The sequence below is a fragment of the Tachyglossus aculeatus genome, chromosome 2 (genome assembly GCF_015852505.1).
Source record: "Tachyglossus aculeatus isolate mTacAcu1 chromosome 2, mTacAcu1.pri, whole genome shotgun sequence".
NCBI lineage: Eukaryota > Metazoa > Chordata > Mammalia > Monotremata > Tachyglossidae > Tachyglossus > Tachyglossus aculeatus.
The window spans coordinates 83,377,723-83,640,676 of NC_052067.1; the positions used below are offsets into that span (position 1 = coordinate 83,377,723).

General features: G+C 43.2%; 1 protein-coding gene, 3 non-coding genes and 1 pseudogene across 7 annotated transcripts; 4 read left to right on the forward strand and 1 right to left on the reverse strand.

Annotated features, from left to right (window-relative positions):
* Nucleotides 1-11,395: 11,395 nt before the first annotated feature.
* On the forward strand, nt 11,396-183,850 carry SGK1 (serum/glucocorticoid regulated kinase 1). Of its 4 annotated transcripts, XM_038767838.1 has the most exons (14): nt 11,396-11,845; nt 62,777-62,989; nt 114,717-114,792; nt 176,473-176,548; nt 177,758-177,833; nt 178,351-178,455; nt 178,570-178,653; nt 178,767-178,898; nt 179,174-179,286; nt 180,137-180,260; nt 181,079-181,174; nt 181,617-181,772; nt 181,891-181,980; nt 182,583-183,850. In XM_038767838.1, exons 1-14 carry the CDS (start codon nt 11,621-11,623, stop codon nt 182,748-182,750), a joined length of 1,734 nt encoding a protein of 577 aa, XP_038623766.1. In that variant the 5' UTR covers nt 11,396-11,620; the 3' UTR covers nt 182,751-183,850. The 4 variants fall into 4 exon arrangements, with proteins under 4 accessions (XP_038623766.1, XP_038623789.1, XP_038623772.1 ...); XM_038767861.1 differs by lacking the exons at nt 11,396-11,845; nt 62,777-62,989; nt 114,717-114,792 and adding an exon at nt 168,184-168,339; XM_038767844.1 differs by lacking the exons at nt 11,396-11,845; nt 62,777-62,989; nt 114,717-114,792 and adding an exon at nt 171,682-172,394.
* LOC119924864 lies at nt 86,130-86,267 on the forward strand. The gene has a single exon (XR_005449546.1). It is a non-coding gene; the product is annotated as a small nucleolar RNA SNORA7 (small nucleolar RNA).
* TRNAA-UGC lies at nt 165,293-165,364 on the reverse strand. The gene has a single exon. It is a non-coding gene; the product is annotated as a tRNA-Ala (tRNA).
* A 16,275-nt stretch (nt 183,851-200,125) lies between the features above and the next one.
* On the forward strand, nt 200,126-201,518 carry LOC119940176 (annotated as a pseudogene).
* Nucleotides 201,519-228,183: 26,665 nt separating this feature from the next.
* LOC119924903 lies at nt 228,184-228,321 on the forward strand. Its single transcript, XR_005449581.1, has one exon. It is a non-coding gene; the product is annotated as a small nucleolar RNA SNORA7 (small nucleolar RNA).
* Nucleotides 228,322-262,954: the final 34,633 nt, after the last annotated feature.

Below are 262,954 nucleotides of genomic sequence, written 5' to 3' on the forward strand. Positions count from 1 at the left end.
ACATGGGACACACAGTCTAAGTAGAAGGGAGAACAGGAGAAAATTAATTGGGGAATGCTTCCTGCAGAAGGTGGGATTTCAGCAGGGCTTTGATGATGGGGAGAGCAGAAGTCTGGGAGATGTGAAGGGGAATAATATTCCAAGGAAGGCCGGGGCATGAGGAAGGGACCGAAGGAATGAGATGGGTAGATGAGGGACAGTGGGAAGGTTCAGCTGAAAAGAGTGTAGGTAGCAGGGTTGGAGAATAGCGGGAAGAGAACTAACGAAGAAGGTGGGAGCCATTGGAGAGTCATAAAGCCAATGCTCCAGAGCTTTCGTGAGATGTGGTGGCAAGTGGCTAACCATTGGAGGATTTTGAGGAGGAAAGGAATACGGGCAGAATAAGATTCTAGGAGGTTGATCTGGGTTGCTCTGGGGTAGTATAGCTGGAAACAGAAAAGAGGTTGGAGGCATGTAAATCAGTGAGGAGGTGGATTCTGTAATCTACTAGGAAGATGAGAAGAGCTTGAGCTAGGACGGTGGCCATTTGGGTGGGCAGGAAGTTGTGGATCAGAAAAAAATAGATTACTGCTTCAGAAGGAGGAGTGTGTCCCTCCCCCAGACCCCCGCCTCACACACCTTAAGAATGCCAACTTGGCGTGAAATAGAAACAGTAAGGCTCTGAATTCTCCCCCTCCTTCTCATTCCACCCACACAAAGAGAAAAATGTACTCCTGGTAGCTTAAATAATAATAACGATGGCATTTGTTAAGCGCTTACTATGTGCAAAGCACTGTTCTAAGAGCTGGGGGGATTTAAGATGATCACATAGTTTCATGTGGGACTCACAGTCTTCATCCCCATTTTACAGATGAGGGAACTGAGGCTCAGAGAAATTAAGTGGCTTGCCCAAGATCACACAGCAGACATGTGGGGGAGCTGGGACTAGAACCCATGACCTCTGATTCCCAAGCCCGGGCTCTTTCCACTGAGCTACACTGCTTCTCTAATAATAATGGCATTTACTAAAGCACTTACTATGTGCAAAGCACTGTTTTAAGCACTGGGGAGGTCACAAGGTGATCAGGTTGTCCCACGGAGCCTCACAATCTTAATCCCCATTTTACAGATGAGGGAACTGAGGCACAGAGAAGTTAAGTGATTTGCCTAAAGTCACACAGCTGAAAATTGGCAGAGCTGGGGTTCGAACCCATGACCTCTGACTCCAAAGCCCAGGCTCTTTCCACTGAGCCACACTGCTTAGTACAAAGGCCCCATTTGGAGGAGGCTGACAGAGCATTAGTATCAATTGATCAATCAATGGTATTTATTGAATGCTTACTACGCACAGAGCACTGTATTAAGCATATGCCCACTGTAGGGTAGGGACTGTCTCTATATGTTGCCAATTTGTACTTCCCAAGCGCTTAGTACAGTGCTCTTCACATAGTAAGCGCTCAATAAATACGATTGATGATGATGATGATGATATGGGAAAATGCAATACAGCAGAATTAGTAGGCATGCTCCCTGCCATAATGAGTTATTATCATTATTATTCTTGTCATTATTAATAAAAATAAGCACTTATTATGTGTCAAACACTATATTAAGCCCTGGGGTAGATACAAGTTATTCAGGTCAGAGACAGTCCGTTTTCCATGTGGGGCTCACAATCTAAGTAGAAGGGAGCACAGGTATTAAAACCGATTTTACTGATGAGGAAACTGAGGCCCAAAGAAGTTAAGTAACCTGCTCAAGGTCACAAAGCAGAAAGATGGTGGAGCTGGGATAAGAACAGTGTCTGGCACATAGTACACACTTAACAAACACGATTTTTTAAAAAAATGGTCCTTTGACTGCCAGGCACGTGCTTTTTAACCATTAAGCCATGTTGCTCCTCGTAGTAGTGGGAACTGCTACCAGGATCCTCTGCCTGAAACAAAGCCAGCCACCACAACTGTTACAGCATCTCCTCAATGTGCCCTAAAGGAGCCACATTGGGGAGAAGCAGAAATGCAGGTGAGTGGGAAATACTGTCTTCGAGCGGAGAGCTGGGAGAGAGGGGTAGCAAGAAACTTGATTTTCCTTCTCTAACCCCTGAAGAGATGCTTTTGCCTCTGGGACTCTTGAATAGAAGAATGGAGCTCAACAATAGCATCCATTTTATATGGACCACCAAACAGATTGGAATGTCTTTTGTTTATGAACACCTTGGGTTTCATCTGGGTTCTATTTGAACTTGGGGACTAGATTTGAAGGCTCTATAACTACTTATTTCCAGTGTTCAGGGTTAGTCTCTCATTGAATGACTCCATGTCCTATTTCTTTGCATATTTGCTATCTTAGAGGGTTTTTGCATTGTTTTCTACTTGATCACATACATGTTGTATTTCAAACAGGAGTGAAAACCAGCCCTAAAAAATACTATTCAAATCTATTAATCACCAATCAATTAATGATGTTTATTGAATACTTACTATGCGCAGAACATTGTACTAAGCTCTTGAGAAGGTATAATACAACAGAGTTTGTTGACCTGTTCCCTGCCCACAAAAAACTTACAGTCTCGAGGGTTTTGATATCTAGGCTGATCTTTAAGATTGTCATCTGAAAAGTGTACAGTGAGAATTAATAATGAAAAAGCACTGCATCTTATGGAAATCTTCAAGACTTCTTTAGTTTCCCAAGTTTCAATTTCATTTCTTAAAGCCATTCGGGGAAATCTCCTTTCGGCCTGACCCAGTGTACAAAACCTTTCCTAGTCAGCATGGACATTCAAGGAACACTGCAGCTTTGCCCACGAATTCATTCATACTGTGCACATACGAGTGTATTACTGTTCTATAGCAATGGGAATTTCACAATCAATAACAAAGTCCCAGTGACTAAGAAAGCCCATATTGAGCAGATGAAGTAGGCTAAAGAGGGGAAGGTCACTGGAGAGTCAAAAGGAATATACATTCTATTTTGTCTTCTAAAAAAAATATTCAAGAGTGAGACTGTGAGCTCATTGTGGGCAGGGATTATCTCTATTTGTTGCTGAATTGTACTTCCCAAGCACTTAGTACAGTGCTCTGCACACAGTAAGTGCTCAAAAAATGATTGAACAAATGAATGAATGAATGAATGAGAAAATCCTCAGCAAGGAAGTGGAAGCGAAGGTATGATTTCTGAACTCTTGATTGCCCTAACGTTTCTGCCATTGACACCAAGGCTAAATCTCAATTGCTCTTTATTATAGCATTCATTCTTTGTTTATTGCTCTTATGTATTTGGGGCCTTACCTCTGGTGTGTTGCCCTTAATAAATGCCATCATCATTATTATTGTTATTGTCATCAGAAAGCAGATATATTTGCTAGCCCTACTTTTCTGTTTTTCTTCCAGAAAGCAGATTAGACATGGGGGCACTTGCAAGAAACCTATGTGAAGGTTGTCAATCAAATCTGATGCCAATATTAAAGATCTTGGGATAGGATGGGCCGGTAAGTTTTTAAAAACACTTGTTTTATCCTCACTTAATGATTAACTTGTATTGGTATTTATTAAATGCTTACTAAGTGTCAAGCACTGATATAAGAGATGGAGTAGATACAAGTTAATCAGATTGGACCCAGCCCCTGTCCCTCCTGGAGCTCCAAGGGAGAACTGGTATTGAAATCCCATTTTACAGTTAAGGAGACTGAGGCACAGAGTAGTTGAGGCACAGGAAAGTGGCTGAGCTGGCTGACTCCTAGGTCTTCATGCTTCCCACTAGACCACACTGATTCTAATAATGCCATGAGATTGTAAGCTCGTGAGCGGAGATAATGTCTTTCAATTTTTTTTAATCTTCCCTAAGCACTACTTACAGTAGATACTACACACAGAAGACCCTCAATCAATAAATCAATGATATTTATTGAGCATTTACTGTGTGCAGAATACTGTACTAAATGCTTGGGAGAATACAATTTAACAGAATTGGTAGACAGTCCCTGCTGACAACAAATATCCTTGATGATGACAGCAAAGCAGAAAAAAACGCTCTCAAAATATACTCTCACTCGATGCAGAGCAAACCAGACTGTGAGTCTTCAGGTTCTTCTTGAATTATGAGGTGGTAGTGACTATGCTTTTTCTGGGGGCAAGTCTGCTAGGTGATTTTTAGGAACTAAAAGATACACGGAGTCACTTGCTCAGGTGATTTGGGAAAATGGAATGTTTCTTTTTGGGATACAGAGCAACAGTTAATGGGTAAAGTTTGCCAAAAAATAATTCAGGAAGATATATTGGTTTGCCCCCATCTGACTATAACAATATCTCTTCTGGAAATACAAGGAAATTTATCTCTCTGAACAAATCAGCAGGCTGTGCTCTCTAGAAGCCTAGACCAAAGGATCAAGCACAGAACATTAGGAGAAAACCTCAAAACTATCATTGGATAAAAAAATTTGCAGTTTGATTTATGGCGTATTAAATGTCTTCTCTCTGAGGCCAATTCTGAGTTTAGGCTTTAAAGCACTCAATCACCTTTGTCCCTCTTACCTTAGCTTGCTGTTCTCCTACTACAACCCCATCCGCACACTTCCATCCTCTAATGCCAACCTACTCACTGTATCACGATCTTTTCTATCTTGCCACTTCCCTCTCGCCTATGCCCTGCCTCTGGCCTGGACCACCCTCCCTGTTCACATCCAACAGACAATTATTGCCTCCACTTTCAAAGACTGATGGCACATTCCCTTGAAGAGGCCTTCCCTAAGCCCCCCTTTCCTCTTCTACCACTCCCTTTTGAGTTGCCCTTGCACTTGGATTAGCTTTCTTAATTCATCCCTGTGTCAGCCCCACAGGATTTAGGTACATATCCATAGTTTGTTTATTTTAATGTCAGTCTCCCCCACTAGACTCTAAGCTCATTGTGGGGAGGGAACATGTCTAGCAACTCTGTTATATGGTTATATTGAACTCCCCCAAGTGCTTAGTACAGTGATCTGCACACAGTACGTGCTCAATAAATGTGATTTATTGATTGATTCAGAGATTACTACACAGTTAAGTGAGCTGTAACTTTCATTCCTCTACCTTTAGATTTCCCTGCAGCTGCTCCCATCTAGAACTTGGTTAAATTGGCTGTTTCTCTTGAACTTGGACCTCACAGGCTACAAGAAATCTGTTCATTTGGGAACCCGAGAAGTAAAAAGATGCTTAGAACTGTAGCATGAGAAATTCAGGAAAGTTTACTATGAATTTCCACCCAGTGAGGGCTTCAAAGTGTTGGAATAAATAACGGGGAGAGACTGTGGAATCTCTGAGATTCATTAAAAACAGGTTCCATCACATCCCTAGAAAAACCAACTTGGCCTAGTAGAAAGAGCATAAGCCTGTGAGTCAGAGGATCTGGGTTCTAATCTGCTATGCCACATGCAAGCTGTGTGTCCCTGGGAAAATCACTTAATTTCTCCATGCCTTAGTTCCCTCATCTGCAAAATGGTGATTCAGTAACTGTTCTCCCTCTTACTTAAACTGTGGACCCCATATGGGACCTGATTATCTTGTATCAACCCAACGATTAGTGTAGTGCTTGGCACATAGAAAGTGCTTATTATATGTCATTATTATTATTGTTATCATTATTAATCCTCTAGACTCTGAGCGCATTGTGGGCAGTGAATATGTCTCCCAATTCTGCTATAGTGTACTCTCCTAAGTGCTTAGTACAGTGCTCGGCCCACAGTAAGCACTCAATAAATACCATTGATGAAGATGACGATAATCCAAGTATATCACTCATTCATGAACCTGCCTTAAGGCAGGGGGAATGTCTTGGTAACTTCTCAGGTGACTTCCTGCTCTATGATTTCCTGAGTTATCTGGGTAAGTCATAAGAGCTGTGGCTCAGTGGAAAGAGCCCGGGCTTTGAAGTTGGAGGTCATGGGTTCAAATCCCAGCTCCACCACTTGTCAGCTGTGTGACTTTGGGCAAGTCACTTAACTTCTCTGGGCCTCAGTTACCTCATCTGTAAAATGAGGATTAAGACTGTGAGCCCCAAGTGGGACAACCTGATCACCTTGTAAACTCCCCAGTGCTTAGAACAGTGCTTTGCACCTAGTAAGTGCTTAATAAATGCCATTATTATTATTATTATAAGAGATCCCTAAAGGACTCTGATGAGCTCTAATTTCTAATTGGAAAGATGTGTGGCCTTATGGGCAGAACATAAATCTGCTGGAAGTCAGAAGACCTGGGTTCTAATCCCAGTTCCACCACTTGTCTGCTGGGTGACCTTGGGCAAGTCGCTTCACTTCTCTTTGTTTCAGTTCCCTCATCTGCAAAATAGGGATACAAACCTGTTCTCCTCCTACTTAGACTTTGAGCCCCGCGTGGGACCCGACGATCTTTTGCTTGGCACCTAGAAATACTGGTAGTGTAAGGAAAATGAAATATAATTCCTAACACAGATTGCAAGGGTCCTTAAGGGAAGGGATCATGTCTATCAAGTTTATTGTATTCCCCTAAGTGCTAGTACACTGCTCTGCACACAGAAAGCACTCAATAAATGCCATTGATTTCTTGAGTAAATACAGGCCCTAAAAGGGAATAAGGATGCTATGCAGTTTGGTGGTAGAGAACCAGGATTAAAATGAAGTTAATGATTTCTAAAGACCATCATTTTAATTTTGTTTATTCTTTCACTTCAGTGGTCATTTTCTCTTTAAAATTTATACATTCTCTGGGCTGCCTCACATTTTATGTTTATATTCTATAAATTATATATGGCAAATTATTTATATCAATGTCTGTGATCTCCTCTACAATATAAGCTCCTTGTAGGCAGGGAAGGTGTTTACCAACTCTGTTGTATTGTACTCTCCCAACCACTTATTACATTGCTCTGCACACAGAAAGTGCTCAATAAATACCACTGATAATGATGACGATCCTCCTTCATTGATTTCTTGTTTGAAAGATTAACAAACCTATTTCTTTTTTTTGTTATTTCTATGGCTCCTGTTTTTATTGGGCTTGAAGAGGTTTTGTTTCATTTTAATTACATCCTCTGAAATGCACTTGGGTTTAAATGAAGGCCACTGATATGTCACTCAACTGAAGATTTTCTGAGCCATTTGAAAAATAAAAATTGAGTTCCCTCACGAAACCGATAAGAAATACACTATTGGCCTTGGTTCTATTCTACATTACCTACATGACTATAAAGAGCTCATATTCAAGGTGTTGTCACCGTGTCTCAAGAAGTGTATAAAATACCTCCCAGTTGGAAGCTGAATTGTATTTCATTCTCCTTAGAGGCATTTTTCACCAAATGGGTGTTTTACTGCTTATTGTGTATATTGATTTCTTTTGTGTGCTTAGAGACTTATGAGGCTGCTACTGAAAAACATTATTTTCATGTCACTCAAAAACAATGAATATTTATACAATCCTACATGCTCTTTTAACCTGTGAAAAGGCAGGTTTCAGAAAACTCATTAAATATAGATATGTGCACTTCTGCACTTAGGTCTTTCTTATTTGATTAGAGCTGACTTTTGTCTCTTGATCCCAATTCAAATCAGCACCTGGAAGGGAAGCGAGGGAACTTCCCACTACACACCCAAAGGAGGGAACATTACTACTCTGAATTAACAAGACTGATCTTGGGGGACCCATCTCATATTGAATTTTTCTATTTGAAGGAACTGAAACTGTATTAATTGCTTCACTGAAATGCTACTGAACTGCTTGAAAAAGGAAATGTAAACATTTTTGCTCTCTAGGATAAAGTGTGGGGCTCACCCATTTACAAGAAGCTAAAAGGCAAAAAAGAAGATTAACCAATATAAATTGATAAAGCACGTAGAGAGGCTGCTCTCCCACTCTAGACTATAAACTCACTGTGGGCAGGGAACGAGTCTTCTAACTCTGCTTTCCTCTGCTTTCATTGCACTCTCCCAAGCGCTTTGTACACTATGTGCTCTGCACACAGTAAACACTCAAAAATACCACTGACTGATTGATTGATGAGGGTTCCCCAAAGTGAGAGAAATATGGTGGGGACTGTTCATTTTGGATGGGTTGGGGAGAGAAGGCCTTTGAAGGCATCTCAAACGACAGAGTTCTTGAAGACCCTGATGTCAGTGTCAGGAGAGAGAGTTTATCATTCAGCTATCCACTCTAGTTTAGTCAGCAAACTATGCTGTTTGGCTCTACCAGTTACTCATTTCCCAAAAGTGCAAACACAAGTGCAAATGGAACAAAATTAGTTTTCTCCAATTTGCAGCAAAAGGACACTGAATTTCCATTTTGTAATCAACACTCCCCCAGTTCTCTGATAACGCAGTGGCGTTTTCTTTCAAAATGCAGCATTAAGGAAAACTGATGTTGTAGGTCTCACCGTGTCTGACACCAATCAATCAATGGCGTTAATGGAGCCCCGGAACAACAGGGTAAGCAGATGTGATCTCTGCCCTTAACACACATAAGCTCATAAACCGTTTCTTCCAAAACCGCAGTGGGCTCACCTCCGACCCCTCACCCACATTGTCCTCAGGGCCTGAAATTCCCTTCGCCCCCACATCCTCCAGACTCAGTCCTCCCACCTTCAAAGCCCTCTTAAAACTCTACTTCCTCCCACAAGCCTTTCCCAACTAATTATCAGCACCCTGAATCTCATCAACTCTCCCACTGCCTCTCCAGCTTATGAATTTATTTGCTTATTCATGCTCATCCTTAACACTTCATATATGCATATTCAACTGAACATTCAATTTTATTTAATCTGCTTCCACCGGCTGTTAAAATTTCTAGGTCACTGAAAGCTTCTTGTGGGCAGGGAATATGTCTTGTGCTCCTGTTGTACTTAACAAAGGTTTAATATCATGATTTGGACTCATTAGGTGCTCCTTAAATGCTGTTACAGTTACTACTAATGCCCAAATTGGCTCACTTCATTGGATGAACATTACCCAGTTCCCTAACTACAGTCTAAGCAAAATATATAGTGAAAACATACATATAATAATGGCATTTATTAAGCACTTACTATGCACAAAGCACTGTTCTAGGCACTGGAGAGGTTACAAGGAGATCAGGTTGTCCCACGGGGGGCTCACAGTCTTAATCTCCATTTTACAGATGAAGGAACTGAGGCAGAAAGAAGTTAAGTGACTTGCCCAAAGTCACACAGCTGACAATTGGCAGAGACGGGATTCAAACACATGACTCCCAACTCCAATGCCCGTGCTCTTTTCACTGAGCCATGCTGCTTCTCTATGTGACAGGACTGGGCGTGCAGTAATTTTCAAGCCAACAATAGCAAATCACAGGAAAACCATCTTAATGACAGATATCTTAAAGACTAAAAGGCTGTGATCCAGCTATGGAAGTAGCATGGCCTAGTGGCAACAGCACAGGCTTGGGAGTCAGAAGACTTGGGTTCAAATCCCACACTATCACGTGTCTCCTGCATGACCAGGGGCAAGTCACTTCACTTCTCTGTGCCTCAGTTACCTCATCTGTAAAATGGGACTTACAACTGTGTGCCCCACGTGGGACAGGGACTGCGTCCAACCTGATTGCCTGTATCTATCCCAGCACTTAGAACAATTCTTGGCACATAATAAGCACTTAAGAAATACCACTATTATTATTATTATTATTAATGATTTAGGTTATTTTATTTGCAACTCAGTAGCAGCTCTGCTACCTTGGCTGTCACTAAAGAGAACATTATCAAGTATTTCAAGCCCATCAATACTCCAACATCTTGACAAAGCAACCAGGCAGATCTTGCCAGAAGTTAGAGAATAAAATGCCCCAGATTTGATTAAACTCTTTCAGTCCACTAGTGGATGGTGGAAGCAATTTACTAAGTGGATCGCGGAGGCTTGTAAAACTGAACGCCTGCTTCACAACCGATCTAACCCACTTTACTGCAGTTTATTTGATTGCATTTTTCTTCCACAGATGCCCCATGCATTTTACAAATGGTATTTTATTTCTACTGCTGCCCCTCATGATTGTTCCATTTTATGGATGAATTATTAAGGCTTAGAGAAGTGAGGTGACTTACTAATATTCCCTCAAATAAATTAATAAAATCAATCAATCAATCGTATTTATTGAGCACTTACTGTGTGCAGAGCACTGTACTAAGTGCTTGGAAAGTACAAGTCGGCAACATATAGAGACAGTCCCTACCCAACAGCGGGCTCACAGTCTAGAAGGCGAGTTCACTTCAGAAGAGGAAGGGTGTTTCTCTCAAGAGGGATTGGGAAAACTTCATGGGTGAGTGATCTGCAATGGGTCACTAGAAGGAAAGTTAGGGTTGTAAAGGGAAAAGTTAGGGATGTTAGTTCATAAGCATTAGGATGAATGTCAATGGGGACAATCATCACAAGGCTTCTCTAAGCATCCTGTTGTCCCCACCAGAAACAGAATCCCAAACTAGATGGCTTATTGGTCTGTAATCTCTCAAGTGCTTAGTACAGTGCTTTGAACACAGTAAACACTCAATAAATACAATTCAGTAATGTCATAGCTTAAATTCTTATTACTTTAAATTTTAATGGCATTAACAGCATAAATGGTGAAAGTATATTAGGTGATTATATGTGCCTCCATTTTTGTTAGCCCAAGGTGAAAAAGATAACAAGGGTGAGGATTTTTGATGTTAGAATATAATTCAAACCTGAAGAGATCCGTTTTACCTTTCTGATTTAGTTATCTGGAGATGTAACACTCCTTGATAAAATGCCTTGAAAATTTTGGATAAAAAGCACACCTTATATGTAAAATATTATTTTTCTCATTCTTCTTTGTGGGGGGGAAGAGAACAATCGCACCCTCTGATGGTCTCTCTATTATTACAAAACAAGGGAGAGGAAGCGAGAAGGACTCATTTGTCACATTATAAAGAAAAATTGGCCCCTGCTTCATTCAAGATTGAACTCCTTCTTAAATTGATCAAATTTCCCCAGCAGCTGCATTGCCTTTCTTTCCACATGTGGCTGCATCGGGAACAACTGAAATAATGTTTTCTGTTGGAAACCTCTATTCAGAAAAATACAGCAAATTGCTTCAATGAGCATAAAATCAGAGCAACCTGCATTTTAGACAAATGGGATTCTTTGTATTGCTTTGACTCAACTGTGCAAACAAGGGGGTTGTAAGGGGAACCTATTTGTGTAATGTTCTGAAGAGAATCATTCGATCTTTGAGTGATTTTTACTTTCCATTCTCGACTCAGTTATTGTGCACTGCCGTCTCTTTCTCTCCTTCTCTCTCCCTCACTTTTTCCCTCCTCTCTCGCCTTCCTTCCCTCTCTCACCCTCTGCAACTCCCACTGGAACCTGCATGATCCAATAGAGCTCTCATCTCTTATAGCACAGAACGACATCACCTGAGCCACAGCAACGAACAGATTATACCCAGACTTCAGAAGGAGCCAGGTAAAAGGCTAGCCCTCTGTAGGCTATTGAATAAAAGAACAGGGCATTGTTTCCACTTCTCATCAGCCGAAGATTTGCTTCGCATGGTTTGGGACCTGCCACAGGATCGAGTAGCAGCAGTTCATGCTGGCAAGTTTGAGGAATGATTAAGAGCACAGGGAAAGGCTACTGCAGAAGCTATTGCAGCAGAATGAATGAGTGTTGGAGTGAATGAGTGGAGAAGGACCGAGTCGGCTGAGCTCTGCCCGGATTCTCCCATCTCTTGCTCCGTCTTCATTAACTGTCTCTAGTAGGGCTACGGAGAAAAACAGATGCACTGAGCAAGTGCCCGCTGGAACTGTGACGGTACCCTCTCCATTGTGGAAAATGGTAAACAGAGACATGAATGGATTCCCAGTCAAGAAGTGTTCGGCCTTTCAGTTTTTTAAGAAGAGGGTAAGGATGACTGGTTTCTTTCTTTTTTTGTCCTTTTGTTTTCTTTTTTCTGAATTGTCTTTGTACAAGCTGAACTGAAGCAAGAATTGTTTTGTATGTGGTATGCCTGATCCCTCCTAAGGAGATGTAGCAACTAGCCGTGAATGGGATGAGAAATATGATTTTTTTTTTACCTGCTCCGGATGCATCTGTGTATGCATGGTGGGGGGGGGGGGGGCGGCGGGGAGAAGTGGGGGGGGAAATGGACTGGAATTCCATAAACAGAGTTGAAGGTATAGTTGCACATCTCTTTGTAATAGACTGAGCAGCGTACAATTATGGATAAGAAATTAGACAAGGGTTCTTACAGTATCTCACCCTTTCCTCCCCCTTTGCATCTTTCATCATCACCAGCTGCATGTACTGAGCATGTAGTCTTTTAAGGGTTTAACTCACTGGACCCCTTTCATTCACTTAGTCTAAAGTACTGCATTAGGATCTTCAATCATAAAGACAAACCACTCAATCTATCCAAATCTACCTTCATCTATAATTTGCACGCTCTCTCGCTCACTCCCCTCTGACTGTATATATGCACAAATGAAGTAGCAAACAGCAAATGCTACCATTTCAGATATACTAGAATCCATCCCTTCAACACCTCTATTTTAATCCTCCTCTGGTGTTGGAGAGAGAACACAGCAGGAGGCTGCATGTGTCTGTCTGATAGTGCTGTGGTTATGTTGCCACAGAAATGTATTTATAAAACCCATCACTACTCCGTCCACAGTATCCTGTGTGTTTCACTGGTACTTAGTGGCCAGAAAGGGAGGGCGGGGAGGACTCCTTTTCTATTAACCCACTAAGTCAGGCCATCTGTGAAAGACAGACAGGCTGGCAGAATACATTCACTTCATGTGGATTCTCAAAGAGGACATAAGCAGGGGGCTTTGGATAGACAGACAGATTCTGAGAGCTGAAACTACTTCTTGGGAAGCCTCCATTCTGATATTCCAGCCCCTCTCCACCCTAGTCAATACCCTGGGGCACCACCATCAATTTCATTTTATCCATTCATTCCTTCAGCCTTTCATTCCTGCCCTCTCTGTGATATGCCAGAAATCCCAGTCCCTCACTTCAACTAACCCACACGTGAAGCCCAATTAGACCCCAGGCAGTGAATTGTGAACAGGGAACATAGAAACTCCACCCCTCCAGTGACAAACTAGACTGGCAAATTTGGAAAAGCGCAGGCAGAGACCCAAGGTGGGAGAAGGACTCGCTATAAAATTTCCGGTGACCCAAGGTGGGAGAAGGACTCGCCATAAAATTTCCGGCACTCCACACCCAGAAAGGCAAAGATGTTCAAAGTCCCCAAGGGCAACGGGAGATACATTTTTGAAAAACTCAAATGTGGGCAGTTGTCTGGGTGACAGGTGAAATTCATGACTGGTGATTTGAATGTGACCTTACTTAGCATCATCAAGACAATGCATCACATATCAGTGATGTCTCCTTGCAGATGCCCTCACAGTCAGAGAGACAGAGAACATTCAGGGACCTTCAGCTCAGGAGAATACAGCATGAACCTGGTCAAGTTCCTCATGTTTCTTCTTGGTTTATCATATTTCTAAAATGTTGATTGTTCCCCAGAGGCAGGAGTCTTTAATCAACCTGGTAGGAGTTGAAGAGGCACAGTATTCCCTCCTCATTTTCATCATTATGGAAATGTGCCCACTGAAGTACGGATTAACCATCTGTTTCCCTTCTCACTACAGGGCATAATTTGTCAACAGGATCATTTGGTGTCTGTTGTCCTTGAATTTTTCCAGCAAGGGCAAGTTCAATGCCCTCTTGCTCCAACTGATGTATAAAACTAATACTGTCAACTAATAGATGAACAATCAACAAATATATTATGATTATTGTCATTATCGTATTTAAGTGAATCAACCCCTGTGGTACAGACAAGTTAATCATATTGGAAACAATCCCTGTCTTACATGGGGCTCACATTTTAAATATATATATATCAATGAACACAAATGAAATAGGCTGAGAGCGAGGTGGCTAGTGCTGAGCTTCATCAGCTACCTGACCTATATCTAATGGGGAGACTATCAAGTTACCCAGACAGGTAGAGACAGAAGCCAGCACTCAGATGAAATCCAATGACAATATCCACCTAAGGACAGCAAAGGATATGCCTTTGTGATAGCCTTGCAGTTGATCCCAATTCCTATATTATGCTGCAAATACCAGGTCCAAAGAAGTTGGCTTGACTTGCATAACCAATGTGTATGCTCCTAAGAATAACTGCTTACTTTCTATATCCCACTAAATGTCAGAAATATCAGGATAGTTGAATTTTTTTTAAACACAGCTTGATAGGCTCTTCTAGTATGTTTGTGCCTGATGACCTACATGGAGGAGGGTAAGAATAGACTTTTACCAGGTGCCCCAACCAAATTCTAACAAAAAAACCCTCGAAGATTCTGGGGCCCTCATCTAATAAAAAATAACTAACCCTCGATCAGTGTCTTGCCTCATGTTGATTACAGAGAGCATTAGTAGTATTGTGTAAGGTACAGACGGGAGACAGCTTGGTTCAAAAGGCTTAAGTTCATTTGTACTTCACCCTGGGAGGGGAAGTATTGGTGCCTAGCCTGGTCAATTCCACAGAAATAATAGAAGTTTGATGAGGATCCTTTACTTCACATAGTATGATTCATCACTGAGAATTTCAATGACCGGATGGATGTGCCTGATGCATTTTCCTAACCATCGCCCTAAAAAACAAGGCAACCAAGCACAACACTTTGAATGTTAGATGCATTTGGGGGCTTTTTGCTTAATACTCTCCAGAAGTCAGTTCTTGTAGGGGGCTTTTTGCTTAATACTCTCCAGAAGTCAGTTCTTGTAAGCAGATCAGACAGTCTCCTTCCCTTCTTGCTCACTCCCCCCAATCCAGTCATTCAGTTTGCTAAAAGGTGGACCACTGAAAATGGCTAAGTGCTTTGGTTTTTTTTTTGCCTTTGGGAATTTAATGCTGAAGGATATTCTCTGGCTGGGCAGTTTTGTAATCCTCTTTTGAAAAATATTAGGCCTGTGACAAAGAGTAGCATCTGCTACTTCTATAACACTAGCTGGTATAACATTTCATGGTATCTCTATTCCCTGCTTCATGATGCCTTATAATATCATCAGCTCCAGGTGAGAAGACGCTTCTTTGTGGCTTTAGTTTTGGATAATTACAACACTTCTTGGAAGTAAAGCAAGATACAGTATATAATACCTAGTAGGTAATCACCTTCCTCACATTCAGCAGTGTTCAGCCCCGAGGCAGCAAGTACACTAGATAGAATTCATGATGTCCTGTCACTGTGGAAATTGAGATGTCCTGGCAGGTACGGCCAGTTTCCCACATAATGAGCAAGGCACTGAAATTTTCCCCCAAGAAACACCGCTAGCCTTTACAGGCCCTCCTCCCCCGGCTCACTGGATGCCCTTGAACCCATTTGAAAGTTCATTAGACCCTTTGAACAAGTCTCCCAAATATGTCTCTCTAGCTTTTTTCGAGACCAGAAAGACACCATTTCATTACCTTTCAGTTCTCATCAAATTCCCCCAGTTCTCCAGTAACATGGGAGTTGCATTTGCAGGGAGGTCAGGTTGTTTATTAATGGTATCTGTTAAGCACTTAGTATGTGCCAGGGCACCGTACTAAGCACTGGTGTCGATGTAAGTAAATCAGGCTGGACACAGTCTACGTCGCACATGGGCTCACATTCGTAATCCCCATTTTACAGGTGAGGTAACTGAGGCCCAAAGAAGTTAAATGACTTGCCCAAGGTCACACAGTAGACAAGGGCATAGCAGGAATTAGAACTCAGGTCCTTCTTCTGCCAGGCCCATACTCTTTCCACTAAGCCATGCTGCATTCTTGCAGAACACTCCTTAGAAAATTCACACTACAGATCTCATCTCCCCTGACACTCCTTAAATGGGAACAACAATTTCTTACAACTCTTTTATATGCAATCATTCATATTTAGGGGGTGCTTACTGTGTACAGAGCACTGTAATAAGCGCCTGGAGAGTACAAAAGAGGTGGTAGACGCATTCCCTTCCCACAAAGAGCTTATGCCACAGAGGGAGAGATAGATTTTTAACATAAATCAATAAATCATGGATATGTGTCTTAATGCAGTGGGAGTCAAGGGGTAGGGAATAAAGAAAATGTATTCGGGTGATACAGAAGTGGGAAAAGAGGAAATAAGAGCTTAGCCAGGGAAGGCCTCTTAGAGGAAACATGCCTTTAATAAGGCGTCAAAGCTGGCAAGAGTAATTGTCTGTTGGATATAAAGAGGGAGGGCCTTCTAGGCCAGAGGCAGGATGTGGGCTAGAGGTTGGCAGCGAGATAGACAAGATTGAGGTACAGTGAGTAGGTTGGCATCAGAGAAGCAAAGTGTGCAGGCTGGTTTGCAGTAGGAGAGCAGCAAGGTGAAGTAGGAGGGGGCAAGGTGATTTAGTTTTTTAATGCCGATGGTAAGGAGTTTCTGTTTGATATGGAGGTGGATGGGCAACCACTGAAAGTTCTTGAGGAGTGGGGAACCATGGACTGAATGTTTTTCTAGAAAAATAATCCGGGCAGCAGAGTGAAGTATGGACTAGAATGGGGAGAGACAGGAGCCAGAGAGGTCAGCCAGGAGGCTGATGCAGTAATCAAAGTGGGATAGGATAAATACTTGGATTAATGTGGAAGCAGTTTGGATGGAGAGGAAAAGGCAGATTTTAACAATGTTGTGAAGGTTGAACAGACAGGATTGAGTGATAGACTGAATATGTGCGCTGAATGAGGGAGAGGAATCGAAGATAATGCCAAGGTTATGGGCTTGTGAGATAGGAAGGATGGTGGAGTAGTCTACAGTGATGGGAAAGTCCAGGGGAAGGCAGGGTTTGGGTGGGTAGATAAGGAGTTCTGTTTCTCACATGGTAAGTTTGAAGTGTAGGTGGGATATCCAAGTAGAGATGTTTTAAAGGCAGCAGGAAATGCAGAATTGAGTGTATTTAATCACATTTATTGAGCATTTAATTTGTGCAGAACACTGTACTAAGTGCTTGGGAGAGAACAATATAACAATATAACAATGTCTCCCCCTTCTAGACTGGGAGCCCACTGTTGGGTAGGGACCGTCTCTATATGTTGTCAACTTGTACTTCCCAAGTGCCTAGTACAGTGCTCTGCACACAGGAAGCGCTCAATAAATACGATTGAATGAACAATAGACAGGCACATATCCTACCCATGAGTTTACTCAGTGTAGGCTTTCCTGGTATTGACACCTGTCTACATGTTTTGTTTTGTTGTCTGTATCCCCCTTCTAGACTGTGAGCCCGTTGGGTAGGAACCGTCTCTATATGTTGCCGACTTGTACTTCCCAAACACTTAGTACAGTGCTCTGCACACAGTAAGCGCTCAATAAATACAATTGAATGAATGAATGAATGAATGATAGACTAACCTGAAAGTGTAGAGAGGCCGTTTAAACTTCTCTTGACAAGACAAGTTTTACTTCTTTTGACTTACATCAGCCTAAACCTCCTCCTTACAGCGGCATACTATGTCTGTGTTGCTTTTACTGGTCTTTCCAAGTTCCTTCAGTTCCTGACTGTCTTTATGTAACCTCAGAAGTTATAGAATTGAGCAGATCGGGAGTATGGACTCTTGGATCATCTTCAAGTCTTCAAATTTGATTGGGGCTGGGGCATGAGGCAAGAATACAGAAGGTCACTTCAGGGCAGATGGGGGAAGATGATCTCGGACAGTGTCCAAGAACCTTCTCCTCGGGAGAAAGTTCCTCTCTGTGCTTCAGTACCCCGGGGACACCCAGTAATCATTCCAATTCCCCACCTCATGAGCTCTCACAGGAACCATTTTCAAACAGAGTTGATTTTCAATTATCCATTCTAATAGAAGGGGGAGAGTAGCACAAATAATACAAAATGGGGGAGGCAGGTTTGGCTCCTGCTGGAGGGCAGGAAGGGAAGATTGTGAGTTCCATCTGGACAATAAACAGAGGTAATCCTAGAGAAGCAGGGTGGCTTAGAGGAAAGAGCTTGAGGTTGGGAGTCAGAGGTCACGGGTTCTAATCCCAGCTCTGACACTTGTCAGCTGTGTGACCTTGGGCAAGTCACTTAACTTCTCTGTGCCTCAGATACCTCATCTGTAAAACGGGGATTAAGACTGTGTGCCCCACGTGGGACAACCAGATTACCTTGTATCCACCCCAGTTCTTAGAACAGTGCTTGGCACATAGTAAGATCTTACATACCATTATTATTATTAATATGCCACTGGAGCCTGAGGAGAGCCAAGAGTAGGCTTATGGATGCTGCAAAATAGGAGAATTTCTGGAGAAGAGGCAGGCTTGTAGTTGTTCAGGGTTAAAAAAGAAGCCTACTGTGGATAACCCAGAATTGACTGTACAAGCAGGTAAACTCAGTTGTATCTGCATTAATAATCAACATATTAGGTTTGATAAATGGCACCAAGGAAGCACAGAGTTGTAACAGCAGCGTGGCTCAGTGGAAAGAGCACGGGCTTTGGAGTCAGAGGTCATGGGTTCAAATACTGGCTATGCCAATTGTCAGCTGTGTGACTTTGGGCAAGTCACTTCACTTCTCTGGGCCTCAGTTCCCTCATCTGTAAAATGGGGATTAAGACTGTGAGCCCCCTATGGGACAACCTGATCACGTTGTAACCTCCCCAGCGCTTAGAACAATGCTTTACACATAGTAAGTGCTTAATAAATGCCATTATTATTAATATTATTATTATTAACAACAGAATCTTTATAAATATTTCCCTTTTTAGGGTCTAATGATTTATTTGTGGCTAATATAGGTTATCTCGTATTTCAGAGATCAGCTTGAATTTGTATCAATTTCAGTGATACTAATAGTAATGATAGTACTTGTTAAGTGCTTACTATGTGTCAAGCACTGTTCTAAGTGCTGGGGCCAATACAAGACAATAGAGTTGGATACAGTCCCCATTCACTTGGGGTTCACAGTCTAAGTAGGAGAAAATGCTTTTTTTGTGATTTAACCAAAGAATGAAAAGAGCCATCCATCTCTAAATGTTTAGAGGATTCAGAAAACACGAGGTTTAAATCAATCAATCGTACAAGTGCTGTGTGCAGAACACTGTGCTAAGTCCTTGGAAAAGTACAAATATAACAGAGTTGATAGACACATTCCCTGATTTTAGGGTCCAGGCCTGAGATTTCTGAGTATAAAATTTTACAAGGAGAAGGGGAACTATAACACTTCCCTGTTAAAATTTTGATTAATTAGTCAGTTGGGTTGGTGGAGAGGCAGTTCTCAGGAGGAAAAAAGATTACCCATCTGAGGTTACCTATGCATCTCAACATGGGACTTTGGAAAAATATTTGTCTCTTGGTAGAGCTCTAGCCCCAGAGTCCCTTAGTAGGTGCTTTCTAAATATAAGTAAAGAAAGACAAACAGCAAAACATGGCAATCCAGGAAATAATCAGGTAGTCTCATGTCAAGGTACATGAATGAGGACTTCTGCAGGTTTGTCTAGATGTTTTCTTTGCTATCTCCAACAGGAGCTTCAGTTCCTAGCAGCTTGGTATATCTGTTCTCAGAGTCATTTGGGTTAAGGGCTTCTGTTTGTCAGGGGCTTTCTAGACAGCAGATAATAATAATAATAATAATAATAATAATAATGGTATTTGGTAAGCGCTTACTGTGTGCCAAGCACTGTTCTAAGCACTGGAGGGGATACAAGGTGGTCAGGTTGCAGGGGCTCACAGGCTTCATCCCCATTTTACAGATGAGGTCACTGAGGCCCAGAGAAGTGAAGTCACTTGCCCAAAAATCACACAGCTGACAAGTGGCAGAGCCGGGATTAGAACCCATGACCTCTGACTCCCAAGCCCGGACTTTTTCCACTAAGCCACGCTGCTTCTTGCAAATGATTTCTCAGTACACTTTGAGCCTACCTCCCAGCTGAAAATCTCTCCTTCAGTCAGTACAGATTGTGAAATCAGTCTTGCCTTGGACTTGGTTCTGATCGTGACCTCTTCACGAGAACTGCTGCCACCAGCAGCAAGACCACTTTAAGATTCCTCCTTGAAGGGAGTTATCTTCCTTCTACCTACCTTCTCTCTTCTCCCGCAGCACCCAGCTTGTGCTTTTAGCTCCTTCTTTGGTAACCTTCTAACTGTACCTCATTTACAACTCTTCCATTTCCAACCAATTGCTGTTGCCTTTCCCTTCCCCTCAAATCTGCAAATCCTCGACCTTCCCTTCTTCCCTTCTGTCAATAAAGCCACCTCCTCCAAGAGCCACTCCCAGATTAATCCTTACCTCCCTGTCCATATCAGTTTATTGCCTATTTCCCAAATTTCTATAGTATAACCTAGGATTTTACTCTTTAATCCGTGTAATGTTTGGCAACTTGCGTCTTCCCCATTAGGTTCTAATCTATTCGAGGGCTGGGGCTGTAATTCTTTTATTTCTTTGTAAGCTCCCAATTGCTTAGGACAAAGTTCTGCCCATAGTAGGTGCTGAATAAATGCTGTTGAAAAAATGGACAAATAAAAATAGTCCTCTCAAATTAGGGTGAGTTTTGCTGAATGGCCTCATACAATAGGCAGTGCAGGAAAAGGGTCTGAGAGCAATCTTAAATTAAAGCAAATGTCAATTAATCAGTAATGTTATTGAGCACTGACTGCACACAGATCACTATTCTCAGCCCTTGAGAGACTACAGCAGAAGGAAATGACATGACTCCCAACCTCAAGGAACGTTCATTCAAACATAAAAACCTAGTGGGACGTTTATAGGAAATGGAAAGGAAGCTGACAGGAGGGCAGACTCAGTGGTGATGTTTCAGCTTTTGTTTTTTATTAGCATTTAAGCACTTACTATGTGCCAGGCACTGTACTAAGCACTGGGGTAGATACAAGTTAATCAGTTTGGACACAGTCCCCATCTCACATGGAGTTCATAGTGTTAATCCCCATTTTACAGATAAGGTTACTGAGGCCCAGAGAAGTGAAATAATGATAATTATTCATATTGTTTTGGTACTTGTTAAGCTGCCTCTCAGGGTCGCACCTGGGGAGTTTCCAGTACTCTACTAGTCTCGACTATGGGAGGAAGAAGCAACTAAAGGCATACTCATTCCATTCCTAACTTGGGCAGTGGCTAGTGAGTAGAAGGCAATCTGCTACAAGTCAAAACTCAACCGTGCTGGGCAGCAGTAGCATGGGAGAAAGTCAAGGGCAGAGTCGCGTTTACTGCGTGGAAGGAGACAGTGGCAAACACGTCTGTATTTTTTCCAAGACGACTTTATGGATACACTACCAGAATGACTGCAGATGGGGGTGGGGTGCTCTGGGAGAGATGTGTCCATGACATCACTATGGGTCGGAGATGACTCGACGGCATAAGACGGGACTTGTTAAGCACTTACTATATGCCAAGCACTGTTTTAAGCACTGGGGTAGATACAAGTTAATCAGGCTGGACACGGTCCCTGTCCCACATGAGATTTACATCCTTATTCCCATTTTACAGATGAGGTAACTGAGGCACAGAGAAGTGAAATGCCCAAGGTCACACAGCAGGTATGAGACAGAGCTGAGAACAGAACCCAGGTTCTTTTGACTCTCAGACCCCTGCTCTATCCACTAAGGTGCACTGCTTCTAATGATTGATGTCATTATTAGTGCTTACTATGTGCCAGGCACTGTACTAAGCACTGGGGTAGATACAAGATAAACAGGTTGGGTGCAGTCCCTGTTCCACATGGGGTTCACAGTCTCAATCCCCATTTTACAGATAAGGTAGCTGAGGCACAGAGAAGCAAACTGACTTGCCCATGGTCACACAGCAGACAAGCAGCAGAGTCAGGATTAGAACCCACAACCTTCTAACTCCCAGGCCTGTGCTCTATCCATTATGCCATGCTGCTTCCCATGATTACGGGACTTGTTAGTGACTCACCCAAGGTCACCCAAGTGGCAAAGCCAGGGTTAGAATCCAGGTCCTTCTGACTCCAAGGCCAATGCTCTATCCACTAGACCACACTGCTTCTGCTTTTGTTTTGTTCTCAAAGATGGGGATTCACCAAAGCTGAGTCTCCCCTCGGTCATCCCCCTGTACTGAAGGAGTCTTCCCCTTGAGTAAGCAGTACTCCAGATGTCTTCCGTTGGGAAGAAGGAAAGGCTTTCCAGATCATGAAGGCAACTGTTTCCACTCTACAGCCATGCTGCATGAGCCAACTATGTAGAGCTCTTGCTCACTGGGAGAGACCCATTAGGGCCAAGGAGTGAGGCCATCCCTGCAATGGGCCTATGGATGGGATGGTCCTGCCCCATCACCTTATACCTTCCAGATGGAAAGTCGTAGTCTGTTCATCCTCAGACGGGAGAGGCTCCATTCCCCAAACTATCATATCTGCCCTTCTCTGTCCCTTTCTCTGCTATATCCTTCTTAAAACACAGCTGCCAGATCTGCCCATATTAAGCAGGGGTGGACCGTCCAGATTTTTCTACAGTAGCAGCAAAACTCTGAATTTTATTTTTGATGTCCTTCCTGATGAGGCCCACTTACAGCAGGCTGTCTTCCCACACTCTGCACTGCCGTGGACTGGACACCCTCACCTGCCCTAAAATTCTGCCGGGCCTAAAAGCCATGGTGCTGATACCTTTGGAGTGGCTCAACCCTTTAATGGGGTTTTTCATATGGAAAACTGCTAAATAAAGCCACAAAGAGGCTGCCAGAAAGTCTCATCAGTGCACCCTGCCAAAATCTGTCCCGAACAAGTTCCTAAAACCTTCTGGGACACTTTTCTCAGAAGAGTAGTTTAGAAATTTCTCTTGTGTTACTCTCATGCTGGCCTTCTTTTCTTCCCAGGGCCCCGAGCATCACCCAAAGCTGATGTGCCCCCAGAGAAATGGGATTATGTGCTTACACTGGGTTGAAAGGAAGATTCTTTTGAATAAGCGATAATGACACACTAGAAGCCCAGTCCCATCAAGCATGATGAAGTGTAGCTCTCACGTCCCGGTGACTGCTGAAACTCCCTCTCCCCGTTTCCACCTACCACATTGCCGGAGGGCAGCGGACTTGCCAGAGCTGGGCAGTACCAACTGAATGGGGCATGGAGATGGAAATAGCAGGACCAGAGACAATTGGTACAGGGTGAAGACACATTATGCACCAATTCCCAGAACGCCCCGAACTAAAATGTGTCAAACTGAAAGCCCAAGAGAATGGTGTGAGAGTGTAACAAAAAAGAAAGCAAGAAAAGATGAATGGAAAAGCTGAAAAGCTCTTGCAATGTTTCCTGAAGCTTTTGCTTGTCCACAAAAGAATGCCTTTTAAAATCAAGCTATTTTCTTTCATGCCTTGGGCCTGCCTCATTTTCACAGCTCTTTTGCATTACAGGAGGAAGGATGAGCAGAAAATGATTTTAGTAAAAATTGGTCTCTTTAGTTGGCTGTCATCTTCCATCATCTTGTTCTTTAATCAATCAAACTCTCCTCCCAGTTTGATATGATTTCTTCTTGAGGGTTGCCTTTCACCACCTGATTAAGTTACACATTACATCACTAATCCTTATTCTATATTTATTTTAAGGTAGGGCAAATGTGTTCTGAGATATCCCAGCCTACAGACACATAGCAAGAGCAAGTGTCCTGAAACTCAGCCCCTTCCCCTAATGAAGCAAACTTCCTCCCAATGATATGAAACCTCATTTTCCAAAATGCTTCATCTATAGCTTCAGATGGGTACCTTTAAAAGGACTTCTTTTTTTGTGACACTGATCAGGAACATTTTAAGAAGAAAAGTCATGCCAGGCAGTTGTCCAGAAAGAGAACGCTCTTCCAGTTACTGGGGCTCAGGGACAGACAAAACTCTTTTGTAGTTTATAACCCACATCCTCCATCTGCTAGAATGTTTTCTGCTCAGAAGAATTCTATGGGAAACACACCTGACAATGTGGACTGAGGATGCAGAAAGTGGGCTTTAGAAGAGACAGATGAAGGAAGGGCTATTAATGAGTAGGCATTTTCATCAACAGAAAGAGTCCATAACTGAAAAAGGTCAGGACCCTGCCTCTGTTTTGATCTGGCTGGGGCCTTACATATGAGCATAAAGTTGTAAAAATAGATCTTGGTTCAGGGTTGGGTTATTCCAGAGGTTATTTTACCTTTTTTTTTTCTGGGGTACAGGAGGGTTAGGGGAAAAACAGGGGGTGGAGATCAAGAACAGTGGCAGCTCTGGAGTTCTAACTCCACCCAACCCAGTTCCATTTCTCAGGAAGTCACCAATTCCTCTCCCCCTCACTCCAGGAACTGTACTCAGAGCCAGGTGTGCAGGCACAGGTGGTCCCCACCTTCGTCTTGCCACAATAAACTAATCATGAGCCCAATTTTTTTCTAAAGACACTCTAGAGAGTAACCAATAAACCAGTTGTGGTACTTCAGTAAACCCTGAAATCCGTAGCTTGTATTCAAAAAATAGTGGCAAAATGTGTCCTCTTGAAAAAACTGTGAAAAGTTACCTTTCAAAACTGTCTGCAGCAGATTTCCTTTTCCTTGCTGCATCTCATGCTCAGAAGATATTGTTCAGAAGTGAGGGGCCGGGGGACGGGGAAGCAGCGGGAGTCAGAAGGACCTGAGTTAAAAAAAAAAAAATAATAATGGCATTTATTGGGCGCTTGCTAGGTGTAAAGCACTGTTCTGGGCACTGGGGAGGTCACAAGGTGATCAGCTTGTCCCATGTGGGGGCTCGCAGTCTTCATCCCCATTTTACAGATGAGGGAACTGAGGCCCAGAGAAGTTGTGACTTGCCCAGGGTCACCCGGCTGATAATTGGCGGAGCCGGGATTTGAACCCATGACCTCTGACTCCAAAGTCCGGGCTCTTTCCACTGAGCCACACTGCTTCCCAAATGATGGCATTTATTAAGTGCTTACTATGTGCAAGCACTGTTGTAAGCGCTGGGGAGGTTACAAGGTGATCAGGTTGTCCCATGGGGGGCGCTCACAGTCTTCACCCCCATTTTGCAGATGAGGTCACTGAGGCCCAGAGAAGTAGTGACCTGCCCAAAGTCACCCGGCTGACAATTGGCGGAGCTGGGATTTGAACCCATGACCTCTGACTCCAAAGCCCTGCCTCTTTCCACTGAGCCACACTGCTTCCCAAATGATGACATTTATTAAGTGTTTACTATGTGTAAAGCACTGTTCTAAGAGCTGGGGACGTTACAAGGTGATCAGGTTGTCCCACCCGGGGCGGCTCACAGTCTTCATCCCCATTTTACAGATGAGGTCACTGAGGCCCAGAGATGTTGTGACCTGCCCAAAGTCACCCAGCTGACAATTGGCGGAGCCAGGATTTGAACCCATGACCTCTGACTCCAAAGCCCGGGCTCTTTCCACTGAGCCACGCTGCTTCTCTGTTCTAATCCCAGCTCCGCCGCCAGTCTGCTGGGTGACCGGGGGAAGTCACTTCTCTTCTCTGAGCCTCAGTTTCCTCATCTGTAGAGTGGGGATTAAGAGTGTGAGCCTCATGTGGGACAGAGACTGTGTCCAACCTGATTAGCTTGTATCTTCCCCAGCGCTTAGAGCAATGCTTGTCACATAAGCGCTTTACAAGTGCTGCCATTATTATTAACTCATATCTAGACTGTGAGCCCGTTGTTGGGTAGGGACCGTCTATGTTGCCGACTTGTACTTCCCAAGCGCTTAGTACAGTGCTCTGCACACAGCAAGCACTCAATAAATATGATTGAATGAATGAATGAATCTAACCCTGTGCTTAGACCAGTGCTTGTCACATAATAGGCGCTTTACAAGTGCTGTCATTATTAGTAACTCATATCTAGACTGTGAGCCCGTTGTTGGGTAGGGACCGTCTCTTTATGTTGCCTACTTGTACTTCTCAAGCGCTTAGTACAGTGCTCTGCACACAGTAAGTGCTCAATAAATACGATTGAAGGAATGAATGAAAGAAGGTATCTGGGAAGTGGGAACAAAGAGATTGCTCTTACATGTATTTATTTTATTTTGTTAGTGTGTTTGGTTTTGTTCTCTGTCTCCCCCTTTTAGACTGTGAGCCCACTGTTGGGTAGGGACTGTCTCTATATGTTGCCAATTTGTACTTCCCAAGCGCTTAGTACAGTGCTCTGCACATAGTAAGCGCTCAATAAATATGACTGATGATGTATTTGTGTTAGGTCATTGTTAATGCATCTTTAGTTAATGTTAAATAATTTAAAACTTGCAGGCCAAAATTTCTGAACTGTAAGCTCCTCATGGGCTGGAATCACATCTACCAACTCTGCTATAGTGTACCTTCCCATGTGCCTTGTACAGTGTTCTGCATATAGTAAGCGCTTAGTAAATGTCATTTATTGATTGATTGACCATGCTTAACCCTGGGATTACTTCGAAGGTCTACTGGGAAGTATAGCCATGATGGTAGACAAGGAGGATGGATAATAGAAAATGGGGAGCCCAGAAAGAAACAGCAGTAGCAGCAGCATCAGGTGAGAAGAGAGTGCTTTGCTCATTGCAGCATGCTTTGAGACATGCAGCATGACCTAGAGGAAAGAGCATGGGCTTGGGAAACAGAGGACATAGGTTCTAATCCTGGATCCACCACTTGTCCGTTGTGTGACCTTGGGCGAGCCACTTAACTTAAGAAGGGGAGTGAGAGGAATGAAGAGAAAAAAGTCTAATTTGAGAAGGGAGGCAGGCCTAAGGGAGACGTGCATAAATAGAGCTAGGGGGAGGAGGGATTGGTAGATTATGGGGACAGCAATCATGTCTTTTACTCTAGTCTGTAAGAAGCTCCGTGTACATAGGAAACACGTCTACCAACTCTGTGGATTGTAGGCTACCAAGCACTTAGGACAGTGCTCTGCTCATAGTAAGCACTAAATAAATACCACTGACTGATTTCAGACTCCCAAGACTTTATCAATCAATCATATTTGAGTGCTGTGTGCAGAGCATTGATCTAAATGCTTGGGAGAGTACAGTACAATAGAGTTGATAGACACGTTTCCTGCCCACAAGGAGCCCCTGAGTATAGTGCACACAGTGGGTGTTCCATAAATACTGTTAATCGATTAATGGATGTGTACATCAGGTAAAACTTGAGACCCCCGATGTAGGATATGATTGCAGAATACTACACATTATTTTAACTCTTTAAGCTCCCTCCTACCACTTCTCTTCTCCCGCCCTCCCCCTGCCAAAACCACACCAACCTAGAATGGAAGAACAGTGAACACTTGTTTTTTTAAAAAATGCACCAAGTGAATTTATAAAAATAGCTTCCATTACACCTTCTGACCTCAACTTCAGCTCACAGTTTTAAGGAAGCAAAAGATGCCAATACTTCATTGTGCTAATCTTTAACCTTAGGATCTAGAAAGGCTGTAGATTAATAAACATGCAAGTTTACTAATAACCGGATTCAGTACAATATTCTAAACCGGGAGTCCTATTAATGATCATCATCAATCGTATTTATTGAGCGCTTACTATGTGCAGAGCACTGTACTAAGCGCTTACACTGATCGATATTGACAGTTTATGAGATGGAGATAAATGCTTCTAACATGATTTAATGCCATTATGCTGAGTGCACCAAAGTCTATGAATAAATCATATCCCTGCAGTCAGCCTTGCTACAATTAGCAGGTGCTAAAGGTTAATGAGAAAAATGACATGGCCAGTGGGTGAAGGGTGAATGTGGTGGAGTTATGCTGCCTGCAGGGTTTTGTCAGCTATCTTAGTGAGCTAGACATAGATAATAGGTGAGCAATTGCTATGCACCAAGTACTGTGCTGAGATAGACAGAAATAGAACAGATAAGGTACAGTCCCTTGTTCCACATGAGAATCATGACCTGGGTGGAGGTAGAGAGATAAAGACTATAGTAACACTGGATTGCAAATACAAACAACAGAGCCAGTAACCCCAAGATGACGATGTCAAGAGAAGTTAAGCGGTAGCTTGACCTAGTGGATAAAGCACGGGCTTAGGAGTCAAAGACCTGGGTTCTAATCCCAGTTCTGCCACTTACCTGCTGTGTGACCTTGGCAATACTCTTCACTTCTTTGTGCCCCAGTTACCTCATCTGTAAAATGGGGGTGAAGACTGTAGGCCCCACGTGAGACAGTGACTGTGTCCAAACTAATTAACTTGTATTTACCCCAGACCTTAGTAGAGTGTCTGGCACATAATAATAACTTAACAAATACCATTTCAAAAAAGAGATAAAGAATGGATCTTGCAGGTGGGGGAATCCTGAGACTCCCCACTGCTCTTCTAGACTGTGAGCTCATTGTGGACAGGAAACGTGTCTGTTTATTGTTATATTGTACTCTCCCACATGCTTAGTACAATGTTTTGCACACAATAAGTGCTCCATAAATATGATAGAACTGAACTGCTCCAGGTGAGGTGTCCTGAGTTACTGCATTTCCCTTTCTAAAGGTTGTGATGTAGTGTTGAGGGAGGCTTGTCCCTGTTGTTGCCGCAGGGAATAGGGGTTCCCAATTCACTGGTATCTTCAGAAGCTGGGGAAGATTGTTCTAGCATGGGCCAGTCTTAAGGAGCCCCCGAGCCATGCGTGACTCAGTTCCTGGTCACCCATATCCCTACCAGCAATGGGGCTTCCAGCTCACAGGTTTCTGCAGCTCCAGGGGAAGCTGGGGTTGCAATCACAGGCTTCCCAGCATCCTCAAAGTTAGGGAGGCCTTGCACCGCTCCTTAATCCTCCCACATCCTCAACCTGCTTTTCTCCAGGACTTGGCTGTAAGATTTAGTGATAAACATACCCTGTGAGTGGGAGCAAAAATGGGCTGGGTAATATAAGGGCACAAGCAAAAATAATAATAATAGTATTTGTTAAGAACTTACTATGTGCCAAGCACTGTTCTAAGTGCTGGGGTAGATACAAGGTAATCATATTACCCCACGTTGGGCTCACAGTCTTAATCCCCATTTTACAAATGAGGTCACTGAAGCACAGAGAAGTTAAGTGACTTGCCCAAGATCACACAGCTGACAAGTGGTAGAGCCGGGATTGGAACCCACATCCTCTGACTCCCAAGCCTGGGCTCTTTCCACTAAGCCATGCTGCTTCTCTCAATACCAAAGTAGGTTAGTTGACAGTAGCAACCAAAATGCTAGAGGAATGGTGTGATGGTTAGCTGCTTTGATGCCTAATAGAGAATGGACAACCTAGAATTCCTAACTTTACTCTTTCTTTCCCTATCTTTCCTTCCAGTAACTCATCATGGCACTTTCCTTCACTCCCTTAGCTAAACCCCTTCTTGATCTGTCATTTTTGGTCTGCAAGTCTTCCTGGCTAACAAATTCCAAATGATTGTCACCTGCTATATGAAGAAGAGTTTCCTTTTGCTTGGCATTCATCACCTTCTAGCTTCAGTTATTTCCCTACTAGTTCTGGGGTTTTGGGATTTGGTGAAAGCAATTTTACATTAGTCTCATCCAGCCCTTCATGATTTTCTTGATCATGTCCTCCCTCTCTGCATGTATTATTCCAGCCTGAATCATTTCAGGCTATACTCCTTCAATGGACATTAAAGGGAAGTTGTTCCTGCTTTTTTCTCCCAAGCCATTTCTTTATCTCTGGGGTGAGGCTACCATTCTGAGCTAGTTTGACTTCAGCTAGAAAAGCAGACTGGCCTAGTGGAAATAACACAGGCCTTGGAGTCAGAGGCCTCTGGTTCTAATCCTGGCTCTACCACTTGTCTGCTGTATGACTTTGAGAAAATCACTTCAGTATCTCTGTGCCTCAGTTACCTCATCTGTAAAATGGAGATGTAAACCCATGTAGGACATAGTGTGTGTCCAAACTGATTAGCTTATATCTAGCTTCACCTCCTCCAGGAGGCCTTCCCAGACTGAACCCCCTTTTTCCTCTCCTGCTCCCCACCCCCCCAACCCTACCTCCTTCCCCTCCCCACAGTGCTTGTATATATTTGTACAGACTTATTACTCTATTTATTTTACTTGTACATATTTACTATTCTATTTATTTTGTTAATGATGTGCATATAGCTTTAATTCTATTTGTTCTGATGATTTTGACACCTGTCTTCATGTTCTGTTTCGTTGTCTGTCTCGCCCTTCTAGACTGTGAGCCCATTGCTGGGTAGGGACTGTCTCTATATGTTACCAACTTGTACTTCCCAAGCGTTTAGTACAGTGTTCTGCACACAGTAAGCACTCAATAAATACAATTGAATGAATGAATGAATCTACCCCAGCACTTAATATAGTGCCTGGCTCATAGTGAGCACTTATCAAATGCCAATAAAAAATCCAGCAGTTTCTAGTAAAATGTAGGTTTCAACATGGGACGTACTGGAAACCTGAGAAGAAAAACTCAAGGGCGATACAATGAAAAGTGAAAAAGTAGTAGAGGAGAAATGAGTTGTGAATGGTGTCACTGAATGAATGCCTGCACTTCAAGTCTATTTGTTTCTGGTGTGATGTCACCTATTTAGAACTTGCAACTAATAATCACGGAGTTGTGAACTTATGGTTAATCACTGCTTTGAGTTTAAATTCAGACATAGAGACTCCTGAACACCTACGCCTCTGTAGTCAGTGTAAATGAAGTTCAAGTTACTCATTTTCCAAAGGACAAAATAGTCCATTCCAAGTGTAATTTAGCACAGAAGGGTTCACTCACCCTTGACATCTTTCCTCACAGAAAGCCTACTCTCTAAGTGGGCACAGGGCTAGGGGTAATGGTCAGTCAATTGTATTTAGTGAGCGCTTACTATGTGCAGAGTGCTGTACTAAGCACTTGGGAGAGCACAATATTACAGACACATCACCTGCCCACAACAAGCTTACAGTCTCGTAATACTTAGGTAATGAGATGAGCCAATACTTCCTTGTCTAAAACTCCTTGTTGCCCCCTCTTCTTCCATGCTAACTCCTCCCATCCTCTCAAGCAACTACCACGTTCTGGATCAAAAGCTCATTGTGGGCAGGGACCATGTCTAGCATATCTGTTGAATAATACTTTCCCAAGCTCTTAGTTTGGCATACTGTAGGGGCTCAATAAATACCATTGATTGATTCTGGGTTTGAAGTTGACACTGCTGACATTGTGAGATTTTTTGTGTGTGTGATTAATGAGCACAGCTTCTAAAACCAATATAAGTTCAGTGCAAAAGTGACAATCCTTCTCTCGTATCTCAGGCTTAGAAAGACTGCACTTTGTAGCAATGTACATTTAGTGGTCTAAATGTACAAACAAAAACCTCCAAAACTCTAGCTCTTCAGGACAGGAGGCTTCATCAGACGGCATGGGCTAGTGGTTAGAACACAGACCTGTGAGTCAGAAGGACCTGGGTTCTTATCTTGACTCCGCCACTTGTCTGCTGTGTGACCTTGGGCAAGTCAATTCTCTGTGCCTCAGTTATCTCGTCTGTAAAATGGTTAAGACTGTGAGCCCTCTGTGTCCAACCTGATCAGTTTGTATCTTCTCTAGCTCTTAGTATATGTAAAATGGTTGAGTGTGAGCCCCCTGTGTCCAACCTGATTAGTTTAAATCTCTTCTAACACTTAGTATAGAGACCAGCACACAGTAAACACTTAACAAATGCCATATTTATAAAAAGGTAGGACAAAGCAGTAGTGGGGCAGGGGAATGGCAACTCCTAGGAATGGCAACATAGTTTATTGGAAAGACAATAGGCCTGGGAATCAGAGGACTGGGGCTCGCATTATCTGCTGTATGATTTCAGGCAAGCCAATGAAATGACCTGTGCTTCAGTTTCCTCATCTGTAAGGTGGAAATTAAGTACCTGTTCTGCTTCCCACTTAGACAGTGAGCCCTATGTGGGATGGGGACTGTGTACAACCTGATTATCTTGCATCTGCTACAGCACTTAGTACAATATCAGGCACATAATTAAGTGCTGAATAAATGCCACAGTTATTATTATTGGAAGAGGAAGCTGTGGCATTTACCAGCCCCAAAACAGTGGTGGTTCCTCTGGCTGTCTATTCCAGAAGCTACCATTCACCCCGTGAAGTACCTGGACCATTGCCAAAGCTGCCACTTTTTCACATATGGATTATTTCTGATGTATTAATCAACTGTATTCACTGAGCACCTACTGAGAACTGCATGATACTAAGCAATTAGGAGAGTACAATGAAAGTTAAATGTGTTTACCATCTAATAGAAGGAGACAGAGAAAAAATAATTTTCCAAAAATCGGAGCAAGAGGAAGAATGGTGACATTCTAGCACGAAATAATACCAAAATTAGTAGTAGTAGTAGTAGTAGTAGTAGTAGTACTTGGTAGAGTACACTGTACTAGGTGCTTGGGAATAACAGAGAAAAGAAATGGCATGTTTCCTCCCTACAAAGAGCTTACCACTGTAATGGGTGAGACAGAAATGCAAATATTTACAAGTTGAATTAGAGTGTAAGTTCGTCATGAGCAGGGAACATGTCTACCAACTCTGTTGTACTCTCCCAAGAGCTTAGTACAGTACTCTGCACACTGTAAATGCTCAATAAATACCACTGATTAATTTCAATTCATTCATTCATTCAATCGTATTTCTTGAGTGCTTACTGTGTGCAGAGCACTCTACTAAGCACTTGGGAAGTACAAGTTGGCAACATATAGAGACGGTCCCTACCCAACAAAGGGCTCACAATCTAGAATAAGTGTATAAATATAAAGGTTGAGGATGGGTATGATTAAGTTCATAATTAATAATATTAATAATGGCATTTGTTAAGCACTTACTACATGCCAAGCACTATTCTAAGGATTGGGGTAGATACAAGCTAATCAACCTTGTCCTTTCCCTGACTTTCCCATCTCTGTTGACGGCACTACCATCCTTCCCATCTCACAAGCCCGCAACCTTGGTGTCATCCTCGACTCCGCTCTCTCATTCACCCCTCACATCCAAGCCGTCACCAAAACCTGCCGGTCTCAGCTCCACAACATTGCCAAGATCCGCCCTTTCCTCTCCATCCAAACCGCTACCCTGCTCATTCAAGCTCTCATCCTATCCCGTCTGGACTACTGCACCAGCCTTCTCTCTGATCTCCCATCCTCGTGTCTCTCTCCACTTCAATCCATACTTCATGCTGCTGCCCGGATTATCTTTGTCCAGAAACGCTCTGGGCATATTACTCCCCTCCTCAAAAACCTCCAGTGGCTACCAATCAATCTGCGCATCAGGCAGAAACTCCTCACCCTGGGCTTCAAGGCTCTCCATCACCTCGCCCCCTCCTACCTCACCTCCCTTCTCTCCTTCTACTGCCCAGCCCGCACCCTCCGCTCCTCCACCGCTAATCTCCTCACTGTACCTCGTTCTCGCCTGTCCCGCCAATCGACCCCCGGCCCACGTCATCCCCCGGGCCTGGAATGCCCTCCCTCTGCCCATCCGCCAAGCTAGCTCTCTTCCTCCCTTCAAGGCCCTGCTGAGAGCTCACCTCCTCCAGGAGGCCTTCCCAGACTGAGCCCCTTCTTTCCTCTCCCCCTCGTCCCCCTCTCCATCCCCCCGTCTTGCCTCCTTCCCTTCCCCACAGCACCTGTATATATGTATATATGGTTGTACATATTTATTACTCTATTTATTTATTTATTTATTTATTTATTTTACTTGTACATTTCTATCCTATTTATTTTATTTTGTTGGTATGTTTGGTTCTGTTCTCTGTCTCCCCCTTTTAGACTGTGAGCCCACTGTTGGGTAGGGACTGTCTCTATGTGTTGCCAATTTGTACTTCCCAAGTGCTTAGTACAGTGCTCTGCACATAGTAAGTGCTCAATAAATATGATTGATTGATTGATTGATTGATCAAGTTGGACACAGTTCCTGTCTCACATTGGGCTCACAGTCTTTATCCCCATTTTAGAGAGAAGGTAATTTAGGCACAGGGAAATTGAGTGACTTGCCCAAGGTCACACAGCAGACAAGTGGTGGAGCTGGGATTAGAACCCAGGTCTTTTTGCTTCCCAGGCCCATGCTCTATCCACTAGGCCATGCATAATTGCTAGGGTTGGTTGAAGAGTCTATATGGCTTAGTAAGAGGCAAGGCTCAGGATGCTGGGCAATTAATCAGGGAAGGTCTGTTAGAGGAGTTGGAATTTGGGGAGGGCTTTGACTGTGGGAAGAGCTGTGGTCTGGCAGATCTGGGGAGAGGGGGAGCTCCAAGCTGAAGGGACAGTGTGGATGAGGGGAACAATGCCGGAGAGTCGAGAGCAAGGTTCAGTAGGAAGGTTGGTTTGGGAGCTGTGGAAAGAGAACAGGTTGGTGAAGAGAGCAGAGAGATAAGGTGTGGTAAATTGGTGGAGATCCTCACATCCAATCGTGAGCTCTTGCTTGATGCAGAGAGAAATCAGAGCCAGTGGGGGTTGAGATCACTGCTGAGCAGCTGTTTCGATATCCTACTTTCATCCTTGGCAGCAGCATGGCCTAGTGGTTGGAGCATGGGCTTGGGAGTCAGAGGGCCTGGGTTCTAATCCCAGTTCCCTCATTTGCTGTGTGACCCTGAGCAAGTCACTTCACTGTGCCTCAGTTCCCTCATCTGTAAAATAGGGGTAAGACTGTGAACCCTATATGGGACAGGGACTGTGTCCAATCCAGTTGCCTTGTATCAAGTGCTTAGTACAGTGCTCTGCACACAGTAAGTGCTCAATAAATACAATTGAATGAATGAATCAAATTCAATGCATAGAACGGTGCCTGGCACATAGTAAACACTTAAATACCATCGTCATTATTGTTCTTATCCTTTTTGTTCACATTTCCCATACAGTGAAGCTATGTTGGAGTGAGCATGGCATCAAATTCCTACTGATTTTTGACATAACAAATCTTCTAAATGCTTGTCAGGCTTTCCTGTTTCCTGCTTGCTCCACCAATACGCAACATACTCTTCTTGCTCCCAATACAGTGAACTGGATTAGCTCTTGATGTTCATTAGTGCCCAGTCAACAGGGCATTTTCAAGCGAAGCAGCATGGCCCAGTGGATAGAGCACCGGCCTGGGACCTGAGTTCTATTTCAGCCTCTGCCACTTGTCTGCTGTGTGACCTTGGACAGCTCACTTAACTTCTCTGCACCTCAGTTACCTCATCTTCAAAATGGGGATTAATACTGGGAGCCCCACGTTGGACAGGGACTGTGTCTGACCTGATTAGCTTGTATTTACCCCATTGCTTAGTACACTACCCGGCAACTATTAAGCTCTTAAGAAATGCCGTAAGAAAAATTGTACATCCTCGCTGCTGGGCCAAATTTTAAATCCCAGCCAGAGATTTAATTCTTGCTACGCGTTCTCTTCTTCACCTCCCGTCTCCTTCTCCAAGCTGGCTTCAGGCTTCTATTCTGACCACTTGTGAGGTCTCCCAGGAACTTGCTGCTTTGCAACCGCCACATCTCTCCTACGGACTATTCCTTAGCAACCTCCCAAGAGAATAGCAGGTTCAAATCTTCGCTCAGTGTTTTACCTTGATCCTAGAATCTTGGGAATCTACAGTAAACAAGATCTCCCTAAGAGATTTGAGGCCAAGGCAACTGTTGTTTGTATCCGAGCAAGAGCTCAGCTGTATTGCTGAAATGACATCTGAGGGCATTATTTTCACCCCTTCTTCTACAGCCATTTAAGCCTATTCTTTTTTAACTTTCCCTATCACAACCCCATACCATGCAGTTCAACATCTAGCACAAAATGTTGTGTAGTGAGCGTCTGTGATTAGAACACTGTGCGGTGATGATGATGGTATCTGTTAAGCGCTTACTTTGTGCCAGGTCCTGTCCTAAGCAAATTGAGTTGGACTCAGTCCCTGTGCCAGGTGGGACTCACAGTCTCAATCCCCATTATACAGATGAAGTAACTGAAGCACAGTGAAGTGACTTACCCAAGGTCACACAGCAGACAAGTGGAGGAGCCAGGATTCGAATCCATGACCTTCTGATTCCCAGGCCTGTGCTCTATTATGCCATGTTGCTTCTCACATGAAGTTGGGTCCATAAACTAATGAACTTGGGATTCCAATGAATTTGGGATCATAAACTAATCATGAAAGGCCTGGTTCCTGCCTCTGAGGACTTTACAAGGTAATGGTTGGGGTAGACCAACAAATTATATGCAAATAAAATGAATGAATTATTGAGTATCTATATCAATTCTCTGCACTTATATGTATCTAAACACTATGTGTTTATTATTATTATTAATCATATTTATTGAGAGCTTACTGTGTGCAAAACACTATACTAAGCACTTGGGAGAGTGTTTGGGTGGCTTTTGGATTGGCACAATTAGAGTGTGGGGATTCTATCAATCAATGGTATTTTTGGGTGCTTATTGTGTACACAGCACTGTACTAAGTGCTTGGGAAAATTCGATACAATAGATTTGGCAGAAATGAATCCTTCCCACTAGGAGCTTACAGTCTCCAAGGGAGACAAACATTAAAATAAATTATAGATAGGGGAAATAGTAGAGTTTAAGGGTATGAACAGCCAGGTGCATAGGTGACACATAGGGGAGGGTGAGCAGAGGAAATGAAGGCTTAGTCAGGGAAGGCTTCCTGGAGGAGATGGGATTTTAGGAGAGCTTCAAATATTGGGAGAGCTGCTGCCTAAGTCTACCAATTTATATTTCTAGCTCTCATTTCATTTCACCTCTTTACTCTTTCAGTCGTCCTGTGTTTTGTTTGATTGATTCATTCATTCATTCAATTGCATTTATTGAGCGTTTACTGTGTGCATAGCACTGTACTAAGCTCTTGGGAAGTACAAGTTGGCAACATATAGAGATGGTCCCTACACAACAACGGGCTCACAGTCTAGAAGGGGGAGACGGACAACAAAACAAAACATGTCGACAGGTGTCAAAATTGTCAGAACAAATAGAATTAAAGCTATATGCACATCATTAGACTATGCACATCTTTTAGACTGTGAGCCCACTGTTGGGTAGGGACTGTCTCTATGTGTTGCCAACTTGTACTTCCCAAGCGCTTAGTACAGTGCTCTGCACACAGTAAGCACTCAATAAATACGATTGATGATGATGATTAACAAAATAAATAGAAACCACCCTGCTTCCTTAGCTTGCAAGAATCTTTCAATCTAATGGGGATATCTGACAAGCACAAGTATCTGGAGCATTTAAACAATTTTCCAAGCTGTCCTTGAAGATTCTCTCTTTTGCACAGAAACATTAGCAGGTGACCCTGGACTGATTCGATTCGATTCTATTCTCTCTCTCTCTCTCTCTCTCTCTCTCTCTCTCTTTTCTATTAGCCCACAAAAGTCCAGGTAATGTGAGCCCAACCTCTAATGTTCTGGCTATAGTTTTATTTAATGTGATTTACCCAAAGTCAAGAGAAGTTTTGCTTTGGAAAAGATGGAAGAACCGGGCCACAAGGGAATGGCTGCTGTTTGTCTACTTTAACGTGCAGCACACAAGATAAAATAAATAGAATAAATATGTACAAGTAAAATAAATTTATAGAGAAGGAGCATGGCTCAGTGGAAAAGAGTACGGGCTTTGGAGTCAGAGGGCATGGGTTCAAATCCCGGTTCCGCCAATTGTCAGCTGTGTGACTTTGGGCAAGTCACTTAACTTCTCTGTGCCTCAGTTACCTCATCTGTAAAATGGGGATGAAGACTGAGCCCCCCTTGGGACAACCTGATCACCTTGTAGCCTCCCCAGCACTTAGAACAGTGCTTTGCACATAGTAAGTGCTTAATAAATGTCATTATTATTATTATTATTATTATTCTCCCAGTGAAAAGGAAAAACCCCTGAAGTGAGCAAAGGCTTTAGATACTACAGAGTCCTTTATGTACCAGGGGTACATAAACCGCTGGTATTTGAGTGGTTACTGTGTGCAGAAAACTGTACTAAGCACTTGGGAGAGTATACTATAACACAGAATGGCTTTGCCCAGAATAGATCCATTTTAATCATAATTTGCGGGATCTAAAGATGCTGATGTTGATAATATCGGTTCTTTAATCCCTTCAGTGGAGTAATGTATTAAATTGCATAATAATGTCAACCTGCATCCCAACCCTGGTTCCTCAGTATGTAGCAATACACCCTCAGGGCCCATGGAGTAGAAGGAAACTCTCTCTCTCCTCAACTTTTCTCCATAGGAAACAGGATCAGATTTGCTTCAAATGGAGGATTCCTCTCAAAGTGGCCAGGAGTGAGAAAGGGTCAGAGGTGGGCAGAGCCATGGCGACCATGCCAGTTCTGCCTTGGGTGCACCCTGCTTTGCCTCGTGGGTAGAGTATGATCCTGGAAGTCTGCCACTTCTCTGCTGTGTGACCTCGGGCAAGTCATTTCACTTCTCTGTGCCTCAGTTAGCTCATCTGTAAAATGGGGAGCCCCACGTGGGACAGGGACTGTGTCCAACCTGACTAGCTTGTGTCTACCCCAGTACTTAGAAGAGTACTTGACACCTAGTAAGCGCTTTTCAAATGCCATTATCATCATCATTATCATCATCGCAGATGGCACTTCACACCCCCGGTTCAGCAGTGTTCTAGGAGGAGAGGTTCTGGAGAAATATTAGAATGGGAGCAGAATATTTCCCAACCCCCATTTTGATCACTCTCCCTCAGCCCACCACGGGCATGTTCTATGAAGACCAGGCTCTCTCCTTCCTGTCTTATCCATTCTCTTCCCCCACTACATCACATCTTGAACTCTTCATTCTTTTCAAGCTAAACTACTTGTTATGCCTCATTTTCATCTCTCCCACCCCCAAAGTCTTGCTCAACTCCTCCCAACTGCCAGGAACTCCATCCCCACTCAAACTGGACAATTTACAGCTCTTCCCATTTTCAACGACCTTGTAAAATCACATCTCCTCCAAAAGGTGATGTCCAGTGACTGCTAATCTCCCCTCTGCTTATATGGCCCTTACCTGCACTCACAAGTTCTCCTAGCATTTTTATACATATCTTATATAGCCTCTTGCTTCAGCACTATTCTATGGACATATCTCCTTTTCCTTCTTTCTCCTATCTGTAATTGTTTTAGCGTCCACTCCTCCTGCTAGAAGGGAAAGGACCATATCTATTAATTCTATTAAACTACTCCAAGAAGTGAGTACAGTGCTCTGCATACAGTAGGTGTTCACTATGGTGCACACTAGATGTTCAATAAATATTGCTGATCGACTGAATAAGACAACTTTATCTGTGGCAAACAACCTGCACCGTGTCCAACCTGATTATCGCGTATCTACCCCAGTGCTTAGGAAAGTGCCTGACACATAGTAAGCATTTAACAAATAGCATAAAAATGAGAGAACACCTAAACTTGTAAGTACTATCTCAAAGAATCTAAGCAGAATATTTCTATTTCCTGTACTGTACCATCCCAAGTGCTTAGTACAATGCTGTGCACAATAAGCACTCAATAAATACCATTGATGATGATGGCCCCTTTGTTATGCCACTTCCTCCAGTTTGCTAATTTGTTTCCTCTCTTTCCCTTCCTCCTCTTCCTCTCATTTGGATGGCCTTAATTTAATGTTTAGCTTGTAACATGACTCCCTCAGAAAGCTGGCACCCTTTCTTCCGTTTCACCTACTTTCATCAAGTGTGAAGACCGTGAAGTTGTTCAATTGCCGAAATGAAATTTCATCTGTCCAGCCTCCTTAAGGATTTTAGCTAGAGGAAATGGTTCCTTTGACACACGACTGGTTAGGGTATATCTTGCATTCCCTAATGCTCTTGGCATACTAGCTGGGAAGATACTCTGAAAAATGCTTTTGACTCCTATACTTTCTCTGTTCTGTCTCAAATGTCTTCAGGACATCTTGTGAAGGCTACCAATGTAAACATGGGAGGCAACAAATCCAAGATTCTTCTGTCATACTCCATGATAGCTATAGGTGCCTGAACTTGTGGGAAGATCTAATGCAGAGCAATAAGTCATCACAAGATTTTTTTCCTGTATTTCCCAAAATAAGGACTTCTATTACAAAGGCTCAGAAGGCACTTATAAAGAATATTAGGACTAAAAACTGGACAGCAGGATTATTATGATTTGCCTTATAAAGTTTCTGAGGTGAGCTGAAAGTGCTGTAAGAGGAAAACTAATATTATTTTTATGAGTAGCAGATTAAGAATGACTTCATGAAATGGGATTTATTGCTTTATAGACTTTTCCTTATCTGCCATTTGGAATTGTGATCTTTGGACATTTGATATTCACGCCACCCCCAACCCCACAGCACTTACATACATATCTTTAAACCATTTATTATAAATTACTTATTCATATTAATGTCTGTCTCCCCCTCTAGACTGTAAACTTGTTTTGGGCAGGGAACATATCTGCTAATTCTGTTGTATTGTACTCTCCCAAGTACTTAGTACACTGCTCTGCACATAGTAAGCCCTCAATAAATACCATTGATTGATTTCATTAATGAGTTCTCCTGAAGGGAAATGGTTAAAGTGAGAAGAAAAACAACACCTGAATAATTTACGAGCCACACCAACAGGTGTGGGAGAAAAGTGTTTGGCACTGAGCAGCTGGACCATCTGCAATTTTATAGGTCATTTAGTTTTGACAAGAATGGGGTAAGCTTAGTCCCCTACACACCAAACCACTGATGGTGTGAAATGAGACAAGTAAAACAGGATGCAAAGGAAAATAAGATTGAATTCTGACTGAAAGGAGAAGGTTTATTTAACTGGTAGGCATTGGTTCTGACAGCTAAAAAAAAGTCCCAGGCATGCTATGGGGTTGTAAAACTCACAATATGACATCATTAAAGAATATCTTATGTATCCTGTGGTCACTGATGTGTTATGCATATACTCATCACCTTGGTTACTTCCTGAACTTCTAAAAACTTCTAGTTATCTATTTTGATGGTATTGACACCTGTCTACTACTTTTGTTTTGTTGTCTGTCTCTCCCTTCTAGACTGTAAGCCCACTGTTGGGTAGGGACTGTCTCTGTTGCTGAATTGGACTTTCCAAGTGCTTAGTACTGTGTTCTGCACACAGTAAGCACTCAATAAATACAATGAATCAAAATGTCAAGTTAAAGATTTTATGATTATTGTAGAAGTTCCTACTTGAATTTCCTCAGAAATACTTTTTGCATTTTTTACAATAATGCTTTAAACTTACATAGAGTCTTTTCTTCAAAGACCTGAAAGAATCAATCGTATTCACTGAGTGCTTAATGCTTGAAAAGCACTGTACTAAGTGCTTGTGAGAGTACAATATAATGGTTGGTAGCATGTTCCCACTCAACAATGAGTTTACAGTCTAGAGGGGAGATAAGAGTGTCATGCTCTGCATTCACTCATTCATTCAATCACATTTATTGAGCGCTTACTGTGTGCAGAGCACTGTACTAAGCGCTTGGGAAGTACAAGTTGGCAACATTTAGAGATGGTCCCTACCCAACAACGGGCTCACAGTCTAGAAGAGGGAGACAGACAACAAAACAAAATATGTGGGCAGGTGTCGGGTCATCCGAATAAATAAAAATAAAGCTAGATGCACATCATTAACAAAACAAATAGAATAGTAAATATGTACAAGTAAAATAAATAGGGTAATAAATCTGTACAAACATATATACAGGTGCTGTGGGGAGGGGAAGGAGGTAGGGAGGGAGGGATGGGGAGGAGAAGAGGAAGAAGGGGGCTCAGTCTGGGAAGGCCTTCTGGAGGAGGTGAGCTCTGGGTAGGGCTTTGAAGGGAGGAAGAGAGCTAGCTTGGCAGATGTGCGGAGGGAGGGCATTTTTTCCAACTTGTACTTCCCAAGCGCTTAGTACAGTGCTGTGCACACAATAAGTGCTCAATAAATACGATTGACTGATTGATTGATTGATTTAAGCACTCAGTAAATACGATTGAATGAATATGAATTATGGATATGAACATAAGTGCTGGGGGTCTGAGGAAAAGGTGAATAAAGGTTGTAAATCTAAGTGCAAAGGGCGATGCCAAAGGGAGTGGATGAAGAGGAAATGAGGGCTGAGTCAGGGAAGGCCTCTTGGAAGAGATTTGTTTTTAATAAGGCTTTGAAGGTGGGGAGAGTGATTGTTTGATATGAAGAGAGAAGGCATTCCAGGCTGGCAGGACATGGGTGAGAGGTCAGCAGTGAGTAGACAAGATCGAGGTACACTGAATAGTTTGGCAATAGAGGATCAAAGTGTGTGGGCTGGGAGCAAAAGCATCATGGCTGAGTGGATAAAACACAGGCTTAGGAGTCAGAAGGACCCAGGTTCTAATCCTTGTCTGCTGTGTGACCTTGGGCAAGTCACCTAACTTCTCTGGGCTTCAGTTACCTCATCTATAAAATGGGGATTGAAGACTGTGAGCCCCATGTGGGAGATGGACTGTGTCCATCCTGATTACCTTGTACAATGCTTGGCACATAGTAAGTGCTTAACAGATGCCATAAAGTGAATAAATAAGTAAATATAGGAAATTTAGGAAATTAGGAATCAATATAGGAAAGGGGACCCAGAACTGAGCCTTGAGGGACTCCCACATTTAAAGTGAGGGAATCCCACATTTAAAGTATGGGAGGCAGAAGAGGATCCCACAAAAGAGACTGAGAATGAGCAGCAAGAGAGCTAGGAGGAGAACCAGGAAAGGGTGGTGTCAGTGAAGCCAAGGTTGGATAATGTTTCTAGGAGAAGGAGGTGGTTGACAGTGGCAAACGCAGCTGAGGGGAAGAGGAGGATTAAGATGGGGTAGAGGCCATAGGATTTGGCAATATGAAGATCATTGGTGACCTTTGAGAGAGCAGTTTCTGTAAAGTGAAGAGGATAGAAGCCAGATTGGAGGGGGTGAAGGAGAAAATTTGAGGAGAGGAAGTGGAGATGGCATGTGTAGACAACTCACTCAAGGAGTTTGAAGATGAATGGTAGGAGGCGATAAACTAGAGGGAGCCGGGGGTCAAGGAGGGTTTTTGGGGACAGGGAGGCATGACCATTTTTTCAAGCAGTGAGGAAGAAGTTATTGGAGAGTGAACAGTTGAAGATGTAGGTCAGGAAGGGAAGAAAGGAGAGGCAAGGGCTTTGATAAGGTGGGGTAGGGTTGGAGGCAGAGGTGGAGGGGTTGAATTTTGAGAGCAGACAGGAGATCTCCTCTCAAAAGACTGCTTTAAAGATGGAAGAGTTGAAAAAGGGGCAGGGGGAGGGAGGGACTGGGTAGGAGCAGGAGAGATTTTAGGGAGATCACACTTGATGGTTTCAATTTTTTCAATGAAGTACCTGGCCAGGTCACAGAATTGAAGAAACCTTATGCTGCATGGTTTTAGACAGATGCTATGGTTTTATCTTTGTAAGAAAAATGGACCAATCACCCATAATACATGTACTGAATAAAGATGAATAGCCAATACCTATTAATTCTGGAAAGGCTACTTCCTTGGGGGTGTTTTGATATATCCTTCTATTTTCTTCTGCACAGTATCACAGAATCTGAATAATCTGTCAGTCAAATCAATGCTAACTAGAAAAATAAAATAGATTTGATAAATGCATTTTAATAAAAAATTCAAAAATGCATTAATTACTTGTCATGGACCCCCTCTGCCCCCAAGGATCATAATTTGAATAGTATTTTCACCCAGGGAGAGCTAAAGACTAAGTACTGGGAAAACAGATTGGAACAAAAAGAGAAACGGTAAATTTTACAAATCTGGGATTATGTTGGCTGGCTCCTAGACTACCAAACCAATCATACAGATGTACTTTGAGAAATGATTTTCAAAAATGACTTTTAAAGCATATCTGCAGTTGAAGTTGTAAAAATGTATTTTCCCTAATCAATCAATGGTATTTATTGAACACTTACTGCGGGCAGAGCATTGTACTAAGCTCTTGGGAAAGTACAATCCAACAGTAATCATCATCATCATCATCAATCGTATTTATTGAGCGCTTATTATGTGCAGAGCACTGTACTAAGCGCTTGGGAAGTACAAATTGGCAACATATAGAGACAGTCCCTACCCAACAGTGGGCTCACAGTCTAAAAGGGGGGTAATAGCAGACATGTTCCCTGCCCATAACGTGTTTACAGTCTATAATGAAATTAAAGTGGAAACTAGAAAGGTGGATAATAACAAGGATTTTTGGGTTGTTGTAGGGTTTTTTATGGTATGGTATTTGTTAAGTGCTTACTATGTGGCAGGCAGTGTCTTAAGCACTGGGGTAGATACAAGCTAATCAGATTGGACACAGACCATGTCCTTCGTGAGTCTCACATTCTTAATCCCCAGTTAACAGATGAGGTAACTGAGACCCAGAGAAGTGAAGTGACTTACCCAGGGTCACACAGTAGAAAAGTGGCTGAGCCAGGATTAGAACCCAGGTCCCCTGGCTCCCAGGCCTATGTTCTTTCCACTAGACCACACTACTCTTCAAGTAGCAGCTTCAAAACACCTATTACTTCTAGCTAACTAATGATTAGCACTAAAGATGTTTCTTTTCATATACGATAAATCATTATATTTGTCTCATGCAAGCAGGTGGTTATATCATTGTAATTATATATTATATGAACACCATATTTCAGCCCAAAGTTCTGAAGAGCAGAAAAAATAATTATAGTCAGCACTTCCATGAAGAGCACAGCAGAGAAAGCAAACTTACAGGAAAATCTAGATTTTTTTTTAAGAGAAAAGGGGAGAGGATATGTGTATGCTCTTGATCACTAGGGCATCATAGTGCTGAGTAACTTCACAGGCCAATTTAACAAAATGTCTCTTTTAAAAACTAATGGACTTGGGAGATGGGTGGGGCTGGAAGCCAGGGAGGAAGAGGTGTGTGGCTGACTTAAAATCCCATTTCTATTTAGTCTACTTCACACTTTATCAGTACTGAACTCCTCTGTTAAAATGTAGGTTCAGTGAGATGACTCCCTCTAGAATCTCTTTAGTCGAACTAATGAGGGACAAATGTGGGCATTTGTTAAGCAAACATATATCTGATGGATTTAATTCTAATTGAATCTAAGTGTAAGATCAATAGTCTTGCAGATTTAGGACTAAAAATGACTGAAAATTAAGTCTTTTGTATTAAGGGGTTCATCTGAGATAGTATTGTCCTGCTTAATTTCCACTGTTTATATTATCTGGGGAGTAAATCTAGTTTAATGGGAACATCTCAAATTTTATCTCTCAGACTTTAGATAAATGAAGCACTTTGTCATATAACAGAAATCAGATAAACTAGATCATAATTTAATGTTATGATGTTTAGTAAAAGGCATTGCTTCACTGCCATTCATCTTCCTCGCAGTTTGAAGGGAGTTTTTCCAGTTAACATTTTTAAAACTTGAAGGATATACAAGGTGACACTATAATAACCTTTGAAACCTCCAAAACACTGTCAGGGTACATTTGAAACTATTTCAAGGGAACTTCATCATCACCAGAGAAAATACTTATTGAGAACCCACTGGCTGGGGAACCACAGAACCTTAGAGAACATGGTACGAAGGAGTTGGACCCGATTCCTGGATCTCTCTCTCAAACTGGCAACATTTCCTAGCAGGCACCCGTGGGACCTGGACATTCCCTCCATTGAGGGGTTGTCAGTGGGGAAAAGATGAAAAACCTCTGTGATGATACCCTTCATTCATTCATTCAATCATATTTATTGAGCACTTACTGTGTGCAGAGCACTGTACTAAGTGCTTGGGAAGGCACAAGAATGGGAGCCCTTATCTGCTTCCTCAACTCAAGTCTCTCTTAGTGGCTCTGGACTTTTGAGGGTCCAGAGCCACTAAGAGAAAGTGGAAAATAAGACATCCTTGTTTCAGCCTTGGGAGGAGGATGATGAATAAAAAAGGAAGGGGCATGGAGGACCATGCACATACACACAAAAACACACACTCAGAACGTATTCTCCCCAACTCTGGGAGGAAATCAATCATATTTAACACTTACTGTGTGAAGATCACTGTACTAAGCACTTGGAAGAGTACAATACAACAACATACACATTCTCTGCCCACAGTGAGTTTACAGCCCAGAGGGGAAGATGGACATTAATATAAATTAATTACAGATGTGTACATGTGTGGTGTTGCTGAGTGGGGTGATGACTAAAGGGAGCAAATCATGGTGATGCAGAAGGGAGTGGGAGAAAAGGAAATGAGGGCTTAGTGAGGGAAGGCCTCTTGGAGGAGGTGGGGAGAGTAATTGTCTATGAAGATATGAAGAGGGAAGACATTCCAGGTCAGAGGAAGAAAGCGGGCGAGAGGTCAGTGGCAAGATAGATGAGAATGAGGCACAGTGAGTAGATTAACATTAGAGGAGTGAAGTGTGTGGCCTGGGTTGTTGTAGGAGAGTAGTGATGTTAGGTAGGAAGGGGCAAGGTGATTGAGTGCTTTAGAGCCAATGGTGAGGAATTTCTGCTTGGTGTGGAGTTGGAAGGACAACCACTAGAGGTTCTTGAGGAGTGGGGAAACAGAGACTGAATGCTTTTGTAGAAAAATGATCCAGACAGCAAAGTGAAGTATGGATTGGAGTGGGAACAGACAGGTTTTTCTAATATGAGAATCTAAAAATTAATATGGAGAAATTATGTGTGCTAAAAACTCATAGTTCAGCATTGCTAACTTGTTCTAGATTAATCTAAGTTTTGTCATACTAAATGCCATTTGTCTGATGAACAAATGGGCAGTAAAGGTCAACTGATAGGGCCTGAACTACTTGGGAATCAGTTCTCACTGCTGCCATTGGTTCATTTTACATCTCAAATGAAATGTTCTTTGATACCTGCCTCCTGTGGAACCATTGAGGGGACACTGGATGGAAATAATGAAAAACTACTAGGAGGTAGCCCAGTCTAGAGGAAAGAACAAGGGGATGGGACACGGAACCTGGGACCTGGCTCAGTAGTTTAACTTCTCTGTGCCTACTTTCCCATCTGCCAAAACAATCAATTATTGAGTACTTACTGTGTCCAGAGTGCAGTGTTAAGTGCTTGGGAAAGTACAATATAACAGATTTTGTAGACATGTTCCCTGCCCACAAGGAGAGCAAAGTGGTATAAAAATACATGACTTCAACTCTCTCAAAAAAATATCAGGGAAAAATGAAAGAGGGAAATTAAAAGCACTTTACAAATTCACACTATTATTCTATAGCAGTTCAATATGTAAAAGTAATTTTGTGAAATCATGAAGTGACTCATCAAATGAACTACACAGAGGGACAGCACAGCTGAAAATCTGAAAATCATGATTTTAGTCCCAGATCTACAAATAGCTATCCACTGTATTTTTACAGGATATTAACCTTCGCGTGTTTCTGTTTCCTGTACTGTACAACGAAGAATCCATTGTACTGCATTCCTCAATGAACAACAGCCATTTTTAGACCAAATTAAGCACTGGGAGAATACAGCTCAGAATTTCTATTGGTTTTTTGGGTAGATAAATGAAACACTCTTGGAGTTGTATGTTGAGCTTCTTGAGGAAAAACAGAATACAAATTAATAGTATTATAATTATCAAATTAAGAATATCAATTTATCTTGACTAATTAGCTTTGTTGATAGTATTCATTTAATGAGAGGCAGTTTGGCCTAGTGGATAGACCACAGACCTGGAGTCAGAAGGTTCTAATTCCAGCTCTGCTGCTTGTCTGCTGTGTGACCTTAGGCAAGTCACTGACTTTTCTGTGCCTCAGTTACCTCATCATTCATTCATTCAATTGTATTTATTGAGCATTTACTGTGTGCAGAGCACCGTACTAAGCGCTTGGGAAGTACAAGTTGGCAACATATGTATATATAGTACATATACATTATATAACATAACATATTGTATTATATAATATACCAATTACAGAGCAATATTATTATTATCATTAGCACAGTGCCCGGCATACAGTCAATCTGAATGAGATACAATAATATATTATATAATATGCTAATAATAGAGTAATGTTATTATTATTAGTGCAGCGCCCGGCACACGGTCAATCTGACTGACTAAGATACAATAATATATTATCTAATATGCTAGCAATAGAGTAATATTATTATTATTAGCGCAGTGCCCGGCACACGGTCAATCTGACTGACTGAGATATAATAATAAATTACCTAATATGCTAACAATAGAGTAATATTATTATTATTAGTGCAGCGCCCGGCACACGGTCAATCTGATTGACTGACTGAGATGTAGTAATATATTACCTAATATGCTAACAATAGAGTAATATTACTATTATTAGTGCAGAGCCCAGCACACGGTCACTCTGACTGAGATATAATAATCTATATTATCTAACATACTAATAATAGAGCAATATTATTACTATTATTAGCGCAGTGCCCGGCACACGGTCAATCTGACTGACTGAGATACAATAAGATATTATATTATCTAATATGCTAACAATAGAGTGATATTATTTTTATTAGCGCAGTGCCCGGCACACGGTCAATCTGACTGACTGAGATATAATAATATATTATCTAATATGCTAATAGAGTAATATTATTATTATTAGCGCAGTGCCCGGCACACAGTCAATCTGACTGACTGACTGAGATATAATAATATTACCTAATATGCTAACAATAGAGTAATATCATCAGTAAAATGGAGCTTAAGACTGTGAGCCCCCTGTAGGGTATGGACTATGTCCAACCTGATTAGCTTATATCTACGCCCTGTGCTTAGTATAGTGCCTGGGACATAGTAAATGCTTAACAATTACCATTAAAAAAAAACCAAAACACAACATGTTAAGCATCCACTCTGAGTTCAGTGTGATTCCTCTAAATTGTTGCCTTATAGATGGCTCAGGGAACTTTCCATCAGAACTAGATAGGCCCCAGCTAAATTGCACAGGGGTAATTGAGATTTGGGGGCCCTGGGTTCGGTAATTTATATACCTACAATTTATTCATTTATATTAATGTCTATCTCCCCTTGTAGATTGTGTTTGTTGTGGGCAGGGAATGTGTCTGTTATATTGTTATATTGTACTCTCCCAAGGGCTAAGTACAGTGCTCTGCACACAGTAAGCACTCAATAAATATGATTGATTGATTGACTAGAAATTATTTCTGTATTTTCAGTCACTTAAGAGTTTTTCAAGTGCTGGCCTGAACTCTTGCACTGCATTCTATGTAATGTGATGAGGCTGTCTCATCCATCACTGGGGTACAATAAATCATATCTCCTCCTGCACTCCTTGCACTTTCCCTAAGTACTCTGTGAAGTGCTTGGGGAACTTTTCGTTAAAACTTGTGATGTAAGTCTTGGTCATGATTAAGGAAGAGAGAATGTTAATACTTTCAGAGCCAGAAAAATGAAGGAATAGCTGGTTCTGGTGCACTGCCGGTCTTGGGCTGAGATTTTGGGAAACCACAAATGAGAATAAGAATAATAGCAACAGTTTGCAAAGTCCCGTCTCTCCCATGAAGCATCCATTCCCCTACTAATGCCTTTCCCCCCCACAACCATTTCAGCTAAACCACCAGTCTCTTGGCACTCATGCATCTATTTATGAATGTATTTATCCTCTTGTGGTGTTATTTTTTAATCTCTGCTCATAAATTAATTTGAAGTATATATGGTCGTCTCAAAAGTGCTTATTTCTCCTATTCAATCATCACCTGCTCGCAAGGAGAAAGCACATCTTCTGCACTGTATGTGTTCCAAGTGCCTAGTACAGAGCGCTGCACGCAGTAGATGATGATGATGACAGTGGTGGTATTTGTTAAGTGCTTACTATGTGGCAAGCACTGTATGAAGCCATCCTTCCCGTCTCACAAGCCCGCAATCTTGGTGTCATCCTCGACTCCGCTCTCTCATTCACCCATCACATCCAAGCCGTCACCAAAACCTGCCGGTCTCAGCTCCGCAACATTGCCAAGATCCGCCCTTTCCTCTCCATCCCAACCGCTACCCTGCTCATTCAAGCTCTCATCCTATCCCGTCTGGACTACTGCATCAGCCTTCTCTCTGATCTCCCATCCTCATGTCTCTCTCCACTTCAATCCATACTTCATGCTGCCGCCCGGATTATCTTTGTCCAGAAACGCTCTGGGCATATCACTCCCCTCCTCAAAAATCTCCAGTGGCTACCAATCGATCTGCGCATCAGGCAGAAACTCCTCACCCTGGGCTTCAAGGCTGTCCATCACCTCGCCCCCTCCTACCTCACCTCCCTTCTCTCCTTCTCCAGCCCAGCCCGCACCCTCCGCTCCTCCACCGCTGATCTCCTCACCGTACCTCGCTCTCGCCTGTCCCGCCATCGACCCCCGGCCCACGTCATCCCCCGGGCCTGGAATGCCCTCCCTCTGCCCATCCGCCAAGCTAGCTCTCTTCCTCCCTTCAAGGTCCTGCTGAGAGCTCACCTCCTCCAGGAGGCCTTCCCAGACTGAGCCCCTTCCTTCCTCTCCCCCGCGTCCCCCTCTCCATCCCCCCATCTTACCTCCCTCCCTTCCCCACAGCACCTGTATATATGTATATATGTTTGTACATATTTTTTTACTCTATTTATTTATTTATTTAATTTATTTGTACATATCTATTCTATTTATTTTATTAGTATGTTTGGTTTTGTTCTCTGTCTCCCCCTTTTAGACTGTGAGCCCACTGTTGGGTAGGGACTGTCTCTATATGTTGCCAATTTGTACTTCCCAAGCGCTTAGTACAGTGCTCTGCACATAGTAAGCGCTCAATAAATACGATTGATGATGAGGAGGAGGAGGAAGCACTGGTATAGATACAGGATAATCAGATCAGACATAGTCCCTGTTCTATATGGGGCTCACAACCCAAGAGGGAGAACAGGTAGTGAATTCCCATTTTACAGTTAAGGAAATTGAGGCCCAGAGATGTGAAGTGACTTACCCAAGGTCACACATTAGGCAACTGGCAGAGCCGGGATTAGAACACAGATCATCTGACTCAAAGGCCCAGCCGCTTTCCACTAGGCCACACTGCTTTCCCAAAGAGCTCAATTTCCTAATTGAGGAGCTTGGACCTCAAACTTCTTTTCCCCTTCTGTATCCCAATTCACCACAAGACCCCAACTGCAATGTTGTAATTTTCCTTCTAATATTTGGTCTTCCCCGTTCTTGGAGATGGGTCTGTTTCCATGGAGGTACATCTGATTGTCTGGAGCACTGCATCAGTAGAGGCAAGCCAAGCCTTCTGGCTCACAGAAGCACAGGGTCAAAAAGGCTCCTGAAAGGCCTACTCAGTGACTCTTCATATTTCCTTCAGACCAAACTGATAGGGAAGCCAGAAGAACATCTCACGATGTTGTTCTCTAGGTTGTAAGCTTGTCCTTGAGACTGAAAGCTCATTGTGGAAAGAAATGTGTCTTTTCTACTGTTACACTGTACTCTCCCAAGGGCTTAGTACAGTGCTCTGCATACAATAAGCACTCAATAAATACTACTTACTGACTGACAGGTGTTAGCCTCTCCCAAGGAGCTTTATTCATAAGTCTGTCTCTGTGCATCCTCTCATTATATTCTTTTGGGGCAAAACTACACCCAGTCAATCACTCAGACATATTTATTGAGTGTTTACTATGTGCAGAGCACTGCACTAAGCATTTGGGAGAGTACAATACAGCAGAATTAGCAGATATGTTCCCTGCCCATAATAAGCTTACAGTCTCTCTCAAGATTTCATTCAATCATTGTCATTCCCTGTCTTCATAGGACATGAAAATAACCTGAATTCCATTAGTCAAGCTAGTCCATATGGGACTAAATGTGGTGAAAGCAAGCTTATTATACTCAGATTTTTTTTCCTGCAGACATAATAAATTAAATGCCATGGACATTGGGGAGTAGTGATAAAACCACAAAGTGGATGTTAATCAGCCTCTCTTTCAATTACTGTGCCCAATTTTAATTAGCTAACTCTACACTATTTGAGAAATGAGTCTTTCTTTCAGTCCTTTTGGTTGTCAGGCAAATGGATTTCCTGAGAACCGCCCTTAAGACCTTGAGGAAACAATTTTAAAAGTTTCACGTTCAATTTGCCTAATAAGGACAATGTAAAGGTGTGTTCACAAGCAAGAAAAGATGCAGAATGGAGGGAGAAAATAATAATATTATTAATAATAGTAATAATAATAATAATAACTGCGGTATTTGTTAAGTGCTTACTATGTATCAAGCACTGTACTAAGTGCTGGGGTGGATTCAAGCAAATCAAGTTGGTTGGCCATGGGGCTCACAGTCTTAATCCCCATTTCACAGGTGAAATAACTGAGGCCCAGAGAAGGGAAGTGACTTTCCCAAGGTCATGCAGCAGGTGGTGGCAAAGTAAGAGATGAAATTTCATGGTTTTGGAGTGTGGGCACATACGCTTAATGGAAGTACCTAAGCAATGTCATTATGTGTTCAGTCCTATGGGCCAGTCAGCACCATGCTTTACTGACCACAGAGGCAAAGGGATTCATTCATTCAATCATATTTATTGAGTGCTTACTGTGTGCAGAGCACTATACTAAACACTTGGAAAGTACAATTCGGCAACAGATAGAGACAATCCCTACCCAACAATGGGCTCACAGTCTAGAAGAAAGTTTGGAGGAACTGGCAAAGCAACCAAGAAGAAAGAATAACAGTTGAATCAAGGAAACATCCTGCCCTACAGTAGAAAGAGCTTCTTTGGAGAGGTTGCAGTGTATCTCGGCAAATCAAATCATTTATAAGTTGACCAAGCATTAGAAAATCAAGGTTGGCCAAAGCCATCAGGGAAGTGTTTATTTTTCCAATTCTAAAAACTGGTGGACAGATTATTTTTCTTTTCTCTATTGTTTCCACTCCCAGTTGCCACTTTTTCAGCTTCACCTTAGCTGCCTTAAGAACCCTAGCTACATATACTAACTTTACATGCAGTAAAGTTAAGTGTGGTCTGCTGTGTGACCTCACCTACAATACCCCACATGGAGTTTCCAACTTTCAAACAGTGGGGGAATATTTTTATTACTGGAAGTCATAGCCACAGTCAGTGATTGGCGGTAGTTTGTTTCAGTAGAGATTGAGTATATTTATTCTACGAGAAGCAGCATGGCCTAGTGGAAAGGGCATGTGCCTGGAAGTCAGGTTACCGGGGTTCTAATCCCAGCTCCATTACTTACCTGCTTTATGACCTTGGGCAAGTCATTTGCCTCAGTTCCCTCATCTGCAGAATGGGAATTCAATACCTGTTCTTCCTCCTAATTTAGACTGTGAACCTTATGTGGGTTATGATTATCTCGTATCTACCCCAGCACTTACTATAGTGCTTGGCACATAGTAAGCATTTAACAAATACCATAATTATTATTATTATTAGTAGTAGTAGCATTCTAATCTGAATCTGCAGGCAAAGCTCTGAAAAATCTTAATTGGTAGTCAAGCATCTTGTCTTGTGCCACCATGGACACATCTCTCCCAGAACACCCCGCTCTCTATCTGCAATCATTCTGTTAGTGGATCCATAGAGTTTTCTTGGTAAAAATACGGAAGTGGTTTATCATTGCCTCCTTCCATGCAGCAAACTAGAGTCTCTGACCTTGACTGTCTCCTATGTTGCCGCTGCCCAGAATGGGTGAGTTTTGCCTTGTAGCAGATTGCTTCCACTCGCTAGCCACTGGCCATGTGAGGAATCATCATCAATCGTATTTATTGAGCGCTTACTGTGTGCAGAGCAAGGAATGGAATGAGTAGGCCTCTGCTTGACTCTCCCTCCCATACCTGAGACTGATAGAGTACTGGAAGATGCCTACCAACATCAAAGATCAAAGTTAAGTCATCAACAAGACCAATCTCTACAAATGTGCACTACGACTAGGATTAGAGGAAGGGATAGGTTTGGGGCTTAGAGTTAAGGATAGGGTAAACAGATTGGTTTGGTGAACACTTATCATGACGGCATTTTTTAATTGTATATTTGGATGAATGAATGTTTAAACGGTTAGTTATTTGCTAATAATGGGGAACAACTTTACCGAAGGAGAAATAAAGAATTATTAGTCTATGGTCTTATCAAATAGTGGCTTGGTGATAGCTTCTGGAAGAGGAGGGTGAATGAAGCAAAAGCAGTGATGGGAGCCAAGAGAAGGGAGAGGAATTATGGGAGCCATGCTAGAAATGGTGGGGAAGTTTGATCCAAGAAAACTTTGGGAAGGATAGACACAAGGTCCATAAATTCCTCAAGGGCAAAATCTGGGTCTTACTTCCATCATAGGCAGCCAAGAGCTAATTTAGGACAGAGTTAAGCTCTCAGTGAAATAAATGAATTGCAAAGGGAAGCTTGAAACTCTCCATGCTGCCTCTTTCTCTCCCATCCTGGTGAATTAGAGAAGCGGTGTGGCTCAGTGGAAAGAGCACGGGCTTGGGAGTCAGAGGTCATGGGTTCTAATCCAGGCTCCACCACTTGTCAGCTGTGTGACTTTGGGCAAGTCACTTCACTTCTCTGGGCCTCAGTAACCTCATCTGTAAAATGAGGATAATGACTGTGAGCCCCACGTGGGACAACCTGATCACCTTGTATCCCTCCCAGTGCTTAGAACAGTGCTTTGCATATCGTAAGTGCTTAACAAATGCCATTATTATTATTATTGTTATTAATTGTGCTCTCCCTAGCCTCTTCCCATCCCATCCTCCTTGGAGCATCCCAAGGATGACTCTCTCCTTGGTCCTTCTGCCACTTCTGGAGGTGGGGAAACCAGTGACATAGATGATCGGTTCACCAAGGACGCTGAAAGGCAAAAACTGCCATAAATTCTACACCATGTCTACTATAGTGCAGTGCACCTAGTAAGTGCACAAGAAATATTGTTAATAATGATAGTGTCAGAAGCATACACTATGTTAATAGTGTTGATTATGTTGCCAGAACTGGCCATATTTCTTTAATAATCAATAGTATTTAGTGAGAGTTTACTGTTTGCAGAGCACTATACTAAGCACTTGGAAGAGTACAATACAACAGTTAATAGATGTGTTCCCTGTCCCGAAGAGCTTAGAGTCTAGAGGAGGAACTAACAGTTTAGAGGAGGCACTTACAGTCTAAGTTTACCTGTCTCACAAGATATTTCATCTAATATATGAAACATCAACATTGTTTATAAGTTTTTAAATACAGGCTGAAAGTGTTTTAGTTGCATGGCCAGGAGGAAGACGATGAAAGAATGCTCATCCAATATCCCATCTCTGCTTTAGATGTCAGAATTCTGGCTAGTCAACCTGGATGCCTTTGATGACAAGGACTTAGTCTTGCTCAGAGTTCAAGAGAAACTAGATCAATTCATGGACGAGATGTCCATAACAGGTCTGCTAATTCTGTTGTTCTGTACTCTCCCAAGTGTTTAGTACAGTGCTCTACACATAATAAGCATTCAATAAATACCACTGATTCATTGGAGGCAAAAACTTAGGTACATTAGAAAGTCCATCCTTAAGCCTGGGCTTCCAAATGGACACACAGATCCCTTAGGTTTCTGCAGGACAGTGGGAGAGAAGTTGTCTCCCTTACATGGGAAAACATGGCTAAAGATTAGGATGGGCAGACTTGATGAGAGAATTAATGAAAAAATATCTGAACAAGGAACGATGTGTCCTGAGTCAGTTAATGCTATTATCACATAAAGTATTGTAAATTAAAAGTAATATCTGCCTACTATTACATAATAGGGAAAGTCTGGAGTGGAAAAAACATGGAAGTTGGCTGATCTTATTTAGTCACATCTGGCAATTCTCTAGTCTGAGTGATAATTACCCCTGGATTTTATGTAGTAAAAAATAAAGAAATAAAGCTAGAGCAAACTGGATTTAGCAAACAAAAAGTGAGTTCAGGGTGTTTAAATGTACATGCACTCTGGAGTGGGATTATATACATAGCTGAAAGAAAGCAGTCTTATATTTTCCTTTTTGATTGCCCAGCATGATAGGAACTAGTACAGGTATACGTTTGGTAAATCTACTTATGATAATAGATAGTACTGTGCTCTGCACACAGTAAGCGCTCAATAAATAGGACTGAATGAATGAATGAAAGATAAATTCAATTATCTATCTGCAATGTGCTAGTATAAATCAAACAAGAGTGAGGGTGCAAATAATATACATTATCAAAACCTTTGTACTTTTTATATAAAGGTCCCAGAGCTGTTGACTTCTGGCCTCAAGTCTAGCTGTGCAACAGTAAGGGCAAGGGGTAAAAGGATAAGGTTCCTCAATAATAATAATAATAATAATAATAATAATGGCATTTATTAAGCACGTACTGTGTGCAAAGCCCTGTTCTAAGCGCTGGGGTAGATACAAGGTAATCAAGTTGTCCCACGTGGGGCTCACAGACTTAATCCCCATTTTACAGGTGAGGTAACTGAGGCACAGAGAAGTCAAGTGACTTGCCCGAAGTCACACAGCTGACAAGTGGAGGAGCTGGGATTCGAACCCATGACTTCTGACTCCAAAGCCCGAGCTCTTTCCACCGAGCCACGCTGCTTCTCTTACACACTCCTTTACAGTCTGACATACAGTCAGCACCCCTTTAGCTTGGGGGGTTTTGTTCCCAAATTGAGAAGCAATATGACCTAGTGAAAAGAGCACAGGCCTGGGAGTAAGAAGCCCGGCATTCTAAACCTGGCTCTGACTGTTGCCTGCTGTGTGACCTTGGACAGATCGCTTAACTTCTCTGTGTTTGTTTCCTCTGCATAACATGGGGATTCAGTACCTGTTCTACCTCCTACTTAGGTGGTGAGTTTCATGTGGAATAGGGGCTGTGTCTGACCTGGTTATCTTGTACTTACCCCACACTTATTGCAGTACTTGGCATATAGTAAGCACTTAACGAATACAATTGTTATTTTTTAAAAATGACAATCAGAAACATGGAAACCTTTATCAACTCTGTTTTACTACCCCAAGTGCTTAACATGGTGCTCTGCACATAGTAGAGCTCAATAAATACAATTGATTGGACTATGAGCCCCTTGTTGGACAGGGACTGTGTCCGACCGGATTAATTTGGATCTATCCCAGTGCTTAGAACAGTTCTTGACACATTGTAAGCACTTAACCAAATACCATAACAATAATAAAGAAAAACCTTCGCTACAGTGTGAGGGCTTTGAGCACTGCTGTGCCCTTGGGCACAACTATTTCTTTCAACATTGCATTGATCAATTAATCAATGGTATTTACTGAGCACTTATTATGTGTGGAGCACTGTATTAAGCATGTCACATTCTAGCCAGATGCTTGTTGTCCAAAAACATTCCCTAATTCCCAACAGTGGTTCTATCCAAAGTGCCCAGTAAAGACACATTTTGTGAAAGAACTCACCTTAAGGAGCAAAATTGTGTGTTCTCTCCTAGCACGTAGCACTGTGCCCTACACACAGTAAGCATTTTGTGCTGTTACAGCTACTTTATTAAAAAAAAAACCAAAACACATTCCTTCCATTTCTGTTTTCCTAAATTAGGTGTTTGCTTTCCTATTCTTCCCTTTCGACCTATTGCTGAACACTTAGTATCTCCTCCTCATCTCTTCCCTTACAAAAGAGTGCTTAGTACAGTGCTCTGCACACAGTAAGTGTTCAATGAATGCTCCATTCCATTACCGCCCAGCAAGGGATAATAAAGCCCTATAGATAGGCTTGCCACTATTGGACACTGAAGAAAAAATGAAGAAGAAAAACACATAGGAGAAAGAAGGTTTTACTATAGACTGAGATGAGATGCAAAGACGAAAATATCGACAACTGACAAAGAAACATTTTAACTCAACAAAGCCTGATGGAGGGGAGTCAGGTCTCTAGAGTGTAAGCTGCTTGTGGGTAGGGAATATATCTGTCAACTCTTTTATACTGAACTCTCACAAGTGCTTAGAATAGTGTCCTGCACACAATAATTGTTCACTAACTACAAATGATTGATTGTTATCCTAAAACGTGGTGGTGATAGCTGAAAATACTGAATGTGTTTGTTTTCCTCCAGAATGGTTTATGCAAATGCAATCTCCTTCTGCCCACTTCTTGACTTTCCTCTCTAAGCAGGCTAGGTCTGTTCCTTGCAGAGTGTCATTCTCTAGAAGGTAGGAAACAATCCTGCTGTTTGCTCCATTTCTTCCCAATGTGCTTCTTTCCTGTGTCCCATGGAAGGATATACTTAGCCTCTTTATACTATGCAGGGAGAAGAGACCAAACATTTCTTCTTCATACCTCCTTATTCAAATCTGGCTGAAATTCCCAACTAGACTGAAAACATTCCTTTCTTCCTCAAGGGTATCCCAACCCCTCAAACAGGTTTTATACACCCAAGGCCACTTCCTCTCCTCCACCTCCCTTCTTGACCATCAACAATCCGGATTCTGCCTCTGTATTCTCTAAGGTCACAATGACCTCCTCCTTGCCAAATCTAATAGGCTCTATTCCATCCAAATCCTCCTCAGTTTCTGGGCTGCCTTTGACCCTGTGGCAGAAATGAGTTGTACAAGTTTCACAGCAATCTAATAATAGAGCTGGGAACACTTAGACTTTTCCTATGCAAAAGTTACACAACTTTCCCTTTAAAACAAATTGAAGTTCATTGTGCTCCAAAACACGTGTGCTTGGCTCCTTGAAAGACATGTGGTAAATTTAACAGACAGTCCATTGGAAAATAACAAACTGTAATTCTCGGAGCTTCTCAGAACTTGAGATTTGCACATAGGAAAGGATTAGGTCTGTGGAAGTGATTTGGGGGTTTTGTTTTGTTTTTTGTTTGTTAAAGCTACTACCACCTGCGTTGGTTTCCAAGGAAATATTCACATATGAGCTGTCCATTACTAATTACTAAGGGGAGAATTAGTGATGTAAAGGGGGAAAGTTAGGAATGTTAGGTAGTCCGTCCCTGATGATTAAGTGGGTGCTTTGGACAGCAACCATCAGGTGATCTCTCCAAGCATCTGGTTGTCATCGACAGACCAACGCTGGCCTGGATAGACCACTGGTCTACCCCAGTGATGGCACTGCTTGTGGTCTTGTGTTCTTATGTGTCAAAATTTTTTAAACTATTGTACCGCTAAAAATGACATAAAAGATGAAGTGATACTAGGATATGAGCTCGTTTTTGCTTCAGATTTAAAATGCTAATAAAAACGGAATCATATGATCCCAACATTAAAGCTATTTCCTAGAAGGAAATACTCTTAATTCTAATTTAAACACTGATATTTGTTAAGTGTTTACTCTATGTCAAGTGCTGGAGTAGATACAAGATAAGCAGGTCCCACATGGAGCTCACAGTCTAAGTAGGAGGGATAACAGGCATTGACTCCCCATTTTACAGTTGAGGAAACTGAGGGCCAGAGAAGTTAAGCAACTTGCTCAAGGTCACACAGTAGACAAGGGGCAGAGCTGGAATTAGAACCCAGGTCCCCTGGCTCCTAGGCCTGCATTCTTTCTACTAGGCCGTGCTGATTGTCTATATGGCAGGAAATACTCTACTGGAAATCTCCACATTAAGGGAAACTTTCCCTATAGTGTTCACAATATTCTATGCTATGCACATGCACACAGTTCTTTCTCTCAATATTGCAAGGTGCTGCATCCAAAGTCCAAGTTGCAGAATGAGTTCTCTGATTTTCTAACAACGTTTTGGTTAAATTGTGTGGTGAAAACATGCATTATGGCAAAACTGTGTGTAATGGGACCTTCAGAAACCAACAACATAGTAACCTGAAAAATTAGATGTCATGGTCTAATGTTGTCTGGGAGAAATTGATCAAAATGCAGCTAGACCCATATTAAAATACGAAAACTAACACAACTAACTCTACCACCAGGTTTAAAACAAGTCTAGACCTACAAAAGGCCTAGTCAACTTCATTTCAATTGCCTCTCCACTTTAATTTTATTTGTTAAGTCCCTTCATACTTTCGTTCCAATTTTTTTGATGTTGATTTAAAGGTTTTTCTAATTGAACTACAATCTCTTGAGCTGGAAACTTAATGATATTAAGATTCTTCTAGCATCCAGATGGGGCCAAACCAGAAATTCTAGAACTGCCCTTTTTTATGAGTAATTTGCTAGTACATCATCTACTCTTGGCCAAATCGGTAAGTGTGGAATTTTACGAAAATCTAAGGTGAGGAAGAAATCCCTCCGGGGAACTCTATGAACTTTGGAGAAAGAAAAAAAATCCATTCTGATTTGAGAAGGAAATCCAGATCCTTTGTCTAAACCTGTTTTCCCCTACGACCTACTAAAGTTGAAATTCAGCATCCGGGATGGTCTTTCCATCATAAAAGTACATTGGAAAATGAGACACAGGATTTGCTCTATAAAAATAAGTTTTGCTCATCAACATACCAAGATTTGAAACGGGGTCAGACCCTCCAACTATGAATTTGTTTGGAGGGGAGTCTATTTAAAAGAGTGTGGTTAGCAGGCCCAGATCAAGTCTACTTGGCAAAGTAGATGCATTGAAAGTGTGCCAGAGTGAAAAGATTAATTTCAAAATACAGTGCTTGAAACAAAACAGAAACAACTACCAAACTTGAAGCCAAGAAATCTCTGAGTAAAGGCTTATAGTGAAAACCACATTTTCTGACTATAAGGGAATTGAAGAATTTTTTTTTCTGGTTAAATCAAAAGCACATTTGATGCTAACATCATGGAAAACAAATTCCCAAGTTACATTCTTTTTTCCTTTTAATTCATCACTTCACTGGGAAAGCACAAAGATATTTTGGACGCATTTCCCAAAAGGCCCAAGGTAGCAATAGATGAGGTTCTTATAGTGGTTACCCAAATGCCAATGGAGAGAGGTAATAAAATTCACATTGTAAACTGTTGCAAATAAAGAATGAAGAACCACATAGGTACCAAGAAGGAAGAAACGTACTTTCCTGTTTGCTTGGCATTTATCACTTTGCACTTGGATTTACTCACTTTATTCACCCCTCCCTCAGCCCCACAACATTTATGTACGTATAATAATTCTAATAATAATAATAGACACAGTATGGTGTAGTGTGTAGAGCATGAGCCTAGGAGTCGGCAGGTCATGGGTTCTAATTCTGCCTCTTGTCTGCTGTTTGGCCCTGGGCAAGTCACTTTACTTCTCTGTTCCTCAGTTCCCTCATCTGTAAAAAGGGGATAAAGACTGTGAGCCCCATGTAGCATAGTAGGTGCTTAATACCACAAGTATGAGTATTATTATTATTACAAATCCATAATTTACTTTTATTTATATTAATGTTTGCCTCCCCTCCAGATGGAAAGCTTGCCGTGGGCAGGGAAGCTAATGGAAAGTAGTTTCTGTTCAATGGGAAGATGGATGGGCAACTACTGGAGGTTCTTGAGGAGTGGGGAAACAATGGCCTGCACAGTTTGGTAGAAAAATGATCCTGGCAGCAGAGTGAGGAGGCAGGGAGGTCAGCAAGGAGGCTGATATAATAATCAAGGCAGGATAAGATAAGTGCTTAGATTAACATGGTAGTGATTTGGATGGAGAGGAAAGGGTAGACTGTAGCGTTGTTGTGAAGGACAAACCAACAAGATTTAGTGATGGATTGAATACATGGGTTGAGAGAGAGGAGTTAAGGATAATTCCAAGATTACAGGCTTGTGACAGAGGAAAGATGATGGTGCCGTCTACAGTGATGGGAAAGTCAGCAGGAGGACAGGGTTTAGGTGAGAAGATAAGAAGTTCTGTTTTAGACTCCTTGCCCACATCCTCCCTCTGGCCTGGAACCCCCTCCCCCTTCACTACAACAAACCACCACTCTCCACACCTATTATTAAAATCACATCTTCTCCTAGAGGCCTTCCCTTACTAAGCATCACTACTCCCTCTCCCTTCTGTATCACCCTTTTAAGTACTTGATAGTCACTCCACCCTCAGCCCCATGGCACTTATGTACTCATTCATATTTTATTTTCTTTCTCCCCCTCTAGATTGCAAACTGCTTTAGGGCAGGGTACTGGCATACTAATTCTGTTGTACTCTTCCAAGGGTTTAGTACAGTACTCTGCACAAGTTGATTGATTGTGCCTAAACCCACAACACAGAAGGGAGAAGAGGATGATAGAGGATCCTCTTCTTCCCTCTTCATCCTTTCTCCCTTCTTAAATCGACCGAAAGCAGTTTGCACAATTTTATGTTGGCTTGTTCACCTCCTTACATCACCCCCAACCCCTGGCCACCCTTGCCTGCCACTGCCTCGGTGTGTTTTAGGAATGTGACCGTGGACAAAATCACTTGACTTCTCTGGACCTCAGTTCGCTCATCTATAAAACGGGGATTAAGAATGTGAGTCTCAAATGCGACAGGGACTGTATCCAACCTGATTAACTACCTGATTCTGTACCTACCCCAGAGCTTAAAACAGTGCTTAGCACATAATAAGTGCTTACCAAGTATCACTAGTATTTATTACTATCTTACACAGAGGGAAGAAATAGCTCAACTGTAGGATTATATTTTCTGTGTGTTTTTCATTGACTTCCATTGATTTACAGAAGCATTTATATAATTACTTTTCTGCAGGAACTGTCCATCTATGTTTAAAATTAGAAGCCTAGAAAATCCTTCCTCCCAACAATGACAACAGAGGCAGCAGGATATTCCCTCAGATAGATTATGTGATGACAAGTTATCAAGATTTGGATATTTGAGGCCTGCTAGAGTTAGCCGAGTCCTCGTTAGTCAACAGTTCCATCATCTCAAGCTGATTTTCTCAAGATATTCAGGATAGGATACAGAAAGGAAGCTGTGAGCATCATTTGGTCTTCTGTTAAGTCCGTCCAACCCCTTCGAAACAGCAGGCTAAAGCCTCAGAGAACCACTAAAACGTGTGCTGTTGTCATTTGTGTTTTGTAGGTACGAAGATGGATTAAGAGCCCAATGGTCAGTGTAGACAAGCATCAAAGCACCAGTCTCAAATTCACGGGGCCCTCTGCGATGCACATATCTCAGAGTGAGCCAGACTTTGAAACTCCCCTATGCCAGACATGCCTGGGCGATCACAGTTTCCGGAGAGGGATTCTGCCTCAGGAGGAGTCATGCTCCTGGGAAAGCCACCAAACTCATGAAGTAAGTGTAGCCTCCATTCCATTAAATGACGTGTGGGGGTGTGGGAGGAGGGAAGGGAGGAGTTCCACAAATTTGTGTTTGAAGGGGGTGGGGGAGAGAAGGGAGGTGAAGGTGAGATGTGCTAACCGTTCTTTTCAAAATTAGGTGAAAACAGAACAAAAGCAACTCATAGCAAACCACCATCATCATCAATGGTATTTATTGAGTGCTTAAAAAGTGCAGAGCACTGTACTAAGTGCTTAGTACTGTATCAACCATCCATTGCTTTTTTGATATGTGTTTTCCCGGACCTGCTATAGGATGGTTGATTTTTCCAGTTAAGAATAAAATTAATGTGAATGTCTCTGGCAGCATCTAGGCAGTTTCCAGTGAGTCCATCTTCAATCTGGGGTTGGAGGGTGGGGAGGGGGGCACAGGAGTTCTCCTAGGAGATGCTGTTGGTCAAGAAGGATTGGGTCATGGTGTTGGAGAAAGGGAGGTGAGACACCTGACACACACCTTCTCCTCCCCAGCTGCTCCCAGTGCAGGGTGGCCCCAGGGGGAATGATTTCTGGGGGTACAGTAGAAATAAGAATAATAAAAACACGTGTTAAGTGTTTACAATGTGCCAAACACTGTTCTACGAGCTGGAGTAGGTATCAATCAGGTCGGATACGGACCCTGTCCCACAAGGGACTCACACTAATTCCCATTTTACTAATGAGGTAATTGAGGCCCAGAGAAGTGAAGTGACTTTCCCAAGGTCACACAGCAGGCACGTGGCAGATCCAGGATTAGAACCCAGGTTCTTCTAACTCCCAGGCCAGTGCTCTTATCCACTAAGTAATGAACACATCTGGCTTTCCACACACCAGCTGGAAAGGTGTTTGGGTTCATATCAGCGACTGTGACCAATAATTCCTCTCCAAAAGAATGATACTTAAATCATGTAATTGATTGAAACAAAATAGTAAGGACAATACAAGAAGAGTTTGGTACGAATTAAAAAGTAGCAGACTTTTCTAGGCTGTCCTTGGGCCCCAGAGGGAAGGGAATCTGTAGGTGGAAGGATAGTTTGGGCTTGGCCTGCAAGTCCCCTCCCAGGGACCAGGGCTTGTCAGCCAATCCATGGTATTTATTGAGCACCTACTTTGTGCATAGCACTGTACTAAACACTGGGAGAGTGCAATACAAAGGAATTAGCAGATGCATCCTCTACCTATAATGAGCTTGCAGTCTAGAGTGGGGAGACAGAGAATACAAATGAATAATTTCTAATATGTAATTTAAAGATATGTACATAAACCACCATAAACCCCCTCAAGAATGTAGACTCATGGGGAGAGAATCAATCAATCAATCGTATTTATTGAGTGGTTACTGTGTGCAGAGCACTGTACTAAGCGCTTGGGAAGTGCAACTGTTGGACTGTACTCTTCTGCACACAGTAAGTGCTCAATAAATAGGACTGACGGCATCAAAGAAGAGTAGTCTTGGCCCTGCAGGCCCCTGTCCCCAGCGGGTCAGGTCTGTCCAGCAGCATCCCCCTCCCACAGTCTGTCCATTTTCCCAGCTTTCTACAAGACGGTCTCGTTTTCCACTGACCTGCCCCCTCTCATTTGTGGGCCCCCCTCAAGGGACAGAGACCATGTCTAATTCCCACCTGCAAATTCTCTCCCGAGGTTCAGTTCAATGCTTTAAACAGAGTCAGCATTTAAAAAGGGGCTGATAGGAGGTGGAGAGGACAAAGACCCCCCCAGGAACACTTTCAGCATTGATGTAGATTCTGTAAATTTCTGCAAAGAAAATGTGTGTGTGCGTGTGTGCGCGCGCGATCCCTTCTTACATAACTCACATAAATTACATTATGTGGCTGCGTGTAGCAGAAGAAGCAGCGTGGCTCACTGGAAAGAGCCTGGGCTTTGGAGTCAGAGATCATGGGTTTAAATCCCAGCTCTGCCAACCGTCAGCTGTGTGACTTTGGGCAAGTCACTTAACTTCTCTGGCCCTCAGTTCCCTCATCTGTAAAATGGGGATAAAAACTGTGAGCCCCCCGTGGGACAACCTGATCACCTTGTAACCTCCCCAGCACTTAGAACAGTGCTTTGCACATAGTAAGTGCTTAACAAATACCATCATTCTTCTTCTTATTATTATTATTATTATTATGTGATGTAAAATTATTTATAGAATCAGCAATGGGGTGTCTGGAATTTGTTAGAACCTTTAGCCACCACCTTCATTCATTCATTCATTCAATCGTATTTATTGAGTGCTTACTGTGTGCAGAGCACTGTACTAAGTGCTTGGGAAGTACAAGTTGGCAACATATAGAGATGGTCCCTGCTCAACAGTGGGCTCACAGTCTAGATTACCTGGTCTATATTAATAATAATAATGGTACTTGTTAAATGCTTACTATGTGCCAAGCACTGATTTAAGCACAGGGGTAGATACAAGTTAATCAGGTTAGACACAGTCCCTGTCCCACATGGGGCTCTGTACTCTTACTCCCCATTTTACAGATGGAGAGTACAATATAACACTTAGTACAGTGCTCTGCACACAGTAAGCACTCAATAAATACAACTGAATGAATGAATATATCAACACACATTCCCTGCCTACATCAAGCTCACAGTCTAGAGGAGGAGACCAACATTAATATACATAAATAAATAAGAAGTGAAGTGACTTGTCAAAGGTCACATAGCAGACATGTGGCAGGGCCAGGATTAGAACCCAGGTCCTTCAGACTCCTTGATCCAAGGTCTCTCCACTTAGCCATGCTGCTTCCCAATATCGCATGCCAGGGTGAGCCCAGGAGAACAGCAACTCTGTTTTTGCATAAGAAAGGTCAAATTTCAAATGCTTTTTGCAAATACTTTTGCAAGTTGGTGCATCTCACGATGAAGACAACCCCATTAACGATCTCTAGCATTTGATGTGAAGGCTTTCCGAGATGAAAGGATCACTTTGAATTACAGTGAAGGCCACAGTAGATTCCTTCATGCTTTCCCTCATGTCTTTCTTTTGTATTTGTTGATTTGTTTATTAATAAAAGCTTGGAAAACAGTGTTTTGGTCCCCATGATATTTTGGGAATAATTGAACACATTCACTACAGAGATCAGAGAAGATCTGGGTGATCATGGAAATGCCAATGGCATACGGTGGCAGGGGATTAGAACACACTCTCAGATTATCATAAATATCTCCCCCTTGAATGCCTCAGCTTATAGAGAAAAGAGAAATGCAGTGGTAGCTAAAAGGCTGTCTTCAAACCTTTACCCAATCTAAGGCCTCTGGAAAAACTCTAAATCAGTAAATGGAAAAAAAAAACAGAAAACCCTAGCATCTTATCATAGTTCTAGGGACTTCTCATACTCTTTGTAAACTCTTATGAAGTGTGTGCTAAGGAAAGCTTTTTTCCAGGAAAAATGCAACTAGATACTGTTGGAATCATTCAATTTCAAAAGATTTACAACTTCCAACACAATAAAACACTGCTTTAGCTTCTTAATTCCCATTAATAATTATGATGGTATTTGTTAAGAGCTTACTATGTGAAAAGCACTGTTCTAAGCACTGGGGGGGATACAAGGTGATCAGGTTGTCCCATGTGAGGCTCACAGTCTTAATCCCCATTTTACAGATGAGGGAACTGAGGCACAGGGAAGTTAAGTGACTTGCCCAAAGTCACACAGCTGACAACTGTGAGCCCATTGTTGGTAAGGGACTATATATGTTGCCGACTTGTACTTCCCAAGCACTTAGTACAGTGCTCTGCACATAGTAAGCACTCAATAAATATGATTGAATGAATGAATGAAAGTGGCAGAGACGGGATTAGAACTCACGACCTCTGACTCCCAAGTCTGTGCTCTTTCCACTAAGAGCCACGCTGCTTCTCTGCAATTAATCAATCTCATTAATCAATCATATATATTGAGAACATACTGTGTACAGAGCACTGTACTAAGAGGTTGAGAGAGTATAGCATAACAGAGTTGGTAGACACATTCCCTGCCCACAGCGAACTTACAGTCTATAGGGGGAGATGCATTCATTCATTCAATCGTATTTATTGAGCACTTACTGTGTGCAGAGCACTGTATTAAGCGCTTGGGAAGTACAAATTGGCAACATATAGAGACGGTCCCTACCCAACAGGGGGCTCACAGTCTAGAAGAGTGGGCTCCCAGTCTAGGAGATGGGGACATGGCTATCAATTATAAATAAATTATGGATATATATACACAAATGTTGTGGGGCTGAGGGAGGGGTGAATAAAGGGTTTAAATCTACCCCATCCTCAGCTCAAGTATCCCCAAGAGCAGACTTGCATTGCAGAGTTGGTCCCACAGCTGGTTCACCTTCGCAGGGCACATCAACAGTTAACTAAGGGCCAGTCTGGACCTATTCCTGGGCCTCCCTATGATATAAAAATAATAATGGTATTTGTTAAGTACTTACTATGTGCCAAGCACTATTCTAAGCACTGGGGTAGATACAAGGCTCTCAGGTTGGACTCAGTCCTTTTCTCACATGGGGCTCACAGGCTTAATCCCCATTTAACAGATGAGGTAACTGAGGCATAGGGAAGTTAAGTGACTTGCCCAAGGTCACACAGCAGACAAGTGGAGGAGCCAGGATTAGAACCCATGTCCTCTGACACCCAGGCCTGTGCTCCTTCCACTAGGCCTCGGGACAACCTGATCACCTTGTAACCCCCTGAGCACTGAGAACAGTGCTTTGCACATAGTAAGCGCTTAACAAATGCCATTATTATTATTATTATTATTATTATTATTACCCCCAGAGTTAAGCCTGAGCTAGACCAGTCCCTGGGCTGGGATGGAGAAAAGTCCAACCTTTGTCAGCCTCTGATTCAACTCTTGAATAATGCCTGACAAGAAATAGGCTTTAAATAATATATGCATTTCCTCAGGGCAGATGCTGAGTTTTGCACATTTATTAATGGGTCTAGGCTGGAGGTGCTTTCCTAGCATGCAAGGATTATAAAACTCCATGACAGGAAATCATGAACACAAATTCATTGTGTATACCTATAACCATTGTTTTTGAATGCAGCCTGGACAGTGAGAACCTAGCCACAAGTGTATTTTTTTATGGTATTTAGTGCTTACTAAGTGTCAAATACTGTTCTACAGAGTGAGGTAGGTACAAGTTAATTAGGTAGGACACATTCTCTCCTGCACAGAGCTCACGTTCTAAGAAGGAGGGAGAGCAGGCGCTTAATCTCCATTTTGCAGGTGACAAAACCCAAGCACAGAGAAGTTAATCAAGCAATCGTATTTATTGAGCGCTTACTGTGTGCAGAGCACTGTACTAAGCTCTTGGGAAGTACAAGTTGGCAACATATACAGTCCCTACCCAACAGTGGGCTCACAGTCTAAAAGGGGGAGACAGAGAACAAAACCAAACATACTAACAAAATAAAATAAATAGAATATGATGGTGCCAGTTTTTCCGGATGGCCACCAAGTCGCCGGGCGACTAAAGAATTAGTCAGACAGCATGTGACTGACGAAAGTTTTAATAAAGTTTTTATTGGTAAGGCCGAAGACCGAATAGGGGGTAACGCACCCGGCGGGCTCATTTCCTTAAGGGAAAAGGCCCTAAGGTCACACAGCAAGAATTGGCAGAGTTGGGTTTAGAACTCAGGTCCTCTAACTCCCAGGCTCTTGCTCTTTCCACTAGGCCATGCTGCTTCTCTGACTGGAAAGACCCGTATGGGCCATTCCAAAAGAAAGAAAATAGTTTTTTTTCTGCAATGATTCTTAACCTTTGAGGGTAGAATCATAGCTATCCTTAAGGGTAGAATCATATCTTTTACTTCTGTAGTTACTTCTATAGTTCCAAAGGTCTAAAACTGAGGTCGGCACACCTAACCAAGTGATCAATAATAGTGAATGATCTTTATTTAATGATTATTCTATGCAGTAAGGCTTGCTAAATGGTGGGGTTGATTCATGGTAATCTCATCAGTCCCAGTCCTTGTTGCACCTAGGGCTTACAGTTTAAGAGGAAGCATAAAGGTGAGCAGGTGTCTTATCCCCATTTCCTAGATGAGGAAACTGAAGCAGAGAGTGGTTAAGCAGATTGCCCAAGGTCACACAGTTAACCAGTGTCAGAGATGAGATTAAAATCCAGGTCTCCTGACAGTCAGTCCCCTGCTCTTTGTCCTCAGCCATGCTGATGATGCTGATGGGGGGGTGACAATGATGACAGTGAAACCAGAAGGGCCTTTAGAGGTCCCCCCCCGCCCCCCACCCCCCCGCCTCCAGATTGATTATAACATCACTGGCTCAAAAGGCAGTTAAATTTCTATAAATCGTGCAATTCGCAGGGAGATTTTTGAGGACCTAAGTGAACTCAGTAGTTGAAATAGGTTTTCTGGGTAGGAGGAGCCAGCTGCCCATCCTTCTTGTGAAGAAAACAGCGTGACTTAGTGGAAAGAGCCCGGGCTTGGGAGTCAGAGGTAATGGGTTCTAACCCCAGCTCTGCCACTTGTCAGCTATGTGACTTTGGGAAAGTCACTTAACTTCTCTGTGCCTCAGTTCCCTCACATGGAAAATGGGGATTAAGACTGGGAGCCCCACGTGGGACAACCTGATTACCGTGTATCTCCCCAAGCACTTAGAACAGTGCTTGTCACATAGTAAGTGCTTAACAAATACCATCATCATCATTATTATTATTAGAAAGGGCTTGTGGTCAGAACTGAGGTGAACTGACTCACAGATTGTGTGAATGGAACCAGTCTCACTCTACTCAATTCCTCCACACAGGTTCGGGTTCCTGATGTCTCAGGATTTAAGCTCACCCACAATTTTCTCCCCGCTAACCTCTCCCCATGAGAGACTCCATCAGCATCATCATTACTGAAGAAATATAACTTTTGGAAAATATTCCACTTTCTCCCTCTCAAATAATGAATTTGGCACCAGGGAAGCTCATGGCCTAATGGAAATTGCATGGGCCTGAGAGTCAGAGGACGTAGGTACTAATCCCAGCTCTAACATTTGCCTGCTGTGTGATCTTGGACAAGTCACTTAACTTCTCTGTGCTTCAATTCCCTCATTCGTAAAATGGAGGTTCAATACCTGTGCTCCCTCCTACTTAGACTTTGAGGCCCATGTGGGACAGGGACTGTGTCCATTCTGTTCATCTTGCATCCATCCCAGCACTTAGTATGGTGCTTGCCACATAGGAAGAGCTTAAAATCCATTTTTAAAATAAAATTGTAATATTCACCATTAGTATTATTATTATTATTAGGGGTGAAAGCTAAGGCTGAGACAAGGGGCAGGGTCAAGGCAATTAAAGCTGCAGCAGTGACATTCATTCATTCATTCAATCGTATTTATTGAGAGCTTAGTGTGTGCAGAGCACTGTACTAAGTGCTTGGAAAGTACAAGTTGGCAACATACAGAGACAGTCCCTACCCAACAATGGGCTCACAATCTAGAAGATGGGCTCACAGTCTAGAAGACAGTGACAGTGAGATTAAGGCTCACCCTGCAACCCAATGTGGTGAGGAAAACAATGTGGGTCTCTGGACAGGGTCAGAAACTATGTCTTATTGGTTGAAAAAGGAGAAGCAGAAGAGCAGGTAGCTTTCTTGATTCCCCCATCCTGGAGCGGTCCCTATGCCCCATCCGGAGGAGTGACAGTTTATCATGGGAGCAGACAGAGCACCTGATGATGATGGTATTTGTTAAGCGCCTATGTGCCAAGCACTGTTCTAAGAACTAGGATAGATACAAGTTGATCCCATTAGACACAGTCCCTGTCCCACATGGGGCTCACTCAATCCCCATTTTACAGATGAGGTAACTGAGGCCCAGAGAAGTGAAGTGACTTGCCCAAGGTCACACAGCAGACGAGTGGTGGAGCTGGGTTTAGAACCCAGGTCCTTCTGACATCCAGGCCAATGTTCTATCCAGTAGGCCAGGCTGGTTCTCTGGTGGCTAAACGGCTACTTGACATAATTGTAGTTCAGGCCGAGTCTTCTCTTGGCACTCACACCAAGGCATCCAAACTGGGCTCGCAAACCATAATTAGAAGGGCCAGGGATGCCAATATGTCTCTTTAGTGCTACATAACATCCACAAATTCTGACCATAACACTACCTTTCCTTCAGATTTCTGGTTGACTAAGGACATGGCCAAGAAGAAGGGATGGAGGACAGATTTTTTTTTAATGGTACTTGTCAATAGCTTATTCATTCAGTTATATTTATTGAACGCTTACTGTGTGCAGAGCATTTTACTGAGTGCTTGGAAAATACAATTTGACAACAAATAGAGACAATCCCTATCCAACGACTGGCTCACATGATGTGCCTTGCACTGCAGTAGACGCTGGGGGCAGATACAAAATAATCAGGTTGGACATAATCCATGTCCCACAGATGAGATGTGGGATGTGGGTAAGGTCCTCTGACTTGCAAGTCCACACTTTTTCCAAGAAGCCATGCTACTTCCCTGCTTCCACAAGCTTCCCTGCTTCCAGAAAGATTATTATTGTTATTAATACTATTATCATTTATTTGTTAAGCACTTACCATGTGTCAAGCACTGTTTTAAGAGCTTGGGGAGATACAAGTTAATCAGATTGGACACAGTCCCTGTTCCACCCGGGACTCCCAGTTTCAATCTAAGAAAGATACCAACCCAACCTACCCTTCCACTACCCCCAAGCAGTGCTGTGAGGGATTGCTAACTAAGTTGGGAGCTACGCCTTGGGCCCCCTCCCCAAAGACTCCTCCATGACATCGAGGGGGCCTCTCTTCTAAAGAGATGGCCCACAGAGAGACATGAAAAGAACGGGGCCCATGTTATAGCATGGCAGCCCAAAGGAGCCATTCCTGGGAAACATATAAACGTGCTTTCAAATTAATGACTCCTTTCTTTGCCTTCATTAGCCGAAAATGAATTTCTGCTCAGGCTGAAATGCTCTCAAAAATGGAAGCATTCAGGCAGAAGACTCTGCTAACCATTAGGGCCATAAATCTCTCGCATTCCACTGCAAATGCTTGGAGAGGCCTCACAACTGATTTTCATTAGGTTTGCACTTTCATATGGGATAGATTTGGCTGAGTGAGGATTTCCTCAGACCTCTCTGTCTGTCTCCGTCTATTGAAGGCAGCTTGAAAGGTGCTTAGTCAGCGACCAAAGGCTGGGGCCAGGGGCTCCGCATGCTGTTTTGAAGGCCTCTTTAAGTAATAGAGTCCTTTGGAAGAAGCCGGGCTACAGAGAGAAGTTATTAACTAAGTTACTGCACACAGATGACTTAACATTGAGTCTTTGATGTGATTAAATGTAAGGTCACAGCCTCCTCCTTCATAGCAAAATTGCCAAAGACGAGATAAAAGTTGGTTTTTAATTGAGGAGACCTCATGCAGTGCCTAGAATGAGTCTGATCTAGGGCACTTTTGCGGTTTCCTCAAAGGCTACACCTAGTCCAATTAGGCTTCCAGAGCTCAACCGGTATCCCATTACTTTCATAGCCCTCTCTCTTGCTCTTTAAATGGATTGAGCTGGTTCTTTGGCTCATGGGAAAACTTAGTAGTAAAATGTTCAGTTGTGGATCATTTTCCATACTGGCTTTTTCCTATACCATCTCAAAGTTTTCAGATTTTTTTTTTTCCAGAAAGATGCTATAAAAACACACTTAAATCAGTCACTTGGCGGCCCAGATTTCTGGCTTCTTTCAATTTACCTCATAAAAATGTGTTTTATGAAGACTTATACGGGGTGGACTTGGGATAAAACCATTAATGTCTCAAATATCTTCCTTCTCCATTTCCGCGATTTTCTGTCTATATATTTGGAGATCAGAATGTTGGTGTGACATATTAATGTTATGCTTCAAGTCTGGAATGACTTGCTCCATGTGAGAGCCAGATTATTCAGAGAGGAGGAGGCACAGGGTGGCCTAGTGGAAAAACCATGGACCTGGGAATCTGGAGAACCAAGTGATAATTCCAGCCTGATCTGTGACTTGGGCATGTCACTTAACTTCTTGCGCCTCAGTTGCCACTTCTATAAAATGGGGATAAAATACTTGCTCTCTCTTCCTCTTTAAACAGTAAATCCCTTGTAGGACTATTTTAAGCTGATGATCTTGTAATCAACTCCACCCCCAACACAGAGCTTGTCTTAAAGTAAACACTTAACAAATGTCATCATTAAAGAGGCCTATAAATAACGCTGTAAGCTCCTTGAAAGTAGGGAACATGTCTTCCCACCCTGTTGTATTATACTCACCTAAGCATTTAGTACAATCAGTCAATCAATTGCATTATTTTCTCACTTACTATGTGCAGAGCACTGTACTAAGCGCGTGGGAGAGTACAATATAACAGAGTTGGTAGACATTACCTGCAGTATTCTGCACACTGTAAATGCTCCATAAATATCGTTGATATAAGGTTCAGGGTCCAGATATTGCACAAAAAACTCAGTAATGTTTACAAAGATGAGCAATCTTAGATTGTAAACCCCTTGAAAGTCCTGAGGCACTGTCTAATTTCCATCTATTTATTCTTTTCCAGCACTCAGTCCAGTGTTTGGCAAACAGTTAAGAATTAAAGATATTGAGCCTGAGAGGCACAGGGAGCTGCAGGATACAGAAGGTTGAAGACTTAAAAATCAGACTGGTAGTCTTAAATGCAACTTGTAACTCATTTCCAGGTCTTCATCATCATCATCAACCACACGAACAGAATGCCCACTTGGTTCTAATGCTGACTCTGTCACTTACCTGCTGTATGAACCTAGGGCAAGTAATAATAATAATAATAATGACATTTATTAAGCGCTTACTATGTGCAAAGCACTGTTCTAAGTGCTAGGGAAGTTACAAGGTGATCAGGTTGTCCCTTGGGGGGCTCACACTATTCTGTGCCTTGGTTCCCTCATCTGCAGAATGGTGATTTAATACCTGTTCTCCTTCCTACTGAGACTGTGAGCCCATATGGGACCTGATTATCTTGTATCTACTGCAGTGTTTAGTACAGTGTACGGTCCACATAGTGAACACTTAAATACCATTATTGTTATTGAATACCATTATTATGGTTAATACTGTTATTAACAATAACAATAATAAAGAACACGGACCTAGGGGAACACACCATCTGACATAAAAAATGCTACCCCCCACTCAGTGGGACTTAAAATCTAATGTAAATATTACCCTGAGAAAAAGAATCATTTATGTGATTTAGGAAGTAATGTTGCTGAAAAAAGTTTCCTGGCTTATTCAGATCAGATAGTCAAAATTTAAGTGCAGACTACGAACAGTGATAATAATATCTCTGCTTTTATTGTGGTTATTTATTTACCCACAGTTGCATTTGGAATCTGGCAAAGATATGTGATCATCTGTCTATAAATAGAACCCTGAAACTTACATTGTCATAAATATCCTGGACTTTGGTTTTACTACTCTTTGGAAAGGTAATTTCTGTACCACGCTAGGACCTGCCCAATGCTAAAAAGGACTCCACATCAAGTGCATTTCAAGAGTTGTGCAATTTATTGACCGCTACTCTCTGCTGCTTGCATTTATCTCAAATATATGTTAGTTGTGGGCAGGAAATGTGTCTGTTTATTGTTGCACTGTACCCTCCCAAGCACTTAATACAGTGCTCTGCACAAAGTAAGTGCTCAATAAATATGATTGAATGAATTTGTGACTCAGATGGGCACACGGATGTCCCAATGAAACAAGGACTCTCCTGTCAATGGGAGCCAACCCAGCCTCTGGGTCCAGACTCAGGCTTACACTCACAGATACAGAATTTCCTTTCTACTGTTGTGGGATAAGTTGAACAGAAAGTACTAATAGCACTTGTTAAGCATTTATTTTGATAATAATAATAATAATGATGGTATTTGTTAAGCGCTTACTATGTGCGAAGCACTGTTCTAGGCGCTGTGGGGGGATACAAGGTGATCAGGTTGTCCCGCATGGGGCTCACAGTCATCATCCCCATTTTACAGATGAGGTAACTGAGGCACAGAGAAGTTAAGTGACTAGCCCAAAGACACACAGCAAAGTGGCAGATTAGGAATTAGAACCCGTGACCTCTGACTTCCAAGCCCGTGCTCTTTCCACTGAGTCATGCTGCTTCTCTGATCCTTTGATCCTCACGCTGTACTAGACACAGAGGAATTAGAGAGAAATGAGATGAGACCGCAGAGAGAGTGGCAAGCCTATATCACAAATCAACACATGAATTTACAAAAGAAGTAAAAACCGTAATAGTTGGTGAGCAGAGGGGCAGTTTGATGGCAGGGTTCAGTTCGAGCCCTCTGCCAAAATTACTGCCTCCTTCCCACAAAATTGCCCAACTTTTCCGATGCTCTTTTAATGCCCCTAGAGGAAAACCAGCCCAGCTTGATTTAATGAGTTCTGATCGATTTGGTCAAAACTGACGTCTGGTTATGATCCAAACTCAAGTCTTCTCAGAGGCCACTGTATCGTGGTTGGAAAATGAGGGCTTGGAATTCAGAATGTAGAACAAACAGATCTTTTGCCATTGGTCGTAGGTTGTGCATAAAGTACAAATTGTTTTCTTCTTAAGCCACTTTCGCATGAATTTCTGTAGTGCTTGGCCCATTTTAAGGACCAATCTATGCCTCTCTGCCCTTTTGTTCCTTCATTAAGACGTTGGACTGTATTTCTCTCCTTTGGGATCTGGCCCAAAAGGGGGAGGGAGGGACAGGAGGGGAATAAGAAAGCTTCCTTCTACCCACTTCCAGTGTTGCCCCTTCCCTTCCAGATTCCGAGATTTGTGGGGTCCTTCTGTACCATTCTGACTGCATCACTAAGAGGGAAGGAGTGGGGAGGGCAGCAGCAGTGGTTGGGGGAAAAAGATGGGTGGTAGAATCAAGTTTCTGTTACCCCGTAGCTTAATACAAGTGTTTAGTATTTATCTTATAAATTCATGTACTGTATTCTGGTTACACGCTCCTTTTCATTAAAGGATACATAACTAGTTGCTCAGAACACTTTAATATGAATGTTCACATCTCTCCCTGTGGAACAAGTGAGAGTAACTTTGATTGGAAACTTTATGCAAACAAAGAGGGTAAGTAACTTGTCTCCCTATGTAAGGCAAGGGCCAAACGGAGAACTGAACTCAGTCTCTAATATGGCTCTCATTACAGAACATGAGAACAGTTTTAGAATGAGGGAATCTAAAGTTCTGAAGGAACTTCAACGTTTCAAGTTCCTTCTTCAGAAGGTCATGGATTCTAATCCCTATTCCATTTGTCTGCAAAATGGAGATTGAGACTGTGAGCCCCACATGGGACAAGGACTGTGTCCAACCTGATTTGCTTGTGTCCACCCCAGTGCTTAGTAAAGTGCTTGGCACATAGTAAGCTCTTAACAAACACCATAATTATTATTATTTCAGTCTTTGGATCCATTATTCCTTATGGCCACTCTCCAAACTTTATGTGGTAATTTTCCAATTGAGTTGTCTTTCTCCTGTCATCAGAGGAAACAGAACGACCTCACTGTGGGCAAGGAATGTGTCTGTTTATTATTCTATTGTACTTTCCCAAGCTCATATAGTGCTTTGCACACAGTAAACGCTCAATAAATATGATTTATTTGCACTCACCATAGAGTGGGTTCTCAACCGGATTTCAAAAGTAACAAGAAGCATCTTTACTAGCCACTTTAATAATCTGCAAGCAAATTTGGGAAGTGAGGGTTTAAACAAATTGCTCAATTAGGTCTTAAGTTATCTGCAAGTGAGCCACATTGCTGACAATCAACCAACTAATCAATTCCTTGATCAACCAAGTATTTCTCCAACACTTAGTGCAGAGCACTGGACAATGGTGTATATTTTAAAACAGATGAATAAAGAAAACTCTGGAACATTCAAGAAAAATTTTTTAAAAATTGTGTTTAACTATTAAATGTCTTTCCTACAATAGTGGTTTCAGGAAAGACCAGATCAAGTCTCTAATAGGCCTGAGGCTTTGGAGACCAAGGAAGCACAAAATGCAATGCTTTGCACACAGTAAGAACTTAATAAATGCTATTATGACTAAGCCTCCCACATGAAAGTTCACCCCTTCCCAGGGATGTGTATGTCCCTGCCTTGGCACCAGTGTTTTGCTCTCCGGAGTGGCTAAGATGGTTGTGATACCACAGCCACAGCAGAATTAAGGTAGAGGGTCCAAGAAGCAGCCTGGCCTGGTGGAAACAGCATAGGTAGGGAAATCAGTGGATCTGGGTTCAAATCCTGCCTCTGCCTCTTGCCTGTAAATCAGTAAGCTTTTCTGTGACTCAGTTACTTCATCTGTAAAATGTTCTTTTTCCTGTTTACAGTGTGTGTCCTACTTGGGACAAGAGACTGTCTGACCTCATTATCTTATATCTGTTGATCAAAGAATGGTATTCTCAAAAGTGCTTAGTATGGTGCTCTGTACTCAGTAAGCTCCCTACAAATCACACTGATTGATTCTAGAGTTTACAGTCTACATGCTAGCGGGGCAGCATATTTGCTAGTTCAATTTTATTGTAGTATCTCAAGTGCTTAGTTCAATGTTCTGCACATAGAAAACACACAATAAATACCATTGACTAATTGATTGAGTGCTTACTGTTCTATAACACCTTCCTAAGAGCTTAGGAGTACAAGTACAATATAACAAGAGGAGAACATAACACAGTTGGGAGATGCTCCCTGCCCACAAAGAGCTTCAGCCTAGAGGGGAGACATGCATTAAGATAAATTATGGGCATGTACATAAGTGCAGGGGGCTTGAGGGTGGGATGAATAAAAGGTAAAGATCCAAGTGCAAGGACAACACAGAAGGGAGAGGGAGAGGGGAAATAAGGGCTTAGGGAAGGCTTCTTGGAGATGCTATTTCAATAAGGCTTTGAAGATGGGGAGAGCAGCAGATTTTATATATGTATAGCAGGTTTTATATATATAAATTATATATACATTATATTTTTATATAATATAAATCCAGAGCTTAGTATGGGTTTTGGCACATATTACAAACTAAATACCATTATTATTATTATTATGACTAGGCATTCCCCTAGAATCCTCTTGGGATGTGTGTGAAGTAGAGTAGCATTGTTGCTCAGTGGAAAGAGCACAGACTTTGGAGTCAGAGGTCATGGGTTCGAATCCTGGCTCTGCCAGATGTCTGCTGTGTGACCTTGGGCAAGTCACTTAACTTCTCTGAGCCTCAGTTACCTCATCTGTAAAATGGGGATTGACTGTGAGGCCCCCGTGGGACAATCTGATCACACTGTATCCCCCCCAGCACTTAGAACAGTGCTTTGCACATAGTAGGCACTTAACAAATGCCATCATTATTATTATTATTATTATTATCTTTTTTACCTTCAGGTTACGATGGCTATAGATTTCAGGTGAAATAATTTTTAAATGTCTTTTAGAGGAAATTCCACTGGAAATTTCTGATCTTATTCTACTTCAAACCCTGAACTTTAAAAACCTAACAGGTGTGATATAGCTGTCACCCAAACATGGTTTCCGACCTATGCTCCTCTTTAATGGAGTACTATTATTTCAAAAGCTCCCTGCCATCACCTTGATTCAGTTTCCCCCGCCTCATTACACGCACTTAGAGCGATAACCTGTTCAGCTAAGCATTAAGTAAATATTTAACAGCCTGGCATTGAGTCAAGCAACCCTGTCCTACTGCACCTGGACTGTTGAACTTTTTAAATGTTTCCTCACGGCTAACACGCAGGCCCTTCAACTTCACTGGATCCATCGCCAGAAGTGATCTAAAACTACTCCTCATTCCGATCCTAGAGACACTCAATGTTTGTATTACTCTTTCCGTCCCAAACTGCTTCCATTTCCAGAGCAAAGTGCCCTCGAGGGGAAGCCCATATCCACCCAGACAGGATTTAGCTCTATTCAGTAAAATGACTCCCAGTGGATCAGTTTCTTTCTGGTCTCAAAGGCTCTCTCTTCAGACATCACATCACAATTTCCTCTGAGACCCAGGAATATTAGGCCGAGAGCTCCCTTTCTATAATCAAATTCTCACACACATTCCACATTTCCATCACTTCTAAGAGCTGGAATGTTGGTCTGCGCCTCCACAGCAGCTATTCTTAAGTCAATCTCCTTGGTCCCAAATTGGTATTTCCAAGGCTCCATCTTTCCAAATTGAATTTTTATAGTTTACATTTTGCCTTAATTTACTTGACTGAAAACAAGACACGGCTGGTGATAGGAGTAGCGGGAAAGCACTTACCCAGATAAACAGCGACAATGGGTGCCTATGATTTTCCAACTCGTATTTCAGAATGTATAATAATATATAACCATTTGGGGATGTGAAGTGATTTTCTCTAAAAATATAGAAACTACATTGCTATTTTCCTTCACAGTGGTGCGAGGGGGGATATTTTTTCAGTGCTTAATATGTGCTAGGAACTACTGTACTAAGTGTTGGGGCAGACACAAGCTAATCAGGTGGGACACAGTCCCTGTCCCAGAACGGGCTCACAGTCTTCATCCTCATTCCATGGATGAAATAACTGAGGCACTGAGACGTTAAATGACTTGTCCAGGGTCACCCAGCAGACAAGTGGCAGAGCTGGGATTAGAAGCCACTAGGCCAGGCTGCCTATTAGCCCATTTCTCTTAGAACTGTATGAATCAGTACTACTTTTAAAAACCATGCTACCGGTTTGCATAGTAAGTGTTGTTATTACCAGATGCAGGGGAATACATTATTTGGACCCTCCCAACACTCAACTTTAAAGCATTCAATCAGCTCATCCCTTTTACTACCCTTCTACTATCCCAAGTGCTTAGTACAATGCTCTGCACACAGTAAGTGCTCAATAAAAACCACTGATTGATATCTCTGCCTCCCAGTGTGCAGTTGGAGCCACAAATGCTGGATATTTCTACCTTTAGGAGCTATTCCATACTGAACCCAGTGATAAATTTTTCTATCCATTACAAGTCTGTTAATCAGCCAACAACAATTTTGAGGAATCATGGGGTGCAAAGAGAGGAACTTCATGGTCATCTTAATTTCTGTGTACATGACAGAAAGTAAGCGCCACTTAGCTGTCGTGGAGCAGAGCAAAGCCCTGCTCCAGACTCTGTGGACAGTTACCAAGGAAAAAGACACAAATCCAGAGGCAGGAAAGGGAATCCAATGGTGGGGAAACACAAAAGTAAGTAGAGCTGTACAAAGTGCAGAAAAGGGTTTTAGGCACAGTTAGCACTAGCTGGGGTCCAAGAAACCACAAGAGTTATTTCATCAAAGGAATGAGGGAAGGGAGACTGGATAAAGTTGTGTGGCTAAAAGGCGCAAGGTAATGTTGCAAGGTAAGGCAAAGGGGGTTGGCCTGCCTCGTAACCTTAGGAGCCAGAGGAATAACACAGCAGAGGGACCTCTCCATTCAAACAAAGCTAGAATCAATTCAAACCATGCCCAAAGCCCCTTTCTTGGCTCAAAGAAAACCTCTACTTAGGCCTTGTCAGCCTGGGGGTGACCCTCATCTGGTGAAGGAACACCTGGATCTTTCAAGACACACATCCCAGAATTCTCTGGAATCACACACAATATTACTGCATTTCTACCTCAGTAAAATGGAAGTTCAGCTGGAAGGTTGCAGTGTGTTAGACTAAGTCAAGCAATCAATCAATAAATCGTACTTATTGAGCGCTTACTGTGTGCACAGCACTGTACTAAGCGCTTGGGAAGTCCAAGTTGGCAACATATAGAGACAGTCCCTACCCAACAGTGGGCTCACAGTCTAAAAGGGGGAGACAGAGAACAAAACCAAACATACTAACAAAATAAAATAAATAGAATAGATATGTACAAGTAAAATAAATAAAGTAATAAATATGTACAAACATATATACATAAGTAGGTATTAGGTAGAACAGTCTACGAGACTCCTTGTTTCCAAAGACACAGACTTATGGAATTCCGATCAACTCTCTGCTCTTGCATAAAGAAATGGTGCTTTAGTAGTAGCAGTTGCCTTTAATAGCAACAGCAGTAGCAGCATTTACTGAGTGATGGCTTGAGGCTGTGTAGTGTACTAGGTGCTTGGGAAATAATAATAATAATGGCATTTATAAAGCACTTACTATGTGCAAAGCACTGTTCTAAGTGCTGGGGAAGTTACAAGGTGATCAGGTTGTCCCACACGGGGCTCACAGTCTTAACCCCCATTTTACAGATGATGTAATTGAGGCACAGAGAAGTTAAGTGACTTGCCCAAAGTCACACAGCTGACTATTGGCAGAGCTGGGATTTGAACCCCTGACCTCTGACTCCAAAGCTCGTGCTCTTTCCACTGAGCCACGCTGCTTCTCATAACCTAGTGATATGTTCCCTGTTACCCCTCTCAGGGTCACACCAGGAGATTTCCAGTACTCTACCAGTCTCAACTATGGGAGGGAGAGTCAAGCAGAGGCATATCCATTCCATTCCTAGCTTGGCAGTGGCTAGCGAGTGGAAGGCAATCTGCTACAAGACAAAACTCACCTGTGCTGGGCAGCAGCAGCATGGGAGAGAGTCGAGGATGGAGATTCAAGTTTACTGTGCAGAAGGAGGCAGTGGTAAACCACTTCTGTATTTTTACCAAGAAAACTGTGGATACACTACCAGAACGATTGCAGGTGGAGGTGGGGCGTTCTGGGAGAGATGTGTCCATGACGTCGCTTTGGGTAGAAGACAACTCGACAGTATAAGACAAGATGTTCCCTGCTCACATTTCGTTTTATGAGAGAAGCACACATAGAAAACATTCACAAGTAGAGTGGTCAAAATAAATAAATTGGGCCAACATAGGTGTGTGACTGCTAAGGAGGCTGTAAATAAGTTTATCAGTGTTTCATTGGATATAAAAATAATTGTGGTGGGAACATAGATTCAGTAGCAGCATGGTCTAATGGAAAGAGCATGGGCCTGGCAATTAGAGAACCTGGGTTCTAAACCCAAATCTGCCCCTTGTCTGCTGTGTGACCTTGGGCAAGTCACTTAACTTCTCTGTGCCTCAGTTATCTCATCTGTAAAATGGGGTTTAAGATTGTGATCCCTATGTGGGATAAGGATTATGTTCAACCCAATTATCTTGTATCTACCTCAGTGCTTAGTAAAGTGCCTGGCCCATAATAAGTGCTTAACAAATACCATTAAAAAACATTTAAAAAAATTCAGAATCCCAGGACAATTCCATTTTCAACTTAACCTGACTCTTCAGGAGTCCAATGACCCTGGTTCCTAAATTAGTGAAGATCAATTAATATATTACCTTCAATGATTAAAAGGCACTTCCATAATTAGACAATAAAACCTAGACATGGGGCACATGTTAGCTAAATGGCCACTCATTTGTCATATGTTTAAATTTGAGATGCTATCCAAAAGAAAAAAAACAAAAGCTCTAGTTTCATAAGCAGCTACATAACTCCTGTCAAGTGACGAGTTGATTATTCCAAAGGCCTTTCAAAAAAGAAGTGTGGTGACTTCATGGATGGGAGGTTTACTGAGGGGAAAAAATAAGAGATGTTGGATGGGTACTTGCCTAAGAGAATGGAAGTCAAGGAAACAGCCATCATCCTGTTCTACCTAATACCAATTTTTCTCTATTACTCATACTACAGGCAATTTCAGTATCTATCTTTCCTTCTAGTTGTAAGCTCCTCAAGGGCATGGATCATGTTTTCAAGGGCTTAGTACAATGTTTAATACAAAGTAGGCATGCAATAAATACTTTAGATTGGTGCCAGTGTTAGAGACAGAGTACTGGATGGATCATTTGTATGTAATTGCTTTGGACTTGTGTTCTTAAGTTCTCATTTATTACAATACTCTAAGGTCTGCCAGAAAACATGTTTTCATTATGCATCTCAGATAGCATGTCTGTCCAAGACAGCACAACTTGATGTTGGAAGAAATGGATGGGTGCATATTTGTGACATTAGACACGGAGTAAATACAACAATGCAAGTTATCATTAACATGGGGTTCTGCAGGAACACAATTCCTGTATTATAGGAGAACTGGGCAAACGTCTTTCAATGGTGTTAATAAAGACTGTTTTTATTTTTGTGTATGTGAAAACACATGCTTGTACTGAATGTGCATAATAATGCCCATGCAAGCTATGCTTCATAGTTCATGGATGAACAATAACTAAAACACGTTCCTCTTAAAAGACTTTCAAGGCAAAGAAGAATTCAAACTTAATTGACATTAAGGTCTGAGACTCCAACATGCAGCACAAAGGAATAAGGATGCAATCCAAGGTTTAAAAAGAAATGCCATATGCACTTCCCTAGTGTCTTATAATGGACTGATAATGGTTATTATAGATGATAACATTATTTAAACAAGTCAGAAACATTTAGGACAATAGATGTTTCAAACATAAATGGCAGAGAACATTTTGCCAGCACACAGGAAGAAATTATCTTTAATTTCAGTGAATGGCATAAACTGTATGGCATATAGTTGGCTTGGGCTTTTTTGTAATCTGAAGAACAGCCTGTAAATCACTTAGATGACTCATAGGTCCCAGTCATGACACAGCCACCAGTTACCTACTTTTTCAATTAATCCTAGTTTATTTGTACGAAAAAAATAAATTCAGCACTGCCTCATAAAATGCAGATTTACATTTTATGCAGACCCAGTGAGTTTCATTTGTGCTTGTGGGGCTACTGAAGGTGGCAGGAGAATGTCAACCTATGTAGGGACGGCCGGAATAAAGAGATAGAGAGGCTCAGGGAAAGAGATGCGTAAGCAGAGGGCAGTGGAGTGAGGGAAAAATCTGAGGGAATAGTGGAGCTGTGGGCAGAAGAACAGAATCAATCAATCATACTTATTAAACGCTTTCTGTGGGCAGCGCATTGAGTACAATATATACAGAGCGGGTAACAGAAGAGCAGCGTGGCCTAGTAAAGAGAGCACAGACGTGGGAGTCAGAAGGACCTTTCATTCATTCAATCTTATTTATTGAGCACTTTCTGTTTGTAGAGCACTGTACTAAGTGCTTGAGAGAGTACAATACAACAATAAACAGACATGTTCCCTACCCATAATGAGTTTACAGTCTAGAGGTGGGGAGAGAGACATTAATACAAATGACAGATATGTACATAAGTGCTTTGGGGCTGGGAAGGGGGAAGAAGAAAGGGAGCAAGTCAGGGTGACAGAGAAGGGAGTGGGAGAAGAAGAAAGGGGGTGGAGGGCTCAGTCAGAGAAGGACTCCTGAAGGAGATGTGCTTTCAGTATGGCTTGGAAGATGGGGAGAGTCTGTCAGATTTGAGGAGAGAAGGCATGCCAGGCCAGAGGCAGGATGTGGGCGAGGAATCTGTGGTGAAATAGGCAAGATTGACACCCAGTGAGAGGAGCAAAGTGTGCGAGTTGGGATGTAGTAGGAGCATAGTGAGTTAGAACCCGAGTTCTGTCTGCTCCACCACTGTTTTGACCTTGGGAAAGTCAATTAAACTTCTCTGTACCTCATATACCTCATCTGTAAAATGGGAATTAAAACTGTGAGCCCTATGTGGAACATGGACTGTATCTAACCTGATTAGCTTGTATATACCCCAGGGTTTAGCGCAGTACCTGGCACAGAGTAAGCACTTAAATACCATTTAAAAAAATGTCCCTGGACTAGACCATTGGTCCATTCACGCATGGCAACAGCATGTTTAGAGGGACTGTGTGATGGTGGCCCTCCTTGACTTGAAATCAAATCACTTCACTTCTCTGTGTCTCAGTTACTTCATCTGTAAAATGAGGATTGAGACTGTGAGCCCCAGGTAGGGCAGGGACAGTGTCCAACCCAATTTGCTTTTATCTACCCCAGTGCTTAGTACGGTGCCTGGCACATAGTAAGTGCTTAAATACTGTAATTATTATTATTATTAACTAGGTAGAGAGGGTTTTCTATCCAGAACTACCTACCCAATGCCTAGAGATTATCTATCCTGTGACTTTTCTAAGACAATGTCTTGATTATATGGCATGGGGTCAAAACACCTGTGACTTCTCTATTCGTCACCAGTGGAACTAGAGACTGATGGTCAATAGTCAACCTGAACCACATTTGGGAGAAAAGGGACTGTGGGGAATTCCAAACCCCATTTGCCCCTGTTCCCCTGACCTTTGGTATTATGATATTTCATTACTCCAGGGACTCCTGCTGCCCTTCCAGTCTTTCCACCCCCTGCCCCAGGGCCCATCGTGACTTCAGGAGGCTCCTCTCTTCAAGAGGACTCATTTCCATGGTGTGTCAAAGCCACAAAGGCCAGGCCCCTCTCAAGGGAAGCATGTCAGCCCAGCAATATACAGGGGATAGGGAGTGAAATATTTTCAATGACCTAGAATACTGAAACACTTTGACACCTAGCCCAGGAGAGGCACAGAGGAAGGAGAGAGGCAAGGCTGTTCATTCAGTCATTCATTGACAATTTGCCACAGTTAACTGTAACTCCTGTTCTATAAAGATAGTCTAAACCTAGATGGGCTATTCTGCACCAAAACATCCCACAGTCTGTACAAAAATACAGCCTAAAAGTTTTTAAATTCACCAGAAAGCATAAGAAAAGCACTGGAATAACTGACTCACCTCATGGTGTTTATGTAACTCATACCAATGGCGCCTTTTTTATTATTTATATTTCATGCTTTTGAGTCATCTTCTCCAACCTTTGCTATCACTGCCGCCTGTTTCATAGTCTTTCTTTGCTTATATTCATTTGACTACAAATTGTAATAAAGTTTTTATGCAACAGCTTAGAAATAGTTTGACCTAGTGGAAAGAGCACTAGACTGGGAGTCAGAGGACCTGAATTCTAATCCCAGCTCTGCCACTTGCCTGCTGTGAGACCTTGATCAAGTCACTTAACTTCTCCAATCTGATTAGCTTATATTTACACCCGTGCTTAGTACAATGCCTGGATTTAGTTAGCGCGTAACAGATACCATAAAAAGGACTTGCAGTTCAATTAATTAATTGGTGAAAACCAGAGAAGAGCCCATATCTGCACAAACATTTCATTTCTGCTATAACATAGAGCAGGGACAGGCTTAATATTTAGCACAGTAGTCTCTAACACCCCCTCTCAGGGTCACATCTGGAGAGTTCCCAGTACTCTACCACTCTCGACTATGGGAGGGAGAGTCAAACAGAGGCGTATCCATTCCATTCCTAGCTTGGGCAGTGGTTAGTGAGTGGAAGACAATCTGCTACAAGTCAAAACTCACCTGTGCTGGACAGTAGAGGGATGGGAGAGAGTCGAGGGCAGAGAATCGTTTACTGTGCAGAACGAGGCAATGGTAAGCCACTTTCTTATTTTTACCTAGAAAACTCTATGGGTGCACTACCAGAACAATTGCAGATGGACGTGGGCCATTCTGGGAGAGATGTGTCCATGGCATCACTATGGGTCGAAGATGACTCAACAGCATAAGACAAGTCTCTAACATGATTTTTTTTAAGTCCTCACCAGATCAATGAAACATTTATGAGAACCTCAACCAATCAATGATATTTATTGAACACTTACTGTGTGCAGATCATGGTACTAAACTCTTGTGAGAGTACAATAAAACAGACTTGGTAGACATGTTCCCTGTCTTACAGTCTAGAGGACTTCATGTATATTTGCATATAATTTGAATAGGTTAAAAAAACTGGAATTTCTTCACCCATAGTTGGGTGAAGGTATTCTAAAGGCTTTGTTCCCTTTTATGGTATTTTGTTAAGGGTTTACTAGGTATCAAACACCATTCTAATCAATTAGATGCATGATTGGGTTGCACACAGGTTGCCAGTACAATTTATATTGTACTTTCCCAAGCACTTAATAATAATAATAATAATAATGGCATTTGTTAAGAGCTTACTATGTGCAAAGCACTGTTCTAAGCACTGGAGAGGTTACAAGGTGATCAGGTTGTCCCACGGGGGGCTCACAGTCTTAATCCCCATTTTACAAATGAGGTAACTGAGGCAGAGAGAAGTTAAGTGACTTGCCCAAAGTCACACAGCTGACAATTGGTGGAGTCGGGATTTGAACCCACGACCTCGGACTCCAAAGCCCATGCTCTTTTCCACTGAGCCATGCTGCTTCTCTTAGTACAGTACACTTAGTACAGTTAGTACACTTCACTTAGTACAGTGCTGTACAAAGTACTCAGTAAATGTGATTGAATTCCTTGATATTTCTCTTTTGTTGCCCTTCTCCTCTGCCTACTTTTGGCTTAGTTTTTATTCCCCAGGCTCAGATCCTTTTCGCTCTAAAAGCCCATCAGATTCTTTAGGCCTCCAGCAGTGGCAAGTGATCCCAACATTCACTCAGTTATATTTACTGAGTACTTACAGTGTGCAGAGCATTGTACTAAGTGCTTGGGAGAGTATAAAATAACAACAGACACGGTCCCTGCCCACAAGGAGCTTACAATCTAGAGGGGAGTTTACAGTCTATAATTCTTCCATTCATTCATTCAATTGTATTTATTAAACGCTGTGTGCAGAACACTGTACTAAGTGCTGGGGAAAGTACAATACAACAATAAAGAGTGACATTCCCTGCCCAGAACAAGCTCACAGTCTCAGAACCTACACTTGCTTCTCCAATTGGGAGTCAACGAAATAGAATAAATGAGCCAAAAATTTATTCACATTTGGAAACAAGCGGCATTGAGGAGCTGCTCTGTGTGCAGGCTCTGATGTTGAATCGGCTGTGGGATTTGACTGAACAATCTCAGGTGGATGTTCACGTATGAGCCCCAGTTGAGATGCCGCTGATTCCACTCCCAAGTTCAGCATCCTCGAGACCCCACCGATGCTTAGTCTACAACTACTTCACTCCCACTAGACTGTAAACTCCTGGTGGGCAGGGATTGTGTCTATTACCTCTGTTGTACTCTACTCTCCCAAACGCTAATACAGTGCTCTGCACACAATCTATGCTCAATCAATACCACTGATTGATAGTTGCCTACTAAGAATATTATTTCTTGACATCCTGTCCTATATAGGCCCTTAGGACTCTTCCAGTCAAACCGTTCGTTAAGTGAAAATGGGTTTCTAATGTTTTAAATTTTGACATTAAAAAATTCATGTTAAACTTTTAGATTGGGATTCAACTCTTAACAACCAGAATCATTTTCCACACCACCACCTGTGGAACACTGATTTAAAGCAAATTTATTATGAAAAATAATAATTTACCAATAATAATAATAATAATTGTATTTATTAAGCACCTACTCTTCTCTCGGGGTTGCTCTTACGGAGTTTCCAGTACTCTACCAGTCTCGGCTACGGGAGGGAGAGTCAAGCAGAGGCATACCCATTCCATTCCTAGCTTGGGCAGCGGGTAGCAAGTGGAAAGTAATCTGCTACAAGTCAAAACTCTACTGTGCTGGGCAACAGCAGCATGGAAGAGAGTTGAGGGCGGAGACTCAAGTTTACTGTGCGGAAGGAGGCAGTGGTAAACCACTTTCTTATTTTTATGAAGAAATCTGTGGATACACTACCAGAATGATTGCAGATGGAGGTGGGTCATTCTGGGAGAGATTTTTCCATGGTGTCGTTATAGGTCGGAGACCAGCATAAGACAAAAGTGCCTACCATGTGCCAAACACTATACTAAGTTTTGGGGTAGATAGGTCAGACACAGTGTCTGTCCCGCATGGATCTCTTAGTTTCAGTAGAAAGGAGAACAGGTATTTAATTCTCATTTTACAGATGAGGAAACTGAGGCACAGAGAAGTTAAGTAAGTTGCACTAGGTCATATGGCAGGAAAGTGGCAGAGCCAGGATTGGAAGCCAGATTCTCTGATTCCCAGGCCTGTGCTTTTTCCATTTGGCCCTGCTGGTTCTTGATGAATAGATTTTATAGTTGAAACTGTGCATTTTGGAAAGGAAACAAATAGACAGGAGTGTTGAGAGAACTCAAGAAGGGCCCTTAAAACATAAACATCCTGAGTTGAAATCCGTAATCAAACCTTTTGCTGTAAGATTTCAGTTGCACTTGCCAACATGTGGATTCCTATTTTGAAGGAGGAAAAAGGGAATTTCAAAAACTTCAGAAAGGATGCTTTGTTCAAAGAGCTCTCACAAACCACGATGGCTATTTAGTTCAGTGTGAGAGAGCAATATATGCACTGAATTTCACTTTTAAACCATGTGAACATAAAACCCAAGGGAAAATATTAATTTTTCAAAATGAATTTCCTTAAACTTAAAAAAAATGTATTTAAACTATACAAGTAGCCCTCAGGAGTTTCCTATCCTTAGGTTACATCTGCTGTACTTTTTAAAATGCGGACAGGTTGACAAATGAAACGATCTCCGATCTAAACTGGTCACTGTTCTGATCATGTGAGGGACAGTCATCTTTCTGGAAATTGCAGGCAAGTTAAGAATGGCTTACTCCACAGTAACAAAATGCATCCCATAAGATTGATCCTGCTCTTCCGTCCTTGTCTCCTTATCCTCCTTATTATGATCAAAAGATAGCCTGTCTTCTGGGTGTAGAGCACTTTGCTAGGGTTACTAGTAATTCTAATCCCTGCCATCAAAGAGTTTACAGACTAATGGAGGAAACATAACATAAATACACTAATAAATGCCTAGACTATAAATGTAGTATCGATAAAAAAATATGTATACAAGATTTACAAAGAGTGAGGGAGACCCTTAGAGATGAGGAAAGATGCAGTGCTGCTGGGATTTTTTTAAGAATGTTGCTTATGAAATATATTCCAATGGCTCCTACTCTACTGTAATCTTCCTCGACCTCACAGCTGCCTTCGACACTGTGGACCACCTCCTTCTCCTCAACACACTAACACCTTGGCTTCACAGACTCCTTCCTCTCCCGGTTCTCCTCTTACCTCTCCGGCCATTAATTCTCAGTCTCCTTCACGGGCTCCTCCTCACCCTCCCATCCTCTTACTGTAGGAGTTCCTCAGGGGTCAGTTCTTGGTCCCCTTCTGTTCTCTATCTATACTCCCTCCCTTGGTGAACTGCTTCGCTCCAATGGCTTCAACTATCATCTCTACAGTGATGACACCCAAATCCTACATCTCCGCCCCTGCTCTCTCTCCCTCCAGGCTCGTATCGCCTCCTACCTTCAGGACATCTTCATCTGGTTGTCTGCCTGCCGTCTAAAACTCAATATGTCTAAGACTGAACTCCTTATCTTCCCTCCCAAACCCTGCCCTTTCCCTGACTTTCCCATCGCTGGGATGGCACTACCATCCTTCCCGTCTCACAAGCCCACAACCTTGGTGTCATCCTCGACTCTGCTCTCTCGTTCACCCCACACATCCAATCTGTCACCAAAACCTGCCAGTCTCACCTCCGCAACACCACCAAGATCCGCCCTTTCCTCTCCATCCAAACAGCTACCCTGCTGGTTCAATCTCTCATCCTAACCCAACTGGATTACTGCATCAGCCTCCTCTCTGATCTCCCATCCTCCTGTCTCTCTTCACTTCAGTCTATACTTCACTCTGCTGCCTGGATTATCTGTGTGCAGAAACGTTCTGGGCATGTTACTCCCCTCCTCCAAAATCTTCAGTGGCTGCCTGGCAACCTACACATCAAGCAAAAACTCCTCACCCTCGGCTTCAAGGCTGTCCATCACCTCGCCCCCTCCTACCTCACCTCCCTTCTCTCCTTCTCCAGCCCAGCCCACACCCTCCACTCCTCTGCCACTAACCTCCTCACTGTACCCCGTTCTCCTCTGTCCCACCATCGACCCCTGGCCCACATCCTTCCCCTGGCCTAGAATGCCCTCCCTCTGCACATTGGCCAAGCTAGCTCTCTTCCTCCCTTCAAAGCCCTATTGAGAGCTCACCTGCTCCAAGAGGCCTTCCCAGACTGAGCCTCCTTTCTCCTCTCCTCCTCCCCATCCTCCCCACCCTACCTCCTTCCCCTCCCCACAGCACTTGTTTATATTTGTACAGATTTATTACTCTTTTTTACTTGTACATATTTACTATTCTATTTATTTTGTTAATGACATGCATAAAGCTTTAATTCTATTTGTTCTGATGGTTTTGACACCAGTCTATATGTTTTGTTTTGTTGTCTCCCCCTTCTAGACTGTGAGCCCGTTGTTGGGTAGGGACCGTCTCTATATGCTGCAGACTTGTACTTCCCAAGCTCTTAGTACAGTGCTCTGCACACAGTAAGTGCTCAACAAATACAATTGAATGAATGAATGAACTAATTTTTACCAGTTTATGCTAAATTTGCAGGAAGCACAGAGTAATGCACTCGGGAAAGGTGAATTGGAATATCATCCTGATCCTTAAAGGGTGTTAATAAAGTAGTTTCCCCACAGGAAATAATGTAAAGTGCATTAATGCATTCCCAAGATCTGCCCCCACCCCCCAAAAAAATTACCAAAACAATAGAAATATATTTTAAGTGATAAAAAGCACAATTTAATCATGTGGTCAAATACTAATGGAAATATGTTGCAATAATGAAAGATTTTGAATTGGATTTTTCTGTCTGTATATCTATAAATACAGTAGTTTTCAAAGTGTTATCTTTCACATCTTATTCAAATATCCCAACTCCTGCCCAACCATGGAGTCCCTCATCCAAGCAACTCGGATCTACAGCAAAAAATAGGTAATGACTTCTTTTGAAAAAATTCTTGCCAGAACAGATGATCCAACAGTAGATTTTTTTTTTTCCACCAGTGCCCTGTTCCATACTACTCCAGGATCTAACCATTCTATCCACTCCTGGACAAATCAGCTATTTTCAAACCGCTTTGTGTTTGGACTAATTATTTTGCTCACTTTTCCCAAAGAATGTTAAAGATAAGATAGGATAAAAATCAACGGCCAATGAGGAAGCATTTGCCTGTGAACATGAATTACAGGGACTCATTGGAAGCCAATCAGGAGGTTCATAGAATGGAAAATTGCCACCCTACGCAGAAACAAAGGTGACTATCAAAGTCAGAAAAGGAAGTGCTGGAATCAGTTCCAATGTTAAATCACTGCCATACACAAATGGATACACTTTCCTTATCAATATGACTCTGGCCATCACGTCGACACACATATACTGGTACAAATTCAATTTGCCACCCGGGTTTTAAAGCACATCTGAAATCCTCTGAGAAATCACACTTAAAGATCTCTGCTTTCAAAGGTCATAGAATGTTAGTTCTAGATAAGCATCTGACAGCTTGCACCCTGTGCAGTTCAGCTGTTTTCTTGCCCACATTACCAGTAAGACACTTTTCCTATTTCTTTCCATGTGCACACACTGGGCCTCTTCCACTGGTGAGAAATTTGCCCTAGATTTCACCTGTGCCAGACTGCTGGCCCCAAAGGCCTGGAATGGCCAGAAAACATTGACATTCCAGATGTCTTGCTGCTATAGAGCAGTGGTTAGCATACCTGTAGCCTTCCTGTTCTGCTATTTCTTTCCAGGGTTTGAGCCAACAGGTTGTATCTAACAAAATTCCTCCGCAAGCTACTGTATTAACCCTTATCTTCAGTGTCCATCTTCCTACTAGCCTTGATACATTTTTTTAAAATTATCTTTGCCTGTAATGGTTATATCTAGTTAAAACCTTTAGGGTAATACGCTGCAGTCTACAGATCTTATTGGACTATTAGCAAATTTGATACATGAGGCTCATTTTCAATAATGTAATTCCCACATCCTAGAATTCCTTCGTGTTTCCTTTCTTTATATGCTGGGCTTGTTCTGAATTCAATTGTATTCTTTCCATTATAATTCTTTTTACTGGTCAGCCAGTACATGGCATGTTGACATTTAAAAAGGCGTCTTTAATGGGCTCCAGATTTGAGATGCCCTTCAGTCAGAGAAGGCTGCCTCTCTCATTTACCAATTAAACTAATTAAAAGTGCTAATTATTTCTTACAAGTAACTTAGGGTTATCTTCTGCCGCATCAAAAAGTTTTACAGGAATCCAAATAAATCTATTGACCTTGAGAATAACGAGAAGGGAATAACTGCTTTTAACATTTCAACTTTGAGAACTTTTAAAACTTGTCCCTCAAGTTCTCTGATTTCCAGTGAGCTTTGGAGCTCGGCCAGTGGCTGCAAAATGACTACCATAAAGCTCCTTTCTTCCTCAGGGGACTTGATGGGATTGTGGCTGGAGGAACCGCTGCTCTCCCACTTTGCTTCCAGACTGTGAGCCCACTGTTGGGTAGGGACCGTCTCTATATGTTGCCAACTTGTACTTCCCAAGCGCTTAGTACAGTGCTTTGCACACAATAAGCACTCAATAAATATGATTGATTGATTGATTTGCACCCATTGGGTTTCAGTAACGGCTCTGGATAGCAGACTCCTGCCCAACACCAATGGTCATATGGCTAATTCCTCTCCACTCTGCTGTGTAATGAGAGAGTAGCCAGGTGCATCTAGGCCGCAGCACTTTTGTTTGCTTTTCTGATGAGCAAATGGAAGCAGGCTTATCTTTCCAACCCCAAGGTCTGTGCTACAATCACTTTCCAGGGATACAGGAGGGTGTTTAAGACTTCTCTGTAGTCAGAAGTGCAGTCAAAGGAAAATTGGCACTACACAAATCAATGGTGTTTACTGAGCACTTACTGTGTGCAGAGCACTCTACTAAGGGCTTAAGAGAAGCAGTGTGGCTCTGTAGAAAGAGCACAGACTTGGGAGTCAGAGGTCACGGGTTCTAATCCCGGCTCCACCATTTGTCAGCTGTGTGACTTTGGGCAAATCATTTAACTTCTCTGGGCCTCAGTTACCTCATCTGTAAAATGGGGATTAAGACTGTGAGCCCCAGGTGGGACAACTTGGTCATCTTGTACACCCCCCAGTACTTTAAACAGTGCTTCACACATAGTAAACACTTAAATACCATCATCATTATTATTATTACAATATAACAGAGTTGGTAGGAATAATCCCTACCTATAATCAGTTTACAGTCTGGAGGGGGCGTCAAATGAAAATAAATTACAGATTCATTCATGCAATCATATTTATTGAGCGCTTACTGTGTGCAGAGCACTGTACTAAGCACTTGGGAACTACAAATCGGCAACATATAGAGACGGTCCCGACCCAACAACAGGCTCACATTAGTGCTGTGGGGCTGAAGGTGCGATGAACATCAAGTGCTTAAGGGGTACAGATCAAACTGCATAGACGATGAAGAAGTGAGAGTGAGTCAGGAAGAGGAGGACCTATTCAGGGAAGGCTTCTGGAATGAGATGAGAGTTTAATAAGGCTTTGCAGGGTGAGAGTGGTCATCTGGCTGATATGCAAGGGGAAGGACTTCCAGGACAGAGGAAGGATGTGGTCTAGAGGTTGGTGGCAAGAAAAGATCAAGGTACAAACTACGCAAGAACAGCTGAGGCACATCACTTTAGCATGGGGGGGGTGGGGTATTTGAGAGAATAAGGATGTCTCCATTCCTCTGTTGGGTTAAATTATAACTAGCAACTTACAAACCTTGCACTGAATTATTACTGAGCTTGACTTTGGTTCCAAGCAATTCTACTGTGCCAACACTGATTAGTTTATTCCCCTCAAAATTATGTAAAATTTAAAAAATGCTCATGCTTGAGAGAAGGCAATCTAGTTCTGTGGTAAGTTAGCATGCTTGAGTGTAGACAGACTTTTGCATTGCAGGTTTTTGCAATAAGAGGCATCTAATTAGGCAATGAACTCCATCTTCCTGGAAACTGAATTGAAATACAAATGCAATACATAACGTTGGCCGAAATTGTGAAAAAATAAATTGAGAACCAGAAGGCCATTGCATGTCCACACAGAGTAGGAGGTTGAGTGATTGTTTCCAGATATGCTCTAAGGCTAGTGCAGAGAGATGGGAGATGGCGAACTTATTATCACAAGCTAGATGATTATTGATGCTTCCCTCCAATGTGCAGATCAAGATACCCTGAAGTGTTAACTTTCCAGCACTGCCTGAATTGCTAGAAAAACGATCAAACATCCTGCAGCTGTCGCATAATAAATATTCAAGAGTTGAGTCCTTTCATGCATGAAAACAAACCATCACAATATAATCTGGTGACTGGGACTTTGGAAATTCTCACTCTCAAGATAAAGAGGACTTCACACCATACCAAGTTGAATCCACCCTCTTTAGAGAGGTTATCCATGAGTAACAGCATGGCATAGTGGATAGAGCATGGGCTTGGGAGTCAGTAGGTCATGGGTTCTAATCCCTACTCTATTTGTCTGCTGTGTGACCTTGGGCAAGTCATTTCACTTCTCTGTGCCTCAGTTTCCTCATCTGTAAAATGGGGATTGAGACTGTGGGCCCCACATGGGACAGGGACTGTGCCCAACCTGATTTGCTTGAATCTACCCCAGCACTTAGTACAGTGCTTGATACATAGTAAGTGCTTAACAAATACCACTATTACTACTGTTGTTATTAATTATTGTATTTGATAGGCAATGCACCATTTGTTCTGTCTTTAGTAATAATAATAATAATAATGATGGCATTTATTAAGCACTTACTATGTGCAAAGCACTGTTCTAAGTGCTGGGGAGGTTACAAGGTGATCAGGTTGTCCCATGGGGTCTCACAGTTTCATCCCCATTTTACAGATGAGGTCACTGAGGCACAGAGAAGTGAAGTGACTTGCCCAAAGTCACACAGCTGACAATTGTTGGAGCCGGGGTTCGAACCCATGACCTCTGACTCCAAAGCCCGGGGTCTTTCCACTGAGCCATGCTGCTTCTCTTTAGTAACCTTCATGGCCCTGGAAGAGCCCCTTTAAAGAAGCCAGTCCCACAAAGTACAATGTTCTAACATTAGCTCAACCAGGTACTGAACAGTACATTCACAGAGAAACACATACATAACATCCACAGGCCTACATGTTCATTCCAGAATCCCAAAGGATGAAAAAGGGAATTGACATTCCAAACAATGAAAATATTAAAAAGAGAAAAGGATAATAATTTGTGCCTCACAGGGATAGTGTAAGGATAAAATGAAATAAAAGATGTAATGGTACTTTGAGTTGTAGGAATGAAAGTGCTCTAAAAGTCCAAGATCATCATTATTATTATTACTGTTATTATTGGTATTGTTTTTATTCCAAATTAAAGAGGCTGATAAGCAGGAAGCAATACAGCTGAAAGTATCAGAGGGTTCAATAGGCCTTTGCAAAGAGTAGGTGGGTGTTAAAAGAGTGAAGAGTGTGGGTTGGGTTGTAATATGAGATCAACCAGATTAGGTAGGTGGGTTGAATAAGAGAGACTAGATGAGGATAATGTCAAGGTTGCAAGTGTGTGAGACAGAGATTACAGTGGTGCTGTCTACAGTGATAGGAAAGTCAGGCAGAGGACAGGGTTTGGGTGGAGAGATGAGGAGTTCTGTTTGGAAAGGTTAAGTTTGATGTGTTCATGGGACATCCAAGTAGAGATGTCCTAAAGACAGGAAGGAGGACATGTGAGAACATAGAGAAGGATAGCGATCAGGGCAGGTGTGGTAGATTTGGAAATCATCTGTGTAAAGATGGTAATTGAAACTGTGGGAGCATTTACTGTGTAAGAATGTAAGATAGTCATGTAATGGACTCAGAAAAGAGACTTCATTTTGAGGCTAACAAAGCCATTGAGGAAAAGAAGTGGAGTGCCAGAAAAAAAAAATAGACTAAGTTAGTAACCATCTGGGAAGAAGGGATGGAAGGAGGAAAGAAAAGGGAACTAAGGATTGAGATCAAGGTCTTTGATTTCGAAAGATTTCTGGGCCTCCCCTGCAGGTGACTGTTTAGAGGCTCATGCTTTCAAATTTTCTGTTAAACCAAGTGGTCAATATTTTCTTAACTCACTGTCCGGATAAAATACTTTGGAAGTGAAAAGTTTTGACGCTGCTTCCTCACCCTTCTCCAAGTTCGCCACTGTCACTTTTATTGGGTAGGTTGTTGTTAGTCCCAGTGATGATCTACCTGCATCCTAAAGCAGACGAGCCAAGCTTAAAGGGTCTATCTGTAAATCCAAACTCTAAGTCCGAGGATATTTCCCAACAGAAAGTACTGGAATAATAAAAGTCCACTGGCTATGGCAAATGACCAAAACAACAGATCCGAGTCAGTGTTCAGCTTTTCCAACAGAAATTTCCAGAATAATAAAATAAAGAGTCCACTTTCTGGGACAAATGACCCAAACAACGGATCTGTGTCAGTGTTGCTTGAAAGTCAATGCTAGAGAAGAGAGCCCTGCAAAATTACTAGGATTACTGGCGCTCAGAAAGCTGGTAAAATCCTGCCCTAATAATTTCCAGCCTCTAAAATCCCTCCCTCACAGGCACCTTGGGGATCCCAGTCTATTTTGAGGGAAACTTTTTAACACTAAACTTTCCACATTGTCCAGGAAAGCCTTTAGAGAGAAGCTGGGGACTCATGAAATGATGAAACGATATTTATTCAGCCTTCTGCTGCCTGTTGAAACTTCTAGGCTCCAAGTGACAGCTGAGAATAAAACTCAATCTGTTCAGACCACTCCTGCAGGTTGTGGAAAATGGTGAAATACATCCTCCGGAAAATCGGAGCTCTGAAGCCTCTTCTCTCTGACCCTGTCCACTTTCTCCACAGCCTTCCCGAGATACTGGACATAAAAGAGAACAGTCAGACCTGTTGTCTTCAACCGTGGGCATAGATGGCTGGAGAAAAGGGTTGAGATTATTTAAATGTAAGCTATATCGAGGGAAACAAACTTTCCCACAAATGTTCATTAGACTTCTTCAGAAACAGTCCCATCAAGGAAAAAGTCTCAAGATTTTTTTTCCTTACTGCTTTCTGCAAAGATGCTGATTAGAGTTTCTGCTATGGGTGCATTTAACTCTTTTTCTTGTTTTTTTTCCAGCAAAATTCTGGCAGAGGCAGACCAAAAAATAGCTCTTAATACTTGCCCAAAGAATGTGCCAATTTAGTTTGGCATTAATGGATAATGAAGAAAATTGGAGCTTTAAGACTATTTCTGGCTATTTCTGCATAAATGCTATTTGAATTCCAGCTTTAAAAAAGGGTTCTGACAAAGACTGCAATATACAAAGCCTGCAATTTGAAATGTATTCATCTCTTTGAAGGCCTCACCTTTCAGAGCAGGTAATCAAAAGTCACCTTGTCTGACTTGAGGACTGAATGAACATAACCCCAAATGAAAGGGAGAACTGGTAATTAAATTACCTAGTGAATATATACTGTTTAGACAGGTAAACTGGATCAGAGAAGCAGTGTGGTGTTATGGAAAGAGCACAGGGCTGGAAGTCAGAGGACCCGGGTTCCAGTCTCAGCTCGGCCCCAGGCTGGCTGTGTGACCTTGGGAAAGTCACAAGTTCTTGGTTTCTCAGTTTCCTCATCTGTAAAATGTGGATTTAATACCTCTTCTTCCTCCTACTTAAATTGTGAGCCCATTTTGGACAGGGACAGGGCCTGATCATCATCATCATCATCATCAATCGTATTTATTGAGCGCTTACTGTGTGCAGAGCACTGTACTAAGCGCTTGGGAAGTACAAGTTGGCAACATACAGAGACGGTCCCTACCCAATAGTGGGCTCACAGTCTAAAAGGGGGAGACAGAGAACAAAACCAAACATACTAACAATAAAAAAACAAAATAAAATAAATAGAATATGCCTGATGGCATATATTGTATCGACCTCAGTGCTTAGTACAGTGCTTGGTACATACTAAAATCTTAACACATCCCAATTATTAGTGGCTTTTTTTTCAGATAGTCCCAAAAAATCTTAAATTATCCAGATTGGCTAGCAAAAGGATCAGGGAATTCTAACGCTTCCCTTCACTGCGTGTAAATCAAGTTGCCTTTTGATTCAAAGATGGCTCTACTGATTGTGAGATTGCATCCATGAGTGTCCTTGTAGCTGAGAGAGAATCTCTTCTACCCTTGCACACAGTGTCCATGAATAATAATAATTATAATAACGATGATGATGGTATTTGTTAAGCACTTACTATGTACAAAGCACTGTTCTAAGTGCTGGGGGGATACAAGGTGATCAACTTGTCCCATGTGGGGCTCACAGTCTTAATCCCCATTTTACAAATGAGGGAACTGAGGCACAGAGAAGTCAAGTGACTTGCCCAAAGTCACACAGCTGACAATTGGCGGAACCGGGATTTGAACCCGTGACCTCTGACTCCAAAGTCCGTGCTCATTCCACTGAGCCACGCTGCTTCTCTGCATCTCATGAAGATACAGTATTGCATCTTTTCTGGGTCCTGAACATACTGCCCATTGTTGGGTAGGGACCGTCTCTGTATGTTGCCAATTTGTACTTCCCAAGGGCTTGGTACAGTGCTCTGCACACAGTAAGCGCTCAATAAATATGAATGAGTGAATGAATACTGGGTGAGCACTGCTTAGGTACCCATGGTGAAGAGGGGTATGGCATATATCCTACTGCCAAGGGGATATGGGCTTGATGTGTTTTGGCTGGAATGGTTTGCACTGAGTCATCCACACTTTCATTCAGTGTCCCCTTGCCTCGCAGATTTAACTGTAGACCCTACAGAGAGCAATCCTTGTATCTTTCTTACAGCAGTGTGGTCTAGTGGAAAGAGCACAGGTCTCGGGGTCAGAGGACCTGGGTTCTGTCTGCTGTGTGACCTTGGGCAAGTCACTTCACTTCTATAGGCCCCAGTTGCCTCATCTATAAGATGGAAATTTAGACTGTGAGGCCCATGTGGGACAGGGATTGTGTCCATTATCTTTTATCTACCTCAGCGCTTAATACAGTGCTTGGCACATAGTACTAAACAAGTACCATAATCATTATCATTATTATTATTATTATAGCCTTTAATGGGAGCAATGTCTCAGTAGAATAGAGTTCTTTCAGGGACCGGTAGCCCCAGAAACACAAGATTGTGTTCAAAATATGGGAAATAGGCCTTGTTTTTCCAAAGTGGCTATCCCTTTGTTGTGCATTAAAGAGTTGTACCTATGTCTAAGAGTTTAGTTAGCTGGACTTGAAGAACCACCATCTGGGTGGACATAAAAACCTGATCACCTTTAAAGTTAATAGATTGCTCTTCCGGGCAGAAAGAACAACAGAGCTATCTCATTGTGGTAACGAACCAGATGTTCATTTTCATTCACCGTGCAATTTTGTATTTCCACAGTTTTATTTTCTTCAATTAGACAACCCCTCTCCACCGACCTCAGGAGGGCCTATTTATCTTGCCTTCAGTGACTCATTTTGTGCTGCTTGCTTTAAAGAATATTGGATCATGCTGGAACATGAACACATACAGACACACGACACACACATATTCTCCTTTGGCTTGGGAAGAAAAAAGGATTATAAATGGGTTCAAAATAGCCAACCAAAGCCATCATATTCAGAGTCTATTTGACTTGCTAGCTAAGTATGATGAGCCCCTGCTTCTATTCTGCCTCATTAATGCCCATTATCGTAACGGGACACTGCCCAGACTGTCTATAATATGAAAGGCTAAAGGCCAGATCATCTCCTTGGTAGCAATATAAATAGTTATATATTGAACAGCTGCATGCCGGCCTTACTCAGCAATGGGTGTCATCTATTTACTGTAGGGTCAAGCCCTGTTAATTTTCACCTAGCCATACATCAAATTCTAATGTGTTTTGAACCTGGTCCCCTTGGCAAACACAGGCAATTTTTTAATGACTCCATTTTTGGAACAACAGAATGACGAAAAGAAATGTTAAATTCAGGAAGCGAGGGTTGAAAGCTTTCGGTTCCATGAAGGGGTCGTACATTTTTTACTATGGCTTGTTATTCAGGAGAAATCCTTCAAGATGATATATCTGAGACCAGTCTCTTATGTCTTCAGGACAATCTGCTTTCCATATTGAATTACCAGGTCTTTCAATCTGACAAGTAGGGGGAAGAGGGACGGGAGAGGGAGAGAGAAGAAGGAGGAGGGACTTTCCATGAAGTTGGAGAGGAAGGAACCCAGGTTGACCATGACAGCAAGCATGGTTTCCTCCAAAACCAAAATGTGTGTGGATGAACCTGCTGCATGCTGGGGGGAAACCAATCAGAAGGAACATGTTATAAGCAGCAGCATAGTGGATAGAGCATGGGCTTAGGACTCGGAAGGTCATGTGTTCTAATCCTGACTCTGTCATTTGTCTGCTGAATGACCTTGGGCAAGTCACTTCAGTTCTCTGTGACTCAGTTAACTCACCTGTAAAATGGGGGGTTGAGGCTGTAGGCCCCAGGTGAAATATGGCTGTGTCCAATCTGATTTTCTTAAATCCACCCCAGTGCCTAGTACAGTATCTGGCACTTAATAATAATAATAATAATGGCATTTATTAAGTGCTTACTATGTGCGAAGCACTGTTCTAAGTGCTGGGAAGGTTACAAGGTGATCAGGTTGTCCCACAGGGGGCTCACAATCTTAATCTCCATTTTACAGATGAGGCAACTGAGGCACAGAGAAGTTAAGTGACTTGCCCAAAGTCACACAGCTGACAATTGGCGGAGCTGGGATTTGAACCCATGAACTGTGACTTCAAAGCCTGGGCTCTTTCCATTAGTGAGTGCTTAACAAATACCACAACCTTGCTGTAAATTAAACTCTTAGAATGAGTGAAGGAAGATCAGATGGGGCACTAAAGACCACCGTAATCCATGTAATCCAATCAGACATAGTTTAGGCAGTACGTACCCCTGTTGGGTATCCTGTTAAACTCAAAACTCATGTTTTCTGTAATGCTATCTTCTGAACAATTAGGCATCAGAGAAGAATACCCCAACTCGATTCATTCATTCATTTATATCTATTAAGCGCTTATTGTGTACAAAGCACTGTACTAAGAGCTTGGGAGAGTACACTATAACAGACTCATTCTCTGCCCACAGCAAGCTCACAGTCTTTGAAATGGTCTCACAGTCTAGATCCACATCAAACTAAGAAAATGCAGGAGTCACTATATGTGGCAGCCCCTAAGCGGCATCCTTTTAAGGGCAGGGGCCCTTGGAATTAGACTGTCACTCACCATGGGAAATAACCACCAAAGATGCTAGCAGCCCCGATACCCCACTCTAGAGGATTCCATAGAGGTTTGTTTGTCCCTTGTTGTCCTGGGGAGGCTCTGCTTCTTCTGATGAGTCAGGATGACTGATTATTTCAGCTCCCTAGCTACCTAAAGTTAATCATTGATATAACAGTCCCTAGGTCACTAACTAGATAATGGACATCTCTCTCTACCTCTCTCTCTCTCTCACATACACACACACATACACAAAAAAAAAAATCAGATAAAAACATACCTAAATGCAAAGGTGCTAGCCTTTCATTTTTAGTGTGGAGATGAAAAAGGGTCAGAGATTTTAGTAGGGAGGGGTGAAAGGAGAAGCTTCCAAGAGCTGTCAGGACAGAAATCCACATTTTGGGTCTTTTCAGCTCTGACTGGAAACTCTCAACTCTGGCAAAGTCAAGCAATCAGTGTTCTCTATTGAGCACTTACTGTGGGCAAGCACTATAATAAGTGCTTGCAGAAAGTATGATACAATAAAGTAGACACAACCCCCTCCCAAAGGGAGGGAATGTGCCTGTTTATTGTGGCATTGTACTCTTCCAAGCACTTAATACAGTGCTCTGCACACAATAAGTACTCAATAAATACAATTGAATAAATGAATGAATGAACAAGATCTTACAAATTCAAGGGATGAAACCTGGGATGAGGGAGATTGGGAGATCAACTCAAACAGTTAGTGGGGTGACCGCCCGCATCGTCCCGACCGGTACCTAGCCTAAATATCCTACGACGCAGCAGACTATGACAATATGTATATATTATGTTTGGATCGGGGTGAAAGTAAAAAAGGTTTGAGCTGCATGACTAAGATGTCACATGCATCATGTCAAACATTGCATCTTATGATGACATCACAGGCTGGGTCGGAGGCTGGGATTCCCAGCCCCTTCCTAACCTCCACCTACGGAACAGGGGACAGAAACCCCAAGGAAGCAATCCCTCTGCTTATCCTGCTAAACCCAGAGCACTTTTCTCCACTGCCTGGTGGGAGCACGGGCCACGATCCAGATGGCCCAAGGACTACAGACCTGGGCTGGACCCTCCCACTTAGATCCTTGTCTGAATTCATTCATTCAATTGTATTTATTGAGTGCTTACTGTGTGCAGAGCACTGTACTAGGTGCTTGGGAGGTACAATTCAGTAACAAATAGAGACAATCCCTGCCCACAATGGACTCACAGTCTAGAAGGGGGGAGACAGACAAGTAAACAGGCATCAGTAGCATCATTATAAATAGAATTATATATCTATATGTACACATCATTAATAAAAATAAATATAATTATAAATATGTACATATATACACAAATGCTGTGGGGCAGGGAGGGGGATAAAGCAAAAGGAGCGAGTTGCGGTGATGGGAGGTGAAGGGGGCAGAAGAAGAGGGGGGCTTAACCTGGGAAGGCCTCCTGGAGGAGGTGAGCTCTCAGTAGGGCTTTGAAGGGAGGAAGAGAGCTAGTTTGGCAGGGAGGGAGGGCATTCCAGGCCAGAGGCAGGTCGTGGGCCAGGGCTCGATGGTGGGACAGGTGAGAATGAGGCACATTGAGAAGGTTAGCACCAGAGGAGTGGAGTGTGTGGGCTAGGATGTAGGAGAGCGCTTAGTACAGTGCTCTGCACACAGTAAGCGCTCAATAAATACAATTGATGATGATGATGATGATGATGAGAGAAAGGAGGTGAGGTAAGAAGGGGCAACATGATGGAGAGCCTTGAAGCCAATAGCGAGGAGTTTTTGCTTGATATGACACTGTACTAAGTTCTGGGGTTGATGCAAGATATCAAATCGGTCTTGGTCACTTACCACATGGAACTCACAGTCTAAATAGGAAAAAGTAGATTTAATACCCATTTTACAGATGACAAAACTGAGGCACAGAGTAGCTAGGAGACTTGTCCAAGGTCACATAGCGCAGAAGTGGACGAGCCAGGATTAGAACCCAAGTCCTCAGACTCCCAGATCCATACTCTTTCCACTAGGCCACACTGTTTCTCAATAGTAAATGAATACCCATTCATTAATTATTTTCTCAATAGGAGAGCAAAGCACAGTGGGGACCCCAGATTAAAAGAAATACAGCCCAAAATAAGGTAAAAATTGAATATAGCCTATAAATCTATTTATGCCTTGACTGTAGGCTGTTTAATTACTGAAGTCTCTCAAAACAGCATATATAGTATATAGCTTGGGAATGTTGTTCTAAATAGATAAGGTCTGTGCCATTCTTTCAGCACTTCCATGTCTCCTTAAACATTGACATTTTCACAACACAAGTAGTATTTACATACATCTCTCTATATACTATTACTTCCTCCTAAATGTAAGAGATTTTAAACTCCCTGAGTTCAGGGACCATGCCTCCTAGTTCCACTGTACTCTCCAAACTGCTTAATACAATGTTCTATACATTGTAAGCACTCAAGGAATGCTATTGGACATTTGGTTGATTCTTGAAAGACGACAAATGTGGGCTTGACCAGTGAGGGAAGAGGATACCAACTACAGCAGTCCCTCTCACCTTCCCCAACCCTCCCCTCACGCCCTCCGCAGTAATTTTCCTAGGTTTGGAATTGAGTCACGACCTGTGACTGTTAATCCTAATTGTTTTAAATTACAACTTGAGAGCTGGAGGTCATCCTTAAGGGGCCGTGGGGGTTGGTGAAGGTGAGGACAGGAAGCAGAGAAGGATCCTATGCCACCCCCACCTCTAGGACATCTGGAATACAAATCCCAGGAACACACAGGGCAGGGATGTGCAAATGCAATGGAGGGAACCACGGGCCTCAGAATCAGAGATCCTGGTTCTAATCCTGGCTCCTCCACTGTCTGCCATATAACCTTGGGCAAGTTATAATAATAATAATAATAATAATAGCATTTATTAAGCACTTACTATGTGCAAAGCACCGTTCTAAGCGCTGGGGAGGTCACAAGGTGATCAGGTTGTCCCACTGGGGGCTCACAGTCTTAATCCCCATTTTACAGATGAGGTAACTGAGGCACAGAGAAATTAAGTGACTTGCCCAAAGTCACATAGCTGACAATTGGCGGAGCTGGGATTTGAACCCATGACCTCTGACTTCAAAGCCCGTGCTCTTTCCACTGAGCCACACTGCTTCCCTGTTCCTTAATCAATCAATCAATCAATCAATCCTTAGTTGCCTCATTAGTGAAATAGGGATTAAGGGTTGTGAGCCCCATATGGGACCATGGACTGTGTCCAACCTGATACACTTGTATCTACCCCGGCACTTAGTACAGTACCTGGCATGTAGTAAGCACTTAACACATACCAAAACCACATTCCCAGTGCAGTGATAAGAATTTTCCATCTGGAGCCAGGCCAGTTCACGTGAACTGAGGGACTGGACAAAGTGAGAGATTGGCCACATGTGGGAGAGAGATAAAATCCTTTACCTGGGGAAATGTACATATATACACTTGTATATATCTATATACGTTTGCACGTATTCATTATTTATTTATTTATTTTACTTGTACATATTTATTCTATTTATTTTATTTTGTTAATATGTTTTGTTTTGTTCTCTGCCTCGCCCCTTCTAGACTGTGAGCCCACTGTTGGGTAGGGACCGTCTCTATATGTTGCCAACTTGTACTTCCCAAGTGCTTAGTACAGTGCTCTGCACACAGTAAGCACTCAATAAATGCAATTGATTGATTGATTGATGAAAGAGTCCTCACCTGTTCAGACTAACCTTATAGGGAAGCTGCTCCAGCCCCCAATCATCCAGGTTGTCCTCTAATTAATAGTAAGAATTATGGTATTTGTTAAGCGCTTACTATGTGCCAGGCACTGTACTAAGCTCTGGGGTGAATATGAGCAAATCGGGTTGGATACAGTCCCTCTCGCACTTGGGGCTCACAGTCTCACTCCCCATTTTGCAGATGTGGTAACAGACACAGAGAAGTTAAGTAACTTGCCCAAGGTCACACAGCAGACTCTCTTCTGACTCCCAGGACTGTGCTCTATCAACTACATCATGCTGCTTCTTAAAATGATGTAACCAGAAGTGCGTACAGTATCCCAGGAGGGAACGTACTATGTTTAGCAATAATACTAGTCGTAATACTAATACTATGCTTCATAATAATAATCCTGGCTCCACTACCTGTGTGACCTTGGGCAAGTCACTTCACTTCTCTGGGCCTCAGTTACCTCATCTGTAAAATAGGGGTTAAGACTGTGAGCCCCATGTGGGACATGGACTGTGACCAACTTGATTAACTTGTATCTATGTATCTATATCTATTCTATTTATTTTATTTTGTTAATATGTTTGGTTTTGTTCTCTGTCTCCCCCTTCTAGACTGTGAGCCCACTGTTGGGTAGGGACTGCCTCTATATGTTGCCAACTTGTACTTCCCAAGTGCTTAGTACAGTGCTCTGCACACAGTAAGCGCTCAATAAATACGATTGATTGAATGATTGATTGATCTATGCAAAGCATAGTATAGTGCCTGACACCTAGTCAGCACTTAAATCCCATAAAAATTTATATCACAAATGATACCATTTCCTCTGTTTCTTGGGTAATGAAAGTGTAATTAATGATGGTATTTGTTAAACGCTTACTATGTGCGGAGCACTAATGACTAAGCATCATTTATCCTGGCTATTTAAAATGCACCCAAAGTTGATTGGAAAGTGTTACAATAATAATAATAACTGTGGTATTTGTTCAGCACTTACTATGTGCCAAGCACTGTTCTAAGTACTAAGGCAGATCCAGGATAATCAGGTTGTCCCACGTGGGGCTCATGGTCTTAATCCTCATTTTACAGATGAGGGAACTGAAGTACAGAGAAGTTAAGTGGTTTGCCCAAGGTCACACAGTAGACAAGTGGCAGAGACTGGATTAGAACCCACATCCTCTGACTCCCAAGCTCATGCTCTTTCCACTAAGCCACGCTAAAAGCCTGGGCATAAGCATAAAGCCAGGCTTTTCTTCAGGAGGATCCCAAAGTCTTACAAGGCTTTAGTTTGGCAGACTGGCCATTTATTATTATTAATGATTAAAAACAATAATAATTTTGGTATATTAAGCACTCTCTATGTTCCAAGCACTATACTAAGCATGGGGGTAGATACAGTATATGCAGACCGGACGTAGTCTCTGTTTCACATGAGACTCAATCGAAGCCATTTTCTGGAATGGTTCAGCTGCCTACAATGTAGGACACTGACAACCATGAGAGAGAGGAAATTCCTGGAGAACTCTGAGGAGAAATTAACAGCCCTTGCTCCTACAGTGACACAGCTGCTGATGTCCACACAACACAAACAGAGCCTCTCACAGTTTCTCCTGAAATGCCAACCCATCCAATTCCCCCAAAACTGCTACTCCGGGAATTTCACTAAAAAGGAACAGCATAACTAATCTGGCCAATATTGGAAACTATAACTTCTGAAGATGGAAATACAGTGTTTCAGGAAACCATGCTCTGCAGGAATTTGATTCCTAAAAGGCTCCCGATAATTTTCTCTTTGGGCCTAAGGAGTTAGCAATTTAAATACACAAAGATGTTGGGAAACCGGATCACTGTAAAAGCATGTAATTAACTTTGCTGGAGACATCCAGGCACATAATAAAAACCTCCATTCCCTGCCAATCATAACACTTGTAAAAAAAAAAAAAAGAAAAATGTATGTCAAACAGTTGGGCTCAAGCAAAGAATGTGTTTTATTTTGGTCAGGTATTCTTCCCTCCATGTGTTTTGGATCAAACGTTGAGGAAGGTCAACTGAAATCTAAGGAAAATATTGGCAGGCTCTGCAGCGAGTCCTCCAGCACATCTGGGAACCTCTGTCAAGCATTAATTCAGTATCCTGGACTCCAAGGATGGCCAATTTATTAACTGATTTTCCAGGGACAGGCTTTGCAATCCATATGGCATACCAAGGCCTAGAAGAAACATTCTAGAGGAACCCACGTATATGTGTCATGTATGTGTGCATATCCCCAAGCCCTGCCCCTTGAACAAAGTTGGAGACCGTCAACATTCAGAAATAGAGTTGGTGTCGTAACCTTAAAAAAATAAAGAGTCAATGTACTAGATCATGGCAGTTACTAATGGCTCCGTCCTCGGAGCTAAATTCTTAATGAGGTCATTAACTCAATACATTTGTATTTATTGAGTGCTTACTGTGTGCAAAGCATTCATTCTTTCAATTCAATTAAATTTAATTGACTTAATTTATTAAATTTCAATACGATTAAATTCAATCGTATTTATTGAGCACTTACTGTGTGCAGAGCACTATTCTAAGCGCTTGGGAAGTACAAGTTGGCAACATATAGAGACAGTACCTACCCAACAACGGGCTCACGGTCTAGAAGGGGGAGACAGACAACAGAACAAAACATGTAGACAGGTGTCAAAGTCTTCAGAACAAAAAGAATTGAAGCTATATATACATCATTAACAAAATAAATAGAATAGTAAATATGTACAAGTAATAGAGTATTAAATCTGTACAAATATAAATATATATATATATATATATACACACACACACACACGTAAGTACTGTGGAGAGGGGAAGGAGGTAGGGCGGGGGATGGGGAAGAGGAGAGGAAAAAGAGGGCTCAGTCTGGGAAGGCCTCTTGGAGGAGGTGAGCTCTCAGTAGGGCTTTGAAGGGAGGAAGAGAGCTAGCTTGGTGGATGTGCAGAGGGAGGGCATTCCAGGCCAAGGGGAGGATGTGGGCCGGGGTCGACGGTGGGACAGGCGAGAACGAGGCACAGTGAGGAGGTTAGCGGCAGAAGAGCGGAGGGTGCGGGCTGGGCTGTAGAAGGAAAGAAGGGAGGTGAGGAAGGAGGGGGCGAGGTGATGGACAGCCTTGAAGCCCAGGGTGAGGAGTTTTTGCTTGATTCGTAGGTTGACGGGAAGCCACTGGAGATTTTTGAGGAGGGAAGTAACATGCCCAGAGCATTTCTGCACAAAGATGATCCAGGCAGCAGAGTGAAGTACAGACTGAAGTGGAGAGAGACAGGAGAATGGGAGATCAGAGAAGAGGCTGATGCAGTAATCCAGTCGGGATAGTATGAGAGCACTGCACTAAGCACTTGGGAGAGTACAGTATTGACAATAAACAGACACATTTCCTGCCCATAATGAGCTTAAAGCCTAAAGAATAATAACTGTAGCATTTATTAAGAATTTACTAAGTGCCAGACACTGTACTAATAATGGACTAGATACAAGGAAATCAGGTTTACACAGTCCCTGTCCCACAGAGGGATCACAGTCTTAATCCTCATTTTACAGATGAGGTAAGAGGCACAGAGAGATTAAGCAATTTGCCCAAGGTCACACAGCTTACACGTGGCAGAGCCAGGATTAGAACCCAGGTCCTTCTGAGTCCCAGACCCATGTTCTAACCACTAGACCACACTGGGTCCCACATCACCTACCAATTCTTAGTAATTCTTCCACACTGCAGGCAGGACAAGATTCTAGTCACCATGTGGAGATCAACTGTCTCTCCATCACTTGGGCAGGATCATAGATCCAGGTCATTTTCCTTCAGCTCTTTTTGGGGGTGGATTCATTCATTCAATCATATTTATTGAGTGCTTACTGTGTGCAGAGCACTGTACTAAGAGCTTGGGAAGTACAAGTTGGCAACATAGAGGTGGATGCACCCTCTCGTACTGATGCACATCTCTCAGTTATTTCACCAAATTTCACCAAAGGGGAAACGAACAGTCAGTCATATTTATTGAGCACTTACTGCGGGCAGAGCACTGTACTTAGCATTTGGGAGAGTACAACAGAGTTGCTAAACATGTTCCCTACCCACAATGACTTAACAGCCTAACAAGGGAGAAGTCTAGAGGAGGAGCCCAGAAAGAATACATTCTGGAAAGAGAGAGGCACAGGAGCCTGTTTGTTGCTTTGCACTTTATGCTCCTTTGAGTCAAAACATGCATCTCATGCTCTGTGCAGTCCACAGTGTGGCTGCCTGATAAATATTAAGCAGTCAAATAAGGATAGATGATTAGCCCAAGATCACACGGAAAGGTAGTGGCAGGGCTAAGGAGACTGCAATGGTGAACTGCGGCCCCACCCTAATCTCCTGGCCTCATCACCCAGTCTACCTTGGGAAGCCTGATATGAGTGGCGGGAACCCGGCCCAGCAGGGAAGACTGCCTGTGGAATTTCTGTTGTTCAGGTGGCCACCCTTCCACATCACTGGACTTTATTCACTCCAGTGCTAAGTTAGGAGAGTGGGGAGTGTCTTTTTCAAACTAATGGTACCACCTTGGTCACTTCCCTGGGCTGGCAGTCATCCGGGGGGCACTGTGGATAATGTGGCCTTGCTTGTACCCACCCCAGTGCTTAGTATGGTGCCTGGTACATAGAAAGTGCTTAACAGATAGCATCATTTAGACCCTCACTGAGTCTTTTTTGCCAGTACAGCTGTTTCTGGGAAAGCTGCGACCACAATGCATAGTGTGGGACTAAGGATATCAAGACTATGACTGGCCTGGGGCTCTCTCCAGGAGCCCTAGGAATGGGCCCAGATCCTGAAATCTGCTTCTTGCAAATTTATTCATTCATTCAATCGTATTTATTGAGAGCTTACTGTGTGCAGAGCACTGTATTAAGAGCTTGGGAAGTACAAGTTGGCAACATATAGACAGTTCCTACCCAGCAGTGGGCTCACAGTCTAGAAGGGGAGGTGAGGGAGAGGGCACAAAATGGATCCAGGAAGTGATCCCAAGAGGCAGCATTCAGGGGTGTCTTGGCCCTATCAAAAAGGGACTAATAATAATAATTATGGTATTTGTTAAGCGCTTCCTATATGTCAGCATTGTTCGAAGTGCTGGGATAGATGCAAATTAATCAGGTTGGACACAGTCCCTGTCCCACATGGGACACACAGTCCTAATCCCCATTTTACAGATGAGGTGACTGAGACCACTAGCACTCAACCATCCCTTTGGGGCAGTAGCTATAGGCCATTTAGGCTGAGGATGACCACATTTGTTTGGAAGAAGTAGATAGTCCATCTAAAAGAGTATGAAACTCCCTCTGGACAGCTAAAGACTCCAAAACTCCAGCACGATGGACCCAGAAAAACTCCTGTGAACACCTGGTGAAGCTCAGAAAAGGCCAGATCAGAAACAGGCTAAGTCCAGCAAGCCATGAGGAGCAGGATCAAGGAAGAACTGGATTTATCAGCACCCTGATGACTCCTCCATCTCCCAGAGAAGCTGCAGGATAGCTCCCTACAAGTCCCTCCCCTTAGAACCAGTCTTCTGGAGAAGGGCCCATGACAGAGGGCCCTGGTTGGGATTCTGAGTTTGACAAATAGCACATGGGGAGGGGCTGGAGGAGAGAGAGCTGGGAGGAAGGGAGGAAGACTAGACTATTAGCTCGTTGGAAGCAGGAATTGTCACTCCTTATTGTTATATTGTACATTCCCAAGCACTTAGTACAGTGCTCTGCACACATTCATTCATTCGATTGTATTTATTGAGAGCTTACTGTATACAGAACATTGTACTAAGTGCTTGGAAAGTACAATACAGCAATAGAGATAATCCCTGCCCACAACGGGTTTACAGTCTAGGGGGCAGAGACAGACATCAAACCAAGTAAACAGGCATCAATATAAATAAATAGAATTATAGATATATACATATATACAGAAGTGCTGCAGGGTAGGAAGGGGGAAGAGCAGAAGGGAGGGGGAGCTGAGGAAAAGGAGAAGGCCTGGGAAGGCCTCTTGGAGGAAATGTACCTTCAGCAGGGCTTTGAAGAGGAGAAGAGTGATTGTTTGGTTTGAGGAGGGAGGGCGTTCCAGGCCAGAGGTAGTACATGGTCCAGGGATCGGCAGAGAGACAGGAGAGATTGAGGCACAATGAAAAGGTTAGCACCAGAGGGATGGAGTGTGCAGGCTGGGATGTAGAAGGAGAGAAGGGAGGTGAGGTAAGAAGGGGTAAGGTAATGGAGAGCTTTGAAGCCAGTAGTGAGGAGTTTTTATTTGACATGGAGGTGAATGGGAAACTACCGGAGATTTTTGAGGAGGGGGGTGACATGCCCTGAACGTTTCTGTAGAAAGATAATCTGGGCAACAGAGTGAAGTACGGACTGAAGTGGGAAAAGGCAGGAAGTTGGGAGGTGAAAAAGAAGGCTGATTCAGTAATCCAGTCAGGATAGGATGAGTGATTGTACTAACGTGGCAGTGGTTTTTATGGAAAGAATCTTGGCAGGTTGCAAAGGTGAGACCAATTATTGAATGAAATAATGAGTGAATGAATGAAAGAAACAGTCCCTCCCTGTCTAGGAAGCCTACATAGCCTAGTGGATAGAGCACAGACCTGGAGGTCAGAAGGACCTGGGTTCTAATTCCGACTCCTCCCCTTGTCTGCTGTGTGACCTTGGGCAGATGACTTCATCTCTGGGACTCAGTTACCTCATCTGTTAAATGGGGAATTAGACTATGAGTCCCATGCTGGATAGGGACTTTGTCCAACCCAATTTGCTAACATTGATCCTAGAGCTTAGTATAGTGCCTGACACATAGTAAGTACCTAACAAATACCACCATTATCATTTCCGGGAGCACAAGTCCCACTAGATGACAAGAAGCTGTGTGGCTTAGTGGCTTAGTGCAATTAGTGTTCTAATTGCAGCTCTGTCACTTTGTGTGGCACTTTGTGCTGTGTGACTTCGGGCAAGTCACTTGACTTCTCTGTGCCTCAATTCCCTCATCTGTAAAGAGAGATTTAAGCCTGTGAGCCTCATGTGGGACAACCTGATTACTTTGTATCTACCCCAGTGCTTAGAACAGTGCTTGGAAGCAGCATGGCTCAGTGGAAAGAGCACGGGCTTGGGAGTCAGAGGTCATGGGTTCTAATCCCAACTCTCCCACTTGTCAGCTGTGTGACTTTGGGCAAGTCACAACTTCTCTGAGCCTCAGTTTCCTCATCTGTAAAATGGGGATTAAAACCGTGAGCCCCATGTGGGACAATGATGATTACCTTGTATCCCCCCAGTGCTTAGAACAGTGCTTGGCACATAGTAAGTGCATAACAAATACCAACATTATTATTATAAGTAAGCACTTAAATACCCTCATTATTACTATTATTACTATTATTATACACCTTACTGAACCCCATCTACAACAACTGTCTGTTAATTTACTATATTGTTGTACATCACCAATGGATGAAGGGCCCTTCACAGGAGCAGAAGGACTGAACTCAAATTTGCATTTTCATAAAACACACATTATAACGTTTTTCCAATGTTCACATTATACTGCAAGGCAGAAAGAAGAGTTTGGGTGGTAGGGGGACATTATCAGATCATAGTGAATGAAATAAAATGTATTTTCCAAGCTCTTAGTACAGTGCTCTGCACACAGTAAGTGCTCAATAAATATGACTGAATGAAAGAATGAAACGAGAGGTATATCGAAGCTGTTTGAGGAGAAGTTGGCAACGTGGTGGGGAAGAATGGAATAGTGGATGGAACATCCATAACCATTAAGATGGATGTTGAGGGAGGGTAAAACACCATGTGGTTCCTCTATGCAGCATCCTGGTGTCCTAGGTAGAGGCAATACTGGGCTGCTTGGTCAGGCTCTGGAGAGGACTTCATATTCTTAAAAGACTTTATATGCTGATCTGATAGTTATGAAGCAAGATTCTATTTCTGTGGCACAGAACAATCTTTGGATATCACTGAAAAAAATACACCAATGCCCATGTAGATGAAAACTTAGTTGTGGAGTCTAGAACAGGGGAAGCAGCATGGCTCAGTGGAAAGAGCACAGGCTTGGGAATCAGAGGTCATGGGTTCGAATCCCAGCTCCGCCACTTGTCAGCTTTCTGACCTTGGGCAAGCCACTTAACTTCTCTGTGCCTCAGTTACCTCATCTGTAAAATGGGGATTAAGACTGTGAGCCCCAAGTGGGACAACCTGATCACCTTGTACCCCCTGCAGCGCTTAGAACAGTGCTTTACACATAGTAAGCGCTTAACAAATACCAAAAAAAAAAATTGATGGTGCAAAAGGAAATTTGTGTGCGTGCATTTGCGCTTGCTCACTTGTGAGCAAGTGTAAAACAAGGTGTTTCTTTTCTAGAGAGGGCTCTAAATTTACACACACACACATACCACCCCCACCCCTCCTTGGACATTTTTCAGACTTTTAATTACCCAACTTGGAAATAAGATTGGGAACACTGCCTACAGAAATTCCAAAAAGTCACTACCCATTACATGATGGAGAGTGTTATTCCAATCCTGGCTCTTGACACTCTCAGGACGGTTCTTTCAAAGAAGAGATTCCGCGGCATGAGTTTGAATCATTGGACTGTCTTGGGTATAACAAATGCTGTGCCCGGCTTCCCTTGCATTCTTTTGAATGGAGAAGTAGAAAGTGTTTCGCGTATGAGTTAACTAATGCAGTAAAGTTTCACAGACCATAAGGTCATTGTGGGCAGGAAATGTGTCTTTTTTTGGTGATACTGTACTCTCCCAAGCACTTAATACAGTTCTTTGCACACAGTAAGCGCTCGGCAAATACGACAATGAATGAATCATGTTTCATTGCCTTATGTTTTGTAGATGAAGGACCCTTATTCTAACGCTGACATTGTGAATAAACCTGATCCGAGAACTTTCTGGAATAACGAAGACCCAGGTATGGAGAGTGAAATGTTCTCTGGGCCTACAGTCATATGGGAATGTCTTCTGCAGGAAACCATACCAAGGGCTTTTTTAAAAAATACAGTTTTAAGAATTATATATTTTTCCTCAAACCAGACAGACTGAAAATTTAGGACCAGCAGAAATCAGTTGTGCAATGAAATGAGGATTAAGACTAGGAGACTCTTGTAGACTAGGGACCGGGTCCAGCCAGATTAATTTATACCTACCCCAGCACTTAGAACAGTGCTTGACACATAGCAAGCACTTATCAAATACCATCATTACCATTATTATTATAGAATTGCCATACAAGTCTGTGTGCTGTCCTGGAGTTGCTCTATCCACACAAGACGCATTCAGGGATCTCCTGTGTTTGATTTCCTGATCATGTCTCTAAAGGAAAAACTCACCTTGCACATCTTCAAGTCAATGCTAATCAGCCAAGTATATGAACTTCTGCTGGTTAGAAGGATCTTTTGCTTATTAAAACTATTATTACCAATTTGCATGCCATCTAAAGGGATGCTGGCAGCCTCTCGATTAGTCATGAAATGATTCCCTGCATATGCATATGGTAATATTTGCTACGACAGTGATGTAATAGCAGCTTCGCAATTTCTAAACACACAAGGGTAACTCTAGAAAGGGCCAGGAAACATTTCAACCATCAGCCCACACACAGCAAATCCCCAAATTTTACTAGAGGATGTAGAAAGCCTTTAAATACAGTATTTTAACCTATTCTTCTCTCAGTCCTAAAAACTCCAGTATTTCAAGCACAGAATAACTAGCCTTTTCATGAGATAAAGTAGTTTTCTGGAAAATAGTTTTAAATGAATAATAATTTCAACAGTCCTAGTCCTGGGGGACAAAGAGTTGTTCTTCAGTCACAAGAATTACTGGTCTCAGAATGCCTGCCCTCAGTCATCACATGAACCAAACAGGTTTCAAAAGACTTATTCTTAAATCTCAAAAGCCTTGAGAAGTTGCGTGGCCTGGTTGATAGAGCACAGTCTTGGGAGGCGAAAGAACCTATGTTCTAATCCTGCCTCCGCCCTTATCTGCTGTGTGACCTTGGCCAAGTCATTTCACTTCTCTGGGCCTCGGTTATCTCATCTGCAAAATGGGAATTAAGACTGTGAGCCCTATGTAAGACAGGGACTGTGTCCAACACAAATAACTTCTATTTACTCCAGTGTTTGGTACAGTGCCTTGCACATAATAGAAGCAGCAGCATGACTCAGTGGAAAGAGCGTGGGCTTTGGAGTCAGAGGTCATGGGTTCAAATCCCGGCTCCACCAATTGTCAGCTGTGTGACTTTGGGCAAGTCACTTAACTTCTCTGGGCCTCAGTTCCCTCATTTGTAAAATGGGGATTAAGACTGTGAGGCCCCCGTGGAACAACCGGATCACTTTGTAACCTCCCCAGTGCTTAGAACAGTGCTTTGTACATAGTAAGCACTTAATAAATGCCATTATTATCATTATTATAAGCATTTTAAAAATGCCATTAAAAAATTGGAAACCAATGCTTCCTTATACCCTGTTATCACCGATTTGTTTCCCTGGTCCATTAGGTTTAATTTAATTTATATCTAGAGATAGAAAAAGAATTGGGTCACCGTCTCCCTGGATCCCCACAGAATTGGCCTGGAAGGGAGTGCTTGTAAAATGCAGGCTGCCTTCTGTGTCTTAAGAAAAGACTTCTGGTAGTGACAGCCCCGACAAAGGTAGCTGGGGCAACAAAGGGCCTGCATTTATATTCTCTCTTGCACCTATGTGCGGTGGAGAGAGCTCTGGGGAAACTATGTAAAAAGTGGAGGAACAGCAATAGGAACTGTAAGAATATAAACTCAAGCTGCTGCCGCCATCATAATTCCCAATGCCCCGAACTGGAGATAGGCTGAGAATGGGATGCCATCAATCTGGTTTCATATCAGGCAGTTTGTTAGTTTGTTTTATGAAACTTGTTAAGCGCTTACTATGTTTCAGATGGTATTCTAAGTGCTGGGGTAGATACAAGTTAATTAGGTTGGACACAGTCCCTGTCCCACATGGGGGCTCCCAGTCTTAAGTAGGGAGCGAGAACAGGTATTGAATCCCCCCATTTTATGCTTGAGGAAACTAAGGCACAGAGAAGTTAAGTGACTTGCCCAAGGTCACACAGTAAGTAATTGGCAGAATAATTGGCAGATCCAGGATTAGAACCTAGGCCCGCTGACACCCAGGCCTCTGCTCTTTCCACTAGGCCACACTGCTTCTTTTGGTTTTCAGCTGGTTCATCCCCTTTCATGGCTTCTCATTTATTTGCTGGGGAGGGAGGAGGGATGAGGGAAGGACAGGAGGGGGTAGGGTGGGAGAGAGAGAGAAAGAAAAATAATGTGTGTTTGGGAGGAGGGAGGGGAGGAAGGGATTGTTTTGGTTTTTTTGGTGCCAAACCTCAAGACACTGTGCCAAACTCTACACTGACCTGGGAGGGGAACCCAAAGTCTCTGGAGCAACTCCCCTCAGCCAAAGAAATGCTCTGGAATTATATGAAATTTGCTTACACCCAAAAATGACATCCATGAGGTCACTGTGTCATGGGCAGGGAACATGTCCACTAATTAATAATAATAATAATAATGGCATTTGTTAAGTGCTTACTATGTGCAAAGCACTGTTCTAAGCGCTGAGGGGATACAAGGTGATCAGGTTGTCCCACGTGGGAATCACAGCCTTCATCTCCATTTTACAGATGAGGTAACTGAGACCCAGAGAAGTGAACTGACTTGCCCAAGGTCACACAGCTGACAAGTGGCAGAGCTGGGATTTGAACCCAAGACCTCTGACTCCAAAGCCCGGGCTCTTTCCACTGAGCCACACTAATTCTGTTGTATTGTACTCTCCCAAGCACTTAGTACAGTGCTCTGCACACAGTAAGTGCTCAATAAATACCACTGATTGGTTAATTGATGCATGCCTGGTCAACACATTTGACCCCATGGGTCACCAGTAGCCACTTTTTCTTTTTTAATGGTACTTCTTAAGGGCTTACTATGAGCTAAGCACAGAACTAAGCACTGAGGAAGATACTAGATAATTAGGTTGGACACTGTCCAGGTCCCACGTAATAATAATAATAATAATAGCATTTATTAAGCACTTACTATGTGCAAAGCACTGTTCTAAGTCCTGGAGAGGTTACAAGATGATCAGGTTGTCCCACGGGGGGCTTACAGTCTTAATCCCCATTTTACAGATGAGGGAACTGAGGCACAGAGAAGTTAGGTGACTTGCCCAAAGTCACACAGCTGACAATTTGCAGAGTGGGATTTGAACCCATGACCTCTGACCCCAAAGCCCAAGCTCTTTTCCCCTGAGCCACATTGACTGCTTCTCAATAATAATAATGACATTTATTAAGTGCTTACTATGTGCAAAGCACTGTTCTAAGCATTGGGGAGGTTACAAGGTGATCAGGTTGTCCCACAGGAGGCTCACAGTCTTAATCCCCATTTTACAGGTGAGGTAACTGAATCATAGAGAAGTGAAGTGACTTGCCCAAAGTCACACAGCTGACAAGTGGCAGAGCTGGGATCTGAACCCATGACATCTGACTCCAAAGTCCTTGCTCTTTCCATTAAGCCACACTGCTTTTAAATCCCCATTTTACAGATGAGGTGACTAAGGCACAGAGACGTTAAGTAACTTGCCCAAGATCCCACAGCTGATAAGTGCTAGAGCTGGCACTGGAACCCAGTTCCTCTGACTCCCCTGGCCCACGCCCTTTTCACAAGGCCACACAGGTCTAGATGAAACTGTGATGGGAGTGTCAGCTACCACAACTTGGGTCTATATTTTTACCTGCTGTTGATTCATCATCATCATCATCAATCGTATTTATTGAGCGCTTACTGTGTGCAGAGCACTGTACTAAGCGCTTGGGAAGTACAAGTTGGCAACACATAGAGACAGTCCCTACCCAACAGTGGGCTCACAGTCTAAAAGGGGGGCTGTGCTACTGAGAATGTCTCTTTCTGGGAATGGGGAGATGGGAGAGATGGGAGAGATGGGAGAGATGGGAGAGATGGAGAGAGAGGGAGAGAGGGAGAGAGGGAGATTGCAAAATTGAGAGATTTCGAGTGAGGGCAAGGAGGATTCAAGAGAAAGACTGAGTGAATAATGGTGAGCTTGTCTTTCCCTGGCTCTGAATCCCACTGTCTGTCACCCCACATTTCCCAACTAACATTCCCACTAGAATCGTCATCATCATCATCATCTTCATAATAAATATGGTATTTGTTAAGCACTTACTATGTGCCAGACACTGTACTAAGCACTGGGGTGATTACAAGGAAATTGGGTTGGGCAAAGTCCCTGTCCCACATGGGGCTCACAGACTCTATCCCCATTTTTCAGATGAGGTAACTGAGGTACAGAGAAGTGAAGTGACTTGCCCAAGGTCACATAGCAGCAATCATATAAGTACCACCGATTGAGCACCTTCTAGAGCACTGTACTTGGCGTACAGGAGACATACAGAAGATACATAAAACATAATTATGTTTTATGTAGAGAAGAGAAGCAGCGTGGCTCATTGGAAACAGCCCGGGCTTTGAAGTCAGAGGTCATGGGTTCAAATCCCAGCTCCGCCGGTTGTCAGCTGTGTGACTTTGGGCAAGTCACTTAACTTCTCTGGGCCTCAGTTACCGCATCTGTAAAATGGGGATGAAGACTGTGAGCCCCCCGTGGGACAACCTGATCACCTTGTAATCTCCCCAGTGCTTAGAACAGTGCTTTGCACATAGTAAGTGCTTAATAAATGCTATTATTATTATTATTATTATTATTATTATTATTATTATTGCTGCTCTAAAGGAGCTTGCAATCTAATCTTTTTTTTTTCCTCTTAAATTGCACTCTCGTTGATAAAAAAATAGTCACCTCAGGGTGTGAGAACGAAATGTAATAACTAATTAGAATCCTTAATTGTGCTAAAATGTATTAATGCATTATAAAATTTGTAAAATTTTAATACACATATTAAAAATTTAAGACTCCAGTTTCATAAGTCTTGTCCTATACTGCAGGTCAGCAGAGTGGGGTTCTTATGAAATAGTGCAGACAAGATGCTCCACAGTTTTAGGTGATTCCTCCTTATGACTAGGACTCCATTCTAACTCAGCAGCTCAGTATAATGGTTGTGTTATTTTTTTCTCCCCAAATGCATTAGTGTTTTAGATTTTTTAGACATCTTTTAGGCTGTGAGCCCACTGTTGGGTAGGGACTGTCTCTATAAGTTGCCATCTTGTACTTCCCAAGTGCTTAGTACAGTGCTCTGCACACAGTAGGCGCTCAATAAATACGATTGATTGATTGATTAGTGGCTACAGTGCAGGCCTCAGAGTCAGAAGGTCATGGGTTATAATCCCTGCTCTGCCACTTGTCTGTTGTGTGGCCTTGGGCAAATCACTTCACTTCTCTGTGCCTCAGTTCCCTCATCTGTAAAATGGGGAATGAAGCTGGAGCGCTGAGTGGGACAGGGACTGTGTCCAACCCAATTTGCTTGTATCCACCCCAGCACTTAGTACGGTGCCTGACACATAGTAAGCGCTTAACAAATACCACAGTTATTACTATTATTATTCATTTGTTAAGTGCCAAAATGCTAAAGAACTTTGCAGACCTCCTTTTATAATTTCTCAAGAGTCAATGTTCCTATTTATCATCAATATGTGCATACTCAATGTTACCTTGATGTATTCTGTACTGATGTACTTTGATACAGATTACACCTGTATATATGTATATATGTTTGTACATATTTGTTACTCTATTTATTTATTTTATTGTACATATCTAGTCTATTTTATTTTGTTAGTATGTTTGGTTTTGTTCTCTGTCTCCCCCTTTTAGACTGTGAGCCCACTGTTGGGTAGGGACTGTCTCTATATGTTGCCAACTTGTACTTCCCAAGCGCTTAGTACAGTGCTCTGCACACAGTAAGCGCTCAATAAATGCGATTGATAATGGTGATGATGTATTTCACAGCTGCATATAATAATTAGAATAACATTTATTTCATGTACCATTTTCTTTAAAAATAAATGCATTTGGGTTAATAGAATATTACCAGATGCACCCAAATACCTAGTAAAGGACATGTACTGATTTAATCTGATGCATTATGGTTTAAAGTCATTTAGCATGGCTGATATTAAAAACAAATATTCCACAATCAAGGGGTGCAGGGCAAAGGTCACAGAGAATAGCCTTTTGTTAATAGGGTTCAATCTAACTAGCCTAATCTGATAAGGCAAAGAAAGACTCGGGACTGAAAGTGAATGGGATTTCAAAGGATCCTATCAGAAGAAATTGTTAAGATTTAGCTCAGTTAACTTGGGGGAAAGTGGGTTGTTCTTTTTTTTCCATATTCCTGCTATACTTGTTTTTACTATTCTTGAGAGGTATTCAGGACAAGGAAAGAAAAGATTGTTGGTTCAATCCTGACATGGTCAACCTGAGTTTCTAATCATGATTATCAGTCGGCAAAGTGACTTCTCTTAAAGATTCAAGTGTTTGTCCAGGTAGAAGTAAATAGACAACCAGTAGTATTTATTGAGTGCCCACTGTGCAGAGAGAACTGTACAAAGAGTTTGGCAGATTACAAAAGAGTTGAAAGACAGATTCCCTCCCTTCAAGGAGTTTACAGACTGCTTCAATTCTTCCCAATATTTTGTTTCTTAGGCTTTGAAACTAGAGTTGTTTGTTTTTCTACCCCTTTGTTTTTCAAGTACCTCTCTTTCAAAGTCTAGTCGAATTTGCATTTAAAGATAGGGTGGTTTTCCCCTTTCATACTGTGTATTTTTCCAGGTATTATCATTCCAAAGTAGATAGTGTTCTTTTCTCCTAGGAAGTCAGATTATGTGGCATATAAACAATGGAGTTTGTTTTACAAGTTCTGTGACTCCAGCTGGGTGCTTGTTTCTTCAATGCCTTTGCTTGAAGATGATAACATTTGTGTTCCAAACTGGACTTTGACACCATCAGTTCTCCACACACACACCTCCCTCCTCCCTTCCCACCCCTCTAAGCACTCACACACTCTATTGAATCTTTTAGGGTCTCTAGTTTTCTGTCAAGGAGAAAGTCATTGTTGTGGAGAGCCACCACACCCTCACTCTTTTCCATCCCAAAAAAGAAATCTCATTCCAAAAATCTCACTGACTCTCACTCAATCTGGGGATTGGCTGTTTTTAGCATCTGCCATTTGCTATAAATTGAATCATTCCCAGTTGCAAAATAAAGTTTGGGAATGATGCCTTTCATAAAAATACATGCCCAAGCATTTTCCCACTGAGTTGGTGGCTACCAGACAGCAAGAAAGAGTGTGGTGTAAAATACAGACGTGAAGAGTGCCCAAGCAGTGAATCATAGCAAGGAATCTTATATCCCAGACCAGCCTGGACTTTAGAGAACCAACAATAAGAGGATGAGCATTTATGGTTTCACATCCACAAAAAGGAAGAAAATTTACTTTTCTGTTTTCATTAAAGTCAAAATGAGAGATGGGTTTTGATGGAGAAAACCTTGTCTGCAAATTAAGGTCCTCCCCTCCTGCAGAAAACGTGAAAAGTTACTCCTTTTACCCACACCGCAGGTTCAAACACTAGCATGGTCAACTGCTTTTTGTTCTTTTGCTCTCAAATGCTACAGGAATCCAAAACTTGCAGCTAAGTATCTGCCAATCCTGTGCCAGGTTGGCAAGCCCATCAGTGTCTGTGGAGCCTATGGGACTGGGGTAGCCAAGGCTGTCCACCTTGAAAAGCTTAGAAAAGCCCATTGACAGAAACCAAGTGCTTAATATGGTGCTCCAGATGCATTAGGCACACAAACATTGTTAATTCATTGATCAATGATATTTACTAAGTACTTACTGGGTGCAGAACATGGTACAAGCACTTGGGATGATGCAACAGAGGTTTTCTATGGCATTTGGTAAGCATTTACTATGTGTCAAGCACCGTTATACTGTTCTCTCCCAAGCGCCTAGTACGGTACTCTGCACACAGTAAGTGCTCAATAAATACAACTGATTAACTGATTGATTATAAGTGCTGTAGTAAGCACAAGTTTATCAGGTTGGACACAGTCCCTGTGCCACATGGGGCTCACAGTCTAAATTGGAGGGCGGAGGATTTAATCCCCATTTTACAGGTGAGATAACTGATATACAGAGAAGTTAAATGGCTTGTCCATGGTCACAAAGTAAGCAATTGGAGAAGCTGGGTTTAGAACCAAGGACATCGGACTCCCAAGCCCATTCTCTTTCCACTAGACCATGCTACTAATATCACTCAGTGGTATTTACTTAGCGCTTACTATGCGCAGAACATTGCACAAAGCGATTAAGTCTCTCATCCAATCCCGACTGGATTACTGCATCAGCCTCGTCTCTGATCTCCCATCCTCCTGCCTCTCCCCACTTCAGTCTATACTTTACTCTGCTACCCAGATCATCTTTGTGCAGAAATGCTCTGGGAATGTTATTCCCCTCCTCAAAAATCTCCAGTGGCTGCCTGTCAACCTATGAATCAAGCAAAATCTCCTCACTCTCAGCTTCAAGGCTGTCCATCCCCTCGCCCCCTCCTACCTCACCTCCCTTCTCTCCTTCTCCAACCCAGCCCGCACCCTCTGCTCCTCTGCCACTAACCTCCTCACAGTACCTCGTTCTCACCTGTCCCACCGTCGACCCCCAGCCCACGTCCTCCCCTGGCCTGGAATATCCTCCCTCCAAACATCCACCAAGCTAGCTCTCTTCCTCCCTTCAAAGCCCTACTGACAGCTCACCAGGAGGCCTTCCCAGACTGAGCCCCCTTTTTCCTCTCCTCCTCCCCATCCCCCCTGCACTTGTATATATATTTGTACAGATTTATTACTCTTTTTATTTTACTTGTACAGATTTACTATTCTATTTATTTTAATGATGGGCATATAGCTTAAATTCTATTTGTTCTGACAATTTTGACACCTGTCTATATGCTTTGTTTTGTTGTCTGTCTCCCCCTTCTAGGCTGTGAGCCCGTTGTTGGGTAGGAACCGTCTCTATATGTTGCTGACTTGTACTTCCCAAGCACTTAATACAGTGCTCTGCATGAAGCAGCGTGGCTCAGTGGAAAGACCCCGGGCTTTGGAGTCAGAGGTCATCGGTTCAAATCCCGGCTCCACCACTTGTCAGCTGTGTGACTTTGGGCAAGTCACTTCACTTTTCTGTGCCTCAGTTACTTCATCTGTAAAATGGGGATTAAGACTGTGAGCCCCACGTGGGACAACCTGATCACCTTGTGAACTCCCCAGTGCTTAGAACAGTGCTTTGCACATAGTAAGCGCTTAATAAATGCCATCATTATTATTATTATTATTATTATTATTGATAAATGCAATTGAATGAATTAAGTGTGAGCCCTATGTGGGAGAGGGACTGTGTCCAACAAACTTATATGTACCCCAACATTTAGAACAGTGCTTGTCACATAGTAAGCACATAACACGTTCCATAATTATTGTGGTATAGTAGACATGTTCCTAGCCTACGATGAGCTTCCAGTCTAGAGGAGCTTATCAGTCTAGGAGAAGAACCAGTTAATCAGGAAGAACCAATGGGCCTCGGGGAGTCTGAGAAGTTTCTGAATGCCCCAGTGTTCCAGTGACCTCTGAACAATAAGTCTGCAGGTACAGCTTGAATAGATTCACCCCAAAAGCCCCTCAGAGCCCCAGAGATGGAAAAGAGTCCAGAGCTATCTGGCCCCATTTGGGGTCCTCCAACCGGGAGGCAAGCGGGCCCAGACCTCACCAAGGCCTTACACCTTCAAACATTCGACCTCATCTTTGGCTAATCACATTATTGCTTCAAAGGTCCCCAGAGCTCTGCATTGACTAATCTTTTGAACTCACTTAGTCAGTTACCCAGCTAGCCTGATGGTATTTTTTCCTCATGCCTGATGCTACAGTAGCCTGAACTACTCTCCCTAGAAAAGCAGCATGGCCAATTGTGAAGAGCACTGGTATAGGAGTCAGAGGGCCTGGGTTCTAATCCTGGCTCTGCCACTTGTCTGCTGTGTCAACTTAGGCAAGTCACTTAACTTCTCTGTCCCTCAGATTCCTCATCTGTAAAACTGGGGGATTAAATCCTATTCCTTTCTACTCTGTGCCTCATGTGGGACAGGGACTCTGTCCAAACTGATAACCTGGTATCTACCTCAGCACTTAGAAACTTCTTGACACATACTAACCATGTAAGAAATGTCATAATTATTATTATCATAACTATTCTCACCCCACAGCACCTGTATATATGTATATATGTTTGTACATATTTATTACTCTATATACTTATTTATTTATTTATTTTACTTGTACATATCTATTCTATTTATTTTATTTTGTTAGTATGTTTGGTTTTGTTCTCTGTCTCCCCCTTCTAGACTGTGAGCCCACTGTTGGGTAGGGACTGTCTCTACATGTTGCCAACTTATACTTCCCAAGCGCTTAGTACAGTGCTCTGCACACAGTAAGCACTCAATAAATATGATTGACTGATTGATTGATTGATATTCCCATCAAGCATACTTGGTGATTGGAGGAGGGAAAGATTGGTGACAGGAGGAAGAAGTGAGGGAAGAGAATGAGGTGGGAAGGGGAAGGTACACCTTACTGAACACCTAAACCTCCCCTAAAAAAACAATTTTGAGTACAGGTGCTTAGTAGAATACCATATTCCCAGAGTCCCTCTTTGTTTCCATTGGTACCTGGCAGTCTTCCCTTTATTTTCCTGGGGTCCCACCAGATATTCAGTAATTGTTGTTGGCTGATTCTCCTGTCAGCTAGAATGGATCCTGAGGCATGGTTGGAGTGAAGGGTTAAAAGGCAGCAGAGGTTTGTATCCCCTGTAGCCTGAGAAGTGCATGGCATGTTTCCCCTGAGATCATCTATCTTTTCACAAGGTGCAGAGCCACATTATCCTCTCTTAGTCCTCTCAGCACTGTGGACCACCCCCTTCTCCTGTGAACATTAGCTAACCTTGCCTTCACTGACACTCTCCTCCCCTGGCTCTCCCCCATCTTTCCATCTGCTCCTTTTCAGTCTCTTCCACCGGCTCTTCCTCTGCCTCCCATCCTCTAACTGCAGGGGGAAGGCTCAGTTCTACATCGACTTCTATTTTCCATTTACAACTACTTCCTGGAGGAATCCATTCTCTCCCACAGCTTCCAAATCTATTTCTCCAGCCCTGACCTCTCTCCTTCTTTGCAGTCTTGCATTTCCTCCTGCTTTCAGGACCTCCCTTCTTGGATGTCCCACCAACACCTCAAACAACACAAACAACACGGATCTCATCTTCCTATCCGAACGCTCGCCCCTACTTTGACTTTCCCATCACTGTAGACAATAACACCCTCTCTCAGTCCCCCAAGTCAATAACTTTGGCTTTATCCTTCACTCATCCCTCTCATTCAACTCATACATTCAGTCTGTCACTAAATCCTGTTGGCTCTTCCTTCACAACATCTCTGGAATCTGGTCCTTCCTCTCCATCCCAACAACTACTTCACTGATCCAAACACTTATCCCTCTTCAACTACTGCATCAGCCTCCTTGCTGACCTCCCAGCCACCAACCTCTTCCCACACCAGTCCAAACTTAATTCTGCTGTCTGGATCATTTTTCTATAAAACTGAGAAGCAGCGTGGCACAGTGGATTGAGCAGGGGCCTAGGAGTCAGAAGGTCATGGGTTCTAATCCCTGCTCTGCCAATTGTCTGCTGTGTGACCTTGGGTGAGTCGCTTCACTTCTCTGGGCCTCAGTGACTTCATCTGTAAAATGGGGATTGAGACGGTAAGCCTCAACCCGATCTGCTTGTATCCACCCCAGTGTTTAGTACAGTGCCTGGCACATAATAAGCGCTTAACAAATGCCACATTATTATTATTTTAAAACTGTTCTGCACACTCATTCATTCATTCAATCATATTTATTGAGCGCTTACTGTGTGCAGAGCACTGTACTAAGTGCTTGGGAAGTACAAGTTGGCAACATATAGAGACAGTACCTACCCAACAATGGGCTGTGAGCCAGTCCTATTCATATCCACTTCTGCAACACCTATGCCCTTAGATTTGTACCCACCAAACACTTTGATAATCACCCCGCTTCTAGCCCCACAGCACTTAAGAACACAGCCTTATACTCTGCAGTTTCCCCTATCTGTAGTTTATTTTCATGTTATCTGTCAAGTGCTTAGTACAGTGCTCTGCACACAGTAAGTGCTCAATAAGTATGATTGAATGAATGAATGTCTTCCTCACTAGATTAAAAACTCCTTGAGACCAAGGATCGTGTCCACCAACTCTGCTGTATCGCACTCCCCCAAGTGCTTAGTACAGTGCACACAGAAGTCTTCAATTAATACCACTGATTAAATGATTGATTTATTATTGGTATAACAGGCTAACTGCATCCCAACCTTGCTTCTTACCCATCAAGAGAGCCTACTACAGTTTTGCATTGAATACCAGCATAGTTGGGGTGGTTGCCAGCACTTAATTCAGTGCCTGGTACATAGTGAGTGCTTAAATAATATTAAAAAAAATGGGTCACACCCAAATAGTTTGAGAAATGGATGATGGTCACTTGAATAAATGTGTGGGGTTTTCTTTTTCTTTTCTTAATAATCCTTGTCAAGTCCTTTTATGGGCCAGGCATTTTACAAAATGCTTGGATAGATACGGGATAATCAGATTGGACACAGTCCCTGTCCTACATGGGCTCACAGCATAAGTAGAAGGGAACAGGATTTAATCCCTGTTTTACAGATGAGGTAACGGAGGCACAGAGAAGTAAAGTGACTTGCCCAAAGACAAGACAGACACAGACAAGTGGCAGATCCAGAATTAGAGCCCCCCATGGGACAACCTGATCACCTCCCCAGTGCTTAGAACAGTGCTTTGCATATAGTAAGCACTTAATGCCATTATTATTATTATTCAGTGCTTAGAACAGTGCTTTGCACATAGTAAGCGCTTAATAAATGCCGTTATAATTAGAACCCAGGGCCTCTGACTTCCAGGCTCATACGCTTTCCTCTAGGCCACGTGGAATAACCGTGCCTCGTTCTCGCCTGTCCCGCCATTGACCCCTGGCCCACGTCATCCCCCTGGCCTGGAATGCCCTCCCTCCACACATCCACCAAGCTAGCTGTCTTTCTCCCTTCAAGGCCCTACTGAGAGCTCACCTCCTCCAGGAGGCCTTCCAAGACTGAGCCTCCTTCCTCTCCGCCTCGTCCCCCTCTCCATCCCCCCCCGTCTTACCTCCTTCCCCTCCCCATGGCACCTGTATATATGTATAAATGTTTGTACATATTTATTACTCTATTTTGTTTGTACGTATTTATTCTATTTATTTTATTTTGTTAATATGTTTGGTTTTGTTCTCTGTCTCCCCCTTCCAGACTGTGAGCCCACTGTTGGGTAGGGACCATCTCTATATGTTGCCAACTTGTACTTCCCAAGCACTTAGTACAGTCTCTGCACACAGTAAGCACTCAATAAATACGATTGAATGAATGAATGAATGAACCCTTCTCTGGTGCTGAGCTCTCCTGAGAACCTGAGGCCAAGTGACTTCCCAACAGCCGCCTCCAGACTTCCTTCTCCTTCCTCCCATCCCCGCCAGCCACAACACCCTCACAGGTGCAGAGGGAGATGAGCCGGGAAAGGCCGGGGCTTTTTCAGAGATCATGGCGGGGCCAGGAAATGTCCTTCCTTCTGCTCCTCCTTCCCTCCCCCCCCGGCTCCTCTTATTAGGAACAGACAGAGCAGGGAGCTGAGTTCTGGCACCGCCAGGGCTCTGATCAGCTGTGTGTCTAGCGGGCATGAGCTGCCGGCTGCTCTAATCCAGGGCAGTGAGGGGGATTGCACCTCCCCCCAGGCTCCATGTGTGTTCAGCTGTGCACAGCGGCGTGCCAGCTTTGAGGGCAGGTCACACACCAGCTGCACATCTACACACTGAGCCCTTCTGCGCTCAACAGGTCACACGTTCTGAACACAGATCCAAAGAGAACAGACCCAGTTATTGTTGCTTGGAGCTTTTTTTTTTTTATTAGTATTCCCAGCTTGCTTGGATATTTTCCCCTGGCTCAGGGGTCCTCTGTTTATTATTTTTGTACCTAAAGCAGGATGCTGATGATCGCTTCAGAGATGCACAGGTAAAACTCTCCTATTCCCCAGGTCAGGATTTGAAGAGCACAGTGACGAGCAGCATGACTTGAAACTCCTCTGGAGAGTTCTGGGTCAAGAAAAGGGATTTATTCTGACCTGAGATAAAACCCCATTTCAAAATACGCCGTTAGCTGAAATTTGAAGTCAGGCTAATCCAGAGCCAAGTTGTATTGGCCTCTGAGGTTTTCCTCTTTTCACTTTGGCCTCAGTTATAATTATTATTATTATGCATTTGTTAAATGCTTACTACAGTCATTCATTCAATTGTATTTATTGAACATTTACTGTGTGCGACTAAGTGTTTAGGAAGTACAAGTCAGCAACATACAGAGATGGTCCCTACCCAACAACAGGCTCACAGTCTAGAAGGACTACATGCTAAGCACTGTTCTGAGCACCGGGATAGATACAAGGTAATCAAGGTGGACACAGTCCCTGTCACAGTCGTAATCCCCATTTTACAGATGAGGTAACCAAGGCACAGAGAAGTTAAGTGATTTGCCCAAGGTTATACAGCAGACAAGCGGTGGAGTGGGATTAGAACCCAACTCCTTTGACTCCCAAGCCCATGCTCTTGACACTAGGCCATGCTGCTTCTGACGGTCCTCACTGCTTCTTTCAGTTGGCATTGCTGACAAATGCAATTATGTATCCACCTATAGTAGTAATAAATATTTATTAAGGACCTATTTGTTCTCCCTCATTGGATTGTGAGCCCAGTGAGGGACAGAGACTGCATTCAACCTGATTATCTTGCCTCAGTGCTTAGCACAGTGCTAGACACATAGTAACTGCCTAACACACACTTCCGTTATTATTTTTTATGGTATTTGTTAATCTCTGACTATGTGTCAGGCATTGCACTAAGCGCTGGGGTAAATACAAGCTAATCAGGTTGGACACAGTTCATGTCTCACATGGGACTCACAGTCTTAATCCCCATTTTACAGATGAGGTAACTGAAGCACAGATAAATTAAGTGTCTTGCCCAAGGTCACACAGCAGACAAGTGGAGGAGCGGAATTAGAACCCTAGTCCTTCTGATTCCCAGACCCGGGCTCTATCCACTAGACCTTGCTGTTGTCATTATCAGTATTTGTGCAGAGCACCATTCTAAGCTCCATGGAGAAAGTACATGGGTGAAATTTAGGCATGGGCCCTGGTCCCCGAAGGGCTCAAAATCTAAGAAAATAAAGACAGAACAGGAGACACATAAGGAAGAATGAAACTAAGTTACCAAAACAATGCAAAAAAGACAAGGACAAGAATAAATTTAATAAAAGGGAGAGAGCTTTGCCACTAAGGAGAATTTCAGGCACCTTGAGGCTCACGATCCAACCACAATAGTACAAGTCACGTTAGTTGCCCCAGGCTTCCCAATGCTCTTAAAATTGACATAGCTTCCACTGAAGGGTTGAATTTGTTCCAGCAAGGTGGCAGCCCTAACATGTTATTCCTCAAATTATGTAATAACGGTAATAACAATAATAGTGTTTTTTGTTAAGCACTTACTACATGCCAAGCACTGTATAAGTACTGGAATAGGTACGAGATAATCAAGTCCCTCATGAGGTTCACAGTCTACGTAGGAGGGGGAACAGGTATTGAATCGCTATTTTATAGATGAGGTAACTGAGGCACAGAGAAGTGAAATGTCTTGCCCAAGATCCCACAGCCTACAAGTGACAGAGCTGGGATCTGATTCTCTGATTCCAAGGACCGTGCTCTTTCCATTAGGCCATGTTGCTTCTCAGTAGGCAATTCTGTAAGCTGAGGATTGATTTTTTTTTCCCTATAGAGCAAATTAGAACTACCTTTTTCTCTCTCTCCATCACTAGCTCAGCTCATATTCGCACTGGCCCCATCTGCCTTACTACAATCCTTCAGCTCGGGGCTGAGCCCCAAGTTTACAGGACTGACTATTGTCGATCAGCTGCTAGCATAAAAACTAAGCATGCATTTATCCAAAACTAACAATTGCCTTTTCTCATGCCTCGTTTCTCATTTCCCATGACACTTTTTTCATCCCTGACTCCCATCCAAAACTATCAATCTCCTTTTCGTGACATTTTAATTTCCCTAGACTTTGGAAATGTTGTTTTTTCCATAGAGCAACTAGTTCAACTCAACATTTCTCACTTTGCTATTGTAGTGACAATTCAGGGAGTTCATTATCTGCATTTAATTAATCTTCTCCCTTAGTCATTAATGTATATGTCAGACTAATGGGGCAGCAGATCAAAGGTCTAATGGAGCTAAATCACAGCTAATGTTAAACGTTTATTATTTGTAATAATTAAGGCTTAATGATTTAAGATCATAAAACTCTGATACTTTCTTCATGTATAAAACATGTTCAAATTTCAAGCCTTTGATTTACAGAGGAATTTCCTTGTTAAAAGAAAGATGATGGATCAAATGATGCAATAGCAATGCTTTCCAGGAGCAGCCCAGTTATCCATTTAGACAAAGTACCAATGGATCAATCAGTGATAATTATTGAGCACTTATTGTGTGCAGAATACTTGGGAGATTACAATATATTTGCTAGACATGATCCCTGATCAAAAGGAGCTTTGGTCCCCAATCTATTTGGGGAGACAGAAAATAAAATAAATTACCCTCAGGGAAAGCAAGAGAAGCAGCGTGGCATAGTTCAAAGAGCATGGTCCTGAGAGTCAGAGAACCTGGGTTCTAATCCCTGCTGCCCAATATGTCTGCTGTGTGACCTTCAGCAAGTCACTTAACTTCTCTGTGACTCAGTTTCCTCAACTGTAAAATGGGGATTCAGTCCCTGTTCTCCCTCCTACTTAAACTGGGAATCCTAGAGTGGAGCAGGGACTGTTAATGACAAGATTAACTTTTATTTACCCCATGCTAAGAACAATGTTTGTCACATAGTAAGGGCTAAACAAATACTACAATTACTGTTCAATATTAAAGTCTAAGGATATGTGCATAAGTGCTCTGGGGTTGGGTAGCAAAGTGCTTGGGGGTATGAATGCATGTGCATAGGTGACACAGAGGGAGGGAGGGAGGACAGGGTGGGAAGATAAGAGGTTAGTCAGGGAAGGCTTCCTGTACCACACAAAAAATTGGTTTTAATCTAATTGGTTTATTTAAAGCCTCCCACAATACAGGAAGAAAATGAATGTCAATCACGATGCCTTTCCTGCAAGGTAGATCTTAGCTCCAAACTGTGACCTCATACAACCTTATTATTCTTCAGTTCATTCAGGAAGCAGATGTCAAAAGCATATGAACTATTGCATAATAAAGATCCAAGCTGAACAACTGCAGAAACAGGCCTCTCACATTCTACTTGTAATCTTTAAAATACCAGGAAGCAAACCTCACGTTTAAAGTATTTAAAGTGAAAGTGCTTTCCCAAAATGGATGATTTCATCATCTCAAATATATATAACAGATTCAATCCAACTCGTAATTCAGCCTATCGTTATTCTCTTTAAAGCTATTTTCACTTTTTTTGTGTCAGTTTCCTTCTAATTATCTAGAGGCTCAGTCTGTCTTCCCTCCCGCACATCAGCGGTGACCATTCATCTGGTCTGATGCCAGGCATACTGGTTTTCAGCTTTTCTGTCCCCTGGCCAGGACTGATATCGTACCGGATGCCTCTATGTCTGCTATTTTTAATTTAACCGCCCAGACTGTCTTAGTCTTGGCCCTGGCTGCTGAATCCCATGGCTTAGATGTGGGGTACATGCTAACAGGTATCTGGGAGAAGAAGGTGGAGGAGGAGAGATCGGGGGTTAGGGAGACAGGGGTTCCATGACAGACTCTGGTTTCTACAGATTTCCACAAAAGTTACTGTATGATGTCATTGCATTAAATTGCTTACTCTGCTTAGTGCACACAATTTGCACTGTTTTTCTCCTTATTGGTAAAAAGAGTGTCAAAGTGCCTGATTGCCAGCAATGACCACTTTGCCACCAAAGCATGAATTAACAATAATAGTCATGGTATTTGTTAAGTGCTTACTATTTGCCAAGCACTGTTTTAAGTGCTGGGGTAGATACAAGATAATCAGGTTGGACACAAGTCATGCATTCATTCATTCATTCTTATTTATTGAGTGCTTACTGGGTCCTGAGCACTGTACTAAGTGCTTGGGAAGTACAAATCGGCAACATATATCGGTCCCTACCCAACAACTGGCTCACAGTCTAGAAGGGGAAGACAGACAAAAAAACTCCAAAACAAGTAGACAGGTGTCAATACCATCAGAATAAATAAAATTAAAGCTATATACATATTATTAATAAAATAAATAGAATAATAAATATGTACAAATATACACAAGTGCTGTGGGGAGGAGAAGGGGGAAGGGCGGAGGGAGGGGGTGATGAGGAGGAGAGGAAAAAAGGGAGGAAGTCTGGGAAGGACTCCTGGAGAAGGTGAGCTCTCAGTAGGGCTTTGAAGGGAGGAATCAGTCAATCAATCGTATTTATTGAGCACTTACTGTGTGCAGAGCACTGTACTAAGTGCTTGGGAAGTACAAGCTGGCAACATATAGAGACAGTCCCTACCCAACAGTGGACTCACAGTCTAGAAGGAGGAGACAGAGAACAAAACCAAACATACTAACAAAATAAAATAAATAGAATAGATAGGTACAAGTAAAATAAATAAATAAATAGAGTAATAAATATGTACAAACATATATACATATATACAGGTGCTGTGGGGAAGGGAAGGAGTTCAGATGCGGGGGATGGAGGGGGGATGAGGGGGAGAGGAAGAAATGGTCTCAGTCTGGGAAGGCCTCCTGGAGGAGATGAGCTCTCAGTAGGGCCTTGAAGGGAGGAAGAGAGCTAGCTTGGCGGATGGGCAGAGGGAGGGCATTCCAGGCCAGGGGGGCGACGTGGGCCGGGGGTCGACGCCAGGACAGGCGAGAATGAGGTATGGTGAGGAGAATAGTGACAGAGGAGCGGAGGGTGCAGGGTGTGCTGGAGAAGGAGAGAAGGGAGGCAAGCTAGGAGGGGTCGGGGTGATGGAGAGCTTTGAAGCCGAGAGTGAGGAGTTTTAGCTTGATGCCTAGGTTGATAGACAACCACTGAAGATTTTTGAGGAGGGGAGTGACATGCCCAGAACGTTTCTGTACGAAGATAATCTGGGCAGCAAAGTATAGATTGAAACGGGGAGAGACAGGAGGATGGGAGATCAGAAAGGAGGCTGATGCAGTAATCCAGTTGGGATAGGATGAGAGATTGAACCAGCAAAGTAGCGGTTTGGATGGAGAGGAAAGGGCGGATATTGGTGATGTTGTGGAGGTAAAAACGGCAGGTTTTGGTGACGGATTGGATGTGTGGGGTGAATGAGAGGCCTTAGGAGGCCTTCCCAGACTGAGCCCCCTCCTTCCTCTCCCCCTCCTCCTCCTCTCCATCCGCCCCGCCTTACCTCCTTTCCTTCCCCACGGCACCTGTACATATGTACATATGTTTGTACGTATTTATTACTCTATTTATTTATTTATTTTACTTGTACATATTTATTCTATTTATTTTATTCTGTTAATATGTTTTGTTTTGTTCTCTGTCTCCCCCTTCTAGACTGTGAGCCCACTGTTGGGAAGGGACCATCTCTATATGTTGCCAACTTGTACTTCCCAAGCGCTTAGTACAGTACTCTGCACACAGTAAGCGCTCAATAAATACGATTGAATGAATGAATAAATGAATGAGAGGGCGGAGTCAAGGATGACACTAAGGTTGCAGGCCTGTGAGACGGGAAGGATGGTAGTTCCGTCCACAGTGATGGGAAAGTCAGGGAGAGGACAGGGTTTGGGAGGGAAGATAAGGAGCTCAATCTTGGACATGTTGAGTTTTAGATGGCGGGCGGACATCCAGATGGAGATGTCCTGAAGGCAGGAGGAGATAGGAGCCTGGAGGGAGGGAGGGAGAGAGAGCAAGGGCGGAGATGTAGATTTGGGTGTCATCTGTGTAGAGATGATAGTTGAAGCTGTGGGAGCGAATGAGTTCACCAAGGGAGTGAGTAGAGATAGAGAACAGAAGGGGACCAAGAACTGACCCTTGAGGAACCCCTACAGTAAGAGGATGGGAGGGGGAGGAGGAGTCCGCGAAGGAGACCGAGACTGAATGGCCAGAGAGATAAGAGGAGAACTAGGAGAGGACAGAGTCTGTGAAGTCAAGGTTGGGTAGGGTTTACAATCTTAATCCTCATTTTACAGATGAGGGAACTGAGGTCCAGAGAAGTTAAGTGACACAACAACAAAGAATACCACAACAAAGAAGTGGTAAATCTGGGATTAGAACCCCAGTCCTTCTGACTCCAAGGCCCCTGCTCTTATCCACTTGGCCTGGCTAAACTGCTTTAATTTTTTTTTTTTTTTTTAAACAGGCCCTTTCTGTAGGGAACTGTTTACGTGACATACCAACAAATAAGCAGACCAGCCTATTATTTTATTATTTTGATTAGTCATAGTAGTAATAATAATAATAGTATTTGTTAAGTGCTTACTATGTGCCAAGCATTGTACTAGTCACTAGGGCAGATATAATTGAATTAGACACTGTTCCCATCCCAGGTGAGACTCACAATCTAAAGAGCATGGCATAGTGGATAGGGCAAGGGCCTGGGAGCCAGAAGGTCATGGGTTCTAATCCTGCCTCTGCCACTTGTCCGCTGTGTGACCTTGGGCAAGTCACTTTACTTCTCTGTGCCTCAGTTCATTCATTCAATTGTATTTATTGAGCGCTTACTGTGTGCAGAGCACTGTACTAAGCGCTTGGGAAGTACAAGTGACAGTCCCTACCCAACAATGGGCTCACAGTCTGTCGGGATTGAGACTATGAGCCCCATATGGGACAGGGACTTTGTCCAACCCAATATGCTTATATCCGTCCCAGTGCTTAGTACAGTGCCTGACACACAGTAAGTGCTTAAAAAATACCATAATTATTTCTAGTATTATGGGAGAGGGAGAACAAGTATTTACATCACCATTTTACAGATGAGGAAAGTGAAGCACTGAGAAGTAGCATGGCCTAATGGATAGAGCACAGGCCTGAGAATCAGAAGGACCTGGATTCTAATTCTTCCCTACCACTTTATGTGACCTTTGGCAAGTCATTTAGCTTCTCTGAGCCTCAGTTACCTCATCTGTAAAATGATAATTGAGACTGTGAGCCCCAAGTGGGACATGGTCTGTAACCGACCTGATTGATTAGAAGCTACCCAGCACTTGTACAGTGCCTGGCATACAGTGCCATAACAAATACCATAAAAAACTAAATGATTTAATAATAATAATGATGGCATTTGTTAAGTGCTTACTATGTGCAAAGCACTGTTCTAAATGCTGGAGAGGATACAATATGTTCAGGTTGCCCCACATGGGGCTCACAGTCTTAATCCACATTTTACAGATGAGGTAACTGAGGCACAGAGAAGTTAAGTTACTTGCCCAAAGTCACACAGCTGACAAGCAGTGGAGCCGGGATTTGAACCCATGATCTCTGACTCCCAAGCCCGTGCTCTTTCCACCGAGCCATGCTGCTTCTCTAAGGATTTGCCCAAGGTCATGCAGAAGGCAAGCTGAGAAGCTTGGGGTGGGACTGTCTATCCTTGCAAAATTTATTCTAATCTGTTCATCAATCAATGGTATATATTGCTTGCTTAATGTATGCAGACCACTGTACTAAGCACTTGGAAGAGTACAACACAGTTGATAAACATGTTCTCTGCCCACAAGGAACTTAAAGTCCAGAGGAGGAGCTCACCTATTCAGTAATCAGAAATGTCGAGTCTTTAGCAAGACAATCAATCAATTGCATTAATGTGGACAGAGCACTTAATTACTTGCTTGGGAAAGTACAATATAATACTAGTTGGTAGGTGTGTTCACTGCTCACAAGGAGCTTAGAGTTTAGAGGGGAACAAGTCCAGCAAAGATACTTCCAATCCCAATACTACTACTACTACTACTAATGCCCTCCCTCTGCCCATCCGCCAAGCTAGCTCTCTTCCTCCCTTCAAGGCCCTACCGAGAGCTCACCTCCTCCAGGAGGCCTTCCCAGACTGAGCCCCTTCCTTCCTCTCCCCCTCGTCCCCCTCTCCATCCCCCCATCTTACTTCCTTCCCTTCCCCACAGCACCTGTATATATGTATATATGTTTGTACATATTTCTTACTCTATTTATTTATTTTACTTGTACATATCTATTCTATTTATTTTATTTTGTTAGTATGTTTGGTTTTGTTCTCTGTCTCCCCCTTTTAGACTGTGAGCCCACTGTTGGGTAGGGACTGTCTCTATATGTTGCCAACTTGTACTTCCCAAGCGCTTAGTACCGTGCTCTACACACAGTAAGTGCTCAATAAATACGATTGATTGATTAATAGTGATAATCATGGTATTTGTGTGTTTAGTTTGTGCCAAACACTATAGTAGACAAGATAATGAAGCCAGACATGGCCCCAGTCTCACATGGGACTCTCAGTCTAAGAGGGAGGGTGAATAGGTATTTCATTGCCGTTTTACAGATGAGGTAAGTGAGGCGCAGAAAAGTCAAGTGAATTGCCCAAGGTCACACAGTAGGCCAGTGGCACGTTCAGGATTGGAACCCAGGTCCCCTGTCTCCCGGGCCTATGCTCTTTTCAGTAGGCCATGCTACTTCTATCATTCTATTATCCCTCATCTCAAGTACTGCTAATCTGGACTTCTGGGATCCAGTCCTCCTCCCTGAGGAGTTTGTATTTGGAGGGAGAACATCATCCCTGCCTTCATTGTTCAGTTTGGGAGACATCACGCAACAGCCCAGCCCCAAAGCACATACCTACCTCTCCCCAAAGTAGGAGAGGCCTAAGGGGGACATTGTGGGCAGGGATTGAGTCTACCAACTCTTATCTCATAATCAATCAATCCTATTTACTGAGCACTTACTGCGTGCAGAGCACTTCACCGAGCACTTGGGAGAGTTCATATAACAGAGTTGAAGACATGTTCCCTACCCACAAGGAGCTGACAGTATTGCACTCTCCCAAGAGCTTAGTAGAGTGCTTTGCACACAGTAAGCCTTCAATAAATCTGATTGAGTCTGGCCCACGACAGGGATGGGGAGGATCCAGCCAGTATGGGTTGAATTCTCCTGAGTGCACTGGCCACCCTGCCTGCTTGCCAGGTCTTCCCTCTCTTTACATGTTGTGTAGGCCCTGGGGAATGTGTCTGTGTGGTGAAAGAGTATGGCTCTCTGTGCCAATGTTCCTCTTCCTCCTACAGGATTTGAGTTAGGGTTTTTCTCTAAGTAATATACAGAAGGAAAAGAGTGTCAACCATCACATGGGTGGAAAGATTATGGGGCCCCTAGGAGATAGAAAATTAAAGCCGGTAGGTGAATCTGTAAGTGAATAGAAATAGAAATTTTGCTATTTCCTATGTGAATGCCAGCTAAGCAGAATTTGTAAATCAGCCTTTGTTTATAAATTGGCCTAGTAATATAAATTCAGTGATTAAGAAAAGAAATGCCAAACTGCTCTTTCATAATGAGTTATTTAAATGATTGGAATCAAACTGCTAAATCTCACCAAGATATTCTATCTTGCTCGTTCATAATTCATTCATTCAATCGTATTTATTGAGCGCTTACTGTGTGCACAGCACTGTACTAAATTCATCCTAACAAGAAACCCAATAGGTGGTGTCAAGTGATCACATTTTCTCATCTCCTTAGAATTCAGTAGGAAGAAATTATGACACAAATTGGTATAGACGGCTATAACTTTAAATGTGGAGCAATTCAAATAATGCCACATTGTCAAAGTGAAACCAACTAACCTAAAAACTTGAGTGAATATCTTTGGTCTGGGGAGAGGAGTTAGTCACAATTCCTAGTCGACATTTGTTCATAATTAATTCCCTTCTGCTGGTTTGCAGCATGTTCATTGGGAGACTCATTTCAACTTGATTGTTTTTAACCTTCCCCTTCTGTAAAATTGGGGGGTGGTTATCACTAGACCTCCATCACAGAGAAGATGTATCGTAATTCAATTCAAGCCTTAGGGAGACTCAGCTTCCGGGAAAGACAGAGTTCCCCCAGTTCTCCTGAACATGGTGGTTTCTTTCTTGCCATATGCAGCATTAAAGAACATTCACACCTTAGAACACAGCCATTCCACAACCTAAAGCACACACCCCAGCGATTTCTTCTGATACGGCGGCATGCTGTTATCTAATAGGCTTGGCATGGTACAAACTACAAGCTCTCCAATCAGTTAATCAATCAATCATATTTATTGAATGCTTACTATGTTCAGAGCACTATACTAAGTGCTTGGAAGAGTACAATAAACAGTTGGTAATTCACAGTCGGTAATTAGAGAACAGTGTTCTCTAATTCAACTAACTGCATTCTAGCCAGAACACACATTGTGATACGGCTGAGTAGATCATTGTTCAAGATCGTTGTGGTCACAGAACCCGCTTTACATTAACAAAAAAAAAATCGACCCGTGAAAGGTAACTAACAGGATGCCTTGGAAAACATACCTTCCTATCAAGTGAGGATTTGAAGAGCAATCACGCCATGATCCTTTTTTTTATGGTTAAGCGCTTACTATGTTACTATGTGTCAGGCACTGTATTATGCACTGGGGTAGATACAAGATAATCAGGTTCGACACAGTCCATGTCCCACATAGAGCCCACAGTCTTAATCCCCATTTCTACAAATGAGGTCACTGAGGTCCAGAGAAGTAAAGTGACTTGCCCAAGGTCACGCAGCAGACAAGTGGTGGGGCAGGAATAGAACCCAAGTCCTTCTGATTCTCTGGCCCGTGCTCCATCCATTAGGCCACACTGCCCCCACCAAACCAGTGAAAAGCTGGCTGGGACTATGCTGGACCTTTTACGTCTCAGGTTGAAGAATGAGGTTTCAAGGAGCAGGCTGGGAAGGAGCTGGGCAAATTTGTCCCATCATCATCAATCGTATTTATTGAGCACTTACTGTGTGCAGAGCACTGTACTAAGCACTTGGGAAGTACAAATTGGCAACATATAGAGACAGTCCTTACCCAACATTGGGCTCACAGTCCCCCCACTGGCCCTTCAGGATTTTCATATTTTATGAAGTTTATCAAGTTACGTTGCCAAATTGTACTTCCCAAGCACTTAGTACAGTGCTCTGCACACAGTAAGTGCTCAATAAATATGACTGAATGAATGAATATTTTCACTCTCCCAAGCAAACTCTCGTCTTTACAGCTGTCTCAGTCTCCTTCTCCTGACTGCTCCGGCTCCAGAAGCTGCTACAGCCACCAAATTTTAGCTTCTAGGGAATGACTTCGCGGGGCAGCAGAAAAGGTAGGCAGGAGGCTGGGGCGGGTGCCCGCGATGAGGCCAGCCAAACCAAGGGGCAGAGCAAGTCTTGGTATTTCTGGGCCTTTGGCTACACACTGCCAGAACTCTGAATGGGACCTGTAGGTCACATCCCAGGTCTGATATTTAAGTCTCCTCCCTCACCTACTTGTGCACTATACTACTATTCTTTCCAGACAAAAAGTTTAACAGAAAAAACAATATAAGACCAATACTAGGGCTACCAACAGCACAAACTAACTAAATCTTCTCTGTTCTTTCTCTGGCTGCTCCCTTCCCCTTTGCAATGGCTTTTTCTTTGGTGTCCTTCCCCTGACGCAGAAGCCTGAATCAATCAATTGTATTTAGTGAGTGCTTATTGTGTTCAGAGCACTGAACTAAGCACTTGGAAAAATACAATATAACAGAGTTGGGTGGACACATTCCTAGCCCACAGTAAGCTCACAAACTGAAGGAGGAGACATATAATCATATAAATAAATTACGGGTATGTACTGTGGGGCTAAGGGAAAGGTGAATTAAGGGTATAACTCCAAGTGCAAAGGTGATACAGGGGAAGTTGGAGAAGAGGAAATAAGGGTTTGGTCGAGGAAGGCCTCTTGGAGGAGGTGTGTTTTTAATAAGGCTTTGCAGGTGAGGAGAGTGATTGTCAGATATGAAGAGGGAGGGCATTCCAGGCCAGAGGCAGGATGTGGGTGATGTCAGCAGCGAGATAGATGAGATTGAGGGAATGTGCATGCACCCTAAATCCCAGGGTCAAGAGCTCCATTTCTTACTGCAAAAGACTTCCCTGAACCCAAGCCTCTACCCTTGACCCTCCTTCTTCAGGTCACCTTTCCCAGCTCCCAATTAAGCCAGATTTGGTCTCCACAGACTGGATGCCTGTGTCCTCACCAATTATAGTGGGCATGTTCAGTAGCTAGAGTTTTAGAACTGAAGCGCATACTGTGTGTCAAGCACTGGGGTAGATACAAGCTAATCAGGTTGGACACAATCCATGTCCCACATAGGGCTCAAAATCTTAAGTCTTAACTTGAATGTTATCAATCAATCACTGGTATTTATTGAGCACTTACTGTGGGGAGAGTACAACATAACAGAGTTGGTAGACAACATTCCCTGCCCATAGCAAGCTTACAGTCTAGAAGGGGAGACAGACATTAATACAAATAATTTCTGGAAAATTTTTACACATATACACAAATGCAGTGGAGCTGAAGATGGAATGAATACCAAATATCCAAAGGTCACAGATCCAAATGCCTAATTGACACAGAAGAGAGAGGGAGTGGGGGAAAAGAGGTCTCAATCAGGGAAGACCTCTTTGAGGAGGTTTGACCTTAATAAGTCTTTGAAGGTGGGAAGAATGATGGTCTGGAGAATATGGAGGGGGAGGGAGCTCCAGGTCAGAGGGAGGACGTGGGAAAGAGGTTGGTGGTGAGATAAACGAGATCAGGGCACAGTGAGGAAGAAGTTATCTTTGTTATCTTTGGAAACCTATGGTTCCTGGTCCCAAATGGAGTAGTACTTATTCTATTCCTTCCTTCTTGTTTCTGTTTCTTTTACCCAACAACTTCCTCTTTAATTACTTCCCCAAACTTTGCCTGAAGCTGGAGGATTAGGTCAAGAGCCATCAGCATGGGTCCTAATGAGCCAGGCCCGGTGCTTAACACGCTGCTGAGGAAATGCCCCAATTCCTGTAGGAAAATTCAGCATGGTAGAAGTGAACATGAGTGTGACAAGATCCATCACTTCTAGATTGGGCCAGCTTCAGACATTTAACTTCCCTGAGGCAGAGCAAATTTTCCTCTACCCTCTGTCCTGTATCACAGTATTACCTTAAGCTGCATGTAAACACATCGTGTTGCAATGATGTCATAGGCACCATAGTGTTGAAGCAGTGTGACGTAGTGGAAAGAATATGGACCTGGGGGTCTGACTCTGCCACTTGACTGCTGTGTGACCTTGGACATGTCACCTCACAGTTTTGTGCCTCAGTTTCCTCTTCTGTAAAGTAGGGATTAAATACCTGCTCTCCCTCCTCCTTAGACTGTGAGGCATATGCAGGGCAAGGACTGTGCCTCAGCTCATTATCTTAGGGCTTAGTAATAATAATAATAATAATAATGGTATTTGTTAAGCACTTACTACGTGCCAGGCACTGTACTAAGCACTGGAGTGGATACAAGCAAATTGAGTCCCTTTCCCAAGTGGGGCTCACAGTCTTGACACCCATTTTACAGATAAGGTAGCAGACACAAAGAAGTGAAGTGACTTGCCCAACATCACACAATAGACAAGCGGCAGAGCCGGGATTAGAATCCATTACCTTCTGATTCCCAGGCCCGTTCTCTATCCACTATGCCTTACTGCACTTAACAAGCACCACAATTATTATACTAGCATTACTATTATTACTATTATAAATCTTAGTCCAATGAGTGGACAAAGGCTGGACTTTCTCCAGCCATTGAGCCACCTATTCTGATAGTACATCCTGAGGCAGCTGCCTCACTTATCCACCGTTCTGAAATGTACCCTGCTTCTATTTGTGGGAGATACTGGGTGGCTGAAGGCACCAATCAATCAATAGCATTTATTGAGCAGTTACTGTGTGCGGAGCACTGTACTAAGCACTTGGGTGGGTACAACATAACAGAGTTGGTAAAAAACAAATTCCCTGCCCGCAAGGAGCTTGTAGTCTAAGGAGGAATCCAATCTGGGAGCATTTTTCCCTTGTACAAAGCCAGAGAGGGCAGCCAGGTTGGCTGTGCTGAGTTGTGTGGTGTGCGTCTTCAGGGTTGCCGAAATTCCTGAGGAAGGGACTGAAGGGGTCCACATTGATTTATCCACTCAAATAGCCATTTCTGACTGGCTCTTTCCTGGTTGTCACATCCGAAAACCAACCACCATCACTAGATCTCAGTTTTTCATTGAACAAATCAATCAATCAATGAATGGTATTTATTGAGTACGTTTACTGTGTGCAGAGCACTGTACTAAGTGCTTGAGTGAGGAGCTTGCATCTAGAGGAAGGAGTTTATGGTCTCGGGGCTTAGCGGAAAGAGAGCAGGCTTGGGAGTCAGAGGACATGGGTTCTAATCCCGCCTCTGCCACTTGTCTGCTGTGCGACATTGGGCAAGTCACTTAACTTCTCTGTGCCTCATTTACTTCATCTATAAAATGGGGATTAAAAGTGTGGGTCCCACGTGGGACAACCTGACTACCCTGTATCTACCCCAGCGCTTAGAACAGTGCTTGGCAGACAGTAAGCACGCAACAAATACCATCATTATTATTATTATTACTGTCTGAACTGATACAGCCTTATTTCTAATGCAGAAGCAAAGAGTTGTGATCATCTTTCCCACACAGCACTATGAAGTCTAGTGGAATAGGATATTCAAGGAAAGAGTCAGAATAGAACTGAAAAAGTCTCTGGTACAAATGACTTCCCTTCAAGCCCCTACTGAGAGCTCACCTCCTCCGGGAGGCCTTCCCAGACTGAGCCCCTTCCTTCCTCCCCCCCTCGTCCCCCTCTCCATCCCCCCATCTTACCTCCGTCCCTTCCCCACAGCACCTGTATATATGTATATGTTTGTACATATTACTCTATTCATTTATTTATTTATTTTACTTGTACATATCTATTCTATTTATTTTATTTTGTTAGTATGTTTGGTTTTGTTCTCTGTCTCCCCCTTCTAGACTGTGAGCCCACTGTTGCGTAGGGACTGTCTCTATATGTTGCCAACTTGTACTTCCCAAGTGCTTAGTACAGTGCTCTGCACACAGTAAGCGCTCAATAAATACGATTGATTGATTGATTGATTGACTTAGAAAGATGCAGTCCCTGATGGTGGTAATGAGGTAGGGTCATTTTCACAAACATACTTGGTAACTTATGCATCACAGTTCTATTACGATTTGGGGAAGGAAGCTGAAGTTCTAATAGGTTTGCCCAAGGCCATTGCCAAACAATGATATTGGGAAATAACTGTGAGAACTAATATTGCCGGTTTGTTTCTAAGCAATGGTGAAATACACCCTGGTCTGCTCCGGCTCTGGGCTCAGGAAACCCTTAACAGTTCATTCGTTCATTCAATTGTATTTATTGAGTGCTTACTGTGTGCAGAGCACTGAACTAAGCACTTGGGAGAGTACAACAGTAAACAGACATATCCCCTGCCCACAACGAACTTGCAGTCTAGAGAGGGGAGACAGACATTAATATAAATAAATTACGGATATGTACATAAGTGCTGTGGGTCTGGAAAGGGGGATGAATATAGAGAGCAAGTCAGGGCAATGCAGAAGGGAGAGGGAGAAGAGGAAAGAAGGGCTTATTCAGGGAAGGTCTCTGAGGATACATTCAATCATTCATTTGATTGTATTGAGTGCTTACTGTGTGCAGAGCACTGCACTAAGCACTTGACGGAGTACAACAATAAACAGACACATTCCCTGTCCACAGCAAGCTTACAATCTAGAGGTGGGGAGACAGACATGAATACAAATAAATAAAATTACAGATCTGTACATAAGTGCTATGGGGCTGGGAGGAGGGGAAGAGCAAAGGGAACAAGTCAGGGTGAAGCATAAGGGAGTGGGAGATGAGGAAAGGTGGGGTTTATTCTGGGAAGGCTTCTTGGAGGAGATGTGCCTTCCGTAAGGCTTTTAAGGAGGGGAAGGGTCATTGGCTGGCAGATTTGAGGAGGGAGGGCATTCCAGGCCAGAGACAGGAAGTGGACTGGAGTCGGTGGAGAGACAGGAGAAATCGAGGCACAGTGAAAAGGTTAGCACTAGAGGAGCAAAGTGTGTGGGATGGGTTGTAGAAGGAGATAAGTGAGGTGAAGAGGCGGTGTGGAAAGTGGTGGAGTGCTTAAAAGTCAACAGTGAGGGGTTTTTGTTTGATTTGGAGGTGGATGGGCAACTGCTGGAGTGTTTTGAGGAGCAGGGTGATATGCCCTGGAACATTTCTGTAGAAAAATGATCCAGGCAGCAGAGTGAAGTATGGACTTGAGTGGGGAAAGACAGGAGGCTGGGAGGTCAGCAAGGATGCTGATGCAGTAATTCAGGCAGGATACAAGTGCATTAATGTGGTAGTAGTTTGGATGGAGAGGTAAGGGCAGATTTTAGCTGCGCTGTGAAGGTGGAGCTGACAGAATTTAGTGATGAGTTGACTATGTAGGTTGAATGACAGAGGAGTCAAGGATAACACCAAGGTTATGGGCTCATGAGACAGGAAGGAGAAAAGTTAACAGCTGAAAAACCTGAACCCAGTTCTCCCCACTGCCATTCCTTACAGGGAAAGGCTGGCTGGGTGGCTGGGAAGGCTGTACTAAGTGCTTAGTACAGTGCTTTGCGCATGATAAGTACTCAGTAAATACAATTGAATTGAATGAAGGAGGGAGGCCCCATAAAAGCAACAGACCCTAATACTTTGTCCAGGAGATTATCTTAATTATGCGATTTAAAATTGCAGCAACGTTTTCTGTGTGCTTAGCACTAGGATCAATACAAGTTTATGAGTTAAGACACAGTTTGTCCCAGGTGGAACTCAGAATAATGATGAAGATGATATCAGGTTTTTTTTAAGAGTTTACTCTGTGCCAAGCACTGGGATAGATGCCAGGTAAGCAGGTTGGACAGAGAGAGACTGTCCCAAATGAGCTCACAGTCCAAGGTAGAGGGAGAGCAGAATCCACATTTTACAGGTGAGGAAACTGAGGCAAAAGAAGTGATTTGCCCAAAGTCACACAGCAGGCAAGCAACATAGCCAGATTTCTGACACCCCAACCTGTGCTGTTTACACTAGGCATACTACCTCTCACTTTGAAAATGCCCCATAGAGTACACAGCACTAAATGAGGGCATGCTAGAAACAGCAGCAACAGAGATTCTGCCAACAGTTTCGCCCCTCACTGTCTATCCTCCCCCAACATCCTCTCACCTTGGCTTAATCAATCAATCAATCAATCGTATTTATTGAGCACTTACTGTGTGCAGAGCACTGTACTAAACACTTGGCAAGTACAAGTTGGCAACATATAGAGACAGTCCCTACCCAACAGTTGGCTCACAGTTTAAAAGTTTGTTAAATGGCTTAACGAACCATGTTGGGAGAAAGTTGTTTGAACAATGAGCAATACACAGGTACATGGGGTGAAAATTCTCCATTTGAATCTCTGTGCCCTCAGAGTCTCAAACAGAAGAGTTGGGCTGGATACATGGAAGTTTTCCGATCTATAATAATAATGATGATGGCATTTCTTAAGCGCTTACTATGTGCCAAACACTGTTCTAAGCACTGGGGGGATACAAGGTAATTGCCTCAATAATCACATACCCCCTTTCCACTCATTACTTTTTAAATGATCATCTCTCCCACATCAGAAAGATCATTCATCTTCCTTGTCTGTTATACCCATGGAGGCAAAATCTCCACAGAGCGTTAGAATTCTAGGGAACAGTCTATCCTGACTATAATCTAGACTGTAAATTCCTTGTGGGCAGGGACCCTGTCCACCAACTCTGCCATACTGTGCTCTCCCAAGTGCTGTTAGTACAGTGCTCTGTACGCAGTAAGCAGCCCAAGGTCACAGAGCAGGCAGTTGGTGGAACCAGGATTAGAACTCAGGTTCTCAGGCTCCCAGGACCATGCTTTATCCACTAGGCCATACTTACTTCCCTTTTCATTCCTTTCCCCATCCCAGGGGCCTCCCAACTTGTGCCGCTCCCTCTCTTCCAATTTTCCCAGTGTGCTTCTAATGTGCCCCCTAGTTCAATTCAGCAGGAGGGGAAACCCTCTCACACAAAGGTAATAATAATATTAAAATAGAAACAATAATACTAATTAAGAATGTATTACATGCTAAGCATCCAGGTAGATACAAGATAATCAGGTGAGGCTCTAAGAAAGAGGGAGGAGAGGTATGTTATCCTCAGTTTATAGATGAAAAAACTGAGGCACAGAGAAGTGAAATGACTTCCAAGACCAGAGGAGGCAAGCGATAGAATTTGTATGAGAACCCAGGTTTCCTGCCTCCCATCCCATGCTCTTTCTCTTAGGACTCACTGTCTCCCAAGGTGCCCAGTACCTGGACCTTCCTAAGGGATAATGGAGACCAGCTTTCATTCAAGCATGGGCAGCTTGCTATTTTTGCTATATTCATAACACTAATGCTGCAGGCTCTGTCTACTGCAATGGGCACTATCTATCAATCCATCAGTGGAATTTATTAAGTCATTCATTCAATCGTATTTATTGAGTGCTTACTGTGTGCAGAACACTGTACTAAGTCCTTACTAAGCAGTGTGGCTCAGTGGAAAGAACACGGGCTTTGGAGTCAGAGGTCATGGGTTCAAATCCCGGCTCCGCCAATTGTCAGCTGTGTGACTTTGGGCAAGTCACTTAACTTCTCTGGGCCTCAGTTACCTCATCTGTAAAATGGGGATTAAGACTGTGAGCCCCCCATGGGACAACCTGATCACCCTTTAACCTCCCCAGCACTTAAGGACAGTGCTTTGCACATAGTAAGAACTTAATAAATGCCATCATTATTATTACCATACTAAGCACTTGGGAGAGTACAACAGAATTAGCAGGCACATTCCTTGCTCATAACGAACTTATAGTTTACTGCCAAGATGATGTTATAACCAAGAATTACACATTAGGACAGGACAGGACACCCTAACCAAGATGATTGACTCACTAAATCAAGATTCAATACCATGGTTCTTGGGAGGAATTTGTCAGAACCAAACTGCTAGTGATGATAATCAGGGGCCTTAAGTGAGAATGTTAGACCCAAATATGTGGAGTATTTCTGTGTAGTGTGATATTTGAAGATCCATATGGAAGAATTTGTGATCATAAATAAAGTCATGGAAATTAGATTGTAAACTGCTCAAAGACATGAGCCATATGATTTCACTGTGTTCCCAAGTACCTAGTACATGAGCTGCACATGACAAATGTTCAATAAATGCTATTGATGGCAAATTATTTGAATAGAAGATAATCAGAGACTCCTTCTGTCCTGGAAATTTCTTCTAGATTTTTAACAAAATTCCAGATCCATCCTGAACATTTACTAGGGTCACCAGCAAGGTCCAATCAATCAATCCACATGGTATTTAACCAATAGAGAACCTGCATGGCCTAGTGGAAAGAGCACAGGCCTGGGAGCCTGAGAAGCTGGGTTCTAATCCCGGCTCTGCCAATTGCTTGCTGTGTGACCTTGGGCAAGTCACAACTTCTCAGTGCCTCAATTTCCTCAACTGTAAAATGGGGATGCCTGCTGTCCCTCCTACCTAGACTGTGAGCCCCATGCAGGACAGGGACTGTGTCTGACAACTTCTACCTATCACAGCACTTAGAACAGTGTTTGACACATAGTAAACCACTTAAATACCATTAAAGAAATTATTGAGTGCTTACTGTGTGCAGAGCACTGTACTAGCCATTTAGAAGAGTACATTACAACAGGGTTGGTAGACACGTTCCCCGCCCAATGCCATGGTTCATCTCCAAAGAAAGCAACAAAACAATGGATTGACCAGATACCCCCTGAGGTACAGTGTTCTCACTAAAATCAACATGGGACCCCAGAGAACCCATGGCCCATGACACTAGCTACAATACAGCCTCACCTAGCACACCAAGTACTACTAATAATAATAATTATGGTATTTGTGGAGTGCTTACTATGTGCCAAGTGCCATCCTAAGTGTTGGGGTCGATACAAGGTAATCAGGTTGGACACAGTCCCTGTCCCACATGGGGCTCACAGTCAATCCCCATTTTACAGATGAGGTCACTGAGGCACAGAGAAATTAAGTGACTTGCCCAAGGTCACACAGCAAATGGGGGAAGCAGGATTAGAACCCATGTCCTGATTCCCAAGCCAGAGCTCTTACTATTACCACCACAACCACCACTTAACTAGAAGCAGAACTCAGCAGGCAGCAGCACTAAACAGAGTCATTCTGATTATATATACTTAAATCTGCATGAAAGACTGACTGCCTTATCATCAACATCAGTGACATTTGTTAAGTTCCAAGTCTGAGGGGCACCATTCTAAATGTTGGGTGGGACATTCTTACAATCTAATGGGGGAAGACAAGCAGACAGGCTGAGTGGTTATTACTACCATTTATTAAACATTCAGAGTGTGCAAAGCCTTGAACTGTGTGTGGTGATTACATAAAAATCAATTCAGTCTGAATACAAATAAATAAATGGATGCCTAAATCAATCTCTTCAGCACAAATCTTAACTCTGAAGCAATATACCCTCTGTCATCACAGCAGTTATTCATAGTGGGGAAACCAGGGGTAAAGGCTGATCTCCACTTTAAAAAGTTACTCAGATATGCCAGACCTGAGAGAAAGAAAGTGTGTGAATGTGTATATGTCTGTGAGAGAGAGAGAGAGAGAGAGAGAGAGAGAGAGAGAGAGAGAGAGAGAGAGAGAGAGAGAGATGATCAATTACTTCACATTGGCTCTCACTATTCACAGCATCAATCACATCATCCTCTCATTGTGGTTTTGGAAGCTGGATTTTCCAGTAATGCAGAGGTTCGTTGAATGACGCCTAGTTATGATACACAGAACAGTGTTTTCAAGACTGCTGATCAGAATGGAATGTTAAGTCTCTGTTCAAGTCAACCAGGCCAAAAAAAAAAAAAAAAGCTATCAAAGAGCACTACTTTGCGGTTGCAAATCTTCCTCAAGCAGTTGGAATGAACATTTTGGTGACCTGGATAGATCAGAAATTCTGGAAGGGCTAACAGATCCCTAGAGATTGTCTCTATTTGTTGCCAGACTGTACTTTCCAAGTGCTTAGTAGAGTGCTCTGCACACAGTAAGTGCTCAATAAATACAGTTGAATGAATGAAGAGGGCTATAGGAATATTTAAATATGTTCAAAACAGTAGTTCTTCTAAAACTCACTTGCTGCTGAAGAATGCCCTTTGAAAGATTGTTTCCCTCCATATGAAGTGTGGTTGCTTCAGTGCTATTTCTCTGTGGCATACAGTTGTTAGGAAATGAAGAGTAGAAAAATCCTCATTCCACATAGAATGCAGAGCACTATGGAGCCAGCGGGGACCTTGGGAGATTATTCTGGGAATTGCTTTGATTTCAAGCTGGACTGCACTCAGATCATTCCACAAAGATAGCTATATAATCCTTCTTTTTTAAATCTCCAGAGTGAAACAAGATCTATCTGGAGTCTTTATTTCTCGAAAAGCTCACAAACCAAATAGGTTTGGGAGCAAACAGAATCAGAATCTCATTTGTTAAGCACCTTGGCATGACAGGACACTGTGCTGAATAACATACACAGTTTAAACCTAGGAAGGCCAGTTTCCTGCCCCTTAGGACCCTGTCATTTACATTTTAGGACTGGGTAAATATATAATGAACATTATCTAAATATATAATATATATTAAATAATATATTTGTATTATAGTTATATTACAAATACATAATGAACTTTTTTGTTTGGGTAAATATATAATGAAATGGGTTTGAAAAGAAGAGAAAAGAATGAAACCCAACTTATTTCACCTATCCAGATCTGAAGACTAATTCTATTTTTTTCCACTGAACTCTGGGAAGATGGACTTCCAGGAATTCACCTTCTAAATACTTGTCTCTATATGTAGCCAACTTGTACTTCCCAAGCGCTTAGTACAGTGCTCTGCACACAGTAAGCACTCAATAAATACGATTGAATGATTGATTGATTGTTTCACTCAGCTTAGCCCACTGCACCCCAAATTGAATGTCACCTCCAAACAACTGGGACAATCCACCATGTGTTCCTTTAAAGACAATTTCCGAACCACCTTGTGTCCCTTAAGACAATTTCCAACCGCATGAACATTTTCCAGAAGATCACACAGGAAATAGGATGTAATTAAAATGGCTTTGGATCCAGGTAAATATGTTGTGGTGTCAGATTTTGGATTCTATTTGACTCATATCCATACAGAAATATTTTAAACCAGTCATCCTATTAATTTGTTATTCTAAAGTGTCTTTGGGAATTTTGATCTTTGTGAATCCCAGGAGCTGGAAATCTGAGAGGGTTAATTACAGGGGGTGGGTATTGGAAGGAGAGAAAAACTCACTTTCTTTTTTAATAATTGAAGCTGTGAAACATATTTTCCACAAAGCCTGGACTATGGAGGAGGAAGGGAGCAGATATGTGGTTTACCTATGACCAAGAATATCCACTCCTCAAAAACCGAAGTTGAGTGGGAGCCATACATGAATTTAAAAAGCACTACATGAAATGCATTAGCAGCATTAGGGAACAGTGTCAAATCACAGAAAGGCAGCAAATGCAATACACCCTCTAACATCATAGCATTTAGTCACTGGGGGAAAAGCAGGGATAAAGGGTAATCTCCACTTTGGCAAGTCAACTTAGCTATGTCAGAGGTCATGGGTTCAAATCCCGGCTCTGCCAATTGCCAGCTGTGTTACTGGGCAAATCACTTAACTTCTCTGGGCCTCAGTTACCTCATTAATAAAATGGGGATGAAGACTTTGAGCCTCATGTGGGGCAATCTGATCATCTTGTATCCTCCCCAGCGCTTAGAACAGTGCTTTGCACATAGTAAGTGCTTAACAAATGCCATCATCATCATCATATGTCAGACCCAAGAATAGCATCAGCCTCAATTTTTCAGGTTACTTCAAAGTGGGTAAAGGGGGCATTTTTGGCTTGAAACACCAAGATAATTGAGTCTAATATGTAATTTGGATTGGAATTATCTGGTTTACTTGATGATGCCAATCTTTCCTAGAAAAGAAAACGACCTTTCCCTCCAAGACAGACAATGTGGCCTAGTGGAACATGAACAGATTCAGGTTTCAAGAGATCCTGGTTCTAACCCCAGGTCTATCACTGCCTGCTGCATGACTTTAGGCAAGTCTCTTAAATCCTCTGTACCACAGTTTCCACATCTGTAAAATGGGGATTAAATACCTGTTCTCCCTCTCCCTTAGTCTGTGAGCCCTATGACGGACAGAGATGTGTCCAATCTATTTTACATCTACCCCCATGGTTTAGTAGTGCTTTCTCACATAGTAAGCACTTAATGCCTTTATTATTATTGAAGATTTGCTGTGTGCAAAGCACTGTACTAGGCATTTGGGATTATATAATAAAACTAATCCATCTCACTTAGCTTTCACTAATCACTTAATACTGTAATAAAAGCAATAATAATAATAAGCAACTTTTAAAAATCTGTTTCTCTCTGAATTTCACCATGAAGCCAGCATTGCTTCAGTTATTGTGATGTTATTTCCTTTTGAATAATTCTTGGGTACCCATTCTTTTTCACTAAACACCTACCTTGACCAGGCAGCAATAACTTTATATTTTGCTGAGTCGTGTAGGGTGATATTTGATTTGGATACCACTCTGGTGATTGATTACGTGGGAAACTAAACTGGACCAATGTCTTCAGTGGGGTACCGGTGTTCTGTGCTTCATCCAGTTCAGGAAGAGTGGCCAAGAGTACTTTATTGGTCCTTGTTTCAAAAGAGAAGTGTGCAGAGCACTGTACTAAATGCTTCGGAGAGTATAACAATAAAACAGACGCATTCTCTGCCCACAATGAGCTTACAGTCTAAAGGGGGAGGCAGACAGTAATATAAGTAAATAAAATTACAGATATATACATTAGTGCTGTGGGGCTGGGAGTGGGGATGAATAAAGGGAGCCGGAGAATAAGAAAGGAAGGCTTAGTCAGGGAAGACCTTCTGGAGATGTGCCCTCAGTAAGGCTTTGAAGGAGGGGAGAATAATTATCTGTCAGATATGAAGAGGGTGTGTATTCCAGGCCAGAGGCAGGATCAAGGGGTCGACAGCTAGGTAGATGAGATCGAGATACAGTGAAACGTTTGGCATTAGAGGAGTGAAGTGTGTGGGCTGGGGTGTAATAGGAAAGTAGCAAGATAAGGTAGGAGGGGGGCAAGATGATTGAGTGCCCTTAAAGCTGATTGTAAGGAGTTTCTGTTTGATGCAGAGGTGGATGGGCAACCACTGGAGGTTCTTTAGGAGTGGGGAAATGTGACCTGAATGTTTTTGCTGCCTGGATCATTCATTCAATCATATTTATTGAGCGCTTACTGTGTGCAGAGCACTGTACTAAGCGCTTGGGAAGTACAAGTTGGCATCATTTTTCTACAGAGTGAAGAATGGACTGGAGACAGGAAAGACAGGAGGCTGGGAGATCAGCAAGGAGCCTGTACAGTAATCAAGGCAGGACAGGACAAATTATTGGATTAATTCAGTAGCAGTTTGGATGAAGAGGAAAGGAAGGATTTTAACGATGTTGTGAAGGTCAAACCGAGAGGATTTAGTGATGGATATGTGGGTTGAATGTGAGAGAGGAGTCAAGGATAACGCCAAGGTTACAGGCTTGTGAGACAAGAAGGATAGTGATGCCATCCACAATGATGGGCAAGTCAGAGGAAGGACAGTGTTTGGGTGGAAAGAAAAGGAGTTCTGTTTTAGACATTTAAGGTTGAGGTGACAGGAGGACATACAAGTAGAACTGTCTTGAAGGCAGGAGGAAATGTGAGACTGCAGAGAGGGAGAGAGATCAGGGCTGGAGATGCAGATTTAGGAATCATCCGCATAGAGGTGGTAGTTGAAGCCATGTGAGTGAATAAGTTCTACAAGGGAGTGGATGTAGATGGAGAATAGAAGGGGACCCAGAACTGAACTTTGAGGGACACCCACAGTTTAGGGGTGGAAGGTAGAGTAGGAGCCCACAAAAGAGAATGAATGGCCAGAAAGATAGGAGGAGAACTAGGAGAGGCCAGTGTCAGTGAAGCCGAGGTTGGATAATGTTTCCAGGAGAAGGGGTAGTCAGCACTATCGAAGGCAGCTGAGAGGTCAAGGAGGATTAGGATGAAGTAGAGGCCCTTGGATTTGGCAAGAAGGAGATCACTGGTGACCTTTGAGAGGATGATTTCTGTGGAGTGAAGGGTACAGAAGCCAGATTGGAGGGGATCAAGGGAAAGAATTGGAGGAGGGGAATTTGAGACAGCAGGTCTACACAACTTGCTCAAGGAGTTTGGAGAGGAATGGTAGGAGGGAGACGGGGTGATAAGTGGAGGGAGCCCTGGGGTCAAGGGAGGGTTTTTTTTTTTTAGGATGGGAGGATAGGGACATGTTTGAAAGCAGTGGGGAAGAAGCTATTGGAAAGCAGGCAGTTGAGGAAAGTCGTTAGGGAGGAAAGAAGGGAGGGGGCAGTTTCCTCATCCATCTCAGCTGTCTTTCTCCCAAGGACTGTGGGTCCCAGGACTGAGACTAATCTCATCATATTATATTTACCCCAGAATTTGGTTCACAGTAACTATGTAATGGATACCATAATTATCATTATGTTGGTACTGCTTCATGCTTTGTACGTGTTTTTCCACCAGTTTTCACTGTCAATATTTTTTGTCTGTCTTCCTCATTAGATCGAAAGCTCCTTAAGGAGAGGGAATGTTTATTATGGGCAGGGAATATGTCTACCATCTTCATTGTAATGGACTCTCCCAAGTGCTTAGCACACTGTTCTGCACACAGTAAGCGCTCAATACCATTGATTGAACGGTGTCTTGCTACTACTGTACTCTTCCAAGTGCTTAGTAGTGCTCAATAAATGCTAATGATTAAAGATATCACCCGTCAATCAGAGTAATGTGTTGATGTCATGATACCCAGGACAAGTCTAGGAATAGAATAGATGGGCTCCTAAAAATGTATTCTAACTTACTGACACTTTCTCTGTAAGGGCTTTTTGGGGGACCAGAGAGGATAGAATTGTCCTAGGCAAATTTCAGCTACAAGGGAGTTTTTCTACTCAGAAAAATTATTTTAAAAATTCTGCATATCTAGGCTGGATCCTGGACTTGGAAGAAGATTTTCAACTCATGTGAACAGATGATTTGAAGAGAATCTTCTGAACAGCCAGACATAGGATTTGTTTGGTAAAAGGTGTGCTGGCATTGCTCTATCTATCACAATGCATAAGTCCAGGAGACAGAAGGTCCTGGGTTCTAATCCTCACACTGTCACTCATTCATTCATTCAATCACACTTGTTGAGTGCTTACTGTCTGCAGAGCATTCTTCTGCTGTGTGACCTTGAGCAAGTCACTTCACTTCTCTGGGGCTCAGTTACCTCATCTGTAAAATGATTATTAAGAGTGTGAACCGCATGTGGAACATGGACTGTGTCCAGTCTAGCTTGTATCTATCCCAGTGCCTAGAACAGTGCCTCGCACCTAGTAAGTGCTTAACAAATACCATTAAAAAATAGAAGCCCTGTGAGAATGATATTATTATTATTCTCATTATTATATTTGTTAAACAGTTATTATGTACCAAGCACTGTTCTAAACACTGGGGTAGATATAAATTAATCAGGCTGGACACAGTCCATGTCCCACATGGGGTTTACTGTCTAATTAGTAGTAGAAATAGTGTTTATTAAGCACTTACTGTAGGCATCCCTGTATTAAGCACTGGGAAAGAATATATAGATGAAAACTGTACAAGGGCTCTGTCCCTCAAAAGACTCAGAATTTCATATGGCAGACAGGCTGAAAATAATCTATATCCTGAAAATGAAAACTGTGTTTTGGGCCTGCGGTCTCTCTTCCTCAGATATCGAGTTTAAGCCGAACAAAGACTGCCCATGGGGGAAAGGTAGGGTGTCTAGTAAAGCCTGTTGTTTTTCTCTTCTCCTATCTCCAGTTGGGTGGAGATGTTTTCATCCTCCCTCTCCTCTTAGTATTGAAGTCCAGATAAGAAGCACTTTGAGGAAGGTGGTGAGGGATGGGTAGGTGGGTTATTCAAGCCTTTCATCCCCTTCCCTCTCCTACTGAGAAGGGGAGGGAGAAGATCAGGTGATACAGAGCAACAGATATCCTCAGCTGTGTCTCTTGGAATCCAGCTGCTTAAACATGGGTTTGCCTATTCTTTTGATATTGGGGCTTTGAGGATTTAACCATCAAATTTGTTTTGTTGTCACTCTGGTTTATTAAGAGCACAGGACTGGAAGACAGGAGACTTTAGGTTCTTCTTCCAGCTCCACTACTTGCCATTGTGTGACCTTGGGCAAGTCACTTAACCACTCTCTGCCTTAGTTTCCTCATCTGTAAAATGAGGCCAAAATACCCGTTCTCCCTCCTGTAGACTGTGAGTCCCAAAGGGACAGAGACTGTATATTACCTGATTATCCTGTACCTATCCCAACATTTACATAAAGCTTGACACCCAGTAAGTGCTTAATAGATTCCATCATCATTAAATCGTATCAACCTCAATCAAGCAGTGCCTCAGAGTATCTGTACTTTGTTATTTTGTAGTAACTAGGAATTTGCCCCGGCCCCAGATAATAACAACAGTAATAATGATGGCATTTGTTAAGCACTTACTATGTGAGAAGCACTGTTCTAAGCGCTGCGGGGATACAAGGTGATCAGGTTGTCCCACGTGGGGCTCACAGTCTTAATACCCGTTTTACAGATGAGGGAACTGAGGCACAGAGAAGTTAAGTGACTGTATTGACCCTATTGAACTGGCCATGTGTGTGAGAAGAATGTGAAATGAAATGTTCTGCAGTTTATATTTAAGATAGGTAGAGCCAAAATCAAATAGAGGTTGAGAACCCTCTTTGAGTCACTAAGTGTTTATAGTCAATGACCTCCCTTTCAGAACTGTGTCCAGCCACCTGTAGCCAATGTCTTATATTTCTGTTTTTATTATTACAAATACCAGTTATCAATAATAACAATAATAGTGGCTTATGTTAAGTGCTTACTGTGTGTCAAACACTGTTCTAAGTGCTGGAGTAGATATACGTTTAATCAGGTGAGTCCCAGCCCTTGTCGCACAAGGGGCTCACAGCTTAGGTGGGAGGGAGAACAGGATTCACATCCCCATTGTACAGATGAGGAAATTGAGGCCCAAGGAAGTTAAGTGAATTGCCCAAACTCACCTAGCAGGCAAATGGTGAAATCGGGATTAAAACCCAGGTCCTTTGACTCCCAAGCCTGTGCTGTTTGCACAAGGCCATGTTGCTTCTCTCAAAGCAGTCGGATAAGTATCACTGGAAACTGATTTGGTTACCAAGACCATTAAGTTGTTCCCATTTTGTGGCTGCAATTTGTAGGCAGAGTTTTCAGGTACTGGTCCTCTGCGTTTGCCTTGAGTCTCCGTTGCACCCTGTAAAGAGCTGTGATTATACGGTCAGAGACAGGAGCTTCTGCGAGGAATTTAGACTGAGAAGATTAAAGTGTTTTGGGGTTTCACTTGACTTCAGACCAAGGATGCCAGAAGAAATGCACTCTTCAAAGACCATGCTGGGAGCCCAGATGTCACTTGTGTAATAAAAAAAAAAATGAGGGCCAGAAGCCTGCAATTCTGTCTTTATGTGGTTCAAACTAAAATTTAGACACTGGAGGCCTCAACCAGAAGATGAAAACCACAGATTCCCCTGCTGCTTACACTTTGGAGGGCTACGAATAACATCTCCGAAGTATGACAGCATAAATTTTGGTGAAAGGGCAGCGAGAAGGAAAAACCCTCCAGTCTTGGGAGTTGAAGGTTGGCTGGCACCCAAAATTGTAATTGCAAAGTCCTATATACTTCCATTTTTTAGAATAGGTACAAAAAATGCAATTGTATTGGTATTACAGTTGATCTTTTTCAAAGTGGCCCATAAGAAGTTCCACAGATAAGGCATGGTTTGGGGGCATAAGATGGGGAGAAGCTGTAATTCTTTAGCATCAAAAACGTCATCAAAATCAACAGTGTTAATTGAGTCCCTATTGCAAAGCCCTTGGACAGGACTCCTGGGATACTTGCAGAATAAGATGAAGTGCCTGTCCTCAAGTAATTACAGTCCATTGGGGGAAGAAGAGCACGCATGAGTAACCTAATACGTGTGTTTCATTAATGGAGGAAAGAGGACTAGTTGTGAAAAGGAAGACTTCCTCTTCTCCTTTCCTCTCTCTTCCCCATCTGCTTCTGCAGCAACATTAGGAATATTTGAGTTTTGATGCCTGGGTAGGGGGGTTGAGGGCCTCCAAACATGGGCCTGGGAGCCAAAAGGACCTGGATTCTAGTCTCAGCTCCTCTACTTGTCTGTTGTGTGATCCTGGGCAAGACACTTCTTTGTGCCTCAGTTACCTCATCTCTCAAATGAGGATTAAGACTGTGAGCCCTGTGAGGGACAGGGACTGTGTCCAACCCAGTTTTCTTGTATCAACCCCAGAGCTTAAAACAGTACCTAACACATTGTAAACGCTTAATGAATACCACAGTAATTATTACTAATTATAATCCTAGAGATGAGGGGCTGGTGGGGACTGGGGAGAGGGGCCATTGCTGTCCTGGTGTAGACATGAGCAAGGGGCCACAGGCAAAAGAGAGGAGAGTGAGGAACTGAGAAAATTCACTTTTTATATGCACAGGCTGAGGAGTGGTGAGGGAACAGGGCAGATGAACAAGTTAGGAGAGAGCTGAAAATGAGCCTTGAAGCCAGTGAGCAGGAGATTTAGCTTGGTGTGTGGGTAGCAAATCAGGCAATACAGATAATTGCCTTTAGAGGCCTTTGAGAAGGGGAAAGACATGAGCAGAATGACATTTTAGGGCAATGACAGAATGATTATAAGGGTAATTTTCCCACCCTATTAACAATAACAATATTTGTTAAGCACTTATTATGTGCCAAGCACTGTACTAAGCACGGGGGTTGATACAATGCAAATAGATCAGTCATAGTCCCTATCCAAAATAGCAATCACAGTCAAAGGGGAAGGGAGAGCAGGTATTGAATCCCCATTTTACAGATGAGAAAACTGAGGCACAGAGAACTTAAGTGCCTTGCCTAAGGTTACACAGAAAGCAAGTTTCAGAACTGGGATTAGAACACAGGTCCTCTGACTTCTAAACCTACTGGGTCACCTATGCACTTGGGGCATACCCCTTTAAGCATATCATCATCATAATACTTGTTAAACTCATTATAAGCTTCATTTTTTTCATTCATTCAATCATATTTATTGAGCACTTTCTGTGTGCAGAGCACTGCACTAAGCGCTTGGGAAGTACAAGTTGGCCACATATAGAGATGGTCACTACCCAACAGTGGGCTCACAGTCTCCCAAGTGCTAGAGTGGGTATGAGGTAATCAGGTTGAACACCATCCCTGCCCAATATGGGACTCACAGTCTAAGTAGGAGGGAGTAGGATTTAATCTATATTTTGCAGGTGAGGAAAATGGAGCACAGAGAAGTTTGTAAATTGACAAGGGTCACACAGCAAACCAATAGCAGTGCAAGGATTAGAATCCAGGTGTTCTGATTCCCAGGCCTAGGCTCTTTCCACTAGGCCACACTTCTTCCCATTACATTCTCAGCTGATGATTTCTCCCCCAACATCCCCACATAACCTATGTACATATGTGGGTTGCTTCCCCTACCTCAAATTTATCTTAATATCTGCCTCCCCTGCTAGACTATTTACTCTGTACTTTTCCAAGTGCGTAATATAGCATGCTGCATAAAGTGCTCAATAAATGCAATTGATTGATAAGGTGTCAAAAGTCACACCAAAGCCTCTCCCTTATGTTGACCCCCATCCAGAGCTGGGAGAGTCATCTCCCAGTTGTTTTTTTTCTGTTTTTCTTCCCCAAGGCATTAAGCCAGGGACAGGGCACCAGAAATTAATGCCTGGGGTTATTCAAATCAATGGTATTTAATCAATTGTATGAGTGCTTATTGTGTGCAGAGCACTCTTCTAGACTGTGAGCTCATTGCGGGCAGGGATAGTCTCTGTTCCTGAATTGTACTTTCCAAGTGCTTAGTACAGTGCTTTGCACACAGTAACTGCTCAATAAATATGGTTGAATGAATACTAAATACTTGAAAGTGCTTACTTTGTATTTCCTCAAATGCTTAGTACAGTGTTCTGCAGAAAGGAAAATAGTGGAGCTGGGACTAGAACCCAGGTCCTGTGACTCCCAAACCTACTGTGTCAACTACGTTCTTGAGGGTATAGGCCTTTAGCACATCATAATAATAATATGCTTGTTAAATGCTTACTTAAGTTCCTTGTCTTCCAGGAGCCTATAATCAATCTAGAGGGGATACAAACATTAAAATAAATTCCAGGTAAGGGAAAAAAAAAAACACCCAGGACAAAAATAAAAGGGTTGTGGTGGAGGAGGAGGAGAAATGATTAGGGAATAAAGTGCCTGGGTAAAATAGGGGGAAAATAAGTTCGGGGGATGAGAGCTAGTCAGGGAAGTCTTCCCAAAGGACATAAGATCTTAGTAGGGTTTAGAAGATGAAGAGAATGCTGAGTTGTCAGATATATAAGGGGAGGAAGTCCCAAGACAGGAGGGAAGGCAATTTCCCATCACTGTAGATGACACTACCATCCTTCGCGCCTCACAAGCCCGCAATCTTGGTGTCATCCCCGACTCTGCTCTCTCGTTCACCCCTCACATCCAAACCGTCACCAAAACCTGCCGGTCTCACATCCACAACATCGCCAAGATCCACCCTTTTCTCTCCATCCAAACCACTACCCTGCTGGTTCAATCTCTCATCGTATCCCGACTGGATTACTGCATCAGTCTCCTCTCTGATCTCCCATCCTCCTGTCTCTCCCCACTTCAGTCTATACTTCACGCTGTTGCTCCCCGGATCATCTTTGTGCAGAAACGCTCTGGGCATGTAACTCCCCTCCTCAAAAATCTCCAGTGGCTACCAGTCAACCTACACCTCACTCTCAACTTCAAGGCTGTCCATCACCTCACCACCCCCCCACCTCACCTCCCTTCTTTCCTTCTCCAGCCCAGCCCACACCCTCCGCTCCTCTGTCGCTAACCTCCTCACTGTGCCTCGTTCTCACCTGTCCCACCATTGACCCCCAGCCCACGACCTCCCTCTGGCCTGGAATGCCCTCCCTCCACACATCCGCAAGTTAGCTCTCTTCCTCCCTTCAAACACTACTGAGAGCTCACCTCCTCCAGGAGGCCTTCCCACACCGAGACCCCTCCTTCCTCTCCCCCTTCCCCTCCCCACAGCACCTGTATATATGTTTGTACAGATTTATTACTCTATTTTACTTGTACATATTTACTATTCTATTTATTTTGTTAATGATGTGCATCTAGCTTTACTTCTATTTATTCTGACGATTTTGACACCTGTCTACAGGTTTTATTGTCTGTCTCCCCCTTCTAGACTGTGGGCCAGTTGTTGGGCAGGGACCACCTCTATATGTTGCTAACTTGTACTTCCCAAGCGCTTAGTACAGTGCTCTGCACACAGTAAGCTCTCAATAAATACAATTGAATGAAGGAGTTAATAATTATTATTATATTATTTGTTACGCTCTTACTTTGTGCCAGGCATAGATGAGAATGAGGAAGTGTGAGTTGGCTGGTGTCAGAGGAGTGAAGTGTGCAGTACGGCCGGAAGAGAGCTGATTGAGTGCCTTGAATCTGTATGGAGTTTTCCTCTTGTTGTGGAGATGGATGGGCAACCACTGTGAGGTTTTGAGGAGTGGCGAGACTTGTGCAGAATGTTTTTGGAGAAAAATGATCTGGGCTGCAGAGTGAGTATGGGCTGGAGAGGGGAGAGGTTGGAGGCAGGGAGGTCAGTGACAAGGCTGTTGCAGTAGCCAAGACATGTGAAGGTATCTCCTCGAGAAACTTCTAAAGGCTCCTCCTCAAGCCCAAACTCCAGACCATTGGCTTCAAGGTCCCTTTTTATTTGTCTCTCGCATCTCCACCCACACTTTACACTCCTCACAGGGAACTTTTCTATCACTGTCCCTTGCTCTCACCTTTCCTGCCCCCAGCCTCTTGCTAAAGTCCTTCCCATTGTCTTTTCAAATCGGCCCCATCAGAATACTCCCCATCTTCCAGTCCTTCCTGAAATCCTACCTCTTCCGTGAGGCACTCCTGGTTTCATCTTCCCCAATGCCATATCTTCCCAACAACCACTTTCAGTACTTAGGCAGTTACAGTAATCGGTTACACTTCTGCATATGTTGATTTCCTCACTCTATTCTTTAAGCACACATTTTTCCCCCCACCCATCCGCCTTTCAATTATCTTCTTCCCCAAACTGCGGATTCTGCCTGTCTCCCCCCATTTTGCTATAAACTCCAGGGCAAGGTTTTTACCTCTGGTGAATTTTCCGAAGCACTTAGTACAGCGGTTTACACCATAATAGATGTTTTAATGGATACTATTGTTTCCTTGACTGATGCTATTCCACCTTTGTTCTTCTTTTGTTGAGGTCCTTTTCTCTTTCCCACATGTCTTCCCTGCCCCACTCAACAAGAGAGAGTTCAGGGTTTGGCTGAAGTTCACAAATCCAATCAGCCATTGTTTCTCCCTTTCCCCAAACTTCGCTCTCCCATTTATTCTCTCATTTTTTAAATGGTATTTATAAAGTGCCTACTGCGTGCCAGGCACTGTACTAAGCACTGAGATAGGTACAAGGTAATCAGGTTGGAATCAGTTCAGGTCCCACATGGGGCTCACAGCCATCATCCCCATTTTACAGATGAGTTAACTGAGGCCCAGAGAAGTGAAGTGACTTGCCCAAAGCCAAACAGCAGATAAGTGGAGGAGGCAGAATTAGAACCCAGGTCTTTATGCTACCAGGCCCGTGCACTACCCACTGGGCAACGTCACTCTCTCCATCTCATGAGTAGTGCAGAGGTCTCCATTCTCCCATTCTGCTTCTTTCTCAGCCCCTGACATTTACAGAAGATGCTTAGTTGGATTTGCACTCTTTACTCCCCTCCTCCCTCAGCCCTACAGCCCTTATGTACATATGGGTAATTAATTTATTTATATTAATGTCTGTTGCCCCTTCTAGGCTGTATGCTTGTTTTGGACAGGGAATGTGTCTACCAAATCTACTATTTGTGGGAGAAAAACTTCACACACTCTTTGCCGTGTTTGAGCAGATATGTTCGAGACAAGTTTATTTACTACTGGCGTTTCGTCTAGCACTAGTCAGCAGCACGGCTCAGTGGAAAGAACCCAGGCTTTGGAGTCAGAGGTCATGGGTTCAAATGCCGGCTCCGCCACTTGTTAGCTGTGTGACTTTGGGCAAGTCACTTAACTTCTCTGTGCCTCAGTTCCCTCATCTGTCAAATGGGGATGAAGACTGTGAGCCCCCCGTGGGACAAACTGATCACCTTGTAACCTCCCCAGTGCTTAGAACAGTGCCAGGCACATAGTAAGCGCTTAATTCATTCATTCATTGAATCGTATTTATTGAGAGCTTACTGTGTGCAGAGCACTGTACTAAGCTTAATCCTTTGATGGCTTAGTAAATGCCATCATTATTAGTACTAGTAGTAGTAGACAGAGGCGGTTGATGGGCAGCGATCCCGCTGCTAATCAAGGCCAGCTAAACCCTGAATAATCCAAAGTGAGCTTCTTTGATACAGTACAGCATCTAATTTAATCAAAGCGTATAATACAGGATACATACATCAAGATAGGCCGCAATAACTCCTTAGGACAGGGTTTTCCCTCCAGCCCCTCACCTTGTTCTCAAGGTGATTAAACCACACCCAGTCCCACCTACAGGAGTAGCTTCATCTCGTTTTCTGCTACACCTTTCAGAAAACCCGGAGAACAAGGTGCAGATATGTTGTGAAGTTGATTGCCTTGGCAACCAAGCGCACCCAGAGGCTATCAAGCAGGCCTAAGGCGGAAATGGCTTGGAGAGAAGCCAGGCAAATGCAGGACCTTTACTCCTGTGCTTCCAAATATGGTACTCTCCCAAGCACTTAGTACAGTGCTCTGCACACAATATGCACTCACTAAATATGATTGATTGAATTAGTCAATCGTATTTGTGTGCATACTGTGTGCAGAGCATTGTTCTAAGTGCTTGGGAGACCACAATATAACAGACACAGTCCCTGCCCACAGTGAGTTTACAGTGCAGAGGGGGAGACAGACATTAATATAAATAAATCGCAGATAGGTACATAAGTGCTGTGGAGCTGGCGGGGGGTGGTGGGGATGAATGAAGGAGCCAGTCAGGGTGACTCAGAAGGGAGAGGGAGAAGGGGAAAGGAGGGCTTAGTCAGGGAAGGCCTCTTGGAAGAGGTATGCCTTCAATAAGGCTTTGAAGGAGGGGACAGTCATTATCTGTAGGATTTGAGGAGGGAGGGCCTTCCAGGCCAGAGGCAGGACAGCGGCAAGATAGATGAAATCAAGGTACAGTGAGAAGGTTAGCATTCCTCCCCCTCTAGAATACTTACTGGCTCTTCACAGCACTCTATTGGCAGTGTCAGCTGGGAGGGAAGGAAGGAGGAAGGGAACAAGAAAAGAGGGCCACTGTTGCTTCTTTGACCAAGAAACTGGGCTCAAGATATGGGGGGGGGGGGGCGGTCAGGGAGTGGTAGGGGTCACCTGGTTAGGCAAGGAGGAGGTGAAGGCTGAGGGACCACGCTGGGGAGATGCTGCAGCTCTTACACTGCAAGCTGTAAGCTCCCCCTCTAGACTGCAAATTTGCCATGGGCAGGGAATGTGCCTACCAACTCTGTTATGTTGTACTGTATTAAGTACTTAGTACAGTGCTCTGCACACAGTAAGCACTCAGTAAATATGACTGATTGATTGGCTCTGCCCTCCCAGCAGTCACCTCCCCCAGTTAGATTCACACCACATGGCCCTTTCAGGCTGTTTGTTGATCTGCCCCCACCAGCTGGGAACCCGAGTTCTAATAATAATAATAATAATGATGGCATTTATTAAGCGCTTACTATGTGCAAAGCACTGTTCTAAGCGCTGAAAATCAATGGAGATGCCGGGGATCGAACCCGGGGCCTTATACATGCAAAGCATGCGCTCTACCACTGAGCTACATCCCCCGAGCTAATGCCACCTGTCGAGAAACAGCTGGGGCTGGGAACCGGTCAGGACAGGACTGGTAGTGTCTCCTACCAGCCGAGAGGGTCACTGCCACCCACGAATGATTTTCATGATTGGAACGGTGATTCTAGCACGTTTCCTAATAACCTAGTGGTGTTTGGGCCCATTTGGTCCTATATTCATTCATTCATTCATTCAATCGTATTTATTGAGCGCTTACTGTGTGCAGAGCACTGTACTAAGCACTTGGGAAGTACAAGTTGGCAACATCAATCGATCAACCAATCAATTGTATTTATTGAGCGCTTACTGTGTGCAGAGCACTGTACTAAGCTCTTGGGAAGTACAAGTTGGCAACATATAGAGACAGTCCCTACCCAACAACAGGCTCACAGTCTAGAAGTATGAGAAGTGGCATGACCACAAGAGCACAGGCTTGGGAGTCCAAAGACACAGCTTCTAATCCCACCTCTGCCACTAGTCTGCTGTGTGACCTTGGGCAAGTCACTTAACTTCTCTGTCCCTCAGTTACCTCATCTGTAAAATGGGGATGAAGACTGTGAGCTACAAGTGGGACAACCTGAATACCTTGTGTCTACACCAATGCTTGGAACAGTCCTTGACACATAGTAAGCACTTAAATACCATATTATTACTTCCCCATAAAATACTCCTCTGTCAACTTTCTTTCTCCTGTACTGTACTTGGGATCTGAGTGCAATCGCTGCCGTGTTAAAAGGGAATGGAATGACTTGCTGTAATGAAAACTGAAACTTTTGCTTCTTTTCAAGGTAGCGATGAATATGATAATATTTAGGATTTCTAAAGCACCTTTCTTTTGGAGTACACATATTTTCAGAAAGAAAAAAGCAACTGTGGAAACAATTCTGCAAATATGTTGAGGAAAATAGCAGTAATACAGTTCCTGAGCCCTTGGGATGAATTCAGAAGTTAATCAAAATGTTGTATTAGGAAAGCATTCAACACTCCCCAGTTTTAGTAGAATTTTCTTTTCACTTAAGTGCTGAAAACATTTATTGGTTTTATGTATTTTACACCTTTTAAAATGTAAAAATCCTTTTTTAAAAAAGTTTTTCAGGTAGAAAACCTTGAAAAGGATAATGATAATAATAGTAATAATAATAATAATGGTATTTGTTTAGCGCTTACTATGTGCCAAGCACTGTTCTTTTTATAGCAACCTTTGACAAATCTCTCCTTAGTCCTGGTGCAGCATTTCCCATTGGAGAAACAGCGTGGCTCAGTGGACAGAGCATGGGCTTTGGAGTCAGTGGTCAAGGGGTCAAATCCCAGCTCCGCCAATTGTCAACTGTGAGACTTTGGGCAAGTCACTTCACTTCTCTGGGGCTCAGTTACCTCATCTGTAAAATGGGGATTAAGACTGTGAGCCCCCCGTGGGACAATCTGATCACCCTGTAACCTCCCCAGCACTCAGAACAGTGCGTTGCACATAGTTAGCACTTAATAAATGCTATTATTATTATTATTATTATTATTATTATTCAGAATCAGGACTTTACAAGCTCGGGGCCTAAGGAAAGCATTTAGGAAGACAGTCACTAGTATGAACATCTTGGCCCTATCCCATAAGGTCTATGCTGGGACAGTTCGAAGAGTGAATGCACTGACCAAGTGCACTGAAAAAAGAAATCAAACTAAGGGAAAAGCGAATTGTATTCTAGAGTACAATATCGCCCTCTAGGATGCATAATCCCAGGACTGTTGTTAGTTTAGAGAAAGGAGGGATTGGGGGTGGGGTGGCATCCCTGGCTACAGGAACAGAAGAAAAGTGGTTAAGGGGAGAAAAGCAAATCCTCTATCTGAGACGCTGGGGGAGGAGGGAGAAAAAGAGAGACAAAGAGAAAGAGAGAGAGAGAGAAAGAGAGAGAGAGAAAGAGAGAGAGAGAGAGAGAGAGAGAGAGAGAGACACACACACACACACACACACACACAGAGACAGAGAGACAGAAAGAGAGAGATCCCATCTGTCATTTTCCGATTCGGAAGTGTTGAGAAGTTTGCCAGACTGGACAGGGGGCTCCTGCTCCACTCGCAGATATCCGGTTAGGAAGAAAAGACAGTCTCAACAACTTGACTCTGCTATGATAAGTTTAGCAGTCGCAGCCCATCCGTCTCCCGCGGCTGCAGTTTCAATTTCTTTCTGTGCTTTTCACTCCAGCCTTAAATCAAGCAGTCAATCGTATTGACTGATCGCTTGCTGGGTGCAGATCACTGTACTAAACGCCTGGGAGAGTACAATATAACAGTACTGGTAGACATAGACCCTGTCCACAACATCAATTCCTTCTTCTCCCCATATATATATATATATCTATATATATCTATATATAGATATATAGCGATATATAGATAGATAGATAGATGATGGATAGATAGATAGATAGATAGATAGATAGATAGATAGATAGATAGATATATCCCTTTGCTGTTTTCGGTCGTTGTAAACTGCACCGCTTCTGGTCGGACTGAAACATGTGCCTGTGTTTTGAATTCTTCCAGGCTCGTTCGTGATGATAATCAGAGTTAACGAGTTGCATTTCTTGTTGACTTTCCGGGGTATAATAACCGGGGGACTCTGATGACTGTAATTTTCAGGGTGATGTTGCAATGGGGGGGGGGGTGCAAGAGAGAAGAGAAGGAGAAGGGGAGGAGATGCGAGTGGCCCAGTGCTGAACTTTGCCTCTTGTTCCCTCTCCTGTATGTAAATCACCTTTAAACTGGGGTTCATAAACAGGGCAAGAGCACAGCCTGCTTGCTTTAGTTCTCTCGACATCCCGTGACTACGGACTGCCCAAAGGCTAGGGGAAGGAGGCGACTGTGCGCGAAACAGGAACCCAGCCCCCAAACTACTAGAAGACAGTTTACAACCCCTTCTGCAGTCTGTGTCCAAGCAGGGAGATGAGAGACGAAAGTGGAATATCACCCTTGAAAGGTCGGTCGGTTTTTGTCTTGCTGGGAAAAACCTATTCTTGAGGGATAAACGCTGATCCCGGCCTCTCTGGAAGAAGAGATCTCTTCCTGCAGAGGATGGAGGAGGTCTCGGATTATTATCTTTTTTTTTTTTTGGCCGGGGGGAGGGCGAAGGACGGATGGGGAAAAGAGGTGGAGCAGGCTTTCGAGAGAGGTGATGGATGTGACCCCCTTATGTTGATGAAGTTTTGCTAACGGCTTGGGGGAGGGAGGAAGCTCTCTGGGATGGGCTAACGATAATGGGGGCTAACAAGCGCTTAGCACAATGCTCTGCGCACAGTAAGCACATTCATGCATTATTCTTTTAGACTGTGAGCCCACTGTTGGGTAGGGACTGTCTCTACATGTTGCCAACTTGTACTTCCCAAGAGCTTAGTACAGTGCTCTGCACACAGTAAGCGCTCAATAAATACGATTGATGATGATTATTCATTCAATAAATACGATTGAATGAATAACAACGTACATTGTAGGGCCGAAGCAGAAGGCTTGGCTATGGAAAAGTGAAGGATTGAACTGCCTCCGTTTAGGGAAACTACAAAACGCGGGGGGCGGGAGGGGAATACCACTCTAGCATCTAGAGGGGAAAAAGCTGGGATCCAAGTGCTGCGATTTCAGGGCACATCATCAAAATCAATCGTATTTGTTGAGCGCTTACTATGCTGTCCGGGACCTGATTCCAAACTAATGTCCGGGGGAGATGGGGGCTAGTGCCCTCGGGCAAGAGCTGCGGACAACCTAGGGATAATCAGCAGCTCTTCTAAGCTGGTTTTTCATTCATTCAATCAATCGTATCTATTGAGCGCTTACTGTGTGCAGAGCACTGTACTAAGCGCTTGGGAAGTACAAGTCGGCAACATATAGAGACAGTCCCTACCCAGCAACGGGCTCACAGTCTAGAAGGGGAGACAACGAAACAAAACATGGAGACAGGTGTCAAAATCGTCAGAACAAACAGAATTAAAGCTGTATGCCTGTCATTAACAAAATAGAATAGTAAATATGTACAAGTAAAATGGAGTAATAAAGGTTTTCCTTTCGTCCCTTGCTTTCCTTGGGAACGGCAGTCCTCCCGCCCCCCACATACCAGTCTCGGTGCTCGGGCCTCCCCCCTCCCTGAGTTTCCCATTTGGGGAAACTGAGGCCCTTTATGGCAGGTGGCAGCCAGGGCTTTAGGAGGCTTGCGCGTGCAGGTCACCTAAGTCTTTTTCTGTGACCTTGTAAATTTGAGTCTGATCGTCATCATAATAATGGGATTTGTTAAGCTTTTGCCATGTGCCAAGCACTGTTCCAAACGCTGGGGTACATACAAGGTAATCGGGTTGTCCCACGTGGGGCTCACAGTCCTCATCCCCATTTTACAGACGACGGAAGTGAGGCCCAGAGAAGTTAAGTGGTAAATGGCTTGCTCCAGGTCACACGGCAGACCAGTGGTGGAAGGGGATTAGAACCCACATCCTCTGACTTCCAAGCCCGTGCTCTTTCCACTAGGGCTTGTGGGGAGAATAATCATTATATCTGTCATTTTATTTATATATATATTGACATCTGTATTGATGTCCATCTCCCCCCATAATAATAATAATAGCGTTTGTTAAGCGCTTACTATGTGCCAGGCCCTTTACTAAGCGCTGAGCTCGTTGTGGGCAAGGGTTGTCTGTCTATTGCTGCACTGTAGTTTCCCAAGCGCTTAGTAAAGTGCTGTGCACATAGTAAACGCTTAGTAAATACGATTAAATGGATTCCAGGACCATTCCCACTTCCTGGGTATCCACCGCACCTGGAGGGGAGCAGTTCCTGGGTCTTAGCCAATCCTCCCCATCCCCTTCCCTGCTTCCCGGACCCCTGGGTCCGCCACAATTTCCTCGGCGAAGGACAAAGGGGAAAATCTGGGAAAGAAGCAGCAGGCACAGCCGTGGCTCCTTGCGTGGAGCCCAAAGCGAGCGCGCATTGTGCAGTCGTATTATTTAGTATTCATTTATTCAATCAATTGTATTTATTGAGCGCTTACTCTGTGCAGATCACTGGACTAAGCGCTTGGGAAGTACACGTCGGCAAACTATAGAGAAACAGCATGGCTCAGTGGAAAGAGCCCGGATTTGGGAGTCAGAGGTCATGGGTTCTAATCCCGACTCCGCCTCTTCTCTGCTGTTTGACTTTGGACAAGTCACTTCACTTCTCTGGGCCTCAGTTCCCTCATCTGTACAATAGGGATGAAGACTGTGAGCCCCTCGTGGGACAGCCTCATTACCTCGTATCTCCCCCAGTGCTTAGAACAGTGCTTGGCACATAGTAAGAGCTTAACAAATGCCAACATTATTATTATTATTTAGTAGAGAGACACGGCATGGCTTTCCAACAGCACATAGTAAACTAGCGCTTAACAAATGCCATTATTATTATTATCAATCAGTCAATCAATCAATCGTATTTATTGAGCGCTTACTGTGTGCAGAGCACTGTACTAAGCGCTTGGGAAGTACAAGTTGGCAACATATAGAGACAGTCCCTACCCAACAGTGGGCTCACAGTCTAGAAGGGGGAGACAGAGAACAAAACAAAACAGAATAACAAAATAAAATAGAATAGATATGTACAAGTCAAATACATAGAGTAATAAATACGTACAAACCTATATACATATATACAGGTGCTGTGGGGAAGGGAAGGAGGTAAGGTGGGGGGGTGGAGAGGAAGGAGGGGGCTCAGTCTGGGAAGGCCTCCTGGAGGAGGTGAGCTCTCAGTAGGGCCTTGAAGGGAATTATTATTATTAAAATGGAGATGAAGACTGTGAGCCCCTCGTGGGACAACCTCATTACCTGGCATCTCCCCCAGCGCTTAGAACAGTGCTTGGCACATAGTAAGAGCTTAACAAATACCGACATTATTATTATTATTATCATCATCATGTGGTGGAGCTGGGATGTCTGCCGTGTGACCCCGGGCAAGTCACTAACTTCTCGGCGCCTCAGTTACCACATCTGTAAAATGGGGATGACGACTGTGAGCCCCACGCGGGACAACCTGATCACCTTGTACCTCCCCCAGCGCTTAGAACAGTGCTTTGCACATAGTAAGCGCTTACCAAGTACCAACATTATTATTATCATCATCATGTGGCGGAGCTGGGATGTCTGCCGTGTGACCCCGGGCAGGTCATTTAACTTCTCGGCGCCTCAGTTACCACATCTGTAAAATGGGGATGACGACTGTGAGCCCCGCGCGGGACAACCTGATCACCTTGTATTCCCCCCAGCGCTTAGAACAGTGCTTTGCACATAGTGAGCGCTGAACAAATGCCATTATTATTTAGTAGAGAGACACGGCGTGGCTTTCCGCCCCCTCCCCTCCCATTTATAGTATTTAACTCCGTCGGTGCTACCAAAACCCAACCTCTTTCCCTTATGTGAAACAAAATATCCTGCCCTCTGCCCCCTTTCTTCCTTCCTCCCTCCCTCCCTCCCCTTCTTCCTTCCTCTGGCCGTCCTCCCGGGCCATTTTTCTGCGCCGGGCTGGGCCGAAAGCTCACAGAAAAGGCATCTGGGGAGGGCGCGGGCTACTCAGGGGTCACTTGGTTGGTTTGTTTGGGGCTGGGGGCGAGCTGGAAGCCCCGCTCCGGCCTCACTCACCGCCTGGCCAGTGACCACCCACCAGACAGGCTTGGGGCGAGGGGGCTGACTACTGAGTGGACAGGCTGGGGGCTGACCACCCACCGGACAGGCTTGGGGCAGGGGCTGACTACTGAGTGGACAGGCTGGGGGCTGACCACCCACCGGACAGGCTTGGGGCAGGGGGCTGACTACTGAGTGGACAGGCTGGGGGCTGACCACCACCGGACAGGCTCAGGCCGGGGGGCTGACCCCAGGCCGGGCTCAGGGCGCCGACAGTTGGGTCCGATGGGAGAGATGCCGGGCGCGCTGAGCCGGGCCCGGCTGCGGTCGCTCCTAAAGCCCCGGCACCAGAAAAGGGCCGCCGAGGCCCAGAAGAGGAGCGAATCCTTCCTGCTCAGCGGGCTCGGTAAGCGCCGCTCCCACACTGCGCCCACACTGCGCCCACACCGCTCGGGGACAAAACGCGGCTCCTAGGCCTTCCCAGACTGAGCCCCCTTTTTCCTCTCCTCTTCCCCACCTCAGGGGCCGTTGTGATCGCATATTTTGAAACCCTACTGAGAACTCACCTCCTCCAGGAGGCCTTCCCAGGCTGAGCCCCCTTTTACCGCTTCTCCTCCCCATCCCCCCCGCCCTACCTCCTTCCCCTCCCCACAGCACCTGTATATATTTATTACTCTATTTATCTTATTTGTACATATCTATTCTATTTATTTTATTTTGTTAGTATGTTTGGTTTTGTTCTCCGTCTCCCCCTTTTAGACTGTGAGCCCACTGTTGGGTCGGGACTGGCTCTATATGTTGCCAATTTGTACTTCCCAAGCGCTTAGTACAGTGCTCTGCACATAGTAATCGCTCAATAAATACGATTGATGATGATGATGATTTATTACTCTATTACTTGTACATATTTACTATTTATTTTGTTAATGATGTACATATAGCTTTAATTCTATTTGTTCTGACGATTGACATCTGTCTACAATCAATCAATCGTATTTTTTGAGCGCTTACTGTGTGCAGAGCACCGTACTAAGCGCTTGGGAAGTACAAGTTGGCAACATATAGAGACAGTCCCTACCCGACAGTGGGCTCACAGTCTAAAAGAATTTAGGCAAGTCATTTAGGGACCGTCTCTATATGTTGCCAACTTGTACTTCCCAAGCGCTTAGTACAGTGCTCAGTAAGTGCTCAATAAATACGATTGAATGAATGAATTTAACTTCTCTGGGACGCAGTGACCTCATGTTTTGTTTTGTCGTCTATCTCCCCCTTCTAGACTGTGAGCCCCTTGTTGGGTAGGGACCGTCTCTCTATGTTACCGACTTGTACTTCCCAAGCGCTCAGTACAGTGCTGTGCACACAGTAAGCGCTCAATACGATTGAATGAATGAATGAATGAATGAATGAAGAGCCGAGGGGGGGCTTCGGGGGGTGGGCACTTTCTGAAGCAGCGTGGTTCAGTGGAAAGAGCCCGGGCCTGGGAATCAGAAGTCATGGGTTCTAATTCCGGCTCCGCCACTTGTCTGCTGTATAATAATGATGGTATTTTTTTTAAGCGCTTACTATGTGCAAAGCACCGTTCTAAGCGCTGGGGAGGTTACAAGGTGATCAGGTTGTCCCATGGGGGGCTCACAGTCTTAATGTATGAATTTAGGCAAGTCATTTAGGGACCGTCTTTATATGTTGCCAACTTGTACTTCCCAAGCGCTTAGTACAGTGCTCAGTAAGTGCTCAATACGATTGAATGAATGAATTTAACTTCTCTGGGCCTCAGTGACCTCATCTGTAAAATGGGGATTAATAATAACTGCTGAATTTTAGTTTCCAAGCGCTTAGTACAGTGCTCTGCCCACAGTAAGTGCTCAATAAATACAAATGAATGAATCATAATAATAATGACATTTATTAAGCACTTACTATGTGCAAAGCACTGTTCTAAGTGCTGGGGAGGTTACAAGGTAATCAGGTTGTCCCACAGGGGGCTCAAGATTGAATGAATGAATGAATGAATGAATGAATGAAGTGGCGGAGGCGGGATTAGAATCCACGACCTCTGACTCCCAAGCCCGGGCTCTTTCCACTGAGCCACGATGCTTCACAGGTGCCCGGGTCGGGTTGCTTGGAGAACAACAACAATAATAATGATGGTATTTGTTGAATGCTTACTATGTGACAGGCAGTGTACTAAGCGCTGGGGTGGATACAAGCACCCTTCTAGACTGTTAGCCGGTTGTTGGGTAGGGACCGTCTCTCTCTGTTGCCTACTTGTACTTCCCAAGCGCTTAGTCCAGTGCTCTGCACACAGTAAGTGCTCAATAAATATGATTGAATGAATGAAGCCAAACGTTTTGGGCACAGTCCCCTGTCTCACGTGGGGCGCAGAGTCTCAATCCCCATTTTACAGCGGAGGTAACTGAGGCCCGGAGAAGTGAAGTGACTTGCCCAAAGTCACACGGCAGACAAATGGCGGAGTAGGATTAGAACCCACGACCTTTGACTCCCAGGCCTGGGCTCTAGCCACTCTGACATGCTGTTCCTTCAAACAATTTTGAGGATGGGGGCAGGGGGGTTCTAGGCTGGGCACCCCCCGGGAGGGGTGTAAAGCTGCAAGGAGGAGGAAACGGTGTGGCCTAGTGGATAGAACAAGGGCCTGGGTTCTAATCCCAGCTCTGCCACTTGTCTGCTCTGTGACCTTGGGCAAGTCACCCAACTTCTCTGAACCATAGTGACCTCGTCGGTAAAATGGGGATGAAGACCGCGAACCCCACGAGGGACAGGGCCTAGGTCCAACCCGATTAGTTTGCATCTCCCCCAGCGCTTAGTACAGAGCCTGGCCCATAATCAGCCGTTAACCAAAAGCAAAATGTTCGCCAGCAAAACCCCTTGCTCTCCAGCTCGGTCCCTTGGACCGTTTGGCCGCTGTTCGGGGCGGGTGGGAGAGGGAGATAAAAGTGGAAAATTACCCCGGCCGGATAAACCCTCCCCCTTTGCGGGGTGGGGAGCAAATGGTGGGAGGATAATAATAATGATGGCTTTTTTTAAGGATTTACTATGTGTCAAGCCCTGTTCTAAACGCTGGGGAGGTCACAAGGTGATCAGGTTGTCCCACGGAGGGCTCAGTCTTAATCCCCATTTTACAGATGAGGTCACTGAGGCCCAGAGAAGCGACTTCCCCAAAGTCACACAGCTGACAATTGGCAGAGCTGGGATTTGAACCCGTGTATATATACAGGCATTTATTAAGATCTTACTAAGTGCAAAGCACTGTTCTAAGCGCTGGGGAGGTTACAGGGTGATCAAGTTGTCCCACAGGGGGCTCACAGTCATAATCCCCATTTTCCAGATGAGGTCACTGAGGCACAGGCATATATATATATATATATATATATATATATATATATATATATATATAGGCATTTATTAAGATCTTACTAAGTGCAAAGCACTGTTCTAAGCGCTGGGGAGGTTACAAGGTGACCAAGTTGTCCCACGGGGGGCTCACAGTCATAATCCCCATTTTCCAGATGAGGTCACCGAGGCACAGAGAAGTTAAGTGACTTGTCCAAAGTCAAGTTGTCCCACGGTGGGGGGGTTCACAGTCTTAATCCCCATTTTCCAGATGGTCTCTATGTGATGCCAATTTGTACTTCCCAAGCGCTTAGTACAGTGCTCTGCACATAGTAAGCGCTCAATAAATACGATTGATTGATTGATTGAGGCACAGAGAAGTTGCACCTTGCCCAAAGCCACACAGCTGACAATTGGCGGAGGCGGGATTTGAACCCACGACCCCTGACTCCAAAGCCCGGGCTCTTTCCACTGGGCCACGGGACTCGTGGGGAGGGCAATCTGGCCCTCCTCCCGCGTCATGTTCGGAGGGTATCAGGGGAGGGGAAGGGGAGGGGGGCATCCGGGCGCCAGCTGGCCCGACCAGGGGCTGTCCTGGACGCCCAAAGAGCGGAACTAGTCGGAGACGCTTCCTCATTGTGCCCCCACCCCCAGCCCCGCCCTCTGCCCCGCCTCTACCGCCTCTCTATAAAGCTTTCGGGCAACCCGCCTGCAGTCACCATCCGTGCCTGGCAGAGTGTGGCCTAGCTGGTGCTGCCCCTGCGACTCTGTACTAACTTCCCCCATCCGCTTGGATTCTCCCTGCCTTGGCCGGACACCCTTTTCTCCCCCTCCCTCCCTCCGAGGTGGGCAGCGATGACTCTCAAAACCGAGGCCTCGGGACCCACGCTCACTTACTCTAAGATGAGGGGCATGGTGGCCATCCTGATTGGTGAGTGGCAGAAAGAGACAGCCGGGCACTGGATCTCTTTCCTTAGTGTAGGGCAGGTTTGGAAACTGTAGATTTCCTTCATTCAGTCGTAGTTACTGAGCCCTTATTGTGTGCAGAGCACTGTACTAAAGCGCTTGATTTCATGGGCCTAGGAGACCAACCCCAATATGTTGTGGTTTTTTTTTGTTTGTTTTTCCCTTTGCAGCTTTTATGAAGCAAAGACGAATGGGGCTGAACGACTTCATTCAGAAAATTGCCACCAACTCCTACGCATGCAAACAGTAAGTAGTTTAATAATAATAATGGTATTTAAGTGCTTACTATGTGCCAAGCACTGTTCTAAGCACTGGGGGGTGCAAACAGTAAGTAGTTTAATAATAGTTTAATAATAATAATAATGGTATTTAAGTCCAGTCCTCTCCGTCCCCCTCTCCATCCCCCCGTCTTACCTCCTTCCCTTCCCCACAGCACCTGTATATATGTATATATGGTTGTACATATTTATTACTCTATTTATTTATTTATTTTACTTGTACATTTCTATCCTACTTATTTTGTTGGTATGTTTGGTTGTGTTCTCTGTCTCCCCCTTTTAGACTGTGAGCCCACTGTTGGGTAGGGACTGTCTCTGTGATGCCAATTTGTACTTCCCAAGCGCTTAGTACAGTGCTCTGCACATAGTAAGCGCTCAATAAATACGATTGATTGATTGATTTAAGTGCTTACTATGTGCCAAGCACTGTTCTAAGCACTGGGGGGGTGCAAACAGTAAGTAGTTTAATAATAATAATGGTATTTAAGTGCTTACTATGTGCCAAGCACTGTTCTAAGCACGGGGGGGCGGGGGTACAAAGTAATCAGGTTGTCCCACGTAGAGCTCACAGTCTTAATCCCCATTTTACTGATGAGGTAACTAAGGCACAGAGAAGTGACTTGCCCAAGGTCACACAGCTGTCAAGAGGCGGAGGCGGGATTAGAACCCACATCCTCTGACTCCCAAACCCGGGTTCTTTCCACTGAGCCACGCTGCTTCTCCCTAAGAGTTTGGAGGCATGCCGAAATACTTTATCGATATCTTAAAGTTTCCGGGAGGGAGGATTTGGAATTGTTTAGTTTGTTGCAAATGGCCAGAGGATTTACTGGAAAACTTCTCCCCCGCCCCCCTTTCAAAACCCTTTTGAACCAAGCACAGTAAGGACAGCTGTTCCTGCTTTTGCAGAAGCAGAGTCACTTTTTAATTCCCGAATCATTCTGGGCCTGATGTTTAATGCAGAACCTCAGAGGTTGATGATGAAACGGAAAGATTTTGGTTTCCTTACGGGTAAGGAAACTATGTAGTTGGATTTTTTTTTTTCGGTTTAACATTCCTCTATCAAAACTCGCAAGTCCCTTGAAAGTGCTGAAACGTGTCTGCCCCCTAGCGGTGGGTCATTCCTGCGGCCGAAGCCAGAGTTTTAATGATTTTTTTTTATTCCTCTAATCTTTTGCAGCCCCGAAGTTCAGACTATTTTGAAAATATCCCAACCTCAAGAGCCCGAGCTTATGAATGCCAATCCATCCCCTCCAGTAAGTATTTTTTTTTTATTTATGATGCATCTCCAGGAGAAAACTAAATGAGTCAGGCTCGGGGTACTCCTACATCAGGTTTAAAAATAGCATTTCTGAATATTAACGTCAACAGGAATGCCTCATTAGTTCATCTCAGAACACAGTGACAGTAGTTTTGAGTCACTGGACTTTAAACAAAAACATCTATGAAGGAAAAAAGTCACTTTCTTAAACATGCTTCTAAAATGTGATTTTTTTTTTATTAATGGGTCATAGCCAAATCCTCAATGAACTTCTTATTCCACACTCTGTCATTTGGAAATAGAGAAACTTTCTCTATGGATTCATTCATTCTATCGTATTTATTGAGCACTTACTGTGTGCAGAGCACTGTAAGCACTTGGGAAGTCAAGATGTATTGAGGGCATAGTGTCAGTTTTTGTTATGCTAAATGGCTGGTTTATCAACAAATGATCGCATTTTTGCTTGATTCTTTTGATTAAAAAATTTTTTTTTTGCATTTTCTAAATTTCAGCCCAGTCCTTCGCAGCAGATCAACCTAGGCCCATCATCCAACCCTCATGCTAAACCATCAGATTTTCACTTCCTGAAAGTGATTGGGAAAGGGAGTTTTGGGAAGGTGAGTTCTGTTTATCAACCCCAAATGTGATCACCTACTGATCAGAAGATCACACCCCTTCTTCCGGCGCTTCATTTGGAACACATACTAATGGCTTCTAAAACTTATTTTCAGGTTCTCCTTGCAAGGCACAAGGCAGAAGAAGAATTCTATGCAGTCAAAGTTTTACAAAAGAAAGCAATCCTGAAGAAGAAAGAGGTATGGTAACCCTTTTCCCTTATCTGCTCACACCTACACCACTCATCTTTATTTTATCTCATCTTCAAACTAAAGAGAAGTGCCCACTAATTATCCGTTTACTTCATTTCCAGGAGAAGCACATCATGTCAGAACGCAATGTCCTGCTGAAAAACGTGAAGCACCCTTTCCTGGTTGGGCTCCACTTCTCTTTCCAGACGGCAGACAAATTGTACTTTGTCCTCGACTACATTAATGGTGGAGAGGTGAGCAGGAAGCTTAGCAGATAACCCTTGCTAGCCGGGGCACACGATCGCATTCTCTTCAGCTTAAAAGGAAAAAGCTTTTTTAAAGATATTTAAGGAGGAAAAGTTACTAGAATTAGAAGTGCTCATAACTTGCCAGGTTTCAAGTTGCTAGTGGATCACTGGGCTATTTCCTACCATTGTTCCCTTTTGCTATATATGTCAAAGCTAATTAAATGCATTGTTAAAGGGGTTTGGCAGTGTGTGCCTAACTTTGTTCTTTCTGTCTCCTGTAGTTGTTCTACCATCTCCAGAGGGAACGTTGCTTCCTGGAACCAAGGGCTCGTTTCTACGCAGCTGAAATAGCCAGTGCCCTGGGTTATTTGCACTCCCTGAACATTGTTTATAGGTAAGCACGGTGGGGGGCCGCGGGGGAATCTCCAGAGGGTGACTGTGAATTAGGTGTAGAGTACTGGCTAAAGCTTCTATACTGATTTTGCATAAAAATCAATCTGGAAAATAATCCCTTCTCAAAATACCAGTCCGCCTAACAACGAAATTGAACGATCCAGACTTTCCCATTGTCTTAAACTACCTTCAGGGAGAAGAAATCGACCCCCTCTACCAGCTAGCCAGTTTATTTACTGAGAGTTCACTGTGTGCAGAGAGCTGTACTAAGCGCTTGGGATTGCACAATATAGCAATACAGACATTCCCTGCCCATAACGAGTTTACAGTTTAGAGAGAGGGACAGGCATTAATAAATGACAGATATGTACATAAGTACATAAGTGCTTATGTTGCCAACTTGTACTTCCCAAGCGCTTAGTACAGTGCTCCGCACTCAGTAAGTGCTCAATAAATACGATTGATTGATTGATTTGGGGCTGGGAGGGGAGATGAATGAATAAAGGGAGCAAGTCAGGGCGACGCAGAAGGGAGTGGATGAAGAGAAAAGGAGGGCTTAGTCAGGGAAGGCCTCTTGGAGATGTGCCTTTAATAAGACTTTGAAGCCCCGGCCCAGGGGTGTGGGGGAAGGGGGCTGGTGAAGACCGATGCCTTAAATGGTGCTTTAGCAGCCCAAGAAACTCAATACTGAATCAAAGTGGAAGTGCTCATTTGCTTCATTTCAAATGAGCATTTATGAATCAATCAATAGTAACTATTGAGAACTATTGTTGCAGAGGATGGGAAATGTGGGTTATCACTATTAAATGAAGAAAAATTAATGATTTTTTTTTTTTTTTTTACTGTTACAGAGACTTGAAGCCAGAGAATATTTTGCTCGATTCTCAAGGGCACATTGTCCTGACTGACTTTGGACTCTGCAAAGAAAACATAGAACACAATGGCACAACATCCACCTTCTGTGGCACACCTGAGGTAATAATAATAATAATTGTGTTTTAAATGCTAAGTGTCAGGCAGTGTACTAAGCGCTGGGGTAGATAGAAGGTACTTTGAGCCCCAGTTTAGAGTTCTATGTTCTTCCAACAGTGGAGAATTAAACAGCTATGGGGAGAGTAACCTGTTTTTAGATATCATGGCTCCTGGGACCTAGAAAAATAATAATAATAATAATATTTGTTACGCACTTACTATGTGCCAAGCACTGTTCTAAGTGCTGGGGTGGATACAAGGTAATCAGGTTGTCCCATGTGGGGCTCAGTCTTAATCTCCATTTTACAGGTGAGGGAACAGAGGCACAGAGAAGTTAAGTGATGTGCCCCAGGTCACACAGCAAACAAGTGGCAGAGCAGGGATTAGAACCCATGACTTCTGACTCCTAAGCCTGTGCTCTTTCCACGAAGCCAAACTGCTTCTCATGACTGTTGAAAGATGACTGTTCTAAGATAGTCTCATAATCGGTGGTATTTACTGGGCACTTACTGAGTGCTTAATCAATACCATTTTACAGTTTGCTCACTGTATTAAGTGCTTGGGAAAATATGAAGCAACAAGACTTGGTCCACAGCAAGCTTACAGTCTAGACAGGGATTTTCTCTGAAAAGATCCAAAAGTGTTAAACCCCTGTTTTAAGAATGATTGTCTCTTTAAGAATTAGGCTCTTCGGTAAATGCCTGTGTAAATAGAATAAAAACTGTTCACATTACCATCCCGGAATTTCTGATGAATTTCCAGATTTTTTTAAAAAAAATTGCCTTTGGAAGCCTCTAATAATATTTTTGTTCTATTAACAGTATCTTGCACCAGAAGTTCTTCACAAGCAACCCTATGACAGGACTGTTGACTGGTGGTGTCTAGGAGCTGTTCTTTACGAGATGCTGTATGGATTGGTAAGCAGTACATTTCAGTAATTTTGGTCTGCCATGAACTGGAAAGTCATGAGAAGCTTCTTTGCCCCACTTCCTTGTAACTGCAGTCATTCAGGTTTAAGTTGTCAGTACAGGCAGGCTACAGGCCATTAAGCTATATTCTGGCTTTATCAGTCAAGCTAGTGTAACACTGTTCCCACTATTTGGCAATGTGGTACATATTTGAGATATCACTGGTCCATAAAAAAAAAAAAACTCTACATCCCACCAGACCTAAACTCATTTAAAAAATATGAAATAGTAATCCTTCTAATGAGTGTTAGTTTATCTTCCCTGAAAGTTCAGCACATTTTCATTTAAGTCCTGCCAATTGCCAGGTTTTAGTCCCATTCCATTTTTGGTACAGTGTCTGTAGAGTCTTTGTTTTCTTTAAACATCTAATTAAGCTTATATTTCCTTTCAGCCTCCATTTTATAGCCGGAACACCGCTGAAATGTATGACAACATTTTGAACAAGCCACTTCAGTTGAAGCCAAACATCACAAATTCTGCCAGGCATCTACTTGAGGGCCTACTGCAAAAAGAACGAACCAAGAGACTTGGGGCCAGGGATGACTTTGTAAGTAGGATTTTCCTGGACTTTTGAGCGGTGTTGGAAATATAGGCTTAGAACATACTACCTAGTGCATCTAGCCCATCTAATTTTTATTTACATGCTCTCTCTCTCTCCCTAACAGATGGAGATTAAGAACCACATTTTCTTCTCTGTAATTAACTGGGATGATCTCATTAATAAGAAGATTACACCCCCTTTTAACCCAAATGTGGTAAGTACTTCTTCAATGTCTAGTGGGTTTCCAAAAGACCATGGCTCTCTTTAGAGAGGGGGATGGTTAGTCGGAGGGAAACTAAAATCAACCGTATTTGAGTGCTTAATGTGCATGGAGCACTGTACTAAGCATTTGGGCGAGTACAATCTAACAGTGTTGGTAGGCGCATTCCCTACCCACAACAAGATTACAGTCTAGAGCAAAGGAACAAATATAAGTCAGTCCTCATATGGAGCCACCGTAGAAGTACAGGGGTAAACAGAGGAAGTCTGCAATTGTCAAAGCAGTTTCTAAGTGTCCATCTAGGAAAACAAGTAGAAACCAGATACTTCGAGGCAAGTAGTCCTACTGGCCAGTTGCCACCAAAGCCCTACTGGTCACAGTGAAATTGATCTCTGGCCTATGGAAAGTAGGGAAACTACTGGCAAGGAGTTCATTGAGAAATAACTAGTTGAAATAGGTGCCCCACAGGAGTTTAAGAGAATCCCTGAGCTCAAGAAATAGCAAAAGTGTGAGCTCTTGTGTCTCAGCCCCTCAGTTCTTGGCCATCCAAGCTGGAACCGGATTGCTCACCCTGATCTTTGCTTGTTGTTGGACAGAGTGGACCCAGTGACCTGCGGCACTTCGATCCCGAGTTTACAGAAGAGCCGGTCCCCAACTCCATTGGCCAGTCCCCGGACAGCATTCTCATCACTGCCAGCGTCAAAGAAGCAGCCGAAGCGTTCCTGGGCTTCTCCTATGCACCCCCCGTGGATTCTTTCCTCTGAACTGGCTGGCGGGGGCACGGCTTTTGGAAGGGCATCGGGGGCTTTTTTAATTTCAAGATTTTTATGTTGTTGTTGTTGGCCTTTAGACTGATCTGCCGGCTGACTGATCATCTTGAAAGATAATTTGCACATCTCTGTGGAAGCTTGGCAGCCTTTAATTTCAAACTACACTGTTTGCTGGAAGCTTTCTGAAGAGCACATACTCCTTGCAGTGAGCTCACAAGATTTGTTGTTGTTGTTGTTGTTTTTAGTCTCCCCTCAAGTGGTGCTATCTCTTTGAAACGAGCATCAGATGGCTGTCCTAGACGGCTGTGGTAGTTTGGTAGGAGCAAGTGGCTGTGTGGAAGTGGTTTTCTCAAAATCCTTGCTTGAAGATCTATCCAGATCTGCTAATGGATTTTATGAAATGTGCCTTTTTCTGATGAGATCGTGTTAGCTCCAAAGCTTTCCTGTTGCAGAGTTTCTCTTTTTTTTTCTCCCTCTCCTGTGGATATACTATGTGAAAATGGTATGAGTTTGGTATGCTTACTCCAGATGGATTTAGTTTGCATCAATGTGACACTTGCAGGATTCTACAAAGTGGGACATTGTTTGTTTTCTTCCATATTTGGAAGATAAATATACGTCTAGACGTTGAGGGGATTTTTTTGTAAGATATATAGTTAATAACTAAATTTTATTGAAATGGGCTTGCCATGACTTGTACCCAGATGCTTGAAGAAAGCATTGCTGCTACAAATATTTCTATTTTTAGAAAGGGTTTTTATGGACCAAAATGCCCCAACTGCAGTCAGTTAAAGCTGTTGGTTTCACTGAATAGAAGTTTGAAACGGTCACCTGTAAAATGGGCATTATTTATGGTTTTCCTTTTTGCATTCCTGATAATTACTTGTAATGTATTGTAAAGAAAAGACAAAAGTCTGTACATTGAGTTATAACATTAGATGTATATTTAAACTTCCAGGCTTACTTGTAACATGTATATATCATCATTGTAATGTACTGTAATTAACATGGGTATAATATGTACAACCCTCACCACACAACTTTTTTTGTGTGATCAAACCTATTTTGGTTTGCAGTAAAAGTCTTGAAAAAAATATTGATACTGTGTGGTTTTTCATGTTTAAAAAAAGCCAACCAGAAAATGTGTTCACCAATTTATTCCTGACAATTTAGGTGGAGGAGAAAGGGGCTGTTGGTGCCACACTTCTGTCTACCCTGACTGGGATCTGAGTTCATCCACTGCCTCCCCCTAAGCCCACACAGTTAGAGTCTCTAGCCCCCTCCCTTCCCTCTAGGCTGTAAACTTTTTGTGAGCAGGAAACATGTCTACCAACTCTTACATTGTGTTTTCCCAAGCATTTAGTACAGTGGTCAAAAAATTCCATTGATTGATTCCCTCTTCCCACCAGCTCTAGAGGCAAGGGCTCTCATACAGATCCAAGGACTTCTCTCTCTCTATCGCTCTCTCTCGTGATACTAGGTCAACAGTGCTAAAGGGACAATTATTTTCCAAGTATAAGTTTTTAGTTCATTGAATAAACTGCATAAACATTTCCAGGTGCAAACATATGTAAGGATGACATTCTGACTGGCAGCAATGTGGTAAACTGGGCTGCCAAACCTGGGAATGAAACCAAAAGCCAAAGTATTCTGGCACCTTGGTTCAGCTGGGACGGTTTAGTCACACGCAACGCAAGTTCAGCCACAGACCCTGCTGGGAGAGGAGCTAGACCCCAACCTCTGAGCCCTCTGGTGAGGCAGAATATTACTTTATTTAAATGACTTGGTAAAGGAGGGTAAAGTGAAGGAAAGGAGATTGAGCCCAACCCCTAGACCACTATATTTCTGAAGGGGAAGTACAGGTTGGGAAACTGAGAAAACAGGCTGCCTATACTGCAGTCCTAACTTGCCCTGCCTCAAACTTGTGTGGCTCATTCAAGTTGTTAATGGTGCCTTGTTAAGTGCTCACAATGTACTGGTGCTGGAGTAGATACATGGTAATCAGGTAGTAAATATATAAATATAAATATAATGGCATTTATTAAGCACTTACTATGTGCAAAGCATCATCATCATCATCAATCGTATTTATTGAGTGCTTACTGTGTGCAGAGCACTGTACTAAGCGCCTGGGAAGTACAAGTTGGCCACATATATAGACAGTCCCTACCCAATAGTGGGCTCACAGTCTAAAAGGGGGAGAGCACTGTTCTAAGCGCTGGGGAGCTTACAAGGTGATCAGGTTGTCCCACGAGGCACTCACAGTCTTAATCCCCATTTTACAGATGAGGTAACTGAGGCCCAGAGAAGTGAAGTGACTTGCCCAAAGTCACACAGCTGACAAGTGGCGGAGCCGGGATTTGAACGCATGACCTCTGACTCCAAAGCCCGTGCTCTTTTCACTGAGCCACGCTGCTTCTCTTTAGTACACAGTTCCTGTCCCACATGGGGCTCACACTCTTAAGTGTCAAGGAAACTTCTAAGTCACAGCACCATATTCATGACCCTAGAAGCGGGTGTGCACAAACCCGCCGACCATCCCTAAGAGCACGGATCTGGGAGTCGGAGGACCCGAGTTCTAATCCTGCCTCTGCCAATTGCCTACTGTGTGACTTTAAGCAAGTCACTCCATTGTGTGTCACTTGCCTCATCCATAACATGAGCATTCCTAAATATCTGTGTTCCATGTAGACTGTGAACCCCATGTGGGACAGGGACAGTATCCAACCTCCAAAGATATTGGATACTCAATATCCAATATCCAAAGATAAAGTAGATTATCTTATATCTACCTTAGCACTTAGTACAGTGCTCGGCTCTTAATAAGTGCTTAAAATATTACTATTATTATCATCACCATCCCTGCAGGGAGCCAAACTTTCTGCTCAAGGCCATGGTATTTATGGTTTCTATGATATTTATGGTGTGCACTGTGTATACTAATAATAATAATTTTGGTATTTGTTAAATGCTTACCTTATACCAAGCACTGTACTAAGCTCTGATGTAGATACAAGTTAATCAGGTCTCAGTCCCAATAGGAAGAATTCCCACCTTGCAGATGAGGGAACGAAGGCACAGAGAAGTTGAGTGACTTGCCCAAGATTACAGAGGCAACTAGAGGAGCCTAACTCCCAGGCTTATTCTCTTTCTACTAGACATTTGGTAGAGTTGGCCTACCAAATGTGCTTGGGAGTCAAAGGTCATGGGTTCTAATCCCAGCTCTGCCACTTGTCTGCTGTGCGATCTTGGGCAAGTCACTTCACTTCTCTGTGTCTCAGTTACCTCATCTGTAAAATGGGGATTAAGAGTGTGAGCTTCATGTGGGACTAGAACTGTGTCCAACCTAATTACCTTGCATCTACCCCCTGCTTAAAACAATGCTTGGCACATAGTAAGAGCTTAGTAAATATTATAATTATCATTACCAGACAAAAGACCCCTGCCTTCAGGGGGATTGCAAACTAATGTTGCAGATGAGCAGAGAAATAGTGGGATCCCATTTTAAAGCCAGGATAAAATTGCTGAAAAAAAATGTACAGTATTCTAAACATGTAAAGTACTATATGTATGCATTCATACAAGTTGTGGGAAAGAGAAAGCAGAAGTCAAGGCTTGCTTATTTCTCCAGACTTTGTAGAAAAGTACAAGCTTAAGTAGAAGGAGGGAATTTTATACCCCAGTGAAAAAACTAGAAAACCTGACCCCTTGCAAATAGCTTCTCCATTCATATGGGTGGATGGTGGATTCTTCCCTGCGTGAGAATCCTCCCCACCCAAGATATTTTTATCTAGTAAGAAAGTCAGAAGGCTCCTCCCCTGTCCTTAGATTGTGTTGAACTAGATGCCCGTTTGCTCTGATTCTTTGTCTTCTTGTAGCACTGTAAAAGTTGTTTGTAAAGCATTACCATTCTCATGCACTCCCTCCCTTCTTCACATCTCATTTGCATAATGAATGTAAACCGTACTAGTTTTATCTTACATTAAAAACGTTTTCAGAGCTATAACATACTGTTTGTCTGCCCCTCCCCTCAAGCCCCACAAACACACATTTCCTCAGTTTCTCCCACTCCCGTGAGGAAAATGCCAATCTAGAACCAGCACAGCGGAAGGCCAATACCTAGAGAATGCTGATACTGATTTTCAGATGGGAATTTCCTCCCTGTTGGACTTTGTGGAATGACATAGATGTCCAGGACACCTCGGTGCCGAGACTGATCTACCACAAGTAACTGAAAGGCCATAGCAATGCCATGACTAGATAAGATTAGAAGCAGCATGGTATAGTGGAAAGAACACCAGCCTGGGAGTCAGAAGGCCATGGCTTCTAATCCAAGCTCTGCTACATGCCTGCTGTGTGACCTTAGGCAAGTCACTTCACTGCTCTCTGCCTCAGCTATCTCATCTGTAAATTGGGACCAAGACTGAAAGCCTGTGTGGGACAAGGACTGTGTCCAACTTGATTAACTTAGAACAGTGCTTAGCATATAGTAACTGCTTAACAAGTACCATAGTAACTATTATTATCATCAATGGTTCATTCTGCCTCCAACATGACAACAAGATGCATGGACAAACTGGATGATGGCCAACCTCCTGGAGGTCCACCTAGCTTCATGGTCATGGGTTCATTCCCATATTCTGAAAAGTTCCCTTTTCCTTCCTTCAGAACATCCCTCTTCCTTTATCTGGATAAGAGAAGAAGCACCATGGTCTAATGGAAAGAGCAAGAGCCTGGGTGTCAGAGGACCTGGGTCCTAATCCCAGCTCTGCCAATTGCTGTGTAACCTTGGGCAAGTCACTTAGCTTTTTTGTTCCACTGTTCTCCTGTCCTCCCTCCTACATAAACTGTGAGCTCCATGCCGGGTAGGGACTGTGTCCAAATTAATTAGCTTGCATCTGACCCAGCCCTTCGAACAATGTTTGACACATAGTAAGCACTTAAATACCACAAAAAAAGAAGCATGCAGTATACCTAGAGACCCACACATACAACTGAAGACAGCCTCCCCATGTAAACACCCATTCCAAACACATCCAATTAAACACCATGGTCAACGCAGGCAGGCCCAAACCCACTGGGCTCTTTTTGACACTTGATAACTCAAAATTGTCCTCACTCCCACTTTTCAGGCACAGCAATTCTGAACCCTCTATTTTCATCTGGACCAGCCTCTCTCTCTCCCTTTCCCTGCCTCCCTCTCTTTTCTAAGTGGTATTTCTTAAACACTTACTAGGTGCCGGACATTGTACTAAGCTCTGGGGTAGAGACAAAAAAATCAGATTGGACACAATCCATGTCCCACAAGGTATTCACAATCTTAATAATCATTTTACAGGTAAGGGAATTTGAGGCCCAGAGAAGTTAAGTGACTTGCCCAAGGTTACCCAGCAGACAAGTGGCAGAGCTAGAGTTAGAACCCAGATCCTTCTGACTCCGAGGCCTGTGCTCTATTCAATTAACCACTCTTTCTTTCTCTCTCCCATCCAGGAAAATAGCAAACTGAGCTTTCTTTACCAGTCCTAGCCCCTAGGCTAGGGAGACAGCATTCCACCTTCACTTCAACCCTAATGATTTCTGGATGGAGAAATGGCAAAATGACACTTGCTATTTTCACCCTCTTGGGTGCTGAAAGGATAAAGGCAGGAAAGACTCTTTCTAAACCTCCTTCATCTGATCCTCCCAGCCAGCTCCCTTTCACTGATAATTAATAATAAATAATAATAGCATTTGTTAAGTGCTTACTATGTGCCAGACACTGTACTAAGCCCAGATTTATTACTCTAGTTTACTTGTACATATTTAGTATTCTATTTATTTTGTTAATGATGTGCATTTAGCTTTTTTTCTATTTATTCTGTTGACTTGACACCTGTCCACATGTTTTGTTTTGTTGTCGGTCTCCCCCTTCTAGACTGTGAGACCATTGCTGGGTAGGGACCGTCTCTATATGTTGCCAACTTGTACTTCCCCAGCGCTTAGTACAGTGCTCTGCACACAGTAAGCGCTCAATAAATATGATTTGAATGAATGATTGAATGGGGTAAATACAAGCAAATCAGGTTGGACAGTGCCTGTCCCACGTGGGGCTCACAATCTCAATCCGCATTTTACAGATGAAGGAACTGAGGCGCAGAGAAGTGAAATGGCTTGCCCAAAGGCAACACAGCAGACAGGTGGCAGAACCAGGATTAGAATTTATGACCTTCTGACTCTAAGGCCCATACTCTCTCCAACTGCTTCCCAACTAGTTGAAGTGGCCATTGGAAACCTCAGATTAAAAGCTACAATTTCAAGAAGGATCCAGTCAGGAATTTCAAAAGGATAATTATCTTGCCACTCCAGAAGAGTCCTGGAGATTCAACATATTTCACCTCTGAAATAAGTCAGCTGAGAGTGACCTTACTGGATGTTGAAAAAACATGGGGGAAAAAACTCATAAAAATCTATTGGAAAGGGATTTGAACAACCAAGAAATGCTCCAAAGTTTGATAAAGGGAAATAAAAATCCACATCTTTCATCATTGATCTGCATATTATTCTGTAGGATATTTAGGACTAAAAAGACTGCATTCAGTAGAGTAGCCATTTATCCGGAAGGTGAATTTGGGGCCAGAAACCTTTTCAATAAACCCTGTTTTTCTAGTCACACAATTAACCACTGCTTCTGCATGTCTGAACTGTAAGTTCACATATTGATTGTGAGCTTTATGTTTGCTTGCCTTCTACTATTCAATTGCATATTCCTTCATTTGAATGTGTTTCTTATAATACCCTTCCTGGCCTCATACAGTGAGGAGCTGAACAAAATATCCATTCAACAGTGGGGTGGGAAGGGAGGAGAAAGGGAGGAGACAGAGAGAGAGAGGGAGGGGAAGAACATGCTGTCATGGGGAAATTTTCCATCAGTTCTTCACTGTCTCAAAAGGTTTTACTCCACCTAATATCTATTGATACAACCCCAAATGTACTTCTTAAGATGGTAAAGAATTGGCTGGCAAAGAATGCACCATTTTGACTGAGCAATACAGTCTAGTGTCTGCCTCCCCCACTGGAATAAGCCTGGAGGGCATGGGTCATATCTATTAACTACCGAAGTTCACTGGGAAGTGAGCGTGGCGATCAATTTAGTTGTATTCTCCCAAGTGCTTAGAACAGTGCTCTGCACACAGAGCTCAATAAATAACATTGATGGTGATGCATAAACTGTCGGGAAATGCCTGATCCCAATCTGTTGGGTTTTTTTATAGATAAGTCATTCCAACTCCTGGCAGTTCAATGTATCCCTTAAGCACTTTGATCCTCACCTGGGCCCCACAGCCATTACGTACATAATCTTATAATCTATTATTTCCTCTATCCTTAATCTACTTTAATGCCAGTTTCCCCCTGCAGACTGTAAGCTCCTGGTGGGTAGGGGTTGTGTCTACCAACTCTGTTGTGTGTACTTTTTCCAAGTGCTTAGTACAGTGTCAGCACACAGTAATTACTCCATAGATACCGTTGATTGATTGAAATGACCCGACCCAATCCAAATAATCCAAACGCTCTGGACATATTACTCCCCTCCTCAAAAACCTCCAATGGCTACCGATCAATCTGCGCATCAGGCAGAAACTCCTCACCCTGGGCTTCAAGGCTGTCCATCACCTCGCCCCCTCCTACCTCACCTCCCTTCTCTCCTTCTACTGCCCAGCCCGCACCCTCCGCTCCTCCACCACTAATCTCCTCACTGTACCTCGCTCTCGCCTGTCCCGCCATCGACCCCCGGCCCACGTCATCCCCCGGGCCTGGAATGCCCTCCCTCTGCCCATCCGCCAAGCTAGCTCTCTTCCTCCCTTCAAGGCCCTGCTGAGAGCTCACCTCCTCCAGGAGGCCTTCCCAGACTGAGCCCCTTCCTTCCTCTCCCCCTCGTCCCCCTCTCCATCCCCCCGTCTTACCTCCTTCCCTTCCCCACAGCACCTGCATATATGTATATATGGTTGTACATATTTATTACTCTATTTATTTATTTTACTTGTACATTTCTATCCTACTTTTTTTATTTTGTTGGTATGTTTGGTTCTGTTCTCTGTCTCCCCCTTTTAGACTGTGAGCCCACTGTTGGGTAGGGACTGTCTCTATGTGATGCCAATTTGTACTTCCCAAGCGCTTAGTACAGTGCTCTGCACATAGTAAGCGCTCAATAAATACGATTGATTGATTGATTGATTGATTGATTGAAATAAGGTGGCTTTATTAAAGAGCTTTTTACATTAATATACAGAACTAGCCCATAGAAGGTCTATTTATTATTACTGTGGCACACAATAAGCCACTATGTGCTAAACACTGGGCTAAGAGTTGGGGCAAATGCAAGATCATCAGTTTAGATGCAGTCCTTATCTTCCAGGTAATTCATAATCTAAGTAAATGTAGCATCAAGTTAATTGACTCTAGTACTGGAAAGTGGTTTAGCGGGGTAAGAAATCAGGTTAAATGAGGAACGTGAGGGGCCAAAAGTGAGTTGTTATCTGATGCAGACCTAGACCCTAGCTTAGTGTGTCGTTCACCCTACTGCGCAATTTATATGAACAGTTTGTACCTAGTTTAAGTATTTTCTACCTCCACCCTTGTCGTGCCCATGAAGATCTCCAACCCCGTCACTCATGAGCTTTACCATGTTTGCCTACCGTCTCCGCTGTAACACTATGTTCAGTCATTTATCTGTCTCTTCCCAGAGTCTGTAAACTTCAAGGGGCAGGGTTCCCTGTACTCTCTCCTGTTTTCTGTCCTGTCCTCCACCTAATGTAAAGTCCCACTCGCTGGGACAGGGCCATAAAGCAATACACAAAGTACAGACTGTACATATCAAGCAGAACTTTGTTTACCTGTACCATTATTTGGGAACTCCTTTTGAGCCACCGACTGCAAGTCAAACAGAAGCTTTTCCCTAAAGCCACCGAACTGGGTTCATAGCCAAAACTGGGCCTATACAAAAATATTGGTCATTTTGATGCCACAGACATTTTCCAGGGCAGCCTAACTGGTGAGTCGATTCAGATTAGCCTCAAAAACATGGGTGCACAGTGCCTGTGGGTGCTTCAACCCTTCCCCAACTCAAGACATGATCAACTGATGGCAAAGGTACCCCAGGGGATCAAGAGGAAGCAGCATGACCTAGTGGAAATAGTAGTAGTAATAATAATAATAATCATGTTTGTTAGGTGCCTACTATGTGCCAAGCACTGTTCTAAGTGCTGGGGGAGATGCAAGGTTATTAGGTTGTTCCAGGTGGGGCTCAGTGTCAATCCCCATTTTACAGATGAGGTAACAAGCACAAAAAAGGAAAGAGAACAGGCTTGAGAGTCAGAGGACCACTTGCCTGCCACATGGCTCTAGACAAGTCACTTAACTTCTTTGTGTCTCAATTTCTCAACCTGTAAAATGGGGAACCAGTACCCAGTGTTCCTATTTCTTATATTGTGAGCCTCATGACTATCTGGTATCTACCTCAGCCACATAGCAAGTGCTCAACAGATACCATCATCATCATACTATTGTTGAAGATCTTCAGGGCCTTGCTAAACCTTTGGTTGGAAACAATTCTTGAGCAGCCTCCCAAACTGTTGATTCTATGGACATTGCCATTTTATAAAAAGTCATTGACTAGAGACATTTGGAAATTCTCCCCTTGAATCAGTTTAATGGTGCTCTTATGACTTAAATCAATGGTATTTATTGAGCACTTACGGGGTGTAGAACACTGAACTGAGAGCTAGGAAGATTACAGAGTTGGTAGACAGGTCCCCTGCCCACAACAAGCTTACTGTCTAGAGGAGGAGTTTACAAGATACTATTGAAAGGTTTAGAATAGTGACCTATTAATGGGATTAGAAAAACCTCCATTTAAAAAAGCAACCTTAATTTTCCTCTATAAGTGACAGGTGAAATTTGTTCTAAATAACATTATTTCTTGAGACAGCTTTCTTGGACAAGCTCAAAATTACTTGAGATTACATGGACTAAGCACATTTCACAGGAGTCCATAGAAGAGCCTATGTAGAAGAGATTTTATCCATCAGTGTGTGTGAATAAAGACTCTTACCCACTTGCCTACTTACCATGAAAAAAGCAATAATGCACTTTGGTGCCTCTTGCCATTCAGGGTGAGCACTATTTAAATGCTATTGGTTATCAGAGGAAAGTTTAAATGGCATTACTCTTTCTTTCTCAGCAAGAGATCAGACTAGGGAAAGAAATGCAGGTGGAAATCCGTAATATCTCCATTTTATAGATACCGAAACTGAGTTGAGATGACTAGCCCGTAATTAGAGGACAACAGGAAAGGAAGTCAAATCACCTGGATTTTGAGACCAGGGTCCTGTTTACTGAATTTTGCTTGATGAAATGTCTGGGTTAAGAATGAACAATGACAGTTTCCATTTTAAATACATTGTACTTCACTTTTATAAGGTAGTTTGTAAAAATATTTTCAAATATTTCTTACACATAGTGATTTAAATATGAGAGCATTAAAGCTTTGGTAGCCTATTACATGAAAGGAGGTAAAACACTACCTTGCTAGCCAAGAGTCCCAAGATTGCCACCTTAAACTCTCTTTTCCCATTGCTGTTTCCTCATCTTTGAAACTAAGCTATTGCATCAGATTCCTTTTCTACCCTTACTAAAGTCCCAAGGACTCAGGGCCGCTTTAGTGTCCCGGGCTAGGGATAGCTCTTGTCTGGATTATGTTGCCAACTTGTACTTCCCAAGGGCTTAGTACAGTGCTCTGCACACAGTAAGTGCTCAATAAATACGATTGATTGATTAATTGATTGGATTGGTTCTGAACTCCAAAACTAGTCTCAGTATAGTCCACTGGTCTTGCTGCATATATGTGCATGTATGTGTGTGTGTAAACATATATATATATATACACATTATATATACGTGTGTATATATATATATATATATATATATATATGTGTGTGTGTGTGTGTTTACATTATATATATATATTTTATGGTATTTGTTAAGTACATCAGAAGCGTCCAAGTCAATTCACCTGTGCTGGGCAGCAGCAGCATAGAAAAGAGTCAAAGGAGGCTGATCAAGTGATCAAAACTTTGATCGCAGACAATGGCAGACTCAAGTTTTCACTGCACAGAAGGAAGCAATAGTAAACCACTTCTGTATCTTTAATTCTACGGATACACATACTAGAACAACTTTATGGCGGAAGATGGGAAGTTCCGAAGAGGGTGTGTCAATGAAGTTGCTATGGGTAGAAAATGACAGCAGCATTTGAAGACATAGTAAAGTACTTACTATGTGCCAAATACTAGGAAGCAGTATGGTGTAGTGAATAGAGCATGGGCCTAGGAGTTGGAAGGCCATGTGCTCTAAGCCCTGCTCCAGCACTTGTCTGCTTTGATGATGATGGCATTTGTTAAGCGCTTACTATGTGCAAAACACTGTTCTAAGCACTTGGGGGGGAATACAAGATGAGCAGGTTGTCCCATATGGGGCTCATAGTCTTAATCCCCATTTTACAGATGAGGTAACAGGCTCAGAGAAGTGAAGTGACTTTCCCAAGGTCACACGGCAGACATGTGGTGGAGCTGGGATTAGAACCCATGACCTCTGGCTCCCAAGCCCGTGTTCTTTTCACTGAGCCATGTTGTGACCTTGTGCAATTCACTTCACTTCTCTGAGCCTCAGTTCCTTCATCTGTAAAATAATAATAATAATGGCATTAATCAAGCGCTTATTATGTGCAAAGCACTGTTCTAAGCACTGGGGAGGTTACAAGGTGATCTGGTTGTCCCACATGGGGCTCACAGTCTTAATCTCCGTTTTACAGATGAGATAACTGAGGTACAGAGAAGTTAAGTGACTTGCCCAAAGTCACACAGCTGACAATTGGCGGAGCTAGGATTTGAACCCATGACCTCTGACTCCAAAGCCCATGCTTTTTCCACTGAGAATTGAGACTGTGAGACCCTCGTGAAACAGGGACTGTATCCAACCTGATTGGCTTGTAACCACCCCAGCTGTTAGTACAGTGCCTGGCATATAATAAGCACTTAGCAAATGCCATAATTATTATTATTATCACTAAGCACTGGGGTAGATAGAAGGTAATCATGTTGGGCACAATCCCTGTCCCGTATAGGGCTCACAGTCAATCACCATTTTACAGATGAGATAACTGAGGCACAGATAAATTAAGTGACTTGCCCCAGGTCACTCATCAGGTAAGTAGCAGAGCTGGGATTAGAACCCAGGTCCTCAGACTCCCAGACTCTTTCCACTACGCCACACTACTTCTCAATTCCTCTGTTACCAGGAAACCACTCAATAAATATGATGGATTGATTGAGATCCCTCCAAAGTAATAGCCAGAATTTAGGAATAATAATTATTATGGTGTTTAAGCGCTTACTATGTGCCAAGCACTGTACTATGCACTAGGGTGGATACAAGAAAATACAGTTGGCCACAGGCATCGTCTCATGAAGGGCTCTCAGTCTCAATCCCCATTTTACAGATGATGATGATGATGGCATTTGTTAAGCGCTTACTATGTGCAAAGCACTGTTCCAAGCGCTGGGGGGATACAATGGGATCAAGTTGTCCCACGTGGGGCTCACAGTCTTAATCCTCATTTTACAGATGAGGTAACTGAGGCTCAGAGAAGTTGTGACTTGCCCAAGGTCACACAGCAGACATGTGGCGGAGTTGGGATTCGAACCCATGACCTCTGACTCCAAAGCCCGGACTCTTTCCACTGAGCCACGCTGCTTCTCTTGATGTAGTAACTGAGGCCCAGAGAAGTGAAGTGACTTGCCCGAAGTCACACAGCAGACAAGTCACAGAGCCCGGATTAGAACCCATTCATTCATTCAATCGTATTTATTGAACGCTTACTGTGTGCAGAGCACTGTACTAAGCGCTTGGGAAGTACAAGTTGGCAACATATAGAGGCGGTCCCTACCCAACAGAGGGCTCACAGTCTAGAAGGGGGAGACAGACAACAAAACAAAACATATTAACAAAATAAAATAGAATAAATATGTACAAATGAAATAGAGTAATAAATACGTACAAACATATATACAGGTGCTGTGGGGAGGGGAAGGAGGTAAGGCGGGGAGGATGGGGAGGGGGAAGAGGAGGAGAGGAAGAAGGGGGCTCAGTCTGGGAAGGCCTCAACTGAGACTGTGAGACCCTCATGAAACAGGGACTCATGACCCTATGACTCCCAGGACCATGTTCTATCCACTACAAATAATGAGGGGAGAGGCAAAAGGGAGGTGGTTTAACAAAAGGAGAGGGAAGGAGGAGAGAAGGAGTAAAGGAAGAGCTCCAACTGGGTTGAAACAGGATGGGCTTGGATTTTCAAGTAGAAAGTTGTCTCAGGCACAGACAGCTTCTGGAGGGATTCAAGTTGGGTGTGTAAGGTAAAGATGACAGTAAACAGTTCCTACCCCTTACTGGAATAGTGGGAGCAAAGCCAACTGACCCACTTCTAGAGGTTTGGGGGGAGGAAGGGGGAGCCTGTGTCGACAGCTTGTACTTCCCAAGCGCTTAGTACAGTGCTCTGCACACAGTAAGCGCTCAATAAATAAGATTGATTGATTGATTGACAGGGCATTTGGATTTAGCAGATTCTACTTTTCTTTTCCTCCCCCTAGGTGGGTGTGGGAGCCTCTATAGCTCCCACAATGTACATTAAGAATTTTTTTTTTAAGCGTTGGAATCTAGAATGAGAGAGGCAGGAAAAAGTATACTGTATTACTTTTGGGGTCTCATTTAAAAAAATGGCCATTTAAGTGTGGTGGCAGGATGGGGGGAAAGCAAGAAATTATTTGAGTATGTGAGGAAATGCCTAATGAAATTTCATTGTTGTTTCACAGATTGCCTTAAAGAGGGACTTGCATAGTGAGTACAATGAACAAATCAGACCTTAAGAAGGCCAAGTTTATGATAGCAGGTGCCCAACTTTTCCCAGAATTAGCACCAAACATACCTCCAAACTGGAAAGAAAGCAGCTTCTCCAAAGAATGACACTGACAAGTGCTTAGAGCAGTCAAGCTTTTAGTACATTCATTCATTCAATCGTATTTATTGAGCGCTTACTGTGTGCAGAGCACTGTACTAAGCGCTTGGGAAATACAAGTTGACAACATAGTGAGACGGTCCCTACCCAACAGCGGGTTCACAGTCTAGAAGGGGGAGACAGACAACAAAACATACTAACAAAATAAAAATAAATACAATAAATATGTACAAATAAAGTAAATTTGTACAAACATATATACATATAAACAGGTGACAAAACAAAACATATTAAAAGGTAAAATAAGTAGAATATGTATAAATAAAATAGAGTAATAAATCCGTACAAACATATATCATCATCATCAATCATATTTACTGAGTGCTTACTGTGTGCAGAGCACGGTACTAAGCGCTTGGGAAGTACAAGTTGGCAACATATAGAGGCAGTCCCTACCCAACAGTGGGCTCACAGTCTAAAAGGGGGAGACAAAACCAAACATACTACAAAATAAAATAGAATAGATATGTAAAAGTAAAATAAATAGAGTAATAAATATGTACAAACATATACAGGGGCTGTGGGGAAGGGAAGGAGGTAAGATGGGGGGGTGGAGAGGGGGACGAGGGGGAGAGGAAGGAAGGGGCTCAGATATATACATATATATATATGTGTATATATATATATATACACACACATATATACAGGTGCTGTGGAGAGGGGAAGGAGGTAAGGCAGGGGGATGGGGAGCCCCACTTCTCTCGGCCTCAGTTCCTTCATCTGCAAAATGGGGATGTAGATTGGGAGCCCCTCGTGGGACAATACAGTAAGCATTCAAATATCACTAATTCATTAGGATTGTGTTTTGTCAGACCTAGTGCTCAGCACTTAAATACGACAATTATTATTCTCTCACCTTTCCCACTGAAAGAGCCCTTATGGGCAAAGATTTGATCCACAACATAAGTAAATTATAATAATTTTCGTCCCCACTGACCAAATTGTAGACAATGATGGATGGTGCATTTGGTTGTATCTCAGGATCACATTTTAAGTACTTTTCTAATGTTTTTGTTAGTGGACCTGTGTACCAGCGCTTAGAACAGTGCTTTGCACATAGTAAGCGCTTAACAAATGCCATTATTATTATTAATTATTATTATTATTGTTTTGCGAGACTTGAAGATTAGTAAACGGCGCCATCCAGTGGCTAAAGCCATAGGTGATGAAACACATTTTGTCTACAGCAAGCCAAGTTTTCCTTGGCTCAGACCACAAGAAAACTAGTGTGCACAGAAAGTATTAATCCTATAAGCAATTCCCCTTGTTTATGATGATGAAGGTGATAAAGAAAAGATTCTCATGTCCCTTTAAGCAAACTGAGCACTTTTTAAGTTGCCATCAGGTTAATGACAGTAAATCTTGGGCTAGGTAGACTTGTCTGCTTTAATGATGGCATTTAGTAAGCGCTTACTATGTGCAGAGCACTGTTCTAAGCGCTGGGGGGGATACAAGGTGATCAAGTTGTCCCACGTGGGGCTCACAGTCTTAATCCCCATTTTACAGATGAGGTAATTGAGGCTCAGAGAAGTTAAGTGACTTGCCCAAGGTCACACAGCAGACACGTGGTGGAGTCGGCATTCGAACCCATGACCTCTGACTCCAAAGCCCGTGCTCTTTCCACTGAGCCATGCTGCTTCTTCGCTGCTTTGTGACCTTGGGCAAATCTTTTAACTTCCCTGTGCTTCAGTGACCTCATCTGTGAAGTGGGGATTAAGATTTTGAACCCTATGTGGAACAGGGACTGCACCTAACCCAATTATCTTGTATCTATCCAGTGTTTGGCACTTAGTAAGCACTTCAATACCACAATTATTACTATTATTCATTCATTCAATCTTATTTATTGAGCACTTACTGTGTGCAGAGCACTGTACTAAGCGCTTGGGAAGTACAAGTCAGTAACATATAGAGACAGTTCCTACCCAACAATGGGCTCACAGTCTAGAAGGGGGAGACAAACAACAAAACAAACATGTAGACAGGTGACAAAACATGTAGACAGGTGACAAAATTGTCCCACTACTTCAACATATTGGTTATGGTCTTTATGTTCTCATTCTTTGAGAAGTAGAATTATCTAGAGGAAAGAGCATGGGCCCGGGAGTCGGATTTTAATCCTGGCTCTATCAACTGCTTGCTGTGTGACCCTGGGGAAGTCACTTCACTTCTCTATGCCTCAGCCTCATCTTAAAATGGGAATTAAAACACATGTTCTCCTTCCTACTTAGACTGTGAGCGCCATTGTGGGACAGGGATCATCTCCAACCTGATGAATTTGTATCAATCCCAGCACTTAAAGCAATGTTTCTCCCATAATTGTTTATTAGCTATTATTCGTATCTCAGTTTCCTCCATTCCAGCTGAGGTGAATTTCATAATCCCTTTCTCTCTCCCAACACTAGGCCTTCTGACCTCCCCTCCTCCTATCCATCCCCAACTACTTTCAGAGGCATTAGATTTTAGTAGACCTGAAGGCAAGCAGCATGGCCTAGTGGATAGAGCACAGGTCTGGGAGTAAGGACCTGGGTTCTAATCCTGCTCTGCCACTTGTCTGCTCTGTGACATTAGGCAAGTCATTTAATTTCTTGCTGCCTCAGTTTTTTCATCTTCAAAACTGGGATTCAACACCCTTTCTTCCTCAGACTGTGAGCCCCTTGTGGAACCTGATTATCTTGTACCTTTCTGATTTCCCAACCTCCTGTCTCTCCCCACTTCAGTCTATACTTCACTCTGCTGCCTGGAATATCTTTCTACAGAAACACTCTGGGCATGTCATCCCACTCCTCAAAAATCTCCAGTGGTTGCCTATCAACCTTCATATGAAGCAAAAATTCCTCACTATTGGCTTCAAAGCTTTCCATGCCCTTGCCTCCTCCTACCTCACCTCCCTTCTCTCCTTCTATATCCCAGCCCACACACTCTGCTCCTCTGCTGCTAACCTCCTCACTGTGCCACATTCTTACCTGTCTTGCCATCGAGCCCTGGCCCACACTTTACCTCTGGCCTGGAATGCCCTCCCTCCTCACATCTGCCAAACTAACTCTCTTCCCCCTTTCAAAGCCCTACTGAAGCTCACCTCCTACCAAGAGGCCTTCCCAGACTGAGCCCCCCTTTTCCTCTGCTCCTCCTCCTTCTGCTCTACCCCTACCCCCAAAGCACTTTTGTATATTTGTACATATTTATTACTTTGAGTTCGCCAATGCTGGGAATTTGCCAATTGTTGTGTTGTGCCAGGATGCAGGCTGCCACGCTAGACTGCCCTGTCTCCATCTCTCCCACTATAACTAGAGGAGGTGCAAGGAGGAAACTCGCCATGTTCAACAAAACTCAACTGGAAATTCTTAAGTCATTTAATGAGAATCCTTACCCTGGCATTGGTAACCGAGAACATCTAGCTTCCCTCATTAAGATTCCTGAGTCTAGGATTCAGGTGTGGTTTCAGAACCGAAGAGCCAGTCAACTGGGCCAAAAGAAAAAACTGGTAGCATTAGCCACCTCAAAGCAAGTCCACATCCAGAGGCAGCCTCAGTTGACTGCAGATGGGCAAGGCCTGCAGGCTGCCGCTTCCGCCTTCTCCTCTGATGCGGGCATCTTTCTGCAGCATGCGGCTCCACCCCTCTTGGGTGACATGCTGCTCAGGCCCAGGCCGGGCACCTTCCCAGCTAGCCTGGGTGGTCCAGGGACCGATGGAACAGAAATAGAAACTCCTGCCAATTCAGGTTTCCTGACTCTGGAAGCTTTCCAGTTCTGTCTGGGTGATAGAGGGAGCCCAGTGCCTGAGCCTCAGCTTTCCCCGGCAGCCACACAACTGCATCCCTGCTACCAGAGAGCACCGTATGGAAACCAGCCCGCCATTCCCATTCTGTAACCCATCAGGGAGGATGGGCAGCGGCAGTGCCAGCTCTCCCAATAATACCAGAAGAGGCCTGAGCCTCCCTAGCTGGAGAAATTCCTGCCCCAGCATCCACAGCCAGATCAGTATTAGCCTCAATCTCATAATAATAATAATAATAATAAAGGCATTTATTCAGTGACTGGGACAGGGGAGGTTACAAGGTGATCAGGTTGTCCCATGAGGGGCTCACAATCCCCTGTGGGCTGATTCTCATCAAGCCCACCACCCTCAATAGCCAATGCCACAACCGTTCCAGCCCCGGTGGATACAACCCCCACACCTGCAGACCCAACCCTTGCATTCACTCTTTACCCAAGACCAGGCAGTTTCCCCGGTCTGTCAGAATGCTGAGTCTCCAGATGTGAAAAATCTGCAGCTTCATTTTCTGGACAATTTGACAATGAAGAGCTTCCTTTCTCAGAAATAATAATAACAATGGCATTTTATTAAGCACTTACGTGCAAAACACTGTTCTAAGTGCTGGGGAGGTTACAGGGTGATCAGGTTGTCTCATGGGGGGCTCACAGTCAATCCCCATTTAACAGATGAGGAAACAGGCACAGAGAAGTAAAATGACTTGCCCAAAGTCACACAGCTGACAATTGGTGGAGCCAGGATTTGAACCCATGACCTCTGACTCCAAAGTCCGTGCTCTTTCCACTGAGCCACACTGCTTCTCATGAACCATGAGGTCCTGACTCTAGGATTTGAGGTTGGAAATCACAGTGAAGCCAATTCAGAGATCAGTATATCCTTTTAGAGTTTCAGTCTTTTGTGTGGTTGGTTTTCAGTGAGGTGGTGGTGGGACTCTAAGCTGTGAAGAAGCCCATTGCAAGGGGCTGAAAGCCCCTGAAGCCATTTGGGCTGGACTTGTGCCCACTGTTCTTAGACTGTGAGCCCACTGTTGGGTAGAGACTGTCTCTATATGTTGCCAACTTGTACTTCCCAAGCGCTTAGTACAGTGCTCTGCACACAGTAAGCACTCAATAAATATGATTGATTGATTGATTGACTTCTCGTCTCAGTCATCCCATGACTGTGACTGGAACTGACAGTTTTTGGTAGGACAGACATCCACCCTCTAGACTGTAAGTGTGGTGGGCAGGAAATGTCACTTTTTATTGTTGTATTGTACTTTCCCAAGCACTTAGTTCAGTGCTGTGCACACAGTAAGTGCTTAGTAAATACTATTAATCAATCAATTCTATTTTATTAGTGATGTGTATATATCTATAATTCTATTTATCTCTTTTAACGCTATTGATGCCTCTCTATTTTGGTTTTGTTGTCCATCTCCCCCCTTCTAGACTGTGAGCCCCTTGTTGGGATTGTCTATCTGTTGCCAAATTGTATTTTCCAAGCACTTAATACAGTACTCTGCACACAGTAAGTGCTCAATAAATATGATTGAATGAATGAATAGCTACCCCAGCCCTTAGTTCTGTGCCTGGAACATAGTAAGCACTTACATATCAGTTAAAAAAGGTCATAGGAAACACTATTTTCCTAATCTAGTATTGAGAAATCCCTGCAATCAGTAGTACTTATTGAGTGCTTACTGTGTGCAGAGCACTGTACTAAGAGCTTGGGAAAGTACAAAAACACAAAATTGGTAGACATGTTCCCTGCTCATAATGAGCAATAAGTGTGTTTGCCCAGTACCTTCCTCTGAAGCAGGTTAGGAAGAAAACTCTGTGCCTGTGAGTAGAAGACCTACCGATCCATTGCAGATCAGCAGTTTAAATCCCACAGGATACTTTCAGGGAATTCCTTTTGCCTCTTCTTTGCTAGTAACCACTACCACTTGTTCCCAAATAAGGAAAACCTCCAAACGAGTGTCACGCAAACATCTTTTGCCTCTCCCCTATCTCTGTGTGTCTTCCTGAAGATGGAACTGGGAAGCTTAATGGGACCTTAATAATAAGTGATAATAATAATTGTGGTATTTACTAAGCACTTACTATGTACCAGGCACTGAACTAAGTGCTGGGGTAGATACAAGCAAATTGGGTTGGACAGCGTCCCCATCCCACATGGATCTCACAGCCTTAATCTCCATTTTGCAGATGAGTTAACTGATGCCCAGAGAAGTTAAGTGATTTGCTCAGGGTCACCCAGCAGATTAGTGGTGGAGCCAAGATTAGAACCCAGGTCCTCCTGATTCCCAGGCCTGTGCTCTACCCACTGAGTCATGCTGCTTGTTTAGTAAAATAATATCTAAAAAGATCACATCTCATATCTGCTTCTGCTTGCATATATTTATGCAAGATTAGAGTTTTGGGATTAAGGGAGAGATTCCACTAGCATGCGCACTCATCAGGTAGATTTGCCCACCAATCAGATCTGGTTGGGCACAACCGATCAGGAGATAGAGCATTATTTGTGTGGAGGACCCTTTAGAAGAAGGGGTGTAGAGAACATTCAATAGTCAGATTGGCTCACCAGTCAAATCCAGTGGGAACCATCAGAGGAAGGGGTGGGAAGGGTGGATAGTAACCTAATATTTTTAATTGGAGGAATGTAAGTCTTTCATCGGTGATGGAGTTTCAACTTTGCAAGCCGCAGACTTCCTGAACTGCAGGAATAATAATGGAATTTATTAAGCGCTTACTATGTGCAAAGCACTGTTCCAAGCGCTGATAATGTTAGTATTTGTTAAGCACTTACCATGTGCAAAGCACTTTTCTAAGCACTGGGGAGGATACAAGGTGATCAGGTTGTCCCATGCGGGGGCGCACAGTCTTAATCCCCATTTTACAGATGAGGGAACTGAGGCACAGAGAAGTGAAGTGGCGTGCCCAAGGTCATACAGCTGACAAGTAGTGGAGTCAGAATTCGAACCCATGACCTCTGACTCCCAAGCCCGCACTCTTTCCACTGAGCCATGCTGTGGAATGACAAATTAGAGGGTTTTCCTTATTTTCTGAAATGTTTTCATTTGTTAGAACAGTGCTTTGCACACAGTAAGCGCTTAATAAATGCCATTATTGTTTATTATTATTATTAAAGAACTAATCTATGGTAAAGAGAGTATATAAGAAAAATTACTGTAAGAGATTGTTTTGTGATGACACCAAAGATGGTTAATTTATTTGCACCAACTACCAATGATTGCCAGGCCATAATATCTCCCCTATAGAGAGGGAGGTGAAGAGAAACTTATTCAGAGACAAGACCACTCAAGGAGTCAGGTAAGAATTAAAAAACAAAAACACATACACAAAAAAACCCTCATCTCCCTGATTGTTCCCCATTCTACCTCTATACCAGGAATCTTCTGAAAACAATTGCTTTAGGCATCCATATATTAGGGCTCAACTCCTTGGGAGAGAGAGATTACATAAAGAAACTATATTCTGTTTTTTTATTTAAAAAGAAAAAGCCCATTCTGAGCTTCTTTCAGTATTATTTTTTTCAGCTTCATCAGATCTTATGAGTGGTAAGTCTGAAGGGTAGTTTGCAAGTTTCCCTGGAGTCATATTCTGCAGCGTGGCTCAGTGGAAAGAGCACGGGCTTTGGAGTCAGAGGCCATGGGTTCAAATCCCGACTCCGCCACTTGTCAGCTGCGTGACTTTGGGCAAGCCACTTCACTTCTCTGGGCCTCGGTTCCCTCATCTGTAAAATGGGGATGAAGACTGTGAGCCCCTCGTGGGAGGATCTGATTACCTTGTATCTACCCCAGCGCTTAGAACAGTGCTTTGCGCATAATAAGTGCTTAAATACCAACATTATTTATTATTATTATATGATATGGAAAGAATGAACAATGAAAGCCACTGCTATGTTGGCAGAGAATCACTGTCACTGGACTTGGATCTTAATTATTTTCCCTGAGACTTTGTAGCTGAATTGATATTAGCCTGTGAAATGTGACCATAGAAAGGGCCACCAAGACTATCCTGAGCTACAGAATTTCCTGGAACAGGACTGGAAGCCATTGGAGATATGCAAGGCCACTCTTCTCTAGCCAGACTAGAATTTACTTCCCCATCCTGTCCATAGCCATGAAGAAAGTTCATCAGAAGTCCTTGGAAATCCCCTCACATTTCAATTTTGCCCTGCACCAAATTTTGCCTTTAGTTTATGAATTTGTACTGTAAATTAATTGCTGATTAACAATAATGGATTGTATCAAACTATTCGGGAAACAAGACTTTTGAAAATAATGTGAAGTTACCATTCAGCAGGTGGACAGTGCTCTATTATGGAGTAAGAAAATTGAGGGAACTTGTTATAGCTAGGTACATCTCTTCCTTTTGTGCAATCTATGCACTTGGATCTGTGACTTTTGGGTAGTCGATATTTGCCCCACCCTCAACTCCACAGCACTTAGGTACATGCCTTTAATTTATATATTCTAAATTATTTATATTAATGTCTCCTCCTCTAGATTTTAAGCTTGCTGTAGGCAGGGAACATGTCTGCCAACTCTGTTGTAGTCTCCCAAATACTTAGTACAGTGCTCTGTACACAGTAAACACTAAATATCATGGATTGATCCCATTCTGTTAAAGACTCTGCAATTCTTGAAATTATAATGCAAACATGTGACTAACCTTTAATCACTACAGAGAAAATACATTCAATTCAGACTGTGATGTAAAACATGACAGAAGACCTAAAATTGGCATACCTGTTGCTTAGTTTATCCTTGTTCTCCTCACTATCTGTAAATAGTTTCTGCCTGTCTCCCCCATTAGATTGTAAGCTTTTTTATGGTGTTTGTTAAGCCCTTACTAAGTGCCAACAACTTCACTAAGCACTAGGGTAGCTACATGTTAATTAGGTTGGGCACAGTCCCTGTCTCACATGGGGCTCACAGTCTTAATCCCCATTTTACAGATGAGGTCACTGAGGCATGGAGAAGTTAAGTGATTTGCCTGAGATCACCCAGCAGAAAAGTGGCTGGGCTAGGATTAGAACCCAGGTCAACCCAACTCCCAGGCCTGTGCTCTATCCAATAGGCCTTCCTACTTAGATAGGCGATTTAATTTTGCCTCTGCTTTACTCTCTCAAGCTCTTAGTATGGTACTTTGGGTGCAAGAAACCACTGATTGATAGATTGGTAGTTTTGGGTACGTATTGTCTTACAGACATTACCTATTAAATTCCCCAAAAGCAGTGTGTCAATTCCTGCTCTCCCTTTCAGTATCAGCCTGCTTAGCAGTCACTCTGCAGTGCTGAAGATCACCTTAAAAGATGTTTCCTCTACTTCCCCCAGTGCTTAGTATAGTGCTCTGCACATAGTAAGTGCTCAATTCACACAAAGGATTGATTAATCAATTCCCACAGGAAATCCTTCAAAGCTCACTTGGAATTAGTACCAAGTTAACTGTGTGGCAGATGCAACATTGTAATCATGGTATTTAAGAGCTTACTATGTGCCAAGCACTGGACTAGATGCAAAACAATCAGGTTGGACAGAGTCCCTTGTGCCACACGGGGCTCACAGTCTAAAGGAGAGGGAGAACAGTCATTGAGTCCCTGTTTTATGAATGAGGAAACAGAACCAAAGAAGGTAAGTGATTAGTCCAAGGTCACACAGCAGAAAAGTGGCAAAGGGTGGATTAGAACCCAGGCTTCCTGATTCCCAGGCCCAAGCTCTTTCCACGAGATCACATTGCATATTCCTAAATTATGCATTTCCTTCATACTTCACCCTTTTAACTCCTCTTTCACTCACTATTAAAAAGGTAAAATGTGACCAAGGAAGACAGCTAGACACAGGGAGAATTTTAGCGATGCATAGATTAGGTCATCTTAACTGGAAGCCTTTAAATTATGGGGAAAACAATCATCATCCAATTCTGGATGTAGTCTTTGTCTTCACTGTAATTCCTAGTCCTTTGCACACTTCTACTTTTATCAAGGTCACTGCTATTCTCACCACCTTTATTCTAAGCCAAATTTGAAAGTCAAACAAAGCCTGTGTAAGCAGTCAACATGTCCCCTAGTTACAAAATAGGTATCTGAGGAAATATGTTTCCCTGCCCTTCCATTTTTCTTTATTCCAGGCTTTGCAGTGACTGCTTGGTTACCAATCAATGGTGTTTAATGAACACTTAACCACATGCAGAGCACTATACTAAGCAGTTGGGAGAGTACGATAAAACAACTAGGATAACTGCCCTCAAGCTTGACTTCATACTTTGCTGAGCATTGTCCAGGAGGTGGATATAATATAAGGATGGGCTCTCAGATCCTTCAAATTTGAATTCCAGAGCTAACACAAACCCAGTACATTCAATGTATGTGTATACAGCTGCTTTTCTTATTCAAAAATGGAATTACTGACTGAGATTCTGCTCACATGTATGAGTATGGCAAAAAAAATCTATGAAACCAAAACTCCAGTCCACATCATGTGTCTATGAAGAGAGTCTTCTGGCATGTTTATGCACTTATCACTTGCTGTGACTGTCGTTTGTCAAATTTGCTTCTTGGTCTCCCATGCTCCCTTTCTCCAGGCTCCTGCCTTCAGGACAGCTCCACTTGGATGTCCGCCCACCACCTAAAACTTAACATGTTTTAGGTCCTTAACATGATAAGGACTGATCTTCTTATCTTCCCTCCCAAACCCTGTCCTCTCCCTGACTTTCCCATAACTACCTTCCTTCCTGTCTCACAAGCCCACAACCTTGGTGTCATCCTTGACTCCACTCTCTCATTCACCCCACACATTCAATCCGTCACCAAAACCTGCCAGCCTCACCTTCACAACATCGTCAAGATCTGCCCTTTCCTCTCCATCCAAACCACTGCCTTGTTGGCACACTCTATCATATCCCTACTGGATTACTGCATCAGCATCCTTTCTGATCTCCCATCCTCCTGTCTTTCCCTGCTTCTGGCTATCTGCTGCCCAGATGATCTTCCTACAGAAATGCTCTGGGCATGTCACCCCTCTCCTCCAAATTCTCCAGTGGTTGCCTATCAAACTTCCTGTGAAGCAAAAACTCCTCATTACTGGCTTCAAAGCTCTCCATCGCCATGCCCCCTCCTACGTCACCTCCCTTCTCTCCTTCTACAGCCCAGCCTGCACACTCCACTATTCTGTTGCTAACCTCCTCACTGTGCCTCATTCTCACTGCAGCTAACCTCCTCAATGTGCCTTGTTCTCACCTGTCCTGCCATCGACCCTGGACCAAGTCTTACCTCTAGCCTGGAATGCATCCACCAAATTAGCTCCACCAAATTAGCTCCTCGCATCCACCAAATTAGCTCTCTTCCCCCCTTCAAAGCCCTACTGAGAGCTCACCTCCTCCAGGATCCCTTTCCAGACTGAGCCCCCTTTTTCCTCTCCTCCTCCCCATCACCCCTACTCCCTCCCTCTGTTCTACCCCCTTCCCTGCCCTGCAGCACTTGTGTATATTTGTACATATTTATTATTCTATTTATTTTATTAATGATGTGTATATATCTATAATTCTATTTATCTATTTTGATGTTATTGATGCCTGTCTACTTGTTTTGTTGTCTGTCTCCCCTTTCTAGACTGAGAGTCCGTTGTTGGGTAGGGATTGTCTCTATCTGTTGCCGAATTGTACTTTCCAAGCACTTAGTACAGTGCTCTGCACACAGTAAGTGCTCAATAAATACAAATGAATGAATGAATGAAAGTCTCCTCTAAGAGAGCAGTCCCTCTTGTGATTGTCTGCAGCTATCATCTCCCACAAGCCTGCCTCTAGGCCACGCTATTTGAAGATATTGCTTCATGTTAGCTCTAAGGCGCTTGATAATGCCAATTGTAGTTGCCCCATTTCTGATTACCAACTGTTTGAGTACTGCTCTCAGCCACTCAGCTCACATGAGGTGCTCGAGTGGCATTTTTAATCAATCATATTTATTGAGCGCTTACTGTGTGCAGAGCACTGTACAAAGCGCTTGGGAAGTACAAGTCGGCAACACAGTCCCTACCCAACAGCAGGCTCACAATCTAGAAGTATTTTAATGAGTATTGCTCATTATTCCTGTCTATTCCTGATTTGACTCGTCATTTGATGGTGATCAAATCAATCACTTGATAGTATTTATTGAGTGCTTACTGCATGCAGAGCACTGTACCAAGCGCTTGGGAGAGAACAATGTAACAGAGTTTGTAGACATGTTCCCTGCCCACATAGAGTTTATAATCTAGATGACAATGATGTCTCATAGGTGCCACTGATGAAAAGTCTCTAGAAGCCAGATGTGCTTTCTGTGGCAGCCCCAGGTTGGTCAATCATAGAAGATTGGTCAGCACCCCAGCTTTAGAAACCTTTAGCATTTCCTAGCATTTCCAGAGCAGGAGCCTGGGAATCAGAAGAACGTGAGTTCTAATCCCGGCTCCACCATTTGATGATGATGGTATTTGTCAAACTCTTACTACGTGCCAAGCACTGTTCTAAGTGCTCAGGTAGATACAAGGTAATCAGGTTGTCCCACGTGGACAAGTCAGGTGGGTCCAGTGACTTATCCAAAGTCATACAGCTGCTAAGTGGCAGAACCAATATTAGAACCCATGACTAAGTGCTTAGTACAGTGCTCTGCACACAGTAAGCGCTCAATAAATGCGATTGAATGAATGAATGAATGACCTCTGACTCCCAAGCACAGGCTCTTTCCACTAAGCCATGCTACACTATTTTTCTGCTGTGTGACCTTGGCCAAGTCACTTTACTTCTCTGGGCACCAGTTACTTCATCTATAAAATGGAGATTAAAGACTAAGCCCCATGTGGGACATGGACTGTGCCCAACCTGATTAGCTAGTATCTACCTCAGTGCTTAATCAATCAATCAATCATATTTATTGAGCGCTTACTGTGTGCAGAGCACTGTACTAAGTGCTTGGGAAGTACAAGTTGGCAACGTATACAGTCCCTACCCAACAGTGGGCTCACAGTCTAGAAGGGGGAGACAGACAACAAAACAAAACATATTAACAAAATAAAATAAATAGAATAGATATGTACAAGTAAAATAGAGTAATAAATATGTACAAACATATATACATATATACAGGTGCTGTGGGGAAGGGAAGGAGGTAGGGCAGGGGGGATGGAGAGGAGGAGGAGGGGGAGAGGAAGGAGGGGGTTCAGTCTGGGAAGGCCTCCTGGAGGAGGTGAGCTCTCAGTAGAGCCTTGAAGGGAGGAAGAGAGCTAGCTTGGCAGATGTGGGGAGGGAGGGCATTCCAGGCCCGGGGGATGACGTGGGCAGGGGGTCGACGGTGGGACAGGTGAGAACGAGGCACCCTGAGGAGATTAGTGGCAGAGGAGCAGAGGGTGCGGGCTGGGCTGTAGAAGGAGAGAAGGAAGGTGAGGTAGGAGGGGGCTAGGGGATGGAGAGCCTTGAAGCCCAGGGTGAGGAGTTTCTGCCTGAAGCGTAGGTTGATTGGTAGCCACTGGAGATTTTTGAGGAGGGGAGTAACATGCCCAGAGCGTTTCTGGACAAAGACAATCTGGGCAGCCGCGTGAAGTATGGATTGAAGTGGGGAGAGACAAGAGGATGGGAGATCAGAGAGGAGGCTGATGCAGTAGTCCAGACGGGATAGGATGAGAGGTTGAATGAGCAGGGTAGCGGTTTGGATGGAGAGGAAAGGGCAGATCTTGGCAATGTTGCGGAGCTGAGACCGACAGGTTTTGGTGACGGCTTGGATATGAGGGGTGAACGAGAGAGCGGAGTTGAGGATGACACCAAGGTTGCGGGCTTGTGAGACGGGAAGGATGGTAGTGCCGTCAACAGTAATGGGGAAAGTCAGGGAGAGGGCAGGGTTTGGGAGGGAAGACAAGGAGTTCAGTCTTGGACATGTTGAGTTTTAGGTGGCAGGCAGACATCCAGATGGAGATGTCCTGAAGGCAGGAGGAGATGCAAGCCTGGAGGGAGGGGGAGAGAGCAGGGGCAGAGATGTAGATTTGGGTGTCATCAGCGTAGCAATGATAGTTGAAGCCATGGGAGCGAATGAGGTTACCAAGAGAGTGAGTGTAGAATACATCAAACATAGTATGTGCTTAACAAATACCATAAAAGAATTTTAAATTCTTTCCTATAGAGCTGCCAAAGGACACACTGTCCTTCTTATCTTAATTTAAACATGTCAGACTTAGACCAGGCTATCTTGCTCAGTGCAGCCCATCAGACTGTCTACATCTCTGTTCATCTCTAATCCATGCCACCACATCCCCATACTCTTTATATCAGCCTTCTTGGGTGTTGGATTAAGAGGAAAGAGGAAAACTGTGGGTTTTGGCTTCATAAGGCTTTAACTCAGAAAGAAAGGCTTCGGAAGTTTAACCAATCTTTTCCAGTATCTAGAGGCTTGGTTTTGGATTTTTTTTTTTTGATATTTAGAAATAAGAGCTACTAGTAATAACTAAGTTGTTCTATTATTCATCCCAAGTTGTTAGAGGGAAACATTAGGGATGTGAAATGGTACATCCCTAATCATGGGATTCGACATTCAGACAGAAGCAGCATGGCTTTGTGGAAAGAGCACAGGCTTGGGAGTCAGAGGTCATGGGTTCTAATCCCAGCTCTGCCATTAATCAGCTGTGTGACTTTGGGCAAGTCACTTAACTTCTCTGTGTCTCAATTACCTCAACTGTAAAATGGGGATTAAGACTATGAGCCCCACGTGGGACAACATGATTACCTTGTGTCCCAGCACTAGAATAGTGCTTGGCACTTAGTAAGCTCGTAACAAATATCTTCATCATCAACCATCACACTGTTGCTCCAAGCCTTCATTTGGGAGCCACTGTCAGATTCTTGAGATGGACACTTGTCTGGGCAGACTTACATTATGTTCTATTTTGATCAAAAATTCCAGAGCCACCACCACTGAGTATAATTTATTAGTTTTTAAATTTCACATGGGCTATGTACCACTGACCCATTATCCCTATGAATAACGCATAAGACTCCTGAGGCTGCTTTTACCCTAATATAAGAACGGCACACATGCTGAATAGAATTACTTTCTCAGTCAGGTTGACATTATTGTCATTCCTGTTTTATAACAAAGAAAACTGAGAGGCTAAATACCTTGTCCAAAATTATAGAGCAACTACTTGACAGAACTAGGAACAGAAATTTGCAGTTGTCTATCACTCCCACAGTTCAAGCCCAAAGCCATTCTTTTCTCCACTGCTCTCGCTGCCCATTCAGGCCTTGAAGATGGGAATCTGTCGAAGCATAATGGTCAAGGTTCTGTGTTTGTCCCCTTCTCTCCTAACCCTTTCAGCTGTAGACTGGCTTGATTGCCTCTCATTACCAAGGCAATCAAGTTCACATCACATCTCTTTGTTCTCTAGGTCTTCTGAAAGGAAGAGCTTGAAAACAAGATGAAGCTGCTCCTTTCAGTGGAGTTGGGTGACTTTGAATCACCTTGAGAATGAGGTAGAAAACCCCATTCCAAGGTGTTATTGCCACCTATCCTGATGTATCTATCTTCCATTGTACTCTCTGATTAAATTATATGCTGAACCTCTATATATAAGATCTGGATTGCTTAGATTTGAGCTGGCCTTGACTAGCAGGCCTTGACTACTGCCTTTCCCTACTAGTGCTAGATGAAGTGCTAGTTCACCTGCCTCTAACTTACCAGCTCAAACACAACACAGAGTCCGTGGAGTTTTTCTTCGACACCATGGAACAGGATTGATGTCTCAATACTCTGTCCACAACCGATGAGGAACCAGACAGATGTACTAGACAGCAGGAACCAGGCACTGAACTAAATTCTATGGTGGATACTAGCAAATCGAGTTGGGCTGTGAGCCCCTGTCCCACATGGGGCTCACAGTCTCAATCCCCATTTTACAGATGAGGTAACTGAGGCCCAGAGAAGTGAAGTGACTTGTCCAAGTTGTCACAACAGAGAAGTGGCAGAAGTGGGAGTAGAACCCATGAACTTCTGACTCCCAAGGCCTGTGTGTTCTATCCATAATGCCATAGGAATAATCACTCAGATAAACCAGCTTGAAATGTTTTTTTTTCCCTTTGGGGATTAGGTGCTTAGTGCAGTGCACAGCCCACACAAAGCACTCAAATACCGTTGATTGAATTGGTCACACCACAGGATCTCTGATGGTAGAGTCACACTGACTTCGTGATATCAATTTAGCACTACCTGGGCCACCCCAAGTGGCTATTCTTGAATGCAGTTGTTGAAAGAAGCTGATCCCTAGGTCTACTGCTGGAGCATCGTGGTTTAGTGGAAAGAACCCGGGCTTGGGAGTCAGAGGACGTGGGTTCTAATCCTGGCTCCGCCACTTGTCTGCTGTGTTACCTTGGGCAAACTGCTTAACTTCTCTGGGCTTCAGTTACCTCATCCGTAAATGGAGATTAAAACTGTGAGACTCCTGTGGGACATCCTGATTGCCTTGTACCTACTCCAGCACTTAGAACAATGCTCAGCACATAGTATGTGCTTAACAAGTATCATTATTGAGTGCTTACTATGTGCAGAGCATCTTACTAAGTGTTTGGGAGAATACCGTGCCCATCTCCCTCACCAACTCTTTTAGACATTTAAGTCCCTCCTCAGGCCCCCTGTCCCCCAGCCTCCCCATCCCTGGCACCCAGTGACCTGGCTGCTTATTTTATTAAGAAAATTGACACCATCAGCTCCCTAAACATCACTCCTGCTTCTCCTCAGTCCCTCTCCTTCCAGTCCCCTCCTGAACTCTTCCATCCTTCCCAGCAATATCTCTAGCCTCCTCTCAAAAGTTGTCTCTCCCCCCAACCTGCACATCCAACCCTATTCCTTCACACTCTACCAAACTCTCACTTACCCTCTCCCTTCTTCCCTCCCTAACAGCCATCTTCAACCATTCGCTCTCCAGTGGCTTCTTCCCCACTTCTTTCAAACATGCCCACATCTCCCCTATCCTAAACCAAAAAACCTCTCCCTTGACCCCAAGGCTCCCTCCAGTCATTGCCCCATCACCTTCCTACCATTACTCTCCAAGCACCATGAATGAGTTGTCTACACCCACTGTCTCAAATTTCTCTTCTCCAATTCTCTTCTTGACTCCCTCCAATCTGGCTTCCATCCCCTTCACTCCACAGAAACTGCCCTCTCAAAGGCTACCAGTGATCTCCTTCTTCCCAAATCCAATGGCCTCTACTCCATCCTAATCCTTCTCAACCACCTTCAACACTGTGGACTACCCCTTTCTCCTGGAAAAGTTATCCAACCTTGGCTTCACTGACTGTGTCCTCTCCTGGTTCTCCTCATCTCTCTGGCCATTCAGTCTCATTCTCTTTCCTGGGCTCCTCCTCTGCCTCCCATCCCCTAATTGTAGAGGTCCCTCAAAGTTCAGTTCTGGGTCCCCTTCTATTCTCCATCTAATCCACTCCCTTGGATAACTCATTTGTTCCTATGGCTTCAACTACAACTTCTATGAGGATAAGACCCAAATCTACATCTCCAGCCCTGATCTCTCTCCTTCTAGTCTCACACCTCCTCCTGACTTCAAGACATTTCTACTTGGATGTCCTTCCATCACCTCAAACTTAACATGTCTAAAATAGAGCTCCTTATCTTTCCACCCTATCCCTGTCCTCCCCCTGACTTTCCCGTCTCTGTAGATGGCACCACTATCCTTCTTGTCTCAAGCCTGTAACCTTGGCATTATCCTTCACTGCTGTCTGTCATTCGACATGTATATTCAATCCATCACTAAACCCTGTTGGTCCCACCTTCACAACATAGCTAAAATCCACCCACTCCTCTCCATCCAAAATGCTATCAAGGTATAATATTATCATTCATCCTATCCCACCGGGATTACTGCATCAGCCTCCTTGCTGACCTCCCAGCCTCCTGTCTCCCCCCACTCCAGTCCATATTCACTTTGCTGACTGAATCATTTTTCTACAAAATGTTCAGGACATGTCACCCCCACCCCCGTTCTCAAAAGACTCCATTTATAGGCCCAGTGCCTATATAACCTAGTGAGGCCCACACTTTAGGATAATAATAATAATGATGGCATTTATTAAGTGCTTACTATGTGCAAAGCACTGTCCTAAGCACTGGGGTGTTTACAAGGTGATCAGGTTACCCAACATAGGGCTCACAGTCTTAATCCCCATTTCACAGATGAGGTAACAGGCACAGAGAAATTAAGTGACTTGCCCAAAGTCACACAGCCAACAAGTGGTGGAGCCAGGATTTGAATCGATGACCTGGATGGCTGCAGTGGTTTCTAGGAGCTAGATTAAGATCTTCTATTTCATAGAAAATATCAGTGAATCACCATCTGTAAACTGCTTAGGCAGAATGGTGCATTTCAATGGCCCATCTTGCTCATCCCAAGCATACCATTTTATTAGCTCTTTTTAAGTATATGGGTCCAACCCCCAAGACTCTGATTCATTTCTCCTTTCCCAGGCAAACTAATTTAACACGTGTGGGATGCAGCTGCAGAGAGACCAAAATCTTCCTTCCAAAAATAACTTCCTGGGAAAGAAAAACCCTATCCAGTAGTTTTAGAAGGTTTTGTCTGTCCTGTATTTAGAAGAAAATAATCTTAGTGTTGGTTCAACCTGGACACACTGACCAAAGGTTCATGATGAGATGCTTGATTTAAAATCATGTTGTTTCTCATGGTCAGATTAAAGGGATCTTGTTGAGTTCAGGTGAAATATTTTTAAGCAGCTTTTTTTCCCCATGCAAAAGGACAGCATTCTTGACTGCTCTTTCCCTAGAAGATGCCCTTTTTTAGGACCAGTTTTTCCCATTCAATTATAAATTACTTTTACAGTTCTGTACTTTCATGAGGACCTAGGTTAGTACCCTGCACACAGGATATATCAAATTAAAAGTACTCCATCGCCCTTCCCCCTACCTTACTTCACTACTCTTCTACTCTTTTTCTTTCCACTTGGCCTCATCACTTCTGAACTGAATGAGTCCTGAAAGATTTCAGATTTTTTAAGTTTTAAAGTTTGCTTTTGCTGTGAGGCACAGGGAAGAAGAACATTTCATGGGAAAGTAACCAAATCATCAAATAAATTGGGAGGCAGGATGTTCTAATAAAAAAAGTATGAAGATAGGATGAACCCAGTCCACACACCTGGCTCCTCTAGTGCTAACCTTCTCACTGTCCCTCGATCTCACATATCTCTCCACCGACCCCTCCACCACCTCCTGCCTCTGATTTGGAGTGCCCTCCCTCTTCAAATCCAACAGCTACTCTCCCCCCGACTTTAAAGTCTTATTGAAGGCACATCTTCAGGAGGCCTTCCCTGACTAAGCCACCTTTTTCATCTTCTCCCACTCCCTTCCGTGTTACCTTGACTTGCTCAATCTGTTCTTCCTCCCTTCCAGCCCCACATCACTTATGTACAGATCTGTATTTTTTTTATATTAATGTCCGTCTCCCCTCCTCTAGACTGTAAGCTCATTGTAGGGAGACAATGTGTCTGTTTAGTGTTGTATTGTACTCTCCCAAGTTCTTAGTGCAGTACTCTGCACATAGTAAGTGCTCAATAAATATGACTGAATGAATGAACAACAATAATAATAATAATAATGGCATTTATTAAGCGCTTACTACGTACAAAGCACTGTTCTAAGCACTGGGGAGAATACAAGGTGAGCAGGTTGTCCCACAGGGGGCTCACAGTCTCAATCCCCATTTTACAGATGAGGTAACTGAGGCCCAGAGAAGTGAAGTGACTTGCCCAAAGTCATACAGCTGACAAGTGGCGGAGCCGGGATTTGAGCCCATGACCTCTGACTCCAAAGCCCGGGCTCTTTCCACTGAGCCACGCTGCTTCTCCTAATAATAAATAATGGTATTTGTTAAGTACTTACTACATGTCAAGCACTGTACTAAGAGCTGGGGCAGATACGATACAAGCAGATTGCTCCTCCCTACCTCTGTTTGAACATGTCCAAGACTCAACTCCTTTTCAATACACCCAAACCCATCCCTCCACTATCTTTCCCATCACTGTAGACAGTACTCCTATCCTCCCTCTCACAAGCCCATAACCTTCATGTTGTGCTCAACCTAATGCTCTCATTCCACCCACCTACTCAGTCTTTCACCAAATCCTGTCCACTCTTTCCTCTCCAGACTACTGCCACACTGATCCAAGCACTAATATTCCACCTTGGCTATTGCGTGTGCCCCTTTGTTGACCTCCCGGCCTCTTGTCTTTCCACACTCCAGTCCATATTTCACTCTGCAGGGATCATTTTTCTAAAAATAGTCCAGTCCATGTCTCTCCACTTCTCAAGAACTTCCAATGGTTGCCCATCTACCTCTGCATAAAACAGAAATTACTTACCATCAGCTTTAAAGCAATCAGCTCTCCCCATCCTACCTCGCTTCACTGATATTCAACTACAGCCTGGCACCAGCACCAGTTTACCCCCTGTGCACTGATTTAGTTTATCTCATGGCTGACTCCTTTCCCACAACCTCCCCTTAGCCTGGAATTCCCTTCCTGCTCCAAATGTGTCAGGCCACCAGTCTCCCCACCTTCAAAGCATTATAAAGATCACATTACCTCCAGGAGGCCTTCCCCGATTAAGTCTTCTTTTCCCTGGCTCACTCTCCCTTCTGTGTTGTCTACGCACCTGGATCTGCGACCTTTAGGCATTTGATATTTATTCCACCCTCAACCCCACAGCACTTATATATGTATCTTTAAATTACATATTATAAATTATTTTTGTTTATATTAATGTCTGTCCCCCCCGCTAAACTGAAGGCTCATTACAGGCGGGGGGAGCACATCTGCTAATTCTGTTGTGCTGTACTCCCCAAGTGCTTAGTTCAGTGCTCTGCATATAGTAAGTGCTCAATAAATGCCATTGATTGATTATGTCTGGCTGATTCAGTGAAGTTTATAATCACTTTTCCCCTGTTAGACGCCATCTTCTACATGCAGCAATTCTTAAATTGCTCTAGGACTTTGGATGATGCTCATAGTCTGTTCTCAATTGGAAGCATCCCAGAGGAATAGAAGTGTTTCCTAACACCTGTGTCCATGTCACTTGCTGCAGCTAGAAAAATTCAGAAAAGGTGTGGCAAGACATTTATCTGGCAAAACTGGGATTATAACCTGTGTCAACATAGTCTTCTGGCATCCTTAATTTTGTAATTTGAATAAAAAAGTTGTGATTTGAGCCAATATTCTTGTTTTTACTATAAGCTCACTGTGGGCAGGGAACATGTTTTCCAACTCTATTGTACTGTAATCTCTGAAGCTCTTAGTTCAGTGCTCTGCATATAGTAAGTACTTAATAAATACCATTGATGATGATGAAGATTGGACACAGTCATCATGTCACATGAGGCTCAATCTAATGAGGAGGGAGACTAAGTATTTATCCCATTTGTACAGATGAAGCAATGGAGGCAAAGGAAAATCGAGTGACCTGTCCAAAATCACATAGCAGGCAAGTGGCAGAGTTGAGATTAGAAATTAGGTCTTCTGGCTCCCAAGCTCTTTTTCTTTCCACTTGGTCTCACTACTTCTGAATTGAATGAGTCCTGAAAGATTTCAGATTTTTAAAGTTTTAAAGTTTGCTTTTGCTGTGAGGCACAGGGAAGAAGAACATTTCATGGGAAAGTAACCAAATCCTCAAATAAATTGGGAGGCAGCATGCTCTAATAAAAAAAGTATGAAGATAGGAGTCTCAAGATCAGGGTTCTAATGTAAATCACTTTAGTACCTCATCTATAAAATAGTGATGATAAATAATAATTTATGGTATTTAAGTGCTTACTATGTGCCAAGCACTATTATACCTGTTCTTTCTCTCTCAGACTATGGGCCCCATATGGGACGAGGACTATGTCTAACAACTATCCAGTGTCCTAACAGCACACTGCTTTGGTTCATGGGAATTAGTAAATGCCATAATAAGTTAGAAGAACTAATCTAAGGAGTTCAAGTGAGTGTTCTAAAGTCACACACATACACACACACACCGAAATATTCAAATGACAATGAATGACTCTGTAGAAGTCCCTCTAGAATGAAAGCTCATTGTGAGCAGGAAATGTGTCTTTTATTATTTTGTACTCTCCCAAATGCTTAGTACAGTGCTCTAAACACTAAGTGCTTAATAAAAAAGATTGACTACGGACTGACAGTGATTCTGAATAAATCAGAACTTATGTACAAGCCTTCAGCTGGGGAAGGAACCCTACACACAATCAAACTTTCTGTGGGGAACACAGAACTCTAGTTATTTAATTCCCCTACCTAGGCAGAATGCTATCCAGGGCCTAGTGGAAAGAGCATGCTTTCCATGGGCCTGGGTTCTAATCCCAGCTCTGCCAGTTACTTGCTGTCTGACCGTGGGCAAGTCACTGTGCCTCCGTTTCCTCATGTTGTTGTACTGTACTCTCCCAAGCACTTAGAACAGTGCTTTGCACACAGTAAGCACTCAATAAATACAATTGAATGAACTGTAAAATGGGGATTCAATATCTGTTCTCCCTCAGACTGTCCCATGTCAGATAAGAACTGGGAGTTCTGTTACAAGTCCACCCTAACTTGTAACTATCCCAGCACTTAAGTGCTTATCAAATATGTTATTAGTAGAAGTAATGATAATAATAATAATAATCTTTGCAAGGTTAGAGAGAAGAAATAACTAGAGTCAGCATGACCTGAGGAAAACTGCAAGTTAGAATGGGGCAGTAACAGGGCATCAAGCTCCATACCAAGGTGAGGTTTATAAGACGGTTGTGGAGTTCAACCTCCAGATAGATTCAGTTCCTAGAGAGTTTCATACTTAGTATGAGATTTTATAGACAGAGACTGACTGATTTCTGAACATGTTCAGTTTCAACATTAAATGACAAAATGAGATTACCAACAGTGAGGATCTGGACCACCGCAGTCAGCTCACTAGCACTGAAGCAAAGTTCATGGTAACACAACTCCCTTGGGTGGGATGCGTGGAAACAGATAATAGCAGGATGAGGCAATTGAGGAGTATTGAGCACTGAAGATTGAGGAGTACTGAGGTTGAGCCTCAGTCCCGAGACCCCAGCCCACAGGACCCAGTGGAAGAATTGGTAGTTGTATTTATTAAGCACTTTCCGTGCTAAGAAAGAATTCATGAACCTGGGTCCCCAAGGGGCTCAGAGTATAAGAGTAAGAGTGGGAGGCAGACACATAAGGAGAGATAATAGCATAGAAATATAAGAGACGGGATGACAGGAATAGTAGGGCATGTGGTCTGGAGGAGAGGTGTGATGATTTCTAAATTTCAAATTAATAATTAAATTATATGCACAGATGCTTATTTAGCTCGCTATCAGTAGAGAATATGTCTGTTTACTATTGCATTGTACTCTTCCAAGTGCTTAGTACAGTGCTCTACACACAATATGTACTCAAAAAATACAACTAAAAACAATTTATGGTTAATAAATCATTCATTCACTCGTTTACTGAGCATTGAACTAAGCAATTGGGAGAGAACAATAAACAGACACATTCCCTTGCCCGCAACAAGTTTACAGTCTAGAGGTGAGAAGCAGCATGGCCCAGTGATTAAAGCATGGGACTAAGAGTCAGAAGGACCTGGGTTCTAATCCCAGTTTGGCCACTTGTCTGCTTTGTGACCTTGGGCAAGTCACTTCATTGGGCCTCAGTTCCCTCATCTGTAAAATAGGGATTAAGAGTGAGCCCCATGTGGGACAGGGACTGTGTCTAACCTGATCAACTTGTAGCTCGCCTAGTTCTTAGAACAATGCTTGGCACATAGTAAGTACTTATCAAGTACATTATTATTATATCCTCATCAACAATCTTAGGGACATCAATGATGTCAGAGCCTTACAAGTGGCAAGATGACGACTCCATCCATGGGCACTTTGGTCTCTCTGCTACCTTTACTGAAAGTCACACGAGAAGAGGGGAGGCACCTTGAAAAAGTACATTCCATATTCACTGTGAATGCACATTCCCTACCATCCCTGAATGGCTTATAAGTGCCTACTATGTGATGATGATGATGATGGCATTTATTAAGCACTTACTATGTGCAAAGCACTGTTCTGAGCACTGGGGAGGTTACAAGGTGATCAGGTTGTCCCATGGGGGGCTCACAAGCAGTATGCTAGGTACTGAGGTAGATACAAGATAATCAGGTTGGACAGAGTCCCTGTCCCACATGAGGCTCAAGGTCTAAGTAGGAAGGCAGAGGATTTAATTCCCATTTTACAGATGAGGAAATTGTTACACAGAGAAGTTGTGCAGTGTCACATAGCAGGCATGTGGTGAAGCTGGGATTAGAATAATGGTGGTATTTGTTAAGCGCTTACTATGGTCCGAGCACTGTTCTAAGTGCTGGGGTGGATACAAGGTAATCAGGTTGTCCCATGTGGGGCTCACAGTCTTAATCCCCATTTTACAGATAAAGTAACAGGCACAGAGAAGTTAAGTGACTTGCTCAAAGTCACACAGCTGATAAGTGGTAGAGCCAGGATAAGAACCTTTTGACTACCAAGCCCCTGCTCTTTCCACTAAGCCACTGCTTTTTTGTCTTCTAACATGCCTGGCTTATAACAAATCCACGTGTATGATATAAGCCAATTTAATGTTTATTCAAGGCAGGGATATAAAAACAATTTATATTTTACTTGACCTTTTAGAAAAAAACCTTTACAGTGACAGATCTACTGAATTTTCCATAACAGAGTTCAGGAACCCAATTTTCCTAGCCCATATGAGCACAGTCCAATGATTAGCTGAGATCTATGATGATTTTTGTTTTCAGAATTAGTCACCCCACGACATGTGGTACTCTGGCTATTGCAAATGTGGTTTTTATAATGCTTCTTGTAATTGAATCCTAATTTATGCAACTGAACAGAATGTAACAAATGTGATACTGAAAGGAGAATTGCTATGTTGTTCACCAGAATAAAAATGCCTAAATTTTATTAGATTTCCTGTGTTCTTTTAAAAAATGATATTGGACTCTTCTATTGGGATCAACATTATTGCATTTCCCCAACATGCATTTTTCTCCCAACTAATAAGCTTAATTCCTTCATCTCCCATATTACATCCTAATACAACCCAATTTCTTACGCTATCTGGCAGGAGGCACCAAGCACTTAGTTGAAGAAAGAGGGAACAAGAGCTAGATCTGTAATGAATGGGTACTTTTACTCAAACTCAGGGCCGTGAGAGCTTCTTGCAGTGTCCCCTGCCTTCACCCACTTGGGTGGGAGGTAGGAGGTCAGAGGGTAGGAAGTGTGGGATCAGTATGATGAAATTACCACCACTTGGTGAGGAAGGGAGTCCCTGCTTCACCCCCCACCCCTGGTGCTGAATTTTGGATGGGAACCAGAAGTGGGACCAGCTGGGATACTCTTCTCCCTGGGCCCCTGTTGCCTGTTACTTTCCCTCTCCCAGGCCCAGGCCTACCCCAAGCCTGGTTCACTGCCACTTTACAGCTTTTTATTAGCATTTAACTAATTGCAAATGCTAATCAAATCATAAGCACAGCAGAAAAGCGTCTGTCTCTACAAAACATAATAATAATAATGACATTTATTAAGTGCTTACTATGTGCAAAGCACTGTTCTAAGCGCCGGGGAGATTACAAGGTGATCAGGTTGTCCCAGGGGGGCTCACAGTCTTAATCCCCATTTTACAGATGAGGTAACAGGCACAGAGAAGTTAAGTGACTTGCTCAAAGTCACACAGCTGACAATTGGCAGAGCTGGGATTTGAACCCAAGACCTCTGACTCCAGAGCTCATGCTCTTTCCACTGAGCCATGCTGCTTCTCTAAGCATCACAGGATTCATTTCAAACAGCTCCCCTCAACCACGTATAATACATATATAGGTTTAAACTTTACATTCCAGAATCAGGGTATAGATTTAGGGGATTGTGTAAAGAAAAAAAGCAATTTGGGTATAGCTTTCTCTAACGTGCATTTTTCTTCCAAATAGGAAGTCTAATTCACTCAACTCCCATATTGCATCCTACTTTAAAAAAACCCAACTCAGTTAAAATAAGGATTAGCTAATTGTTGGGAGTACACAAAAACAACCAAGTTAAGGTAGAGGGAGACCTTGAAAATGAAATATTTTTATGGTATTTTTTAAGAGTTAACTAAATGTCAGGCACTATACTAAGTGCTGGGGGTAGATACAAAGTAAACAGATTAGGCACAGTCCATGTCCCACATGCAACCCAGATTTAATCCCCATTTTACAGCTGAGATAACTGAGGCACAGGGAAGTGAAATGACTTGCCAAGGTCACAGTAGACAAGTGATAGAGCCAAAGTTAGAATCCAGATCCTTCTGACGCCCAGGCCCATGCTCTATCCAGTGGGCCACATTGCTTCTCAGGTTCAAAAGGGTCCTTCTAAGGAGCATCCTCCATTCTTAAAAGTCTTACTTCTTTTGCACCTCAGGGAGTCATGGGAGTGCAGGCTAATGAAAATGGGCTACCCATCCTCAGCACAAAAAATAAATGCCCTTTTACATTTAACAACTTTGGCATTACTATTGGGTGAAACTTCTCTTTCTAGAACACTTCCTCTCTGGCACTTCTCTTGTCCATGCTTGCAAGAAAGTGACCAACAGAGTGTCAGGTCAACGGGAAAGTTTTCTTCCATTCCTCCTCCATCGAAAAGAGGAGTTGCAGCTACTGGAAATGGAAAGAGCACGGGCCTGGAAATCAAAGGGACCTGGGTTCTAAACCCAGCTTCACCACTTGTCTGCTGTGTGACCTTGGGCAAGTTGCTTCACTTCTCTGTGCCTTAGTTACTTCATCTGTAAAATGGGGATTAAAGACCGACAGCCCCATGTGGAATGTGTCCAGCCTGATTAGCTTGTAGGGACCCCACTGCTTAGTATAGTGTCTGGCACATAGTAAGCACAAATACTATGAAAAACAAAAAAGCCCTCTAGTTCCACAACATGAATCCACAAGAGAATCCATACACGTTGTTTCACCTCTGGAGAAGTGGCTAGGTAGAAATGGCAAAGTGGGTCTCGCTAGCCCTAACGGAACAAGACTCAAATGCAACCTTTCCATTGCCACAGTAAACAGGAGAGGACGGGCTGTAATATAGAGGAGATGAACTCGCCTCTGCAAAAGCTGCCAGTGCTTATAAATCACAAGATTGGCCACAAACCATTTGGTAAATTAGTCCCTAGGCAAAGACCAAGTTTAAATTTACAGTTTTAGCGACATCAACTGGGAGAAAGCGTGAATTCTACTCGTTGTTTCTATCTGAGAAGGCACTAGCTGAATCCAACCTGGAAGGAGAAAATGTTATCAGGCCTCTCTTTCTGAATAAACCAAGAGCGAACAAGGAATTACTGTGCACTCGATTTGCAACTAGGTCGTCTGTTTACCTTTTATCTGAGTGTTTAGCACATAGTAAGCCCTTAATATCACTGTTACCAACCAAACCTATTCAGGGTTCTAACTCAGGATAAAGAGAATCCACTAAACACATTTTCCCAGTAGGTTTTAAGATAACTATTCCTTTTCTGCTAGATACATAAGGAAACACCACTACGTAAGCAGAGATCACTTGAACCTTAAATGTCTGATAACTCACTGGAAGAGGGAGCTTGTCTGTCAATTCCTCTGTATTATAGCCTCTCAAGCACTTAGTACAGTGCTCTGCACATAGGAAGCACTCACATTCCATTTATGATAGCAAAATCATTGCATCCTTACCGAAACCCAAAATGCAAGAGAGAAACTTAGCTCATGTGTGAGAAATTTTGCCAAGAACAGACCAGTGTTGGAACAAAGTTCATTTGCTTTCATTAGCCAAAAAAACTGAAATGCTCACTTCTGTCTGTTCAATATGATTTCTTCGTCTATACAATAATCACTTCCTACCACCTGTGTGGTAAGTTAACTAATCAACCATTTGCAACCTCCTGCAGCTCTTCAGCCCCAAACGGATTTACAGAATTCTGTCCATTCTTCTGTTCCAAACTTTAGCCAAAGTTTGGGGGTTGGAAGGGGGGAGCAATTAGTTATTTAAAGGGAACTTGATGACAATCAAGTTTTAAGTAATTGAGATTTAGTCAGAGCTGAATAACCAAGTTTTAGCAATGTTAGACAGTGAGAATACTAATCCAATCCAAATCCAATAAAGAATAATAATCCAAAATAAACATCTGAGCAAACAAAACAGTAAATACAAACCAAAAATTTTTTAAGTCTTTTTTGATTAAAGCAGACCTCTAAAGCATAACATAACAAACTTAATTCCTTTGTCTTTCAGCCCTTTCCCCCCCTCAACCCCCATACAATGTATAACATGCTTCTGTTCTCTTTAAATTCTAAACATACATAAATTGTGTACTTACAGTCACAGCTAACTGCTAGGCAAGATTCCACATCCAAAGAGCCTTCTAAATCCAGAGGAATCAGCTCACTACTACCAAATCACCAGGCCTGGCTAATTACAAACACCAAACTAGTCACGTGACAGACAGCAACACCTGCCTCAATCAGTATAATGAGCTAAGCAAGTTCACCTGGAAATGCTCGCCTTTGGAGGTTCCTTGCTCCCTCCACTACTTCACCCTGACCAAGTGCTTAGTACAGTGCTCTGCACACAGTAAGTGATCAATAAAAAGCAGCATGGCTCAGTGTCTAGAGCCCAGGCTTGGGAGTCAAAGATCATGGGTTCTAATCCCGCCTCCACCACCTATCAGCTGTGTGACTTTGGGCCGGTCACCTCACTTCTCTGTGCCTCAGTTACCTCATCTGCAAAATGGGGATGAAGACTGTGAGTCAACCTGATCTCCTTGTATCCTCCCCTGTTCTTAGAGCAGTGTTTTACACATGATAAGCACTTAACAAATACCATCATTATTATGAAGCAGCATGGCTCAGTGGAAAGAGCCTGAGCTCTGAAGTCAGAGGTCATGGGTTCAAATCCTGCCTCTGCCAACTGTCAGGTGTGTGACTTTGGGCAAGTCACTTAACTTCTCTGGGCCTCAGTTACCTCATCTGTAGAATGGGGATGAAGACTGTGAGCCCCCCGGGGGACAACTGGATCACCTTGTAAACTCCCCAGTGCTTAGAACAGTGCTTTACACATAGTAAGCATTTAATAAACGCCATTATTATTATCATTATTATTATTAACTTCTCTGGGCCTCAGTTACCTCATCTGTAAAATGGAGATTAAGACTGTGAGCCCTCTGTGGGACAACCTGATCACCTTGTAACCTCCCCAGTGCTTAGAACAGTGTTTTGCACTTAGTAAGTGCTTAATAAATGCCATTATTATTATTATTAATAATAATAATAATAAATATGATTGAATGAATGAATGATCAGGGCAAGGATGGGCAGCCCAAAAGTCTGTCAAGAGGCTTTATGGAGGTTAGGAGGTTTGTTTTATTTTGTATCTCCAAATCACTGTTGTTGCCTGGGTTTAGCTCATTTATTTCTAGTTACTCATATAAACACCCAAGAAACCATTCCTTCTCAACCTTAAGTGCTTAGTACAGTGCTCTGCACACAGTAAGCGCTCAATAAATACGATTGAATGAATGAATGAACCTTGTTTTCTCCAATATCTCATTTGCTGCTTGTTCGACTGGGACAGACTTTGCCTTGAAAAAATTCATTTTGCATTTGGCTAGGTCTAGTACCCTGTCCCTCTCTGGGACTTTCCTTCCCTACTGCCTCACACTATGATTGTGAAAAGCCATTCCTTATAAGAATAATTAAAAAAATTTTTTAAAGGCACTTACTATGTGCCAGGCATTGTATTAAGCACTAGGGGAGATATGAGCAAATCAGATTGGACATAGTCCATGTCCCACATGGGGCTCACAGTATTAGTCCTCAGATTACTGAGGCACAGAGAAGTGAAGAGACTTGACCAAGGTCACACAGCTGACAAGTGGCATAACTAGGATTAGAACTCAAGTTCTTCTGATTCTCAGGCCCTTGTTCTTTCCACTAGGACAAGCTGCTTCTCAGTACATTAGTTAAGACCTATAATGTGCCAAGCGCTGAACTAAGTGGTAGGTAGACACAAGATCATAAGGACCCACTTGGGGCTCACACAGAAAGGAGAACAGGAATTGAAAACCCATTTTACAGATGAGGCAATTGAGGCACAGAGAAATGGAATGATTTGCCCAAGGTCACATAGCAGGTAAATGGCAGGGGTGGCATTACAACCCAGAACCTCTGACATCCAGTACTCTTCTCTTTCTGTTAGGCCACACTGCTTCCCCAGGACTTTGCTGGAAAATGGGCAGGCTCATTGAGGCTGAGGTGGGAAATGTGCTCCCAGGCTTAGGGACAGAGCAAGAAAAGCAGCATTGCCTAGTGGATTGAAAACATGCCTGGGAGCCAAAAGGTCCTGGGTTCTAATGCCAGCTCTTCCACTTGTCTGTTGTGCCCTTGGACAAGTCCCTTCACTTCTCTGGGACTCAGTTACCTTATTTGTGAAATGGGGGTTAAGACTGTGAGCCCATTCATTCATTCATTCATTCATATTTACTGAGCCCTTACTGTGTGCAGAGCACTGTACTAAGCACTTGGAAAGTACAAATGCAGGGCAAGGACTGTTCCCAACCCTATTTGCTTGTATTCACTCCAGAGCTTATGTGCCTTGCATGTAGTAAGTGCTTAACAAATACCATAATTATTACTTTTTAAGAAATGTGCTCTTAGGCTGAGGGACAGAGCGAGCATAAATTCACTCTAGAACCATTTCACCACTGCACCTCCCTAGATGCCATTTCCTCTGTAGGAGATGTGAGGTGGTTGGAGTCATGACAGGAAAAGGTTAAAGGAACATGGAAGCCAGTACAGCTGCGGCTGATTCTTAATCAACAGCATAGCTAAGGGGGCAGCAGAGGCTTATCAATTCTAAAGGAAGAAATGTAGGGGAAGGAGTAAAGGAATAGTTTTGGCTTGGGATCAACTAACTTTGTGTTGAGCTCAAATTCATCAGGCTTCTGATTTAGAGGAACATTAAATTCTCTTGTGATGAGAGTGGTTTCCAGGTAAGCTTGGATGTGCTATACTTTTTTATGGTATTTTTAAGCATTTGCTAGGTGCCAGGCACTCTTTTAAGCACTGTGGTATATACAAAGTAATCAACCTGGACACAGTCACTGCCCCACATGGGGATCACGGTCTTAATCCCCATGTTACAGAAAAGGTAACTGAACCACAGAGAAGTGAAGTGACTTATATAAGGTCATGTAACAGACAAGTGATGGAGTCAGGATTAGAATCTAGGTTCTTTTGACCCCCAGGCCTATACTCTATCCACTAGGCCTTGCTACATCTCTGGCTGTAAGTGTTACTCTAGATTATTTTCTAAGCTTATTTTGCAGTTTTTTGTGTGTGCATGGGAAGAGTTGGCATTCTATTTTTGTCACAGTAAACTTGCTTTTATAGCCATAATTTATTAAGTTCCTCTGGACTGTAAGCCCCTCTCAGGGTCACACCTGGAGAGTTTCCAGTACTCCACCAGTCTTGACTACTGGAGGGAGAGTCAAACAGAGGCATACCCATTCCATTCCTAGCTTGGCCAGTGTCTAGAGAGTGGAAAGCAGTCTGTTACAAGTCAAAATTCCCCATCACTGTAACAGTGCTGATAATAATGGCATTTGTTAAGCACTTACTACATGCTAAACCACTGGGGTAGAAACAAGATAATCTCATGATTATCTCATCCCACATGATGCTCACACTCTAAAGAGGGAGAAAAGGTATTGAATCTACATTTTGTAGATGAAGTAACTGAGGCAAAGAGAAGTTTGCGACCTGCTCAAGGTCACACAGCAAGTAGGTGGCAGAACCTTGGCAGATGCCCAGCTCTTCTGACTCCTGGGCCTGTGCTCTTTCCATTAGGGCATGCTTCTTCCCTCTAGTGATAATAGGATATTATTCCCTCAACCCCACAGCACCCTCCAGTTATCACCCCATCTCCCTTCTACCTTTCCTCTCCAAATTCCTTGAGTCATCTACACTCGCTGCCTCAAATTCCTCTCCTCCAACAGTCTCTGGACCCCCTCCAATCTGGCTTCCATCCCCTTCACTCCACTGAAACTGCCCTCTCAAAGGTCACCAATGATCTCCTTCTTGCCAAATCCAATGGCTCTTACTCCATCCTAATCCTCCTTGACTTCTCAGCTGCCTTTGACTCCGTGGACCATCTCCTTCTCCTCAACACATTATCCAACCTTGGCTTCACTGACTCCGTCTTCTCCTGGTTCTCCTCTCTCTTTGGCTTTTCATTCTCAATCTTTCTTGGGCTCCTCCTCCCATTCTCTAAGTGTAGGGGTTCATCAGCGTGGCTCAGTGGAAAGAGCCCGGGCTTTGGAGTCAGAGGTCATGCATTCAAATTCCGACTCTGCCGCTTGTCAGCTGTGTGACTCTGGGCAAGTCACTTAACTTCTCTGGGCCTCAGTGATCTCAGATGTAAAATGGGGATTAAAACTGTGAGCCCACTGTGGGACAACCTGATCACCTTGTAACCTCCCCAATGCTTAGAACAGTGCTTTGCACATTGTAAGCGCTTAATAAATGTCATTATTATTATTATCAAGGTTCAGTTCTTGGTCCCCTGCTATTCTCTATCTACACTCACTCCCTTGAAGAACGCATTCACTCTCACAGCTTCAGGTACCATCTCTATGCCGATGACACCTAAATCAACACCTCCACTCCTGTTCTTTCTCCCTCCCTCCAGGCTCACATCTCCTTCTGCCTTCAGGACATCTCTACTTGGATGTCCTCCCACCACCACAAACTCAACATGTCCAAGACAGAACTCTTTATCTTCTCTCCCAAACCCTGTTCTCTCATGAAGTTTCTCATCACTGTAGAAAGCACAACCATCTTTCCCAACTCAGAAGCCTGGAAGCTTGGTGTCATCCTTGACTCCGCTCTCTCATTCAACCACGTATGCAATCCATCATCATCATCAATCGTATTTATTGAGTGCTTACTATGTGCAGAGCACTGTACTAAGCGCTTGGGAAGTACAAATTGGCAACATATAGAGACAGTCCCTGTCATCAAATCTTGTTGGTCTCACCTTCACAACATCACCAAGATTTCCCCCCCACCTTCCTCTCCATCCAAACCATTACCACATTAGTGCAATCACTCATCCTATCCCGACTAGATTACTGCATCAGCCTCTTTTCTGACCTCCCAACCTCCTTCCTCTCCCCACTTCAGTCTGTACTTCACTCTGCTGCCTGGATTATTTTTCTATAGAAATGTTCAGGGCATGTCATTCCCCTCATCAAAAATCTCCAGTGGTTGCCTATCCACCTCTGTATCGTACAAAAACTCCTCACCATTGGCTTTAAAGCTCTCCATCACCTTGCCCCTTCCAACCTCACCTCCCTTCTCTCCTTCTACATCCCAGCCTGCACACTCCATTCCTTTAGTGCTAACCTTCTCACTGTGCCTCGATCTCACCTGTCACACCTCCAGCCCCTGACCCGGAACGCTCTCCGTCCTCACACCTGCCAAACAATCACTCTTCTCTCCTTCAAAGTCTTACCAAAGGCGCACCCCCTCCAAGAGGCCTTCCTTGACTAAGCCCCACTTTTCCTCAGCTCCCCCTTCCTTCCATGTCACCACAATTCTCTCCCTTTGCTCTCCCTGCCCTAAAGCACTTATGTATATATGTATAAATCTATTATTCTATTATATTGATGCCTGTTTACTTGTACTGATGTCTGTCTCCCCCCCACACCCCAGACCATGAGCCTGTTGTGAGCAGGGATTGTGTCTCTATTACTGAATTGTACTTTCCAAGCACTTAGTACAGTGCTCTGCACACAGTAAGCACTTAATAAATACAATTGAATGAATGACTTCCCTGAAATAATAATAAAAACTGGTATTTGTTAAGCACTTACTATGTACCTTGGCACTGTACTAAGAGCTGGGGTAGAAACAAGACAATTGGGTTGGACATAGCCCCATCCCACAAGGGGCTCACAGTCTAAGTTGGAGGGAAAATATCTAATTTCCATTTTACAGACAAGTAAACCGAGGCACAGAAATGTTGTGACTTGCCCAAGATCACATAGCAAGAAAGTGGAAGGGGCAGGATTAGAACCCAGGTCCACTGACTCCCAAGCCCATGCTCTTTCCACTACACCACTGTTCAACAACATCAAGTGTGTCACAAGTCCACAGCCTTGGCATTATCCTCAGCTCATCACTGTCTACTTGCCTATTCAGTCTGTCACCAAATCCTGTTGTTTCTACCTTTACAATATCTCTAGAGTCCACTCCTTCCTCTCCATCCACACTGCTACCATGCACTTATCCTATCCTGCCTTGACTAGTGCATCAGCCTTTTAATTTACCTCCCTGCCTCTCTTCTCTCAAGGCCACACTTCACTATGCTATCTGGATCATTATTATTATTTTCTCTATTCATTCATTGTCACATTTATTGAGAGCTTACTGTGTGCAGAGCACTGGACTAAGTGCTTGGGAAGTACAAATTGACAACATATAGAGACGGTCCCTACCCAATAACAGGCTCACAGTCTATGTACATCTCCCCACTCCTCAAACTCCAGTGGTTTTCACCTCTTTGCAGCAAACAAAAACTCCTTACCGTAGGCTTTTAGACACTTAATCAGTTCTCTTTCCTTCCCCCACCGTATTTGCTCCTTCCCCACTCTAACTCAGCTCACACACTTCCCTTCTCTAACACCAACCTATTTACCCTCCTTCGATTTTGGTTCTTTTTCTGTCAACCCCTCGTTCATGCATTCCTTCCCTCTTTATATAGAACAGACCATCAGTCTCCCCATCCTCAAAGCCCTACTAAAATCTTAATTACTCCAAGAAGTTCCCACCCTATTCTCCCTCCCTTCTGTGTTATCTATGCACTTGGGCCTTTGCTCGCTAAGCACTTTAATACTCATGCCACCTCACAGCACTTCTTAATGTCTGTCTCCCAACTAGATTGCAAGGTCCTTGAAAGTAGGAACGTGCCTACCAATTCTGATATATTGTACTCACCCAAGCTCTTAGTACAGTGCTCTGCACAGTGTAAGCTGTAAAATATCTTTGTCTTGCAAATACAAAGAACACAAGCAAGTCCATGACTGGTCAGAAGAGTGATCCATCTAAACCAGTATTTGTTCTTTAACTGAGAACAAGATATTTGGAGTAACAGAGTGTTACAGTGTGATGGCTATCCTAAAGTCAAGAAATAGATAATTTAGCACATCTAACTTTCTTTCTAGTAACCTTTTATGGGTGATTCATCCATTCATTAATCTTTCATGAAATTGGTCATTTTCATATTTCCCTGCCTAACTTTTTATAGCAACAAACTCCTTGGTTTTTTTTCTACCTGCTGTGTAAAATTATTAAACACTGCAGGAAAGTACATGGCTTCAAATGGGGGAAAGGAATAATGTTAAGTGAGACTTTTGTCTGATTCTCCTCTGGTACGGGAATATCCCTTGGATAAACATACCCATTTCTGGGGTAAATACCATTTAGTACTTCTTGAATTATGCATCATGCTGCCATGTGCAGAGAGAGTGGAGATGATTTGCATGGCCTAGTGGAAAAAGTGAGAATCTGAGTTCTAATTTGCCACTTTTCCGCTGTGTGATCTTGGGCAAGTCACTTAACTTCTCTGGGCCTCATTTTCATCATCTGTAAAATGGGTATTAAATACCTGGTTTTTTCTTTCTCCATAGACTTTGAGAAAGGCACTGTGTCCTACCTCTCTCTTTTTTAAATAGTATTGTTCAGCACTATGAATCAAGTACTTTGCTAATTGCAGGAGTAATAATAATAATGATGGCATTTGTTAAGCTCTTACTATGTGCAAAGCACTGTTCTAAGCGCTGGGGAGGATACAAGGTGATCAGGTTGTCCCATGTAGGGCTCACAGTCTTAATCCCCACTTTACAGATGAGGTAACTGAGGCCCAGAGAAGTGAAGTGACTTGCCCAAAGTCACACAGCTGACAAGTGGTGGAGCCGGGATTTGAACCCATGACCTCTGACTCCAAAGCCCGGGCTCTTTCCACTGAACCACGTTGCTTAGATACAAGCTAATCAAGTTGGACACAGCCCGTATCCCGGGTGGAGCTTACAGTCTTATCCCTCATTTTACAGATGAAATGAGGCAAAGTGAGGTGACTTGCCCAAGGTCAATCAGCAGAAAAGTGGCAGAGCCAGGATTAGAACTCAGGCCCCCTGATCCTCAGGTTTGTGTGCTTTCCACTAGGACACGCTGTTTCTCAACATCTATTTTGTATCTACTCCAGTGCTTAGTACAGTGTTTGTCATAATAAATGCCTAATGCCATCATTTATTATTATGCATAATCGTTCCCAACTCGGCTTCCTCTCTTTCCTCCAAAGCAGTGTGTTTTTGGTTTTTGGGGGGTTTTTTTGTGGCATTTGTTAAACACTATGTTCCAGGCACTGTGCTAAATGCTGAGGTATACATGAGATAACAGGTCGGACACAGTTACTGTCCCACATGGGGTTGATAAACAATGGGGAGAGAACAAGAATTTAATCCCTGTTTTATAGATAATAAAACTGAAGCACAGAAAAGTTAAGTGGCTTGTCCAAGATTACACAGCAGGCAAGAGACAAAACTGAGATTAGAACCCAGCTCTTCTGACTCCTAGGCCCGTGCTCTTTAATAATAGTAATAATAATAATAATGATAGCATTTATTAGGCACTTACTATGTGCAGAGCACTAAGCTCTTTACACTAGGCCGCACTGTTTCTCTGCTGCCTCAGAGCCCCAGGGAGTGTTGCTTAGGTTAATCTGTTCTGTTTTATGTGTCATATCAGTGGCTTACGTAATGCCTGCTATTTTGAAATCACTTTCTTTAAATAGGTGATGTTCGTGAAATAATGCCAGACTCGCACATTCAGTTATTCTGATTGAGGCCTAGCTAAATGCAAGCTAAATTTCTCCCAAGGCACTGATGAATCTACAGCTAGCTGTATCAATTTCAGTTTCTTGTCCTGTCTTGATTTCCTGGGATTCCATCCAACATTACAAATAGTTTTTATTCCCAGGAAGAATGAATTCCTAGGGCCATTTTTAGGGAAATTCTGGTTTGATTGCACTGTAAATCCAAATATTACACCTTCTACATTGACAGGCTAGAGAATGCTTCATAGCACAACAGATTATACATCTTGTCACCTGTTTGTAGTTCACAAATGTCTGCAAATGTAAAGCAAATTGGCCTAATGGATAGAGCAAGAGTCTGGGTGTCAGAAGGACCTTTGTTCTATATCCAAGTCTGCCATTTCTTTGCTGTGTGACCTCAGGCAAATTACTTTACTTCTCTGTGTCTGTTACCTCATCTGTACAATGGGGATTAAGACTGTGAGCCCCATATGGGACATTTATTGGGTCTGACCTGATTAGCTTGTATCTACCCAAGAGTTTAGAATATCTGGCACATAGCTTTTATGTGTGATATTTAAGCACTCATTAGTGAAGCAGCAGGCTTCAGGTAGATAATTTTAAGAGAAAATGTGTGATTTTCTTTTTTAATTGAAAGAGGGGTAAAATGTAGAAATGAATTCCAAATCAATCCATTGTATTCATTGAGCACTTATTGTGAGCAGAATACTGTACTAAATAGGAGGGTACAATAAACTGTCTTCAAGGAGTTTAACTCACTTCTTTAAAGGTCATCCCCTGTGGGGAGAAATTGAAGTGTTACTGTGGAGAGAGTCACCGTCTTTAGAAAGCAGATAACAATTACCACACTAATTATTAAGTGCTTACTCTGTGCCAAGCACTCTACTAAGTACTGAGCTAGATACAAGACAATCTGGTCACATATGGGATTTACAGTCTAGGAGGGAGAAGAGGTATTGAATTCCCATTTTGCAGCTGAGGCACAGAGAGGTGAAGTGACTTGCCCACAGTCATTCAGCAGGTAAGTGGTGAAGCCAGGATTAAAAACCAGGTCCTTTGACTCCCAGGCTAACTTCCACTAGTTACCACATCTGTAAAACGGGGATTAAGGTTCTGAGCCCCATGTGGGACATGGACTGTGTCCAACCTGAGTTCATTCATTCAATCGTATTTATTGAGTGCTTACTGTGTGCAGAGCACTGTACTAAGCGCTTGGGAAGTACAAGCTGGCAACATATAGAGACGGTCCCTACCCAACAGTGGGCTCACAGAGTTGCTTAGTATAGTCTCTGGCACATAAGACTTAAATACCATTTAAAGAAAAAAAAACTGCTTTGAGGAAGAGAGGAAACAGTTACCAAAAAATAGGGAAAAAAATAACTTTACTGCTGGCTGTGGAGGGTATCCAGGCCCTTCTCACAGCATGCCCATCCCAACAGAAAGCTCTCCCTCACCTCGCCCCCTCCTACCTCACCTCCTTTCTCTCCTTCTACAGCCCAGACTGCACACTCCGCTCCTCTGCAGCTAACCTCCTCACTGTGCCTCATTCTAACCTATCTTTCTGTTGACCCCTGGCCCACATCCTACCCCTGGCCTGGAATGCCCTCCCTCTACACATCTGCCAAATTAACTCTCTTCCTCCCTTCAAAGTACTAGTGAGAGCTCACCTCCTCCAGGAGGCCTTCCAAAACTAAGCCCCCCCTTTTTTCCTCTCCTCCTCCTCCCCTCCCCATCCCCTCCCCGCCCTACCCTTTTCCCCTCCCCATAGCACTTGTGTATATTTGTACATATTTATTACTCCTATTAGTGATGTGTATATAGCTATAATTCTATTTACTCTGGTATTGACACCTGTCTACTTGTTTTGTTGTCTGTCTCCCCCTTCTAGACTGTGAGCCCGTTGTTGGGGAGGGACTGTCTCTATATGTTGCTGATTTGTACTTCCCAATAATAATAATAATAATAATGATGGCATTTATTAAGCACTTACTATGTGCAAAGCACTGTTCTAAGCCCAAGCGCTTTTAGTACAGTGCTCTGCACACAGTAAGCGCTCAATAAATATGATTGAATGAATGAACAGGAGGTGACAGGAAGATGCCGTGTTGCTAAGTTCCTTGCGCAAGCCCATGTGATTTTTTTTCCCCCCTCACCCCCCACCCATCATCCCTGGTCCATCCATCCCCTCTACTTACTCAGCAGTGATTCCTTTTTATACAGAGTGGAGCTATTCAAGATGGCAACCAAGAATGAGCAGTGTCAAGGGGAATGTGGCAAAGGACGAGATTCAGCACCATCCCACTCTGCCTGACATAATACACTAGTAGTGGCCGCCTCAGAAAGCCCGGGTTCAGCTGCCGACAAATGTCCCAAGTAGCAGCCGTATCATTAGGTCAGGAGAGGTTCAATCGCCATCTGAAATGGTGGCAGCTTGAGTCCCTTGTTTCTGGTCATTCATTAGGGCATCTAGCTGGGGGCTGCAGCCTCTAATTAATCCTGGATTAATCCATTTTGGCTAAAATCAGCCTTACTTTTTCCATCCTTGCTTAATTCAAAGAAACAAGAGCCACTCAGATCCAGGAGCAGTCCACACTGGCAATTGCTCATTGAGATTTTCCCAGGATCCAGGGGGAAACAGTCCAACCATGGTCTGTTCTGGCTATTTGAATCAGATTCCTATTTTTTTTTTTTTTTGGGGGGGGGCAAAAAATGGTGATAGCATTTTTAGCCTGTATGTCTTCCCTCTCAGTGACCAAGAGAGTGGGGAAGGGGGGTTGGGGAAGGAGCAAGCAAGAGTTTAAGGTTTTCAGCATTCTGGACCACTTGTAAACTCTTGTGGACAGGGAATGGGCCACTTCATTATTTTGTACTTTTCAAGCACCTAGTACAGTGCACTGCAGTAATAGTATTAGATGCCTACTTAGAACAGCACTTTGCACATAGTGATTGCTTAATAAATGCTATTATTATTATTATTATTATTATTATTATTATTATTATTATCATTGTTATTACCATACTGAGTGCTAGGAGAAAATAAACAAATGAGTATTAGACACAGTCCCTGTCCCTCGTTGGACTTATTGTACCAAATGAGTGCTCAATAAGTGCTATTGCTACCACTACAAATGCCATAATGCTATGGGGCAAGATGCTCCAACCCAGACATGGAAGTCCAACTACTTCAAATCTGAGTTCAAAAAGTGTAACAACAAATTAGAAAATAAGGACTTATACAAGAAAACAAAACCAAACCTGGGGGTACGAGAGTGCTGCTGAATGACAGAGTAAAAACCATCTCAATTATCTTCACTGCAGTAACTAAACTAACCATCGCAGAGGTGATGTTTACACTGCACTAGTGGTCAGCCGGGGTGAGGGGGCAAGGATGAGGGAGGGGTCTCCAGGGTCCTGTGCCTGATTGAGGGGCAGGGCAGTACCTGCCTCCAGGAGAACCCTCGACTCCCTCCCCTCAACCCCTAACACGGGTTTAAACACTTTGGAAAGTCTTCATTTTCTAAATTTCCTGTAATTAGAGGCCTTAGGGGGAAAGATTTGAGGCTCTGCTCTGTGCTCTCTGGCCTCAGGCTGAGACTTTACCTCCCAGGGGTCCCGGGACTGCCAGGACTGAAAGGATATGAGAAAGTGACAGCAGAACGATTTTCCCCCCTCAACCACCATCCAGAGAGGTTGAGTCCCCATAGTGGTTAGGTACAGATCCTTATATTCTGATGCTTCCCCTCTGTATAATGAGCACAGGCTGTATCTACCTATAATATTATAGTGTGCTCTCCTAAGTTCTTAGCACAATGCTCTACACAGAGTAAGCACTCAAATACCAATGATTGAGGCAGTATAAAATTTAAAAGCATATAAAAATAGAGCATAGAGGGAAGCATGGGAGACTGAGTCTGAGGTGGAAGAAGGAATGAACAGAAAACTGCAGGGAGAGAAGGAAGTTAATTCCCTGGTAGATTTGCTGAATGATTACTTATCTGTGCCTCCGTTACCTCGTCTGTAAAATGGGGATTAAGACTGTGAGCCACACATGAGACAACCTGATTACGTTGTATCTACCTCAGTGCTTAGAACAGTGCTTGGCACTTAACAAATGCCATCATTATTATATTATTTCTTAATCGGTGATTACTTCAGGGAGATCTCTGCTGGATTGATGTGTCTTCAATGGGAGGGGCTGGAGACCTGAATACCACGGAAGGGGGCTAGGGGTCTCAGAGACGAAGAGCAGGAGGTGGTATTGGCCAGGAATTCCTGATGGCATATTTATATTATAAACTCCCCATCTAGACTTGTAAGCTTGCATCTGTTTATTGTTATATTGTACTCTACCAAGTGCTTTAGTACAGTGCTTTGGACACAGTAAGTGCTTAATAAATATTGAATGAGTTGAATGAATATAGTAATGTCTGTCTCCCCCACTAGACTATAAACTCATTTTGGGCAGGGAATGTGTTGTATTGTACACCCCCGCCGCCCTCCCCCCCAAGTGCTTAGTACAGTGTTCTGCACATGGCACCTAAAAAATTTCATTGACTGATTGGATTTGTTATGGCTAAGTGGGTGTAAGGTGAAGAAGCCCTGGGCTGGCTGACAACTCTGGATCCTAGCAGTGCCGAGAGGACGTAGAGCAGCCTGGAGAAAGTCGCTGCTTTTTGCTGGGATCATTCACTCCTCTGACAGTTGTCTACCTGTGCTATTCTCTCTCCTCTTCCCCTCCTTGACTGTAGTCAGCCCCTGATAAGCAGGTGTCAACCATGCTGGGCTCCTCTTACACACAGATTTTAAAAAAATCTGTGTACACTTGGAAACTAGATTCGTCAGGATTGCTTTGTCTCTTAGACAAGTAGAAGGAGCACTAGGTGCTGTGAATATTTGATATATATGTATATTAAATATATATGTATATATTTATCAAATATTCACAGCACCTAGTGCTCCTTCCTATATATATATATATATATATATATATATATATATTACTGACATTTGTTAAGTACTAATCTAACTGCTGGGATAGGTACAAGTTAATCAGTTCAGATATAACCCCTGTCCCACATGGGGCTTGCAGTCTAAGTAGGAGGGAGAACGGATATTGAATCTTTTGTAGTTGAGGAAACAGGCACAGAGAAGTGAAGTGACTTGCCCCAGGTCTCACAGCAGGCAAGTGTCGGAGCTGGAATTAGAATTCAAGTCCTCTGGCTCTCAAGCCCCTGCTCTAACCACTAAGCCAACCACACTGCTTTCCTCTAGACTGCAAGCTCCTTGTGGGGAGGAAATGTCTGTTATATTATTATACTGTACTCTCCTAAGCGCTTAGTACAGTGCCCTGCACATAGTAAGAGAAGAATTAGAGAAGCAGCTTGGCTCAGTGGAAAGAGCCCGGGCTTGGGAGTCAGAGGTCATGGGTTCTAATCCCGGCTCCGACGCTTGTCAGCTGTGACTTTGGGCAAGTCACTTCACTTCTCTGTGCCTCAGTTACCTCATCTGTAAAATGGGGATGAAGACTATGAGCCCCATGAGGGACAACCTAGTCACCTTGTAACCCCCCGCCCAGCACTTAGAACAGTGCTTTGCATATAGTAAGTGCTTAACAAATACCATCATCATTATTATTATAGTAAGCACTCAATAAATTAGACTGTTTCCCTTTAGAAAACTAAGTGCTTAACAAATACCATCATTATTATTATTATTATTATTATAGTAAGCACTCAATAAATTAGAGTTTTCCTGTAGAAAACACTGTACTTGTTTCACCAATAGGTGGCAATACTGTCTCAGAAAAATATTTAGTGATAAAATATGGAAATCCCTTCATGATGTTTTGGGGCTTGAGCTGTATGAAACTGCGGGCCGCTATATTTTTTAAAAAAGTTATTGCCATTGTGATACTCTATTTTCTTGGTGCTCTGGAGTCCTCAGTGTTTGCACTGCTGTAGATCCACTGCTATAAATTAAGGGTGGGAGTGGAGGTGACGAAAGATGTTGGAAATCTTAGCTTCTAAAGCTCTTTTGATTTGAAGGTTTGGGTGATTGAAATAATATTGGGGATTAAAGGATTTTCACTCAAGAATGTAATAAAGTGGCTTCTATGGAATGATGGATGAATGAGGTATGTAGTGAAGTTATATTTATCTTCCTCATAGAAGAGTGCTCACCGATAGCTTCACTACTATAAAGGAGAGGGCAGTAGATTCCAATATTATAATATCCCAGAAGTTTCCTATGGCTTCTGAGGAGCAGTGTGGCCTTGTGGAAAGAGCGTGTGTCTGGGAAGCAGAGGTCCTGGGTTCTAATCCTAGTTTTGCCACTTGCCTGCTGTGTGACTTTGGGCAAGTCACTTCTCTGTGCCTCATTTACCTCATCTGTAAAATGGGGACTAAGATTGTGAGACCCATGTGACACATGGACTGTGTCCAAACTGATTAGCTTGCATCTATCTCAGTACTTCAGTCAGTCCCCGACAATTAGTCGTGGGCAAAGGACTAAGTGCTTGGGAGAGTACACGATAAGAGTTGGTAGACGTGTTTCCTGCTGACAATGAGCTTACAGTCTAAAGGACACATAGTACTTAACGAATACCATTGAAAAAAGTCAATGATTTGTCCCAAACCACACGGCAGACAAGTATTAGCGTTGGGGATTAGAACCCAGGTCTCCTGACTCCCGACTCTGGGCTGTGTCCACAAAGCCTTGCTTCTTCAACTATAGTAAATTAAGGAATTAAGGTGGGGAATGGGACAGAAGGACAACACTCTTGGATGGACCAGTGGCTACAGGTTTTCCCATTTCTATAGGTTGGTCAGGTAGGCCATTGATTTGAAGTATAGACAGGTAGTACCACCTTCAATTTAGAAGTGGTTCGCTTTGGATACAGGTCTTCAATGATTGTATTATTATGTCATAGGTCTTATCTTTTTAGTGCCATTCAGCATAAATTTCTTTGCCCAAATGAATGATTCAGACTAGAGTCACTGTAGGAGAAAAACATTCTTTCAAGCTGAAATTCTGATTTTGGTCCCAAAGCCTGGAACAACTTTTCTGGTGAAGGAGAAAGGAGGTAAGAATTGGAAATTTGGAGAACAACCCTTTGGACCTTACAAAAGTTTTTGAAAGCTTGAAACATTTATACTTATTAATTTTCCTATCATTACTTAAGGCCTAATAATAATGATTATGGTATTTGTTAAGCACTTACTAACTACTTAGGTGGTCAGTCGGTCAATTGTATTTATTGAGCACCTAACTGTGTGCAGAGCACTGTACTAAGCACTTGTGAGAGTACAATACAACAATAGGACAGACACATTCCCTGCCCACAATGAGCTTACAGTCTAGAGGGGGAGACAAGACACTAAATAAATTCCAGATATGTACGTAAGTGCTGTGGGGCTCGCAGGAGGGGATTTTCATTCATTCAGTCGTTGTTATTGAGAGCTTACTGTGTGCAAAGCACTGTACTCAGCGCTTGGGAAGTACAGGTTGGCAACATATAGAGACGGTCCCTACCCAACAGTGGGCTCACAGTCTAGAAGGGGGAGACAGAGAACAAAACATATTAACAAAATAAAATAAATAGAATAAATATGTACAAATAAAATAGAGTAATATGAATAAGGGAGCAAGTCAGGGAGATGCAGAAGGAAGTTAAAGAAAAGAAAAAGGGGCTTAGGGATGGCTTCTTGGAGGAGATGTGCCTTCAGTAAGGCTTTGAAGGTGGGAGAGTAATTGTTTGTCAGATATGAACAGGGAGGGCGTTCCAGGCCAGAGGCAGGATGTGGGCGAGAGGTTGGTGGCAAGATAGTTGAGATGGAGGTACAGTGAGAAGGTTAGCATTAGAGGAGCAAAATGTGCAAGGTTGGTTGTAGTAGGAGAGTAGCGAGGTGTGGTCGGAGGAGACGAGGACAGGATCATGGGGAAAAAAAGGCCTTCAGATTGCTTAGAAGAGAAGAGAAGCAGCATGGCTCAATGGAAAGAGCACGGGCATTGGAGTCAGAGGTCATGGGTTCAAACCCCGGCTCTGCCAATTGTCAGCTGTGTGACTTTGGGCAAGTTACTTAACTTCTCTGTGCCTCAGTTCTCTCATCTGTAAAATGGGGATGAAAACTGTGAGCACCCCATGGGACAACCTGATCACCTTGTAACCTCCCAAGCACTTAGAACAGTGCTTTGCACATAGTAAGCGCTTAAATGCCATCATTATTATTATTATTATTGCTATTGGAAAGCTGAGACACATGATCCTATGCTTTGCTGACAGCTCAGGAGAGCTTGTATATACTGGAAGTATTTATTTTTGCCCCAAAAGTCAAGTTAGGAAGAAAAATATCAGTGTTTACCTTAATGAGCCTTAGCATTGCTTGTTGGATTGTAAGGTGTTAAGGTTCCTGTGGCAGAATTAACTCATCCATGTGGTTTGCATTAAAGTCTGCATCAGCTTTATAAAAACAATGACAAAGTGGGATACCAAGAGTCACTTGAAGAGGCTGTATCCAGTGAGGGCTGATCTTGGATGGGATCTGTGATGGGGGGTGTGATTTGCATTATAGGCTTTTTTTAATGATACTAAACGCTTATTACGGGTCAAGTACTGTTCTAAGCACTGGAGTAGATACAAGTCCATCAGGTGGGATTCGGTATCTGTCTTACATGGGGCTCACAGTCTAAGTAGGAGGGAGAACAGGTATTTAATCCCCATTTTACAGGTAAGACAACTGAGGCAGGGAGAAGTTGTGACTTGCCTAAAGTCCTCACAGCAGGCAATTGGCAGAGGTGGCATTGGAACCCAGGTCCTCTGACTCTCAAGCCTGTATTCTTTCCACTGCACCAAGATGCCACTATGTTTGGTATTTGGTTTTCTTACAAATTTATCCAGGGAAGCATCTTGGCCTAGTGGATAGAGCTTGGGCCTGGGAGTCCGAAGGACCTGGGTTCTAATCTCAGCTACACCACTTATCTGCTGTGTGGATTTGGGCAAGTCACTTCATTTCTCTGTGCCTCAGTTACCTCAGCTGTAAAATGGGAATTGAGACTGTGAGCCCCGCATGGGACAGGGATTGTGTCCAAGCTGTTATGCTTGGATCTCCCGTCTCCCCCAGAGCTTAGAACAGTGCCTGGCACATAGTGCTTAACAAATGCCACAGTTAGTATTAGAACTACAAATCCCAAGTCAAAGGGGTTGAACTACAACCCAACGTGGTGCTGCTTCCCCTATGATTACCATCGCCAGTCCTATGCAATCTGAGGCCAGCCTGTGCCAGTGTCAGTGTTGGTTGTCCAAGTCCCAGACTGAGCCCCCTCCTTCCTCTCCCCCTCCTCCCCCTCCCCATCCCCCCGCCTTACCTCCTTTCCCTCCCCACAGCACCTGTATATATGTTTGTACATATTTATTACTCTATTTTACTTGTCCATATTTACTATTCTATTTATTTTATTTTATTAATATGTTTTGTTGTCTGTCTCCCCCTTCTAGACCGTGAGCCCACTGTTGGGTAGGGACCGTCTCTATATGTTGCCAACTTTTACTTCCCAAGTGCTTAGTACAGTTCTCTGCTCACAGTTAAGCGCTCAATAAATATGATTGAATGAATGAATGTTGGCAGCTCTGTGCTTGGCTGGGAGAGCCCTAGCTGTAGCAGCCCAGATTGGAGTCATTCATTCATTCATTCAATCGTATTTATTGAGCACTTACTGTTGCAGAGCACTGTACTAAGTGCTTGGAAAGTACAAGTTGGCAACATATAGAGACAGTCCCTACCCTCAGCTCCAGGTTCACCCCCTTGTGCTTTGGTTTTAGAGAAAACTGCGCTTCCTCAGTGGACATTTCACTCCCTGCACAAGCGTCCCTTCTTCTCCAGAGCTTCACAGGGGATACAGAGGGAAAGACAGGAAACAAAAGCTTCGGTTTCAGAGGTAGCCATGTATTTTTTTATGGTGTTTACTTAAGTGCTTCCTGTGAGCTGGGCATTGTACTAAGTGCTGGGGTAGATGCAAAATAACCAGGTTGGACACTGTTCCTGTCCCACGTGGGGCTCACACTCTTAATCCCCATTTTACAGACGAGGTAACTGAGGTACAGAGAAGTGAAGTAGCTTGACCAACGTCACTCAGCAGACAAGTGGTGGAGCAGGAATTAGAACCCAAGAATTTCTGACTCCCAGACACGTGCTCTAGCCACTAGGCTTCTTAGGTTTTACTAGGTGCCAGACATTGTACTAACTGCTGGGGTGAATACAAACAATCAGTTGGACACAATCCATGTCCCACACGGGGCTCACAGTCTTAATCCCCAGGGTATACATGTATCCCTGGAGAAGTCTGCTCCCTGCACATGAGTCCCTTCCTCCTGCAGAGTATCATGGCAAAGTCAGGACACAGCAATGGTATTTATTGAACACTTACTAGGTGCAGAGCATTGTACTAAAGCTTTATGGAGAGTACAATACAACAAAATTAGCAGACAGGTTCCCTGCCCATAATGAATTTACAGCCTAGAGTCCAGCTGCTTACAGCAGTTTCGGTTTCATGTAAGTGCAAGTTCCTGGTAGAAAGCCCACTCCCTGCCTGCACAATGACTCCCTGATCCGAGAATCCTGGATCCGCTAGGGTGTTTCAAGGAAAGCTCCTCCTCCCTCTTCCCTGGTGTCACCCCCTGCTCCGAAAATGAGACGATCTCGTGATTTTAAGCTACGAGCCCATCAATCAGTAGCCATCATAAACTGCATGTTTATCATGTCATCTTGAAGGATTTCTCCTCAATAGCTGATAGTAGTGCCAAATATACCAATTTGTCATGGAGCCCTTGGGTGTTTTAACTCCATACCTGGAGCCTGGAAACCTTTGATAGGCTCCTTTCTAGTGCTGCAAATGGGAAAAAGAGACCATTTCTTCAGGGGAGTTTTAATAGTATTTGTTAAGCACTTATTATGTACCAGGCACTAGTCTAAGAGTGGGGTAGATATAAGCAAATCAGGTTGGACACAGTCCATGTCCCAAATGGGGCTCAGTCTCCATCCCCGTTTTACAGGTGAGGTAACTGAAGCACAGAGAAATGAAGCAATTTGCCCAAGGTTACCCGGCAGGCAAGTGGTAAAGCCAGGACCTTTTCCTGCTCCTTATTGAATGTTTGAAATTTTGTAAATCAGGACCGAGACACTCTTTATGCTTTCGGCCCCATCCTTATCTGGGGTTATTACTTGGAGTCTGAGGTCTCAGCTGCTTTTGGTCCCTGATAGTTCCCCTGCATCAAGCAGTGAAACAAATGCCCTGCACTTTCCCCACGTTGAAACAACTGGTGGGCTTGGAGAGAGTTTGGAGCAAAATGCACGAGTTGAATTTCATTCTCTTGGCTTGCTGTATGCTCCGTCTACTCCCACAGAGAATGTCATGGATGAGTGGCACAGAACTCTGAAAATCCATTTCCACACTCACGTGTACAGAGCATTCCTGTCCTATAGTTGTTGATTCACTATCTGAAATACCACTGTGAGCCTGTTGTTGGATAGGGATTGTCTTTATTTGTTGCTGAATTGTACTTTCCAAGCCCTTAGTAATAATAATGATGACATTTGTTACTATGTGCAAAGCACTGTTCTAAGCACTCGGGGGGGTGTACAAGGTGATCAGGTTGTCCCACATGGGGCTCACAGTCTTCATCCCCATTTTACAGATGAGGTAACTGAGGCTCAGAGAAGTTAAGTGACTTGCCCAAGGTCACACAGCAGACATGTGGCGGAGCCGGGATTAGAACCCATGACCTCTGACTCCCAAGCCCATGCTCTTTCCACTGAGCCATGCTGTACACTGCTCTGCACACAGTAAGTGCTCAATAAATATGATTGAATGAATATTACCCCCAATGAGAAGCAGTGTGGCCCAGTAGAAAGAGCACAGGCCTAGGAGTCAGAGGACTTGGGTTCTAACCTCATCTCTGTCAATTGCTTGCTGTGTGACCTTGGACAAGTCACTTAACTTCTCTATGCCTCAGTTTTCTCATCTGTAAAATGAGGATTAAATACTTTCTCTTTCCTACTTAAACTGTGAGCCCCATGTGGGACAGTGACTGTGTCCAACCTGATTAACTTGTATCTACCCCAGCACTTAGAACAGACACATAGTAAGCACTCCCCCCTCCATACCCCCCCATCTTACCTCCTTCCCTTCCCCACAGCACCTATATATATGTATATATGTTTTACATATTTATTACTCTATTTATTTTACTTGTACATATCTATTCTATTTTATTTTGTTAGTATGTTTGGTTTTGTTCTCTGTTCTTTGTTCTCTGTCTCCCCCTTTTAGACTGTAAGCTCACTGTTGTACTTCCCAAGTGCTTAGTACAGTGCTCTGCACACAGTAAGTGCTCAATAAATACGACTGATTGATTGATTAACATAATCCATCATCATTATTAGGTATGGGGATTGTTTTTTCGATCAGTTTACACAATCCACAATGAAAGGGCCCAAAGTGGAAAAAACAACCAAAAGTAGACCTATGTGCCTTGTAGGATTATGAATTCAAGCGGTATTCAAGTGATAATTCATAATCATAATTGTGGCACTTAAGTGCTTACTGTGTGCCAAGATCACAGTCTGAATAGGAGGAGAACAGGTACTGAATCCCCACTTTACAGATGAGGAATCTGAGGTACAGAAAAGTTGTGATTTGTGCAAGGTCTACACAGCAGGCGAGCAGCAAAGCTGGGCCTAGTGCCCAGGTCCTCTAACTCCCACACCTGTGCTTTTTCCACTGGGCCATGTTGCTGTTCAAGGAGGATTGTGAGAGCCCTAGAACTAGCCCATTATGGTTGGTGAGAAGCAGGAGGGAGGGAAACTGCTCAGTCAGGCATAATCCTCTCCTCTGTCCACCTGGGTCCAAGTCCTTCTTCCTTCCCTTTCGAATCACAAGTGAAAAGAGCCAGACTGTGACAGTCTCATCTCTCCCTGACTTGTCACTCTGCTCAGAAGCAGGTCTAATAAAAAAAAAAATCATTTTAAAATTCATTTTAAATGGGTTCCTTTCAATAAATCAGTGGTATTTATTGAAAATTTACTGTGTGCAGACCACTGTACTAAGCATTTAGGAGATTACAATGCAATGCAGTTTATCCAATAGACAATTATTTTCCCCACCTTCAAAGCCTTATCAAAGGGACATTTCCTCCAAGAAGTCTTCCCTGACTGAGCCCTTCTTTCCTTTTCTCCTACTCCCTTTTTCATTGCCCTGACATGCTGCCTTTAATCATCCCCCATTTCCAGCCCCACAACACTTATGTACATTTGTAATTTTATTTATGTTACTGTTTGTCTCCTCCTCAGCACTGTAAACTTGTTGTGGGCCAGGAATGTATCTGCTATATTGTTGTACACTCCCAAATGCTTTGCACAGTGCTCTGCACATGGAAAGCACTAAAAAAATATGATTGACAGTATGACTAGAGCTGGCCCTGGCCTAGAGGAATTTATAATCTAGTGGGGGAACAGACATCAAAATTAACTAGATGGGGGAATCAGAAGAATATAGGGATATGTTCATATATGCTGTGAGGATGGAGGGTGGGGTGAGTATCAAAGTGCTTAAAGGTTAACAATAATGATATTAAGCACTTACTTTGTGCCAAGCACTGTACTAAGTGCTGGTACAGATCCCAGTGCATAGGAGACATACAAGGGAGAGTGAATAGGAGATGAGGATTAAATACCCAGGATTAAATACCAAGAGAAGCAGCATGGCTCAGTGGAAAGAGCCCGGGCTTTGGAGTCAGAGGTCATGGGTTCAAATCCAGGCTCCATCAATTGTCAGCTGTGTGACTTTGGGCAAGTCACTTAACTTCTCTGAGCCTCAGCTTCCTCATCTGTAAAATGGGGATGAAGACTGTGAGCCCCCCATGGGACAACCTGATCACCTTGTAACCTCCCCAGCGCTTACAACAGTGCTTTGCACATAGTAAGCACTTAATAAATGCCATCATTATTATTATTCTTACCCTCACATATTATGGGCAGGAAAGTGTCTACCAATTCTGTTGGATTGTACCCTTCCAGGTACTTAGGGCAGTGCTATGTATATAATAAGAGTTCAAAAAATAACACTAGATAGCTCACCCCCATCCCTTCTCCAAGAACTGTCTGGGTTGACTCTTTCCCTTTGGTGTGAACAAGACCGTAAAACCAACACATAACCTATGAGGGCTTATGATTTGAAAGCTGGTAAAGAAGCTTGAAGAGGAGGTGAAAAGGAGGCCCAGCATTCCTGTTTTCACTGGTATCCAGAGCCTGCTTCCTTCCTCCCCTTCCCTTCCTTCCTCCTTCCCTCCCAGCCCCCCAGGTATGATCAGTGTGGCAAGGGCTAAAGGGACCCCTTGCCCAGAGGGATGAGTACAGGTGCACGAGAGGTGTGTCAAACTGGAGGATAACTGTCCATTCGATCAACTTGGTTTCACCGTAACATGATGATACCCTTTCCTGCAGCTGAGAGTGAAGGGAGGGGAGTCCAGATCTCTGTTGCTGTAATCAGATTGTCTTCCTCTCTGAATCCCACCACCTACTCCCCCTGAATGTGAAGCACACCCCCTCCACCAAAAAAATCACTGCCACCCAGAATGAAAATAGCTTTTTTTTTTAAGTGCTTGTTAAAAAAAAATCAACCAAAATATTAGTAGATATTTTTTCCTCGGGTTGAAAGGAGCATCAGCCCTTCACTTTGAATCTCTAAACCCTTCTTGTGACTCCTTCGGTTAATGTAAAAGTGTCCTCTTAATGTTCTATTCCTACATGGGCTGGGAATGAGTCTGCTTATTGTTGTATTGTACTCTCCCCAGGACTTAGTACAGTGCTCTGCACACAGTAAGCACTCAGTAAATGCAATTGACTGAATGAATTAATTAATTTCTGGCTGAATTCATTGAAAAGTTAATTTCATCACCATTCCTTTAACTTCAGGCTTGCATGACTAGTAGTAGGATTGCTTGGTTTATTTTTTTTTCCCCTCTCTTTCACCCCCCAGGGTAACTTGTTAATGAGTGCTTTTTGCAGTTTTTGCTCAAGATGGGAAGAAGGAAGAGCTCTTTCTGTAATATGTAACCTGACCCTTCAGGCAAAATTTATATCTGTCATCCATGGTGTATGACAAGTTTTTCTCCTGTCACCTGCTTCCTACCCTTCTGGACAATATAAACAAACTACATGAACCCACCCTTGGATTGAGTACTGCTGTTCAAACATTTACTGCAGGAGTGAGCACTTATAAAAGGTGCAATTTTATCACTTTAAAAATGTTTTTTCCCCCTCCAAGAAATGGTTGAGCAACCACACAGAAAGCCCTTTCCCCTCCTATCTCCCCTCCTTATTCTAAATGAACCTATACTTTGCCTCCTGACGGTGGGCAGAAAGACTGTTCCAAGGATCTAGGGAATGAATATTTGGAGGTCACACCATCCAGAGAGAATGATCTCTGCCCCTCCCTCTGCCCTGCTTAAATTCTGAGGCTTTTACCGAATGTGGTTTACACTCACTCCCTTGGTGACCTCATTCACCCCTCACATCCAAGCCGTCACCAAAACCTGCCGGTCTCAGCTCCGCAACATTGCCAAGATCCGCCCTTTCCTCTCCATCCAAACCGCTACCCTGCTAATTCAAGCTCTCATCCTATCCCGTCTGGACTACTGCACTAGCCTTCTCTCTGATCTCCCATCCTCGTGTCTCTCTCCACTTCAATCCATACTTCATGCTGCTGCCCGGATTATCTTTGTCCAGAAACGCTCTGGACATATCACTCCCCTCCTCAAAAACCTCCAATGGCTACCGATCAATCTGCGCATCAGGCAGAAACTCCTCACCCTGGGCTTCAAGGCTGTCCATCACCTTGCCCCCTCCTACCTCACCTCCCTTCTCTCCTTCTACTGCCCAGCCCGCACCCTCCGCTCCTCCACCACTAATCTCCTCACTGTACCTCGCTCTCGCCTGTCCCGCCATCGACCCCCGGCCCACGTCATCCCCCGGGCCTGGAATGCCCTCCCTCTGCCCATCCGCCAAGCTAGCTCTCTTCCTCCCTTCAAGGCCCTGCTGAGAGCTCACCTCCTCCAGGAGGCTTTCCCAGACTGAGCCCCTCCTTCCTCTCCCTCTCCCCCCCTCCATCCCCCCGCCTTACCGCCTTCCCCTCCCCACAGCACCTGTATATATGTATATATGGTTGTACATATTTATTACTCTTTATTTATTTATTTATTTATTTTACTTGTACATTTCTATCCTACTTATTTTATTTTGTTGGTATGTTTGGTTCTGTTCTCTGTCTCCCCCTTTTAGACTGTGAGCCCACTATCGGGTAGGGACTGTCTCTATGTGATGCCAATTTGTACTTCCCAAGCGCTTAGTACAGTGCTCTGCACATAGTAAGCGCTCAATAAATACGATTGATTGATTGATTGATTGATTCACTCCCACGGCTTCAACTATCATCTCTATGCTGATGACACCCAAATCTAAATCTCTGCCCCTCCCTCTGCCCTGCTTAAATTCTGAGGCTTTTACCAAATGTGGTTTACACTCATTCTCTTGGTGACCTCATTCACTCCCAGGGCTTCAACTATCATCTCTACGCTGATGACACCCAAATCTACATCTCTGCCCCTGCTCTCTCCCCCTCCCTCCAGGCTCGCATCTCCTCCTGCCCTCAGGACATCTTCATCTGGATGTCTGCCTGCCACCTAAAACTCAACATGTCCAAGACTGAACTCCTTGTCTTCCCTCCCAAACCCTGCCCTCTCCATGATTTTCCCATCACTGTTGATGGCACTACCATCCTTCCCATCTCACAAGCCTGCAACCTTGGTGTCATACTCGACTCCACTCTCTCATTCACCCCTCACATCCAAGCTGTCACCAAAACCTGCCTGTCTCAGCTCTGCAACCTTGCCAAGATCCGCCCTTTCCTCTCCATCCAAACCACTACTCTGCTCGTTCAAGCTCTCATCCTATCCCGTCTGGACTACTGCATCAGCCTTCTCTCTGATCTCCCATCCTCGTGTCTCTCCCCACTTCAATCCATACTTCATGTTGCTGCTCGGATTGTCTTTGTCCAGAAACGCTCTGGGCATGTTACTCCCCTCCTCAAAAATCTCCAGTGGCTACCAATCAATCTGCACATCAGGCAGAAACTCCTCACCCTGGGCTTCAAGGCTGTCCATCACCTCGCCCCCTCCTACCTCACCTCCCTTCTCTCCTTCTCCAACCCAGCCCGCACCCTCCACTCCTCTGCCACTAATCTCCTCACAGTGCCTCGTTCTCACCTGTCCCGCCGTCGACCCCCGGCCCACGTCATCCCCCTGGCCTGCAATGCCCTCCCTCTGCCCATCCGCCAAACTAGCTCTCTTCCTCCCTTCAAGGCCCTACTGAAAGCTCACCTCCTCCAGGAGGCCTTCTCAGACTGAGCCCCCTCCTTTCTCTCCCCCTTGTCCCCCTCTCCATCCCCCCGTCTTACCTCCTTCCCTTGCCCACAGCACCTGTATATATGTTTGTACATATTTATTACTCTATTTGTTTATTTTACTTGTACATATCTATTCTATTTATTTTATTTTGTTAATATGTTTGGTTTTGTTCTCTGTCTCCCCCTTCTAGACTGTGAGCCCACTGTTGGGTAGGGACTGTCTCTATATGTTGCCAACTTGTACTTCCCAAGTGCTTAGTACAGTGCTCTGCACACAGTAAGTGCTCAATAAATACGATTGATTGGTTTCCACCACTCTAAGGAGCTGTCCTTGGGTTACCGTAGATTGCAAGCTTGTTGTGGGCAGGGAATGTGTCTACCACCTCTGTTATATTGTATTCTCCCAAGAACTTAGTATTGTGGTATTTAAGTGTTCACTACATGCCAGGCACTGGATTAAGCCCTGGGGTAGATACTAGCTAATCAGGTAGGACCTGGTCCGTGTCCCCCATAGGACTCAAAGTCTAAATCCCTGTTTTCCAGATGAGGTAATTGGGGTATAAAGAAGTGAGGTGACTTGCCCAAGTCCACACAGCCGACAAGTGGTGGGGCCATATTAGAACCCATGTCCTTCCAACTCCAAGATGTGTGCTCTGTCCATTAGGCCATGCTGCTTCTCAAGTTATCCCCTAATTATGTGTTGGATCAGTGCCAAAGCATAGTTCTCCTGTGAGCCCCATACACAATAGCGAAGCTTATTATGTGTATGGGTATTCCAGATCCTTTACTGGGTGTGGGAAAGGGAAATACCCCAGGAAAAACAAAAAACAAAACTATGTGCATTTAAACCACACAGATATCACATTCCAAAGTGCAATTCATTCATTCAATCATATTTATTGAGCACTTACTATGTGCAGAGCACTGTACTAAGCGCTTGGGAAGTACAAGTAGGCAACATATAGAGACGGTCCCTACCCAACAACCGGCTCACAGTCTAGAAGGGGGAGACAGACAACAAAACAAATAGGTGTCAATACCATCAAAGTAAATAGAATTGTAGCTATATACACATCATTAATAAAATACAGTAAGTATGTACAAATAAAATAAAGTAATTTACAGTAGTGATATTAATATTTGATCACCCAAATTAAATTAGCTTGGCAACTAACAGAAGTAGGATGGATCTATAAACAAATTTAAATCTATACTAGTAATGAACATGCTAGGAAAATTAATATTTTTGTGGCTGGGGGATTAGCCTATTTTAAAAAAATGATTGGGGGAATAGAAAGCAGAATAAATCAGGTAAAGCCCTAAAATCTGTGCTCTAATAAATTAATGAATTTAATTTATTTAATAATTAATGCAGACCACTATGAAGACCACTGCACCAAGCACTTGAGAGAGTACAAAAGCCACTAGACATGATGCCTATCCTCAAGTAGTGTACAATCTGGCAGGGGATATAAAACCTGAAAAAAATTATAGGGAAAATTGTTATGCTATAAAAATGTATAGATTGTACATATGTATACTTGTGTGTGTGTGTGTGTGTGTGAGAGAGAGAGAGAGAGAGCACGAGAGCACCCAACTGGGGGTGAGGGGGAATCCAAGTGCTTAGATGATCCAGAAGTATTTAAGTGACAGTAAGAGGCATCTATAGATATTTGTGATTTTTAAATTATTTTTCTATTTCAGCTGCAGTCAGGAGCAAGCTTATTTTTCAGAGTTCTTCCTAATGAAATAAAAGCAAAAGATAAATTCCAAGGGGATTTTACTACAGCTTAAAACTAACAGAAACATTATTTCAATTCCCTTAAAAGCCCAACATTCTCAAAGATATTATCAGTAAAACAAAGGCAGTAGAAAAAAAAGCTAATGCCATAAAAGGATGTCTTTGTAATCACCCTTAGAAGAACATAGCAAGGGAAACCCACTATGATTTGCTAAACCACACTACCAAGTATCAGTACTCCACAAAAGACAAAGAAGCCACTGACAGGTACATACTTAAGAAATACTTTCTGCTTTGGAAATTGAATGACAAAGGGTTTGTAAACTGTGAAAGTCTTTGAAATATCCAGGTATTTCTGATATAAAGGGAAGAGAATAATTGCGTTTACTGGCAGGCAGAAAGTATTTGCAGAAACAGTGTGACTACATTATTCTTTTTCTGTTATCTGGCAAAGCAATGTACCAGAAAACTTGATTTAAGATTAACAATTTAGATATTCTATATAAATAAATTCCAGAAGATAATCAATCCATCAATCAGTGGTATTTTTTGAGCACTTCCTGTGTGCAGAGCACTGTTCTAAGCACTTGGGAGAGTACTATACACCAGAGTTGTACTTTCCAAGTGCTTGGTACAGTGCTCTGCACACACAGTAAGTGCTCAATTAATGAATGAATGAAGAATTAGTGGACACATTCCTTTCCCACAAGAAACAAAACTGAACACTCACCATGCTCCTCCCAGCCAAACCTCTCTGTAGCTCTTATGTACATGCATTTAAACTTTGTTGCTTCCTTCTATTTGTAATGTACTTTACAATCTGTATCCCCCAGTAGATTGTAAACTCCTTGTGGGTAGGGATCATGTCCTCTAGACTGTATGCTAGTTGTAGGCAGGGAATGCTTCCCCCAACTCTACTATACTGTCTCTCAAGCACTTAGTATAGTGTTCAGCACACAAAGTGCTCAATATATACAGTTGATTGCTATCATACTCTCAAACATTTAGCTCAGTGCTCTGCACAGTGTAAGCTCATTACTACAGAATGGAAATGTGCTTTTCACTAAATATAAATGAAACTGATACAGTATTATGAATAATACTCAATTTATCAGTAAATCAGTAGGCTCAATGTGGTCACTCACCTAGGGCTTCTAAATATCTTACTCATAAAAACATAATGTGCTTGGTTCATGTTCATGAGGTAATATTGAACAAAGGTGGCATTAATTAGAACATGGTGGTGATTTTTATGTGCTTATACACTTTTGCTCCAAGAAATTCCAAAGGGCAAAATTTGGAAGCATCTTTCAGAACCCAAGAGACTAAAATCTCATGGCAAGGTTGGACTTTAGAGACAAGAAGAATGTGATAAATTCTAACGTAATGTGGATTTAGGTCCCACAAAAAGGGTCTTCTGATTCTAAAGATCTGTTTTTTGAACATTTTGATGCTTTTCATGTATCTTTCTCTTTTAATTGTATTGATCAAGCGCTTATTATTTGCAGATAATGTACTAAGCAATGGGGGAGATAGAATGTAGTCAGATCGAACACAGTCCATGTCTCACATGGTGCCCACAGTCCCAATCCCCATTCTATATATGAGGCAACCGAGGCATGGAGAAGCTAAATGACCTGCCCAGGATCAAACAACAAACAAATGGCTTAGTCTGAATTAGATCCCAGGCCCACTAAGCCACAGTGATTTCACATTTCATCAGTTCAGCAGTCTGAAATGAGTACTTGTCTGCTGTGTGACCTTGGACAAGTCACTTCTCTGTGCCTCAGTTACTACATCTGTAAAGTGGGGATTATTCAATCATTTTTATTGAGCGCTTACTGTGTGCAGAGCACTGTAATAAGTGGATTAAAACTGTACACATGGACTGTGTCGGACCTGATTACCTAATTAGTACAGTACTCTGTACATACCACTGATTGATCTACCCCAACACTTAGAACAGGGCCTGGCACATAGTAAGTGCTTAACAGATGCCATTAAAAAAACTGGAAGACATGTTATTTTTCAATGCTTAATCATGATAGGCAAAGTTAGTAAATAGAATGCAGCAGGAAGTTAACTAAAAGCATTTCTGAGTCACCCTTAGTATATTTCAATTAGTGGTAATTGAGTGCTTACTGCATGCAGAGCATTCATTCATTCACTTGTATTTATTGATCATTTACTATGTGCAAAGCACTGAACTAAGCTTTTGGGAGTACTGTACTAAGCACTTGGGAGAGTATAACAGGGTAGAAAGCAGTAGAGTTGGTAGACACCATCCCTTGTCCTTAATATAATCACTCTATCCTGTCCCACCTTGATTACTGCATCAGCCTCCTTGCTGACCTCCCAACCTCCCGTCTCCACTCCAGTACACACTTCACTTTGCTGCCCAGATCATTTTTCTACAGAAACGTTCAGGACATGTCACCTCCCCTCCTCAAAAATCTCCAGTGGTTGCCTATCTACCTCCATATTAAATAAAAACTCCTCACCTTTGGCTTTAAAGTACTCCATCACCTGACCCCTCCTACCTCATCTCGCTTCTCCCTTCTACAACCCAGCCCACAGCTTTGCTCCTCTGGTGCTAACCTTTTCACTGTGCCTCGATCTCTCCTATCTCGCCACCCATGAATGGCCCATGTCCTGCCTCAGGCCTGAAACATCCCACATCATGTAACCCAACAGACAATTACTCTCCCCCCTACTCCAAAGCCTTATTGAAGGCACATCTCCTCCAAGAGACCTTCGAGAGCAAGCCCCACCTTTCCTCATCTCCCACTCCCTTCTGTATTGCCTTGACTTGCTCCCCTTACTCTTCCCCTGCTTCTCAGCCCCACAGAATTTATGTATATATCTGTAATTTTATTTATTTGTATTGATGACCATTTATTTATATTGTGTGTCTCCCTGCCACTAGACTGAGCCTGTTGTGGGCAGAGATTGTCACTGTTTATTGGTGTACTTTCCCAAGTGCTTAGTACAGTGCTCTGCACACAGTAAACGCTTAATAAATATGATTGAATGAATGAAAGGAACTTATGATCTGGTGCATTTATAATATGCCTCTGAACCATTATATCTCCTCCAAAGCTTCAGTGCTTAGCATGTCGATATTAAAATCTTTGAGATTCATCTATACAACACTTCGAAACTTGGAACTACTGGATAAGCTGGTGGACAAATGGTGCAAAAATGTTTGGGTCTCAGTGGAAAGATGGTATGAAGAAAGGGAGACAGTAAAGGAAATATTGGGAGGGGGGTTTCCCCAGGGAGATAGGGCTCTTGACATCAGAGGACAGACAGTTTTTGTGAGGGAAGGACATTGAGAAGCAGCTTGGCCTAGTAGATAGTGCTAGGGAGTCAGAAGGACCTGGGTTCCCTGTAGACTGTGAGGTCATTATGGGCAGAAAATGCGTCTGTTGTTGTACTCTCTCAGATGCTTAGTACGGTGTTTTTCAATGAATACGATGGAATGAATGAATGACATTTGTCTGCTGTGTGACCTTGGGCAAGTCATTTAACTCTCTGTGCCTGTTACCTCATCTGTAAAAGTGGGAATTAAGATTGTGAGCTCCACGTGAAACAGGGACGGTGTCCAACTTGATCATCATGTATCTACTCCACTACTTAGCACAGTGCCTGGCACATAGTAAGTGCCTAACAAATATCAAAAAAAGAATGGTAATAGGCACCTGTCATTGCTTATATTGGCGTGATGCTCGAAATGATGCCATTACTAGATCTGACCTAGTCTCATTTTATGGCATTTATTTAATGCTTACTTTGCCCAAGGTGGTATATTAAGCTTTAGGCTTTAAAATACAAGGATATTATCTTTAGACATGATCTCTTATCGCTTGGCAGTACACAGTCCTCAATAATAATAATGATGATGGAATTTGTTAAGGGCTTACAATGTGCAAAGCACTGTTCTAAGTGCTGGGGTAGATACAATGTTATCAGGTTGTCCCACGTGGAGCTCAGAGTCTTAGTCCCCATTTTACAGGTGAGGTAACTGAGTCCCAGAAAAGTTAAGTGACTTGCCTAGAGTCACACAGCTGACAAGTGGCAGAGGCAGGATTCGAACCTATGACCTCTGACTTCAAAGCCCGTGCTCTTTCCACTAAGCCACACTGCTTCTCCAATCAATAGTATTCACTGAGTGCTTATGCACAGAGCACTGACCTAAGCACTTGGGAGAATGTAATGGAGTTGCATGAGAAGCAGCATGGCATTAGTTGGTAGAGCAGGGCCTGGGAATCAGAAGGTCATACGTTCTAATCCTGGCTCCGATACTTGTCTGCCACTTGTGGGACCTTAGGCAAGTCACTTCACTTCTCTGTGCCTAAAGTTACCTCATCTGTAAAATGGGGATTGAGATTGTGAGCCCCACGTGGAACAGGGACTGTGTCCAACCCGATTCTCTTGTAACCACTTCAGTGCTAAGTACAGTGCCTGGCACTCAGTATACCACAATTATTATTAATGCTATTAATGGAGTTGGAGCGTGGCTCAGTGGAAAGAGCATGGGCTTTGGAGACAGAGGTCATGGGTTCAAATCCTGGCTCTGCCAACTGTCAGCTGTGTGACTTTGGGCAAGTCACTTAATTTCTCTGGGCCTCATCTGTAAAATGGGGATTAAGACTGTGAGTCCCCTGTGGGACAACCTGATCACCTTGTAACCTCCCCAGCGCTTAGAACAGTGCTTTGCACACAGTAAGTGCTTAATAAATGCCATTATTATCATTGTTATTATTATTAACAATTCCTGCCCTCAAAGGGCTGACAAAACATGGAGAGCTGCTATCCATTGCTGCTAAAGGAGGAGTTTTCAGGTCTTTCAGTGCTCCACCAGGGCTACCCATCGCTGGAGACTTAGTCCAGTCCAGTATTCTGTTTCTAAAAAGACCCCTGAGGAATCACCTGAAATTGGAGGTCCATAATAATCCCAGCCTTAAGGTGGGTCGTCCAGTAGGTGGTATCCTGCTACTGTCACCTTATCTGCTAAATTCCAAAGATAATGATAATGATGATGGTATATAAGTGTTTACTTTGTGCCAGGCACTGTATAAAGCCCCGGGGTGAACACAAGCAAATCGAGGTGGACACAGCCCCTTTCCCATGTGGGGCTCACAGTCTCAATCCCCACTTTACAGATGAGGTAACTGAGGCACAGAGAAGTGAAGTGACTTGCCCACAGTCACACAGCATACAAGTGGCAGAGCTGGGGTTAGAGCCCAGGACCTTCTGAGTTCCAGGCCCGTGCTCTGTCCACTATGCTGTGCTATTTCTCTATGGGATAGACTAGCAGTGGGCCCCAGGCCCAGGACCCAATCCAGGATCTAGGGCAAGAAATCAATCAATCAATCAATCATATTTATTGAGCACTTACTGTGTGCAGAGCACTGTACTAAGCGCTTGGGAAGTACAAATTGGCAACATATAGAGACGAGTTGGCTTAATTGGCCAAAAGCTACTAAAGACCTTTTGTGGAGTGAGTGTCTGACAGGTGATATCCAGGGGGCTTTTCTATCTGGCCTTATTTCTCCCAGGGCTGGGTCACCACAGAGCATGTGAGGACAGCGCGATGATGCTTTGTGGAGCTTTAAAATGGCCAATTTCTAGCGGGTCAAATATAATGAATCACTTCAGCAGCAGCCCAGAGCACTTCACTCTTCAGCCTAGACATGGTGTGGTAGGCTTTCAGGGTTTGCACCTTTCTCCAGCTCACAACCAATTTGCCTGTCTGGTCCCTGTGACCCTGTAAAATTCTAAAAAGGTGCTTTTAGGCTAGCAGCTCAGACTGTAGTGAAAGGCTGATGTCTGGATTGGCAGAAAGATTTTAGGGGGCCTTCCAGACATGCTGACTGAAGTCAGGGGTTTCAAAAACTAGGAAACGAGAATCAAAGGCCAGAGAGACTTAAGGTGCAGGGAGTAAGAGGAAAGTTAAAAGGGAAAAAAATAGTGGGGGTGTAGGGGGGAGGGAAACTTTTTAACCACTACTGTGAAGGGATGGGGTAAAAATGTATGATCAATTGTGATAAATCTCTCTGTATAGGTGTGTCTGCGCACCTGCATACAACTCCGGCTCCAGTGGTTCCCTGGCAGCCAATGACCGAGGAATTTGGGTTCCTGGAGGGGCAGAAGTTAGAGCACTGTCAAGGGAGAGGGGAAGTAGAAAGGTGAGGGATGGGGGCTGAGACCTGAAGCTACCAGGATGGCTGAAAGAGAACACTGGCCCTTAGAGTCTGCTCATAGAGAGAGCAGAGCAGTAGTAGAATAGGGTTTTGGTTTTTATGTAAGCGCTTATTATGTGACAAGCACCATACTAAGTGCTGGGATGCAAGCAATCAGGTCAGACACAGTCTCTGGCCTACAATGAGCTCACTGTCAGAGAGAGAGAGAGGGAGAACAGGAATTTAATCTCCATTTTAATAATAATAATAATGATGGCATTTGTTAAGCGCTTACTATATGCAAAGCACTGTTCTAAGTGCTGGGGGGATACAATGTGATCAAGTTGTCCCACATGGGGCTCACAGTCTTAATTCCTATTTTTACAGATGAGGTAACTGGGGCTCAGAGAAGCTAAGTGACTTGCCCAAGGTCACACAGCATTTTACAGTTGGGAAGTTGTCACCAAGAAGTGAAGTGATTTGCCCACAGTTATTCATTCAAATGTATTTATTGAGTGCTTACTGTGTGCAGAGCATTGTACTCAGCTTGGGAAAGTACAATACAACAATAAACAGTGACATTCCCTGCCTATAATGAGTTTACAGTCTAGAGGCTGGGAGACAGACATCAATGCAAATAAATAAAATTGCAGATATGTGTATAAGTGCTGTGGGGCTTGGATGGGGTAAGAGCAAAAGGATTAAGTCTGGGAAATGCAGAAGGGAGTGGGAGATGAGGAAAAGTGGGGCTTTGTCTGGGAAGGCCTCTTGGAGGAAATGTGCCTTCAATAAAGCTTTGAAGTTGGGGAAGAGTAATTGTCGGATTAGAGGAGGGAGGAAATTCCAGGCCAGAGGCAGGATGTGGACTAGCAGTCGGTGAGATAGGTGAGACCAAGGCCCAGTGAGAAACTTAGCACTAGAGGAGCATAGTGTGTAGGCTGGGTTGTAAAGGGAGAGAAGCGAGGTGAAGTAGGAGGGGGCAAGGTGATGGAGTGTTTTAAGGACATTGGTCTGGAATTTTTGTTTGATATGCAGGTGGATGGGCAACCCCTGTCATTTTTTGCATTGTGGGGGGTGACATGTTCCGAGTGTTTTTGTAGAAAGTTTCGGAACTAGGATTAGAACTCAGGTCCCGTGACTCAGATCCTTGCTCTTTCCACTAGGCCAGGTGTCCAATGCAGAGACACATGGAGTAGCCTGGGGTTTTGTGCTAGTTTTATATCCAATGTATCTCTAGCATTACCTGTGTGTCCAGGTCAGTGGATCTCTAATTTTGCAGCCATCAGAATTTGTTGGGATATAAAGATTTCTTAAAACTAAATTAGACTGAAATAAGTTTGTAACCCAAATTTCTTGAATCTTGGGGAAGGAGATCTCCAGCTAGGTCTGTAGATTCAGTTTAAAATTCTTAGAGGGGTGGAATGTTGCTTGAGTTTTGAACAGTTCTGTCAGTCGTAAACACAGGTTTGTCACTTATTTTGTCCATCCACGTTTTTTCTTTTTTATTGTAACCCCAATGCCTTCGTTATGCTGGGACATCATTTTCAGCCTATGAAGCAAAGGTGCAGATTAGCTCAAGAACATTTCTTACTCATTAGTGCTGCAGTAGTGTTTGGATAGTATTAGAGAAGCAGCATGGCCTAGTGGATAGGCCTCGTAGTCAGAAGGACCTGGGTTCTAATCCCGGCTTTACCACCTCTCTGCTTGTGACCTTGGGCAAATCTATCATTTCTTCAATTGCCTCATCCGTAAAATTGGCTGTGAGTCCCACATGGGACAGGGACTGTGTCCAATCTGATTATCTTGTATCTACCCCAGTGTTTAATATAGTGCCTGGCACACGGAAAGCATTTAACAAATAGCATAGCATGAAAAAACAAACAATATCCATAAGAGATCCCTGTCAGATACTTTGTGTTTTTTTGTTTTTTGTTTTTTTAATTCAGAAGAGAGTAACTGGCATGGTTTAAAATCTGAATAATACCGGTGTTAAATTCTGAACCCTTTAGCTGGAATCTGAACCAAAGTCCCCTGTGTGAGAGTTATTTTCCTCATATAATAATAATAATGATGGTATATGTTAAGTGCCTACTATGTGCAAAGCACTGTTCTAAGCACTGAGGGGGGATACAAGGTGATCAGGTTGTCCCATGTGGGGCTCACAGTCTTAATCCCCATTTTACAGATGAGGTAATTGAAGCACAGAGAAGTGAAGTGACTTCCCCAAAGTCACACAGCTGACCAGCGGTGGAGTCAGAATTAGACTCGTATCTGAGGCAGCCTGGGCTACTGAAAAGAACTCAGGGACTAGGAGTCAGGAGACTCAGGTTCTAGTACTGGCACCACCACTTGACTCTGTGTGACTTTGGTCAAGTCATCTTCTGTGCCTATGTTTCTTCACCTGTGAAATGGGGATTAAATAGCTATTCTTTCTCTCCTTTTAGACCTCAAATCCAGTGTGGGGCTGAGACTGTATGTTTCCCATTTGGCTGACTTGTATCTACCCCAGTATTTACCACAGTGCTGGCAACAAAAGTGCTTAATAACTATTAAGGTATCATTATTATTATTATGAACTTGTTGGCTCTTTAAAATACCCTAAGAGTAATAATAACAGTAATAATGGCATTTATTAAGTGCTTACTATGTGCAAAGCACTGTTCTAAGCGCTGGGGCATTTACAAGGTGATCAGGTTGTCCCAAGTGGGGCTCACAGTCTTAATCCCCATTTTACAGATGAGGTAACTGAGGCATAGAGAAGTTAAGTGACTTGCCCAAAGTCACACAGCTGACAAGTGGCAGAGCCGGGGTTTGAACCAATGACCTCTGACTCCAAAGCCCGTGCGCTTTCCATTGAGCCATGCTGCTTCCCCAAGAGTACACTCAAATCTTTATCTGTACACTCCCAAACAGTTTCTCTGGCAGTGCGGCCTACTGGAAAGAGCAGAGGCCCTGGATTCTAATCCTGGCTCCATTCCGTTCCTGCTGTATGACTTTGGGCAAGTCACTTAATAATAATAACAATAATAATTGTGGTATTTGTTAAGCACTCAATATATGCCAGGCACTGTTCTAGGCGCTGGGATGGATACGAGCAAATCAGGTTGGACACAATCCTTGACACACATGGGGCTCACAGTCTTAATCCCAGTTTTGCAGATGAAGGAACTGAGCCACAAACAAGTGAAGTCACTTGCCCAAGGTCACACAGCAGACAAGTTGGGGCATCACTATTAGAACCCAGGTCCTTCTGACTTACAAGTCTGTGCTCTATCCACTAGGCCACACTGCTTCTCTTAACTTCTCTGGGCCTCAGTTTCCTCATCTACAAAACAGGGATTTCAATACCTGTTCTCCCTCCTGCTTAGACTGTGAGCCCTCTGTGGGACCTGATTATGTTGTATATACCTCAGCACTTAGTATGGTGCTTGGCAATTATTGCAGAAGCATTTGGTTCATGCCAGAGCATTCTTTTGTGTGACTCTTCAACTTGCAGCCCAGGAATTTATAAGTCCAAAAGTAGCCTCTTTTGACCCTCCCATTGCATCGGATATTACCGGGCTTACAAGCATGTGAAAAACCACATACGCACATTTGGCTAGATGATTCTCTTAATCATGATTGCAAACATAGAATGGTTCCCGTGGCTCAATGAAAAGAGCACGGGCTTGGGAGTCAGAGGTCATGGGTTCAAATCCTGACTCCGCCAACTGTCAGCTGTGTGACTTTGTACAAGTCACTTAACTTTTCTGGGCCTCAGTTCCCTCATCTGTAAAATGGGGATGAAGACTGTGAGCCCCATGTGGGATAATCTGATCACCTTGTATCCTCCCCAGCACTTAGAACAGTGCTTTGCACATAGTAAATGCTTAATAAATGCCATTATTATTATATTATTTCTTATGTTTGTTGTCTTTCAA

Coding starts and splice junctions, on each gene's coding strand:
- SGK1 (XM_038767838.1), top strand. CDS start 11,621: ATGAGTGGAGAAGGACCGAGTCGGCTGAGCTCTGCCCGGATTCTCCCA. Junction 178,654..178,766: donor CAATCCTGAAGAAGAAAGAG/GTATGGTAACCC, acceptor CTTCATTTCCAG/GAGAAGCACATCATGTCAGA. Junction 181,981..182,582: donor CCCCTTTTAACCCAAATGTG/GTAAGTACTTCT, acceptor GTTGTTGGACAG/AGTGGACCCAGTGACCTGCG.